This window comes from Sitophilus oryzae, unplaced genomic scaffold (assembly GCF_002938485.1).
Source record: "Sitophilus oryzae breed Bouriz unplaced genomic scaffold, Soryzae_2.0 scaffold_1440_pilon_pilon, whole genome shotgun sequence".
Classification (NCBI taxonomy): Eukaryota; Metazoa; Arthropoda; class Insecta; order Coleoptera; family Curculionidae; genus Sitophilus; species Sitophilus oryzae.
Genome location: NW_022146105.1, coordinates 6,813,940 through 7,102,297, shown reverse-complemented (window position 1 = coordinate 7,102,297; position 288,358 = coordinate 6,813,940). Strand labels below are relative to the sequence as shown.

The 288,358-nt window shown below is 32.3% G+C and overlaps 2 protein-coding genes across 2 annotated transcripts; both read left to right on the top strand.

The window, feature by feature from the left end:
* Positions 1–79,264: 79,264 nt before the first annotated feature.
* LOC115876931 (fatty acid synthase-like) lies at positions 79,265–175,867 on the top strand. The gene is made up of 31 exons (XM_030892979.1): positions 79,265–79,446; positions 80,649–80,822; positions 82,207–82,411; positions 85,399–85,602; positions 86,901–87,327; positions 95,599–95,740; positions 95,932–96,145; positions 107,055–107,246; positions 109,954–110,285; positions 112,408–112,690; positions 113,335–113,564; positions 123,216–123,422; positions 126,468–126,627; positions 127,704–127,958; positions 130,148–130,377; positions 130,951–131,120; positions 131,414–131,741; positions 135,261–135,553; positions 140,415–140,545; positions 142,174–142,330; positions 144,245–144,410; positions 145,865–146,092; positions 146,289–146,544; positions 148,127–148,282; positions 148,347–148,598; positions 159,832–159,985; positions 161,648–161,852; positions 161,905–162,096; positions 166,101–166,372; positions 172,052–172,312; positions 175,377–175,867. Exons 1-31 carry the CDS (start codon positions 79,326–79,328, stop codon positions 175,788–175,790), a joined length of 7,011 nt encoding a protein of 2,336 aa, XP_030748839.1. The 5' UTR covers positions 79,265–79,325; the 3' UTR covers positions 175,791–175,867.
* A 28,747-nt stretch (positions 175,868–204,614) lies between these two features.
* Positions 204,615–286,663, top strand: LOC115876930 (fatty acid synthase-like). Its single transcript, XM_030892978.1, has 31 exons — positions 204,615–204,848; positions 210,519–210,692; positions 210,938–211,142; positions 213,646–213,849; positions 214,857–215,283; positions 216,918–217,059; positions 221,502–221,715; positions 221,971–222,162; positions 228,381–228,712; positions 231,742–232,024; positions 233,631–233,860; positions 240,323–240,529; positions 243,419–243,578; positions 243,638–243,892; positions 248,005–248,234; positions 251,126–251,295; positions 255,998–256,325; positions 256,562–256,854; positions 259,261–259,391; positions 261,990–262,146; positions 262,380–262,545; positions 265,791–266,018; positions 266,234–266,489; positions 275,452–275,607; positions 275,668–275,919; positions 276,836–276,989; positions 277,794–277,998; positions 278,058–278,249; positions 279,242–279,513; positions 280,939–281,199; positions 286,197–286,663. The coding sequence occupies exons 1-31, from the start codon at positions 204,728–204,730 to the stop codon at positions 286,608–286,610; spliced, it is 7,011 nt and encodes a 2,336-aa protein (XP_030748838.1). The 5' UTR covers positions 204,615–204,727; the 3' UTR covers positions 286,611–286,663.
* The last annotated feature ends 1,695 nt before the right edge of the window (positions 286,664–288,358 follow it).

Below are 288,358 nucleotides of genomic sequence, written 5' to 3'. Positions count from 1 at the left end.
TAAATAATAATGTATATTTATAGTAAATGTATATTTTTTATTCAGTAGTTTTATACAGGTCTGGACCAAAATTTATTAACTCTTCAAACCAGTTAAAAATTTGTAGGTGACGCCCCCTACAATTGGGAGTCATATTAACATCAAAATCAAATTTAATTTATTTTCATTCAAATAATGACGTTTCTTCAGAAATTATTTGCAAAAAAATCGAAATAAAAATGAAACCTACACTCTGTGTCTCCAAGACTAAATTTAGGACATACATTTATACGAACTTTTTTACTTATTTTTATCTGCAGAATATTCTGCCAAAGTTTCCGGAATACAGTTCGGACCACCCTGTATAAATCCGTCATGCGTCATCTCTTGTTGTTTTTAACCAGTTTTATTGGTTTATTTCAAAAATGACAGATCATATTGCAATATTATTGGTTTTGCGGAACGATGAACGACAAACGGACGCCGATGCGTATGAACTCGACTTAAGATTTTTGAGAGTTGTTAAATTCCTGCCAAATTATAGGTTATAATTTCGTGTCAAATTATGTCAAATAGAAATGATAAATATTGCATTTAGCATTTCGGACTGTGTCATTACGGGTGTTTCGTGTTTTTTTTTAAATTAAATGGAGGAAAACTCGAGGGAAAATTAAGTGTTGACCCAGACCATAGTTTACAGTTAATATTCGGTGCCGGAGATTACCAGAGATACAATTTGCCAGAGACTATATCCAGATAGTATTAATTTATTTGGTACTTTTTTCCAAATATTTTGAAGTAATAACTTGTCACTCAAATTTTAAATATATTAATTTTCTGCTATGCGTACCAACTTATTTCTTTTTAAAATTAAATAAACTACTTTGAAACTAAAATAACAGACATATCCATCACTGTCAAGGATGTTGTCGTTGGACAGACTATATGCGTCATGATTGACACAAACGAGGAATATTATAACAATATTCAGAATTGCGTGGTCGATATCGATCAATAACACAATGTTTGGAAATCATCCCTATTTAGTGGGATTGGATAGCTTTGAAAATCATAAAAATATTTCAGTTCTGACGGCGAACTTGAATTTTTGGATATGGATAGTACATATACCAAGCATCAAAAAACGCCCCAGACCCCAAAATTTTGGTTTGGTTTGGTTGGTTAAAAATAAGTTAACATTCAAAATAAAAATAACATTTTAATAAAATAAGTTAATACACTCTATTAATCGTTTTCAGAACAATGCCCTTCACATGTACACAGCTGTGTTCACCGAAGACCGTTTTTTACACATTTACATGCTGAACACCGTTGTTTGCAGCTACAGGCGATTAGTTCCTCACAGCTTTTCACAACATCTGGAATGGTAGACCACAATGGCTTAAATCCGTCGTTAATTTTTTGCCCTCCACAATTATTAGGTAATGGAGCTTGAAAGTCTTTTTCCAAGCAGTTGTTCCACATAAGGGCTTGTAGACTGGCTCGCTTGATATGTTGAATCAAAGCATTTTGCGTTGGAGGTATATTCGCAATTGCCCTATTTTTTTATGAAAAGGAAACGTCTACACTCGTTAACAGTACACAAGGGTGATGTCGCATCATATAATAGAACCACAAATCTTTCCATAGTACGCAAAATATCTTCATCTGGATCTCTTTCCATAAGCAATTGTTCAAAAGCCGAATTAACATTAGGTTCTGCTATCCAAACCTTCCAAGCTCCTTTCTTGCCCACCTCACAGAATGATGACACAGTATCGCAACCTGTTATAGAATGAAATAATGGTAGATATCTGCAAGTCTCCTGTGAAAGCTGGGAACATAAGCTATGAATGCTAATTAATCTTTGATGTTTCCCAGTTCCAAAATCAATCCAGAGTTGTTGAATGATTTTAATTTTAAAAAATGTTGACACTGCAATGGCAACAACGCGATAGCCGCATAGTGTCTGTCGTGTCTTATGAGTAACTCCCGAGGTAACTCCAAACTCCAGTGTCGATAGCAGTATTTACACTCGTGAGTTGTTAATGGAAATCTTTATAATGAAGTTCATAAAATTTCTAGGACACCCTGTATATTGTGTTAATTAATATTATACTAGAATAATCGGGACTTCATTTTCTTTTAATAATGACAGTCAATGTATTTTATTTTTAATTGTTAATGAACTTCATTAGTGTTCCGATTGTTGAATTAAATAAGTTAAATATTTAATTGCCATATTGTAAGAGAGTTTTGATCGGTTTTGGTCCCTATAGTTTAATGCGAGAAATCGAGCCGTTCGCACAGATCGCCCTACTCTGCTAGTGCAGGCTGAGTGGAGGGGAGCGTCAGTCGAGTACCTTGGCTGCAGCAGTTCCAAACGGACAGTTTGTGGTCGCACGCGAAACAGTGAGGTCGAGTCCGGAGTGCCTGCCAAGTGACCTGCTGCCAGCTGCCGATCGCCGCCGTACTGCGCTAGGTAAGCACCAGCCGCCGAAGTGTTCGAAGGTAGGTCGTATCCTTGTTATAATTACTAGCGGTTACTGTACCACCTAGGCGCGTTTTAGGGATAAGGGAGAGCGTAGATTGCCGACCAGGCGAAAGAGGGAATACGGTGCGCTAGAGCAGGTGCCGGGAATGACGTCCCGGAAACTAGATAACACAAGGGTGGCCTGACAACTGCTCCGGTGTGGCATATCCTTCCGATAGGGGTTTTAAAATTCATATAAATAGAGGTTGCCGACCAGGCGAAAAAGGGAGTACGCTGTGCTAGGGCAGGTGCCGGGAATGACGTCCCGGATACTAAACAACACAAGGGTGGCCTGACAACTGCTCCGGTATAACGTACCTCTCGGGAAAAGTTAATTACCGGATAATAACTAATTGGTTCTCTTAAGGGACAGCTAAAGTGGTTCAGTAAACGCCCGGGCGCGAATATTTAAGGTACTAGACAGGATCTCGCCCAACTCCCGAGGCTGGTTTTGTCGTGCCCGTATTTCTCTAAGTGTGCCGTCCGAACGGCATCCTACAACAGTCATCCTGGACGGGATCTTGCCGAAATCCCGAGGCTCTCCTGACCGGGCTGTGTGTGTACGTGCTGCGCTTATCCGAACGGTGTACAACTCGCCGAGACGTCGCTAACGTCAACGTCACTCCGGGACTCGCGTCTGTAGCCCACGGGACGGCGTCTGTATCTCACGGACTTCGCGATCGATCCAGGATTCGCGTTTGTGTATCCCACGGGACGCTGTCAACTTCGCGATCGATTCAGGACTCGTGTTTGTGTATCCCACGGGACGCTGTTAACTTTGCGATCGATCCAGGACTCGTGTTTGTGTATCCCGCGGGACGCTGTTAACTTCGCGATCGATCCAGGATTCGCATTTGTGTATCCCACGGGACGCTGTTAACTTCGCGATCGATCCAGGACTCGCGTGAGTGTGTCACGGGACGCTTTTAACTCCGACGCTGATCCGGGGTCCGTATTTCGCTGTCAGAAAGGACACCGCTCCGATAAATACTTAGCTGCGACCATCGGGACGCCTGTAACGACGTCGCCGCCGTTTAGAGAGTCGCGTCGCGGTAGAATGTGTTGCTCCGGTACTTACGTGTCTATGTCCAATGGGACGCCGCTAAATCCGACGCTGATCTGGAACTCGCATCGTCGTGCCTAATAGAACGTCACTTCGGGAACGCGTCTTGCGTTCGCGTGATAGAATCAGTCAGAGAGTTAGGTATTGGGAAATAATCGATCAGAACTCTAGAGGTACACGGTTGTTATTGTAAATTTTATTTTACGGGTTTCTAAATATACATTTTATTTCACTATTGTTACAATTCGAGAACGTGAACTTTCCTTGATTACTTTTGTACATAATTAATTTGTTAAAAAAAAACAAGTGTTACGTTATAGTTAATTGTGTGTTTTATTTTCTTTTCTTCTCATCACTCCCTGGTATCTCCACTGTATAAAAGCTACCCGTACTGGTACTAGTGGTCTCTCAGACACTTTAAACTTTGGGGGAGGCGCCCGAGGAACCGAACCAAGGCAACTCGGCGTCCGTTGAGCGTTCTCAAAAACGGGGGAGCCTCACACCTTTTCGCTCGTTTCATTTTATGTCTTAATATGAGACAAAATAATAAATAAATGATGTAAAAATAACGGTGGAAACGGTGTAAAAATAAAATTCATATTTTATTGCTATATTATTTTATGACATTTCAGAATACGAATAAAAATAAATTCAAATTACTTTCAAAGCTCAAAGGAAAAAAAAAGATACCCTCTATCAAAAAAGTGACATAAAACGTAGGATATACCTAAAAGCACAAAAATAATATTGATTTAAAAAACATTCATCTCTCGCAAAAACAAATTTCAAATAGTTTTATGTCAAAACGCTTGTAAACGGAGACATGCCATATAATACCTTTCACCTCGTTTGGTTATGTGATATTCGTGGGAATATCAATTTTTCCCTTTTTGCGAAATAGATACTTTTATAAATAAAAATCTCGATTTGGAAACGATTCAGTTTACTCAAAATACGCTGTCGATACATGTTCGTATGTATTTGTTGAAAAGTTTTAAAGAGATATTGAGCCAATACTAGAAATGGCCTCAAATGGGAAATTGAAAATTGAAATACGTTTGTAAATATTTTAGTTTTGTGTAGAGCTATACAGCATGTCCCCGGCTCGTTTTTACAACAGGAACTACGTCTTAACTTTTTGAGAAAAATGTATTCTTCATAAAGGTTTTTGTTTGTTTGAACATGGCTAATCCCATTTATACTTTTTCCATCTGCTTTGCCAGTTTACAAAGAAAAAAATGAGAATATGGCTGTATTTTTTAAAAGGTCAAAACTAGGACAACGAAAAGAGATATACTTTCCGAAATGTTAAGTATTTTTTTTGTCCGTTAGGCAAATTAGTTTATTAGTAAGCCACTGCTACAATTAGTCTCCGTTGGATTTACGCAGCAGTGTTTACAAAAAATAATTATTTTATTTTGTAGATTTTCTTACAGTGGCGAAATACCCATAGGACTTTTTTGGAGAGATGAATCTGCCACAGATGTATAGACATTTTTTAAAATAATTATATTTACCTCTTTCTCAAGATCAATATTAAATAGATTTAAAGAACATGTGGCTCACATAATAAGGAATTGTAACAGTTAAATTTCATCGCTACGACCTCTGTGTGCTAGCTCACAAATTATCGCAAATAACTATTATTTTTGCTTCATGTTTACTATAATTTTATTGTTAAATATTATTTTATTTAAATTTTACAATTAGGGAACCCTATATACACCGCGATATTATATAGCTACACAATATTGTCACTGGATGCGGCCACCAGAGTAGGCTTTTTGTCGAGCTCTCTTTATCTTTGATATCGTCGTCACTTGTCACTGTCAGATCAAATCAGATGTTTTTTGGATTTATTTATCCTTTGTTTTGGTTATTGAAATTTTATAATTATCAGATAAAATTTCGTAGTTAAATTGTTTATTTTTGATGTGGATCACAGTGTGCAATTCGTTCATTTAATTGTGGGAATTTCTGAGTTAAGTTCGTTCATTGACCGGATACGGAATATGGCAGTGGAAAATATTCTAGAACATCGTTTTTAATTTATGCCGTTTTGTGAGTTGGACTATTTGAGATATATAGTTCTCTATCTATATCCTGGAGGGAGATTTCCGGTTGAAATCTGGTTTTGTGAAGGAAATCCAATCCTTGCGTGACTTCTTGTGTATCCACCGACCGAGTACCATCGTGAAGAACTGGCTGCCTTTTCGTGAAGCATTCCCTGTTGGTGATTAGCAGGTCTTTGTAGTGAAGGATTAAGTCATCCGGAACACATTTGGTCAGAAACGTGATTGGATTTTGATGATTTTGTATGGACCACCAACCAATTTCCGTAATGGGTTTAAATTCTACGTGCCCAAGAACTCCCCGAGTAAAGTTCCAAGGTATGCTATAATTCTTCTGCCTATTCTAAGTCAATGCTCAACTGATTTTTGTTCGTATTGTTGACTGGTTTTCGACTTTCCACGCCCACGTGGTGTAGAAAGATAAGTTGAGTGTTATCTTTCTTAAGTCTTATTTGGTTGTTCGTAATTGTAGAGCAAGAAGTCCGATCTAGACCGTAGAGCACAGGACAGTTCAGAATCCATCCGTTCCTGTCGTCCACGTAGAGGTACCCGTTGGACACCATAAACCCTCGTTGAGGTTTTTTTTATGTTCACCATTTGAAACCTCAACAACTTGCCTTTCATCTGTACGTCTGCTGACATCCGTGGGCTCCAGTGTCATTGCATCGAGCTGCCTTACACCGTTGTAGCCACCCCATAGCTATACACCGTAGCTCAGCCGGAGGAACTTTCAAGTAGTTTCAAGACTTAGAGTAAGACTGTTTAGATTTAGTTTGATATTTGTAATCCACCCAGGATTTTGTACTTAGTTTAAGTGAGTAAGTTTTCTTGATTTAAATTTCATTTATCTTAAATTTCATTTCTTTAATTTCTTGATATATTAACTTTAGACATTTAATAAATTGCTTAAATATTTTTAGTAGTATTATTTACAGTCTAGTCGCATAGGTAAGTTAGAGTCACTTAAGTTCAAATAATTATAGTAACATTTGAAGTTCATGGTAGTTGTACTCAACAGTTCGAGGTTAGTATTGAAGTCTACTTAATAGTTACATCTTTTATGCCGAGTTCATAGAGTATAATCTCGTGGTCCCCTTTTATTAAGATCTTTAAACCCCGACCACCCGGCTGTTAAAATTAAAAGCTAGTGGCCTCTATGCAACTCATCCCGATTAAGTAAACTTGTGTTTTATTGAACTTCGAATTAGAAAAGGACACGGCAATATATTAGAGCAGATAGCTCTTGTGTTGCTCAACAAATTTTTGATAAAGATCATTGTATAGATTTTAATTTAAAATTAATCAAACATATAGTAGTCTCAAATTACGGGCAATTAGATGCATATGAGCATAAAAAAAAACAAATGTAAAGATAGTATGAACAGAGATAAGGGTCCAATTCTCTGTTACTATTGCTCTAGTGTCGATAATTAATTTTTGTTAAGTAATTAATTTTTGTTTTTAGTTAACACGCTTCATTAGTTTTGTCATGCTTGGCCAGTACCAACCGAGTCCAAGTACCAACTTTTATAAACGTTCAATTTGTAGATAATAGTTTAGTTTTAATCAACTGCTGATGATGCTAACTAGGTTAGCGAAACGCGCGTTTATTGTTAAAGGTAAAGTGTTTTGGCGTATTGTCATAAATTCGTGTCTTATTTTGTTGTTGTAACACCAAAGGTTCCAACCCCCAACTGTAATCAATCTAAAACATTCCTTATTAAAAAACTGTTATTGAGTTGTCAGTGTTTGTCATCAGTCATCATTGTTTCTTAAAACCTCTTTTACTAGTTACTTCCAAATAAAAAATAAGTTTTATATATTTGTTTTTAACTTAAGGGCCATTTCGTTCTACGAAGTTCTTTCTTTGTTACACCATTAAGTAAATTAAACTCTCGATGCCGAAGGAGTTCAATAAAAGAAAAAAATAGACAGCTGAGACCGATTATTGCCGCATTTATCCGTTTTCAGCTAATAAACGCTGCTTAATGTGTTGTTCCAATATAAACACCTCCATACAAAATAATGAACTCATTTTCTCCGCGTTGATAGTATCGCCACTTTTATCCTTTGTGGCAGTCTCATCGCTGTCGCACCGTTACACTTAATAAAAGAAATGACCCAGTTTATTTTACATTGAATTTCGGTGTTTATTAAAAATGTTCTAATAAAATTTATTATTAGTTCACTTTCTTAACTTTGCCATCTGTGTAAGTACAAAAATCTAATAAGTAAATGACTTGGGATTAAGTAATATCAATATTGCAAGAAAAACTATTTTCTAACTGGCTCGCAAATTTCAAATTCTACAGTTAAGCCAGTCAGTATAATTGGTGGCTCAGGCTTCCGAAGAATATGTATATTAGGGTTTTGATTTGTGAATTTTATTTGAATTTTTATATATAATTAATTTTATATAAATTTATCGATTGTTGACTTAATTAAAAGGTCTTTCTACTTTCTTGTAGATAGGTATGACAGATTTAATGATAAACGCCTTTTATTAAAAGAGCGAAAGTCACATCCCCCTTGTCTTAATTTAATAAACACAATTTTCTCAATAAATATCGATTTTAGGTATAGAAAGTGCTTAATAAAACAAACAGATTAAACAAAACTTTGCTCGATTTTGATAAAAATATAGGGTGTTCAAGATTGCATATTTTGGTAGACCGAATTTTGAAGAAGACACTATTGTACAATACTTTCTGTTAATTTTTTTAAATTCTACGAATTTAGAATTATAACAGGGCTTTAGATAAGCAGTATATTTAGTTTAAAGACGGTTATACACTCAGATGCAAAAAAACGCAACAGAAATTTTTTTCACCGAGTTTAAAGTGTAATATTTTATTTTACTTTTAACCCTATTTTCATTACTTTTTTAACAAACTGTATATAAATCTACCAACGTTAATTCATAAACTCAGTTTTTTATAAACTTTAGCATTTGGCTTGTTATACAGGGTTAATTGAAGGTTTGTATTTACCCCAATTTTAAAACACCCTGTGCAAGAATTTAGTGAGTAACTTTTCCTAAAAAAATATTTTTCGATCATAACCATGTCTCTTGAGCATTTTGTTTTTTGATCCAGATCAACACGTGCTTTGGTTAATTTTTAAGCGAAATGAACCGAATTAAGCGAAATAAAGATTTCGCAATTTTTTTAATTATCGTTACTTTTTGATGTTATTTTTTAATATCACGAGATGGTTTGGTGACTATTGTACAGGGCGGTCAAGATTGGTCTGTTTTTTCTGATTATATTTCCTGACTAGATAGGGCAAAACCGACATATATATCATGGGCTCGATTTCTGAGACACGTTTAACGGCGTAAACCGCCTGTTGATATTTTCACTGCCAACTGAGATACGGGGTCTTTTTGAATTTTTGACTATTTGGAAAATTGCCCATAACTTTTGTATTTCGCGGAACAATAAAATTCTGGAAAAACGTTCTTAAGACACTTTTTTAAGCACAATCCAGTGGCGTAGTCAGTTTTTTTCTTTGTTTGCTCTTTTTGTCAGAAATAGTGAAAAATATAATTTTTTAAATGGAAATCATAGTTTGCTATGAACTTAAAAAATGCTGGCGTTTAACCTTTTCCAACAATATAAAGTTATGGGTATCTATTTCTAAGAATGAGAGAAATATTAGTTTTTTATCTATATATCGAAGGGGGTTGATTTTGTGTTGGCCTATTTGCCTAATTATTTTTTATCACAATTTAATATTCTATATTATTATTAATCTGCATAATTAAAGTCTTTTGAGAAGGTAAATTAACATTCTATATTAGTATTAGTAATTACAATTGAAACCTATACAATAAACACAGAACAAAACTAAAAAATATTTTTTGAGTGACGAATATAGTTTTCTAAAAAAATAATTGGAAATCGTCAAGAGTTACAACGATTTATTAAGCAAACTGGTGTAATAAGTCCAAAAGCTTGCCTATCAGTCTTCTGCAATTCTTCTTTCGTCCCAATGGTTCTTCCCTTATATATAAATTCTTTTAAATTCCCCCATAAAAAAGTCGAAAGGAGTTAAATCTAGCAGACCAAGATATGGACCCCTTGTTCCAATCCAATTCTCTCTAAATTCTCCATTTAATAGTTCAGTTGTAACCCTGGCGTTTTAATTGTAATTGGTAATACTAATATAGAATGTTGATTTACCCTTTCAAAAGTCTTAAAATAATTTTAGACAACTAGTTCAACATAAAATCAAGGCCCGCTTCGATACAAAGATAAAAAACCTAATATTTTATTTATTCTTAGAAATAAATACACATAACTTCATATCGCTGGAAAGGGGTAAACACCAGCATTTTTTTTAAGTTTATAGCCAACTATGATTTCCATTTAAAAAAATATATTTTGTATCATTTCTGACAAAAAGAGCATGTATATAAAAAACTGACTACGCCACTGGATTGTGCATAAAAAATGCCTTAAGAACGTTTTTACAGAATTTTATTATTCCGCGAAATACAAAAGTTATGGGCAATTTTCCAAATGGAAAAAAATTCAAAAAGACCCCGTATCTCAGTTGGCAGTGAAAAAATCAACAGGCGGTTTACGTAATTAAACGTGTCTCAGAAATCAAGCCCATGACATCTACGTCGGTTTTGCTCTATCTAGTCAGGAAATAAGTTTTCTCTGTTAAAACAGACCAATTTCGACCACCCTGTGCATATCGACACTGATTAGAAGTCTATATTAAAATTAAAAAAAAAAACTTTAAACAGTAACGATATAGGCTTGGCTTTAATAAATATTAATAACACTAACAGAATTAAAGATATTAAAAGAAAAATAACTGTTATAACCAAGTGTACAAACAAACAAAAAACTTGTAAAAAATACTATAATACTTTGTATTGCCTCCCCCTGTCTCTAGATGTGGATTCTGTTGTTTGCCTAGTAGATGATTTTACTATTAATGAGACTGCAAATATATTGTGTTATGTTTTCCCATTCTTCTTCAAGAACCAAGCGAATATTAGTAATTTCGGCCATCTTTAATAATATAACAATAACATTTGCAGAATCTTCGACACTAAGAACCATATTCAAATGTACACAACAATACTCACAAAAGCCAACTCGTCATTATGAAGAATAACATGAAAAAGTAACGATAATCGAAAAAAATTCAAAATGTTTGTGGCAGATTCACTTTACTCTTAAAAGTTAACCAAGGCATGTGTTGACATAAGTCAAAAAGCAAAAAGACATGGTTCTGACCGTAAAATAATGCTTTAGGAAATTTTGCTCACAAAATTATTGCACAGGATCTTTTAAAGATAGGGTAAAAAAACTCGTTGATTAACCCTGTATAATAAGTCATATACTATTTAGAGTTTACGAATTAAAATTGATATATATATATATATATATATATATATATATATATATATATATATATATATATATATATATATATATATATATATATATATATATATATATATATATATATATATATATATATATATATATATATATATATATATATATATATATATATATATATATATATATATAATAGGGTAAAATACTCGTTGATTAACCCTGTATAATAAGTCAAATACTATTTATAGTTTACGAATTATATATATATATATATCAACAATACAGGTTGCTAAAAAATCAATAAAATAGGGCTAAGAATAAAAAATATAACTTAACAATTCCGTTGCGTTTTTTTGCATCTGAGTGTATTTCAAAAACCACTCAGTATAGTATTTGACAGTATGGTATTTTTGGAATAGAAATTTAATAGTAAATTCACTGAGTTAAACAAATATATATTATTCCATTTAAAAATCTACCACTTTATATAAACATATATAAACTGTCAAAAGAATGAGCAGTAAGTAAAATATCTGATGAACAAAATATAGAACAAAAAATAAAATTTATTGTTTGTTCTATATTTTTCCATAGAATGGAACACGAAATATTCATCTAATTAAATAACATATTAAATATTCATATTTGATATTTCAGTGAAATTTATTCTAATAAGTACGAAAAATTCGAAAAAAAATCTAATTTTTTAAAATCTATTAGCCAGTTATAAACCTTTTCCGAATCCGTCCTTTATAGTCGTTCCCTGCGGATTTGCTTTAGACGTACGAGACAAGTTTCTTAATTTCGAAAGTTGAGAATTCCAGAAGTTTCCGAGAAAAGTAACTGGAAGCCTTACATTCTTCGGCTGCTGTACTTTGAAGTTATCCCCGGCATATTTTCAACCTGTTCAAGGGAAATGCCTGCCTTTGGCGCCTGATTTTTAAAAATCTCAGGTAGTAAAGGCTGATGAATCATTTATAATTATTAAATAAATTTTAACTTTTTATAGTTACAAAAGTTGTTTTTAACTAAGTAACGTTGAATAAAATGATTAAGGAAGGGGCATATCGCAAAAATTAGGTCGAAAACGATGGAGACCTAAAATGGGTAGTCTTGTCAATTGTTGCCAAAGAAAAATAAGTCATAGGCCCAAAAGAAACAAAAAAAGAAAAAATAATGGATGACCGAGGAAATACTACGGATGATGGATAAGAGAAGATCATACAAGAATAAAGACACATCCATGTACAAAAAATTGGATAAACAAATAAGAAATATGATTAAGGATGCAAAGGAACAATGGATGAAAACTAAATGCATGGAGGTGGAAGAACTAGAAAAAAGACACGATTATTTTGCTTTGTATATAAAAAGTCAACGAATTAACAGGACAAGGAAGGCAAAGCTTTACAAGTAAATTAGTAGGTAATAACCCAAGTAGCATTTGGACGTTATCTAACGTCGGGTATACGTCGCGTTCAATAAACCCGACGTCAGGTACCAACGTCGGCTCGACCGCCTGACGACCCTTATTTGCACCTAAATGGGGAATACAGATTCGGGTCGCCTCGACGTCGGTATCTGACCTAATAGGGTATGCAATTCTACCAATTACCAACGTCATATTACGTTGGATTTCAGTTACTTAAAATTCATTGCTAAACACTTACGCTATGTTTGGTTTGAAATTCGCTACCAAGAATACATAAAAATTTTCCCAAAGAAAACTACCTAATTACAAATGGATTCATAATCGCTCCTCGAATATAACTATAAGTAATTTCATATTATAATAATTCTGAATCATTAATCCAGACGTCAGTTTTGTCAACGGAAGTCACTTTTTTGATATACCTCATTAAAATACTCCGGAAAACAACGAGCGCCTTCAAAATTAGGTAAATTTATGAAATATAAATTTTAAAAACAAAAAACGATTTTAAAATAGCTGACAATCGGATACTTGTTAAGAATGGCGGATTTCTGTGTCCGACTTAATATGAACTACCAATATACCAATTCCGACCGGGTCTCCAACATTAGTCGACTCACACGACCGAAGTCATCAAACCGGACGACCGGCAATCGTATTATGACGTATATAATTCCAACGTACGCGACGTAAAATTTGCGATCGGCCGGCATACGTAGGAGCATCCGTCGTCGGCCACAGAGCATATAATTTTTCACATTCCTGATAAACGATTCCCGACGTTGTCTGTTATTGGTCTATGATAGGTCAATTGTTTGTTGTCAAAAAATGTTTGACGGTTGACAGCTCAACGGTTTAGTAGGCGTAACCTCACTTTGCGTATCAGTGATTTGTGGATTTATGCAATTATATTTTAATTTTCTCCTTAAAAAATGGGCAGCCACTTTTTTAAGATATCAAATACAAAATTTAAAAGAATTGGAACCAGTACCTCACATGTAGGAGGAGGATGGGGTCTGCTGGTTTCCTAAGCTAAAAAAATAAATTAAGATGCACCAGTGTAATGCAGCATCTCTTCCGGATAAAAAGCATTCGTGGGTGGAGGGAAAACATCACTACCAGTATTATTATTTTGCAAAAGCCTCGACCTCTTACTGTAAAATGTAGATGAATGTCTAAATGCCTTTTTAATGTTTTTTAAGGCATAATAAAAAAATAAGTTTGTTTACAAAAACTTTTTATTAGGTTATGTTCATAGGCCGCAAATGCTACTTGGGTTGTATTTAGGGACCTAAATAGAGATACGTAAATTAAGTTATAAATATGAACATAAAATACAACAAAATATAATTGGACGTTACTTTAGGGATTATCAGTGAGACGTATCCTATTCGGACAACGGGTAGACGTGGGGCTAGTTCGAGTATATGTACGTCCTGCAAGCCAACGTGGGAACAACGTTGGGAAATTAATAAAAATGGTACGTTGTTATCTTGTACGTCGACAGATCGTTGGATTTACCGACTCGGATCCAACGACGTCGCTTTTAATAGGAAAGCGACGTCACCGGTCGTGTCACCAGCACCCGACCTAAATTTGCACAAAGTCTGACGTCGCTTCAGGTCAGATTTAGTTCGAAGTCAGATAGATATGCTACTTGGGATCTGGGTTTCGAGAAGGAATGAGGACTAAGGAAGCAATGTTTGGCCTGTCTATTCTTTTGCAGAAATGTAGAGACCAACACAAAGACGTATACATTTGTTTCATCGACTACGAAAATACCTTTGATAAAAAGTAGAAGGCACTGTGCTGTTTAACATCTTGCAAGAAAAAGGTCAAGACAAGAACGACATCCAGTTCTTAAAAAACCTGTATTGGAAGCAGACAGCATACATAACTTAGGGCAAGACGAAACAGACGAAATACCAATACAACGTGGAGTTCGTCAGGGATGTGTACTGTCTCCCCTCGTGTCTCCCTTATTGTTTAATATATGAAAAAACAGCAGGTTTAGTCGTGACTGACTAAGTTAAGAAAAAAACTCAAAATTTAAGTGAGGATACAGTCAATAATCACCATACAGGCTAATAAAACTACTTTTTCAATTTGTCAAGCTTCCGAGGATTTTATTCCCATCATCAGGACAGTTTGAATGAGTCAAATAGCAAAACAGCATCCTCTGCACAATAAGGCCTTAAAAGCTAACATTACATTGAAAAATTGGACATTGGAAACACAAGGAAATTTCCTTTATAAAATGTTAAAATACTAAAAATATACATCTAAACGACGTTTTTTTAAATTTCTAAATTTAATTGCTACATTGTTGTTTCGAGCTCGATCAAACAGTGACTATTTGACAAAATTCCTCATGCCAAAAAACTCCCAGACACTAATTTTTATTTAAATGTCGACGTTAGTTAAGAAATTATTTTGAAAAAATCGAAATAAAAATGAAACTTCTACACCCCGTATCTCCAAAACTAAGCATTTTAGGACATAAATTTATACGAACATTTTAACTTCTTTTTATCTGCAGAATATACTGCGGAAGTTTCCCGGATACAATTCGGACCACACTGTATATTTCTAATAAAAAATAATGAAGTTATAATAACTTTATTTAATAACACAAAAATATCAGATACGCTACTGAAACACGTAAGTCAAATTGATGTATCTTAAATATTTTTGAAAGTAGTCAGTAAAACGAAAACAGCAAGAAAAAATATACAATTAATTAATTTTAAGTGGATTTCATAAATATTACTATACGTAACATAATATTCTTTGGTTATTTACTAGTGAAAAGTGATTCCATTATTTATCTCGATTTATAGCCGAGATCTACCGCACGCTGCACATCTATTTTACGATCTTTTTGGGTAAATTGCAATAGTGTCTGTTAATTTAACTTCTGACACAATTTTCTTTTACATTTACTATCTCTAAACAAAACCGATTATAGAATACTATAAATACAATAAATAATATAATACAACGTCAATAAACACAAACAAATCCACAAAATTTCAAATAAATTTAAATGTTTCACTTAAAACATCAAACAAAACTGTCAAGGACGGGGACATATGAAGTTGATTCCGTCCATCATGCATGTATACCGGGTTCGTCTCAAAGATGGCTCACCCCTATAACTTTTTTATTTGTTCAGATAAAAAAAAACAGATTTTGTATATTAGTATATGACATAAATTAGGATTCGATGACGTATTCAATTGTTTAACTTCTATAATAAACTCCCAATAATTCCTAAAAAATAAATATCTAAAAATGTTTATTTCAACTTTCAAGAGAAATTAATTTTCCCGAAAAGACCAAAATATCAGAGAACATATAACTTTCAAAAGGTTTAAAAGTTTTTAAACAAAAGAAAAGCACATCGAAAGAACCTGAAAATCTTTCTCTACGAAATTACCAGGGCACCGTACTAATTACACTGAAACAAAATTTCTTTAGCAATTATAAATCATCGGTATTGTAGTTCGTACGAGTATAGCGGTCAAATTAATTGATAGAAAGATTCATAGTACCAACTGATTTTAAAGTCGGTTGATACGATTCAAGTGGCGTCGAGTGTGTATTTGATCTAAGTACACTTTGACTGGTGTCAGCTAAGCTTAAGAAAAGAGTGTTCTGATCGGTTTCTGGGCCTACCCTACATCAGGTGGGCTGTCCTTTCTTCTGGGCTGGGATCACCCCTTTACGACAAGCAAAACAATTTTCTTTTTACTTTTTATTTTTTTTAATTTTTTCTCTACTTTCGATTTTTCGAAATTAGAAAAAATACACAGCTAAAGGCAAGAAAATATTATTTATTAATATACACTAAAGCTGTAAGAATTTTGTTCATTTCATATATTTGAGCGGGCCGATAAACGCTCTTTACCATCTTTTGACGGGAGATGCACTAATATCTCACCGACACTTTACGACATCGTCTGTTGATATAGAAGAAGTTTTGCTTGCCGTATCGGTGAGAACCAGCCCCTGGACAGCCCACCTGATGAAGGGTAGGCCCAGAAACCGGTTGTGGGAGTGGAGCTTGGTTCTCCCCTTTACGACAAGCAAAACAATTTTCTTTTTACTTTTTATTTTTTTTAATTTTTTCTCTACTTTCGATATATATTCGATATATATGTATAAACTAAAACGAAGAACTATTGAAAGTTATCTTCTCTCTGATTTTTACTGATTTTTAAAAGGAGTTTTTTGAAATTTTTAATCGTCTTTAATAATTCTTGATTCGTTTAAACAAATAAGGAGGTTTTATTTATAGTAAGTATAAGTTTATAGTAAGTAATTGGGGGTTGTGATAGATCAGCATTTAAGGTGGAATGAGCATTGCCATGACGTTTCCGGGAAAATTAGAAAGCTCTTTCATAAACTGTACCTCTTAAGAGGTATAGTAAATTGTAATTTATTAAAAGTAATTTACAATGCCTTTGTAAAATCCATTATAACTTATTGTTTAACTATATGGGGCGGGAGTTTGAATAATGCAATACGTAAAGTTGTCACGGCACAAAATACTGTCTTAAAAATTATTTATATAAAAAAGATTTTAAATACCCAAGAAATAATCTATATAAAGAAGTAAACTTACTTCCATTGCGTGCTTTGTATATACACTCCTGCTTATTGTATACCTCGAAAACAAAAAATACCCTCTCTTATTTCAATAATGTATATTGTATATAGTACTAGATCTATGTCACCGCTTTGCGTACCCCTGTATACAAAAACTCATACACAGAGGACAGTGACTTATTTTGCTCCTAAACTTTTTAGTATGCTTCCAGATTGTATTAGAAATTCCTTAAATAATAAACGAAAATTCAAATCTCTTACTGAACGCTCATGATAATTATCCATCGCTTTTGTATATATTTAATACTATTTAACTTTAAAAGTTGATTGTATCTGTCGGTATTTTTTTCTTTTATTTCCTTTTTTTTACTAGATACTTTCTTATATTAATACTTTTTACCATTGAAAAATTACTTATTACAAAAAGTGTGTGTCAATTTTTAACATCGATTTTTACATCAATCGGCCAGGTCGCCGCGCCGCCTTTGTCCCCGAGCTTGTCCCCGTCTTCGCTCCCGCTTGAAACTCGCCATCTTTAAACTAAGATATATGCTTTTGCAACACAAGTTAAAGGTGACATCCTGTGTTCCCTTTACTTAGCGCAAAAGCACGTGTCAGTACATTAATATATTTTGTTATAAATACACGAAAACCTAATAATAATAAAAAAATGTATTGTACTTATTTTATGTATTATATTGTATTGTATATAGAAATAAAGTTTGATTTGAAAAAAAAAAAAGTAACAATTTACCCATTGTTATTTTTAATTATTTCATGTCCTAAACTTATTTTTTTTGTTAAATCGCAAAACGTCGTGTTTTCTATTCTATTTAAACACTGGTTCGAAATTGTAGACTAGAGTTCCTAAAAATATTAGCTGTATTTTAGTATTTTTAACTGATATTAAATTTTCATTGTTTACTTTAAAAAGTTACAAGCTTTTAAAAAATTAAGCTGTGAAAGACGCCTATTAACCTCCTGAGTAATTAACTCCCAATATTTTCTGACAATAAATATAAAAAATATATTTCAACCAGGAAGAGGAACTAATTTTCCAGAAGAGAAGAAAATCGTAGAACGTTTAATTATCAAAAAACAAAAACTCGCATCTGAAGAATTTTACTTAATTACGAGCGCGTCAAGCTAATTACGCTCAAACAAAATTTCTTTGGCAATTTTAAATCATCACTGTTTTTTATTTCATCCGTGCACGAGTATAGCGTTCAAAATAACTATTTAATAAAAAGTTTCCAAGAAGTCCTTTTCTGAAAAGATTTTTTAAGACAAAGCCCTGAACTACACGAGAAGCGTCGCTTTTTTAAATACTTTATTTTAGATTATAAAAACCAATTTCCTGTTGTGCTTTAAGAAATTGGTTTATCTTTTTTTTTATTTCGTTCAATTAAAGTATTTGAAATCGATTGAGTTATAACTTAAATAAGATTTATAATGTAATGTAACTAAAAAAAATTGTAATGTAATGATATTTTAATAATTAATTTATATCAGACCAAGATACAATACAGTGTCTTTACTAATAACTTTCTATTTTTTAGATTCTAGGCATTAACACAGCTCAAAGCAGTAAAAGTTAGTTAGTTTGGCAAATTTTTAAATTGGTTAAACATACAAACTTCTAAGTATTCAAATTAAAAAACACAAAGTTTATTTTAAACTAAAAAGATTTTTTTTTAATCTATTATCACTCGCTTGGGATTCACAGTCCTGAGGTAATAATAGGCGGTTGAAGCGTAGTGCTAGCCACATTACTTTCCTTGTAAACCGATGAGCATGGCAAGCTGTACCTTGCAACTTCCAATGCGTTAAACGCATAGACCATAGAGAAATATAAAATAAAAGAGTTGTCATTTCCATAGTCAAAAGTAGGCAACACGTTTAACGAGGATCGATTCTAGCGCACCCTTGCGCCCTAACTGAACTAATGGAAATATGACAGACGTAATCGGGAAAATAGGTATCTGCATCAGCTACCACAAAAAAGGCGGGCAGTTTAAATGTGAATATAAAATTTTATATATTTTTAAAAATATTACGAAATCAAAACTATAAAAAATAAAATGAACATTTATTTTTAAAAACGGAATATTTGAAAAGTATAGACTGCTGTACACTTTTTAAATGATTACATTTAAATGCTAAATTAAATTTGATAATATAAAACATACATATGCTGAATTAACCTCGAGGGGTAAACCGCTGATGAATTTCTGTACACTAATGCCAAAGTAATGCCAAATAATTTAGTACTAATACCAATAATACCACGAAAATGCCGACATCTTGTACACCAAAATACACCAACGGTTTACCCCTCGATTAACCTATAGTATTATAAAACGTATTTAACAACGCCACTAACAAAGCATATAAGATCGCAGGGTTTGCAATCTATGCTATTATAAAAGATTAAGATTTAAATAAGACATCATCAAAAATTAATTCACCTTTAAGTTGGATTTATAAACTCAGCAGTTGAAGTTCAGTTGAGGTAGCAAATGTTCAACACTGTGAAATGAAGGCGCGAATTTATAGTCAGTTCGATTTAAGTTCACGGAGTTCAGAGATGGGCAATGTCTTTACATATCGAACTTGCTTTGCATGATACCCTTTCCTGGATCGTGTTCAAATCACATCATCGGCTGAACAAAATATTACATGATGACGGCAAAACACAGCACAAAACATAAAGTTCAAATCATAATTATAATCAATATATATATAATATAAGGTCTCTGGTTTCTCGGGAAATAAAACTTCCTCCATAATTTCTGTACGCACAAACACAAAACAAACAAAGTGTATTATGCTACACAAAATAATAAAATTCCAAAATTCAAATATATTAACGCATTTTCTTAGCTTGTAATGCTTAAGTGTTTATTTTATTTACTTTTTCTGTTCAAGAACTATAAAATATAGTTCGCCAGTGCCAAATTTGCAAGAAATGTGACTTAAATAATCCATTTAGTATCAATCAATCTGTATATAACATATACTTTTTTATTTTGAATATTCTTGCACATAAATATTATATAATTTTAGATTAACAAAAATTTCCAATTAAGTCCAGCATGTATCTGTATCCAGGAAAATCATGGTGAACACGAGTCCACATCTGCTATACCAGAAGTCTATATGCTCACAAAACATGATTTTGTAGAAAAGATAAGGATTCGCATCCCGACAAGAGACGAATGGGAAAGCAACCGAGTAATGAACAGTCAAGAGACAACAGTCTACACAGATGCTTCCGCAAATTCAGGGGACAGGTATATGCATCTTCTCAGAGGAACTAGACATCCGACGATCTTTAAGGTTATGGGATGGCAGTAATGTTCTACAAGCAGAGGTTTACGCCATAAAGGAAGCGGCTAGCTGTATACGAGAGAAAATTGCTGATAGACCAATAGGGGATATAGTGATATACTCTGAAAGCTTGACCGCTTTAAGAAGCATCACCATGCAATCAGTTAGATCGAAAACTGTGATGGAATGCCGAGAAGCACTGTCCTGGCTGCATCAGGGCTTTGCTACTCTGTGCTGGGTGTCAGGCCACAGTGGTGTGCAATCAGGAAGCAGACAGGCTCGCCAAAGACGGGGCCAGGGGAGAGGCCGTGGCAGATGACCCACCACTTGTGAAGATCAACACACTGAAGTAGGCTATAGGAACTGCCATCAAAGCCAAGCAGCAAGAGACGTGGCAACAACGTTAGGACTGAAACAACTAATAGAGCACAAAAAGGACCTAGTACGCATAATTGTAGGTGTCATCACTGGAAACTGTCCCAGGGGGGTAAACCTCGTGAGATGAAAATTTTCCGACGACGACTACTGCAGATAATGCGGAGGGGAAGAAGAAACTATAGAGCAACTGCTGCACCACTGTCCAGCACTGAAATACCGACACTTTAAAACTTTAGGGCAAGGTTTTTTTGTAGGGACTAGAGGAAGCAGCAGAAGCCAACATCAGCGACATCGGGAACTTTGCAAATAGCTGGAGATGCTTTGACGCAAAGGAAGAATGGGAGGAAGGTTTGATAGAACAATACAGGGGTATCGCAATAGGCCCAAGGCCTCCGAGTGAGGAATCAAATATGATCCCAAACCCCAGCAACCTAACCTAACCTAACCTAATCTAACTAGCATGTATCTTGGTATGAAATGAATTATTAAATATTAGTTACATCAATAATAATAGTATTCATGATAATTCAATAAAATCCATACACATTAATTGAATGAAATAACAGATTAGAAGCCAACCTCTTTTACATTTTAAATACGTTTTTTATAAAAAAATTCCATGTTTCTCGTTAACGCTCATCGAGTAGGTCAGTGCATTGACTCAAAGATTTTTAAAAAGTTCTTTTTGAGCGCTTTGTATTAAATGATTAATTTAGACAATAGATACAGGCTGACGTAGAAAACTAAATAATTTTAGAGATGATTTAAAACCGCTAAACTAATTTTGTTTCAGCTTAATTAGCTAAGCGCTTCGGTGATTTTACAGACTAGCTTCTCAGGTTCAATTAGATGTGAAGAACATTATTTGTGTTTGGGAAAGTTAAAAATTCACAAAATTTACGTATAAGAAAAGAAAGTACCGAGCGATATGAAGAAAATCTAAGAATCATTGAAAGTTGTCTTCTTTCTTTTTTAAATAAGCTTCTTTCTTTTCTTAATTTTTTAATTTTAGTTCCTTAAAATATCCTAATAATTATTGATTCTTTTAAATTAGCAAGAATGCAGTATTTTACAGTAACTATTTACCGTTTATCTTTCTACTTGCCAAAGTACCTTAATTTTTTTGTAGAGCATATGTAAATCGTTTTATCTTATTTAATTACTGATAATTGCTTCAAAATTGTGGACTAAGATTTCAGTTCCCAAAACTGATAGCTGTATTTTAATTATTAATAATTGATCTTGAATTTTCTTTGATTACTATAAATACAAGTTTTTAAATGGAGTTAAGCTGTAAAAGACGTGTTATAAACTCCTGAATAATTAACTCGCAATAATTATTCATTTTTTTTGTGAAATTACGAATGGGCGAAACTACGAATGTGTGAAATTTCGAAGTTTATTACGCCTAAACAAAATTTCTTTCGCGTGCACGAGTATAGCGTTCAAAATAATAATTGTTTAATTTAAAGCTTCCAAAATATCCTCTTTTAAAAAGATTGTTATGAAAAAAAGCGCTGAACTTCTCGATCAGCTATAACAAGAAGCTTCTATTTTTCAAATAAGTTGTTTCAGATTAAGAACAATTTCCTCTAGTGCTTTAAGTAGTTGGTTTCTCTTTTTGTATTTCCTTCTATTAAGATATTTAAAATTGATTGATTTATCTTGAATAAAATTTGTAATGTCATGTAACTGATACTTTAATAATTTATATCATACTAAGATACAATACAGTGTCGTTACTAATAACTTTATTAATTAATTATAAATTAAGATTAAACAAGTTGCAACAGAGACACCTTAGACAACTCTTAAGAGTCCAAACCAAACCAAAACCGCTAAACTAATTTTATTTCAGCGTAATCAGCTGGGCGTTTTAGTAATTTTGCAGACTAAGGTTCACAGGTTCCTATATTTGGAAAAGTTCTAAAAATTAATCATATTTACGTGTAAGAAAATAAAGTAGCTATTCATATAAACAGAAACTATGAACCACTGAAAGTTGACTTCTTTCTAATTTTAATTCTTTAAAAATATCCTAATAATTCTTGAGTCATTTAAACTGACAAGAATGAAGTATTTTACACTAACAATTTACTCTTTATTCTTCTACGTGTCCCAAAATAGCTTATTTAAATACTGATAATTGATAATTGCTCCAAAATTGTGGACTAAAATTTAAGTTACCAAAACTGATAGCTATATTTTAGTTTATTTAATTCATTTTTAGTTATTCTAACGTACTATAAATACAAGTTTTTAAAAGAACTTTGCTATAAAAGACGTTTATCTAACTTCTAAATAATAAATGCATAATAATTCCTAAAAATAAATATCTAAAAATATTTTATTTCAACTTTCAAGGGAAACTAATTTTCCTGAAAAAGACCAAAATATCAGGGACCGTATAACTTTTAAAATGTTTAAAAGTTTTTTATACAAAAGAAAAGCGTATCGGAACAACCTGCAAAGGCTGTTCTTCTGCGAAATTACCAGGGCACCATACTAATTATGCTCAAATAAAATTTTTTAGCGATTTTAATTCATCACTCTTTTGGTTTATTCTATACGTACGAGTATAGCGCTGAAATTAATTGACAGAAAGCTTCTCAAAAGCTTTGTGTTATACGATTAGTTTGATAATTAATGTTAGACAAAGCCCTGTTACTTTCTAGTATCAACTATAGAATGTAGAATGTTTAGGATGGGAGCCAATCACTGCGATCTTACAGATCTAATGTGTGTTCCTTTTTCTTGAGTTATATAACGAGTTATAACTCATCATATTTTCTTTTGAATAAGTAATTTTAGACTAAATAAAGTAAAAACCAATTTCCAGTAGTGTTTTAAGAGATTGGTGTGTCTTCTTTTACTTCATAGAGTAAGGGGAGAGTTGCTTATATTGAACTACTTTTCGAAAACTTATATTTTTGTTATATTTTCACTAATTAAATGAAATCACTGTATTAAAATTCAGAAATATAATTGTTATTGTGCGATCTATTTATCGCAATGAGCAAAATAATTTTATAAATATATTTTAAAGCTAAAAAAATGTTTAAAAAATTATCTATAAAAGTTCAATTTAGGCAAGAGGTTTCATAAATTGAACAATACATTCCTTAATTTGAACCAAGTGTAAAAATATCACATTTAAAGAAAACAAAGTTTAGCAAAGTTTAATTTTTATAATAACACAAAATAGATTTAAATAGACTATAAATATTTTGCAAAATATATGACACAAACACTGACAAATTGAAACTGTATTTTTAATAATAGTAAATTTACTGACAATTGAAAAATATGAACAATGAGCGAATATAAAGCAAAGAAATGTAGTAATGCGAAAATTATCAATTGGAAACTCCGTTGTAAAAGTTGCAACAAAAGTTCTCATCTCCTTCTTATATCAATAATTACTGTATAGCCCGACAGCATTTTTTCAAATTGAACAATATATTTCTTTAAAACGATTTTACTTTCAGGTAAAAAAAAACACCTTTTTACCTAGTTTCTTGACAGTAGCCTTAACTAGTTTATTAGTGACCCTTGCATGTCTTAATATAGTTGATTTGCTATATCGTCGAGCACATTCGTTTAGACCAATTTCGGCTTGTTTGTAATCTTTGATAGTTTAATTCATACTTTTCCTGTCCAGACCCATATTGTCCTCGTTTTATATATTTTGATATAAAACGCATATTGATAAAAATTAACTGAAACACCATAGGTCCATAATCTGATTAGTCTTAATTCGTTTCAATTCCTAAATTCAACCGGTTCAAATTCAGAAAATTTAGTCGGTTCAAATTAGGTAATTTGTCTGTGAAATTTCTAGTCTACCCTCACTTAGAAAACAGAATTATTTCAGATTAACTATTATGATCCAGGTCTAACAGCAACCTTTAAAAAAAATAATATCATTATCTTGCGAAAGTTTTAAATAAGTACTCATTGATTTCTCATCAAAAATTATGAAAAAAAGTTCCTATCAACATGGGTATGGAAATGCATAATCTTACAGTTACAGGATGTTAAAACTTTTTAAAATTAGGCTGTTTGTAATTATCTTATATACCATTATTTTTTTATTTGAAGTTGCTTTAGGTTGGACTAATAATGATAATAACTAATATTAATAATATTGTAAGGCTATTTCTTTGGTTCTGTGAAAAATAGCCTTATTGACGCCCAGTGGTAAATCTAGATCTCTCGGGCGCCACCTCTGTTATTTGTAGTGGTAGAGGTCCACATTTGCCAGTACGGGTAGCCTTTAAACAGTGGAGACTCCAGGTGTGAAGGGGTGCAGGTAAAGTCAAAATAAAACAATCAGTTTCAATTAAAATAATATAAACAATCTTTATTAAACTCAAATTGATTGAGAAGCAGCCGTAAAGTCTTGGCTCAGAGGTTTCGCGCAAAACGGCGCGGAGTAAGATTCTACGCAAGCGCGAGACTTTCTATTTTCTAACTAAGGGCGCATGCGCGGCCCTGAAATGGAGGCGATGGTTGGATGGTTCACCCTAGTGGTTGCGGTCGGAGAATGCACTGCGCATGTGTTAACTTTCGAAAGTCGACTGGTCCCAACACAACGCTTCAATCAGCTACGCAGTGTCTTTTTACTTTCTAAAAGAAAATCGGGCACCGCATGCGCACCGGGACGAAGACGGCAGGCCTGCTGACGTCTGTCGGGTAGCGCAGGCGTGGCAAGATCGCGAAATCAAAAAGTTACTAGTTAAACCCTATCTTAAGCCGGAGAAGAAACTTATCTTTCGTTTTTTCACTAGCCCACAATCCAACCGTACGTGAAAACAGCACCCCACGGTCAAAATTGTAAGTTTTTCACGCTTTCCCTTCAATCACGGATGGATTAGGCACAGGAAACGCCTCCCGACAATACTTGTGAAAGTACTGACCAAAGGACGCTACCTACTGCTCTTCATAGTCAGCCATCTTTTGAAAGACAGAGAACGGCCTTTCACAATTTAATGTAAAGCCGCTCACCGCTTTTCTGAAGGCGTTGGCTAAGACACACGTTCACGTGATTAAGTGAGGAAAACTGAAAGGAAAGTTTTTAAACGACAAGCTTCACTTGACGAAAAACGTAGCATAGCACTACACTAGAAAATACACTGCGCAAGACAGGATATTGCGGAGGGTGCGGGGAGTAGTCGGGTGAGCACTTTCTAGAAAGCGAGGCTTTCTATCGAATTCTTCCTTCGACGGAGCAGAGCGGAGCTGTCGTCTATTCACCAAACCAGGTACCAAGCAACTGACGACTTTTGATTTTGTAACGGTACTGCTCTCGTCTACAGGAGTGGGGAAAGCAGCACACAGTAGTGACAACGGCGCGCGCCGTATCCCCGCGAGTATCGATCGATACGAACCAAGACTACTACTTGCTTTTAACAAAATAATTATTTCAAAATAATTTGATAATTAAAAGCTAATTAATTTAATCACTACAAATTAATTATCACAAAAATTAAGTAACATCGTTACAATATTTAATAATAAATTAGGAAAAAAAAATATATATTTTTAATTTTAATTGTATTAATTGTGATTAATAAAATTGGGTTTATCTCATCAAGGAGACCGAACTCGTCAAAATATCAAGAGATAACTTTTAATTGGCATTAAGCGGCCTACACAATTTTGATATCTAAAGAAAAAAGTCAGAGGGGGTCATGATCTTTTTTAAGTATATTTCAGTAATGACCCATATGCACTTCCCTAATGAATTTATCGACACTTTTTTACCATTAAAATATGTACCTAGCACTTATAGTGTCGATACACTTTTACCCTCAAAATTTCATTCGAATCACTAAAAGTACTTGGAAGAAAATTATAATAAATCGCAAGATTATTTAGACTTTTAACACCCTGTAGCTACGAAACAAAGCAGAATTGGACCTATGTTGATATGAAATATAAATATTATTTTTACGTGAGAAATCTCAACACGAGAGATGGCACATGTTCTAGAAACACCCTGTATATTTCGTGTATTAATGAAACGATAGTCCTACCACTCCTCCTGAATAACAATCTATATCTGTTTGCATATACATTGGTTATGATTTTTTCTTCTTATTATTTACATATATTGAATACTGTATCAAATAAGTTTCGGCAAATTTTAGATTTAAAAAAATTGCCTTTTATACTAAAATAATCTTTGTTCAATATAATTAAATATTTCAAGGTTTAGAAGTTTTTCCAATGTATAATTTTTCAAACTTATTTTTACCACTTATAACTATTTTAAGTTTTTTTGGAGCAAATATCAAGTGTAATGTGAAGTTGTTTCAACATAGAGCACAGTGTATGTATGGGACTCAAGTAAATTAGCAGAACCATACAAAAAAAATCGAATCGGTATTGTTCAATTAATTTCAAATAGATTATTTAATCAAAATAAAAAAAGAGAAAGCAATCTCTTAAAGCACTTCACAAAATTGGTTTTATATTCCACATTGCCTTATTTATGAAAAAAAGTCGATGTTTCTCGTTAAAACCGATCGAGTAGGTCGGGTCTTTGTTCAAAACAGATTTTTAAAAAAGTATATTTTGGGGAGATTTATATTAAATGATTAACTTGGGCGCCTATATATACACGCCTACATAGAAAACCAAATATTTTAATGATGATATAATACCGCTAAACAAATTTTGTTTCAGTGAAATTAGCTTGGCGCTCTGATAATTTCGCTGAGAAAACTTTTCAATTTTCCCTATGAATATATTTCTCTATGAATAGATATTATTACCGCTACTATCGAGGAAAGACCGAAAAAGAAGTAAGTATATTTTTCATTAAATTCTTATATTAAAATATGTATTTCGTTTATTTTGTTCCCGTTTGCCGATCTCTAAAAACGTTTGTATAAGCTTACCTTCAATATCCTTAAAGTAGCGACACGAGCCTATATTTCATGATGCTTCTGAAAAGAAAAACAAATATATGAAGAGATTTTTTAACTTATAAAATCTAAATAAAGTAAGTACAAAAAAAATCTCAAAGAAAAATGTTCCCGTATATTGAAAAGAAGCTATTTGTATAATATATGAAAACGTAAAAAATAAGAAAGATAAGCTATTAGTATTTACGTTGTCCCCCTATTGTTTTTAGAAGCTATTTTTAATGGATCATTTTAAAGTATGGGTTAGATTAGGCTACCTATCAACTTTGAAACTTTTTCGTTAAGCCACTTTTAAGATATTTGCAAAGTTAAACTCTAAAAAAGTGATTTTTGCAATAGTACAACACTCAACACACCCACCAATAATTCGAATCTGAATAATTGACTAGCACATTTATATAAAAGTTGTATTCTTATTTTTGTATTTTGTTAAAAAAATTCAAACGAGATAATATACCGTTTTTATTTTAAAATGTTTAATAGAATTTTATTTGAAAAATAACTCTTATATCGAGCTTTCATTGGTTCTTATATAAAATTATAAGCTGGCAGAACGTAAAAACTTAATTCATACGTCAAATTGTACTACAAAGACTTCTGTATTGGTGTAAGTATGTGTGCAAGTATGTTCAAAAAACCTGGAAGGATATCTTAGAAGGTGCTCCAAATTTGGGATACGCGCATTGGTAATAGGAACATTGTTAAATTGGGGCAAATTTGCGCTTTGGGTGGCCTTTGGCGCTTTTTGGTGGCATCTTGGTGAACATTGTGATTTTGAACATCACCAAGATGCCATCAAAAAATGCATCACTCTCATTGCACATTCTCATCACAATTTGTGAGATACAGAAACCAACTTAATTTTTTTAATTAAGGATCTGCATATATCATATCAGTTTTTGAAAGAACAACAAATCTATTTATTATTATTTAAAATAATTTCAAGTCCGACTCTGGTTTTTTTTAAATTATTTAATATGATTATATTCATCGCAACAATATTGATCAGCGCTAATTAACAAAGAATAAAGAAAATCGAGTCAATTGAAAAATTCAAATAAATAATATCCAGGTCAGCAATTTAAAGATATTATTTTAACTTTTTTTTATTGTGAATTTGAAATCTCAGTGTACGATCTAGTAACATGCATAATATTAATCGTAGTTATTATAAATAAATCAACTTCTACAAACTACTTTCAAATGCTCTACATGTTTGAAAGGGTTACCACCCTCCCTATTGCACAAGTTTTATTTTGTTCAATTTTATTTATAGCTCTTTCTTCTTATACTTCCGAATGTATTTTGTACTTTTTGTTGTAAATGTTGAGGTGTATTGATTTCACTTTTACAAATGACGTCAAGTTGTGCTCCCCGCACCTTCGGGACGGGTCCAGGAACCTCGCTGGCCATTATACTGCTCTACCATTTACAATACATCTTCCGGGGAAACGATTTGAATGTTTATATTATATTTATATTGTTTATTTTATATTATTTTTTATTATATTATTGCATTTGATTTTCCGTATTTAATGATTTACGCTACGTCAATTTTAAGTTTGAATGCTTATCAATAATTATTGATGAATAGATTAAATAAAACCCAGTCGGACTTAAAATTAGTTTAAATAAATTGTGTTTAAACACCAAAGGTTCCAGTTCCGCATCAGATAGCCCTAATAAAGTGGCTATGAGAATGTGCAATTAGTTTTATGATTTTTTAAAATGTAACGACAGAAAAAAATAAAATTTCTTTTCAAAAAAAACATCCCAAAGCGCAACTTTGCCCCCATTTACCCATGTTCGTATCTATTACAGTTACCGAGATACCAATACTCGTACTTCGAATTTGTAGCACTTTGTATACATAATAACATTTTAAAATAGTCTAAATATTACAAATAAATGTGTATGGAAAGATGTAAAAGTGCATTTAAAATATTTAACCTGGATAAGTATTAATAATAAAAATTAAAAAATATTTGATTTAACTTTTAAGTCTAGCCAATATTATCTTGTGTGTGTGATTAACTTTAAAAACTTTTGTATGAACAATTCATAGATATCGCATATATATATATATTCCATGAAAGCTTATCAGATAGAAAAATAGAAGACAATAAAGATAATATCTAAGAAGACAAATGGATAATTCTGGTAAACTGGACAATGCAATCTAGTAAATGGCTTTTGCAAAGCAAAAAACAATGGAAACTTAGGAAGCTACAACCGCAATTTAGCTTTATTAGAATATTGAAACTGACATTTAACAAATAGCATAGTAAATTTCAACAGAACAGAAATGATAAGTTTCACATACAATATTTTTATTATGAAAAAACGTTTACATATTTATTCTCTATATAAATATCTTAGTGTTTATATTTATTAAAACATGCTTTTTAAAAAAGTTTTTTTTTTTATATTACAAATATGTTTAATTAATTTGTGTCTATTTGGACAAACAATAATTACATAAAAAGGCGTATCATACACAAATATATTATGAATATATGTTATGGTTTACGTCCGATATCCGGTTAATGTCGACATTAACAGGTTAATGTTTGGGTTTGGTTTTGTTTTTGGTTGTTTTGTTTTGTTATTCTTGAGATTAACCGGGTAATGTCGACATTAACCGGATATCGGACCTTAACCGTAACATATACAGAGTGTTTCAAAAAATCCATCTCTCATGGGGAGATTCCTCATGTAAAAATAAGATTTATTTTTCATATCAACATAAATCCGATTCTGCTTTGTTTCGTAGCTACAGGGTGATAAAGTCTTAATAATCTTTCGATTTATTATAATTTTATTCCAACTAATTTTAGCGATTGGGATGAAATTTTGAGAGTAAAAGTTACTATAAGTTATACATATTTTAATGCTACAAAAGTGTCGATAAATTCATCAGGAGTGCATATAGGTTTTCACTGGAATATTTTCAAAATAAAAGATCATGTGCGCCACTGACTTTTTTCTTTTAATATCAAAATTGTGTAGGCCGCTTAATGTCAATTAAATGCTATCTCTTGCTTTTTGTCAAATTCGGCCTCCTTGATGAGATAAACGCAATTTTATTAATCACAATCAATAAAATTAAAATAAAAATAAAATTAATAAATTATATATTTTATCCAATTTTTATTAGTATTATTACAGTTATTATTACTATTAGTCCCATCTACAGGAATTTCAAATAAAAAATAATGGTATTTAAGATAATTACAACCTCGCAAAAAAACTAATTTTAAAAAGTTTTAATAACCGGCAATTCTAAAACTATGCATTTCCATATCTATGTTTACAGGAACTTTTTTCATATTTTTTGATTAGAAATCAATAAGTACTTGTTTAAGATTTTCGCAAGTTAATGATATTAATTTTTTTAAAGGTTTTTACTCGGGTTTTTATTAGACTTGGATCAAGGCAAATTAATAAAATTGCCTTTATCTCACCAAAGAGGTCGCAATCGACAAAATATCAAGAAGCAAATTTTACTCCGCATTAAACTGTTTACACTCTTTTGCTAACAAGATAAAAAAAGAGTGGCGTATTTTTTTTAGAAAAATATTCCAGTGATAACCCATATGCACGTCCCTGGTGAATATTGTGAATATGTCGACACATTTTTAGCTTTAAAAGATGTCGCATTTATAGTAAATTTTATCCTCAAAATTTCATTCGAAACGCTAAAGGTACTTGGAAGAAAATCAAAAAAATATTAAGTCTTTAACACTCTGTAACAAGGAAACAAAGCAGAATCGAACCTATGTTGACATGAAAAATAAATCATATTTTTACGTAAGGAATCTCCCCACGAAAGATGGCACATGTTTTTTGAAACACCCTGTATAAAAATATATATTTATACAGAGTGTTATATTTACTAAAACATGATTTTCAAATCTACACACACCGGAAAAGTCTAGGGATATTACAATTTTATCCAGCCATCATCAGTAATTTTATTATTTGCATTTCTGATATAATAAAATTAAAATAAACAAATAGTTTACAGGACGTATTGGAAATAAAAATGCGAAATTTACCGAATTTTTCAAATTTACCTTGATTTTTATTGAACTCAAAAAAATATACACATATTTTTTTATTCTAAACTGTGAATTAAAAAAAGAGATAAAACCATTGTTACTTAATAAAGGGTATGGCCTCCTCTACTGTTCGTTATAGCCCTACATTGTCTCTCCATGATCCTGATCAGGTTGTCGATCTCTTCTTGAGGTACAGCCTGCCACGCTGCATTCACGGCCCGAACCAGATCCGTACGAGTTTCACGAGGCATACCCATTCTCAAAATTTTTCTTTGGACCGCGTCCCATACGTGCTCGATGGAGTTGAGGTCAGGAGATTGTGCCGGCCAGGGTATGATGTTTAATTGATGAGCATTGATAAACTCATTTGCCACTCTGGCTGTATGATGCCGTGCATTTTTATGCATTATGCAATTAAATCACGATATGTGATTCCTGTTAGAAACCTTTCAAGAAAAACGAGATCGGTTTTTCGGCCTAACTGGACTCCTCCATAACTGTTCCACCTTGATAAGGGTGCACTTCCTGAACATGATCCAACATAATAAAATTTCCCGGTTCTCTCCATACCCTAAGCCTTCTCCAATCCGGATGAATTCCAAAGCGTGACTCATCCGTGAAGAGAACATTGGCCCATTGTTCATTCGACCACTGAACATGATCTTGAGCCCACAAATATCGTACCTCTCGATTTCCTCTCGTTAAGGGTTGAGCTCTCCAGGGGCGTCTGCTTCTTAAGTTGACCCCTCTTAATCTATTGCGAACAGTGTCAGGACTAACGGTTACATTATGTGTTTCCTGGAGAACTAAACTAAGCTCTGATGCTGTAAGAGTCGGTCGGCGTCGAGCATTTAATTGTAAAAAATGATCTTGCTGGGGGGTAGTAATGCGATGTCGCCCTGTGTGCCTTTCAGCAACATCACCACTTTCACGGTAGCGTGCACTTAATCGCGATATTACACTTTGCGTTGTATTTAATCCTCTAGCTACGTCGATTTGGCGCATTCCAGCTTCGAGCATACTCATGGCCCTTAGCATTTCGTCTCTGTTAAGATGTCTACGCTCCATAATGTCGTTTAATACTAAACAGAGTTATTTGAATGAATTTTGGCCAGTTATCATAAAAACATAGCTAGTACAGATTAAATTCGAACAATTGATGCTAGGTACTTTTTATACATTTGACAAAAAATGCACACTGCAAAAAATGCTGCTGAAATTTAGAAATAACTAATGTGACTACTTCGTTTCAATCGAAGTAGAAATAATCGGCCTACAAATATGTAGTTGTTTATTCAAAACATTTATTTTTAACTTTAATAAAATGATATCCCTAGATTTTTCCGGTGTGTGTATTTGGACAAACAATAATTACATAAAAATGTATCATACACAAATATATTATGAATATATATATAAATATTGAAAAGTTATTTTTAAAATTCTGACAAAACCAACATATGATATAAAAGTAATCAAGAACACTCTATTACATCTTTTACCGTATAAAATGCTAATTTATTCATCACTGTATAAATAGTTTATAAAAAATAGATATTTAAGTAATATAATAATTTTTTTTTTTTTTAGTAATTATGCTCTAAGTAGTTTTATCGAAGTTTATTAATGATCAGAAATGATCAAGGTAAAAACAAAGACGATTAGAAAGTTGAAATAAGTTATTTTATTTATAATTAAATTGTATTGACAAACTATATTTGTTTGTACCTATATTTGTTGGCACTAAGAAAATAATACTGCTTAATACGTTTCTTTACTAAAAAAAAACCTTAAGAGATTACAGTTGAGAGTTGAAATCTTTGGAGTTACAACACCAAAATAAAATACTGATTCACCACAATACACCAAAACACTGTACATTTGCACTGGACACGCGGTTCACTAACTCTATTAGCATTATCAACAGACGATTGAAACTAGTTTTAAGAAAGTTTTAAAAGTAAAAGTGTTTTGGTGTATTGTGGTGAGTTAGTGTTTTATTTTGCAACCTTAAGAGTCTATTACGCTGTACTTTCGGGTCGCTCTCAGGAGTCGGGTAAAGTGGGTGTGTGGCCGAAGGAAATATATAGTATATTTTTGAAATCTGCCTAAGACTAGTTAAGCTACACCCAAAATTACAAACACATGTGCTTTGATTAAGGTTTGCAGAGCTTCAGCATTTGCCATAAAATAGAGAGCAATTTGTTACAAAACCATATAAATTATATATCACTATAATCACAAAATTTTAATCTATTTCCGTATTGTAACGGAATTTTAAATTATGTCTTTATTTTCGAGAAAATGTAGTCCAAACGTAAGAAATATTTTGTTGATGTTTGACTATCGAAATCATAAAAATAAAGAAGTGGTCTAAAAATGTGCTACAATACGGATATCGTATAATCGTTTATCTTTAATTTCCTTCTTCATTTGTGTAAAAATACCTAGCCAGTTTTACATAAAACGTTAAATGCCGAACGCTTATTTTGCTACTTTTTCAGACTAATGAAATGGACTCTTAAGAGATATATTGTTAATCAAATATTACTAACTGTGAACTATTTTTCTAAAAATACTAATACAAAAAAATCGTCTTATAAGTTTATTAGTGCGCAACATTTTTAATTAAAAAAGTAATAAAAGTAAAAAACAATGTTGCACTACAACAGAAAAGTTTGTTTATCTAAAACAAATGAGTTTCCCTGTTTACGTTTGCTAAATAAATAGAAAGTCGAGAAGAGACACTTTAATCTGAAGCTTTATTTTATTTACTTGGCTTAGTTGGCCTTTCTATTTGTTGCGTCAAAACACATACCTAACAATAAAAAGTATATAAAGAAAGGTTTAAATTATTAGATTTTATTAAAAATAAATTAATATGTTATTCCAGATTATTCTAGTTTTGGTGTTTATAATTATTTTTTTTTTGAATTTCGGATCTCTATCTCCTGAAAAATAAAAAAAGGGTTTTAACAATTTTTGAAAAATGATTTAAATGTAAAATAGCATACAGGGTGTCCCAATATTTCGGATTCTAGTCATAGAACTACTACGTATTTCTAGAATAAAAATAAGTTCATTGGACAGAACTTACTCTAGATAAAAGTGCTTAAAAAAATGCTTTATTGTACAAAAAGCCAAAACAGCTTCATCAACAAAGCATTCACAAAACAAAAAAGCACCAAAAGAAATATACAAATAATAAAAAAAATATCATACAATACAAATCAATTAAAAAAAAATACGTCATAAAATTACAAATAAAACATATATGGACATTGTAGAACACAGGCGTACCTAGAAAATTTTACAAAAGGAAAACTGTAAATGGATAAAATCATGTTATATATCATAAAATTATTTAGTTATAAAATATTAAATATTAAATACTAGACCTTTAACCAGTGTGTGAGATGATCAAAATTTTAAAATTCAAAATTGTTCATGATTAAACATCAACAAAAAAGTTGTTTACCGCATATAGGGCTCTCTCCAGTAAGTATGATTTCAGAGCTTTGCGAAATGCGGGAAAGAATGAAAGTGACTTGATATTCGAAGGCAAATTGATTGTACATTTTCTTGGCATTGTACAGTATTGAGCCCTTAAACTGAGCTCTTGGCAGATAAATATCGTGCTCCGCATTCCTAATGGATAGTGAGAAGGCCTATCCGGAATAGAGAATATGTGCTTGCGGATTAAGCAAACGGATTCAAAAATGAATAAGGAAGGAAGAGGTGAAGTATTTTGATTTTGAATTTTTAAAGAAATTCTGGCAGTGAGTTCTACTGTTTAGTCCCAATAAGTATCGAATCTTTTGAAGTTTGAAAATACGATCAAATTTTGTCGCGCAGCAAGTACCCCAGAATGGAAGGGCATAACGAAGATGCGACTCAAAAAGGGATAATAGACCATTCTAGAGGTTGATGAGTTAAGTTCCTTAGAAACTGATCTTAGCGCAAAACAGGCAGCGCTGAGTTTCTTTGATAAAGCTTCAATGTGCAAGTCCCATTTTAACGAGTTGTCTACAACAAGTCCTAAGAATCTCACAGAGTCCACGACGTCAATAGTGGTGTTATTAAGTACATAAGTTTGTATGCTACTTTTATATGACAAAACTTTAGTTTTTGAAAAGTTGAGGCATAGGAGATTAGAATCGCACCAAGATTTAATGGTGCGTAAGTCACTGGATATAGTATTATATAGTGCCGTAACATCTGGACCACTCCAAGTGAAACTAGTATCGTCCGCAAAGAGGCAGATTTTACCGCTAATGTCTAGATTTGCAATGTCGTTGATAAACACCAGAAACAAAATAGGGCCAAGTACTGAACCCTGAGGGACACCACATTCTATAGGCTTACAAGAAGACATAGACGACATAGATTTTTCCTCACAAGCTGCCTTCTGTTGCCAAGATACGACTTAAGCCATTCGAGCGGCACTCCCCTGAATCCATAGCATTGCAATTTGTTAATTAAGATATTATGATTTACACAGTCGAAAGCCTTAGAGAAATCACAGAAAATTGTAGCTGTAGAGTGATGGTTATTCAGGCTAGAGTATACATTATTATTATTAGTTTGTCTTTAAAAAATTAACACATTTTTAGATATTTTAGGAACCGTTATTCTCATTTGAACCATATCTTGGGTGCCTATGTTTTGCTAAGAGCTTTGCTCTTAACATTTGTCTTACACAAAAGTCACGAAAATTATACGGGAATAGTCAAAACTACCCCTACCCCTATATACCTTTTAGTATAAATATTTTTCAACTCTACCAATGACAGATTTTCTTTTACGTAAAATGGTCTCTCTAGTATTTACTGCATTTTTTGTCTCTTGTAAAGAAACTCCACATTTTTTCAAAACATCGTTTTCGAAAACATATTTTAGAGAATTTCTTTTTCCAAAGCAGGTCTACAAAATATACAGGTAGTTCCAATATTCCGTGGACATCCAGGCCAGAACAACTACCGACATCCAGAACAACTACGTATTTTATAAATCAAAATAAGTCAATTGCACATGAAGTCGTCAATATCACGAAGTGGCTTAACTCATTTTTTTATATTTTTCGGAAGAGCGGTTTAAAGCTTCTTACTACTTTTGTCTGAATACCATCCAAAATATATTGTACTCACTGTGTTTCAGTGGCTTCAATATATTTTGGTTAGTATCGAAACAATAGTCGTAAAAATACTTTAAACCGCTCCCGAACGTTAGTTATTTTAAAATTTATTAATTTTTTAAGCTTTTTATGAAGATTATTATCAAAAAATATAATCTGTGATATTAACATAAAACTCCATATTTTCGCCAACTAGATTATTAAAGCATAATTTATGCGTCTCCATAGTTTAATGTGACAAAAATATTTTTGGAAGTCAACTTAGGAAAAATTATTTTTTTTCACAAAAAGTGTGCAAGGTGGCGTTTTCACAAGAGACAAAAAATCTAGTAAATACTAGAAGAACCATTTCACGAAAAAAAAAATCGGTCGTCGGTTGAGTTGGAGAATATTTATACTAAAATTTATGTAGGGGTGGGGGTAGTTTTCACCTTTCCCGTACGGTAGTAGATCACTCTTCTTGATGTTTTTGAAAGTCAAATGTTAAAGCACTTAGAAAAACATAAACACCTAAAATCTTATTCAAATTGGAACAACGGTTCATAAAATATCTGAAAAAATGTTTTTATTTTTTTAAAGTTTGATTCCCTCTAACGGACAAAGGAAGCACTCTTGTATACAGGTAAATTTTGATTCCAAAAATACGTAGCAGTTCTATGTCCACCGAATAGTAGAACACTCTCTGTACTCAAATCAATATATTTTTAAAAATGAAATTTGAGAATTTCGGCGCAATTCAAATATATACCTGTTTCATTCCTTGAAAATCCACAGAACAATGCCACTCACAAAACACTTACATTTATTTCTTTATAAAAATATGTATCATGATCATCCTGTGCGTTTTAATTAAGTTTGTTAATAGAAAAATATTTTTTTTATATTTGAAATTTTGTTCAATATTTTTGTTAGTTTTTTTTTAAGTTATGTTAAACTTCCTCAATTTTTTCTTAGTTCTCAACTTTTTAATTCAGAAATCATAAAAAATGGTCAATATACAATTTCGTTTCTGTCATATAAATTAAACTTTAAAAAAGAGAAAGTAGAGAATTCAAGATTAAATTTTAACTTTCATTTTATTTACTGAAATTTTAGTAGTGTCTAAATGCAAAATAGCAAAAAAATAGATGTAGGAGAGAATAAATCAATTATTAATGTCTACAATATTAGAGCAGCAAAATTTGTTTCTGAGAAATAAATTTACATTTACTAAATAAATAAAAAAATTGTAATGACACAATATAACGTATTATTTTTTTTTTAATTTAACTTTTCTTTTTGTTATTTTGTATTTCTTATCAAGGAAAACAAGTAACAATTATTAATATTTTTTATGAAAATGTTTATTTAGATAGTAATATACGCAAAAATGATTTAATTTTCCTTCTCAAAAAGAAACTACGATTTTTGTTCGTTCACAAAACACATTGTCCGAAAATTTCGCGTTCGAATCTTGGCGAAAACGCGCGAATTTCCACGAGCGACATTTTCCGCCGGCGTCTGTCACTCTGTCTACCTCTTGGGCAACACTGTCGATCCCCCCCTGGTCTGGGGATGGAGGAAGGTGGAGGGCGCGCGCATCTGCAACACTTGCATCCGCACGTAACCCGCTGGTGAGACATGGGAAAAGGCTTAAGAGGAAAAGGTATTTATTTATAGGCGATTGCTTTTCGGGAAAGGTTTTATAGTTAGAGGGAAGGAAAAGAAAAAGGACCTGATGCTGGAGGGGTTGTCGATAAGTCTTTATTAGGGTAAATGGATATTGTGAGTTAATGAATGATATATTAAAAGATGCTACTAAAATTTCTGTTACGAAAATATATGCATATAAAAAAACGCAACGGAGAAATTTTTGGTCAAATTTAAAGTGTTATATTTTTGTTATTTTTAGCAGTATTTTCATGATTTCATTAGCAAACTGTGTTTAATTATATTAACTTTAATTCTTAAACTAATAAATAATTTTAATTTCGTGTGTAAATTTTCCGAAAATATATTTTTTCTGTGAGAACCATGATTCCTGAGCATTTTGTTTTTGATTCATGTCAATACATCCATTGGTTAATTTTTAAGAACGAAATGAACTGATCACGACCAATTTGCAATTTTTTCAATTATCAATACTTTTTGATGTAATTTTTTAATATGACGAGATGGTTTTGGTGACTATTGTCGTAATGTCATATTACGCTGCATTGGATACTTTATACTAAATAAAAAAAAACGTTAAAGACTAACGATACAGTGCTGGTTTTAATAAACATTAATAACGATAACAGAACTAACGATCTTAAAGAAAGCATCTGTAATACTTAAGCGTATAAACAAAAAAAAAATAAAAAGTACCATAATACTTTGCATTGCTTCCCTTGGCTGCTATAACTGCCTGTATACATCCGTTCATACTGTCATTGAGGCTGCATATATCATATTGCGTTATGCTTTCCCATTCTTCTTTAAGAACCAAGCGAAGTTCATTTAATGAAGCTGGTACCGCTTAGCAATCTCCGACCCTCCTGCCAAACACGTCCCAAACGTCGAACACGATAGACAGTTCATAGTAGTATATGGTTCAAAATAATCACAAAAGCCTTGTCATATTGGAAAATAACTTCAAAAAGAAATAATAATTGAAAAAATTGCAAATTGTTGATGTCAAGTTCATTTCGCTCTTAAAAATTAACCAAAGCATATTTTGATATGATCTAAAAACAAAATTCTTAGGAGACATGGTTCTGACCGTAATATTATATTTCAGGAAAATTTACACACAAAATTATTGCACAGGGTGTTTTAAAGTTAGGGTAAAAAAGAACCCCTCGAATAACCCTGTATAATATGCCATATACTAAAGTTTATAAAAAACTGAGTTTACGAATTAAAGTTGATTTAATTATACCCAGTTTGCTAAAAAAAATCATAAAAATAATGCTAAAAATAACAAAAATATAACACTTTAAATTAGACCAAAAATTTTTCGTTGCGTTTTTTTGCATCTGAGTGTATTTAATTAGTTAAAATTTGCACAACTTTGTAAAAACAATTTGAACAATTTTAACTTTTTATGATTTGTATCCGTATTCTATTGTTTTGTTACTTGGCTTTGTTCGTTAACAATGTTTGACCTACTTTGATTAGATTTTTTATAATATTTTTAGCTTTTGGGACTAAGGATGGAATTTGATTACTGAAACATGTGTTACCCCCCTTATTTAAATAGTAAAAATTTTAAATAAAAAAAATTAAACAAAACTGTGAGTTTGAGTTTCATGTCCCTCAGTAGAGGAGTTTAAGTAATTATTATGTACCCACATTGAGTCGCTAAACTTTTAAAAGTAAGGTTGTAGTTGATTGATATTACTGTAGAACAAAATATTGTAGTGAATTATGAAAACCAAAATAAAATATTATCTAGAGTCAATAACCCCGGTGGGACTGCAGCCGCAATGACTTATTGTGGCTCAAGTTCTACAAACTATTGAATTCACCTTCAAACCCCAACCTTTTAATATAGATTGTTATATCCAAGTTCCCGTTTGGAAAACAGAGTGAAAACTAAAAGCAAATGATCTACCTATAATAGGAACGAACACACCACTAACTGAACCAGAACTGTTCTGTTTTCCAAACCGGAACCAACTGAAAGCGGAACTGAAGAATCTGGAAGACTCCATCCGTAACTTGGAATGGGTGTCCTCTAGCGGTCTAAGATACTCGAAGAAGTTCCTCAGAACTTACGACCGAGAAAAATCAAAGGTTTTCCTTGATTTAAGTAAAAACAATCTTCGGATTGTCACGGAGTTTCTAACAGAACACTCTCTCCTCAACTCACACCTCAGTAGGCTGAAGCTGAGAAACAACGGCGAATGCAGATTCTGTGGGGAGAATGGGAAAACACCAGAACACCTTATCACTGAGATGAGTGCGTCGAAACGACGACCATTCGTGCTATGAACTTTAGTACGGCTGTTGTCGAGGATGGAGAGCTGGCCTCTGTGGAGCCCTCTCAGATACTGGCTTTTGTTAAAGCCCTGAGACTGTATCATCAGTTATAACTCAAGAAAGGGGAACACACAATAGATCTGTAAGGTCGCGGTGATTAACTCCCCTCCTAAACATTCTACATTCTATATCCAATTGTAGATAGGAAAGATCTATAACAGGAAATAGGCCATCTTATCCGATAGTCAAGCAGTACTATAAGCGATCAACTCAGTAACCATCAATGTTAAGTTGGTTAAAGAAGGCCTAGAAAGAAGTGGCTGAACAAATTAGGCAAAGAAAATAAAGTCCTCCTACTCTGGGTTCCCGCTCATCAAGGGATAGAAGGCAATGACAAAGCAAACCATCTAGATGGAAAAGGAACGAACACTCCAATAACTGGACCAGAACCGTTCTGCTTTCCAAGTGGAAACCAGTTGGTTGGGTACAGAACTTCCGCTTTAAGTTTAAAGCGGAACTCAAGAAACTAGAAGGCTCCATTCGTAACCTGAAATGGGAAACCTCCAATGGCTGATGTCGGAGATAAAGAGCTGGCCTTTGTGGAGCCGTCTCAGATACTGGCTTTTGTCAAATCCCTGAGACTATAGTACACAATAGATCTGTAAAGTCGCTGTGATTAAGCCCCCTCCTAAACCATTCTAAATTTTACATTCTATATCCAATGGTGACATATCGTCGTCAATATCACGAAGTGGCGTAACTCATTTTTTAATATTTTTTGGGAGAACGCGAGCGGTTTAAAGCTTTTTATTACTTTTGTCTCAATACCAATCAAAATATATTGAAGTCACTATGTTTCTTTAACAAAAAAGAGAGTATTGAAACAAAAGTCATAAAACAAGTTTAAACCGCTACGCTCTCCTAAAAATATCAAAAAATGAATAAACCCACTTCGTAATATTGACGACGAATATCACCAATATATCTGTCTGATAAATCTAGCATAGTTTTTTCAAACAACACAAACCTGATCCTGCTCCCTGGGGGGCAGGTACAAATAACGTGCTTCGCAATTTCGTCACTTTTCATAAAAGATCGGCATTCGGCGTCTTCCACCAGTCCCATCCTCTTTCAGCCTACAGGGCCCATATATACTGCATTGAGCACACGCGCACCAGTTCTGCAAGTTTTTACGACCTCTATGGCTCTGCTTTTGGATGGCCTGCCAGGATTTTTGTAGTATATGCTATTCCAGAACTGTTATTCCAGTCTTGAAACGTCATACCCTAACCTCTTCGAATAGCCAGTATCTTAGGAGAATTTTTGGAACATGTCGATTGTTGGATACAAGAATGATATCCCTGCAACTCATTTGGCTTGGAAGACGGAAGGTTTGTCTTCCTCTGTGCTGAGATATCATGATATCCATATCAACGATACGTTGTTCATATCTCCTAGTAAAGTTTCTTATAGTGAATAATCGTTACGGACGCGGCTTGACTATCCGAAAATTTGTTTATTGTTTTCCAAATGTATTTCCGCTCCACCAGCAAATGCACAGTTAATTTAAAAAAAAGTCTTTTTGAAATTGTTAAAAGTAAATACAACAGAGTTGTAAAATATATTTTTTATCAAATTTCTATAAAGATATGTGTTATTGATTGTTCAGTGACTCTAAACTGTTCGGTTAGAGTTACTGATCCGTACACAAATTAACGTATCGTATTATATCGAAGTTAAAAGTTTTCATTTAGCTGTCAGATCTCTGCTGGATTACTGTATTGGTTTACCCTCGGGTTTACCCGTGTGTTCCCAACAGCGGTCATCACTCGTAATGAACTATCGATTTGGCGCGTTTATAATGGAGTTGCTGTCTTTAACATACTGTTTCTATATACGACATATCTAGTAAAGAAATAAAAAAAAATAAAGTAAGAAGTTGTAAATATAAAATATAAAAATTGTCATTAAAAGTATACAGTGCACACCTTGAACACAACAAAGATAATATGTGCAAATCGCAATAAAAATATATATACTTAATAAAGATAAATTTCTTTTATGGTTTTAGGGCCTTCTTTATTTTAAATCATGTTCAAACCTATAGCAAAATCTGTAGAACCATACTAAGTAGAATGTAGAATGTTTAGGAGGAGGGTTAATCACCGCGACCTTACAGATCTATTGTGTGTTCCCATTTCTTGAGTTATAACGAGTTATAACTCATCATACAGTCTCAGGGCTTTGACAAAAGTCAGTATCTAAGACGGCTCCACAGAAGCATCCATCTTCCACATCAGCTGTACCAAAGTTTATGGCACGAACGGTTGTTGTCTCGGCGCACTCAGTAATAAGGTATTCTGGTGTTTCCCAATGACCTCTATGTCGTTTCCCCATTTTCTCCACAGAATCTGCATTTGCCGTTTTTTTCCAGATTCAATCTACTGAGGTTTTCGTTGAGGAGACTGTTAGAAATCCCGTGACAATCCGCAGATTGTTCTTACTTAAATCAAGGAAAATCTCTCTTTGATTTCTCTCGGTCGTAAGTTCTGAAGAACTTTTCCGCTTTAGGCTGGTTTCCGCTTGGAAAGTAGAACGATTCTGGTCCATTTAGTAGGTTGCTTTTTCATTGCCTTCTATCCCTTGGTGAGCGGGCATCCAGAGTAGCAGGACTTTATTTTCTTTGTCTAATTTGCTCAGCTTCTCTAAGCATTCTTTGACCGACTTCGAAATGATGGTTACTGAGATCATGGATACGATCATACGGATCGCTTTTAGTGCTTCTTGACTCTAGGATAAAATGGAAGACATTTTAAACAGTGTAATCGCATCTAAATGTGATTCCATTGTGTTATAAATAGTACAAATACATCACGACAATCCCTTTCCTTCTATGGGGAGATTTTGCTGATCCGTAAGAGTGATATTTTTACTCTAACTTAAACACTGCTTGAGGCCGAGGAGGTAGAAGAATGATGACGCGTCATCAACTCTAATGCGACCACTCTACCTTAATTTTGCTACATGGTGCTGCAGAGTAACAGAAGAGGGATATGAATTTTAGCTAGGATTAACCTAATATACAGGGTGAGTTTCCTACGATGTTCTCTATGGGTATCTTGGAAACTACTGGAGATAGAGAGTCGGTTAAATGGGGAAAAAATTGCAGTTTTGTAGGGTCATAAATGTGCGCCTTTCAGATTTTTAAAGAAGTTCATTCCTTACTAGATATTTAAAAAAAAACAAATTTTGGCTATTTTAAAAATTGCCCCTAATTGTAATTTTTTTAAAAAGGTCCGATTAAATTTATATCTCCGAAACTAAAGTTCCAAAAAAATTCGTAATATATCTAGAAATTCATTTACCCACTAGAAGTTATAAAAAGCATTTTTGGTAAACTCTGTCTCTAATAGTTTCTGAAAAATAAAATTAAATTTTTTAAAAATGTCCGATTAAATGAATATCTCCGAAACTAAAGTTCCAAAAAAATTCGTAATATATCTAGAAATTCATTTACCCACTAGTAGTTATAAAAAGCATTTTGGTAAACTCTGTCTCAAATAGTTTCTGAAAAATAAAATTAATTTTTTTAAAAAGGTCCGATTAAATTAATATCTCCGAAACTAAAGTTCCAAGAAATGTCGTAATATATCTACAAATTCATTTACCCACTAGTAGATATAAAAAGCATATTTGGTAAACTCTGTCTCAAATAGTTTCTGAAAAATAAAATTAATTTTTTTAAAAAGGTCCGATTAAATTTATATCTCCGAAACTAAAGTTCCAAAAAAATTCGTAATATATCTAGAAATTCAAATACCCACTAGTAGTTATAAAAAGCATTTTTGGTAAACTCTGTCTCAAATAGTTTCTGAAAAATAAAATTAATTTTCTTAAAAAGGTCCGATTAAATTAATATCTCCGAAACTAAAGTTCCAAGAAATGTCGTAATATATCTACAAATTCATTTACCCACTAGTAGATATAAAAAGCATTTTTGGTAAACTCTGTCTTAAATAGTTTCTGAAAAATAAAATTATTTTTTTTAAAAAGGTCCGATTAAATTTATATCTCCGAAACTAAAGTTCCAAAAAAATTCGTAATATATCTTTACTAATTGTAATCTATAATCTATTTTAGATAAAAAGTTTTCAGATAAAAGTTGTAGATAAGCACATCCCTAATGAGCTTGTGTTCTCCGATTTTTTTTAAATCCTGTCATTTTTGACATATGACACAAACATATGTTTTTTTAAATGGAAACCATAGTTGGTCATTACTTCATAAAAAGCACAATTTTTAAGCTTTTCAGCTATATAAGCTATAATATGCTTTTTACAAAATTACTGAGGTATAGCCAATTCTTATCTTTCTTGACTAATTTCACTTAGTAAGCCATGGAAACAAGTTCAATCGTTGTCACTCTTAGAAATATAAAACTTTCCCATCCAAACATTGTAAATTAAAATAAACAAAAATAATTGTAAATATGAATTTTTCAAATGAGAAAAGCGCGTAGGACTATTGGTTCAACTTTTCTTGGCTATAAAGTTTCGGGGATATCTACGTTGACCGGTGAACGTTACTTACGTTTTTTAGAGAACGTTTTTCAAGACATATTAAACAAGTTAAATTTAGATACTCGAGCATTAATAGAGTGGTTCCAACATGGCTTTCATTATGATCCCCTCCCCCACAATGAAAGGAATTATTTATATCATAATTATGTAGACTCAGGAATAGAAAGAAGTGGACCACATTGCATGGGCCCCCTCGACCACCTGACCTATCCATCTTAGATTTTTTTATGCGGTATGGTTAACAACAAGGTTTATAAAAGAACTATACAGGGTAGATGAATTAAGAGAAGCACTCGAAGAGGCGGTACAGAAGGATTTTAATTAAGTCGACCGGTCGTTCTGTGAGAATAGCTATAAATTCAGTTTTAAAAAGATGCATTAATGTACTCAGAACAATGGCGGATTTTTTGAACATTTCTAAAATATCTTAAAGTGTATATAGTGATATTATTTTTTTAAGTTTTAGCTTGTGCAATGTAAATTGTAAAGGGCTGTTATAATAATATAATAATATATTTTGTATTTTTATAAGTTATAAATCATAATAAAATAAGAACGCCAAGCCAATTAAGTGAAATTAGTCAAGAAAGATAAGAATTGGCTATAACTCAGTAATTTCTTGAAAAAAAAACATATTATAGCTTATATCACTAAAAAGCTTCAAAATTGGCGCTTTTTATGAAGTCATGGCCAACTATGGTTTCCATTTAAAAAAACATATGTTTGTGTTATACATATGCCAAAACTTTTTGTCTAAAATAGATTATAATAAAAAAAAATGTTTTTTTCGAAAAGTAAGCCATGAACTTTTTCAAAAATCTGAAAGGCGCATATTTATGATCCTACAAAACTGCAATTCTTTCCCCACTTAACCGAGTCTCTATCTCCAGTAGTTTCCGAGATACCCATAGAGAACATAGCAGGAAACTCACCCTGTATAATTATCTCGTGACAGTTTACTCTTTAAATAACTGGGCACATTCATAAATGCGGCTCAACTTTTAATTCAGTTTGAATTTCGGTCAAATGACCCCAGTGATGAAAACGAGTTATTTGGACGGCTGCTGAAAAATACATGCAATTTGTAAATTACAATTCAGTGAATACTGAACTTAAAGCCCAAAGAATAACCTAATTTTTAAAATTTCCACCCTAACTCTGACATTATCCAAGCGCTGTTTTATTCAGTCTACTGGTTGAATGGGTCCCTCGTACTTTACCCTTGACATTTCACGCCGTGACGTGGATCTAAATATATAAAAAAATAATGTTGTATTGGAAGCTGTGTATTTAATTGGCGTAGGCGATCATGGATATATCTCCTATGTTTCGTTAAGTGTATTATAACTTTTTTTCAGGTCAGTGAGGGTTCTTTAGTTGATTGTATTAAAAAAAACAATATAGAAAAAAAACAGGATATTTTTAATGTATGAAGCAAAGTTTTAAAAATTTGAAGCAAATTATGGGCCTAGAACCAAGGGAGATTTTAGAAAAATAAATCTAGGGGGGAGGTAATTTAAAAAAAAGAGGGAAATGTATATGCTAATAAAATATCAATAATATTTTAATTGTTCCTTTTTTTTCTTTAACCATTAGTTTATATCTATATAGTTATAAACAGCGTACACACTATGCGAGAAACAATTCGAAACATGTCAAGGTCGCATTTCGTCGCCCAACTTTGATGCCTTTCGATTTATTTCCAGTTGTCTTGACCCACTTCGGTTTGCCTAGACCTATTTTCGATTCTTAAAAGCGCCTGAAAACTACACGTGAGGAGAGCGAGAGGGGGGACTTTTTTGGCTTTTTTTGTTGCCTCGTTCAATTTTGTTTTGTTTTGTGCTGGTTCCAAAACGTGGCGGTATCTGTAGTCAAGGCCAAAGGATTTTTTTTTCATAAATCTCAGTGAAATAAGTAAATCTAACCGGTTCTAAAATAGCTGTTGTTACGATGATATTTCGTTAATTACATCTCGTTTTATGTTATATTGACATTTATTCCATAGAATTAATATTTGAATACGCGTTTATTATACAGGGTGGCGCACCCCATTCACCTCGGTTGATTATACGAAATCGGAAAGATGTAGAAACAAAATATTTTATGGGTATATATGGGGAGATAATGTGCACAATTTGAAATTATTTTGAAATGTACAGGGTGTTTCAGAACTAAGATCCATACCAAAGTTATATTTTTTCTTATGGAACACCCGGTATTTTATTTCATTTTTGAATTCTTGGACCCCAAAAAAGGCATTTATTATAAGGGTTAAATATGTTTAAAATCTTTAGTTTTTGAGATATTTAAAGATATTTAAATTTGCATGCTACAATAGAATAGATTATTAACACCCTGTACGTTACTTTTCAGAATTAATTTTTGTGCTGAGTTTAAAGGTAGAGAAATAAACTTTACAGAAAAATGTTATTCCTTCCTTAAATGTATACAGGGGTATCAAAAATAGCTGGTCTATTGTAAATATTTATTTTACATAAAAACTTCGTTATTTCAAATGGAACACTATATATTTTTTTAAATAAATCGAAGCATATTTAAATGCTCTTTCAAACTATATTAGGGTTTCCTATACCTATTTGGCTCAGATTTTGAATAAAAAGCGATTTTTCAATAAATAATAATTTACTAAATTGTAATCAAGATGGCTAGTGTTGTCATGGCAAGTTTCTAGTGACAGTTAGTAGATATTTTCAAAATCGAAATTAGTTTATGGTCTTATTTAAATTTATATCAGTTTACTTTTATTTAATTTACCTACAATACTTTAATAAATAATATTTATTAAATATGTGTTTATTATTCTATCAAGAAAAACAAAGAAGTAACCTTTGAATTATTTTACGATGACTTGTAGATACAAGGATTTTCTATAAAAGAGCCAATTACAGCAAATTCATTTTCTTCACTTCCAAAGACTGGTTTCTGCCTAATAGGTTTTTTATAAACCACACTACCAGGCAAAATAGGACAAGAAGTTTTTCAAAGAAACTCTTATCAAGAGGATTCCTATTTGGATATCTTTGAGCATAAGCCCTTGAGGCCAAGAAGCAATTTTCCTCACAAAATAATATCACTAGACACATATCTCTTCCTTCCGCCAACATATACTGCTTTATTTTTCTTGATAAAATGATGAATACTTACTTATTAAACTATTGTAGGTAAATTTAAGTAAACTGTTATAAATTATAAATAATAATGTCCATAAACTAATGTCGACTTTGAAAATAGTTACTGTCAATAGAAAATTGCCATGGCGCCACCAGCCATCTTGATTACAATTTTATTTAAAAATCGCTTTTTATTCAAAATCTGAGCTAGATAGGTATAGGAAACCCTAATATAGTTTGAAAGAGCATTTGAATCTGCTTAAATCTTTTTAAAAATATACAGGGTGTTACATTTGAAATAACAAAGTTTTTATATGAAATATATTCTTAAAATAGATCAGTAACTTTTGACAGCCCTGTATAAATTTAAGGAACCAATACCATTTTTCAGTAAAGTTTATTTCTCTACCTTTAAACTCAGCATAAGAATTAATTCTGAAAAGTAATGTACAGGGTGTTAATAGTCTATTCTCTTATAGCATGCATATTTAAATATCTTTAAATATCTCAAAAAGTAAAGATTTTAGACATATTTAACTTATAAGGGTTTGGATTTTGGATGCATTTGGTTGGCATTGGTTGGCATTTTAAATGCCTTTTTTTGGGCCCAAGAATCCAAAAATGAAATAAAATACCGGGTGTTCCATAAAAAAATATAACTTTGGTATGGATCTTAGTTCTGAAACAACCTGTATATTTCAAAGTAATTTTAAATTGTGCACATTGTCTCCCCACATATACCCCTAAAATATTTTGTTTCTACATCTTTTCGTTTTCCGTTATAATCAACCGAGGCGAATGAGGTGCGCTACCCTGTATGTATAGTAGATATTTAGGAACAAAACTTTTCACTTAAACTGCAGGAATGTAATTACAATATTTTTTATCATTTAATTTTATTATAATGAATTAGTATATAAAATTGTATACGATATGTTTGTTTACGGCCTTAATTGATTAATATAAGAGTAGTATTGCTTGATGAGTTATACTGGTAACATTATCAATATATCCGCTTGGGAAAATTATTAATTGACCAGCAGATGTCAACAAAAGTATGGTCCACGGACATTATTTAGAAGCAATGTTCTTTTATTTTTCTTAAGAGAAATTTTTGTAAATGACAATTTTAATAGCACCCAGCATGGTTTTATATAAATCCATTCAACTAGTATTTACGAGTATTATGCAGGGATTTTGACAATTAAAACTAGAAAAACCAAACCAAATTCGTAAACTAAACTTTGCTACAGACTACAGTACTTTACCAAAACCAGAAATAATAAATAATTAGACGATTTTTTAAATAATTTTGTGTTCATGAGGCGCACTACCGTGGATTATAAGCCGACAAATGGTGGACCGCTAGTTAATCACAGTTTTATATATTTTTTACTATATTGTAATTAATAATATTAGACAATGATTAAAAATAAATATTCTTGTGTAACCTTAGATAGTGGATTGAGGATTAGCCAATTTAATCTACCATCGGTAACTGTTTTCTAAATGAACTGTTTTTGATTTTTCATATCAGTTTAATATAGTGGTATTACATTACACTCCATTACAAATTAATGATATTTATTCATGCTCCATGTTTACTTATTTTTCTGAAGCCAAGTCAACGTTTGACTTTTCACGAAATATTTCCAGAAATATTTCGTAAAACATTTCGGGGATAGTGTAGCGGCTATTATAAAACCTCACACCCAAGAAAGAAAAAAATTATATAGATAGTATGCCTATTAAGAATAAAACATTAATATAGAATTAATAATATCAATAATAATATATATTTATTTCTTACATTTGCTTTTCTTAAACCTGCTGACCTTAACTCTGAGACTGAGGGATTCTTCCTGACATGTTGGTGTAATAAATACTTTTGTGTACCGCAGTCAGTTTACTGACTTGACATATTGGTGATAGAAAATAAAAATCAAACGAAGCACATCAAGCAGATTATCGAGGTGTGCTGGCTATACCTACTCTACCAGAGTTAAAATTAACACTTCGTCCTACGTGGGAGACAAAAGCGCGCGATTCGGGAGGTGCGAGCGACGCTTATTTACGAAGATTATCAAACAACGCTTCCTCACGAAGCTGTCCTAGGTAGAAGATGCGCGCGATTGAAGCGGCATTGCAGACAATTGAAATATGTCGCGCCAGTCGCGCTTATCACCCTCTGTTGTCACACGCGTCACCCGCTAGCTTTTGTCTCCCACGTAGGACGAAGCGTAAGTTTGTCGGAGTTTTAGGAGGGATGAGAGTTCTTAAGGTCGATTCTCACTATACCTTCTATATCAGCTCTCTTCCGTTTCCCTTTCATTTACATATAATATTATAACATGTAAATGAATAGGACAATGCACACTAACCGTTCCGTTTCCCTTCTGTTCTATATCCTTTCCTTCCATACATATTTTTGGAGGACGGACTGAAGCGTATTGGAAACAGCGTTGTGAAGTTCTTACATTTGCGTCAGCTCTGTTAAAATTTTGCTGATATTTATTTATTCTTTGGCCTCTTAATTAAATCTATTACCTTTTTCAAAAGATACAATTTTTTAAAATAAACTTTCGTAATGATATAAATTGTACAATAAAAAGTATGGAACTGATACGGAACGGAAGCTTACGTGTAGCGTGAATACAATAAAAATACGGAACGGATATGGAATGGATATAGTTGGGGAGCACAACGTATAAAAATAGCTTCCCGTGGGAAACTTTATGAAGGGAAGGTGCCAGTGAAGTTGTTTTATCAGAAAAATTATGTATTCCATTAATTTTTATGGTGAAACCGTCACAGATGTTGCGTTTGTTTGGAGTGCGTTAAACAAAATGGCCGCCATAGCAATATAGACAATGTGCGCTATCGTCGCCGCTATTTAACCGATTTCATTTTTTTTAGCTTCTTAGAAAGGTAATGTAAAGAGGAAAACAATTAATTCTTGAAAGTATTGCGAAAAAATAATATTTTGGTTGCTGGTTGGATTTAAAGTGAAAAAAATTGAAAAATATTGTGTTATATTATTTTTACCAAAATTAAATATGGTCTACGTTATATGAGTTCAGGTATTTAAAAAAAAATGAAGTGATACATTTGCACATATATATTTATAAAATTACAAATCGGCATCATCACTATTAACTTCATCGCTACCTTCGTCGGCAAAATCAGGCTGATGCAAATTATCACAAGTTGATTGGTCCGCATTACAGCTACACATTTCTGTGCAAGGCATATTGTTTGCTAAACATTTACATGGTGATGAACATCGATTTTCGATGAACATTTTCGACACGAACATCTAATCAGTTGAAGAACAGACTCTGGAGCACATGGTTCTTCACACATAACAGGGGTAAGAACTCCTCTTCCAAATACCAGCCGTGTCCAACTGGATTAGGGATGACTGCATTTGGTTCATTATCTTTTGACCACACAAAGGCTTGAGGGTTAGCTCTCTTAATTGCGGGTACAAGGGAACCTCTAGTGGGGGTAACTTATCTCCAAGGGCTTGTTTGGCAGTAAACATTGGCCATCGTAATACTGCAAGTGATTTTGTTAGAGTGCTTGCTTTATAAACTCGACAAATAAATATTTCTAGCTGATGCAAAACATCATCAGGTACTAAATCACTGGTACCAAGTTTCTGTAAGGCATTAAGTTCTTTTTCACTCGCGGAAACAAATGCCTTCCAGTATGACAACTTTCCTTTTCCAAACAAACTTTTCCGGTGGTGCCACAACCAGATATTGCATGGAACCCGGACAGTGCTGAAGATTTTATTGGTCCGAGTGAAATATATATGTTTTTAACTGATACTGCCTCGCCTGACGATGGTACAGAAAAGGTGTTTTCGGGAAGTCTTGCATAGCTGTTTACTAGCAAAACTAAAATATCTGTATCATTAGCAAATACCAGTAGTGTATCGGCACCTCTAACTTTCGCATTAATAGCATGAAGTATAATTTTTACCGTTTTTAAACGGTATACCCTTTTTAAATTTTTGTTTTTTAAATTTATTAGTTCTAACAAATCGTTACTACACTACCTATTATTTCTTTATAAATCATTTTTGAATTTCATGTAACTCTAGAATTGCATAAAGCATAGCATTCATGATATAATATGTATTCAAATCTCTCAATTTTTTTCATTTTTTCATTTCATTTTATTCATTCGACATATGCAAATATTCGCATTTCCTTTTATTTAAAAAATCCCACTGCAACTCAATTACGTTTAAACCCTTCAATTAAAATAAAAAAGCTCTCTTCATCGTGATCATGAAGCTGAATAGAAATTAGGAACATTTAAGTAGAATGACATGAATAGAATCTGGAATGCAGTTCACTGAACTCTTCGTTATTATAATGAAAGGGTTAAATAAAATATTAAAACATAGTGTTCGTGTTGATATAGTCAGCACCATCTACAAAATATGGGCGAAATTGTGACCGAAAGCGTTACAGAATTTTTCCGATAAAGTTTTGTTATTGATTACCTTAGTTTGCGAAATGAAAGAGAGAGGACGCTGGTATTTATTAGTTTCTTGTTTAAAGACAAATAGGCATTATTTTATTAAATTGAATAATGATGCTAAAGTAAGATTATTTTTTAACAAAATTACTGTTTTGTTCTTTATGACATTTATAAATACTTTTGTTATTCAAATTTTAAAAACGCAAAAGCCGATGTTCAGCTATTATGTTACAGTATACTAGTTCCTAGTAAACTAATTTTTTTACTACTAATAACATACTACGACTAATATATTTGTATTGAATTATTTATTGTACTGAATTTAAATAAAGTATAGAAGGAATGTTATTGGTAGCAATGTTAAAACAACATTTTTGTCAGTTCTGTTTCATTTTTCTCTTGACAAATTTGAATTTTTGTATTTGCTTTGTTTATTTTCCAATATCTCTTGTATATCTTTTGTTTATCTTGTGGTTTATAAGGATTTGTATAAGATTTATAAACCTGAAAAGACATTGTGTCAGAACTTACATTTCAATGATATTATTGTGAATGATAGACAGAAGCTACAAATATCGTTATTTGGGCAATATTAAATTGCCCTCCAAGAAAACAAAATGCTATATAAAATAACAAGTTTTGCCCTTGCCTACCTTTGTTGATTATTTTTCACTCACTCAATTTGCATGTAAACTAGTTTGAGTTTAAACTTTAAGATATACGAGAAAATATGCCTTAAAATTATTCTTATTTATATTTAACAATGTATTATTATATCACTAGTGTATCTTTTTTTTCTGTACCTTAATATTATAATTTGTTTTTTTCTGTACCTTAATATTATAATTTGTTTAATATCAAAATAAATCTTAATTTTATACTAATAACATCAATGAATAGTTCGTGCAGTGAATCTGGATATTTAGCAGATTGTATTGTAACTGTATGGTATATCATTATATCATAATCTTTTTTTTTTGAAAATTCGTCCCTGGGATTATGGTTCGTAATAAAAATTTGATAATTTTTTTACTTTGAAGTGAAACACATTATCTGTTGTTGTTGTTGTTGTAATAGTTTACGTTTCGATCTATATTCGATCTTTATCAAAACTTCTTATTATAATTTTGGACATCATAAAAACAACTTATAGACAGGGTGAGTTTCCTACGATGCTCTCTATGGGTATCTCGGAAACTACTGGAGATAGAGAGTCGGTTAAATGGGGAAAGAATTGCAGTTTCGTGGGGTCACAAATATGCGTCGTTCAGATTTTTGAAAAAAGTTCATGGCTTACTAGATATTTCATAAAAAACAAATTTTGGCTATTTTAAAAATTGTCCCTAATTCCATTATAATCTATTTTAGACAAAAAGTTTTCAGATAAAAGTTGTAAATAATCACATCTCGAATGAGTTTGTGTTCTCCGATTTTTTCTAAAGCCGGTCATTTTTGACATATGACACAAACATATGTTTTTTTAAATGGAAACAATAGTAGGCCATGACTTCATAAAAAGCGCCATTTTTTAAGATTTTCAGCGATATAATGTATAATATGTTTTTTTTTCACAACATTACTGAGTTATGCCAATTCTTATCTTTCTTGACTAATATCACTTAGTTGGCATGGTGTTTTTATTTTCTTATGATTTATAACTTATAAAAAGACAAAATATATTACTAAACGGTTCTTTACAATTTACATTACACAAACTAAAACTTAAAAAAAATAATAATAATACATACACTTTAAGTTATTTTAGAAAATGTTCAAAAAATCCGCCATTGTTTTCAGTACATAAATGCATCTTTTTAAAACTGAATTTCTAGCTATTGTTGCGGTCCCGTGTGGACTCGACCTAACCTAACTTTATGTCGCGCCCTCAGATGACCTTCACATCGCATTAAAGATTAGACACCGTAATGATTCATTCGGACGTTCGAGAAAAATCGAGTTCCACTGGAATGGAGTAGTACATACGAGAACAATCGAAACCTTCTCTATGCACCTAACGATCTATGGACTATTGTAGAAATCTTTAGCTGTAGGTATAAAAGCCGGCGGCTGCGGCCTAAAGAGGGCAGTTATAAATAGACGAGTACAGTTGACGCGCTAAAATTAAAAAGAAATTCTTAGTTATAGTTTGTCAATAGTTCTTTAAGTCTTTAATCGTTATTGTTTTTGTTAATTAGTGTTAAATAAATAGTGTTTAAATAAATTGTGACTTTCTATCCATACGGGACCGACGAAAAACGTAACACTATTCTCACAGAACGACCGGTCGACTTAATTAAACTTCTCCTGTACCATCTCTTCGATTCATAAGTTCTTTTGTAAACTTTGTTGTTAATCTTACCGCATAAAAAAATTAAAATGGATAGGTAAGGTGATGAATTTAACTTTTCTAACATGTCTTGAAACCCGTTCTCTAAAAAAACCTAAGTAACGTTCACCGGTCAAAGTATCCTCGAAACTGTATGGCCAAGAAAAGTTGAACTAATAATCCTACACGCTTTTCTTCATTTGAAAAATTCCTATTTACAATTTTTGTTTATTTTAATTTACAAAGTTTGGATGTGACAATTTTACATTTCTGAGAGCAACGACGATTGTACTTGTTTCCATGGCTAACTAAGTGAAATTAGTCAAGAAAGATAAGAATTGGCTATAATTCAGTAATTTTGTGAAAAAAACATATTATAGCTTATATCACTGAAAAGCTTAAAATATGGCGCTTTTTATGAAGTCATGGCCAACTATGGTTTCCATTTAAAAGAACACATGTTTGTGTCGCATGTCAAAAATGACAAGCTTTAGAAAAAATCGGAGAACACAAACTCATTAGGGATGTAATTATCTACAACTTTTATCTGAAAACTTTTTGTCTAAAATAGATTATAATGGAATTAGAGACAGTTTTTAAAATAGCCAAAATTTATTTTTTTCGAAATATCTAGTAAACCGTGAACTTTTTCAAAAATCTAAAAGGCGTATATTTATGACCCCACAAAACTGCAATTCTTTCCCCATTTAACCGACTCTCTATCTCCAGTAGTTTTCGAGATACCCATAAAGAACATCGTAGGAAACTCACCCTGTATTTACATTTTAATACAGTACTACTACATCTATTAAATATTAAACAAACACATATACTGACTCGTATATCATAATCTAATATATTAACTAGCAGACACGGCCACGGGTTTCTGTGGCGGGCAATGGGCAAGTTCAGAGATGGGCAATGGGCAAGTACCCGGTATATTGAAATTTGGATAAATACCCAAGTTTTTGCACCCGGTATATATCCAAAGGGTCAATAAATGGGATATTGGATTTGGGTAAATACCAATCATATTCACATTTTTAATTTAAGGTATTCTAACAATTTTTAAAAACAATTTTTTGTTAAATTAAAATTATTGAATTACTAATAATAGCGGTTGATGGGGTTGAAGACGGGTGAAAATTTAGGGTTGTATGTATTTTTTAAGCTAAATCATATAAAAACAAAAAAAAATGGGGTGGACCATCGTTATCACTTAGGGGTATAAAAAGCCGTTTCGGAGGAGTATGGTAACTAAAACTATTAGAAAAAAAAACTATTAAAAATAGGGGTTAGTGGTAGAAGGGTAAACATTTAGGGTTGTATATATTTTGAAATCGTTATGGGTTGCTTATGAACAGTGCAAAGACGAAACTTATGGTTTACTCAAAAACACCAATACAAGCCACTCTTCAAATAAACAATAACATGATTGAACAAGTGTCATCCTTTAGATATCTGGGTGCACTTGTAAATGAAGGGTGTGATCCGAAAAAGGAGATCCTGTCACGGATTGAACAAGCTAGGAGTGCTTTTTTCAGTATGAGGAACCTTTTCATCAGGCGGGACCTTGACCTACAACTCCGACTGCGAATGCCTCGATGTTATATATTCCCAATTCTCCTCTATGGCTGTGAGAGCTGGACTCTCAGTCCGCTCATAGAAGCCCGCATCGAGGCTTTTGAGATGTATTTGTACAGAAGACATCTCAAAAGCCTCGGATGGATAGAAAAACCAACACTGAAGTACTCAGAGCTATGCAGAAGGGCAAAGAACTCCTTACAACTATCAAGGAAAGAAAAATCCAATATATTGGGCATATCATGAGAGGAGATAAATACGAGATACTGCGTCTTATAATTGAGGGGAAAATCGAAGGAAAGAGGTCAGTCGGAAGAAGACAGAACTCCTGGCTTAAAGACCTGCGTTAATGGCTTGATCGAACATCAGTCCAAATTTTCAGGGATACCATCTCCCGAGTCACAATTGCCAATTGGATCGCCAACCTCCGAAGGGAGACGGCGTGCTAAGAAGAGAATAGTTTGAATGCAACATCATAAAAAATAAATACCTGGCAAGAAGGACGGACAAGAGATTTACCACATAAAATACAGCATGGTACCCAAGAGGAATTAAGAGATATAGAAGAAGACGAAACCTGAGATGGGGCCATGATATTATGAAATAGCAGTGGCCCGCATAGCCAATAATAGTGAACCAATGGGCCCAACTACAAAGAGAATAAGAAGTGGTCGAATAAGAAGAAAATGATGATGACATCTAAAAAATCAAATCTCTCATGCAATGTGTATCATCTAGTAGAAAACCTGTCAGTGCTAATGGTTTTTAAGACTAATATTATTTCATTAATGCTCATCTAGTGTTCATAAACAATATAAATTTAGAAGCAGGAATAATGTAAATTTCTTCATGATTTTATCGAAGTAAATCTATATCTAACCTAGTTTTCTTCCAAACATTTAGATACATTTTTGCTAAAACATATTTCTTAACATTAAAGAAAACGATTTCAAGGAAAAATACTACTACAGAGAGTAGTATACCATAAAGGTAATATGTAAAAATGTGATTCATTTGCTTTAAACCAAGAGCCTCGTGCCTTGTTTGATATTTAACAGATTTCTTCGTAACTTTTCGCCACATTCTCATCCAGTAGTCTAATTTTCTAATCTTTTCTATAATGCCAGCCGATATACACCTCAAGATGTAATCGTCAAATCTCTCGTGCAAAGGATGTCCTCTAGTAAAAAACATTTTGGAATGTATCGTTCTTAGGATAGTGCTAAAAAAGTGAATCCTTGGCATCCAGTGCTCGTCCAAAAAAACATTCGACTCGTGTGTAACGAGAGTGTACGGTTTGATAGCTGCTATATTGTCGATATTTTTTCCAGAACTGTACGCCGTGCAAGATTTAAACGCCATTAACACGTCATGTTCATAACATTTAACACCTCGTTCTCTGGCATAATCCATAACCTCCTTATCCAGGAGAATGAACTCGGGCTTTTCGAACAAAGCGATGGTGTAGCTTTTCTCCATAAGTTCTTCTATGCTGTCTATTTGGTGGTCGTAGTGGTTTCCAGTGAGGAAGTATAACAGTTTTCCTTTTGCTGTTGAATTTAGTAGCATTACGAACATCAAGAGTACGCCGATGAGGATTCTCTTGGATATGATTTTGGTTCTGATTATGGATGATGGTTGTTCAAGGGCAATCTACAAAATAAAATCAAATAATAAACTTAATATAAAATAATCCATTTACAGGCATATGATATGCATATACATATGATATGGTTATATTTAAGGAGGTGATTCTTGGACCTATTCTAAGAAAAAAACTTCATATTAATATATCTAACATCTTAACTTTTTAGATGCAGGGTGGTAAAATTTTCTATTTTTTTTTCAAATTATCTCTTATGGTATATTTCCCATATAGCTCGTCCAAATGAAATTACGTTTCTACAAGGGAGACACATGAGAAACAACATATGTTAAAGTGAACCTAAGTGTTCATCTAGTTCTAACATATACATATGAGATACACGCAGGTTTATATTGATAGAATTGTGTGATACAGTGTTTACTAGTTGTATACCGTATGCACTCAAGATTCTAAGAGTTTTTTTGTAACGTAACAAATACTTATTAAAATGATGAAATCTGACGTCGGTATATGAGACATACAATGTATAAGTCATATGTATGTGTGATACTTCGTATCATAGTTGTGCCTATAGTACACACCTTGTAAAGATGTGACGTATACACATAATATAAATATCTATATAGATACTTTGTAATAGTGTACTGTTGTGTCTATATTCTAGCATGAAATGAAGGTGTGCGCATGCGCGGATAGCCTCAGCGTAGACACACCGACCAATTGTATCTTATGTGTCCTCTCTCCTTTCTCCTTTCTAGGCGTGGTATGTGTTTAGCAGCCATTATTGTTTTATCATTCGGAAGCTCCATATAAATGTTCTGTTTGTGTGTAGTTTAAAAGAGATTTTAAGGTAAGTACAAGTTTTTAATTACCTTGTTACACCTTCCTAAGAGTATTATTAATATTATAGCAGAGACTCTTCCCTTACTCGATACCCAATTTACCAAATTTTGACTCCAATGAATGAAAACTCCAAATATTCTCGTATAATGATAAAGAGGTTAGCTGAGTTAGCTCTGCAATATATTTTTTTTTAATTTGGAAATAATAAAAATCTAAATGGACCAGAGGAAGAAAGATTTAAACACTTCAAAGAACTTCTTACACTGATATTCGGTAAGTTATTGATGGATGAATATACACAGATATGTTTAATATTCAATAACCAGTTTCATATAAAATTTAAGGGTGAGATTGTTAATCTGGAAATAAAATACAACAAAGTCCAACAGAGTGCTCGATGAATGAGTATGCTAATAAACCAACTGCTTGGAGGGAAAAGAGGAGAAAAAAGTTTCAAAAAAGGTCCACCAAATCGTGGCGATATACCAGTGTATACCATTTTAGTATATTGTTATATTAGGTACTTATATTTTTAATACATTTTGATACAAATTCTGTTCTATTACAGTGTTTTCTTACTTCTGATTTCTGCAGTGTAAATAATTATTATTATTGTGTTATTTGCGCTATTGCGTTCCATGATACAAATTCTGTTCTATTACAGTGTTTTCTTACTTCTGGTTTCTGCAGTGTAAATAATTATTATTATTGTGTTATTTGCGCTATTGCGTTCCATGATATAAAGAAATATAAGAATTTTATTTTTTAACCACTTAATCCATTTTATGGAAGAAAAATGGTACATCTAATACAAAACAAAAATGGAACAATTTTAAGGCTACTTCTCTTGAACTTCCGATCGAGATACTTTTGGAAAATACAAAGTTTTGCCTTCTTAATTTTCGTTCTAAAAAGATATAATTGGTATCATTGAATAAATATTTCTTAAAAAGAACGAAAAGTTAGGCATCAAAACTTGTATTATTTCCTAAATTCGTTCATAAGAAGTAGTTTTATCTAGCACAAGATGTATATACGAAGCAAAATACATACGTATACACGCGGTAGTCACAACTGCAATGTGTAAACATAGTTTAAACGTAATACACAAGCACTGTGTATCCTACGGCACACTGTGTATCCCTTACTTTGTGTATACGTAAATGCTATAATGTGGCTACATTCTGAGGCGGACGTTTAACCTTTGTGTATACGTGTTGAACTACAATGTGTAAACGTAGCATATTTACATCGGGGGAATTGTGTCATCCTGTGTCTACATCTAATAATGTAAACACATCGTAAATGTGATTTGATGTGCTGTATGGGTTGATACACATCTTCCATGCATCTCAGAAATTAAGATGTTAAGATGTTTAGGACATACTGAATTAAGATGTTTAGGAATAGATCCAAGAATCTCGCCTTTAAATATTAACATCTCATTATAAGGAACACCCTGTATATATAAAATCTCAAAGGTTTTTTTTTTAAATATAAGGTTCATATCAATTATATTTGTATATTGGTTATGAATTATTTTTATATTGTTTAATGGCTAATTCTTTATGTAAAACTCTAGATCATATACGGGGTGATTCAGATTTTACTAGAATAACTTCAGGTATCTCGATAGAACTAACCGAAATAATGATAGTTTGTATTATAAACCATACTCCAAAAACGCTTCCGCTTGGAGTAAAATGGCGCTAAAATTTGAATTATTTTTCATATGTCATGCTGCTAATTAAGTAACATTTTTCGAACGCACCTGAGCTATGTCCGGAATTTTGTGGAATATCTCGAAAACTAAGCGACATATCAAAAAATTTTAAGAACAAGAAAAGTTAGTAAAAAGACGAAAGGTATCAGAAAAAAATACAAATTTATACAGTGGCGTGCGACAAAAAAGTTCGACAAGGTTCCATGCAGTTGACACTCACAAAAACAACACCCTGTATAGCAATTAATCCAAATTTTTTTCGCAAATATCAGCCATATTATGGGTATATGGGGGAAGGCAATGTGCATAATTTAAAATTATTTTGAAATGTACCGGGTGTGTCAGAACTAAGATCCATACCAAAATTATATTTTTTCTTATGGAACACAAGTGTTTAATATGTTTAGAAGTTTTGGTTTTTGAGATATTTAAGGATATTTAAATATGCATGCTATAATAAAAAAGTTTGGCAACACCTAACCTAACCTAACCTAACCTAACCTAAATACATAGTAGTGTTGTATTAGAAATAACGAAGTTTTTATGTAAAATAAATATTTAAAATAGACCAGTAATTTTTGATACCCCTGTATACATTTAAGGAAGTAATCAAATTTTTTAGTAAAGTTGATTTCTCTGGCTTCAAAGTCAGGGCACAAGAATTAACTGTGAAAAGTAATGTACAGGGTGTTGACAAACTTTTTTATTATAGCATGCATATTTAAATATCTTTAAATATTTCAAAAACCAAAGCATTTAAACATATTAAACTCTAATAATAAATGTCTTATTTTATACCCAGGAATCCCAAAATAAAATAAAATAACGGGTGTTCCATAAGAAAAAATATAACTCTAATATGGATCTTAGGTCTGATACACCCTGTACATTTGAAAATAATTTTAAATTATGCACATTGCTATCTCCATATACTCATAAAAAAATTTTGTTGTTTGTTTTCGTATAATCAACCGAGGCGAATGAGATGCGCCACTATGTACAAATTAAATTTTTAAAATTAATGTTCAAATTTGGCGCGCGGACGATAGGTCCTCGATAAGGATAGATAGAGTAGAAGCACCGCGTGTGCAACGAAAAAAGATAAATGAAAGTCGTTGATATGTTTGCAACAGTCTCCATAGTGATTTACTTATCCACGTAAGTATATATGATCTAATTATAGGTGCAAAACGACTAACTATTAAAAAACACCTGACACACAACTGCCACGAAACACCTTCAGAAATCAATTATTTGTCTCTGTCAGCGGTGTGTCAGTTAGATTCAAAGAATATACCAGTTAAGCTTGATTTTCATGCATCCGTTGTTCGACGATACGATGATACGATATTAATTTTATTGGTTAAATTTAAAGGCTTCGATTGGTTAACCGTTTCTAACAAATCGAAATCTTTAAATTCATCCAATTAATATCGTATCATCGTATCGTCGGATAACCGATGCATGAAAATCAAGCTTTAGATTATACAGGGTTGTTCACCACATACGACACGGAGTATTGTAGCTAAACGATGAGATTTTTACAAATTGTAAGTTTTGGGTTCGATGAAGGACTATTAGAGGTACAATTTAAAAATAATTTTACAAGATACAGAGTGTCCCAAATAAGTAAAAAATATCAAAGTTGTATTTTTTTAAATGGAACACCCTGTATATTATTACATTTTTAGTTTCTACAATTAAAATAAAGGTAAATTTGATTAAGGTTTATTATACTTAAACCTTACCGTAATTGAAATATTTTCAATTTTGTGAAATTGCAGTAAAAATTTTAAAGCTTCATTTCTCCAAGGGTATCAATGTTTTTAATACTAAATATTTAATGAAGTTTATTTATTGATCAGTTATTGTGTTGCAATAATAAAAATAATACTACCTTATACAGAGTGTCTAAAAATTTATTTTAAATAATTATTAGCTTCAAACGGCAATAACTTGTTTAATTTAAATGGAACACCCTGTATATTTTACGAGAATCAGATGCACAATTTAATTGTCTATCAAATTAGATTATACCATTTTTTACCTATCTCTTTAAGGCTTCATTCCTCCTTTAAGTTTCCGTAGAAAATGCATTTTCTTGTAATTTAGAACTTATTTATCAATATACCCATGGACTATTGACATTTTAGATTATTTTTAAAGATATACCAAAATTTAAAGAGTACAGATACTAATATTGTCGATATAATTCGTTTATTTCATTAAAAAATAAAAAAAAACTGTTTAAATATTTGTTAAAGAGGATCAATTAATATGATTCCAGTATTCAAATTACATTAACTGACTGTTTGCGTTGATTAATAATAATTGCTCCAAATACTAAAAAACTGAATTTTGTATGGGCATTAGACAGTGTGATAAAAAGTAACACCTTAAAAATGATATTTCATTTTTTAATAAATGCTTATTTATAACAACAGAGACTTTAATTTGATAACTTATTATTATATTGATTTCTGATTCAAATCCACATTTATTTAGAATAATTTATTCACGAACATAATTAAGTATGTAATTAATTACTATTTGGGTGGAAATAATGGTGGTATATTTAATTAATGGTATACTCTTTTATGAAGATTTAAATAGTTTTCTTTTTGCATACAAATGGGTTAGTAATATTATCGTTTTGCTAAAAACGATGATATTACTAGTCTGAACATTTTGTACATTTGTTGCTTTAAAAACAATCTAAAATGTCAATATTCCATGGATATATTGATAAATGAGGTCTAAATTATAAGAAAATGCATTTTCTACGAAAACTTGAAGGGATAGGTAAAAAATGGTATAATACAATTTGATAGACAATTTAATTGTGCATCTGATTCTCCTAAAATATACAGGGCATTCCATTTAAATTAAAGAAGTTATTGCCGTTTGAAGCTAATAATTATTTAAAATAAATTTTTAGACACTCTGTATAAGGTAGTATTATTTTTATTATTGCAACACAATAACTGATCAGTAAATAAACTTCAGTAAATATTTAGTATTAAAAACTTTGATACCCTTGGAGAAATGAAGCTTTAACATTTTTACTGCAATTTCACAAAATTGAAAATATTTCAAAAACGGTAAGGTTTAAGTATAATAAACCTTAATCAAATTTACCTTTATTTTAATTGTAGAAACTAAAAATGTAATAATATACAGGGTGTTCCATTTAAAAAAATACAACTTTGATATTTTTTATTTATTTGGGACACTCTGTATCTTGTAAAAATATTTTTAAATTGTAGCTCTAATAGTCCTTCAACGAACCCCAAACTTACAATTTGTAAAAATCTCATCGTTTAGCTACAATACTCCGTGTCGTATGTGGTGAACAACCCTGTATATGAAGTTTTAAAAACTAAAAATTTCTCCTAAAAGTCATTTAGGAGAAATTATGACATTAGTTTATTAGCTTGACAAAGCAATTTTAGAAAATGCATTTCCAAGGAGGGTATTGTGGTCGAGAAAGATCATTTGATAAAAATTCCCTGGTATCTGGTATAGAAGCATGAAATTAAGTGCAAACCATCCTTAAATAAACACTTTGAAGAGATATTATCGCATCCCCCAATTAGGTAAATTTAGATAAAACTTTGTGACCGCTAGGAGGGTCATATAAAAATTGACACAAAGAAAAATTGACCTTTAAAAGACATAGATTAATTAGTTAGAAAAGGAAAATTTATGAAATTCTTACCCCTAGGATGTAAAAAAAAAAAGGTTGTGTTTTAGTGACATAGTAAAATAGTCGGTTTAAAATCAAATTTAGTCCGATGTCAGCCATGAGCTAAATGAGGTTAAGTCACGTAAAAGCAGTTTCGTTCAAACATATTTGGGTTAGTTTAGGATGTTATGTCCACGGGTCCACAGTGAGGAAAATTGATTTTGACCTATTGTTTCCAAAATGTTTCGCTTTAGCGCTATCTGTGTAGAACATTTTTGGTTAGTGACCTATTATAGATTTTGATCTATTATAGGGTAGTCCATTTAAACTTAATAAAGATAGTAAATTTGTTCCAAATTGCAACATAAGTACATACCTATTTTACAATTTTCTGTTAATTGTTTTCTTATTATATCACTAATATACTTTTATTTGGACTTAAAATTGTTTTGCTTTATTCATTTTGGCATAAATAGGGACTTATACGTTAAGCTTAATATAAGTTAAGTCCTGTAAAAGTTTGTTTTTCTAATATACAAATTTTGTTAAGTCACTCAAAAAAATGTTGGTATTTGTAATTGTAATGTATTTAAATATTAGTAATTTATTTAAAAAAACTGTTTTACACATTTCATTTAAATCCAAAATAAGTTTTTCATAAACCATCAGATATTACAGTCAAGAGTTTAAAAATAACCGAGTAATATATGAGGTAATAACTCCAAAAAAGAACTTTAAATTCGTTTTTCTCGAAACTATGTTTTGTGACTCAATATGGTTTGCTTCTGGAGTACTCTTTTTGAGTAAAAATTAATGTTGTAAAAAATTATCTGAAGAGTTAATAATCTACTATACCTTATACATTTCCTCAGCACGTGCAACTGAATCAACATGGTTTTTCTCCAAACCAAAATGAATTATAATGTTCAAAGCGGCCGCCATCATAAGTATTATAAGATAAAGGTACCAAACAAAACCGTCGAAAGGACCCATCAGTGGATAGATAATATTCGATTTGGGAACAATAATATGCAAATTGTCTATGAAATACGTGACTGTCGGATCAAAATCCAGTTCAGCGTTCTCAGTATAAAATGGGGCCCCAATAATGACGTCGATCTTTTTACTGATCAGCTCTAAAAATGGTCCGAAATATTGCTGGTTTATTTTTGTAAAACGATTAACGTATTCCCTTTCTTTGTATTGCACCTTAATATTCAATTTGTTTGCTACAATATCTATAAGCTGCATTTCTAAACCTAAAAAATAGAATTCTAGAAATATATATTTTTTTAAATAAAATAATTTTAATAGTTCTAGGAATTTTATTATGTTTATTGAGAGTGTATCTTTTTTAGAGTGTGGAAAATCTATTTTTTTTTAAATAAAACATCCTAAAACAGTTTTATATTTTCGCAAAATTATACTAACTATAAAAATAAACTTATTTTTCATAAAATGAATCAAAAATATTTGTTTTAAGTTTAATCAAATATAAACGGCGTAACAAAGGCAATATAGTGACTGAAAAAAAGCACTTCTCAAGAAAATGAAAGAGAGAAGAAATGAAGAGAGAAATGAAAACCGAAAGCAACATACAAAGAATAGAACACAGAATTATGTAAGACAATAAAAAAGAGGATTGCAGAAGACATCAAAAACTACAATGAAAAACTTGTACAAACTGCGATCAAAAACAGAAAATACCATAAGAACGCTAAGAAATCCCTCATGATCGAAAAGAAGCATTAACACAACAACATCAGAATAACAGACAAAGATGAAATAATAAGCCTGGTAAAAAGGTTCTAAAGCGACTTATAAAAATATACAATATCACATACATGAAGAAGATAGACTTCTCCTGTCACAAGACGACGCCCCGGAAGTTCTTGTGGGAGAAGTAGAAAAAGAGCTCCAAGATCTGAAAAATGGAGAAACAGCAAGGAACGATGGAATAACAGCTGAAATACTTAACTACTGGTAGGAGAACTTAGAAAATCCTAGCACATACACCAGCTGTCTGAGGAGAAAACATACCTCAAGACTGCAATAACGCCAATATAATTCTAATTCAAAAGAAAGGCAGCAAAAAAGACATAATAATATAGTAATATAAATCTTTCATCAACTGAACTGGACCAACAAAGGATTAAAAATAGATGGAGAATATCTTAACCATCGAAGACGACATAGTCACAAATTACCTATAACAGATGCGAAAGAAAGCGACTGCATCGGAAACCGCTCGGCAAACCCGACACGCCTATTGAGTGGTGTAAATACACCAGTCGTTTAGTCCGGAAACATATGCTGTGTCGTATTCGCTTGCTGGAATGACATAGTGGTGCAGATTATATATATTTTCACCCAAACAAATAATAACCCAAACTATACATTGATGTGGATTGTCTATGAACTCTTTCTGAAGGTCACAGAAACCTGAACGCGTAATTCGGTGTTCTTTCGCATCTGTTGTAGTTAATTTGTGACATAGTTCCAATTGCTAATAGTCCAAGTAACTGTAAGCACAAATAATAAGCTGAAAATGATGATGATGCTGAATCAAATATAATTTTGTTTTATAGTTGCATACTTTATGACTTCTTCAAATTGCCAAATTTAAAGTATTTTCTTAATTCGTAAAAACTAATTTCATTTTTGTCCTTTACTCCAACGTAACTTCTCACTATAGTTGGTTTACCTCTCTGATCTCCTTGCAGTTCTTTGCCATGTGTCTGGGGCGGCCAGTTCTTCTACTGCCTTGTGGATTCCACTCAATAGCTCTGCTAGAGATATTGTTGCTGCTCTGCGTAATAATGTGTAACCTTTGAATAAAAATATTAAAGAGGGAGTATATCAAAAATCCTAGATCCCCCGCGATGGGACTCAAATATGGCCGACCTAAATTCCGGTTTTTCAGTGCCATTCTAGTTTTATTTAAAAAGTGTAAAACTATGATGTAGGGTAGACGTGGGGTAGACTCAAAAATGTATTGTCTTATTTTACGTTGTGTATAAAAATATAAAATTCTAATAAAGATAGATAAGTTATAATAATTATTTATTAACACAAACATCCGATACGCTAAAGCAGGTATATACCAAATAAAACCAAACCAAACCAAACCCAGGTACCCAAACTATTTTTATTTTAACAAAAATAGTCAGCTGATGAAATGCCGGGTGTGGGAATCGAACCCACACCTTGAGATTGATAGACGAGAGCCTGTACCTCTACGCCACCGGGCACCAGTAGAATAAATAATAAATAACATAAAATACGCTCCGTAAAGACTAACAAATCCACAAAATTTCAAATCAAAGTTAAATGTGTCAAATGCATCGTCAAACAGAACTGTCAAGGATCGCCACCCTAGAGTCCTTTTTCCGCCCACCATGCATGAATACATGGATAGCATTATGCTCCTTTTTTAATCTCTTCATTCAAAGTGTGTAACCAATCCACCTTCATTTCCTCAGTTTGATCTCATTATGCACCTGTCTCTGGTTGGTTAAAATCCATAAATTCTCATTTCTGATAGTGTTTGGCCAGAATATTCCAACAATTTTTCGCAGACAACGGTTTATAAATACTTGGAGTTTGTTGGCGGTGTAATTTTCCAATTCTCACCACCATATAGCAATACCTACTTGACATTTGAATTGAACATTTTAAGATTGGTAAGTTGAGAGTACTGTCTATACCTTCAATTATTGCTGAGCATTCCAAATGTTATTCTGGCCTTTATTTGCCGCTTGTTCTGTTTATGATATCTTGCTCTGTGCCTCAGTTCGTTGAGATTATACTACCCAAGTATGTAATATATAATAAGTAAAGAATTATTTACCTCCTCTATAGGTGCTGTTCCAATAATAAAGGGAGTGACATTGTTGGTACAAACTTTCAGCAATTTATTTTTTTTAATATTGATCTTAAGACTTGCAGTTCTAGCTTCATTTGATAAGTCAAGTTATGTTGGTGCCATATCAGCGTGGCAATGAGAAAGGAGACAGATGTTATGTGCATAACTGAGATCTTCTCACCATATTCCACGATGATTCTTGGAAAGAGGCTTCTTGTTGTCACCTCAACGAACTAGCAGAGAGAGAACTTGAGGTATACTTTTAGGGTAGACCACTCTCGCACAACAAACGACCCACATATCTTGGAGTTACGTTGGATAGAACTCTGTCGTTTAAGGTCCATCTTACCAAGCTTGCTGCAAAAATACGCACACGAAATAACATCATACAAAAGCTATGCGGTACTACCTGGGGTATCATCTGCAGCTACTCTAAGGACATCAGCCTTGAGCCTCGTGTACTCAGCGGCAGAATACTGCTCGCCTATCTGGTTGAATAGTACCCAAGTCAATAAAGTGCGGATGCCCAACTGAATACCACAATGTGAATCATCTCAGGAGCAATACGAACTACGGCTACATACTGGTTGCCTGTTTTATAAGTAACATACCTCCCCCTAACTTGAGGAGAAAACAGGCTTTGCATAGAGGAACACGGGAAAATATTGCTAAACCGGAAACTACCAGTACATTCTGATATAGCAAATTTAAATATTAATAGACTTCGCTCAAGAAAACCACCACTTTCATTAAAAACCCTTGGAAATACTATCAAAAATAAAGAGCTCAACTTATATGATGCATGGCTGAACGAGTGAATGGAAAACTCCCCACCACAAAGTCGAGGTTTCACATGTATTTCAACAGTAGCTCCTGGTTTTAGATAGCCTCGCAAGATAGGGTAACTTTAAACAGACTTAGAACCGAACATGGCAGATGCATGGATTCTCTCTATAAATGGGGAAAGGCTCCCACTTCGGTATGTAATTGTGAAGCTCTAAGACAGACTGTTCGACATATTAGAGAAGAATGCATCTTTACGGCGTATAAGGGAGATTTTGGAAATATCTTGAAGGCAACACCAAGTGTAATTGATTATGTAAAGAGACTAGATGATTGTTTTTTACAATTTCTTAAATTTTCCTTTTTTATATTTGTTTTTGACATTTATAATTGTTGTTCTTATTTTTATTTTATATTTACAGCTGTGATAAAAACGTGTAATTTCATGTGTACTAAAGCCATACGCTAAATAATATCCAACGCTGTACATTGACTCTCACAATAGAGCGCCTTTATGATCTTTACGATTTTATTAAAAATACCAGCTCTGCTGAGGGCTGACAAAGAAATTGGTGCTTTAGACTAACAAATGCACGCTCAAAATCAAAAAATATCAAGAATAAAGGTGAACGTCATTCCAATGATTGTTGAACGACTAACAATTCGTAACAATTTAAATTTTAAAATCATAGTCTTAAAGCAGATTACCTTTTCCACCGTTGTGTATTGTAGTAAAAAAATTCAGTTCAGAGTAACTAACTTTCAAAGGCTTATTCGTTACTTCTGCTTTCCCAATTCCCTTGTAGTAGTTAAAATCGAATATGTCAGATATATTTTTCATTGTCAAAAGTTTCCCCTTGTAGTTCGTTATTGGGAATCTGTTTTCATCCATGTAATCCAGATGGATAATAATGCACCTATAAAGGTACATACCATTTAGAAATGGATACACGTATCTCGGCATCGATGTAACAAGGAATATATTGACAGCTTGTGGTTCTAAAAAGCCTAACTCGTTCATTTTGCCAACTGTTATAGGCACAGTTGATTCCCTTGCGTCCGTGATAAATATGGTGTTCACTAGAGATTCTTGATAAATCTTAGGCATCTCACTATTCATGGGATACAGATATTTCGGATAGTCAATTTTAAAGACATTGTTAACAAGTAAAACGGAAGTATAACGATGAGAGGCATTATTTTTCAAAATTGCATTGAGTAAAAAACTGATATTTTCCTCTTTATCAACGCTTTCTATAGATCTTAGAAAACCTAAAGTATTTGGTGTGAGTAGTAATAGAAAATATACAGTTAACATTTTATAGGGACAATGGAAAAATGTTAAATTTCTTTGCTTTATATATTATTATAGTCGTGATAATAGTTTAAATATTTGCACAATTTATTTGGGCCAAAGCGTCAACAAAACTGATAAAACGTATATTTAAAATTTCTTTTGAACCAAATGACAGCTAAATTATTATAGCATATGGTGTAGTTACTAAACCATATAATTTTTGTAATTTTGTTTATCAATCGGGAAAAAATGTTTGGTTTTAGTTATATTTAAATAATAAACATTCATACTAGCGAAAAGATATAATAAATTTATTTTTTAACTAATGTATTAATATATCAACACATTATACAGGGTGTCCCAATAGTCCGTGGACATAGAACTACGTATTTTTAGAATCAAAATAAGTTCATTGGACACAATTTACCTCTATACAAAAGTGCTTCGTTTGTTCGAAATTTTAAAAGAATAAATAGATTTTTTAGATATTTTAAGACCGTTATTCCGATTTGAATGAGATTTTGGGTGACTATGTTTTGCTAAGTGCTTTAACATTTTATTTTCACAAAAATCAAGAAAAGGAATAAGAAGGACGAAAACTACCCCCACCCCTATATAAATTTTAGTGTAAATATTTTCATCTCCACCAATGACAGATTTCCTTTTCGTAAAATGGTCCCTCTAGTATTTACACCATTTTTTGTCTCTTGTAAAAAAAGTGCCACATCGCATTGATTATGTGAAAAACATTTCTTGAGAATTTATTTTGCTAAAGCAGATCTACAAAATATACAAGGAATTCCAATATTCCGTGGACATAGGTATGAAATTATTTTGATTCAAACAATACGTGAACTACGTATTGTTTGAATTAGAATAAGCTAATTGCACATAATTTGCCTTTATACAAAAGTGCGTCGTTTGTCCGTTAGAGGGGGCATCGATAAAAAATAAACCCGAACGTTAATTAATTTAAATTTATTATTTTTTGTGAAGCTTATAGTCAAATATAATGTGTGGTACTAACATAAAATCCTATTTAGATTATTAGCGCATAATAGATTTTATACGCCTCCATAGCTTAATGTAACAACAAACATTGGTTGGAAATCAGCTTCGGAAAAATAATTTTTGTCCTCGAAAAGCATGCGCGGTGTTTTTAGTATTGAAAATACTTCTGGCAGCGTTTATATGGGACCCATCTTTGAAAAAACGACATGCTCCATGCCACACGAGTTCAATAACCTGCCTAATCAACTTGTCAACACGTAAGTCGATAGTTTAGCCGGCGTTAATCATCGAAGGACCTTTGAGGGCCGAAATGAGGTCTTATTAATTTATCAGTGTGTGTGTGTGTGTGTGTGTGGGGGCCAACTATTTTATGGATATGGATGTTTGTCTGGGCCGGCGGATAAAGAAAGCCCATAGTATTATAAAAAAGAATATGCGTCAAGGCATATGGGTTGTTAGATACAGTTTGGCTATTTTAATCTAACTCTTTCCGTATGAGCAGCAAGGGGCAAATGATACGTGAAAGAGTGGAATCACATAAATAATAAATTTAGACTAATGCAATATTTTTTTCTTGGCGCGTAGGATAGGTAAATGCATTAAAGGGAATAATTAATTAAATCATTAAGTTCCAAAACATAATAACTCGGATCTCATCGGATCTGCTGATGCATTTTGCTAAAAATTAGGCTATTAGGACCTATATTTTTTATGATTATTATTTTTTCAATTAAAAACTTAGGCCAAAGAAAAAGCTTGCCTGGTTTCCACCGCCAATAGGCGTAAAAACACACACCAAGGCGTTGCCAAATATTTATTGGATAAGATTTTATCCTTTGAATATTATTGTAAATAATAATTATCATTTAATTAGTGCTACCTTATCAAAGTTCACAACATGGCGAAATTTCAACAAAATCGGCCAACGGATCTTTGGTATATTAATAAAAAAGGTCTATTAGAAAACACCTTGATACCCCTGTAGCTTTAAAATTATACATTTCCGGACACATGTTTATATGAACTTTTTACCTTAAAACATTCAAAGAATCACCTCCTGAAATTTGGCCAGATACTTAATTAACACCCTGTATTTAAAAATGGCTAGCTAGTGATCTAGCAAGCTATGTTCATTTTAATGGGAAAAAAATACATCTTATAAAAAATAAACAAACTCATAATACAAATACTATACACTAATTAATTCATTTTAAATGTATCTAAATAGGCACTTTAATAATTGAAAAATGGTCAGGAGCACTTAAAATCACTTCATAGAATATACCAAATATGCAAAAAAAATCCAATAAAAAAACCACAAATGGCACATTAAAATCTGCATTATCTGAACTGAAACTATACCTAAACGGCTAATAAAATAATACTGACAAGACTAAATAAAAGTGACAAAACGCCGACATCGATAGCGCGATGAGCAGTTTTAAATAATTATTATATTATTCCGAGTTATTATTACATACGTGTTTTACAATTATTGTAATACAGTAGCACTCCTTCAAATAAATTTTAATTTAAGTATTGTTAATAGAGTCATATTAATTATTATAGCCCGTATGATTTCTAAAATAAAAAAATCAAGCGTGTTTTTATCAGAATTATTAAATGATTAAAAATAAGTAGAAATAGTTAATATTTATTAACTTCGTAAGTGTTATATTTTAATATAATTTGGGACTATCTTAAGTTTAAATTATGGTAAACTTGTATGAGTTTCAATCATTTATATTTAAGATGTTAGGAAAGACAATATAGATTTTAGGCAAGAGGGAAGCCAATATGGGGGGAAGGACTGCGTAACTAGTAATTAAAACTTAACAATTTTTTTTACTTGATATTTTTCTGCTCGTTCACGTTGCACTTTAACTCTTCGTTGTGTCATACACAATCTAAATTTCGGATATGATGCAGAACTGATAAATTGGATTAAATATATTAATTGCAAGGTATGCAAAGAAATATTTTTGTTAACTTTGCAAATACATAAGGCATGCAATAATTTTAAAAAATTTTGACGTGAGATTACTTCATAATTCTTGGAAGTATTGCATGATAAAGATTTGAATTATTATGGGTCTGTTTTGTTTAAGAAGCTAACAAATAATTTCAAAAACTCAACTATCAAAATATATTGGTAGCAAATTTTTAAAAGTATGCATAGTTATAATGTTCTATATTAATTGGACATACTGAATGTAAACTAGGTATAGTTGTTGCAATCGATAATATATTTTGCTGCTTATTTTCATCACAATAAAATCCGTTATGATGAAACGAAAAAAAAAATACCGCTACTCATATTATGGGCACCTAAGTGATCGTGACCAATCACGAATCCGCAAACGTTCATATCCATCATTAATATTTTCCTCACTAAATTCTTCACTTTTACAAAAAACCATCACGATAAAAATCAAATATCAAAATTATTTAACGTTGCAAACGTTAAACTTGTTCACTATACGTATTTGGAATATATTTGTGAATAGCGATCAATGATACGTTTACGTTAGACTGCCGGAGTGCTGACGTCACTCCGGCAGTGAATCTGTGAATTTTTTTACAAGAAATCGCACGAAAAACGGGCACGATTTCATATATATTAAAGTTTTATATTATATTGTGTTTTAGAGGAGCGATTTTGATGATTTTTTAAACAATTTCTAGCTATATTATTTGACTTTTTGGTATGTTTTTCTAAATTAAAAATAAAACTTTCCATCGTCAGTAATACTAGGGAAAACAAAATGTTAATATTTTGGTGAAAGTTTGGAACACCCTGTGGAGTACGTTGACAAAGCCAGGAAAGTAGGAATTATTTTATCATCTAGGTGTATCTTCTCTCGATTGTTTGTTTTTTTATTCATCTCAATAGCTGTATTTATTTTGGAGATATTATGTTTTGAACAGGACACTAACATTTTTTCGTATTTTTTTACATTAAAACCATGCCTTTGCTTTTGATCCTAGTCTGTTGACCTATAAAGTAGTGTTTATGATTTATGTAATGTCACTGTCTTTGAAAAATTTTATTATTATTGTCGATTATACAGTTACTCAGCAGATATGGTTTTAAGTTCAAAAGATGATCTCCACCATGATCAATTAAAGCAGCAATTGCCTATACTTCAGTACTTAAAACCACCTTAATAAACAATAATAACTAAAACAACTTTTCAATGACAGGGACATTACAAAAATAGTATAGTATATTAAACAACGAGGTTCGAAAACGACGACGTTTTGCACACGAGTTCGACAGTTTGTTGAGAGAGACTAAGAGCCACAAATCGAACGAGTGTACAAAGAAGTTTTCGAACGAGTTTTTTACGCTATTTTTTCTTCGACTACAAATTAGCAGCAGACTCACTCAGTTTTTGCCAGTTTTGTGGAATAATCTGCGATGTAATGATGACACTTTTCTGACGGCTGCGTTGCGTTTGGCGTTTCAGCTAAACATTGGAGGTTAAAAATGTTAAATTTGGCACATGTCGTGTGCAAAATGACACATGTCGTGCGCTAAATCCTTAGCACACAAAAGGCACACAACAGTTTGCAAAACACCGATTTCAGATCGAGTTTTCCGTGTGTCAAACTGCATTTTCTAGGCTAGTCGTAGAAAAAACACCATTTTATAAATGTGTTGATGAGATCCCAAAAGCACTGGTAAAGCTGATGTAGATCGTTACTGTCTTATTTAAAAGCCGAATAAACTCTAATGAAAATGAAAATGAAACCAAACCAAACCAAAATGAAGATACCTATTAAGATGAACCAAAAAACTATCGAGAAAATATGTACCTAGATGATAAAATAATTTTTAAATTTCTTGCATTGCTAACATATTCCACAGGGTGTTTCAAACCTTCACCAAAATATCAAAAAATTTCCCTCGTATAATTGACAGAAGAAAACTTCAATTTTAATTTAGAAAGAGGCACTTAAAAGCCAAATATTTAGCTACAGATAAAAAAAATCATCAAAATTGGCGTACTTGAACAAAATATATTAAACTTTAAAATACATCAAAATTTTAAGGTGTCTGCTTTCGCCGTGTAGGTAAGTGTATATTCAGTCCAAAATTGTTCATGAATAATTAAATTAAAAATACCGTCTACCGTCTAGAAAATAAATTAATATCAAAATCTTACTTTTATTTGAATTTTACATTCATTATTAAATGAACATGTTTAGTCTAAAAATTGTTATGAATAATTCAGTTTAAACAAATATACCGTCTAGAAAATAAATTAATATGTAAGACTATCTTTTATTTGAATTTCACTTTCATTATTAAATGAATGTGAAATGTGTTTGTTTTGATAGAAAACCGATCTAAATCTACGTTGTGGTGGATATTGTTTTTTTTTCTGGAAATTTTGATGCATATTAATATTGTTTGAATTAACATATATTTTTTTTTTAATTTGAGAAGATTATTTAATAATGCTGTAATATTTATTTAGTAAATATGTATTTTTTTATGTCTGGTATTAACTGATTTTTAGATGAATTATATTTGTTCTGCTTTTATATTTCCTTTACATTCAAAAATAAAAGCTGAATAACTTTAACTAGTCAATCATCACGTCTTCATTTACAGGGTGTCCCAGACCCAGTTGAGGTGCAAGGGGTATTGAAGCAATACATAGCTTATCCAAAACTCAACCTGTTTAAACAAACGAGGCTCTGACAGATAGGCGATATATCCTTATACAACCCTCAGACCTACCACCTTTCTGGGGAAGAGGAGTAGTAAACTACACCTAGCCCGCCGGGAACGTAGCACAAGTGACCTATCGTCGCGGTCCTCACTGTACCGGAACCTTCGAGTGGGATAAAGTCATCGTCCAGAGGAAAAATACCCCCTCAATCGGATCTCCGGGAGGTGGTGCCTATCATCGGAGAAATAAAAAACATCAATGTTTCACGTTTACGGCGCACGTTACTGGACAAGATAAGTTAGTCCGCACGTTACTGGACAAGATAAATTCAAATCGACCAGAGAGACGAACAGCACTGGTCTAACAGGAACTCCACCGATTAAATATAGATGTTGCCGCTCTTAGCGAAACCCGCTTTGCGGATGAAGGTAGTCCCACTGAGGAGCATTACACCTTCTTTTTGAAGGATCACCCCGCAACACACAGAGAATTCGGGGCGTAGGCATTGCGATCAAAAATGAAATCGCCAACAAATTAACATAAGTACCTATTGGTGTCTCCGAACATCTTATGACCCTAAGGTACCCCATATCAGACAAAACTTACGTCAACATCATTAGCACATCAACACCCTAGACGCTAAAATTGAGGATAAGGATAAATTTTACCAAGCTCTACAAAATGCTCTCCAACGAATTCCAAAGCACGAACGAATCATCTTGCTAGGTGACTTTAATGCCCGTGTTGGCAAAGAACAGGAAATATGGCCTGACGTATTGGGAAAACATGGAATAGGATACGTAAATAGCAATGGTGAACGCTTATTAACAACATGCGCAGAGTATAATCTTCGTGATATATATAATACGTGATTCATGTTGAAGGAAGTTTAAAGGTACCTGGAAACATCCCAGATCAGGCCACTGGCATCAATTGGACCAGATAATCGTTCGACGGACGCATCTAAAATTGTCAGACTCACAAAAACCAGAATAGATGCCGAATATGGAACTGTCCACCGACTTTTAATTTCAAACATGAAAATCCAGTTAAAACCCAAACATCCACACTGTAAAAAGTAAAACAACATGACCAGATTGAACGTACGGGGTTTAGAGAACAACAATACCATACAATAGTTTAGAGAACAACAATAATACAATAAATTGATAATAATCGAGTTGTTTAACTTAGAAATATTAAAGAAATAATGCCACCATTTTAACAGCGGCCGCCAACGGCGCCGGCGCCGGCAGCAATCGATAATCGAATACCAATACCAAGCATATAGCAATACCGGCAAATACCAAGCCCTTGCCAAGCTTGTTCGCTCTGCTTCTCCGACGCCCAGTGTTGACACATCGACTAAACAGATTGAAAAACAACTTTGTTAAAAAGTAATAATCTTACCAAACATTAGACAATGGGACTCCGATAGATAACAGATGGATGTAGTTAGGTTGAAGCCTCGTTTTATCACTTTACCTAGAACCGCAACTCTACACTTAACAACACTTTATTTCTTTTACTTACGATTCTTGACAGCACAACACTTCAATACCCCCTTGTATTTGGCACAAAATACATTCATATGCAATTGTTTTTTATCTCTAATTTCCTATCTCATACTCTTGATTTCGTGAATGAAGATAATTTATATTTGAATTACCTTACATTTGCCTATTTTTCTTTAGTTTTGTTAGAGGGTTACTGTTTTGAGTAAAATAAATTAGATAACCTAAAACTTCAATCAGCTGATCTATCTAAATCTAGGTGAAACGTTGACTATATGCATATCTAATAGAGGGCGCCGATTCTGAACTGTTAAAAAGCTGCTATAATTGTCCATTATTTAGTTTCATTATTTCAGTTTACTAAACAACTGTAAAAAGTGTATTTAAAATATAGTGAAAGTTGTACTACAATGATTAAAAAATCTACAGTAAATAAAATTAATTTAAGTATTTTTTAATTTAAAATGTGAATTTATAAACATATAGAACATGGATAGTGTAGGTGGTGGCAACATTGCATTATCTGGAAGCACTATAAACAAATTTCCGGGAACTGAACAAGTGGCACTCAAAAGTTTTTCAATATTTTCCGGAAAATGTCAAGAAAAATATAAAATTTTCAACATTTTTTTTTCACAAAAAGACTCACGGGGGTGTTTCTGGGGTCGAACTATGCTACCAGTTAAAATACTTGCACTTACTTCTGGGACACCCTGTATACCTGACAGCAATGTACTGTTCTGCTCCTAGAAAAGTAGGACGTGTATGTATTTTAACTAATTAGAAAACCCCATATTAATTACAAGTTTGTTACCTTGATATTATGGATGTCACTCAGCCGTTTGAAATAATTATCTACCTGTCTATTCTAGAATAAAGGATCTGCGCCCCTGATTGATTTTTAAAATGTATGCCATAGTATAAAATTATTAAAATTATTTTAGTCATTAAAATGTATTATCATAAAATGGTTTATGAATTATGTCCCAAACAGGTCGTAGTTACACTATGTTTTTATAATAGTAGAATTACATTAATTGATATATCCCTCAAAAAATGCCATGGCTTTTAATTATCCCTTCTTAATAAAAAAAGAGACAGTAGTAAGTTTTTTATAACAGATATATATAAAAACGGATAACTGTTTGATGTAGTTCGACGTATGTTATTGTTTTATTTGAATTTAAGCGATTCGTTTTTTTATATGTTTATACAATATGAAAACTTAAAGGTATTGTATTTAAATTATCGTTCAGAAATTATATATTAAGTATAAATTTATTTCAAATACCACTCCTGTTGACATTTTACTGAAAGTTATTGATAGTTTTAATATTGGCCGATATTGGATGTTTTATTATTGCCCTGAATATGGCTCCTCAAAGTGAAGATATTCTAAATGAAAACGATATTTCTTTTGAAGAAAACATTTGCTTAAAATCGGGAAAAAAATTAGCTGCACCTGAGCAAGGGGAGGAAATTGTTATATCAGGTAAAGTTTTCAAAGTCTTAAGCCTGATTCAGAACCTCAAAATTAGTGGAATAAATTAGTTATTCAATTACACTTTATACTTAAAAATTTACGATCATTTACATTGTCTAAAAAATATAACTATAATGAATAGAATATCCTAGCAGCAGCTTGCTCTAGTCAGTTGTATCCATCGAGAAAGTCTAATAATTGGCTTATAAAACAATAAACTTTTCATTTCTAATCATAATTTGTCTTGACGGATGATAATTAAAAGCTGAAAACAAAAAATTTGGTTAACTTTTTATACTAATTGAAATTTACTACCATTAATATTGACCTTCTGAATGACCTACATTGTAATTAAAGAAACAAACTTTTACGCTAATCGAAACCAATAATTTATTGCACTAATTTTGAGATTCTGAATGAAGCTTTAATGTGAACAAACCTCTCTATAAAAATGGCATATGCATTTTTGTCGTCATGAGATGCACCTTTTAAATTTAGTTTCTTTTACGATATTTAATAAGATCTTTAGGATCTTTAAACACTGCAAAGAGGAATTAATAATAGTTAACTTTTACATCAGCAATGAACTATAGTTGTTTTGGTATTAGAGTATCTACATGACTAGCGATGTAAAATTACCGGTAATTTATAAATTGGTAATATTATTGGTAATATTGGTAATTTATAAAAAACAGAGTTTTAAATAATATTTTTTTTTATTTCAGAACTGTAAAAGCATTACAAAAAAATGCAAGAACGTTTTTTAAACTAGTCAGAGTCAGAGTGGTCTATGTTATAGTAATAGAGTGGATAATGGCAAATCAGCCTAAATCTCGTTATCTGGTTCTTCTTTTTCTTTCGTTAATTAAGTCAAGTCTATTAGTTCGCAATCGATATCTTCCTCTTCTTCGATATCTTTCCCAGCAGCTTCTGCTCCATTTAGTAGATTATAATTTTGAACAATATATAAGTAAGTTTTTCGGCCTTTTCCACGGTAATTCTGTTTCTTCTTGTCCGATAAACAAATCCATAGATTAGATTAGATTCTTCAAGGTGGCTCCTGATCCACTGCAACCATCCAGATTTATTGTGGTCATCTTCCTATCCTTATCATGCACATTAAAGTTTAAACATTTTTGCCTGGTAAAATAATCCCTAAAATATTTATATAATAAATAACTATTATATGCTAAAATGTTTTATTTTTTTAGGGTTATCTGGTAGATATCCAGATTCAAGAAATGTTCACCACTTTCGTGATAATCTCTTTAATAAAGTTGATATGGTCTCTGACGACAATCGCAGATGGAATCCAGGACATCCGGAAATACCTCAACGTACTGGCAAAATATACGACATCGAAAAACACGACCCAAGTTTCTTCGGTATGTTGTTAGACTTTGGTTAAACTTTATGAATAAAAAGTTTTATATGGATTTTTTGGTATTTATCCAAGCAATTTTTTTTTCAAGCAGTAGGTTTGGAATGCCTGGTTTGCAATGCCTGGTTGTCAAAATATACTATTAATGTACTGAAAAAAAACAATTTCGTTAATTTTTCTATACTTCCAACACAGTTTCTTGTAGTACAGTCTGGCCACCGAGTATCGCAAAATAATCTGGTTATATTTTACCAAATATCATCTGCTATCTATGACTTTAAGGTATCTTCGTTTATTGCATTGCTATAATATTTAGATCTCACCTCTAGTGATCTTCTTGTCTCTCAAATACAAGTTGTTTTTATATACCCTCTACACTATTCTGTGGATAGCCCGAAATAGCTCGAGGTCGCGTTTCGCCGCCTACCTTTATCAACTTTCGGCTTATCTCTAATTGTCTCAGCCTATTTCGGTTTACCTTGACGTACTTTCGATTCTTAAAAGCGCCTTGAAACTGCTAATGAAATCGTGGAGAAAGGCGTGGAGGATTTTTTAGCGATTCATGTTGTTTCGTTCAATTTCGTTTCATTTGGAACTGTTTCGACGACGTGTCGGTATCTGTACCCGAGGCAAAGAACTTTTTTCATAAATCTCAGTGAAATAAGTAAACTTAGACATTTCTAAAATATCTGTTACGATGTTACTTTAATAATTATATCTCGTTTTGTGTTGATATATACGGGGTGGTCCAAACTGTATTCTGGAAACTTCGGCAGCGTATGCTGCAGATAAAATTAAGTAAAAAAGTTCGTATAAATTTATGTCCTAAGATGCGTAGTTTCGGAGATACAGGGTGTAGAATTTTCATTTTTATTTTGATTTTTTCCAAATAATTTTTGAAGTAACCCCAATATTTGTATAAATTGTAGTGGCCGCTACCTAAATGTGTTTTAATTTAAGACTTTTAGAGAGTAATAACTTTTCGTTCATACCTGTATAAAACTACTGAGTGAAAAAATATATATTTCCGTAATTTTTACATAAATATGTCTCTTGGTTAAAATTGCTTCGAGCAACCGTTTTCAAGATATTTAGAATGGAAATAGTCAATTTATATCATTACTAACAAAAAATAAACACGTTGAGTAGATAGTTATTTGACTGAGATGTTTCGTTTACATCGCCATCAGGGTGGGACTAAGGATTTGACATTGAAGAAAAATATAGCAAGCTAATTTCATATTTTACTTCATTTTTTGATTCATGACAAAAATAATAATTTATTTCAATAATATACTATGTAATATAGCGAATATATATATGCTTAATACTGTACATACATTTATTCAAATAATAGTAATTAAACCAAACATATATTTGCTCCTTAGGTATGCACTATCGCCAAGCCAATGAAATGGATCCGCTTTGTAGATTATTCTTAGAAGTGGCCATAGAAGCTATATTTGATGCTGGAATTAATCCTGCTGATTTGCAAGGAACAAATACAGGAGTGTTTGTGGGAGCATGTTTTAGCGAGAGTGAAAAAACTTGGTTTTACGATAAATTGAGTCCTGGTAGCCTTGCTCTAACTGGGTAAATATTGAAGGTTGTTTACCTTTAGAGATAGTTACTAGTAATATGATTTTAATTAAAAAATATACACCAGAAAATATTAAAATTTAACTACCACCTTCCATAAAAAACGTTGAAAAGATAAATTTAAAACATGTTACAAAAAAAAACGGTAAAGAATATGATATAAAGGTATTTTTGGAATTGAAATTTATTCGTAAATCCAGTAAGCGAAAAAAATATAAAAAGCATTATTTAAAAAAAAACATTCTTAGTTTAAAAATATTTGATGTAAAATAAATATACAGAGTGCGTCTCAAAAGTTGCTCACTTCCTATTTCAATGACTACAACTTTTGATTTTTAAATGGCACCCTCGGTAGTTTTTTACTTTATTTGAGAGAAAATGACACTCTGATTAGAATGACATAGCATGTGAACTTTTGACATTCTCGCTTAAAAAACCGTATTTTAAATTTCAATTTAAAGTGCCATGGCCGTCTTAGAAACACTAATTTTTAATCAAGGAGGTTTGGAATAATGGGCGGAGGAAATTTCGACACTAAGCAGGTAGCGACTAAAATTTAATGGCAATTTTCGACACCAGCCCCAAGTTCCGTTTTTATCTGACAGGTATATTCGACACCAAATAAATATAGCTGCGAAATAAATAAAATATCATAATTAATTTATATATTTATTTTAATAAAAATAATGTACATTTTATATTTTTAAAATTAATAATATCTGAATACAATACTTATTAATAATATCTGAATACAATACAATTTATTTGGTATTATAGGAATGGTAAGACATAGCTTTTATAAAATCTAACCTACATATTTGTTGGGATCGTAGTTTATCCACCATTTTCTCCATAAATACCAATTTAGCCTTAACGGTATTATCTTTGACTTTTGCTGGTATTTTTAAACTATTTATTTTGACATAAGTCTCTACTTGAAATTCTTTTAACTTTTCAATAAAAATAAAAATAGAAGGATGCGTTGAATAAAAAGAAGTATTAAATCTTGAATGAAAGGATTCACAGGCATTCGTAGTCCTCGCAATAGACGGATTCTGATTAGACCATATGTGCGGTGGAAATAGAGCGCTATCGATTATGTAATTTTCCAGTAAATAGTCTGCATATAAATCAAGTGACGCGTTTTTAGGTTTATATGACATAAGATCATAAACAAAGCAATCTTCAACATCTACTGGATTTAAATAAGTTAAACCAAACGTATGTCTTAACCATTTTCCAATTTCTGAATTTGTATCCTTATATTCTTGTACCAAACCCAAAGATTGAATTTTTTTAAACCAGTTCTGATGTAAGTGAAAACGGCATCCACTAATTTTTACATTTGGCCACATAGACAATAAAGCACAGTGAATTGCTTTTTCAAAGTCCACAAATATTTCAGTTGGCTCTAATGATAACTCAAATGTTTCAAAAATCTTTGACTTTAATAAAGAAAATAAATGTTTGTATGTCATTGACAATTTGTCCTTTAACAAACAGTATGCTAAAGGTACATAATGTCCATTTTCAAAGCCATGTATTGTAAATAATTGGAGAAAAAATTTGGTACTGTATGAAAATGTACCATCCATATACAAAGTTTGTAGTTTACACAACAAACGAATATTTGTCTCGCATGAAAATACAATTACATTAAATTCAGGATGATTTAAAAACAAAAAACTTTCATTGCGACAGGTTTTAGGAGAATAATTACTAACCGCGTTATGAACTTCTGATATGCTTCTAGGTAACGGACCTGGTAACAGTTTACGACGACAGTTGTAAATGTTTTTTCTTATGCAAGCTATGTCAGGAACCGTTAGCAAATTGGCATCACACTCAGTAACAGCAGTTCTTGTAATTTTTGCAGGCTTTTCTGATATATCCTCTTCGGCTTTTCTTTTACATGCATTGGTAACCATCTTTACTTGAAGCTTTTTCGGATCGGCTTCATGATTATGTACCAAATCACGTCTTGTGATGGTGAGGTCATTACAGCCTATTGTAAACACTTTTGCGGAACACTTAGTGTTTCTTTGAATGCAGCGCCAAAATATCTCGCCGCTTTTTAACACTTTCTGTTTTGAGAACGAATGATTCTCCACCACTAATAAATCTCGACCACGGGAACTTTTTATCAAACTCATGTTTAAAATATCTATAAGTGCACTAGTCACGTCAAACAATAAACTGCAACTGAATAATTTTCGTGTAAATTTAGTCACAAGTACAGAAGTGACAATAAATATTGGGGAAACCCAATTAATTACCTACCTACCTGCTTTAGGGCGCGGTGTCGAAATTTCCTATAATAAAATTTGACCCCTCGATTACCCCAGGTACAAACACAATTTGGTGTCGAAAGTTCGCCCGCGCGGAATAATATATTTGATCGTCTGTTGTTTTTCGTATCTTGTCCTGGCTCGTCCAAAGATGCGAAAATTGTTTTTTTATCTCAATTTTTTCTAATGGCTCATTAGTATATTTGGAAAAAACATTTTTTACGAATAATTTGACATGCTTAGTATGTCGAATTAAATTCTCGATGCATTTATAGCCATGGAAATAAATTAAAATTTAAAACGCTATTACATTTTTAATTGAAAATGTCAAATGTTAACATATGCTATGTCATTCTATTCAAAATGTTATTTTCTGCAACGGTGTCATTTAAAAATCAAAAGTTGTAGTCACTTCCGGTGAAATAGGAAGTGACCGAAAACAATTGAATACGTCAATCAATCCTAATTTATCTCATATACTAACATACCAAATATCGTTTTTTATCTGAAAAAAATTAAAAAGTTATAGGACTAAGCCACCTTTGATACACACCCGTTATACTACATCACCTTTATAATTTATCATTTTTAATTTATAGTAAAAATATAATTTTTAATTGTATCGGGAATTTGGGTTTTACCAAGAACTGAAAATACAAAATTAACGGTAATAAGCTTTACAATTATTTTCAGGTGTGATCGATCAATGATTCCAAACCGTGTCAGTTATTACCTGAAACTAAAGGGACCATCTATGACCTGTGATACAGCATGCAGTAGCTCATTATATGCCTTAGACCATGCTTATAGAGCAATAAGAACTGCAGAGTGTGACAATGCTATTGTAGGAGGAACAAATCTTTGCTTGAGTCCGTCTGTTTCGTTACAGTTTGGCAGGTACAAAAACAAAATATAGTTAATCCTCCAGTACTAACATGATTTTTGTAACATTAGTACTAACATTAGTCGGTGGGACCGAATTCCGAAAAAATTACTTAACTGTTGTTTTATATTCAGGAAGTTATTTTGCTTGTATTTAAAAAAGCATACAATGAGTACACAAGTTTTATTAAAAAAACTAATATTATAGGAATAGTAAAGGGTTGCCCAAATTGGACAGTTTTAAGTGTGTCTGGAGCTCATTTTTTATCAAAAACATGTAAAATCCGTACATCGATATCTGTTTAGTTATGGTTAAGTTTTGTATTTTTCCGAAAACATTTCCAAAGCACCTTTTTACGTAGAATTTAATGGTTTAACTATATATTTTTTAAATTAATAATTTAAGAGTTATCAACAAAAAAAATATATTTTATATGAGAGATGTTCTTTATTTTGAATTCATTGCAAAGAACTTAAAATTACCTTTCCAAAAAACATAGTACACTTAATATTTTGTTCGGGTCCTCTTCGAAATACAGAATTTTTAAAAGTTCGCCACTAGATTTCCGCTAGATTTCCACACTAGTAGACTTTGGGGATCCCTTTATTAATGATCTGCCCACCCTAATGGAACTCGGAAACATATTTTTTCAGCAAGACGAGACACTGCCTCACAACGCAGAAATTATAAAATAATTTTCCAGCCAATTTCGAGAATAATTGGATAGCTAACCAAGGTTCCAGCCGTTGGCCGTCGAGGCCGTCGGACTTTTATCATTATCAACGTTTAAGGATTTTTATCATTGAGGAAGACTAAAGGATATTATTTTTAAATTTCCCCTATTTAAAAAAATATTTCAGATATACACAGATGATTGCAGTAGTTCAAGGGTAAAATTAATTTATTTTATGGGAAAAATACAATAATTATTGACTAGGCATGGATGAAAACAGGTAGGTAAAAAAACATATTGGTGGCGCCTCCTAGAATTAAAAGTCATCGAAAAGAAATTCTCATGTTAAGAAAACACCTAGATACCAATTTTCAAGCAAATATCGAGTTTTATTTGTCGTATATATTTATTATCGACGAATGATTAAAAAATCAAAAGTTATATAAAAAAAGAAATAGCATGAAACTTCTACATCCTGGATCTCCAAAACAAAGCATTTTAGGACATAATTTTATAAGATCTCTTTTACTTATTTTCATCTGCCGAATATGCTGCCGAAGTTTCCCTATATAAGGATATTCCCATACAAGACTATACATTTTTTTACTTCATCAATAATTACAAGAATTTTAATTTTAGATTAGGTGTTCTTGGTTCGGATGGAGCTTGCAAGGCTTTCGATAACTCTGGAAACGGATATGCCAGATCCGAAACTATTAGCGCCATCTTTCTTCAAAAGTCCAAAGAAGCCAAACGAATTTATGCTACAATACTCCATGTGAAAACCAACTGCGACGGATTTAAGGATTCTGGAATCACTTTTCCATCCAGGACCATGCAAGTGAGACTACTAAAAGAATTTTATGAAGAATGCCAATCAGTAAAACCTTACGAACTAAGTTTCCTGGAAGCACATGGAACAGGGACAAAAGTGGGTGATCCAGAAGAATTACAAGCCATCGAGGAAGTGTTTTTACCTGGAAGAAAATCACCGCTTCTTATTGGATCTGTTAAGTCTAATATTGGCCATACGGAACCATCTTCGGGACTATGCTCTGTTACAAAGGTACAATTTATATTTGTTTTTTTGTATACAGGTTGGGTGCCTCTCATACGACGCGGAGGCTCCAAGGAAAATAACAATTTGTATTGAAATGAAATTTTATGAGCATATGTAGCTTAATTTAGAGTTCATTTTAAAAAAATTCACAGTCCTTTACAAAGATGCAACCGGGGGGGCATTGAAAATGATGAATAAAAACGTAAAAATATGATTAGTGTTAATATGAGTGTATTACATACATATGTTTAAATAACGAACTTAACAAAAAACAACAGATTTAAAGATTCACTGAAAAAGTAGTAATGTTAACATTAAATATAACATTATCAATAATAATTATGCGATCGCACCTATCCGTAAAACAAACAAGCAAAAAACCCTGAAAAACAAAATAACATTACAAAGGCATCAGGTTAACATGATGACAGATCATGACTAATGACAGATAAAGAATTCTTACGAGGAAAGTTACACTTTTACGATATAACTTTTTACCTCTTAAAGGCAAACCCCCATTTAAACACAAAACTTTTTTAATTCCTACTACTGTATCTAAAAGACTTTTTTTTTTAAATTACTATAAATTCTTAGCCACGCTTCTGTTTTTCTTGGCTGTTGTGTGTCACGTGTCACAGATTAACAGGCCCATGTTTGCACCACAATTTCCGTGATGCTACAGAATCAACTAGATAGACAGGTCCGTGAGAAATTTATGTTATACAACTTGTAGTCAATCTACACAAATATTATCAAAACTTTTTTTCTTTTAAAATGTGTTCAGATTTTGTATAAAAGTATAAGTCAAAAAATCGCAAAACTTAAATTTGATATGAGTTTCTTAGTTTTTAACTAATATAGTGGCGAATTACAAATATTCCTTTCAATGAAAATTAATGAGTTAAAAAAAATAATTTAATAAATTACTAGCTTTTTTCAGCGACTACGTTCGCGTTACACCTCGAATCGTTTATGCATTGATTTAAATGATTTTTTACTTCATAGAGAGCTAGTGAGGCATATAGATGTTTTTTTATTTTTCATCTTTTTTTATTTATTAAGATGCACTAATACTCTCTTTATAGGTTATTTTTTATTTTTGAAGGATAATCGAGGAAGATATATTTCGTTATGATGTCACTTCAATAAACCCAACTTAATATAAAATTTTTATACTGTCTGGTTTTATAATGTTATAGTATTGCACTTTCTGTACAGCAAACTTTCATTCCCTATTCTACTCCCCTAAAGGGTATATTTAACCTATATTTCATAAATTCAAGCTTTACCTTGTGGCAATTTTTATGTGTATAATCCAGAGGTCACCAAGTTTTATATAAATTTTACTAACTTTACCCATTTAGTTGAGGAATTTCAAAATTTCTTCTAATTCTTTTAGCGTAGGATTTCATTCTTCTAGACCAAATAGTAAAGGGAATTTTCATGCAACAAACTGTTCCGAGATAATTTTACTCTCTCTAAGAGGATGAATTTCTAAAATCGCTTTGTGTAGCTAATTCACTAATGTCGTTTAAACCCAGAACCTTTGTGCTAATATTTATGTATCTAAAGCTGGCGGCATGAACTCACTCTAAAGTAATAAAAACGTAATATATAATCTAACGAAAAGACACACCACTGACAATGACAAATAATTTATTTCTGGAGGTATTGTGTGTAGGTGTTTTTCAGGTATGTTTTAGTATTTAGTCGTTTTACACAAAGAAAAGCCATTACACTATAAAAAATACTTCATAACAAATCTACACGTATATATGCTTTCATTTAGAAAGATCATCAAGATTGTGAAAGCGGTTTCGGCGGGATGGATGCAAACAAAAAACCCTTTTGAGCTTTTTTATGTATGGATTTATTATATGTATGGATTTTATGTATGGATTAATTATTTTCCAACATATTTTAGTTTGCAAATCTTTATAAATATTCAGACTCGCCAATATCATTGCTCCACAGTGTCCAGCCTGTTTAGCCAAACGTGGTGCCGGAAGTCACTTCGGCGGCGTCGTGACCCTGGCCGAAGGAAGAGTCTTGAAGACGCTCATCTGCGCATAGAATAGGTTGACTGCGTAGCGTATTGCGTATTAATCGATTCCTGAAACTTTCTATCTCATCATGTATAACATGTTACACAAGTTTATTATTTTAATATCGATTTTAATAGATAAATGTGTGAAATGCCACCTGAATATCTTCCGCCATGACATGTTTTTACTTTTTTGTTATGGTAAAGTGATTTGTGTATAAACTTTATTCAATAACGTATATTTTCCTCCATTTGTTGTTTTTTAATTTTAAGCGAAAATTAAGTATAACATTTTTAGGAAAAGAAACACTGTAATATTTAAAAGAATAAGAAGAAATTAGTCTTATTTTTGAAAGGAAAAATATAGAAAAACTCTTTCTATAGTAAAAGTCTTTATACTTGGGAACTTTTTGCAGAATCCGGTGACATATACGCGGTCTCACCGAAACATTACTTATTACTTCGCATAACTTGAAGAATATCTACTTTTAATAATGAACACTTCAGAAATACACCAGTAAAAAACATTTATTATTTGAGATTAAAACTCGAATTAAATTATAAATATTAGTTACCTATGTTGTTAGAGCTTTTATAGGCCTGTTTAACGACTTAATAAGTTACCTAGCGAAAAAATCTGTGCGCGTACCTACCACTATTGTTACAGGTTAATTCGTTAAAGAAATATGTTACACAAGTTAAAAACGCTAAAATTTTAATCGTATTACTTGTGCATTATTGGGCCTTATAATGTAATTTGTTTGAATTATATCTTCTTTAAATATAATTAGACTTTTTAACGACTTTTAAGTTACCTAGAAAATCTAAATGCACGTACCTACCAATATTGTTATTGTTACAGGTTAATTCGTGAAACAAAATGTGTTAGCATATTATTCGTGGTATTAGTGGTATTATATATTGGAATCAGCTTGGCATTAGTGGGGCATTATATGAGAAATTTTGTGGTTGAATTTAGTTTGTATATTTTGGCATTACTTTGGCATTAGTATACAGACATTTGTCAACTGGTTTACTCCTTGTAGATAATCAAAAGTTTTTTGATAAAATTAGCTTTTATGTCAGATCATTTCTATGAAAAATTACATTAGATTTTATTAAAGATCGCTGGGTAATTAAAACTGTTGACTAATAAAGCTTGTCCACTTTATATAAGTGATCACGAAATATCCACCTTGGAGTAAGTGTTTGGGGTTAAGGGGTGTATAATAAATTAATCAAGTTGTTTTATAATAAAAAACCATAAAACATTTATTTGTGAGTAAAATAATGCAATGGTTGGATATCTCCTTTAGTAATTAGGTGACTAAAATACACTAAAAATAATTAGAAAAAAATCTTGTAATTTATTAGTACTACGTCAATATTAATTAATTGACTTTCCTAGTCTATTTTATTTTATGTACAAATATATTATTAAAGTTTTTAAGCATTAAGTAATAAACACTTTGTGGCCCTCTCTTTATATCGTAAGAGGGTTACGAAATATACTCCTGGTTACACCCCTTACAGAAAACAGTGTAAGGGGTGTAAATAAATTGTATAATCACTGTTTTTTATAATAAAAAACTATAAAACATTTCTTATTTGTGAAGAGATTAAAAACAAAACAATGCATTGGTTAAAATAAGTACATTCAATATATATGTATGTGTTATAACATAATATAGCCATTACCTATTATCCCTATTATTATTAAAATAATATGTGTGTAACATATTTTCTTTAACGGAATTAACCTGTAACAGACATTTATATGCCCAGTATATTTTTGTTTAACAAACCCAATCAGGAAAAATCCAAAACCTACCGTTATAGAGGTATAAGATGATTAAACTTATATAATGACTACTTATCGGATAACAAATTAATTACTACTGTCAGCTAAGTTCAGCTACTGTCTAGGTAGAATATACCTGGAGAGTACCTACACTCACTACCTTATGTAGGTAGAGATTGAAGCTTTATTTTGACGTTACCTCTCACTTCGGTGTGTCAGAAGCTGAATTTTTCAGGGATGGAAAGCACAGTACATCCCACAGTACATGTGATATGGGGACCCTTATTCCTTGGAAAGTAGTACAAAACTAGACCGGAGTAAAAAGGCACTATCATCAAAAGAAATCGATATATTAATGCCACCTGTATAGAGAAACAAATACTTATTTTTTGATCCAGTACACAATAAAGTCTTCGTAAGGAGTAATTTTTTTATAATTATTTACGAAAAACATTTTCATTAGCGCTTATGACCAAAAAAACTTTTAAACATGAATAATCATTTCAATCATGCGAAAATTTGGTTTAAAAATAGATTTTTTTTAATATAACTTTCATTTAACGAAAAACGAAGGCCTAAATGAAAAAAAGAAACAATTTAAAAGTTTCGCTTATGTCTTGACAAGGTATCAAAGCAAACCCCATATTTTTTGCTTTTAAACTAATAAAGATATATCAATAAACAATTAGCGATGTAATGGTTTTTGCGCGCGCTGGCCGACTGCCGCCGCTGCGCCGAGATTTCCTATACCCTTGTATATATGACGTCATGGTGTGGCAAATGTAGCATTTTAATTCGATTTGGGCTCCCTTATATAGGATAACAGAAACATTTTCAATGTTAATATAGAGTTCTATAGGATGTCCCCAAAAACAGATACACATGAAAATTTTGTTTTTTTTTTTGTAATGGAACACCATATAGATTAATTTATTTTGGATTCTAGGAGAAAAATAAATGTGAGTTTTATTAAAGAAGTATTTTATTAAAATGTAAGGTTTTTGATATATTCAACATTTTCTAAAAATGAAGAACAATTCTTGAATTTCAATAAAAGCTACCTAAATTGGAATTTATCCGGTTTAGCCTAACATGTACCTTTAATCAGATTAAAGCTTTATCCAAAAAGTCATACAGGGTGAGCTAAAATTTTTATTGAATATTGGTCGCATTTAAAGGCAAGTTACTCTTATTTTAAATGAAACACCCAGACACAATGACAAATTCATGTCTCTACAAAATATTATTAAGGTTTCCTATCCCTCAAACAAAGATTTTTCTAAATATTTCACTTTCAATTAGATTTAGTGTGAGTAGATCTTGATTATTTGATAAAATCTTGGTGGCTGTGATATGTCTGATATTACTTCAACATATCTGTCAAATTAGTTCAACTTGAACAAATAGCTATCATTTTTTTGTCAGTCAAAACAAAAGACACTCTCAGAAATTTGCTAAAAGAAGAAACTTTTTTTGCATTTTGCCGATTAAAAGAACAATTAAATGCTCCAGATTTAGCCAGTCTGGAATTTTTTATGGGGATATGTTAAAAACAGCGTTTAAAAAACTTGACCAACTATTGTAGATAACATGAGGGAAATTATTGTGGCTGAAGTAGAACTCTACATATGCCTTTTAACATAAAAAGATCTTTTGAATAGAAAATGAATCATTTTATGCACTGAACAACCCAAGTAGCAAAAAGAAATTCTAAAAGGATTGAATTATTTTATAACAGTCGAATAGCGTTGTCTTAAGGACTGCTTGATTTTATTAAGCGTTTGGTTTCGACCATTCTGCTTTTTAATAAAAGTTGTTATATTAACTATTTTCTAGTGGTTTTTACAACGTATCCTATAAGGCATTAAACGATAATTCCTTTTAGTGTGATATAACACTTAATAAGACAATGCTATATGATAACAAACATATTATTTTATTATACTTTTATACCCATCATGTAAGAGTTCTATAATATTCATATAACTAGTAGTCACATGATCATATAATAGTTACTTAAACTTGTCTTATTAAAGTTGTATTACGTTGTATGATAGAATGTTTTATTGCGTTAAACTACGATGCTGTATACAACACCAGTTATATAGCCTTATATGATAAAATTGTGATTAACAAAATAAATTCGCTGTAATATCTGTATTATAGAACTGGTAATGTATTATAGAACTGGTAATGTAACTTAAAATATAACCTCATTTTAAATTAAATGGTATACCTAGTTATTTATTTTGTTATTGTTGTTGTTGCAAAAGTAATATCTACGTACGAGTTTAATCAATCACAGCTATTATGAATTCTGGACAAAGTGGGAAAAAAGTTAACAAACGCAGTGGTAGTTATAAAGAGCATGTAAGAAAAAAACTCCTAGAAATTACGGCAAATAATCCCGAGAATTCCCTGGGTTCTCAAAAGCCAAAATATCTCGGGTTGTCTGGCTTCTTCAAAACATTGTTGCCACGTTGATGTAAAAGTTTTACTGTAGTAATGTTTGTATTGTTTTATTGTTGTTTTTCTAAGTCCTTAGGTTGCCACTCACTCGTCGGGCATGCATGAAATGCATTGCGTGCATGAATCCATGAAAATCTGATCATGTTTGTTAGTATAAATACTAATCAAATGAGATTTGGCAACATCTATTTGTCACAAATCTCAATATGTCCAAAATAGTTCTATAGTGCCTGGAAATTCTGCGTAATGATAGATATTTATCCTATACCGTTTTATTTTACAACAAAGACTTATTTAAGGGATTCGTTTATAATAAAATGGTTGCATTATAATTCGCCATGTTTAAGGCAGAATTTTTGTATGGCCTATCGCCGCCATTATATGAAGCAAAATTAAAAACATCAAAATATATTTTAAAATGTTATTTTTGAAAACTATTTTGTGATAAGATTCCCACATAACAGTAATAAAGTGTTTAATTAAATTAAAAACAAAAATTTTTGAAAATTTTATTTTATTTTATTGTTTAAATTTATACGTAAACCTTAATCGAAATTAAAGCGCTTTAATTTTTTGCCAAATACATACCGATAATCTACCAGTAAAATTTTCGGCGCAACAAGAATTGTCCCTACTCTTCAAACCCTATTAATGATTTTTTATATTACATATTTGTTGTACCTTCTGGCTCTACCAGCCATTTTCATTGTCCAGTAAAGTCTCCTTTTTAACAATCCACATCCTCTAGATTCATTTTACGACACGCTTAAAATATAATTTGCTCCTAATATTCTTCGGTAAAAAATAAAATACTCTTTTACCTCGCTAAATGATCAAATGTTTTTATTGTTCTGTTTCTTAGATGTGACCACGTAATACACAATAAAACTGGTTTTATAATAGTTACATGACGCTGTGTAAAATAGTTGCATAAGAGTTGTATACCTTTTTTATAGAACTTCTATACTACAAAACTGTTGTATAAAAATGGGCCTTTTTGGTTGTACAGCTATCATATTACGGTCTTATAGCACGTTATATGAATTGAGATATCCTATAAAAATGATCACATAGCTGTTTATACAACCTTTATAAAATAAAATTTCTTACTTGGGAAGAAACGGAGCGTTGCATTTGATTTCAGCTATCTAGTTTTTTTTACAGTATTATACATTTATAGTTTAGTTCTAATTCTGTAATAATAAAAAAAATGTTTTAAAGGTTTACCTTTTTGTTATCGTTGAGTATTTTACACTGCATCTTTTAGTTTTTATTATTTTAACAAAAGGTACAGCAAAGCCACCTAGATTGTATCAAATAATAAAGATCTACTGACGCAAAATCATTAAAATTAGAATATCTAGGAAAATCTTTGTATAAGGTACATACAGTAGTTATTGTAAATTGCAGGGTAAATTACAATTTAGGTAGCTGCTCTTGAAATTTAAAATTTATTTTTCATTTTCACAAAATGTAAAATATATCAAAATCCTTACATTTTAGGCATATATTTCTTTAATGAAATTCACTTTTATTTTGTTCATAGAATCCGAAAATTTATTAATATGTAAGGCGTTCCATTATAAAAACCCTAACTTTGATGCCTAACTTTTTTTGGGACACCCTGTAGACACCCTATACATATTTTTTTATAAAATTCTTTCAATTAGTACGCCACCCTGTATTTTATTTTTTTAACCTTACATAATATTTGCACGTTTCTATAAAAAAAATATGAACATCCTGAAAATTATTTATTAATTAAAACTTAATACAATTTAGAAGTTCTCTTTTAATACAATTCAGAAGAATCTCCCGTTAAAAAGTTTTATAACAGATTATTATTACATTGTAATTAAGTAAATAGTATAATAAATACTAGTTAGTAGTCTACAAGTTATTAAACTTTATTATCGAAGATAGATAACTTTACTTGATAATACCTTATATTTTTTTCTTATAGGTTCTTATAGGACTTGAAACTGGCTATATACCGCCAAATTTGCATTACAATACTCCAAGAGAAGGTATAAAGTCATTAGTGGATGGTATGATTAAAGTAGTTGCAGACAAAACCGAATTTAAGGATGACAGGGGATTAATAGGTACGTCTCGTCGGGGATCATCCAATAAACTTTCTATTATCCGAGTTGTATATATAAAATTGGCAGACACAAATATGTAATTCAAATGACACAACTTTAAATCAAATTTAACCAGTAATATGAGCTACCCGATCATAATAACTGAAATCGAAAATCGAAAAATTATCGAAATCTGAAATAAACTTATTTAGGAATCAACAGCTTCGGTTTCGGTGGCGGAAACTGCCACGTACTCTTAAGACATAATCCCAAGAAGAAAGTAAACCAAGGAAAACCTCTGGATAATATTCCTAGATTGATTTGTGTCAGTGGAAGGACACCTGATGCGGTCAACATGCTTTTGGATAGCGTCATAGAAAATAAACTTGATGTAGAGCATATCAGATTGCTACAAGACATTTTTAGGTAATTCTATTCATTCCACTTATAGTTTGGTTATTCTAAAATGCACATACTGATAAATGAGAGGGAATTAATAAATTAATAGTTAGGAGGTTACTAAAATTATTATTATGCTAGATATGTATATTGAGTCTCTTTTGTGAACACACAGTATGATCTACATAAGTTGTATCTTACTAAATATAAGTTGTGTCATTCATGTCATCCGTTGTTTATAATTTTTAACAATCACAAATATGAATAATGGTGATTAGGCTATTTTAGGTTGTTAGGGTTTAGGATCCTGTTTGTTCCCTCGCTCGAAGGCCTTGGACCCATTGCAATACCCCAAACCCTTATTGTACCAAATCTTCCTCCCATTCTTTCTTTGCGTTAAAGCATTTCCAGCCCTTTGAAAAGTTCACGATGTTGCTGATATTGGCTTCTGCTGCTTTCTCAAGTCCCTCCAAAAAACCTTTCCCTAAAGTTTTAAAGCATTGGTATTCCAGTGCCGGACGCATATTACTATATAGCCGTCAATCGCTCTATCCGACCGCAGCCGAGTGGGGTGGTCTAAACAACATACTATTCATTCGGGACCGATTTCTGTACGTCGGTTATATAGACAAGGAAATGTGCACATACAGCATTTTACTACATTCTACAAAATATTTTTATTTGAATAAAAATAAGGTGACTGCCAAGACGGACACATAAAAAAACAAATTCACATTCTAATTTTACATTGTAAGATATTATAAATAATAATACTTAATCCTAGTTGAAACAATGGGGAATAGAAGAAATGACGCCATTTGGTTTATGCTCTGTCAAATGAGAAAATTTTAGTGTCATATTAATAAATTGGCAGAAAATGGGCTACTCTGAACAAGAAAAACTCGATATGATTGAATTATTTTATTTAAATGAAAGAAATGCTTCAAGAGCTCTAAGAAAATATAACGAAAATTTCCATATAGGATAACGTCTAGCCGTGAGTTTTTTTGTTCAGAATAACCCATTTTCTGCCAATTTATTAATGACACTAACATTTTCTCATTTGACAGAGCATAAACCAAATGGCGTCATTTCTTCTATTCTCCATTATTTCTTGTTCATGGCCAACTATGCACATTAATTTGCCAGTTATATATTTTGAAAACGGCTGGATAAAATATAAAGTATATATATATATATATATATATATATATATAGTACACGTCCGGTAATGTTGAATCTGGCATAGGAATTACATGCATTGGAATGAAACGCATATAAAAGTCTAAGTTTAAACAGAGATGGATAACAACTTCCCCGTTTCCACTTCCACTACGATTGTCGAAGTTAGAAAAACTCCAATAAGACAACAAATTTTGCAAATGCCTTCGCCTCCCATCCACTCATGATACTCATCCACCTGCCTTTTTATCGCCATTATTTTATTTCCCTTCGCGCCCCCGCAAGGCCAAATCTCGCAGTCCATCACAGTGTTGCTAGGTCTACTGGAGTTCCGTGTGAATCTACCGAACCGATCTACCGATTTAAATAAAATCTCTCGATATGATCCACTGCATCTTCAGTCTTTACAATACAAGCACTTTTAAAATTTGACAATATCTGGAACTAAAAATTAAGCGACCACCGCTTTGGAATCTGTCTACTTGCAGAGTTACAGAGATATTCCCACAAATCCTTATTACTCCTCCTCATTGGGCGCGGTATTGGTGACATTGCTTGAAGATGATATCTTTACAGAAATATTTTGTTTCATTCATCTGCTCAGAAGTTGAACCCACTTGTTTCCCAAAAAAATGTAAGCAAAAACAAAAAATCTAAGTTAAGGAAACAAACTAAATACGGACCAAATATTTTAGTGCTTTTCCTGTCTAAAAAATATATTAATACTAAAAAAGAGTTGAGAGTTGCACAGAAAGCTTTCCTTCCATTTGAAATGAAATTAATTTTAGATATCACTGATCAAAATTTTATTTTAAAAGAAGTGAAATTATTTTGCTATCCTACTTCTTATAGTTTTATATGTTTTATATAAATGTATATAAATATTATTTAATTTAATTATACCAGATTGCGGTCTGAAAGCGGCTCACCTATAACTTTGTTATTTTTTGAGATAAAATATTTGGTATGTTAGTATATGACAAAAAATTGGGATTGATTGACGTAGGTATTCAATTTGTTTTGGTCACTTCCTGTTTCACCGGAAATGACTACAAAATTTGAATTTTTAATGGCACCTCGGAATTTTTTTACTTTATTCGATAGAAAAAGACATTCTTAGTAGAATGACATATCATATGTCAACTTTGACATATCGCTTAATAAAAATCGTATTTTAAAATTCCATCTAGAGTACCATGGCTATGTTAAAAACACTAATTTTTAATCAAGGAATTTTGGAAAAATAGATTTGATCGTCTAATGTTTTAGTGTCTTTGTCCTGGCTAGTTAGAAAACGCTCAAATCGTATTTTTAATCATATCTCAATTATTTCAAATGGAACGAGGGTGGCTCATTAGCATATTTGGAAAAGCATTTCTTTACAGAATAATTTGATACCACATACTTATTCGTATTAAGGTTGTTTGAGTAAAATTTTCGTTACAAACCTCAAAGTTATATTTCTAAATAAACCATATGCGAAATGTCAAAAGTTGACATATGATATGTCATTCTATTCAAAATGTCATTTGCTATCGAATAAAGTAAAAATACCGAGGGGTGCCATTTAAAATCAAAAAGTTGTAGTCATTTCCGGTGAAATAGAAAAATGACCAAAAACAATTGAATGTCAATCAATCCCTAATTTATGTCATATACTAACATACCAAATCTCTGTTTTTAACTGAAAAAATAAAGTTATAGAGGGGCAGCCACTTTTGAGACGCGTTCCCGGTATATTTTAATATTAGATAATACCCCTCAGCTATTTCTAATTTCTTGTTATATTTATTTTATTTGTGTTTTATTTGAGTGCTCTATTATTACAACACATAGGAATGCTAATTTTGGACTTAAATATTATATTTTATTTTGGGTTTCTGTACTTTTGATTTTTGTTTAAGATCTACGGAGAATTTTGTTCTCGTATAGAATTATAATCTAACAACCCGGCAACCCTGTTCGGCTACTCCTTAGAAAGTTTTTTTGGGCCCAATTCTTTTGACACCGGCGCCGTCGACCGACGCGTCGATGCCGGGGCGACTGCGACTGGTCGGAACATAGACTTAAAATAAAATATAGACTGAGCATCTCATTCATAAATAGCTGGAACATGCGGTCAGACACTGTCTTGTTATTGTTGTGTTATTGTTTTAGGTTATAACGAGTGCAACACGAGCGATAGATAGAGTTGTCTCTGTCGTAACGGTTGTTCCCTGACAGACTCTGCCGAGGAAACACAACACTGTCTTTCGTTTCCTCAAGTAATAACCTGAACTCTCCACGTATCACTTAGCCGGGTAATTTTTTTATTTTAATGAAGCTATAATTAAATTCAAAAAATATATCGTATTTAAACTTTTTATATTTTATTAAGATTTAGGACAGGTTTTTTAAATAAAAGTTTAGAAAAACAATTTAGAGTCCAAAAAAGGAAAAAATAATAAAATACACGTTATAGAAGAAATTTTATAATCGAAATTAGGTAATTTTTGAAATTAATAATAAATTATTAATTTTAGTCAAACATTTACAACCCCTAATATTAATCAAAACAGGATTCATTCCACAGATATAATAGAATCAACGGACAGGAGAGAAAAAATATGATTGTTGTAATTTTTTTTCTGGTTAAGTGATGTCTTATTATGTAAATTAGAGAAAACATAAATCTGTTCCATTAAAGCAAGGAAGGGTGATAGGAAGTGATTAAAATAAAAACTACATTTATTTAACTCCCGGTACTGTCCTTATTATAGATGGTATCTAAAAGTGGCTCATCCCCATGAATTTTTTATATTTTCAAATAAAAACAAGATTTAGTATGTTAGTATATAGAATACAATTAGGATTGATTGGCGAGCTCAATTGTTTTTGTCACTTCCTGTTTCACCGGAAATGAACTATAACTTTTAATTTTAAAGCTGGCACCCTCGGTATATTTCTACTTTATTCGATAGAAAAATGACACTCTGAATAGGAATGACATATCATATGTCAACTTTTGACATTTTCGCATATATGGTTTAATTGTAATTGTAACACGCGGTTCATAACGACAATTTGACTCTCGAAATACCAAGTGTGTGGTATCAATATATTCATAAAAATGCTTTTTTCCAAATATGCTAATGAGTCACCCTTGTTCCATTTGAAAAAATTGACATATATATGATTAAAAAAATACGATTTGTACATCTTTTAACCGGCCTAGACAAGACACAGAAACCTATTAGACGATCAAAACTATTTTTCCAAGGCCTCTTTGACGTTAAAACTTAGTGGATTGAAAAACTGGATTGAAATTTAAAATAGGGATATGTTTTAAGCGACAATGTCAAAGTTGACATGTATGATATTTCATTCTATTCAGAGTGTCACATTTTATCGAATGAAGTAGCAATATACCGAGGGTGCTTTTTAAAATCAAAAGATGTAATCATTTTCGGTGAAAACAGGAAGAGACCAAAACAATTGCATACGTCAATAAATCCTAAATTTATGTCATATACCTACTAACATACAAATCTGTTTTTTTATCTGGAAAAAATACAAAAAAGTTATAGGGTTGAGCCACTTTTTGAGACGACCCGGTATATTAAAAATATTGTTTCATAATAATATCATTTTAAAATTTTGTGGCAAATTATTTTTAGATTCTGAGATAATTTTAGAATAAAACCGGAATATATTTTTAATAAAACAATATTAATTATTAACAGGGTTATAATTATGATTTTGTTACAATGTAAGTAGTAAACAATGTAATGTAAAAGAAAAATTCAGATCTTACATTTACTAAAAATATTATCTAAATAAGTGCCTTTCTACAACAACGCCACTGACTGCCAATGGGTAAATTGAGAGTTGCCTACCGGTCAGTAAAGTCGTTTCCAAGACTTAAATGGATTATTTAAGTCAAACTTCTTGCAAATTTGGCACTGGCGAACCATATTTTATAGTTTTGAACAGAAAAAGTCAATAAAATAAACACTTGGCGACTACAAGCTAGAGAAAATGCGTTAATACAGCCAGGGGAGATAGCGGCAACAAAGCTTTTACCGCACACGTGCTACCATAAACTACAAGGTAATAAAATGAATGAATAGGCTCCCTCGCCTCTAATCGGTGTTGTCATATTCATAAAGAACTTATCCTTATTAAACAGTATCCGACTTATAATTTAGTAGTATAAGGACTATTTAATACATCTATGGAATATTAAAACCTACTTTATTAAACTGTAGTATTAATATCTCAATATATGTGTATAACAAGAAAAAAAATATTGATAATATTAAAGACGTGACAACATAGGCTGGATGAGGAAGGCTCGGTCGACTGTACCCAGAAGTAAACATGTGTACAAAAAAGGTTGTTTGTCCGCGTTGAGATGTAAATAGTATAGTCTATATTTTATTTTAAGTCTATGGGTCGGAAGGTCATGCGTTGGACAGTGTTGCCATTTCATAAAATTGCACTTGCTATCAATTAAGGCGAGCGGCCACTGCGAGCGAAACTAAACTAAGCGAAGATGTTTGTTTTCATATTCTTAGCTTAGTTTAGTTACGCTCGCAGTGGCCGCTCGCCTTAAAGGTAATTAAATGGGAACCCACTGGGAACGATTTTCGCTCAGTAGTCAGCTAAGTTTTCGTATTGTATCCCTGCTATCATAGAACTAATCGCTGCCTAAAAATCTGCTGGAACCTGTCACGAACTAAAAACGAGCGAAACTAAACTACAATTCGAAGCTTCGTTCATATTTTCGTTTGTTTCGGTCAAGTAGCCGCTGACGCATTAAAAGTATGTGTTTATTTTTACAAATCTTATCTTCGCTTAGTTTAGTTTCGCTCGCAGTGGCCGCCCGCCTTTAGTGATGTAAACTTTAGTCTTTAGTTACTTTTATGGACTCGTAACTACTAGTTATTTTTGGTAATAGGACTTGTTACTTTGACTCGTTACTTTAGTTACTCGTTACTTTGGTACTTATTATCGTTACTTTATGTAATCGTTGTTCTGTGTACAGGTTGGAAGACTTGGGCTTTGACGTGGAACTTTCTGGCACTTATTGTGCGCCGCGATCTTTCGTTTGCATGCTCGGTTTAACCTATAAGGGGTTTCTACTATTCTCTACGAGGTGTATTAAAGGCTTAATAGGATAATTTCAGTACTCGGTATTCAAGTGAATTGGATAATATGTTTTTAATAATATGTATAATATTTTATGTAATGATGTTAAATGAAAATATGTACTATTAATAAAATTAAAATAAAAGAAAACAAATCAAACAAAGAAAATATGTGTATAATAAATATAAAGTATTTTTTTATCTCTCTCTCTCTCTCTCTCTCTGTAATACATTAATAAATAGGCAAACATTAAAGAGTAAAATTAAAAATGTATATTTTTGTTAAAGATGTAAAATATTAAAATGTATATTCCTCTGTGGCAGATTCATCTCTTCAAAAAGTTCTTTGGATTCACGCAGCCCCAAAGTGTTTACTAAAAAATTACTATTTTATTTTGTAGATTTTTTAGTGTGGGGTGGCGAAATATCTATTCTCTTTGCTACGGAAAATATTTGCTCTGCTTTTCCGGATGTTAACATTTTGTGACTAACGTGAATCCATTTTTAATTAATATCTAAGATTATGTTATCTAAAATGAAACGATTCTATCTATAGCAAATACAAACGACAACAAACGGCAAAGGGACAGACCACCTCCGGGTCGGCATGAGCCCATCTCCATAATAATTGTAATAAAATCACACATTTACCATAAAAACATCGGCCGGCGTCAAGTCAACATTTTAAACATAAGCATATTGATGGCAACTAGACCTTAGCGATGAAGTAAGGAATATTTCAGTATCGGAGTTTCCGAGTTCTCGGTTCGTGCATTTCCAGGGATTACGATTACTGCCGGCTCAAAAGTAACAGGCATTAGCTCAGGGATGATACGAGGTCCTAAATTCAAATAGTAAGCGTTACTTCGAGTCCCTCAAATATAATGCTTCGTTACTTTATAACGATTACTTAGAGGTATTTTTACATCACTACTATCAATTGCTATTTCAGAAGTGATTTCAACATTTTGCATGTTACTTTTCGTTTTAGATAGAAGTTATGTGCCCAGAGAGAAACATTCTTAAAATTCCTTTGTACTTTATTTAATATTTTATTGGCGCAAAATATAGATTTAAAATTTGGGATTTGGGATAAGCCAACATAATTCTATTTAATAGAATGGCAACACTGTCTATCGTCTTTACTGTCCCTACTAACTGATCTCCCACTCTAGCGTTTTTAGCTCATTCCTCTTCTCCATATTCCATGATTTCGTTTTTCACATTCTCACATAGCCTTTGCCTTAGAAGTATTTAATAGTTATTTTTAAAAAAATATATTCTCGTGAGCAAAAATAACATTGTGATATGGTACAACAAAGCTGAAAGTGCCGAGGAAGTTATTGGGCAATTTATATTTATGTACCTGGGTCAACAGGTCCCATCGCGCCAAACGATTTTTAATAGCCTTTTAATCGTTTTAAGCAATCTGGCTGCATTAACCAGTGTGGTAAATGCTACCACGAGGATCAAAAAACCCTGGGTCCTATTCCTGAAGAAAGAGTCGGAGAGGGATCAAAATGTTTGTGCCTTGCAGAAGCAAGTGAGCCATGCTCCAGCAGCCAAATTTCACAAGAAATTTATGTTCGGACCGCACAGTTCGGTATGTTTTGAAAAAGCATGGTTACCAAATCAAATAAATTCAAACTACCCAAGAAATTTTCCCACGTGACTGTATCAAAACGAATGAGTTTTCTTGAGATCCATGAGGCAGCAGAAAATTGATGAAAACGAACAATTTTAAAACATTTTATTTACAGACGAATCATCATTTTCTCTTCATGGTCATCACAATCCTTCAGCAAATTAGATATTGGTCACGGAAAAATAAACATCTGACTGTGCCATTACGGTACCCAATATCCCCAAAGATTAATATGTGGGCCGGTATTTTAAGCACCATATTTATGGCCTTTTGTGATGGTATTTAAATGCTGCAAAATACTTGCAGATGCTGCAGAATCAAATTATACCAGCTGTACGGACCCTAATGTCAATTTTGATGAAATTTGATTTCAGTAGGATGTTGTCCTGCTCACAATGCAAGACCAGTTCAGAAATTTGACAGGACTTTCCTGAACGGCTTATTTGTGGCAGAGGCAACATACCATGGCTGGCAAGATCACCGGAGTTTGAGCCCTCTGGACTTTTTTTTTTCTGGGGTCACTAAAAGCAACAAATTTATAGGTATCCACTTGAGAGACCTGCAAATTTAGTTGAATTAAGGGAATAAAATATTTGATAGTACTAACTCCACAACACCGGAAGGATTTGTTATCGAATCATTAGGGACGGAGTTTTATAATCGAGCTAGGGTACTGCGAAGCCCAACATGGAAAAGTTTTTTGAACATTGGTTTAAACAAATTTTGTTCATAGTTATTTTTAATTTTGTTTATAGTTTATTTATTATAAGAAATCCTTTTTATTTATTTTTAAAATGTTTATGAGTTTACTTTTTTTAGAATACTTGTTTTTACTGTCAATTTTAGGCTTAGGGCTGATAAAATTCAACTAAGTTTAAAGCACTGTTGCATTAAATACAACAGGAGTAACATGATTCTCTAACTTATAACATATTATTAACTAGAAAAATGCGATTAATAATCACCACACCGACATCTGACTGATACTGATTCTATTTTCTATTCTATTCTATTACTAGTAGTCCCCACACAAACGTCTTAAAGCTCCCGCCCCCTTCGCGGAGGCTCGCTTTGTCGTATCACTTCCCTAAACGATGGTAGGGAAAAAGACTCCTTTATCCATCTCTGTTGCACTGTAAGTATATTTTGCAGCCTTAACATCTTTTTTTTATCGCATTGAAAACAAACCTCCTATTGCTAATGTTTTTTTGTTAGCTATGGTATTTATATATATATAGTATATAGTATATATATATATATATATATATATATATATATATATATATATATATATATATATATATATATATATATATATATATATATATATATATATATGTATATATATATATATATATATATATATATATATATATATATTTGAAATCAGAAAAAAAGGTCTTCCATTTAAAAAAATGCTCGACCTGTCAAAATTTGACATTAGTAAGAATATTTCTGACTTTTTCATAAAAAAATTCTAATTGTTCAGAAAAAACATGAAACTTTAACATTTTTTAATATCTCTTCAAATAACTCCTGTAGGGTGGGACCGAAAATATACGGGAAAACCCTGTACATTGTTAGAATAATTTTGTACATTTCTTACAATTTTGTAGCAATTTTTACATTCCTCGACATTTTCCTATTCTCTATCCTACTACAATGATAATTATGCATAATAAATAATTCTACTCTTTAACTGGCATGTTTATAGTGATCAGCAGGCAATATCTCTTGAATTCTCACTGAATTGACATGAATATAATATTATATTTACCTCAGCGTCTTTTGAATAAATTTTCAATTTCCATGAAGTATCTGATACTTGGATGAAATCTACGCTTTCTGGAAGCTACATTTTTAATTTTATCACTATTAATAATAATCATTTACTAACAAAATATTACGGAAACAGCACGTGGCATTTATTTTCTAGAGTAACTAACAAACTAGACGACCGACAGCGAATTTGACAGCAATTGGTTGTATACTTATCCGCCAAATTTGCCTATAGCTAAATAACCGACGACGTATAGAATTCATGCCCGAATGAAAAGTATGTTGTTTAGAACACCCCACTCGGTTGCGGTCGGATGGCGCGATTGACGGCTATTTAGTAATATGCGTGCCGGACAGCAGATTTATTCTTCCTCTCCGCATCCTCTGCAGTAGTTGTTGTTGGCTCTCAGTTTCCATCTCACAAGGTTTACCCCCGTGGAACAGTTTCCAGTGATGATATCTACAATAATGCGTACTAGGTTCTTTTTGTGCTCTAGTAAATGTTTTGTCTTTTTGCTATCTACAACTGGCCACAGTCTTCGAGCTGTAGTGCAGTTCTCAAGGTGTTGTTACGTCTCTTGTTGCTTGCCCTTGATGGTAGTTTCTATATCTTTCTTCAGTGTGTTGATAGACACAAGTGCTTCTTCGCATTCCATCACAGTTATCGATCTCACTGCATGGCGATGTTTCTTAAAGTCACGATATCTCCTATTGGTCTATCAGCGATTTTCCCTCGTATACAACTGGCCGCTTCCTTTATAGCGTAAACATCTGCTTGTAGAATATGACAGCCATCCTATAGCCTTAAAGATCGTCGAATGTCTAGTTTCTCTGAGAAGATGCCTATACCTGTGCCTCCTAAAGTTACGGAAGCATCTTTGTAGACTGCTATCTCTTGAGTATTCTTTACTCGGTTGATTTCCCATTCTTCTCTCGCCGTGATCCTTATCGTTTTTTCCAAAATCATGTTTGGTGAGCATATAGACCGTTTCATAGTCTAGCAGATGTGGATTTTTATTCGCCGCAATTTTGCCTATCATGGCAGTATTCTCGAGTGATCTTAGTATTCCGCAGGATTCTCTTGGAAATCTCCGATATTTAATATGAATGTATTTGGTTTGGAATTTCCTACATTTTTATATTAATTTTAGATTTTTATATTAATTTTAGTTGTTAATTATAATTTCTTTTCCATTTGCAGCAAAAACGTAAAAGCACACTACTACCGAGGATACGCATTAGCCTCTAAATCTGGACAAATAGCAAGATCTCAAGCCTATTTCGATTTTAAAAAAGTTCCTTTGCTAATATGCTTTGGTATTATTGACGAAACAACTAGAAAACGGGCAAAAGAATTCTTGGAAGTGCCTGATTTTACTGGAGTTCTAGAAAAGTAAGTAGATATATTAAGAACAAAATTATGATAGTTTGACTGATAAGCGATAAAAAGATATGTCCCTACGGTCAATAAAAAATTATCTGCTGAACCACCTATTGGTAAATTCCAGCAACTGCGTTTTCATATTGGCACCGCTCGAGCTTTGAGTGCTGCGCGATATCGAGTGAGCGGTGCCGCTAAATAATTCAAGCTGTGCGTTTCGAATGAGAGTATTCACATTGACGAGCGTTTGGGCGCAGCGCTGCGCGGTGCACCTTTGTGAATTAAAGTATGAGAAGGGTTTGAAAAGGGATAAAAACTTGTATTTCGTTATTGTCAGGCCTAAAAGTATACAAGCCCGATCATTTTTGTTGTTTTTCTTTATTATAATAGGATGCAAAAAACGCAACCGAAAAATTTAGAGTGCCACATTTTTTATTTTTAGTCCTATTTTCATATTTTAATAAATAAACTGTATGCTAAAATTTTAATAACTGTGTATAGATATATCTACTTTAATTGGGAAACGCAGTTTTTTTTAACTTTTGTATTTGGCTTATTATGCAGTGTTAATGCAAGGGTTGCTATTTTACAATAACTTTAAAACTCCCGGTGCAATAATTTCGTGAATAGATTTTTTTAAAACATTAATTTTCGGTCAGAACCATGATTCCAAGAGTCAAATGAACTTACCATCAGCAATTTTTTCAAGTATCACGATACTTAAGATTGATTTTCATGCATCCGTTATCCGACGATACGATGATATGATATTAATTTTATTGGTTGAATTTAAAGACTTCGATTGGTTAGAAACGGTTAACCAATCGAAGCCTTTAAATTCAATTACACGATTATTATAATTATAATATGGTGAGTTGGCTTTGGAGATTATTTTCGTAATGCTATATTGACAGTTACATTTTATATATTAATTAATTAATTCTACGATTCGTCAGAAACTCTTGATATCGATTTCTTCTTTACACCGCTGTTAAATGACGTTATGGTTCCGTAAAGAGTTGATTCTGATATGTCAATCGTCTGTCAGTTTGTCTAAAATGTTCCTCTACCCTTTGATCGTAGAGCGGTGAGTGTGTAGTACCCTAGACACATATTCATAATTTTACCTATCTTTACAAGAGCAACGGCTTTTGCAACGGCACCATATTTGACACTAAACCCCATATTCAGTGGTAAGTATACAAAATGTATTTTTTCAATATAAAATTAACAATAATATATATAAATATAAAGCCACTCGTCATATTAAAAAAAATATCAAGAAACCAATGATAAGTGGTAAAAATTACAAATTTTTGGGCGGAAGTTCATTTCGCTCTTAAAAATTAACCAAAGCATGAATTGATTTGGCCAAAAAAATAATATGCTTTATGTTTTAGAAAAATTTACTCACGAAATTATTGCACAGGGTGTTTTCAAATTAAAATAAAAAACAACATTTCTATTAACCCTTAACTGGTCCGGTAATAAATATGTATCATAAAAGGTCCGGCGTAGTATGTAGGACTACGCCTTCTAAAAAGTTTAAAAAACACAAAAAAATAACAAAAAAAACTAAAAAATAACAAATTTTTATTTCATTATATATTATATTATGTATTATTGAACTAATCTAGACAAAAATGGGTTCAATTAATATTAACTTTAAGAAAATATAGTACAAAATAAAATAACATACATATAAATTTGAAAAAAAAATTAATTAGGTTTTTACTAAGCTCTAAAAAATAAAACTAAATTACTAACAGTCATTACAATATAGAAATAAGTTTTTAATACTAGATATATATAAAAAAATAAGTTATAAAACTGGAGTTAAGAAAAAGTTTTTAGTTACAGCATGAGGCAAAGTTCATTGTTTTCCTAAACATGTTTTACACAATGAATTCGTACATTCTAGGCATTAAAAATAATTAACTAGGACATAACATTGTCTTTAACTAGGATAACAACTCTATGGGATACGAATATCTCCGTAGGCGTGTTCTGGTTGTCCAGGAATTGGAAGTATTCTACCAATTGAAAGGTGGTATTTGTCGTGGAATATTTGACATTGTCAAACGCATTTGTCTGGCAGATTGTCATATTGTCACTGTCACAGTCCTCATCATATCATTTTAATAGAATTTCTTCATAACTAAGTCTCCTAAACGCACTTTTTTCGAAGGCCCGGTCATATTTTACAAAAGTTTGTCACACACAAAATCTTACACAAACGGTCCGGCGTCGTCTGAGAGACTACGGCTTAAGTAACTTCTGCCAGAACTTTTAAAAAACTAATCCAGTTTGGGAATAAATATGGCTATCAGTTGTTGGCTGTGAGGGGGAGGATTAGCTGGAACGCCAATCCTGTAGGCGGTCCCAGTAACTAATGAGAATGAGTTAATTATTTGGCGTAGTCTGTCAGACGACGCCGGACCAGTTAAGGGTTAACCCTGTATAATAAGCCAAATACCAAAGTTTAAAAAAACTGAGTTTATCAATTATTGCAGGAGATATATTTATATACAGTTTGCTAGAAAGTTCATAAAAATACAACTAAAAATAAAAAAAATATATTACTCTAAATTTGACGATTTTTTTTTCATTTGCCTTTTTTTGCATCTGAGTATTAATATGGTATATGGGTAGTATCTGTTAGTATAGTATAGTAGTATCTGAGTGATAATACGTAAGCAATGAAATTTGTATTTTATAGAGTACACCAAGTACTTAAACCGAAGAATGTCAGCATCATGAATATTATACTAAAGGATAATACAAAGTCAATTTTCGAAACTATCCTGGCTAATGTTACAATTCAGTTGGCAATTTGCAATCTTATCAAGACTCTGGAAATTAAACCATCAAAAATATTTGGCGTTAACAAAGATTTGTCTTTGGGTAGTTTAATTTGTGCATACTTTGATGGAGGTCTAAGCTTGGAAGAAGTGATAGAATTGGCTTATGTCATTGGTTCTATTGGCAACGCCGCAGATAAAAGTAGTACTGCAGAATTTTATGACTTAATTCAAAAAGACAAGAAAGCTGGTAAGTAATATTTTTCGACAAAATTAAAAAGAGTGTATAAAAGGAAATTAATAGCGATCGGCGCCGGCGTGCACATTACCAGGTGGTTTTATTAATAATATCATTATTATGATAAAGTCCAAATAAAAATGTTTTTTTTCAAACGTCCCAAAAGTATTAATTTTTGTGACGTGATTGACAATATAAAAAAAAGTCATTTTAACGCTATGTTTTAACGCCGAGGCATAAAAGTAAAGCATTTAAGTACGAAAATATATTATTAAACTGACATAAACTGTCAAATTCAACGAGCGTAACCATAATTTCTCGATATATACATACAATGTAACTTTTAGATATTTTTATATTATTTGGAAGGTTTGAAATTGCTTAAAAAATTATTTGTGGTGTTTGAAAATAATAGCATGTTCTATTCGGAATAAAAATGACTGTTTCTGCCTCGGCTGTATGTCAAATGCACAGCCTCGCCACAAGAAGTGTCATTTTTACTACTAAATACCGTATGATCGAAAAAAAACGGCGTCCAGTTGGCTGGGAAATGACGATCGTTGACATTTCCCATAAAAATTTACATATAAAATTACAGAGATCTTCATTTCATAGCCAACGCTGACGCGGTTTTTTCTCGATCATACTGTACTATTTCACGTTTTTAAAAACCGTTACATTAATTTGTCAATAACTAGGTAAATTAAATATTATGTTTTGTGTGCAAACCTAAAGTATATATTAGGATGTATTCAGGAAAACATTTCTACAGGGTGGCTCAAAAATGTGTGAGTGGATCGGGATGATTTTTTTAAATGGAATATCCTGTATATTATTGAATTTTTGTCTTCCTTTCTGACCACTTTGCATAATCCTAAGATATTATTAAATATGTTTCAATAGTTTCTGAGATATTAGTAAATAAATAAAGAATATATTTTTTTTAGCCTTCTTTAAGAAAAATATTAAAAATACAAGAAATATCCCGAAATGAAAACTGTACTAGATATTTACCATAGTTAGTCTATACTTAATTTGTTATAAATATTTGAATCTTAAACCATACAGGGTGTTTAAAATTCTATGCCAAACTTTCTAAAATATTAAAAAAGTAGAAAAAAGACCGAGACTGAGTTTTTTTCTTTGAACTTGAACCAGGTCTCTTTGAGAAAAATGGATGCATTCTTTATATTTCTAAAATATATCATAATTTTTCTTATTTTTTAAATAAAACGCCCTGTATATTATTTCTTTGTTAGATGTACAATTAACAAATAAACATTTTTTGTATTTCAAGTACCTATTTTAAAATTTTTACCGGTTTCGTAAATATTCGCGTTTATATTAGGTACATATAGCTCTTTCAACTGTAAAATCCCAGACAAAAATCATTAGTTGGCTTTGTTAAAAAAATTACTGTTGAAAAACCCATATGTAATATAATATTACGAATATCCGCAAAACTGTTAAACATTTTGAAATACTTTAAATACAAAAAATGTTAATTTTTTAATTCTCCATCTAAGAAAGGAATAATATACAGGTTGTTCCATTTAAAAATACGGAGAATAACTATTTTATATTTTAGAATGTGTGGCATAAAATTTTGAAAACCCAGTACGGTTTTATATTACGATATTTATAGGAAAGTAAAAACACAAAAAAATGCTTAATATTCTCAACGTCAACGGTTTTTACAAACGTATCTGTCGAAAAAAAAAACTAAAATGTATTTGAATCGTTGTAATTGGATATTTTAAATAGTTTTTTCATTGTTCTTTATGTTTTTTTTATTCCGACAACGGGAAGAGATACTTTCCGAAATGTTAAGCATTTTTTGTCCGTAAGGCACACACAAACTTATTTATTAATAAATCACTACTGACAAGTTGGTCTCCGTTGGATTAACGCAGCAGTGTTTACAAAAAATAACTATTTTATTGTGTAGAATCCGATTTTTGTCTGCTGAAATCGTCATTTCTCCCACTGGATATAATTTACTGCTTTTCGTTACTTTACTTAGACTACTTGTATGAATAACTTTGTTTTCTATTAATATTAATTTAAAAACTATATCATAAAAATTGAATTAGTAAAGTACTGAATATTATCATTCAATTTTTCAATCTTTTAGCTTCCGACTTGAAAAACATTTTGGATAAAATTATTACCAAGCCTAGAAAGTTAAGCAACAACGTTATTTTTGATCAATATCCGGCAGAAATTGATTCATGTTTTATAGTGAATTCTTTGAAATATACCGATGTATCTCAAACAGTTAAAGATTGTGTTACAAAGAAGTGCATTATTTTTGAAGTTGGAAATGGGCAAATGTCTACATTATTAAACAGTAGTAAGAAGAGCCTATCTGTGATTAGTAGAGGAGGTTTAAATGATCTGTTAGTTTCGATTGGAAGGTAATGTATATTAAATTCTATTGTATGTTTCTAACCGTATTAGTTCTATATGATTAAAAACGTTTCACATACAAAAACGTAATAGTTCTATATATGTTTTAAAACATTTAACATGTGAAGAGTGACAGCACAGATAAAAGTACTTCATCAGATCTTAAAAATACACGGGATAGTTTACGCGATCGGTCCGACAACAATAATGTATCCGAATCGCAATTTATTTTGAATAACGATTATGGATATTATGAATACATATATAATACCGTATGATCGAATTAAAACGGCATCCAGTTGGCTTGAAAATGACGATCGATCACATTCCCCATATAATTTTACATTATACACACAATGAGAGCGATCTTCAAATCATAGCCATCGCTGACGCCGTTTTTTTTCGATCATATTTTATAAGTCATTTGATTAGAAATAAAATGAACTCATCAAACTTTATACACCAGTTCAAATTAATGATATTTGCAGTATTTTTTTTTGACCTTTTTATCACAATATTTTATATTAAATATTTTTCATGTAATAAATGTGTATCATAAGTTAATAAGTTATGATAAGAAAAACATTTTATCATAATTTTAGTTAATTTAAATAATAATAAATATTAAATAAACTTTATTTCTACTTAATAGATTATATGAGCTGGGGGTGACTCCCCAACTTCAATACTTATACCCGAAAGTACAGTACCCAGTAAGTAAAGGAACACCTATGATTTCTCCAACAGTGGGTTGGAAACACGATAAGAATTGGTACGTTACCCGCTATTCAAACGATAATTCCCTGATGTGCGAGCAAAGGGCGATTGGCTTTTCTATCAAACGTTCTGAGGACGCCTACTTGACTGGGCATGTTGTTGACGGTATGTGAGTTTTAACAGATTTTTTACACATTATTAGTGTCATAATTCTAGATCATATATACTTACGTGGATAAATCAACGCCATAAGTTTAGCATTAAAAAATATGTCTCCAAAATCACGACATGCCATTTTTAAACCTTCTTTATTGCACTTGTGCCTATTAAAAGTTGCACGTATTTCCAAGATAATCACAACTTTATAGGGTTTAGAAACCTTTTAGAAAGTACAAATTATACATTGTTATGGAATATCTTGTCTTAATCATAAGCATTAGGGTGGTCCGTCGATATAGGGGAATTTTTTTTTTTAGAAATTGAAAACCCCTGTATGCCGGAAAGTTGTGTTTTAGTAAAATGATAATGCAGTTTTTTTCACATTTTTATTCCACCCCCTTCCACCCCCAACAGGTCCAAAATTTATTAAAAAATTCACAGATTTTGCAACATGCGCAACCATCATAGGGGTATTGAAAATACCAGACACAAAAGTCGGCGATGGTCAGCAATCACCTGTTTTTTACATTATATATTAACTTGTGACGTCATTTGGCAGAGCTCAATAGAAATATAAAAGAACTAAAGCTTGCTTGGAAACTCCGGGAAACTAACGGCAGTTAGTTCCGAAAACACTCCGGCAGTCTAACGTATCGCTAATTGCCATTCGCTAATATATTCCAGATACGTATAGTGATATTGTATTAGTATTTTGATATTTGATTTTTATCGTGATGGCTTTTTATAAAAGTGAAGAATTTAGTAAGAAAAATATTAATGATGGAGATGAACGTGTACGGATTCATGGTATGTGAGGTATGTATGTATATATAATTCTATAATAAATAGAATTAATGGCATTAATTTGCAATAGCACCTCGAACCCACAGTTTCATTATGGAGCCAGATTAAAGCAATCAGAAAAATTATGTTACCGTAAAAGCCCGAATATTGGTTAAACGTAGGGTTACCCACGTAGGAGCCCGAAATATGCAAAAAGGTCACTTTAGGTTAAGTTTAGATTAGACCTATATTTTTATTAATGCAAAACCAACTAAAACCTAATTCTAATCTAACCTAAACTCACTCTCTTTTTTGCATATTTCGGGCTATTACCTGGGTATTTCTAGGTATAACCAATATTCGAACTTACGGTGTAAATTTATGGACGGTCCATCAATTTAAATTCGCCGTACAAAAAATAAGTAATAGTTACTGTAGATAAAAATAAATTAATATATAGTTCCACGATAACTTAGTTTGCAGCTTCTTTTCATCATACTTAGTAAAAACCCGTCACAACCACTACTCATAGTATGTATGTATACCTATGTATTTTTAAACATCATTATGAGATTTAAGTCATAGGTGCCCATAATATGAGTAGCGGTATTGGCGGTTTTTTGTTATGATGAAAATGTTGTGTAATATGAAAAAGCAACAAAATATATTATCGATTGCAGCAACTATACCTAGTTTACATTCAGTATGTCCAATTAATATAGAACATTATAGCTATGCATGATTTTAAAAATTTGATACCCTTTAATTTTGATAGTTGAGTTTTTGAAATTATTTGTTTCTTAAACAAAATAGACCCATAATAATTCAAATCTTTAGCATCCAAGACTTCCAAGAATTATAAAGTAATCTCACGTCAAAATTTTTTAAAATTAATGCATGTCTTAAATGTTTGCAAAGTTAACAAAAATATGTCTTTGATTACCTGCAATTAATATATTTGGTCCAATTTATCAGTTCTGCATCATATCCGAAATTCAGATTGTGTCTGACACAATGAAGAGTCAACGTGTAACGTGAACGACAAGAAAATGGCAAGTAAAAAAAATTGTAAAGTCTTAATTACTAATTACACAGTCGTTCTTTTGAGTTCTCCTGCCTAAAATCTATATTGCCTTCCCTAAGATTTTAAATATAAATGATTGAAACTTATACAAGTTTACCACAATTCAAACTTAAGATAATTATTTAATTATTAAATCCATAATTATATTAAAATATAACACTTACGAAGTTACTAAATAATAACTATTTCTACTTAATCATTTAATAATTCTGATAAAAACACGATTGATTATTTATTTTAGAAATCATACGGGCTATAATCATTAATATGACTTTATTAAGAATACTTAAATCAAAATTTATTTGAAGGAATGCTACTGTATTACAATAATTGTAAAACAAGTATTTAATAATAACTCGGAATAATTATTAAAAACTGCTCATCTTGTTATAGATGTCGGCGTCTTGTCTCTATTATTTTATTAGCCGTTTAGCTATAGTTTGACTTCAGATAATGCAGATTTTAATGTGCCATTTGTGTTTTTTTATTGGAATTATTATTTTTAGCATATTTGGTATACTCTATGAAGTTATTTTTAAGTGCTCCTGTCCATTTTTCAATTATTAAAGTGCCTTTAGATACAATTAAAATTAATTAATTGGTGTATAGTATTTGTATTATGGGTTTGTTTATTTTTATGAAATTTTTTTTCCTATAAAATAAACATAGCTTACTAAATCACTAGCTAGCCATTTTTAAATACAGGATGTTAATTAAGTATCTGGCCAAACTTCAGGAGGTGATTCTTTGAGTGTTTTAAGGTAAAAAGTTCATATAAACATGTGTCCGGAAATGTATAATTTTAAAGATACAGGGGTGTCAAGATGTTTTCTAATAGACCTTTTTTATTAATATCTCAAAGATCTGTTAGCCGATTTTGTTGAAATTTCGCTGTGTTGTGAAATTTAATAAGTTAGCACTAATTAAATGATAATTATTATTTACAACAATATTTAAACGATAAAAACTTATCCCAATAAATATTTAGCACCGCCTTGAATTCATTTGTTTTAGGTGGGCGGTGAAAACCATGCAAGCTTTTTCTTTGTCCTAAGTTGGTAATTAAAAAAATTATTATCATATAAAAAAATATAGGTCCTAATAGCCTAATTTTTATCAAAATATATCAGCAAATCCGATGAGCCCGAATTATTATATGTTTTGGAACTTAATGATTTAATTAACTATTCCCTTTAATGCATCGATTGTGCGCATTATCCTACGCGCCAAGAAAAAAGTTGCATTAGTCTAAATTTATTATTTATGTTATTCCGCTCTTTCACGTATAATTTGCCCCCTGCTTCTCATACGGAAAGAGTTAGATTAAAATAGCCCAACTGTACTTAACAACCCATGCCTTGACGCATATTCTTTTTTATAATAATATCGGCTTTCAGAGACTAAACATTCATATCCATAAAATAGTTGGCCCACACTAATAAGACCTCATTTCGGCCCTCGGACGGCCTTGCTCTATTCACGACTTACGTGTTGACAAGTTGATTAGGCAGGTTATTGAACTCCATGTCGCCTCTAGCATGTCGTTTTTTCAAAGATGGGTCCCATATAAACGCGGCCAGAAGTATTTTCAATACTAAAAAAATTGAAAATTGAAAACGCCTGTACGCGGGGAAGTTCTGTTTTAGTAAGACGATAATGCAGTTTTTTTAGATATTTATTCCACCCCCTTCCACCCACCCCTCCTAACAGGTCCAAAATTTATTAAAACAAAAAAAAATCGAAAATTGAAAACGCCTGTATGAAAAAAGTTGTGTTTTGGAAAGAGACTCATGCAGTATTTTTTTAGATTTTTGCTTTATCCCCGTCCACCCCCACAGATCCAAAATTGGTTTAAAAGAAAAATCGAAAAACGCCTGTTAAGCTTTGGTGAGAGGATGATGCAGTTTCTTTAATTGTTTCATTTTATCAATGTTAACAAGCTTTCTTTATGAAGAGGTGATAGATCCAATCAATTAATCAATTCTCCCCACTCCTTGAGTTGAATTAGGTCAAGAAAAATCCACTACAGTTTCAAACACTTTTATTTACTCGCAAAAGTTATATTAGTTTAAAAAGATTAAAAAGACGTAAAAAGATTATTAATAACTAAAATCTTTTTTGGTTTCGAACTTTGGCATTTTTTCTCTGGAGTCTAAAGTGTTTCTAATAAATCCATCTCTTCATTTTTTGTCACAAACCGAGCTGGATGCTTGAGTGACGAGTTTAACTACTCTCTCAACTGCTTGTGTGTGACAAGGCAAACCCCTGACGTAGGAAATTGGAGGAGAATCGGGATTTTCCACAATTTGCTTCAAGTGATCTTCAGATAGACCTCTAGTAACAGGAGGTTCATGGTATACAATATTCTGCCAATCTATCAACTCAATATACTCCTTGCATTCAAAGTTGAACCCGAGAATAATAAAACTGCGAACTCCGGCGCCGTTACTATGGATTGTGTTATCTTCATTATTGCGTACTTTTAAGATTCCATGGTAGGCAAGTTTTCTAATATAGATTCTTTCATCCCAAAGCATTGCTAGTAATATGTTCTCAGGGCGTCCGAAGTAACCATTTCTCTGAATGACAGATTGGACTATATTTTTAAGATCCTCTGGTAAGTAATTACATAATCTGATGGTTTCAAAAATATGTTTGGGTCCATAAATGCATGAAGAATGAAGTTTGATTTTGAACCACATCGGTGCATAAACTTTCATTATGAACATCGCTAATGTAACTAAACTAGTAGACGGGTCTTCAGTAGAGGCATACAGTCTTAGAATTCTGTTACTAGTAGTCACCTGCAGTGATTAAGATGTCTAGGGTCGTGCGTTGCCATTCTTTCCGTCCAAGTACCACTCATGATTACTCAAGATATATCGTACGTATACTTCTGATCCGAACTTAAATCGCTAGTAGGCATATGTAGCAAGTAAAGCATATCTAGTAGGAATGCAAGATTCAATTCTTTTAAAGGTAACAAAGGAAAGTTTTTCACAATTGGCCAATGCTTTTCCAATGGGTAATGGGTCCTTGAAAGCTTTGAGGGCCAGTTGTGGTCCCATCCAAATGCTGTACTAAATGCCTTAAAGGGAGTTAATTTTTCAAAAAAAAAATTTCAAGAAAGATGCCTGACTGTTATAGAGGTTCGATTGATGAAGATAATACATTTTTCCTAATGAAATGCAACGAATTGGTTTCATTATCCACCTCCCCGTCGGCCTTTTGCCCTTCATACATTATTTTACCTTGGGGAGGTGGAAAATGAAGTCCAATATTTTGTTTTATAAGAGCAAAATACCTGGGTCTATCATAGACAAATTTTCCGCACCCAGGAGTTTTGTTTTTTCTAAATTTCAAATGTCGCACCACCCTAATATGCATAGATAAATGACACAAGTTTAGATTGGCAAGTGCCCATAAGGACAACGTAAACACTATTTGGCGCTATTCTTGCAACGGTCGCGACCCAAAGCTTTTGATAATTTCGGATCGGTTCGGCTTTTTCCGGAATTATATCGCCAAATATTATTTATTCAAATTTATTATTATTTTCTTTTAATTTTATAAATAAAATACAGTGTGTTGCATACAAGAAACTTGGAACCGACGATACGCCACGATACACGATGCTTTTTGCAGTTCACAGTTCACAATACAGTTTTTTAGTTTTTAATGCCACTTTTTCACAATTATCACGGGTTTGAGTAAGTAAAATGTAAATTAAACTAACAAGATAGCAATAATTACTTTGAGAATGGACGCTTTAAACACTTTTCGGTAATTTTTCAATAAGGCGGTTTAAATTTTGAAAGATTTAAAAATTTTTGTAGATTCTGACTTTGACAAGAGAAAATTATTTCTGTTATTGTTTGGCGGTTGTTCTTAGCAACCGCTATAGCAGCGCCAGATCGCGTACAATGGTCGCGACCCAAAATAATTATATATTTTGACGGGCTTTCCAATCTAAATTTATTTCCTTTATCTATGTGTAATGTGTAACATTATCACCAAAACATTCTTTTAAGACGAACGTCCATTCTCGTCAAAAATTAAAATAAAAAAAATCGAAATAATATGGTTTGGAGATTATGATATAGAGATTTATTTGGTATTACAACGAAAGGCTCCCTTCTTGAAGAGTTATACAATTTATAATTACAATGAATGAGTTGTGTAAATGTTAACAGCTCTAACTAGTTTTATTTCTTCCGAGTGGTTGTACTTCCTAGGTGACTTTTGTCTTTGGGCCTGAAGATGGGAATATTTTAAATTCCCGAAACATGTCGCCCCCCTTGCTTTTTTAAGCATTAAAATGTAAATTAAACAACTTAAAGATTGTGAGTTATTGTCCCTTTACCCTCCTTCAAAGGTTTTGCTTTGATAATAACTATTTAGTCAACCATGTTTAATTTATGTCAATGATGACATGTATTGATAATTTCGATTCCAAATATCTCGAAAACCATTACTCGTAGCGATTTTTACCAAGAGACCTTGTTCACGTAAAAAACTCAACTTTATACTCAATTTTATACAGGTACGGACGAAAAGTTAATACTCTTGAAACCATTTAAAAAATATGTAGGTGGCGCCCTCTACTAGTAGGAGTCAATATGACTCCTACTAGTCATATTGACTCCTACTAGTAGAGGCTACTTGACACCAATTTTCATCCAAATATTGACGTTACTTCCGAAACTATTTGGAAAAAATCGAAATAAAAAAATGAAACTTCTACACCCTGTATCTCCGAAACTAAGTATTTTAGGACATACATTTATACGAACTTTTTTACTTATTTTTATCTGCAGAATATGTAACCGAAGTTTCCGGAATACAGTTCGAACTACCCTGTATATGATCTAGGGTTATAACCATTGCCTGGAAACTTATATGGTGAAATTTTGATAAAATAATTTAGTACACACTAAAAACACGGTATGTCGCTAGTGGTAGGAAAAATAATTTTTAGAGGTTACTAGTTTATTTGGTTGCCTGTGATATGCATATACAGGGTGTTTCCTAATTAATCTAAAAAATATAAAATCGTTAGAAAACGAATTAAGGCGGGCTCTTAATAAGTATATTTATTTTTTTCTCGACAACCGTTTGATGAACAAGAAAAACTCAAAAGATCAATTTTGTTGAAAAAGGATGGCCAGTCAAGAAAAAAATATATTTTCTTTAAAAAAGCAGTGGTGTACCATTTATGTTAAGGAAAAAAGTCGATTTTTTTTAATTTTAACACCCTGTAGATCAGAAAGGAAGTACTTTAGACCCAATGGTTATATAAAATTGTTTTAAGAACACATGAGGAATCACACCATAATTTTTTATCGACTAATTCGAAAACACCCTGTATATTGTCAACTTGACAATGACTGCTGATAAATCAAAAAATACCTTTTCAGTGAAAAAAGACTGATTTTCGCAGGAAAAATTTTGATTTTTATTGAATTTGGGCCTGCATTTGCAAATACTGGTTTGTTTTTTCATTTTCTATCTATCTAAATTTTAAATATCATAGTCAGAAATAGTTTTATTATTTATTAACTGTAAAAATGGTGTTTTCTTGTTTTGTTGCATCTTGCAAAGAAACTAACAAAACTGCAAAAATGTACGTGTTTCCAAAAGACGATAATATAAGGTATGTATCTTAGATAAAAGAAAAATATATGGTATGTATTCGTGGTTTGATTTTTTTTCGTTCGCTTTAAAATCTATAAATCTCGGTCTATTCATTAGACAGCCAGTCGACTTACGATCATTTACATGAAACTCTGTCAAATAAATAAACAAATAAATTGTAAAATATATATATTCTTATATTTTATTAAAGTTACTCTGATATACTAATATATCAGTGTAACTTTAAAAATAAATCCTTTGAATTCAAATATAAACATAAAAAACATTTACAGCAGAAAAGGCGAAGGCGCTGGGTTAAACGTAGTCTCCACTAAAAACACGGAGGGGCGCTTTGACCCAAAATTTTACTATTAAGTTTTATATCTATCTTAATAGTAGATTATTTTCTTTTATCTATGGTTATAACAAACAAAGGCAAAAGTAATTCTAATTTCCATAACAGGCCTATTTATATTGTTTATTTTTTTTAATGCGTAATATAAAAATTTGAAAAACGGAAACATTGTAAATGAAAATGTGATCACTTTTTCCATAAATATGGTTATTAATTTCTAGAGTTGGAACCTTTGGTGTTACAACAGAAGATTTGGAAACGATTGTTATTTAATATTAACCACAATACACCAAAACATTTTACTTTTTACACTGTCAAACATTACGTCTCACTACTTTGTCATCAGTAGATGATTAAGATTACCGTATGGTCAAAAAATGGCGTCTAGCTGGCTTGGAAGTAAACATCGATGACATTCCCCGTATAATTTTAGATATAAAATTACGCCGATCTTCATTTCATAGTTTTTTTTTCGATGATATTGCAATTTTAATCATCTAGCCATGTTAATATCCTCAGCAGATGATGCCAACATGGTTAGCGAAACACTGGGTAAAACTGAAGTATTTTTGCATTGTCCTATTTATTTATACGAACTTTTTTACTTATTTTTATCTGCAGAATATGTAACCGAAGTTTCCGGAATAGAGTTCGAACCACCCTGTATATGATCTAGGGTTATAACCATTGCCTGGAAACTTATATGGTGAAATTTTGATAAAATAATTTAGTACACACTAAAAACACGGTATGTCGCTAGTGGTAGGAAAAATTTTTGTCCTATTTTGCAATTTATAAAACTTTAATTAGATCTGTTATAATTAGTTATAGCTATAGTTAAAATTTAGGCCTTTTCAGTTTCTAACCGTGATAAGTGTAATTTAATTTTCGCATTTGTATTATTTTTAACTATTCTATAGTTATTTGTATATATTTCGTATTTAAAAAAAATATATTCAATAAAGCAGTAAAATTAGGCTTTTCCAGTTAGGTATATAAAATACTCAAGGCGAAGAATCTATTTTTTTTACTCTACAACATATTTTACTAGTATATTTTTGTTTACACAGGGTGGTTCAAACTGTTTCGGAAACATTGGCAGACTATTTTGCAGATAAAAATAAGTAAAAAGTTCGTAGAATTATATGCTCTAAAATGCTTAGTTTCGGGGATACAGGGTGTAGAAGTTTCATTTTTATTTCGATTTTTTCTAAATAATTTCCACGTCAAGATTTGGACGAAAATTGGTATCTGGAAGTTTTGTGACATGAATTTGATTTTGATGTCAATATGACTCCTACTTGTAGAGGGCGCCACCTATTTAATTTTTAACTAGTTTGAAGAATAATAATTTTTCGTCCGTACCTCTATAAAACTGCTGTGTGAAAAAATAAACGTTTGTTTGTTGTAATGTTTTTTTCGTAAAAAGCTCTCTTAGTAAAAGTCTCTACGAGTTTAATCAATACATTTTATTATAGATAAAAAATAACCATGTTGGGTAGATATTTATTTGACTAAAAAGATAAATTTGGGAACTTATTTTTTAAAATTAATCATAAATTTTGGCATAAAAACATTTCAACTTTATTTTATTAATATTGCGTTTTTTAACTATTTAGTCAACATATTTAATTTATGTCAGTGATGACAATTTATGTCAGGTATTTATAATTCAGTTTCCAAATATCTCAAGAACCATGACTCGTAGTGATTTTTACCAATAGACCGTTTTTACGTAAAAAATATAATAATATAGAAAATAAATTATTCTCAATGAAAAACTGCGTCTGCTATTTTTTAGGGAGAAATCTATTTCCTGCTATGGGATATTTATTGGTAATATGGGAGGCGCTGGCTCGTACTCAGCGCCTACTTTTAGGAGATATGAAAGTTGTCTTTGAGAACTGTCGATTTATAAGGGCCTGCTCCTTATCGACCAGTTTAGAGTCTGCACTGACGCTTCACATTTGCCTTCACAGGGAGTCTGGAATGTTTGAAATTTGTGAGGGTAAGTAATTGAATTAAATATTGATACTTTTGTTATTTTAAAAATAGCTGTAACACGTTAGTTAGATTTTTAAACGTTGTGTAGAAAACATATCAAATGTAATGCTCCAAAAGAGACGGCTCTATATGTACCGCAGATCTTGAGATTCAATTCACGTTGTATAGCTTTAAGTTTTTGCCTTATATATCCCTTTGTTATTTCAAAGTGCCATACTGATGCGTCATATAACAGTTGAGCTTGTTGCACAAAGCTTGTTGAACAGTGTTGTTTGGTGATAGTTTTAAACATTTGCGCTCGATCCAGTTAGCGACTCTTTGTGGTCCTGCATTAGGAACGCTCATGAGTGTCTATTTGTTTTTGGCCATTACCACCGTAGCTACGTCATCGGCAAAGCCGATTAGTGTTACTCCTTCGGGCATAACTGTTTCCAGTAGGTCGTTGTAATGAACATTCTATAGTGTGGCCCAAGTACCGATACCTATGGTACTGAGCTGCTTACTTTAATCTGCCTTTTTAACAGTATCATCTCCAATTAAAATTGTTCTGTTCTTTCAGAAAGGTATGATACCACCATGATACTCAGAGACAAAATTAAGGTAGGTTCATATACACGCGAATGGCAAAATGCGAATTAATTTAATTAAAACATTGTTGTTATTGGCCAATTTCAAAAGAATACAGAGGCGACAAAATTGACAGAAAGTTGTTTTAATATTTTGCGAATTCGAACATTGATTTAATTTTTGCGAATATTCGCTGCTAGTTTTGAGATAGTTTTGAGTTATAATATGTCATCACCTGTCATTTATTTCTTTTTATGGTTATACTAATATAATCATCATATGATCATTGGTTAAGATGAAAGAAACTGAAAAGGTATGAAAAAATTGTGCATAATGATTATTAGGTACTTATTTTTTTACAATATAATTTCATTTTTTTTTAATTTGCAGTACAAAGTTGAATATTTTGACTATAAACTGGTAATGTTGGAAAATTTTCACAAAACCATTGAGAGTCGAAATTCTTTATAGACATTCTATGGTAGTTTCTAATTTTTTTCATCGGTAATTCTCATTTATTGCACTTTAGTGTGGTATTCTCCTTGCTGTTTTCACTTCTTAAATATTTCACATATTCCAATTGCTCTATGGTTTTATTTTTGTTGTATTTTACTAATAAATATAAGCAGGCCGATCTTTCTACCCCAAAAATAAGTAGTATTTATCCATTACACAAAAATATACTTTATAACATAGATAAAAGAAACGAGTTTAGATTGGAAAGTGCCCATAAGGACAATGTAAACAGTATTTGGCGCTATTCTTGCAACGGTCAGCTTTTGAAAATTTCGGACCGGTTCGGCTTTTTGCGGAATTATATCGCCAAATATTGTTTATTCAAATTTATTATTATTTTCTTTTAATTTTATAAATAAAATACAGTGTGCTGCATACAAGAATCTTCATTTTATATAAGGACATGTATGAAATAACTATGAAACATTGGAAGCCGACGTTATGCCACGATCCACGATGGTTTTTGCAGTTCACAGTTCACAGAACAGCTTTTTAACTTTTTAATGCCACTTGGACGCTTTAAACACTTTTCGGAATTTTTTCAATGAGAGCGGTTTAGATTTTGAAAGGTTCTTTAATTTTTGAATATTTTGACTTTGACAAGAGATAAACAAGAGAAAATTATTTCTGTTTTTGTTTTTGGTTGTTCTTAGCAACCGTTCTTAGCAGCGCCAGATTGCGTACAACGATCGCGACCCAAAATAAATTCGCGACCTAATGCGCCACCCAAAATTTTGACGGGCATTCCAATCTAAATTTATTTCCTTTATCTATGACTTATAAAAATCTTTGAATAAGAAGACTAAGGAAGGAGCATAATGCTATCCATGTATTCATGCATGGTGGGCGGAAAAGCCACCATAAAAGCTCTCTAGGGTGGGGATCATTGACAGTTCTGTTTGACGATTCATTTGACACATTTGAATTTGATTTGAAATTTTGTGGATTTGTCAGTCTTTACGGAGCTTATTTTATCTTATTTATTATTTATTCTACTACTGATAGTTGTATAAAGGTAGTAAATCTAGATGGAAATTGTGGCAGAACTTAAATTAACAGTGACGCTATCGCGATTTATCGAAAAAGACTCTAAAATAGTTGGTTGTGTAGCGTGCGGTAGATCTCGGCAAAAATTGAGTGAAATAATGGAACAACTTTTCGCTAGTAAGTGACTATATAATATACATACGTGTAGTAAACCGATCATTTATGAAATTTACTTAAATTAACTAAATTATATATTATTTTTCTTGCATTTTTAGCTTTTATTTATTACTTGTCAAAGATTAGATGTCAAAGAATTTAGATACGTTAATTTGACTTACCTGCTTCAGTAGCGTATCGGATGTTTGTGTTAATAAATACTTATTATAACTTATCTATTTTTATTAGAATTATATATTTTTATAACAATTTTAATAACTACCAACATTTATTTACAACGTGAAATAAAACAACAAATTATTGAGTCTACCCCACGTCTACCATACATCATAGTTTTACATTTTTTAAATAAAATTAGAAGGACACTGATAAACCGGAATTTAAGTCGGCCATATTTGAGGCCCATCGCGGTGTACCTAAGATTTTTGATATGCTCCTTCCTTAGTCTTCTTATTCAAAGATAAAAATAAACCTGACAAGTGACATTTTCAACATGTGTTTAAAAACACAAATATCCCTAGAATTAATTGCAAATTTCGTTATTATATGAACTACGTAAATAAACGACGAATTTATTTTGCGAAATTCGCAAATCGCATTTCACAATTCGCGTGTATATGAACCATCTAGAGTAATTACTGCGCATAATTTTCTATTTTTTGGCTCATAATCTGTTGCTTATCTTTCAATAAGAAGTACGTGTGTGTTTTCGATCGCACGTATCGTTTTATATTTATCGTAAACTTTTTGTGATCAATATGAATCTAATCAATACCATTTAAATAACACATTTTTTTCATAGGTGATTCAACTGTTGTAACAGGAAGGATAAGAATTGCCACAGGGAACGAAGCTGATATTACACAGCTTCCACTGCCACCTGGCGTGCCAAACAATATCGCACCCTATATGTCAAACAAAGACGTATACAAAGAATTAAGACTACGCGGCTACAACTACAAGTACTTATGAGTAATCGAAAAACAATTTCCGATGCACGTGATGAACTTTGAGTGACAAGCGATAGCGACAGCGCTGCCAGATTGTGATGGATTTATAAGATGAATCTTAATTTAAAAGTGACAAACAATATATTTATTATATCATTTTTTAAAGATTTTTACGTTTTATTTTTAATTTAATAACTAATATTTTACTAATTAATTGATTTATTTGTTTTATAGCTTATTTTACTTCTTACATTTTGGCAAAAACTAGTTCAATATGAAAATTATACTAAGCGTTATTATGGGTTATTTATTTATTTATTGATGTACATCTTAAAATGCTATAAGTGGTAATAACAAGTACGAGGGTGCTGCTATTAATGCACAAACTAACAATCACATAATTTAATAAAAACTAACCTAGAAATAACTTTGAAAGTGGTGTAATGTACTTATCCATCAAACTTACTTCTCTGACTGCAGTCAAGGATAATAACGGACCTTTATCGTAACGTTCTCGTTCAAAATAGTTCATCATGGAAGCTACAAGCTCTTTGCTTCGACTGTTTAAATGTTTCGGCATCTTTTCAACACATATTTTCAAGAAATGCAATACAAAAACTCGAAAATTTAGTTCTTAAAAGAACTGTTTGTGCTTAAAAGTACAATTTAAAAAAAAACTATGAAAATAGGCAAAACCGAGAATTTTTCACAAAGATTCAAAAACAATACGGTATTATACAAAATAATGACTGACATTAGGATAATTGTCAAAACGACAACCTTGCTGAAAACGGCGCAATCTGACCAACATAGCGATAATAACATTCGGTTTAAACTAATTTTTGCAGCTTTAATCTCTATAAAATATCTGTTATAATCATTTACTCTATAAAGTAAAATGAAGAGCTGCTCGGTATCTGAAATTATACAACAAATTTAAACATTTTTGCGAAAATTTCATTTAGTCAGATTTATAGACTTTGGTGTTAATGTCGATATGATTGATGACGTGCATCGGAAAATATTTTGCGATTATAATAGAATATTATTAAAATTATGCCTTTGTTAAATGTACTGATTTTTCACAGGGGAAAATTTAGGGGTATTCAATCCTGTGATGTTAGTGGTCAAGTAGCGTCAATAGTTTGGGACAATAACTGGATCACGTTTATGGACAATATGTTACAAGTAAAAATACTACAAGAAGATACACGATTACTTTACGTTCCAACCACCATCTCAAGATTATCTATTGATGCAAAGAAACACATGGAAATTATACAAAGTCTCGGAGAAAATCCCAATGCACCAGTGTATGCCTGCAAACATACAGGTGTTATTCAGTAAGTGTCAAGAAAAGCAAATGTAAAGTTGTATTATGTAAATCAAAAATTAACTAATAATAGAATAAAATTTCAATTGAGTGGTTAGTCTTTAGAGTTCTTACATTTTGAAAGTCATCATCGTTATCAAAAGTCATCATCATTATCAATCATCATTATCAATACTCGCTGACGAGTATTTGACACGCATAAGAAATTGGTTACGAAAGGCGTTTTCTTTTTCGGCGAAGTTTTTGCTATGCTAAACAAATCCTATGCTAAATTTCACAGTCGATATTGGCCTTTTCCGAAATGCATGCCGAGATAATTGAATTCCGCTAAATATTCCAATAGTTCTTCTCCGATTTTTACAGCATTGTTATGATTTTCCGTTGAAATACACATGATTTTAGTTTTATTGATGTTTAGCTTAAGGCCCAAAGACAAGTATAAAATAATAATTGGCATTACCAAGGAAGTGGGTTTTTATTGAAGATTTACTTCCAAACGAAAATATCAGGTTTTTACCAACCAATGAAAACCAACAGTCACAAATCTACTTTAATGTTTTATTTAGCTTTATTTTCTTTAATGATTTTTTTTTGTGTAGGTATCTTGTTACAGTAATGTTAGATATCTTCTAACGTCGTTACTTCTATACAAATTTACCCAATCAAACCTAAGCAAACCAATAAATCTACTTTGTTTTATATTTTTAATGTTTTTTTTAGTCTAACAGTAATGGTTAGGATATATCTTCTAACGTCGTCTATTAGTTAGGTTATGTTATTATATTATTATCCCTGAAATGTTACTTTGTAAAGAAGCTTATACACTCAGATGCAAAAAACGCAACGGAAAAAGTTTTTATCAAGTTTAAAATGTTTTATCATATCTTTTTTATTTTTAAACCTATGTCCTTGATTTTTTTTAGCAAACTGTATATAAATATATTAACTTTAATTCTTAAACATAGTTTATTGTAAACTTTAGTATTTGACTATTAAAGAAATTATACAAGGTTAATCGAAGAGTTGTTTTATACCCTACCTTTAAAACACCCTGTGCAATAATTTCGTGAGCAAATTTTGCTAAAACGTAATTTTTCGGTCAAAACCATGTCTCTTGAATGTTTAGTTTTTTGACTCATGTCAATACATGCCTTGGTTAATTTTTAGGTAAGCTCATCAATATATGCTCAGACAGTCAGGCGGCACTTGGGGCGCTTATGAGCCCAAAGGTATTGTCGAGACTCGTCTGGGAATGCCTGGGTGAACTGGGAGCTCTGACACGAAGGAACAGAATTAAATTATTCTGTGTGCTGGGCCACAGCGACATCCAAGGTAACGAAAAAACCGATGAGCTAGCTATCCAAGGATCATCGGCATTCTATCTTGGACCAGAGCCAGTACTGGGAATTACCAAATGTATGGACCGTACTGCACTAAAACTCTGGATCAGGGAAAAGTAAAATGTCCATTGGAGAAACAGACAGGGGCACAGGTACAGCAAGACTTTTATCCAAGGACCTAGCTCTAAAACCGCAAAAGAACTACTAATGCTTAGCAGGAATAAAGTGCGGATTACAACAGGCCTCTTGACAGGACACATGGCTGTCAAGTGTTACCTGAACAAACTCAACCTGTATCAAGAAAGTCTATGCTGCAGACTCTGCGATAATGATCCTGGAACAGTGAAGCACATAATATGTCATTGCTAGGCTCTGAATCGCAACGACACTTTTTATTTGGGAAAGCTAGGCTAGAACTGGAGGAACTATGCTCCCATCCTATCAAGGAATTGCATAACCTAGTGCGGGACACAGAGATAGGAGAATGGGTGCAGATATAGAAAGGGAACAAACACAATAGGCTTCACAGGTCGCAGTGTTTCCGGCAGAGGATGGCCCCTTGTTTGTAAATATGAAACAGACAAATAAAGTGGTTCAAAATTAATAATCAAAACAATTGTTCTATTTTATATTCATTGTCAAACCAAGATAATTATAATGTTCTCCAATCTGTGCTAAATTATTGAAACTTATAAACGGTGACATTAGCGATTATTGCTGAATCCCACAAATATTTACATTATTATACATGAACCAATTATTCCCTTATTCCTAAGTGATTTTTTTCATAAGTTAATATGAAAGGAAACACTCATATTCAGTTTGTTACATATCTATTTACTATCTAAATACATTTTAGGTCTGGTGGTATAGAAATTCGTGGTTTAATAGCAAGTTCAATACCCAGAAGAAAGAACATGGGTATCCCCGTACTCGAGAAATATGTTCCGGTTCCAAACGCGACCAATCTTAAATTGGAACAAGCTGTAAGGGTTAATATGCAAATACTGCTGGAAAATGCCTTTACTATTCAAGTTAAGGCTGTTGAATTAATAGATGAAGCTACCCCTGAAGAAAATAAAACTATTGGTGAGCTATAAAAAAACATTTCTGTCATGTTTACGTTTTTATATGATTAAATGCAGTTAATGATATATAAAAATATTATACAGTAGTTTTTTGGAAGTTCCGAAGAATTCTTAAATACCCTGATTATTACCTAAAAACACATTTTAAAGACAAAAATTACGATGGGAACTATCCCCCCAAATATTAATTTACATATTTTTTTCAATTTCATAAGTTTTATGTTATATCGTTTATACACTTAATTAAATGCAAACGTGAATTTAATACAAATTGCATATTTTGGCAGCCATTTGGAGCCATTTTTTCGGTCAAAGTTAACCGAACATGGTGTTACAATTTTTTTCCTTAAAACTACTCTCCAAAAGTTAATACAACAATTGGCCTGAAAAGTCCCGGTCGACGAATTAGGCGTGGTTTCAACCTTCATTTGCTGGACTATCTAACTCCCAGTTGTATTTACTACCCCCCAATTGTATTTACTACCCACACATATACATAATACAGACGCATTTGACATTTTTTCAATTTCATTAAAAATATTAAATACCGATAAACCCTTTAAAATATTTTTAGGTGACATCGTATTCGACGTCCTCGCAGATCAACCAGTAATTCAACCAAACATAACCGTTCTTAGCAAAACTGAGTTAGAAGTGAACAACGTGACAGTAGAAGACAAGAAACTTTTAACTGAAGTTGATTGTCATTTGGTTATAGCTTCGCGCCTTTTCGAAAGACCTAATGTAAGTTAGGTATACTTACAGTCTTGTACTGTGGTTACTGTAGTCTTATATCTACAAAATTTTTTATAATACTTGGCTTTAATTATATTGGATTGAACACATAGACACCAGTCTTTAAAATTATTTGTTTAAATACTTAGAACATACACTTCAACAAATCTTAACAACTTGCTGTCATATCTGAATATAAAGATCCAATAACAATCAATACCAAGTGCTGTATACTCTCTTTTATTTTTTATATTATTATGTAAAATTGGCAACAAATATTTTCTATCTTTATCTATTTACAGATTTTCATGCTGGCATTAGGATCTCTTCATACTTCTGGATTTATACTTTCCAGAGAATCATTAGATTTAGACCATTCTGTTTATCAAAATGACAATGTTTCCATTATGACTGTTTACACCACTGATAAAGAAAAGCTGATTTTTATGAAAAAAGTGTCCGAATATAAATCACCTGCAGTACTAGAAATATCAGCATTAGATACTGAATTCAGTTGGCTTCAGAAATTACGAGCTCTTCTGGAGAAGGAAGAAAATATTCTCCTTTATTCTGAGAAAGAACCTCTAAACGGACTTCTTGGACTGTATTCTTGTCTTCGAAGAGAACCAGGTAAATAAAATACACTACCATATCCCCAATAAAAAATTCTAATGCAATGATTCTTTTTTACCCAAGTAGCATTTTTAGAATCAAAATCGAAACAAAATATCTGCTGAGAAACATTGCAAAACAGTTTCAAAACAATGATGGCGATTGTGTCAAAACACAAAAGTTTTGGAATTAACTCGACACATTTTTGATACATATCATATATTCTCCCCAAAAAAAATCCTTTATGGCTATTTCGCCACTGCACTACAAGAAAATCTAAAAAATAAAATCATTATTTTTTGTAAACATTTCTGCGTTAAACCTAAATGAACACTGGTTGTCAGAAGTTATGTTTACAGTTATACAAATTTGCCTAACAAAAAAAAAATGCTTAACGTTTCGGAAAGTTTATATCTTTCCGTCGTCGGAAGCAAAAAAAATACAAAGAATAAAGAAAAAAACTATTTAAAATATTTAAATTCAACTATTCGAGGACACTTTACTTTTTTAAAACAGATACGTCGAGATACGTCTACAAGAAACCGTTGACGTTCTGTTAAAATGACATTATATCAAGTTAAACTTCAAAATACCTACTACCTGATAACAATTACTTAATAAGGTAAAACCAAAAAGCTCCAAACTTTCTGTAATATATCAAATACCATGTGAATGCGATAAATTTAACATTGGTGAAACATCTAGATCTTTAAATGTTAGAATTAAAGAACATAAAGATTATTTAAGAAAAGGAGATTTTCACAAATCTAAGATCTGTCAGCATTCATGGGACACAGGGCACAGAATAAATTTTAATAACGCCAAAATTATAATGAAAGAAGGGATAGCTTCTACATAACATAAATAAACATAACATACGTAAAATTTAATAATAATCATACAGAAAGTTTGGAGCTTTTTGGTTTTACTTATTAAGTAATTGTATTATTGTGTAATCAGGTAGTAATTGTTAATTTTGAAGTTTAACTTGATATAAAATGTCATTTTATCAGAACGTCAACGGTTTCTTGTAGACGTATCTGTTTTAAAAAAGTAAAGTGTTCTCTAATAGTTGAATATAAATATTTTAAATAGTTTTTTTCTTTATTCTTTGTATTTTTTTTTGCTTCCGACGACGGAAAGAGATATACTTTCCGAAACGTTAAGCATTATTTTTTTTCTTTGTTAGGCAAATTTGTATAACTGTAAATATAACTTCTGACAAGTAGTGTCCGTTTAGGTTTAACGCAGAAGTGTTTATAAAAAATAACTATTTTATTTTGTAGATCTTCCTGCAGTGCAGTGGCGAAATACCCATAAAGGATTTTTTTGGAGAGATGAATCCGCCACACTTTTTATATCATATATTGTTTCGAAACATTTTCCCAAAATATGGTTTAGCTACATAAGCTATAACAATAAAAATCCCATACAGCACATCAAATCACATTTACGATGTGTTTACATTATTACATGTAGACACAGGGTGACACAATTTCCCCGATGTAAATATAATACGTTTACACATTGTAGTTCAACACGTATGCACAAAGGTTAAACGTCCGCCTCACAATGTAGCCACAGTATAGCATTTACGTATACACAAAGTAAGGGATACACAGTGTGCCGTAGGATACACATTGCTTGTGTATTACGTTTAAACTCTGTTTACACATTGCAGTTGTGACTACTGCGTGTATACGTGTGTATTTTGCTTCGTATATACATCTTGTGCTAGATAAAACTACTTCTTATGAACAAATTTAGGAAATAATACAAGTTTTGATGCCTAACATTTCGTTCTTTTTAAGAAATATTTATTCAATAATACCAATTATATCTTTTTAGAACGAAAATTAGGAAGGCAAAACTTTGTATTTTCCAAAAGTATCTCGATCGTAAGTTCAAGAGAAGTAGCCTTAAAATTGTTCCATTTTTGTTTTGTATTAAATGTACCATTTTTTCCATAAAATGGATTAAGTGGTTAAAAATTAAATTCTTATATTTCTTTATATCATGGAACGCAATAGCGCAAATAACACAATAATAATAATTATTTACACTGTAGAAACCAGAAGTAAGAAAACACTGTAAAAGAACAGAATTTGTATCAAAATGTATTAAAAATATAAGTACCTAGTATAACAACATACTAAAATGGTAAACATTGGTATATCGCCACGATTTAGTGGACCTCGTTTAGTCATTTTTTTTCTCTTAATTCTTTTTCCTCCAAGCAGTTAGTTTGTTAGCATACTCACTCATTCATCGAGATTAACAACCTCAGATTGACAATCTCACCCTTAAATTTTATATGAAACTGATTGTTGAATATTAAACATACCTGTATATTGATTCATCAATAACTTACCGAATATCAGTGTAAGAAGTTCTTTGAAGTGTTTAAATCTTTCTTTCTCTGGTTCATTTAGATTTTTATTATTTCCAAATTAAAAAAAAATTATATTGCAGAGCTAACCTCTTTATCATTATACGAGAATATTTGGAGTTTTCATTCATTGGAGTCAAAATTTGGTAAATTGGGTATCGAGTAAGGGAAGAACCGCTGCTATAATATTAATAATACTCTTAGAAAGGTGTAACAAGGTAATTAAAAACTTGTGCTTACCTTAAAATCTCTTTTAAACTACACACAAATAGAACATTTATATAGAGCTTCCGAATGATAAAACAATAATGGCTGCTAACACATACCACTCCTAGAAAGTAGAAAGGAGAGAGGACACATAAGATACACTTGGTCGGTGTATCTACGCTGAGGCTGTCCGCGCATGCGCACACCTTCATTTCATGCTAGAATGTAGACACAACAGTACACTATTACAAAGTGTCTATATAGATATTTATACTATGTGTATACGTCACATTTTTACAAGGTGTGTACTATAGGCTCAACTATGACACGAAGTATCACACATATATATGACTTATACATTGTATGTCTCATATACCGACGTCAGATTTCATCATTTTAATAATTATTTGTTACGTTACAAAAAACTCTTTAGAACCTTGAGTGCATACGGTATACAACTAGTAAACACTGTATCACACAATTCTATCAATAAAAACCTGCGTGTATCTCATATGTATATGTTAGAACTAGATGAACACTTAGGTTCACTTTAACATATTTGGTTTCTCATGTGTCTCCCTTGTAGAAACGTAATTTCATTTGGACGTGCTGTATGGGATCTTACTGTCACAAATTTTTCGAAACTTTTAAGGAACAGTACAATTGTATTGAGAAATATACATTTTTTACATTGAAAAACAAATGAATTTCATAAATAATAAAGTCTTAAATGTTCGAGAAGAAAGAGAAAAGAGAAAATAAATTAATGGATATAAGGTGCTAAAATTGACTCATAATTTCTTTTAGCTACTGATGCTAGTCATGCCAGTTACTAATGCTAATATCCTCTAACATTATTACCGCCAACTATTTCAATCATTCTTGATAGCTCCGTTCCATTAATCGATATTCTTCAATTTCCGATATTCTTCAATTTTCAGGAGGTCAAAAAATAAAACTACTTTTTGTACTCGATCCTGCTGCACCAGTCTTTGATGTAAACTGTTCATTTTACGAATCGCAATTAAAGAAACAGTTGTTTATAAATATCTACAAAGACGGCCAATGGGGAACTTATAGACATTTGCTGTTTGACAAAAGCAATTCAATTGAAGCCAAGCATTGCTATTTGAATTCGTTAGTAAGGGGTGATTTAAGTTCGTTGAAGTGGATCGAAGGGCAATTTTCATCAAACGATATAAAATTAGAAGGACCCGACGAAGAAATTATTTCGGTAAGTACAAACTTGAGAAAAAATAAATAAATTTAGGGGCATATCATTCATATTTTGTTTTAATCGTATTTTGTTTTAAGGACAGTATTACACCATCAAATTTCTCTTATAAAATATAATCAAGATTTCAAAGATCTTTTACAGTCTGACAAACGGATCTGAAACAACGGGGCAACGGTAAGGGGATCGCAATTTTGTGAAATCATGACCGATTTCATTCATAAAATATCCAGGAGCGTGCGGTGTTTCATAAAAATATATCAGGATTTTTTATAATATTTTCCAGTGAAGTTTATAATATTATTTTACTTTAAATGTACCTACATTTTGTTTAGTCGTTTGCCAAATATAGTAATATTTGTTAAAACGCGTGTACTAATTACAATAAGCAGAAATCAAGTTAAAGGCATAAAACACAATATAATAGACCGCCACTAGATTTTTCAGTAGTAGTGGCTGTTTCTACTATGCCTAGAGAGGGGCATAAAGTTGGGGGTAATGGCGGCAAGACATGCGAGAATCTCGACCAATCAGATTGGTTGAATCCGGGATGCCATGATGAATTTTGTCAGCGTTGCCAGCTTGCCCTAAGCGGACGTTATTTTCAGGAAATACTTTACCTTTCATAATACTTACTCTAAGTTATAATAGGCAGAATGAAGGAGATCAGTTAATTAGATAAATATACATTAATACAATAAGAACAACGTCAAGATATTAGCATATATATAATTATGTATGCTGAAATGAACTAAAATATATTCAATTTATAGGTAATATTGAGCAACTTTGCTTTTCTATTATTAAACGTGACAACGTCGACTTTTTTTGCCCGAATTCCTCTTGCTGTTTTAGATCCGTTTGTCAGATAATATAAAAGATAATATATACAATATTTTATAAAATCACACACATTACACTCTCAAATTTTTTGAGAAAATAAAATCTTTGACAAAGAAATTTGATAGTGTAATAACGCATTTTGAAGCTCTTAAAATTAAAATTAAAAAGCAGGAATTTTCATATTGTCATCAACATCATCATCGTTTACAGTCTCACATATTTAGATACTCTCTTTGTAATTGGGCTCATTGTTGTCTATTGGTGGCTATGCGGGCCCAAGTTATCTCTGCTAATTTTCTAATATCATGGTCCCATCTCAGGTTTGATCTTCTTCTATGTCTCTTAATCCCTCGTGGGTACCATGCTATAATTTTTGTGGTCCACCTGTTATCCGTCCTTCTTGCCAGGTGTTCTGCCCATTGCCACTTTAGTAGTTATGGCCGGAACAGCGATTTTTTAATAACAGGTACAAGCTGTTCCAGTTGCAAAAGATACCTGTTCCAAGAAACCTTTTTCAGTTCCAAACTGTTCCAAAACAAAAATTAATACCGTACTTGCGTCATTCTGATTCAGTTGCTATTTTTCTTTTTAAATTTATATAAAAGAATATTTTTTGCTTAAATAATGAGAACTACTGGGGATTTTTCTGTTTTCTCTAAATTTAATCTACTATCTATGTTGCTATATTACCAAGATATAATGTTTTTTAACTAAAAATTAAAAAAACTATCAAATTTTCGAAAAATATAAACTTTTCAAAAACCCCGAAAAAAACCCATGAGAATCGAAATATACAACCCCTAAAAATATGTGCACTTATTTAAGATCCACCCTGTATAAGCACTAATGAATAAATATAGATTTATAATTTTGTTATATACTTAAAAAGTAAATTCTTGGAAGAGTTTAATTTTTTTTTAATATCTACTATTTTATAATACAAAACAATAACCGACAGTTCCTTCACTGTATTTTTCAAAAAAAACTATAATGCGATAATTATATTGCATTTGGCGACATCGCCAGCATTTTTTTTATAATAAAAAATGTTCCTTACCTATTCTGTTTCTGTTTACATTAAAAAAATAAAATATTTAAAAAAAATATTATAAATTTAAAATTTATAATAAAAATTTAGTTGAATTTTAATTAAATATTTTAAATAACGGCAACAGCCACACTTGTTTTTTACGCCCCTGTATCCCGATAACAGATAACACTTGAACGGTCGCGTTCGCTAGACTTGGCTAGACTAGCGAAACCGATATACGACCTCGATTATCAACTCAAACCAGTTCTTTTTACTTAACTGTTTCAACCAGTTCCAAGTTCCTAACTGTTCCAAGCCCTAAACTGTTCCAGGTCGCAAACTGTTCCAAGTCTCAAACTGTTCCAAGTCCCACTGTTCAGGTTGGGACTTGAAACAGTTTAGGGCATGGAACAGTTTAGCGCTTGGAACTGTTAGGGACTTGGAACTGTTTGGGACTTGGAACAGTTAAGTAAAAAGAACTAGTTTCAGTTGAGAAACGAGGTAGTATATCGCTTTAGCGACGCGGTCGCTTGTCGCTTGGCGGTATATTATCGAAATTGAGTGCGAGTGCACTAATATAGTGCATAGATGTAAAAAAACAAGCTTGACAGTTTTCGCAGCGTTGCCGATATTTGATATATTTAATTAAAATTCAACTAAATTTTTATTATAAATTTTAAATAGGAAATCAATATTTAAAAATAAACATTATTAAACTTACATTCCTAGATAATAAAAACAAGCGGTTTCTTTGTCGGTATATATCATGTATGTATACATTTTTTACGCCGAGTTTTTTTAATGTAAACAGAATAGGTGAAGAGAATTTCTTACCATCAAAAAAACTTACTGGCGATGTTGCCAAATGCAATATAATATATAATTATCTAATTTTGAAAAATACACTATTAAGAATCTAGTATCACAAATATAGTAGATATCATAATTTAAACAATTCCAAGAATTTATTTCTTTAAGTATTTAATTTAAGTTGCAGTGTTTTGAAACAGCTGGAACAGTTGGAACTGGAACTGGTATAGGATAGCACATAAACCTGTTCCAAGCCAGTTCCAAAACAAACCTGTTTCGAAAATAACAGATCCTGTTCCAAAGCGTCATCACTACACTTTAGGGATTTGATCCTGTTGATGACATATATTACCTGGATCTTTTGTCGTATCCACTCTAGTCTTTTACGGTTTTTCTTGGATATTTCCAGCATATTTCGTTCCTGAGCGTTGTGCGACCTGTAGATTCTTTATAGTGTCCATTTTAAGTATCCAGGTATTGTACGCATAGGTCATGACTGTTGTACATATTGATCGAATGTTGTCTTTTTTTAAATAAAGTGGCATTCTAGATTTTTTTCCATAAGTACTCTATGCTAACTTAATTCTTCTGATGATTTCTGGTATAGAAATCCAGAGCTGTGTATTATTATTATTAGTTGTCCCAAAATAATATCCTTTTACTATTTCGAGGTGCGTGTTATTAATTAGAATATCTTTTCGGTCTACTAGTTCGTTGTACATTACTAGAGTTTTTACTAAATTCATTTTGAGACCTACTTTATTGCTGCCTGTATTTAGTTCATTAATTTGTGCTTGTAGTTCCTCAGGACTATTGGCTATTAGGACTATGTCATCAGCGAATATAAAGACATATAAACCTGTGCTTTTAAATACCTATACCTAATTATGTTTATTATACAGAGAAAACCAGGCTACTAGTAACATAGCAAGTTGCCGGACGAATTTACGTTTACCCGTTTTGCGTTCGTACTCGAGAGCCACTGCCGGCTAGTCGGCTGGTCAGGCAGTACGCAGTTGCAGTTGTGCTTGGACGGGTCGGTCGTGACAAACTAGAAATATGACGCGAGGAGTGCCGTGTATTTATTATTTTCATTTTCAGTGTTTACCTTCACTTAAGGTAACATTTAAAATAAAAATACTTAAATATTTATTATTTGAGTGTGTTTACAAGCCAAAACTAAAAATAAATAAATTCTCTAAACCCAAAAAAACTATAATATTACTCTAAATAAAAAAAAGTTATAACAAGTGTTCAAAAAGACCACCTTCTTGTGCTAGACAGAAACCTAGGCAGTCGTAAAATCCCCGTCTGACATTAGCTATCATATTAGGGCTAATAGTTTGGAAAGCCTCTCGTATTTTTACTTGAAGCTCATCCAGATTATTAGCCCTATTATGACCATACACTTTGGATTTTACATAACCCCACAAAAAGAAATCATTGAGACAAAGATCTGGTGATCTAGCGGGCCACAAAATAGTTCCATATCCACTAATTAAACGGTTGGGAAAAGTATTGTTCAAATATTCTTGAACAATACGGGCATTGTGGGCAGGGCAACCACCTCAGCAATTTCATTACTTGAAAACGTGGGATTTTGATCCGCGGTAGCACAAACGAACACTTGCTTTAACTCCTGTTCTTCATTAATCAACACATCAGGCTTTTTGTGTTTTTGTGGGGACTCGCACCCATGTGTTTCAAAATTATTAATAACTCTTGATATAGTAGATAAAGATAGAATTGGTCTGTTTACAAAAGTTTGTGGAAAAATTATTTGTATATCCCGATAAGACCTATTTTGGAAATACCATTTTACAATTAGAATTTTCCCACGAACTTCATAAACATCAATTATTTTACTTAAAAAATAAATTTTACACGAGAACTGTCGCGAGAATCTACGTATTCGTTTTGGCTATTAAAACACCAATAAATACAAATTCGGAAACATTCTTATCACATATCGACCTATTTTTATTTTATCGCATTTTTTCGACTGCTTTTTATCCGGCGGACGGGTATACGCTTATTCGTCCGGTTCTGCCTATGTTACTACTACGGTGGTCCCGTCTGTATAATTCAATACTAAATATCGTAGTCATATGTAAATTAAAAAATAAATTGTCTATAAAGAAATATAAAAACATGGTTAACCGGATGCATTATTTTAAGGTTTACTACGCTTCACTAAACTTTAGAGATGTTATGACAGCTACAGGGAAAATCAATGTGGACACAGTTACCAGAGAAAGAAGGGAACAGGAATGTGTTCAAGGGTTCGAGTATAGTGGTCGTCTAGCAAAGTAAGAATCGTTTAGAAGTTTACGTAAAACTTATATGAGGAAGTCATGTTTAAAATTAAAACCAAGGCTTGATGCATAAGAGTGGTTCGATTGAGTATCTATATATGAAAAATATTCTTCTATGTTCTTAGTTTTATATTCTAAACTAGTAGACCCGGCCACGCGTTGCTGTGGCTAAGGTCAGTGATGGGCAAGTACTCGGAATATTGAAATTTGAGTAAATGCCATTATACCCAGTGTATACTCAATCATACTCACGTTGTTAATTTAAGGTATTCTAACAATTTTTAAAAACAATTTGTGGTTAAAATTATTGAATTACTAATATATCTATTAAAAATATAGGTTGATGGCAGAATGGTAAATATTTAGTGATATTTGTATTTTTTAATGCCACATCATATATATAAAAAATTGCCTATAAAAAATTGGTGTGGGCCACTCTTATTACTTAGGGGTATAAAAAGAGATAACAACCTATTCTCAGACCTACTGAATATACATATAAAATTTCATCAAAATCGGTTAAGCCGTTTCGGAGTAGTATGGCAACAAATACTGTGACACAAGAGTTTTATATATTAGACTAGCAGACTACCGAACTACCGAAACTACTACTTTAACTACCAAACTACGAAATACCGAAGTACCCCCGAACTACAAACTACCGCACTACCGAACTACCAATCTACGAACTAACGAAGTGCCGAACTACCCGTAATTTATAGTCTATGTCTTATTCTGATGTATAAGCTATTTTATTGTAAAGTTTAATTAAAACCCATTCAGTAGTTTTTGCGTGAAAGAGTGACAAGAAATCATACATCCATACGTACAAACTTTCGCGTTTATAATATTAGTACGGATGTTACTTTCTTTGGAATACATTTGGTGTTGGAACTTTTAGTATTACAACAGCAAAGTAAAATGCTCTACTTCACTGCAATACACTAAAACACCTCGTTGCGCCTCGGTATGCTTTTTTAATAATGATCACGCGTTTTGAGATTTAATCATCTTGGATCATTCATCTGACTCGTTCAGTGTTAAAAGTAAAGTGTTTTATTGTATTGTCGTGAATTAATGTTTTAGTTTGCTTTTTATTTTTTTTTTGGAATTAACTTTAAAGTTTAGTGTCGCCTCTATTTTTAGTTTTATTTATTAAATTTAACTATACTTGAAAATGAACTAGAAACAAAAAAATTATAAAACTGTGGGACAACTTTAGGTTAAAATACCGTATGATCGAAAAGAACGGTATTAAAGACGGCGAGGTCAATCTCTAGACGTCATTTACTAAAAATTGACATAAAACTTCTCAGAAACGAACACTAATTACAGAAACAATAAAAAGGATAGAATGTTTCCAGATTAACAAATCTATTTCCGAAAAAGCTTTTTTTCTCAAATTTTACACAACACCGTTTAAAAATAATTTTTACTGAATATAAGAAAAAATCACAACCTTCTTATAACTAATTAACAGTTAGCGCCATTAAACAATAAAAAGTACGAGCTAAGTCAATGCCATCTAGGACTTATTATCGATTATCATTGCAAAGCCGTCTATGACACCGTTTTTTTTTCCATCGTATGACATAAGAAAAATTTAATTCTCTATGTTGCAGTGGAAAAAGAGTTATGGGCATGGTAAACAATGGTGCTTGTGGTTCGTATTGCAAAGGCGATAAGTATCTTATGTGGGATGTACCAGAACATTGGTCTTTAAGAGAGGCTGCTACCGTCCCTATCACATTCGCTACATCCATATTTGCATTAATTTTGGTAATATTTATCTATAGAACAATGATTACAAGTTATACAAGCTTTATGAAAAATAAAAAAAAACTGTGTAAACTAAAATTATAACTAATATAATTTATAGAAATAATTACAGGGTGGCGCCTCTCATAGGAGAACGATAGTTGGTATTGAAATTAAATTTTGTGAGCATATGTAGGTTAATTCAGAGCACTTTTTAAAAATATAGAGTTATACAGGGTGTCCCCCAATAAAGTTACATATTAAAGTTGTGTTTTTTGTAATGGAATACCCTATATATTAATTGATTTTCGGATTCTGGGAGAAAAATAAAGGTGAGTTTTATAAGAGAAGTATATGACTAAAATACAAGGTTTTTGACATATTAAACATTTTCTAGAAAGAAAGAACAATTTTTAAATTTCAATAAAAACTACCTAAATTGGAATTTACCCGGTATACCCTAATATGTAGTTAAATTAGCTATTGTACTTTAAATCAAATTAAAACTTCATCCAAAAAGTTATACAGGGTGAGACAAAATTAATATTGAACATTGGTCATATTTAAAAGCATGTTTCTCTTTTATTTTAAATGGAACACCCATTATATTATTTCGATATTCAATGAAGATTTCATGTCTATTCAAAATACTATTAAGGTTGCCTCCCCTCAAACAAAGATTTTCCTAGATATTTTCATTTACATAATTTGATTTGAGCAGATCTTTATTATTTGATAAAAATCTAGGTGGTTGTTATATGTCTGACGTTACTTCAATATAGCTGTCTAATTAGTCCAACTTTAACAACTAGTTATCATTTTGTGTCAGTTACAACAAATAAAAATTCTCAGAAATTTGCCGAATCGCAACTTATCTTACATCTTGTAAGATAAGTTGAATTATTAATTGAATTGATATGTTTCTATGAGTTGGTGAATGCAGCGTGCATTCACCAACCAATCAAAAGGAAGCATTTTGAGCATTTGATTTCATCTAGCTAATTTTTATCCCATAATTATGATTTATATTTAGTTTTAATTCTGTAATAATTAAAATATGTTTTAAACGTTTATCTTTTTATTACCGTTGAGTATTTTACTCTGCAATCTTTATTTTTTGTTATATTAACAAAAGGTATATCATACAGCCACCCCTAGATTTTTTCAAATAATAAAGATCTACAGGCGCAAAATCATAAAAATGAAAATATCTAGGAAAATATTTGTCTGAGGGGTAGGCATAGTAGGCAACCTTAATAATATTTTGAAGATATATAAATTCCCCATTGAACACCGGAAAAATATAATGGGTGTTCCCTTTAAAATAAAGGAGTAACTTGTTTTTAAAAGTGACTAATGTTCCATATTAATTTTGTCACACCCTGTATAACTTATCGGGTCAAATTTTAATTTGGTTTAACATATTTTATACAACTGTTACTGTAATTCAATATCAGGCTATACAACGTCAACTAAAATTTAGGTAGCTGTTATCGAAATTTAAAATTTACTCTTCATTTTCACAAAATGCGAAATATGTCAAAATCCTTAGAATTTTGGTATTTGCTTCTTTAATAAATCTTACGTTTATTTTTTCGTAGAATCCGAAAATCAATTAATATATAGGGTGTTCCGTTAGAGAAAACACAACTTGGATGTGTAACTTTTTTTGGGGACACCCTGTATAATTCAATATATTTTTGTAAAATGCTTTCAGTTAACCTACATATGCTGCAAAAATTTAATTTTGATGTAAACTACCGTTCTCCTTGGAGCTTCCGCGGCGTATGAGAGGTGCCACCCTGTACATTGTTGAACATAATAATCTATAACGACTTTATTACTAATAAATTTAATTTAAAATATAAACGTATTAAATTAACTGATTGATTCAAAATTTAATTTTCACTTTTATAAATATTTATTTCTTTGCAGAAAGCAAATATTAAACCAGGTGATTCCATACTTATTCATTCTGGTACTGGTGGTGTTGGTCAAGCTGCTATTCAAATAGCTCTGATAAATGGCTGTACCGTCTATACTACAGTTGGTACTCAAGAAAAAAGAGACTTTATAAAAAGCAGGTTTCCGCAAATAACAGGTAAATAATTTATTAAGAAAAGAAAATGTCTCATATACCGGATGGGTCTCAAAAGTGGCTCACCCTATAACTTTTTTATTTTTTCTACTTTAACCCCCAGGTTCCTTATAAAATTCTCAAAAAAATAATGCATTTTATGTAGAATTCTATAAGAAACACAAAAATGGTAAAAGAAATAGGGGTTGCTATTTAAAATTTTAGGGGTAATTGCCCTGGGGATCAAAGGGTTGAAAGTAACACGACAACAAGTGCCTCAAAAACTGTCCCCCTTGATATGTAAATTGACGTGTTTCGCCAAATTTTGATACTATCATCGGTAGAGGCAATATTAAATACTGTTCGTTTTCAAATTGTCACCCTGTATAGTACCATGACTATGTTAAAAACACTAATTTGTATTCAAGGAGCAACGGAAAAATAGGTTTGGTCGTCTAATATTTTTCGTGTCCTGTCCTGGCCTGTTAAAAGATGCCCAAATGGTATTTTTAGTCATATCTAAATTTCTTGAAATGAAACGAGGGTGGCTCATTGCATATTTGGAAGAGGCATTTTTTTAAAAATAATTTGGTACCACTCGTATACACTTGGTACTTCGAATCAAATTATCGTTATCGACCGCATGTTACAATTTCAAATAAACCATATATGAGGAAATGTCAACAGTTGACATATGATATCATTCTATTCAGAGTGTCATTTCCTATCGAATAAAGTAAAAAATACCGAGGGTGCCATTTAAAAATCAAAAGTTATAGTCATTTCCGGTGAAACAGAAAATGACCATAAACAATTGAAGACGTCAATCAACCCTAATTTATGTCATATAATAACGTACTAAATCTCGTATTTTTATGTGAAAAAGTAAAAAAATTAGACGGGTGAGCCACTTTTGAGACGCACCCGATATATAACAGTGCCTTAAAAACTAAAAGCTAATAGTAGTTTTACATTAAGAAACATAAAATCCACAGAAAATAAGTTTTGCTTTAAAAAAATAGTTTATTTCTGTAAAAAAATATTTATTTTATTCAGTCTATGTGACTCCCTCATTAATATTACAGAAGGTAGTTTCAACAGTTAAGTGTTAAGTACACATTTTGTTCTACATGGTTTTTATACTTTATACCTTATTGGATGTAGATTATTTAATTGTAGTCAGTCACCTTGTCAGGTTTAGTTTGACTACAGAACTGATGATGGTATGTTCATAAAGTTATTAAACAATAAATTAAAGTAATATAGTCAACAACCAACAACAACAACAATCATAACAACTTGATTGAAATAAGATTTTTCGTCCTTATCTAAAAAATTGATATTGTATTTTCGTAGTTATTAGTAGAATTGATGGATGTTTCAGGTTAGTTTTAGTTTTTTAGTAACATGTTTTATCAATTTTAAACAATATTATCACAGAATTAACAATTGAGAAAAATATAGCTTACATTTTACAGATGACCACATATTTAATTCAAGAGACACAAGCTTTGAACATAGTGTGATGAGGGCAACCAGAGGTAGAGGAGTGGACGCTGTTCTAAATTCTCTAGCCGAAGAAAAACTTATGGCTTCAGTTCGATGTGTAGCCAAAGGCGGACACTTTTTGGAAATTGGAAAATTTGATATGGGCAATAACAACTCATTGAGCCTTTTGCTGCTCAACAAATCTGTCAGTTTTCACGGTATGCTCATTTTTCTTATAATTTATTATTTTTGCTGTAACCTTTGTAACTCTATGTAATCAAGTATCAGTGTTATAAAGTGAAAAATGTGTAAAATTACAACATTGAAAATTGTTACAAAAATTAAAAAATTGAAATTTTAATAATTAAAATAAGTTACTTGTCTTTGAAATCTGAGAAATACGTTTCTATCTAGGCATAATGTTGGATATGTTTATGAAGCAAGACCTCTACTCCCGACAGGAGCTTTTTACGCTAGTCAATAAATATTTGAATGGTGGTCATGTTAAACCTTTAAATTCAACGGTCTTCCATATGAATCAAGCTGAAGAAGCGTTCCGATACATGACCTCAGGAAAACATATAGGCAAAGTCATGTTCGAAATACGAGAAGAAGAAAAAGGAATTATTGTTGGTCACCCGTCATCAGCCCTGTATTCATGTATACCTAGGTATGTAAAATAGACTTTTAGCAATTGAGAATTTTTGGCGAATAACTTTGGTTAGCTTGGCTGTTTTTTATTATTATAAAACATTAATACAATAAAGGGTTGGTCAAACTTAAAATCTGATAGTATAATTATAGAGCCTCTGCAAAAGAACTGCCAGACAAAAACATCATAAATCTTGAACGAACTTTAACTATAAAAAGCGTGCGACCAAAAGTTATCTATTCTGGTCAATGGAGGGTATGCAAACCAAAAGGATTGCAGCATTTAGACGCCATTGGAATCTTGTGCTTTCTCCACCGCTATAGTTCATATAAAATAAACTTTTGGTCACGTAATTAAGCTTGACTGGCACAGCGTTGTCCCCTTTTACATATTTTTTTTAATCAACATATTTTAGGAAAGAAAAATAAATTAATTATTAATATATAAACAGTTATTATGAACAAAAAAGAAATAGTGAGGGAAATGTATAAAAAAGAAGAAAAAGATTAAACGGCTCAGCCCTCAACAACTCGTAACCGTATACACCAGTCTACACCAGTGCAGACACGCACACTCACACAACCACACCTACACTAGTGCACACTGACGTAACTGCCTTCAGACTTCATCAGTACGGTAAGGAATCAGGAAGCGAAGAAACCGATCCCAAAACACAAAAAAACCAGGAAGCAAACGATGTAAAGAGGCACCGTGTGCAACCCAGGAGATGGAAAAAAAATTGATGAAGAAACGGAAATAAATGATGGAAAATAAAAGGAGCAAACTGGAGCCTAAAGCCCCAATTTGCAGCCAAGAAACTGCTTGCTACCTCCAGAGCCAAGATTGCCTTGCAGCCAAGAAACTTGCTTTTGGCTTGATTTCTAATTAATTTACTCAAGTCATGATTGTAGAAAATCCAGTCTTTTAATTTCCAGAATGCTTTTGAGGCGTTGCTGATTCTGTGCTGAATTTCAGAGTCAATATCCGTTTTTTCCGATATCAAACTGCCGAGGTAACTAAATTTCGCTACATATTCTAATAGTTTTTCTCTGATTTTTAATGCATTGTTACTTGTATTCAGCAATTGTTATATGTGTTTCGCAATTCTTGTGATTGCTGTAACGTGTTTGCAACTAGTGCGGACGTTCTACGCTGCAAACGTGGAACATTGAAGATTCTTAGTTCTCCGATGATACGCTCGAGTATACTCCCCTTGAGATCCGATCGAGGGGGGAGGGAGGGAAGAAAGAGGTAAAAAAATATTTTACCTCTGGACGATGATTTTGTCCGACTCAAACGTTCCATTCTTAATGAGTGTTAGCTGCGTAAAGAGGTTCAGCTGGGAGGGTTATGCTGCCGCACAGTTTTGGCTGCAACTGTGGCACAAGATCGCTATTGCACAGTGAGGACTGTGACGATAATTCCCTTGTGCTACGTTCGCGGCTTGCTAGGAGTAGTCTACTGCTCCTCTTCCCCAGAATCTGTGACTACAAATTTAATAACTGACAGCAATCCATATAGATAATACGTTTTAACCTAATTAATTATAAATTTATCGTTTGCGTAATTTACACTTAACTTATGTTCTTTTATATTTCAGATATTACTGTGATAGCAAAAGAACTTATATAATATGTGGAGGTTTGGGAGGTTTTGGACTAGAATTAGCCGATTGGCTAGTATTAAGAGGATGTAGAAACTTAGTTTTAACCTCGCGAACAGGAATCAAAACCGGCTACCAAGCATATAGAATATCGTATGTTTTATTAAGGAATCTTCTGAACCTATTAGATATTGTAGATAAATATTTTTACTTTTAGAATATGGAGATCATACGGTTGCAACGTTTCTGTTTTCACTGACGATATAACTAAAGAAAGTGGTTGTGAGAGTTTAGTCAAGAAAGCCAGTTTTCTTGGACCTGTACATGGTATATTTAACTTAGCCGTGATACTCCAAGATGCCATTTTCACGAACCAAACTGAAGATATGTTTAAAGTTAGTTTTGGACCAAAGGCCAAAGCAGCTGAAAATCTGGACATAGTAACGAGGAAGTACTGTCCAGAACTAAGGTGAATAAAATCATTGACTGTATGTAGTGGATTTATTACTGAATATATCGAGAAGTTAATATAGAGAAAACAAATATTTAAAGCTCAAATATTTTTACGTTCGTGACACGTTTTTTTTATTTAGATATTTTATTTTTTAATTTTTCATTAATTCAAATTAATGACTTATTCATAAGTTTCAACTCAAAAAGAAATGTTATAGATACTTCATCATCATAATCTTATTCAAACATTTCCAACTTTGTTCTAGTCTCGCTCATGTGACACCATAGTATAGATATTTACATATTGGGCCCATTGTTGTCCAATACTGCTAGAGGAGGAAATTTATCTCTGCTAATTTTCTAATATTATGGTCCCATTTTTTTTTTCTTTCACATATGTTTTGTAAGGCTCCCCCGTTTCTGAGAACGCTAACGGACGCCGAATTGCCTTGGTTCGGTTCCTCAGGCGCCACCCCCAAAGTTTAAAGTGTTTGAGAGACCACTAGTGCCAGTACGGGTAGCTTTTATATAGTGGAGATACCAGGGAGTGATGAGATGAAAAGAAAATAAAACACACAATTAACTATAACGTAACAATAGATTTTTATTTAACAAATTAATTATGTACAAAAGTAATCAAGGAAAGTTTATGTTCTCGTATTGTAACAATAATCAAATAAAATACATGTTTAGTACCCCGTAAAGCAAAATTTACAATAACAACCGTGTATCTCTAGAGTTTTGATCGATTATTCCCGATACGTAGCTCTCTGACTGATTCTATCACGCGAACTCAAGACGCGTTCCCGAAGTGACGTTCTATTAGACACGACGACGCGAGTTCCAGATCGGCGTCGGATTTAGCGGCGTCCTAATGAACACAGACACGTAGGTACCTGAGCAACACATTCTACCGCAACGCGACTCTCTAAACGGCGGCGACGTCGTTACTGGCGTCCCGATGGTCACAGCTAAATATTTATCGGAACGGTGTCCGTTTTGACAGCGCCGTGTTTCGCTGTCAAAACGGACATCGTTCCTATAAATATTTAGCTGTGACCCCGGATCGGCGTCGGAGTTAAAAACGTCCCGTGACACACTCACGCGAGTCCTGGATCGATCGCGAAGCTAACAGCATCCCGTGGGATACATAAACGCGAGTCCTGGATCGATCGCGAAGTTAACAGCGTCCCGTGGGATACAGACGCGAGTCCCGGAGTGACGTTGACGTTAGTGACGTCTCGGCGAGTTGTACGTCATTCGGACAAGCACAGTCAACACACACACCGCCCGGTCAGGACAACCTCGGGATTTCGGCGAGATCCCGTCCAGCGTTGATGCAGGGTGCCGTCCGGACGGTACACCTAGAGAAATACGAGCGTCAAAACCAGCCTCGGGAGTTGGGCGAGATCCTGTCTAGCACCTTGAATATTCGCGCCCGTGTGTTCACTGTACTACCTTGACCGATATCTGCCTCAGTCTGTCAGTTTAACAAAAGATATCGTTCCTCGCGTCCACGCGATCCGATCACATAGCCCCCAGCCTCCGTAGAGTACACAGTTGGGCCTACCTGATCGCATATAAGTTTTGCTATCTCTTGGCGTTCGCGCGATTCGGTCAAATAGCCCCCAGCCTCCGTAGAGTACACAGTTTGGCCTACCTGAGCGAGTATAAGTCTCGCTGTCTCCCTTATCCCTGTAACGCGTTTAGGCAGTAAAGTAAACGTCATTAACAATAAAAAGAATACGACCTACTCTCGATCATTTTGGCGGTGGGTGCTTACCTTGTACAGTGCGGCGACGATCGGCGGCTGGCAGCAGGTCACTTGGCAGGCACTCCGGACTCGAACCTCACTGTTTCGCGTGCGACCACAAACTGTCTCTTTGGAACTGCTGCAGCCAAGGTACTCGACTGGCGCTCCCCTCCACTCAGCCTGCACTAGCAGAGTATCTGCGCGAACGGTTCGATTTCTCGCATTAAACTATAGCGACCAAAACCGATCAAAACTCTCTTACAATATGGCAATTAAATATTTAACTTATTTAATTCAACAATCGGAACACTAATGAAGTTTATAACGAGAACGATTTAACAATTAACAATAAAATACATTGACTGTCATTATTAAAAGAAAATGGAAGTCCCTATTATTCTAGTATAATATTAATTAAAACAATATACAGGGTGTCCCAGGAGTGAGTGTAGAAATTTTTATGAACTTCATTACAGTTTCATACTCGGTTTCATATGTTCACTGTTTGAGTTTTTTCAATATCTACTAAATGCTACCTTAATTTTTCTGTTGATTTCTGGTAGTAGGGATCCTGAGCTGTGTATTAGTTGTTTCAAATATAACCCTCCTTCAACCCAATCTTCTCCCATTACAAATCTTAAAAAGCAAATTAATTTTGTGTGGTGATCTTAATATTGACTTTCTTAGTGTATGTGCTGCTCAGGAGTTTCTTCAGTCCATTTTTGATTCTTTTGGAATAGCCATGCATGTAGGCTCACCTACCAGAATATCCAATACCAGTTCTAGTACTATAGACTATGTTGTGTCATCTTTTGATCCTAACTCCATCGCCTGCAACGTCTTTAGCTCGGGTCTCTCTGATCATGAACCAGTTTTAACTGAATTTTCGATGAAGTCCAAAATCAAAATTGCCCCTCCTAAATTATGCCGTATTTTTTCAGAAAAGAATGCTCAAAAGTTCAGCCACTTATGTAAAACAACCAATTGGGATACTATACTATACAGAAAAATTTATCATAAGAGTATAAGAACCGCTAAGGACCTTTATTATAATAGGAGAATAGTCAATTCTGGTAATGTTGCTAAAGAAACATGGTCTATTGTGAATGAGTTGAGAAACAAAGCTTCTTCGTCTAGCAATATCTCTACCTCACCTGAGAACCTTAACGATTACTTTGTAAATGTAGCGAAAAACTTAACTAATACCATATGTCCTCCTCATGATCCACTTTCTTATCTCTCTAATGATATTGTAAACTTACACAGTTTCTTTTTTTCGCCCGTAGCTTTAGAAGAGCTTCGCAGTACAATTAATACCATCAAAAATAAATCGTCTTCTGGGACCGACGGGCTAACTTTAAAAATGTTTTCGAATGAATCTGTCAGAAAGCACTCTGAATCACCTAACAACTTTAATAAACATGTCGTTCCAAAATGGTATTTTTCCAAAATGTCTTAAGATGGCAATAATCATTCCTCTGCATAAAGGAGGAGACAAAGATGAAGCTTCTAACTATCGCCCAATTGCACTCCTTCCAACGCTATCTAAGATCATAGAAAGGTTTTTTAAAAGAAGGCTGGTATCTTTTCTGTTTAAGTACAAGATTTTAAGCACTGAATATCAATTTGGATTTCTAAGCAACAAGTCCACAAATGACGCTATGTTTTCCCTCCTTAATTAAGTTTACTCCAGCCTAAACAACCATCACTCTACAGCAACAATTTTCTGTGATTTTTCTAAGGCGTTCGATTGTGTAAATCATAAGATCTTAATTAATAAACTGCAGCACTATGGGTTCAGGGGATCATCTCTCGAATGGTTTAAGTCGTATCTGAACAACAGAAGTCAACTTGTGAGGGTGGATACCACGTTGTCTTCTAACAAGCCAATAGAATGTGGAGTACCACAAGGCTCAGTACTAGGCCCTATTTTGTTTCTTCTTTTTATTAACGACATTGCTAACATAAACATCAGTGGCAAAATATGTCTTTTTGCGGACGACACTAGCTTCACTTAGAGCAACAAGGACATCACGGCACTTCATAGGATTATATCAAATGACTTAATCGCTATTAAATCTTGGTGCGATTCGAACCTCCTGAGTCTCAACATTTCTAAAACTAAAGCTTTGTCGTATAAAAACTCATTGCAGCCTTTTGTACTTAACAACACCACCATTGACGTCGAAAAATCTGTAAAATTCTTAGGGCTTGTTGTGGACAATTCTCTGAAATGGGACATAAATATCGAAGCTTTGTCGAAAAAATTGAGCTCTGCCTGTTTTGCATTAAGGTCTGTTTCTAAGGAGCTTAACTTGTCAGTGTTAGATGGCTAGAACTGTTTATTATGCACTTTTTGAGTCGCACCTCAGGTATGCCCTTCCATTCTGGGGTACGTGTTGTGCGACTCAATTTGACCGTATTTTCAAGCTCCAGAAGAGAACTGTTCGATATTCACTGGAACTAAACAGCTTAACTCATTGCCGGGGCTTTTTTAAAGAATTAAAAATATTGATTCTCCCTTCCTTATTTATATTTGAATCCATTTGCCTAATACGTAAACATGTATCAGCTTCTCAAGAAAGGCCATCTCACACTTATCCACTCAGGAACGCGGAGCAAGATCTTTATCTACCGACCCCACTCTCAGAGATAGTTAAAAGTTCAATATTATACAACTCGAAAAAAATGCACAATCACGTGCCATTTGAAATCAAATCCATAACATCATTTTTTTTTCATATCGCAAAGCATTGAACTCTTATTTACTAGACAAGGCTTTCTACGCCGTAAATGAATTATATTTTGAAAATCGAATTTGATCTTGTAAACACTGGTCTAATGTTTGCTATTGCTATATTTACTAATGACATCGAAATAGATTTATTTAGAGGTCATTGATATTTTACTATAAACTAGCTAAATATTTTTGAATATTATTTTTATTTTTTGTTCTTTGACATTATAAACATTTATAAATGTTTATTTTAACAATAAGACTGACAATATTATTTGTATAATGTTTTGTATTATCTTTTGTTTGTTTGTTTGTGTACCTTGTTTTTTTACTTTGTTTGTGTAAAATCGTTATTTTTGGGGCTTACTCAACCGGGTCTCACAATGCAAATTCACCTCAAATATCCATTTAGTTGGTCATTGGCAAGCACTCTCTCATTGTACATGAAAATAACAAAACAAACATTTACTGATCTGGATAAAATTGATAGTTAAATAAGTAAGACTCACCCGGGGGGTACTCCGCCCCTAGCCACTGACATCACTGATATTCTATTCAATATATCCCATTCCATATCTTCCATCTAATACAAATATTACTCGGATCTATTGGTTAATTATCTTCAACAACTAGCTAGTGTCACCTGAAATAGTATAGGGTTTCCCCGGACGCAAATCTGCCGCTAAACAGATTCGCATCCCAATCGATGGGGCTAATTGGGGTCCACAACAACGCCCCAGCGGTGTCAATCGAGAAGCAAGAGAGACTCCTCAAACTCTCAAGACCATCCTCGAAGGAACGACGTCAAGAGGTTTTTAACTCCCATAGTCAAAAGACTCACGCTACTTCCAAATGTCAGCTCTGTGACAAAACACAACACTACACAGCCAGCCGGCCTATCAACAACTGACTAGCCTGCCGAGCTAAGCCTCCTCTTACATCACAATTTTACCTGATCACAAATATTTACATTGCTTGCCAATGAATCATACTGTTTTCTCTAATCGACTTTCAAATAGAGTGTTTTAGCATTACCAAACAAATAAATAGAGAGGTTCCGAAAGAATGCACATTGTTTATTAGAATAGTGAATAAATAAAAGCATTATTATAACGAACTTATTTTCCAAGTTTTACATTCGGCCAACCTGAACTTAGTTGCGCCCACGCAACTCTAATCTGACAGTGTCTCTAGCAACATCTGACATCTATCTCTAGCAACCCAAATCTTGTCTCTGACAACTCTAGTCCGTAAAATGAAATAAAACAAACAATTGACATCTACACAAACGTCACAAAATTAAACCCTCAAATAAAAGTGCCCTACACACTTGTTTTCTCACACACAAGTCCTAGAATAGATGTCATGCGAATGCATCCAAAGTTAGAAAACTAATTAAACACACACACAAAATAAAGGACACAGCGTATAAAACAGTAGTTAATGACAAAAAATTAGTAAGTTGACTAAAAACTGCATAGTAGAAAACAACGAACCGCCGACTAACACAAAAGTAAATCGGCTGCACACCATATTGTTCAAATAAACTGCGATACAGAAGAATCGCTGCAAAGCTTTACCTAGCAGTAAAAAACCACAATCTCTGATACAATTATGATATTAAAATGCCTTTGAGAAGAAAAAACCCTAAGAGTACAAAACAAGTTAATGCTCAATTGGAGTGCTCTAAACTACCTGTTGATTAGGGATCTGTTACCTTTGAGATGAAATCTAGGATCGACACTGTGCATTCAAGCCTTTCGATTGTCAGACAAAACTTAAAAGATTTTCACTTGAGTGCGACACTTTCTCCGTTTACTAGTATGTAAACGTATTATTTCTTTATATGGTGCAGATACAGCCATATAGCAAACAACTACCGTAGCTCCAGACAAATTTGTCCAAACTGCAGCGGAAATTATTATATTACATAGGTTTGTACAGCCTAGACGAACATGTTCAAATTGTGAATATACAAAAGAGATGTTGAAGATTAGAGATATTGACATGAAACGTACGTATTGAACTGTAAATATATAAAAGATGACAAACACAACAGAGAATTGAATAGCAGCAATCTTTTTATATTACAAAGGGTTCATGTTTGTATTTAAATGCTGCTGGTATGGTAATAAAATGTTTTAATACCCGTAAATGTTAAGATACCAATTTTAATCAAGAAAATCTCTTATTGTATTTCTTACAGAAACGCACATACTTTTGTAAATAGTGAAATATCAGTTGCTGGTTACAGGCATTCTGTTTGTCAATCGAATGACCGTCACTCAGTTGGTGCAACAATACAGGTGGTGAGCTAAATCCCAGTGACTGTATTAAGAGACGAAGAAAATATGGGACACCACTGTTCTCGATCGCTACACAGCAAAATCAACAATAAAAACACCATTGTCAGCGCCGCACATCGCCAAATAGGAATGTGAAACCACCATCAAATGTTCGAGAGGAAATAATGAATTATTTCTTGATAACACCACACAAATCAACAATTGCAGAATATTTTGATGAATGTTGGAGAACAAACGACACTAATAAAAGATATATATAGACCCTGTCAGACATCAATTACTGATACTCGCACTACCCACAGCAGCTACCAAAAAACATAGTTACCACCAAAACGACATAGATTATGAAACCACAAAAACCTCACAACAGCAGAGAGATGCGGCATATAGAATATCAAAGTGAATAGTCGCCAAATCAACAATCTTATATATGCTGACGATGCAATAGTCATGACAGACAGCAACAAAGATCTGCAGAATCTATTTCGAAGAATCCAATGTCTCCTGCAAACTTCAAACGATATGATCTGAATACGAATTTTATGAAACAAAATTCCTGTTTACGACAAAACACCAAATTATATTTTTATATATCCATAGAAAATGTGACAATAGAAAAAGTCCAATACTACAAGCACTTGAGCACAATAATAAATAAAACTGTCGAACAGTTATAAGAAATAATATCGAGGATCGAGAAGCCCGAAGCTTTTCTAAAACTCAAGAAATTTCTTTGCCGTAGAAACATTAACTTAACCCAATTAAGAAGTAGAAACATTAACCAATTAAAAACAAAAATGCTCCGATGCTTTATGATGTCAACCTTATTATATGCCACTGAAATATGAACCATTAGAACAACCAAGATTGGTGACTTCCAAAAGATAGTGTTACGAATGTTACGAATTCCTTGGGCTGATAGAGTTACAAATATCATGGTGCTACGTCGTATGCACAAAGAAGAAGAGATTTTTAAAATCCTTAAGAAATTCCTAAGAGATCCCAAGTCTCAGTTACTGCAGAATATTCTGTGGCGGTGGAAAAATCTAGGAAGAACGTAATCAAAGCAGAAGAAGAACATTCTGGTCGAAGAACTTCAGTGAGTGGTGCCCAATATCGTGAGATGGATTATTTAAAACAGCTACAAATAAAATAAAAACAACCAATCTGATAGCCAACCTATGTGAATGCATATTTTTTTTGTCGATATTGTCGAATGATATTTTTCAGTCAGCCTATAGTTACATAAACAACTGAATGTTCCGAGAGAAGTATGAATTGTTTTTGTCTGATTTACGGTTTTATTTTTTTCCATTAATTTTTTTATGATTTTAAAACTATCTGTTTATCTATTTAAGAGTTATATCTTATTAAAAAAATATTTTTGTTGCCATGAAATATCAGTTAAAAATGCCTATCATTCTTTTAATTTATCTTAACAAGAGTAAATATTAATAGAGAACATTTTTTGTTAATCAATTTTATTCATAAGTTCAGATTCAAAAAAGACCATCAATCAGAATCCAGTCGAAGAGGATCAGGCCCTTAATCCTCCGCAACCAAGAATACTCAACGATCATTATCAAAACCAAACATTAATTAATTTTCATATGTCTTAATCCTATGCCTTCGGTGATAAGTGTTATTCATACAACAGAAAACAGTTTGATCAGATTTTACTTTAAATAAAAATTTAAGATTAATTCAAAATTAATACTTAAGTTTAAACAGCTTTTTATTTTATTTAATACAGATTTAAATTAGGAGACGATAGTCAAAGAAGAGGCATATAAAAAAGTTCAGTTGACTAACGATGAGAGAGACTGGAAAGATTATAAAAATAAACAGAATACTATAAAATCAGAATGATAGAAAAGCGTTCTATGAAAAATAACATCGATGGATATCTACTGCTAATTGTACGAAAAAGAAGCAAACAATAAAAAATTGGTAGGTAGTAATGAAGTCATATTCTTACAATCCCTTTTCAAAATTGACGTTCGAGTATCCAAGAAAATGTTAACACTTCTTATGCTGAAAACAATATAGATATTTCCAAGAGTATATCAATTCAAACGAGCTGATTTTGTCATAGGAATTATACCACAACGCTAAAATTAGAAAGGTTTAAATTACTCAAATTGAAAGAGCTACTTAGTGTTTATCTTGAAAAATAAATCGACATCTGAAAAAGTTTCCTGCGTAATTTTTGAAATTTGTTTGACGTAGACTATCCTCTATCGAATTTAATAGACACTCCTTTATCTACCGGATAAGTTTCAAAGAAATGAAAACTAGTCTAATAATTCCAGTTCTTGGACAGCAAGACCATACAAAGACTTTAGACCGATATATTTCTTCCTGTATATTGACAAAATATTAAAGACTCTCATATGCTACCAGGTACGTACTTTCTTTGAAACAGATAGGAGTATTTATAAAATTCAATCCGAATAAATAAGATTTAATTGTAAAAAATGTAGATTGTTCTTAGTGACAATCCAACTGAAAATTCTACCTGCGTATTTATAGGCCTAGTCTGTGTCCACCTTTTTCTTTAAGAATTTATTTATCGATTTTTGCGAACCCTGGTATGTTTACTTTAAGTTGACAAAAAACGTCTATGTTTTTGTATTGTTTAGTTTTCGGCCCTTGCCTTGAACAAATATTATCGCCACGGAGTTATTCAGGCGTAGAGAAACAAAATATTCGAACACTGAAATTACGAACAAACTTCCCTTCCTTTAAGAAATGTGATGCAATAGAGTAATAGATTACACAAACAAAGAAATGTTAAAATGACAAATTTTTGAAATTAAGAATAACCTAAAATCATATATTAATGATCTCCTAGATGCGAGACCGGAAAAGCACTTGTAGAATATACGTGCTAAAAATAATTTTGATAACAAAATTTGAAAATGCATATATGTAAAACCTGCTAATCAGTGATGGAACCAGGCTATTTAATGTACTTTCTACTAATTTGACGAACGCTCTAGTAATGCTAAATTATTTCAAAAAATTTATGAAAGTCAACAAACAACAATAATGTTCAATATAAGTAAATAATATTGTTATGCCAAGGATATTTTTAGTGAACCGATTGTTTTGACCCCACACCTGAATGTAAAATCGTTATTTTTGGGGCTTACTCAACCGGTCTCACAATGCAAATTCACCTCAAATATCCATTTAGTTGGTCATTGGCAAGCACTCTCTCATTGTACATGAAAATAACAAAACAAACATTTACTGATCTGGATAAAATTGATAGTTAAATAGTAAGACTCACCCGGGGGTACTCCGCCCCCTAGCCACTGACATCACTGACATTCTATTCAATATATCCCATTCCATATCTTCCATCTATTTCAAATATTATTCGGATCTATTGGTTAATAATCTTCAACAACTAGCTAGTGTCACCTGAAATAGTATAGGGGCTTCCCCCGGACGCAAATCTGCCGCTAAACAGATTCGCATCCCAATCGATGGGGCTAATTGGGGTCCTCACACAACGCCCCAGCGGTGTCAATCGAGAAGCAAGAAAGACCTCAAACTCTCAAGACCATCCTCGAAGGAACGACGTCACAAGAGGTTTTCTACTTCCATAGTCAAAAGACTCGCTACTTCCAAATGTCAGCTCTGTGACAAAACACAACACTACACAGCCTGCCGGCCTATCAACAACTGACTGACCTGCCGCACGCCGAGCTAGCCTCCTCTTACATCACAATTTTACCTGATCACAAATATTTACATTGCTTGCCAATGAATCATACTGTTTTCTCTAATCGACTTTCAAATAGAGTGTTTTAGCATTACCAAACAAATAAATAGAGAGGTTCCGAAAGAATGCACATTGTTTATTAGAATAGTGAATAAATAAAAGCATTATTATAACGAACTTATTTTCCAAGTTTTACATTTGTTAGTTTACCTTTGTCTACAAATTGAAAAATTTTTTGACAATAAAGGCATTTATTTATTTATTTATTTATTTATTTATTTACTATTTCCAGTGTCGTGTTATATATTAGAATATATTTCCTGCATACTAGTTCGTTGTATATTACTTTAGTTTTTGCTAAATTCATTTTGAGACCTACTTTATTGCTGGCTGTATTTAGTTCGTTAATTTGTGCTTGTAGTTCTTCAGGGCAATTTGAGGTTGTTAAGATATTCTCCATCAATTTTCAATCCTTTGTTAGTCAATCAAAACAATTTTCAATCCTATTAACTTTCTAAACGACAATACGTTTGCATGTACCTGGTTTTGCATTGTTAACTGTTAATTTTTAATTTAAAAATGATACATCATTTTTAAATTAAAAATCAGTATACCCACTACTTTTAAAATCCTATTTATTACGCGTATGAATATAATTCAAATTTTAAGAAGACATAAAACAGATACGAATATGGCAGATGAAATCATCACATATTTTAGGGACTTCGTGATGTTCTCTTCAGTTTCGTGTGGAAGAGGAAATGCTGGACAAACTAATTACGGAATGGCTAATTCGATTATGGAAAGGATCTGCGAGAAAAGAAAGACTGAAGGTTTACCGGGATTGGCTATTCAATGGGGAGCTATTGGAGAAGTAGGCCTTATAAACTAATAGAGAACCATATTACAACTATATACAGGGTGTTTCAAAACAAATGCGAAAAACTTCAGAGGGTGATTCGTTGTTCAAAATAAAGGGTAGTTTGCTTTATAAACGTTGGGTTAAAAGTCAACCATTAGGAAGATATTGCGGTACAAAGATGGCGGAAAAATAATGTTTTTATTTTTATCTTGAAAACGAAAAGAGATAGACTAATGAAATTTTACGGAAGCATTACTGTTATGAAAACACACTTTCTAGTAATTTTTTAAAATGAGTGGAAGGGGTTGAAATAAACTACCCCTATCATTCTTGTTAATGAAATTTAAAGAAAAATCTTATCAAACACATGCAAAAAAAAATAATTTTGATAGTTCAGTTTATTTAGAAACTTTTTTATCTCTTGTGTTTTTTTGATAAAACTCACCGATTTGAAATTAAAAAATAAAATGTAAAGCATTACATGTCAGGACAAAAAACATTTTTAGATAAAGAATCTAGTGGGCAGCTGTAATTTTTTTAGGAAAAAGTCTAGTCGGCCGCTGTCACTTTTTAGGATGTTTCTAATATTGTTTTATTTGACATTACCCTACTGCAATACGTTATTATCTAGATTATAATTATTATCATTATTATCACTAGATTCTTAATCTAAAAATATTTTTAGTCCTGACATGTAATGCTTTACATTTTATTTTTTAATTTCAAATCGGTGAGTTATAAAAAAAATGCAAGAGATAAAAAAGTTTCTAAACAAACTAAACTATCAAATTAATTTTTTTGCATGCTTCTAATATTGTTTTATTTGACATTACCCTACTGCAATACGTTATTATCAAGATTATTATTGTTATCATTATTATCACTAGATTTTTAATCTAAAAATATTTTTTAGTCCTGACATGTAATGCTTTACATTTTATTTTTTTAATTTCAAATCGGTGAGTTTTATAAAAAAATGCAAGAGATAAAAAAGTTTCTAAACAAACTAAACTATCCAAATTAATTTTTTTGCATGTGTTTGATAAGATTTTTCTTTAAATTTCGTTAACAAGAATGAAAGGGGTAGTTTATTTCAACCCCTTCCACTCATTTTAAAAAAGTGAAAAAATTACCAGAAAGTGTGTTTTCATAACAGTAATGCTTCCATAAAATTTCATTAGTCTATCTCTTTTCGTTTTCAAGATAAAAAATAAGAACATTATTTTTTCGCCATCTTTGTACCGCGATATCTCCCTAATGGTTGACTTTTGACCCAACGTTTATGAAGCGATCCTTTATTTTGAACAAGGAATCACCCCCTGAAGTTTTTCGCCTTTGTTTTGAAACACCCTGTATATGCTATTAGCGTTTATTTAAACAGACATGTTTCACTCACTGCTAAAAGTTAAAATAATAGTTAAACATTTTCGAACAAGAAACACATTCTTTTTCCTTTAAAACTACTACTAAAAAATGATTACTTTTTGATAAAAAAAATAAAAATGAAAAAATCGTTTATCTGGATTTTTCACCGGACTCTAAATAGATCAATCACTGTTAATAAAGTAATCTTCCTTTTAACTTTCTAAACAACAGAAGTATGAATATATTTTCTTTATGATCAATTTTTGCTTTGGCTGTAATTATTAAATTATAAATATTTATGGTAACCAGGTGGGACTAGTAGCTGATATGCAAGAAGAATCTATCGAGATGGAAATAGGGGGCACATTACAGCAAAGAATCGTCAGTTGTTTGGAAGTCATGGACCTGTTCCTGAGACAGAACGAATCTGCTGTCGTTGCCAGTACAGTAGTAGCCGAAAAAAGATCGGGTCCAATAGCTGACAATATCGTCAGTGCAGTTGCCAATATTTTAGGTAAATTTGTTCAAAATTCACGGAAAATTCAATTGATATTTTCGCTTCACAGGAATTAAAGATCTAAAAACTATTTCGTTACAAGCTACATTAGCTGAAGTTGGTATGGATTCCATGACAGCTGTAGAAATTAAACAGACATTAGAAAGAGAGTTTGAGGTATTTTTGACACCTCAGGATATCAAGTCGATGACATTCGCGCGGCTCCAAGAAATTCAAGACGAGAGGGAGTCTTTAACTTCAGGTAATAATATCATTTTGTTTATTAATCCATTTATTTACCGAAATGTGCCCGGTAACGTAAACTAACTCTTGTAAACCAATCCAAAGGTTGTGGGTTTGAATACTGCAGTCAGCAGTTTATCAGCCGACTATTTTTAATAAAGTAAAAATAATTTGGATATCTAGGTCGACTCAACCTTAATGAGTACTTGTGATTCACAATTCTGGCGTAATAATGGCGGATGAAGCGTACCTTCCTCGTATACCGAACGGCTGTAGCATGGCAATCTGTAACTTATTATTTCCAAGGCGTTAAATAATAACCGGGTCTCTGAGACACCATGTCAGCATTAATGTTACAGAATATCACTGTGAATATTTATTACAAAGGAGAACATAACCTAACATAACCTATATGACCGATTCATTTCTCCAAAAATGTCCTATTGGTATTTCGCCGCTGTAAGAAAATCTACAAAATAAAATAGTTATTTTTTGTAAACACTCCTGCGCTAATCCAATGGAGATAATTGACAGCAGTGGCTTACTAATAAAAAAATTCGCCTAATGAACAAAAAATGCTTAATGATTAATCCTTCGGAAACTATATCTCTTTCCGTCGTCGGAAGCAAAAAAAATACAAAGAACAAAGAAAAAAACTATTTAAAATATCTAAATGCAACTATTCAAAACATTTCATTTTTTTTAAACAGATACGTCTACAAAAACCGTTGACGTTCTGTTAAAATGACATTATATCAAATTAAACTTCAAAATTAACAATTACTACATCATAACAATTACTTAATTAGGTAAAACGAAAAACTTTAAACTTTCTGTATGATTATTTTTAATTTGTTTTTAATTTTTACGTATGTTATGTTTATTTATGTTATGTTTTTTAAAATCAAAGAAGCGATTGTCATAAATTACTAACATCTATAGATGCATAAGCAATACATTTATTTTTATTAAATTTAGAAGAAGAGAAAAGCGGCTTTTTATTAAAAAGCCGCTTTTATTTTTCTTTTAGAGGCTATCGCTTTTTTTTGCTTCCAACGATGGAAAGAGATATACCCACATGGCCAAAATTATTGCATATATCGTTTAAAAATATATGGAAAGGAATTTAAAGAATCTTTTTTTATACATAGCTTTGATAATCTGTAATAAACATTTTTTTGTTAAAATGGATATGGTAAAAAATGTTTATCGTTCAGACCCAATATTATTACAAATTCTTGCACATTTCGATTTGTGGTCTTTTGGGTTTCAGAAGAAATTTGACCATGGTTTTGGCCTTAAAATGCCTAGAAACATTATTTCACAGTTTAATAGAGTCAGAATAGTAACAGTCTCGACAGGGCTACCGGCAAACCAAAGCGATGTTTCGCGAATATTAAAAAAATCAGGGAGACAAACGAGGTTACAGACCAACCTGGAAGAGGTAGAAAGAGAGTTACTACTGCAGTGCAAAACCGTCAAATATCCCTAATTCCACGACGCTTCCTAGTACTGCTATTAAAACAAAGTTAGCTCGCCATGAAGGAGTAAATGTTTCAAGAAAAACCATAGCAAGAAGATTCAATGACAGAGGATTACATTTAAGGAGGCCTCTACGTGTTCCGAAGCTTAATTTACAGCACAAAATTACGCGACTACAATGGGCTGAGGAGATGAGAGCATATGGACCTAATTGAAATTTCGTCATGTTTAGTGATGAAACAAGAATAGGTCTAGTGTCAGACTCGCGACGAACTTTGGTCTGGAGAGCATCTGAAAGACGAGCACGCTTGCATGCAGCTCAACCCCGTGTCCCGTTTCAAGGGGGAAGCATTATGGTATGGGCAGGTATAATGCGGAACTCGAACTCCTCTTGTTTTTATTGATGGTACAATGACAGGTACCTCATATCTTAGAGACGTTTTAGAGCCTATTGTGCGTCCATTTCGAGGGGCAGTGGGGGATGAATTTGTTTACATGGTCGATAATTCTCCTCCCCATCGCACTTTAGTGGTTCGCGAATTTTGCGAGGAAGAGGGTATAAGAAAACTGTGGTGGCCACCGATGTCTCTAGATATGAATGTGATCCAGGATGCTTATGACATGCTAAAACGCCATATTGCCAAAAGGAATGATTCCCCCGTACCGCAAATAAATTGAAAATTGCTGTGCGCGAGACATGGGAAACCATTCCTCAACATCTTCTGGACAACTTAATTGAGAGCATGCCACGTCATCTCACAGCTTGCATTGAGGCTCGAGGAGGCAATACAGACTATTAGTTGTGAGAAATAATTAAAATAGTTTTCAATATTTTCTGTTTAAAATAAAATTTGTTTTTGTTGATTTTCACTAATTATGAAACAAAATTATAATAACAGTCTAGTTACACTTAGATTTTTATTTTTATATTAGTTAGTTATGTAGTAAGCCAATATGTCCAAAAATATAAAAATAATCATATTAGGTCCAAAATAAAATAAAAAATATCGTTATATGCAATAATTTTGACCATGTGTGTACTTTCCGAAACGTTAAGCATTTTTTTGTCCGTAGGCAAATTTGTTTATTAGTAACCCACTGCTGACAATCTCCGTTGGATTAACGCAGCAGTGTTTACGAAAAAATAACTATTTTGTTTTGTAGATTTTCTTACAGTGGCTAAATACGAGGATGGTTTGAAAAGTTTCCGACCTCAACGTGAAGATGGCAGCACCCGTAAATAAAAGCTAGTGAATTTTCATTGTTCATCTGTTGACAGTTATTCACAAAAATTTCAGTCATTTTGGATGCGCAGTTGTTATGTAACAGCCGTTTGAGTGAGTTGATGTGAGTGTTTTTGCGAAAATGGACAAAATCGAGTATCGAGCTGTCACTAAATATCTGGTTTTGAAAGGCAATACGCCTACACAAATTAAACATGAGTTGGATTCTGTGTATGGGGTCTCTGCACCATCATTTACCACAGTGAAATTTTGGGCAGCTGAATTTAAACGTGGCCGTAAGAGCTTGGGAGAATGTTCATCATTCGGGACGTCCAAAAACTGTAACTACCGACGATAATATCGCCAAAGTTCACCAAATGGTGCTAGACGACCGCCGAATTGAAGTGAGAGAGATAGCAGAGATTATGAACATATCAAAAGAACGCGTTTGTCACATATTAAATCAAGATTTAAGCATGAGAAAGCTGTCCGCGCGTTGGGTGCCGCGTTTGCTCACGTTAGACCAAAAGCGTGTTCAAATGAACATTTCCAACGTTATGTTGGCGCAGTTTAGGCACAATAAATCCGAGTTTTGGCGTCGATTTATTACTGTAGATGAAACTTGGATACACCACTACACACCAGAAACATAAATACAGTCCAAACAGTGGACGGCAAAGGGAGTACCAGCTCCAAAAAAAAAGCAAAAACTGTTATTTCGGCTGGGAAAGTGATGGCGACTGTTTTTTGAAATAGTCATGGAGTTATTTTAATGGATTATCTTCAAAAAGGAAAAACCACCACAGGAGCATACTACGCATCATTACTTGACAAGCTAAAAGCAGAACTTGCGGAAAACGGCCACATTTACAGAAAAAGAAAATCCTGTTTCATCAAGATAACGCCTCAGCGGTTGCCATGGCAAAAATCCACGAATTACGGTTTGAACTCTTTGACCATCCGCCTTACTCACCAGATCTAGCCCCTAGCGATTTCTTTTTGTTCCCTCATTTAAAAATTGCGCTCGAAGGACAGATATTTTCATCAAATGAAGAGGCAATCACCTTCGCGAACCACTATTTTGCAGAGAAAAACGCCGAGTACTATTTGGACGGGATACAGAGATGGGAGCACCGCTGGGGAAAGTGTGTAGAGTTACAAGGGGACCATGTTGAAAAATAAAAACAAATATTCAGAAAAAATGTCTTGTATCTTTGTTAGGTCAGAAACTTTTCAGACCACCCTCGTACCTATATGACTTTTTTGGAGAGAAGGAAAACATTTTGATTAAAATCTCATAATATGTGTGTATTTTTAGGCGAAAAGAAAGAGCGGGCACTGACAGGTTTTGAAATGATCATGGGTCATCTCTCCGACCAGAGCAAATCCGAAATACCTATACTCTCTCTTCAGGGTAAACAAACAAACAGATCAGTTGCCGGAAAGGTAATTCTATTTGGTGGGATAGAGGGAGTCATAGGAGGGTTACAACCGCTTTACGAACAATTAGAAGGCGACTTGTATGGTATACAATTTTGCAATAACAATCAAAAAGACACTATTGAAGACATGGCGTTAACATACCTTGAGGTAATTGTTTTTTTTTTATTTAACACGATTTTATCAAATCATCTTAGAATATGGCTTTACATTTCATTTTATCTATTAGCTCTGTAAAAAATCGTGAAACCTTTTTTACATAGAGTAACGATGAAACCATTCGCGGGTGATCTGGCAAATGCCCATATCTGCCATTTTTTTCAAAATTGAGATTATTTTAGCATAACGTTCTATGAGTCATTATGCACGTATTGACAAAAGGTAATATCTGAAAATAAGAAAATTACGGCACAATTTAAAGAAAAGAAAACCTCCTATCTGAAACCAGCTATTATACTGGTCACACAAACTCCTATCTACTTATTTTGATTAAAAAGCAAAAGCTCCTATCTATAATCAGGTGATATTAAGAAGCAATTTCTCCTGTCTTCATAACTTTGCGTTAAAAACCAGCGAGTCGTGACACGCTTCTTGTGCTTGTTGGATTTTTTAGTTATATTTTGAGCTAAAATTAAGGTAATTTACTATATATTTACTATATCGTCAGTGAAACGTGATAACCTGCTAACTTCTTTTTTTTGTGAATAAGTTTTTTTTATACCATTAGAAAGAGAAAAAAATGTTCTGTAAGTAGGGAAAGCAAATACATTTTTTCCCATTAAAGGAAATTTCGTATTTTAACTCAATAATACCTGCTAACTCCCAGTGATCTGAAATAGCCACCGAAATGCTGCTATCTCCGTAATTTCCGTTACGATCACGCTAAAACAAACACACGGATTCTTACTCGTATGTTTCTTTAGTACAGTACGTCGATCCAGGGTCGCACTAGACCAAAGGGGCCCGGGTGGCAATGGAAGGAGGGACCCGTGTGGATATTTTTGCTTATTTTTTTGCCTTACGTTGTGGCTAATTTTTCCCTATTACATACAGGGTGAGTCTTAAATAAGTGCAAATATTTTTAGGGGTAGTATATTTCGACCCAAGAAACACGATTATAAGGTTTTTGCGCAAAATTTTTTTGTTTGAAAATTTGGAATTTAAAAAAAAAAATTTGGAAATGTTTTTAATTTTTAGTTTAAAAACATACTTTGTTTGTAATATGGCAACATAGGTAGTAGATTAAATTTACAAGAAAGAAAATCCTTCATTTCCTTCTCAAAATAAAATGAAATAATTCGGTTGTTTTGGATTTATTTGAAAAATCGTTAAAAAGAAAATATTATGTTTCGAGATTTTTCCAGCCCTGAAAATATTTGCACTTATTTAAGGCTCACCCTGTATAGAAATCAGGGAACTACCCTAATGCAAGATAAACCAATCCAATGCAAATGCCATAATGCAATGCAAAAAAGCAAATATTGTTAACAAATGAACTATAAAAGGGCCCGCGGAGACTGGGGCCCCCCTAATAGTTATATATATAATAGGGCCAGTCCGACCCTGCGTCGATCTGTTCTGTAAATACTGGGTATCTGTAAAGGGTAAGGGGAAAAACGAAATTCTGTATATACGAGCAATTCATCGGCGTGCTATAAATAGTTTGATAAAATTACTTACCTGTACAAGAATTTCTATAATACCTAATCAGTTTTTTTTTTCAATGTTTTTCCACGCAAATGATACATAATTTTTATAAAAATTAAAAAAATAAATAGAAAAGTAGGTAATCAAAATTTAATAAAATCACGCACTTTTTTCCAAGCTTGTATAAAAATTGGATAAGCATGGAAGGATTCTACCATATCTTCTAAGAATTATAAGTTTAATTTTTAAATTATTTTCATATTATTTAAGTCCAAAATGCTGCTATTTCAGTTCTTTAACAATGCATTAAAAATTTATTCGTTTTTGGACTTGTATGTTTTGTTTCTAGATCGACGATATTATAAATAACATATATGGTTATGAATATCATATTTTTTAAATTTAATTGATTATTTCTAAATCTGTTCGGGTAATATATTTAATTCCATTTTCAACATTTCAAACAATAAAGGTTGCTATCTCCAGAAGTATATTTTTATTTCTTATTTCTGCAAGACGAATATCTGCTATCTCCCTATTGTGCCTGAAAAAAATGACGTAACACGAAATATTGAGTTTTATTGTTCCCCAGCAAATAAAATTCTTACCTCTTTATCATATTAACGCATGAAAATTCTTCCTACATGTGTACATATTTTTTTGTACCGTTTTTTGCTCTCCTGTAAAATTAGGAATAATGGAGTTTATCACATTTCACCGACGATATAGTATATTATACTATAAAACTATGAAAGCAAATTATCCTATCTTACTTTTACCACAAGCAAAACGTCCTATCCTGAATAATCCTAAAATACAAATAATCCTATGTGCCATTTTATCAAAAGCAAAAAATCCTATCTGATTTAATTAACAAGTTTACAGTTTAATTGCTTCCAAATAAATAGTATTTAATAGAAAACACACATTATAATGTATTTTCAATAGTCCAGCCTTCTAAGTCGTTCCGTTTTTGAAAATATCGTTTTTATTGCCTCCTGTAAAGTTATTGTGTCAGTAGATAGGAACATTTGCCAGATCACCCACTATATACGAAAATTATCGGTAACTCTGAAAAGGTAGGTATAATGGAAAGACAAAGGAAAAAGTATATCAATAAAACTTTACTGGAAAAGATCGTGAACTGCACAAGCAATTATTTTCTGAACCTCTTTCTAAAATTCACATTAATCTCATCGTAATTCAAGTTATGGTATAATATACCAAGTGAGTCTCAAAAGTAGCTCACCCCTATAACTTTTTTATTTTGTCAGATAAAAAACGAGATTTTGTATGTTAGTATGTGACATAAATTAAGATTGATTGACGTATTTAATTGTTTTTGGTCACTTCCTGTTTCACCGGAAATGACTGCAACTTTTGATTTTTAAATTGCACCATCGGTATTTTTTTACTTTATCGATAGAAAATAATTCCCAAGTAGCAAAAAGAAATTCTAAAAGGATTGAATTATTTTATAACAGTCGAATAGCGTTGTCTTAAGGACTGTTTGATTTTATTAAGCGTTTGGTTTCGACCATTCTGTTTTTTAATAAAAGTTGTCATATTAAACTATTTTCTAGTAGTTTTTACAACGTATCCTATAACGCATTAAACGATAATTTCTTTTAGTATGATATAACACTTAATAAGACAATGCTATATGATAACAAACATATTATTTTATTAGACTCTTATACCCACCATGTAAGAGTTCTATAATATTCATATAACTAGTAGTCACAAGATCATATAATAGTTACTTAAACTTGTCTTATTAAAGTTGTATTACGTTGTATGATAGAACGTTTTATTGCGTTAAACTACGGTGCTGTATACAACACAGTTATATAGCCTTATATGATAAAATTGTGATTAACAAAATAAATTCGCTGTAATATCTGCATTATAAAACTGGTAATGTACAATATAACCTCATTTTAAATTAAATGGTATACCTAGTTATTTATTTTGTTATTGTTGTTGTTGCAAAAGTAATATCTACGTACGAGTATAATCAATCACAGCTATTATGAATTCTGGACAAAGATGGAAAAAAGTTAACAAACGCAGTGGTAGTTATAAAGAGCATGTAAGAAAAAACTCCTCGAAAGTACGGCAAATAATCCCCAGAATTCCCTGGGTTTTTAAAAGCCAAAATCTCTCGGGTTGTCTGGCTTCTTCAAAGCATTGTTGCCACGTTGGTGTAAAAGTTTTACTATAGTAATGTTTGTATTGTTTTATTGTTGTTTTTCCAAGTCCTTAGGTTGCCGCTCACTCGTCGGGCACGCATGAAATGCGTTGCGTGCATGAATCCATGAAAATCTGATCATTATCCTATACCGTTTTATTTTGCAACAAATACTTATTTAAGGGATTCATTTATAATAAAATGGTTGCATTATAATTCGCCATGTTTAAGGCAGAACTTTTGTATGTCCTATGGCCGCCATTATATGAAGCAAAATTAAAAACATCAAAATACATTGTAAAATGTTATTTTTGAGAACTATTTTGTGATAAGATTCCCACATAACAGTAATAAAGTGTTTAATTAAATTAAAAACAAGAATTTTTGAAAATTTTATTTTATTTTATTGTTTAAATTTATATGTAAACCTTAATCGAAATTAAAGCGCTTTAATTTTTTGTCAAATACATACCTATAATCTAGCAGTAAAATTTTCGGCGCAACAAAAATTGTCCCTACTTTTCAAACCCTATTAATGATTTTTTATATTACATATTTGTTGTACCTTCTGGCTCTACCCGCCATTTTCATTGTCGAGTAAAGTCTCCTTTTTATCAATCCACATCCTCTAGATTCATTTTACTACACGCTTAAAATATAATTTGCTCCTAATATTCTTCGGTAAAAAATAAAATACTCTTGTACCTCGCTAAATGGTCATGTGTTTTTATTGTTCTGTTTCTTAGATGTGACCACGTAATACACAATAAAACTAGTTTTATAATAGTCATATAATGCTGTGTAAAATAGTTGCATAAGAGTTGTATACCTTTTTTATAGAACTTCTATACTACTAAACGGTTGTATAAAAATGGGCCTTTTTTGGTTGTAAAACTATCATATTACAGTCATATAGCACGTTATATGAATTGAGGTATCCTATAAAAATTATCACATAGCTGTTTATACAATCTTTATAAAATAAAATTTGCTACTTGGGAACACTCTGAATAAAATTACATATCATATGTCAACTTTTGACATTTTCGCATATGGTTTATTTGAAACTATAACATGCGGTTCATTACGAAAATTTGACTCAAATATCAAGTGTGTGGTATCAAATTATTCGTAAAAAATCCATTTTCCAAATGCTAATGAGCCACCCTCGTTCCATTTGAAAATAATGAGATATGATTAAAAACACAATCTGGAAATCTTTTAACCGACCAGGACAAGACACTAAAAACATTAGACGGTCTTAGAATATATTTTTCCAAGGCTCTTTGATTATAAATTAGTGTTTTAACATAGCCATGGCATTCTAGATTGAAATTTAAAATATATTTTTTATTAAGCGAAAGTTGACATATGGTTCTACTCAGAATTTTACTTTCTATAGAATAAAGTAAAAAAATACCGAGGGTGCCATTTAAAAATCAAAAGTTGTAGTCATTTCCCGTGAAACAGGAAGTGACCAAAAACAATTGAATATGTCAATCAGACCTAATTTATGTCATATACTAACATATCAAATCTCGTTTTTTTTATCTGAAAAAATAAAAAAAGTTATAGAAGTGAGCCCCTTTTGGGACGCACCCGGTATATCCAGGTGAAGGTTGATTCCCACTATATGTTCCATCTCTGTTGCCTGTAACTTTAGCATATTGTCATTGTCAGTTATTTTATTTAATCACACAAGAGAGAAAGATTCGTATTCAATCAACAGAGGCATGAGAATGCAATAAATTTAAAACTGCGCAATTTTCTAACCAATCACAGTCTTTAAATTCAACCAATAAAATTATAATCGTATCGTTGGATATCGGACTCGTGAAAACCCGGCTTTAGGCATCAAATGTTATTGATTTTCGTCTAACTGTCAAAAGAAAGAACGTGTTTTCTTAAAGATTGTTTTGCAAAAACATTTTTCTAAATACAATTACTTAGTTGCATTGACTATATTTTCCTATTTTATTTTACTTTGGTAGACGGTCGAAGAAAAGCTATTCAAATCAGTTCCTTTCAAAATCGTCTGTTATTCATTTGGTGGGTTAGTTGCCTTGCAACTAGTACATGAACTGGAAAAGAAGGGATATCATGGTACTGTCGTGTGTATAGATGCGGCCCCAGACTATCTTCAAGCGTTATCGAAAATATTGGAAGTCGAGTCAGACGATAAAATTCAAGTAAGCCTGTTGGTACACTTAATGGCACTACGTTTACCGCTTGATGTCGTTAGCAAGAGTTGGGTAAGTACTTAGGTTTAAAATAATATACTATAATATTCATATAATATATGTATAATATAATTAAAATAAATATAACATATAATATAATATGGAACATACTTAACAGCAACTGATTAAGCTTAGTTGTTTCAAAATTGGTCCATTTTTAACACATATAATCAAAAAATACATTGAAAATAACTATTTTCCAAAACTGTGGAAATAAACAGTCATTAAACCATTACCTAAAATAAAATATTCTGATCTTCGGCCAGTTTGTTGCCAGTTTATTCAAAAATTATTGAAAAAATAGTACACAAACAACTTAATAAATACCTTGAGAGCCATAATATTATTCTTGAATGTCAGTCTGGGTTTCGAAAAGGATTTAGCACGACTAGTGTACTTTTGGGATTAGGTGATGATATATACACAACCAAACTTATATGGAATCACTCTTTATTTCTGACTAAATTTCTTGCAAGGATAAAAATCGGTATACAACTTTAAGATAAAGCTTTTTGTTGTAAATAAACATGATAAAGAATAAACGACTGCTGCGATTTATTTTCTTTTGAATTTTGTGTTCAGTAGTAAAATCACGATTGTCTGGTAATTTTCATTCAATCCAAAAAAAATAAAAAATGCCTTATGTTGGATTAACAAATGTACAGAGGGGAACAATTATTGCTCTAACCGAACAAGGAATGCTCCAGAGAGACGTAGCAGAGATAGTAGGCGTTACCCAGGGTGTTGTATCGAAAACATATGCAAGGTACTTGGAATTAGGAACACACAAGGATAGGCCCAGACAAAGTCGTCAAAGAATCACAACTGAACAACAAGACCGCCTTGTGTGCTAAATTGCTAGAATAAATCTCAATGTTTCCTATCCAGAGATACAAAGACAACTTCTGGCAGCTACAAGTGTGAACGTTTCAGTTGAAACCATAAGAAAAAGGCTTCGTGTACAAGGGTTTTACAGCAGGAGAGAGTTGCGGATCCCACAGTTATCTCGGCAAAATAAAATTGACCGGCTAAATTGATGCCTTCAACATCAAAACTGGACAACTGAGAATTGGCAAAATGTTATTTTTTTCGGATGAGACCAGAATTGGCCTAAGATCAGATAACTATCGAATTCGGGTTCTCAGAGCTCCAGGAAGACGAGCGAGACTCCAGGCTGCCAAATCTGTACCAAAATATAAAGGAGGAACTGTAATGTTCTGGGGAGGTATTATACTAGGAGCAAAAACTCCATTGTTACCACTTCAACAAATTTTAACGAGTCGGAGATATGTTGATTTGGTGCTAGAACCACTCGTTAGTCTTTAGAGAGCTGCAATTGGGGATAATTTTAACTTCATGCACGATAGTGCACCTCCCCATACCAGCAGAGTGACTAGATAATGTCTTGAAACGGAAGGTGTCATAGTTTTGGACTGGCCTGTCTATTTGCCAGATCTAAACTATATCGAATACTTGTGGGACTAGCTCAAAAGAAGGGTTAGAGCTCGTCGAAACAATCCAGGAAATCTCGCACAGCTTATTGATGCAGCATTAGCAGAATGGAAAAACATACCCCAAGAAAACGTGGATAATTTAATAAGAAGCATGCCAACGCGGATAGAAGCTTGCATAAGGGCTAGAGGTGGCAACAAGGAATATTATATTATCAATTTTCTTTTTGCTTATGCTTTTTGGCCATTAAAAATTTAAATCATAATTTCGTTTCAGAAACCAAAAAATACCATTTTGTTTATTTTGGGAAATGATTAATTTTTTTTAATTGCTATATGGATTATTTTTCATTGAAAGTCATTGGTAAGGACTGAGTTTTATTCATAAACAGAAAATTTTCATACATCTCAAAAATTATGAAAAATAATAGATGATTCCATATAAGTTTGGTTGTGTATATTTAGAGCTTTAGATGGCGGCAGAGCAACTATTCTGAGTCTTTTAGATTTCTCAAAAGAATTTGACACTATTAAAATTAATATGCATGCGCAAACCTTTAAAAAACTATTTACGACTTCGCTATAAAATTAACAGGGGACCTAATATTTGGACAGTCTAAAATTTGAATGGAATTTCCTATGTTTCCAACGACTATGACCCATAAATATAATAAAAATACAAATTCTTGATTGTACTTAACCTTTCGGAGGTCGCGCTTTATTTGTTACATGAATGGGGTCGCACGCGGACTCTGAGTCCGCATACTAAATTCAAGGGGTCTTTAGTGTTCCTAGTGGTGTAAAGACATAAAATAATATGATAATCAAAATAAAAATTATTTATTGACTTGCTTCATTACAAATAGCAAACATAAACATAAAATATATAACATAAAACACAAAAAAAAAACAAATTAATAAATATTATTCAAAAACAAAAATAATTAATAATAATGAAAAAATCAATCCGTATAACAGTGATTACAGAATATTTGAGTCTGCTCAAAATATACGAAATTGTGACACTGTACAAAGAGTAACGAGTTGGTCTGTTTTTCCGCCTATCACAATTCTGTAGTGCCGATCCTCTGGTAATACTGTTTTCAGTGCTTCAGAATCTGAAATTTACTTTTCAGTATCAGAATTTATTTTGGGTTCTTGCCTTTATATAATATCCACTTATCGTTCTTCCTTTTCATCGTCATGTTCAGTAGTTAATTCGTTATCTTCGTTCAAACAGTCTTGCATGAGCTGTTGCAATCTTTCTTACAGAGTACACCTAAAAACTAGTACTTGTTTAATAAAAAAGTCGATTATTCACTTTTTTTTATTACAATTTGCTCATTTTCAATTAACACAAATTAGTAAAATAACTTACCTTGTTCGATATTATAAAACACTCCGCATATGAGCATAAAACTATACAAACTACCCTAAACGATCTACAAACGTACACTTCTCATAAAATATGCAGAGACAGGAAGATACTATGCGGTGCAGCATCTGATGTTTCCAGATTTTCGAATTATCGGGAAAAATAGGTACCTGCGAACTGTGAGTCCGCGCGCGACCTCCGGAGGGTTAAATGACAAAACTCAGTGGTTAAATATATTGTTGTTTTTTAGATACCACTATCAAACTGCCGAAACTTTGACGAACGCTTGACACTAGCGGAAAAAATCGTAACAACTGAAAATATTCCTTTAAGCAATATGAAAGAAATTACCATCAGTTCTTACAAGAGACTGAAAGCCACAGTATCCTGGAAGCCTACTTTTAAACTTAAATCGAAAGTTGTCTTGTGCAAAGCGAAACTATCCAGTGTGGAGGTGAAAGATGAAGACTATGGACTTGGCAAAATTTCCCAATATCCCGTGTTGGTGAAGGAATTCGATGGAAATCATGTAACGGTGTTGGAAAATTCAGACTTGGCCAATGACATTAACGAAAAGTTTTGGGCGGAAAACAGTCCTATCCTGGAGAAAGAGGAACCTCTGATTATTATAGATCAACAAAAACCGAAAATATTTTCGCAATAAGAAAAATTTTGTACACAATATTTTATGGTTTTTTTTAATAAATATAGTAACGTATTAATAGTGATTTCCGTTTATATAAAACTTTTGGGCTGAGGCCACTCCTGTTCTGGGAAAAGAGGAACCTCTGATCATCAAAAATCATTATGTGTTCGCAATAAGACAACTTCTTTAGATTTTTTTTATGTTTTTTTTAATAAATATATTATTGTATTAATATTATTTTCTTATTGGTATATTTCCGTATTTCTTTTACTAAATATAAATTTCTATGCTTTCTTGTAGGATTCAAAAAAGTTTTTCGCAGATAGTGCCTCTTACGACGCCGTCATATCACTCTTGGATGTGTATAACCAAAACATAGAAGTAACATTTTAATCAAACTTGCTAGTATTAATACGGGTTGCGTCTCAAAAGTGGCTCACCCCTATAACTTTTTTAATTTTTTAATTAAATAAACGAGATTTGGTATGTTAGTATGTTACATAAATTAGGATTGATTGACGTATTCAGTTGCTTTCGGCCACTTCTTGTTTCACCGGAAATAACTACAACTTTTGATTTTTAAATGGTATCGATATTTTTTTACTTTATTCGATAGAAAATGACATTCTGAATAGAATGACATATAATATGTCAACTTTTGACATTTTCGCATATGGTTAATTTGAAATTATAACCTGCTGTTCATAACGAAAATTTGACTCGAAATACGAAGTGTGTGGTATCAAATTATTCAAAAAAAAATGCTTTTTCCAAATATGCTAATGGGCCACCCTCGTTCCATTTGAAAAAAATGAGATATCATCAAAAATACGATTTGGGCATCTTTTAACCAGCCAGGACAAGACATTAAAAAGATTAGACGATCAAATGTATTTTTCCCAGGCTCCTTGTTTAAAAATTAATGTTTTTAACACAGCCATGGCACTCTAGATTAAAATTTAAAATACGATATTTTTGTAAGCTAAAATGTCAAAAGTTGACATATGATTTGTCATTCTATTCAGAATGTCATTTTCTATCGAATAAAGTAAGAATATACCGAGGGTGCCATTTAAAAATCAAAAGTTGTAGTCATTTCCGGTGAAACAGGAAGTGACCAAAAACAATTAAACATGTCAATCAATCCTAATTTATGTCATATAACTAACAACCAACTAACAAACCAAATTTCGTTTTTTTTATCTGAAAAAATAAAAAAGTTATAGGGGGTGGGCCACTCTTGAGACGCACCCGGTATATAAAGCCATATTTTTTAATATTAAAAACTGAGAATAAAAATGTAAAATTAAATGTTAGACAAAATATGAGTAATTTCTCACGAATATAACACAATATGCAAACTAAGGCATTTGTTTTGTAAACGACAAAGTTATTAATTTCTAACCAAATACCGAAAAAACCATGGCCATTCAAAAAAATCACACGCAGTAAACGTTATTCAGTAATTCATTAACTTTTCCTGAAATATTCCGCGAAATTAAGTCGAGTTGCAAATTGTACTAATTAATTTTCCATGTTTTTTTTAACAAAAACAAAAATATTTATAATACCGTGTGGTGCATCGTAACACAGGACACAGATGATTTTATACGAAAGTTGTATTAGACTTTTTTGAAGAGGCGTTAAAGTTTTAGGTAGAATTTTGTTTCATTTGGATTAGTCATTTAAAAGTTATTTACAAAAAGCTACCTTCAAATTAATAAAATTTATAATACGGCCCAGAGAAAACTACAATTAAAATACCAGCAAAAATGTGATTGTGTCATTGTCAAATTCGATGTCACATTTTGCTTACAAAAATTTGAAGGTACTAAACAGAGTAATTTTGTACAAAATAATTATGAATTTTGTAACTTCTGAAAAAGTTACGATGGTTAACGGCATTTTGCTGGAAATAGTTTTCCCGCTGTGTTAAGGTGCCATTACACGGCGCGTGGAGCGCCGCGCCTGGACCGTCAACTGTCGCTCCACGCTCCGTGTGGGTCGGCGCGCCGATTTTCGGGCCACGGGCTTGGTATATGAGCAGTTACACGGAGTGTGGAGTCCCGCGCCAGGACCACAGCTTAAGTAAAAACCAGCTCGGACAGTGTAGCGTGCCGCTTTGATCTTTTTACGCTCGGATTTGCGATTCGAAAGAGGGGGAACACTAGAGCGGCGAGCTCTCTCGCCAAAACCAATGGCCGCGTAAGCGCCAGTCAGCCCAGAGATGTATTCAAACAAATTTTACACGTGACGTAAAAAATTATTCGACTGGTGCTAGAACATAATTTAGATACACGTTTTTTAAATTGTTGACTTTAAATAAATATGCATTCTCAAAGAAAAACATTTAAAAAACAAATTAATTAATTTATTTCTAGAAATAACAGCAAAATGAAATAGGTACATTGATTACTTATAGTTATTTGAATGTTTCTAAATTAGGAGCTTTCGGTTTTTGTTTGCTACATTTAAGTTCTTAGTAATATTCTTTAAGGTATAATAATTTCTAACTTTTGCGTATAAATTTAACAAAAAATACATTATAGGAAAATTTTGATTGATGGTTGAATTTAATTGTCTGAAATAATTTAACGAATTTACATAATATATTTTCATTTAAGAAAAGTTCTTCAAAATTGTTCTGAAAAATTTTATAAAAAAACTTTTTTAAAAACAAGTTTTTATTTAAATACACTAAAAAGAATAAAATAAACTTTTTCTTTAGAACTTTTATTATGAACTTATAACGTCATTACACAATTTTAATATTATATAAAAGCTTGTCGCGAGATTTGAGTGTACATTTGCACTCATAAAAATCTGGTACGACAACTTTATCTTGTAATTCCTGGTCTAGTGGTCTATCATAACAGAAACTTTGAGAATGAGACAGGGTAGACACAGGTTTTAGTTAATTTACTTGTTTATCGATGTAGAGAAATCTCGCGACAAGCTTTTATATATCTAATATTAAAATTGTGTAATGACGTTCTAAGTTTATAATAAAAGTTTTAAAGAAAAAGAGTTTATTTTATTCTTTTTAGTGTATTTAAATAAAAGCTTGTTTTTAAAAAAGGTTTTTTTATAAAATTTATCATCTACTTTTTAGTTATGCTTGTTTCTCAGTGCCACACACTTAAACTCAATTTTTTCTTAAATAACTTTCTATGGGTATCCTAATAATATGTATATCGATTTTCATTAAAAAAGGAGAACTTAAAAAAAACGACAGCTGTCAAATTTGACAGTTCAAATGTGAGACAAATAAAATGAAAACCGACTATGGGGTAGGGGGCATCCAATATATCGATTTTTATCAAAATCGGACAAATTTGAAATTATTTGACAGCTGTCACATTTGACAGCTCAAAATTTTTTTCTTTCATTTTAGCCCACGGCCATCATCGATTTTTATCAAAATCGGACAACTTTGAAATTTTTTTGACAACTGTCAAATTTGACAGCTCAACATTTTTTTTTCATTTTCGCCCATGGCCGTCCTATATATCAATTTTTATCAAAATCGGACAACTTTGAAATTTTTTTGACAGCTGTCAAATTTGACAGCTCAAATTTTTTTTCTTTCATTTTAGCCCATGGCCATCCTATATATCAATTTTTATGAAAATCGGTTGACTTTGAAATTTTGACATGTCATTAAACTGTCATTTTTTCAAGATGGCCGCCCATATATTTTTTTTCATATGTATATACCCACAATATACCTATACAGGTTGTTAAATTGTTCATTACTCGCGGCAAGAGTTTTATGGTTGAAATAACCTCGGCCCGCTCGTCGATAGACGACGCGACGGGACGAGTCGGCAGAAAAATCAATAATGCATACGTTCTCAATAGGCAGTGTTGCCATTCTGTTTCCCTATAAGTAACTGTCGAGTTAACAACCTGTATATATAATATATAATTTCCAAGCCCGATCCATTCATAAATAGAATTTTAAAAAATCAAAAACCTCAAAAATGCCGCCATTTTGACAGCTGTCAAAAATTCGGGTCATGCCTTGCAAAAAAATGTATTATCATCGGGACTGAACCTACATGCCAAATTTCAATCTCCTACAATAAAAGAAAGTGGTTTTAATTTAGCTTACAAGATTTGCCCCGAACAAACATACATACATACATAGATAGTTACATACAAAGCAAGTTAAATAAAAGCTTATAAAACTAGCCTCCAATGAGGAAACTAAATAAAAAAATGGTCACTTGGCATTAGCAAGCCTCCAAATAAGTAGTCTTCATCGTTTTGAAAAGCACTAAAGTGTGAATATACTTTTGAATTGAACATTAATTTTGAATTGAATTGAAAATTAAACAGACTATATTTTGAATTATTTCCATAATTATTTGTGCAACCAGCAGCCGCACATCCCGGAAAACCTTTTCCCATTCCATCAATACAAATAAATTGAAATAAAAGCACAAATACCTGGTTAAATATAAGAAAAAAAATCGAATTAAAATCTTCCGTAATACGGCCCTACGCGCCACCGGTGGAGGCTATGCATCGACTGAATGAGGCTGACTGTCGGTCGCTTAATTCAGTTAGCGCATCGTCGGAGTGGGGCGTTTTAAATTCGAGCGTGGGAAAAATTGGCGAGTGTCAAAGCTATGTTATTCTGTAAGCTGTGCCTGAACCGTGAACTGCCGCTCCACACGCCGTGTGAATGGGTCGGCGCGGAGATCGTCGGGCGGCGTGTCCTTCCCGTCGACTGGCGGTAAACTGCACACTCCAAAGCAAACGCGCAGCAAATAATTTTCGTCAGTAATTTTTTGAATTTAGTTAAATTTAAGTTGTTACATAATTTACTTAAACATCTCCATTTAATGCGAAAATGCATAATTTGACATTCGCTTAAAGAAATCTATAAATATCATATTAATTAGGTGGAAAAATTACTGAAAATACAGGGTATACCCCCAATATACTCTACCATGTTATTGTATAAAATAATTATTATTATTTATTCTAAATGTTATATAAAGAGTAAGAACACTAGATAAATTTTGCTGAGGTGACTTATGTATGTATGAGTAATAATTACTGTATTTTTGAATATTGTTTATTGCATTTATACTTCTAAAGATGCGGTTTTCACATCACTATCCTACTTTTTTATGAAACCAAAGATGCTACAAGAGTTGTCCTAGTCTTATTAGTTCCTAAAATACAGGGCGAAATTTAAATTGTTGCATTTTTCGATCCCATCGTATATTGGTTAACTTATCGAAAAGGTGAAAACTTAGTCTCGTTGAGTTTTTTTTATATAGAATCCAGTGACGTTAACTAGTTTCGCTCGTAACTCTCATTTTCGAAATCTGACTTCTATTTGTAAATGACACCCAGTGTATTATTTTTTTATTTTATTTGCCTTGTTATGGGCTTTCTGAAAATACAATATACTCTAATTATTTTCATAATTAAGGTAAAAAAATAATTATTTAACTTTTGAACATAAATACACGTAGTTTAAAAAAGTATTATTATCTTATTTAATTTAATTTAACCAGATGATTTTGCTTTCCACCCTGTTATCTAATAAACTGCACTGAAAATAAAGTTGGGGAATAAATTATTCGATTGTATTTAAACCCATTTAAACCGATAATCTATGTTAAAAAGTTATATAATGCATTTTTTGTTTTCTGCCTGCCGTCGGTCGTTCCATCGGCGCACACTGTGGTGGATGATAAGTCTAGCGGGACAAAAAGGGTTTTGTTTGTAAAAATAAGCCAAAAAAATGTGTACTGATAAGAATAAATAGTGTTCATTCCAACTGATATAAAAATGCATGAATTATTTTTTGGTCGTATACATTTTTATCAACCAAATTTGATCGTTTTCTGTTAGGTTAGGTTAGGTTACTCAGCCAGGTAGAGGTCATACGATAACAAAATATTTACATGTGCTTATAAACGTTCTATTCCAAAACCAAATTATTTTTGAGATTGCCAAAGGTATGTACTTTTATACTGTACGTATATTATTCGTTAAAATTCTTCGTGCCTTTGTTCTGCAGATATCAAACTTCCATTTTTTTTCAAAAATCGATATGTTGAATGATGTAGATCTTTTGAGTTACCAATAGTTACCAAAAAGTATTAAGCAATTTTGATGCTAGAATGTTTCTAGTTTCAATGCCCATATTTATTTTTACCGGGTGTTGCCAAATTGTTGAAAAAAAAACACAAAATTTTTAGTCTCGCACCGGTTCAACTGCCAAGAATTTTTTGAAGCCCTCAAGAATTTTTTGAAGCCCTAAAAGGCGTTTTAGAACCAACATCATCTCTTGACCATTTTGTGGGATATCGAGATGCAATTTTTAGATCCCAACTCTCTTAGTAACGAAGAAAAGAAAGGTGTTAAGACCCATCTGCGATCATTTTCCCTTGTTTTTTTAGAGTTCAAGCTTAACAGGTGGACGCCCAAAAGTTTTATTTCAATTAGCTAGTATAATAACGAAACGAAGACTCATTAAAGGGTTAATTGAAGAACATTGAAAATATGAATTACGCTTTGCAAGTATTATGAGCTTTAGGGCTAGTGGGAGTAAGGATGCTGCTGTAATCGTTGAAACCTTAATTGAAACTCCATCGAAAGACACTGAGTTTAAAAAATCAATGAATGACACCACTAGTCAGTTCGGCAATTTTTCTCAAGACAAAAACATTCAAATGATGTTGTAGTTAAATAAAGCATGACTATATGCAAAAGTCCCAAACATCGCTCCTGAGGTTTTGTCCCGCTAGAATTACCATCCGCCGCACTGTGCGGCGCGTCTAGGCGCGGCGCTTGGAGCGTGGATCGGCGCTGCACACGCCGTGTAAAGGTGTACGCGCACTGAATCGGTACCAGTCCGGCAAGAAACAGCGAAGGCGGTGACTCGACTATCGTAGATAGGTAGAGGTAGGAATCTGGCCTCTACAGGCCGAAATGTTTTAGTGGACGCGGGTGCCGTCTATATGTACGATGGTCGCAGTCGCTTTTGCTGGTCGGTCCGATCCGATGCAGTGCGCGCGGATCTTAATGGCATCTTTAGATATGTTCGCAGCTCAGCCTCCGGAAAGCTTATACCAAATAGGTCAACAAGAAGTTTGAAACTAAAGCCACTAAGGTATTAAGCACATGGAAGTGTGAAAACAAAAATAATTGAACAGGAGGAAGAAAATAACAATGACTTGAATAGTCTTCATGTTGAAGAAAAGAAAAACGGTGACTCCCGTTTATCGGGAATCTTTCGCCGAACGACTACTTCCTGTGAAGCACACTCAAAAACCGTTTTTATGGGCATATTAAATACAGAAATTTAGATGGACTGAAAACGACACCTCTGTGGAATGCTAAAGTTTCTCCCTTTAACAGTTTTGCATTGTAAGACGTGAATTCCACAATCATGAGGCCTGCGAGTGATCGAGTAATGAACAGCAAACAAGTTATACACCGCGGATACTATTCTCAGTTCAACTAATTCTCTTGTAAATAATCTTCTTCTTCTTCCGGTTTTATGATGGCTCTGCTACAAGGCAATCGCCAGCTGAAACAAAATGAAAATAAAAAATAGAAAATTGAGCATTATAATTTAATTCTATTAATATTTAAAAATATCATAATGGTTTCTATGAATTTTTCACTTGGATTTGACAAAGCTGTAAATACTGAAAGTGGAGTAGGATATTTGTAATTATTTTGTACATGATCATTCCAATTCAGAAAAAAATTAACCACATTTTTTAAACCACATAAATTCTTGTACAAAATGTGACATCGAATTTGACAATGACAAAATCACATTCTTGCTGTTATTTTAATTGTAGCTTTCTCTGGGTCGTATTCACAAAACATCCCCCTTTAGAATATTTTCTTTAATGGCCATAAGCGGGAGTAAAAGACCAACCGACCGAACAAACACTAGAGGCGCCACCGGTAATCAAATGGTGTAAAAATCATAGGTAAAAATTGCGAAAATTTAATCATCTAATTTTGACACAAGGGGTCGCGCTTAGCTTTTTTAATTTTTATTTTAATTTTAATTCAATATTCATTGTTTTCAAACTATAACTATTATTAGACTTTGTTGTATTTTGTGAATGTATAAATGTTTTCTTAGTATAAATTTGCATTATAGTAATTTAAATTATATTACACACATACTTAAGATTCAAATATTATGACATATATGTCAGTTGCCGTCTAAAATGTCATCTTGATAACAAAAAGTTTGATGAAAGTTAGTTATTGTCAAAAGTAGTTAAAATCATGTTGAAATATTAAAATTTACAAGTTATAATTACATATTTTATATTATTTCAACAACAAACACATAATAGTACAGCGTAATGTTGATATGCAGGTCCAAAACAAAAAGTGCCGTTATATTTTTCAGTTTTCGTTGTCAGCCGCGGAAGTTTCAGTGATTTTAGTGTTGTCGGATATTTTTATTTGTGAAATAGAAATATTGCGTTTGGATTGCAAAACTAAAAGTGGAAGTTTTATTACAATGTAAGTAAGCGTTTGTCCATTTTATATTTTATTTTTTTTTTCATACCTACCACAAATATACATATACAGGGTTTCTCACCGTAGCCGTTCGTTAGAAGTTTTTGAGGTTAGGAAAAACTTAGAAGTTTGAAATTTTGAGACTTAGGGTTATTTAAAATTTCCTTTCATTTAAAAATATTTTCAAGGTCATACCAAGTCGCCATTAACTTCCTTATTTCAAATGGAACACCCTGTATATTATTTAATTTTTGGATTTCTCAGAAAATTTTATGATGAGTTTCATTTAGATTTCCCTATACCCACGATACACGTAAACACGGTATGTCCGATAGTAGGACGCATTTTATTCAACTCCGCGCACGTACGTCATCTGTGCTGCAAGCCGATACAGATGGCCGATACGACACATAATCTTTTTAAACGCTGCGTCTGGTTGCTTGTTCAAACGATATTTGCATTTAGCATCGAATTATTTTGTGTTATCTTCAAGAGACGCGTGTTTGTAAAATATTAGGGATTTATTGTGCTGTTGTTATTAATAACAAGTATACCCCAGACTTTATTTAAAAATGGTAAACTGTGCTGTGACCGGATGTAAAAACTATGACAGAAAAGGATCCGATATTAAATATTTTCGGAATGAAATTCAAGACAGAGTTAACAAGGACGCTTTAATATACATTACGGGATATGTAGCTCATAAATTTAGAGGCAAATACGACGATTTGGGAGTGGCAACTAAAAATATAGAAGTTAATAGAGCATCACATTGTTGGCTGAATTTTATTTCTCGCGGAAATCTACTGTACCCAAACGAAAATTTGTTACGTGTGACTACTGTACTTGAGTGTGAGTTTAAAGAAATGCATGGTACTTCCTTGGCAGATGACAAACATTTGTTTACAAATTTATGCAACAGAACGATTGCAAAACTAACCAATGATTTAAAAGCAACAATACCACAAGAAGTAATTTTATGCTTAGCAAGGACACGAACTTACATTCGACTACGTGACTTGAACCGAAGAATTAGTTTTGAAAATTGTCGTAAACGATTGGATAAGAAAATGTTTAAATTTTTAAACTCTAAAAAATAAACTGTATCATTTTCACAATATATAATAAAAAAAACAATCATGTATCGTTCATACTCTATTTATGTGTTAAGTATGTCACTTCTAAAAAAATAATTGAAATAATTTTTTTATAATTTCCTATTTATTTTAAATTTTAATTAGTAAAAAACACCTAATAAAGGCAATAGGTGTCAAAAAAAGTATTATGATAATATAATAATTCACTTGTAAACATTTTGTTATTTTATCTGTAATCAGTAGAAAGAAAATCGATTACACCTTTATTATAATTACATTCACCTGAATAATTATATTGTAATTATTATTGTACAGACATGCTTGTAGTAGCTAAGTAATTTGAATCATGTTTTACTTGTCACTTAAATAATGTTCTCAATAAGTCATAACAAATTTTAGAAATCTTAAAAATTGCATATGTAAAACGGTATTTTCTAAAGAAGCGCGCGTTATTCATGCGGATTCTTCATAAGCGCGACTCGTTTTGCAGCGCAGGTGACGTCACGAATTCGATGTCGAGCCAGCCTGCCTGCGCGCGGACATACCGTGTTTATGTGTATCGTGCCTATACCTATTTTCAACTGTTTTTCAGATATCTTGATTTATTTGAAAATTTTTACATTTTTACCCCTATTTTTAACAGTGGGTCTTTTACTCATTTTAAATTGGTGATAAACGCTTCTGCGGTAAACTGGAGCAGAGGACTAATATTTTCGAAGTCCATATTGACAACTAATTTATCTCATACAGGGTGTCCAAAATTCGATAACTGATTAGATTATTTTCAAACTCAAAAAAGTCCATTTTTTCAAATGAGACACCCTATATATTTTTCGATAATTGGATGCAGAATTCAATTCTGCATCGATTTGCTATAACTTTCCCTATACCCATTTTCAACGGTTTTCTTTTTAATCCGTATATTTTACTTTAATTCAATTTTTGGCAGAATCGACAATATCGTTTGTGTTTTTTAAAATAAAATAATTATGTTAAAGTAATGAAATTGAAAGTAATTAGACCATACGAACAAAACAGGAACAAAACGAAAGTGATAAACGTATAAAATATAACATAACATAACTAAACAAACGTATAACAGTAACGGTGAGGCATTAATTATTAACACTAGACGTTACTATATCGCTACCATAATAAAATAGTTATTAACGTAATAAGGCCGATAAACAACAAATAACGGCTGGGCTGAAGTTTGTGATCCGAGGCGATAGCCGAGGATCATAAGCAGCCAAGGCCGTTATTTGTTATCGGCCGTGTTGCGTTCTAGATTTTCGTCATACTGCAGATTTTTTAGAGCAATAAACACTACTATTTAATAACAAATTTTATTGAACAATAACACAAGTAAGGATAAAAAATACATAATGTCTTATACTAAAATTCATTTTTCATGATAATGAACATGGAAATTAAAAGTGCACTTGTTGTTCTTAGAAATCTGTAATCCTTCCCAGGGATTTACAGATTTTATAGAAGAAGATGATGCTACTGAAGAATGGCAAATATTTGTATCCACTAAAGACACATTATTTTTTGAGCTATCATGAAAAAAGTTGATTTGTTATTTTCATTCTTTTGGAAACTGATTTTTCTATGTAAGTTTCTGCCACTGTTGAAGACTCCCATCCTCCTAGCTCCTTTAGCGATAGTAAATCACCACCATTTTCGGCGAGCATGGTTGCTGATGATCTACGAAATGAATGCCCTGTATAACGTTCTGATTCTCCAAGTTCAAAAATTTTGCAATTTTCTGCGGTACGCTCCTGATGGTATGTATACCGACGATTTGCTTAACACACTTGCCTTTCTTGTAACCAATGAAAAATTTTGGATTGTCAAAGTTACGAGGACGCAGGTTGATGTATTTTTGTATAAACCATAGGCATCAAAACGGAAGGCCCGTTTTGGAATAAGAAATTTCCTATCTTTCTTATTTTTAGTATTTCTTAATGAGACAAGAATATTTTTCTCCGAATCTTCGAAATCATCAACTGTGAGTGACCAAAGCTCGCTGCGCCTACAAGCTCCAAGAATACCAAGCACCAATACAATTTTTTTCGAGTAACCAGGTGTAATCATCGGCATCCAGTAGAAAATTATTTATGTCATTCTCGACAGAACTTTGGCTTTTTTGGTGAATAACCTTCGTTTTTGCGCCTCACAAACATGAACAGTTTACCAAATCTATGAACAAATATAATTTAGATGAGTATGATTAAATATCGAAGAATATAATGGCTTTTTACCTTGATATGTCGATGTTTTCATATACTCTCAACGCAAGCTTCAGCATGGAATCTTTGTCCACAGTGATGTAGGAGAATACATTTCAGACATTCTTTTAGCATAAGCCAGCAATACCGCTTCATTTACGCTGTTTATACTTCTATCCTGCCGCCACTTCAAAAAATTGTCATATTCCTGCTGATATCTCTCTCTGGTTATAGTCGGAAGTATAATTTTGAGTAGCCGCAGCCGCTTCCTCCTGTATTTCCAACGGAATTTCTCGCGACATCTCGCTATGGTCTATTTTCCCAATTTTTGAAAAGTCCAACTGACAATAAATAGTCATTGTTGCAGGTGACACACGTTACGATTACCTTAGAAACTTAACGGCCGCCGGCCGTTATGATAACGTCCGGCGGACGTTATATGCATCTTTTCCATTCTGATTTTGCTTATGTTATAATAATATAACAATATAGTATGACGAAAAAAGTAAACACAATAATTACAAAAATTATTTTTCGAAGTGACCGCTATGAACGAAAATTTTTGTAATTATTGAGTTAACTTTTTTTTTATTATTGTAGGGATACACTAACGTCTAGTATTAATTAATTAATGCCTCACCGTTATACTCTGTTTTTTTTCTCAGGTAACATTTCGACTGACGATGACAGAAGAAAACAAGATGACGTCCCATACCAATCTATTTATTTTACTAAAAAAAGTTTCTAATAATTTTTAAGTTAACTATGGATGGGTTTAAATATAAATTCGTCATGTGTCGTCACTTGTTGTTTTTAACCAGTTTTATTGGTTTATTTCAAAAATGACAGATCGAATTTTATTGGTTGGGCGGAACGATGAACGACAAACGGACGCCGATGCGTATGAACTCGCCTTTAGATTTTTGACGTTTGTCAAAGTCTTGCCAAATTATAGGTTATAATTTTGTGACAACTTTTGTCAAATACCCTGCGTTTTGGAAGATGATGCATTTTAATTCGTGTTATTACGTGTGTTTTGTGACTTTTGAAGTCAAGTGGAGGAAAAATCGAGTGAAAATTAACTGTAGAACCCAGAGCACAGTTTATGGTTAATACTCGCTGCCCAGGCAGAAAGTCTTATAATAGTTACTATCAATAAAGTTCGTATACCATCTCGTCGTAGATAAGTGCATCTCGAATATGGTAGAAAGACCATACTAAACACATACTAAAAACTGGAGTAGCTGTAAAATATCGACATCACACGATAGGTAAATAATGGATTTTAGTACTGCAGAAAAATAATGTCAAAAGGTACTGGTTTAAAAAAATTAAGATAAAGTGTTATTATTAATAAAATAGTTTGTTTTATTTATGTTGTTTTATTTATTCCTGCGGAATATTACAAATTTGTATTTGTACATAAGTTATATTGATAAATATAATAAATGCGGGAAGTTTCATAAAGCTTGAAAGTAAGAAATAGTTCTTTTTTATATTTTTTGGTATGTGGTGTCTTGTTTTTGTTTGTTTTGTATTAACACATACCGTTTTTTATTAAATAAAATAACTCGATTACATTTTTTCAGTTTTGTACAGTTTTTTTCACAATATTTTGAAGTTACTTGTCAGTCAAATTTTAAATACATATTACATATATTAATTTCCTGCTATGCGTTCCAGTTGTACCAACTTATTTCTTTGTAAAATAAAATTTACTACTTTGAAATTAAAATGACAGACACATGACTATCACTGTCAAGGATCTTCTCGTTGGACAGACTATACTGTTGAAAATACGTTTGTTTTGTTATGTTATGTTATGTTATATTTTATACGTTTTCACTTTTGTTTTGTTCCTGTTTTGTTCGTATGTTCTAATTACATTCAATTTCTTTACTTTAACATAATTATTTTCTTTTAAAAAACACAAACGGTATTGTCGATTCTGCCAAAAATTGTTTCTCGGCAGAGTCGTCAGGGAACGACCGTTACGACAGAGACAACCTATCTATCGCTCGTGTCGCACTTGTTATAACCTAAAACAATAACACAACAATAACAAGACAGTGTCTGACCGCATGTTCCAGCTATTTATGAATGAGATGCTCAGTCTATATTTTATTTTAAGTCTATGGTTTGAAAATAATCTAATCAGTTATCAAATTTTGGACACCCTGTATGCAATAAATTAATTGTCAATATGGATTTCGAAAGTATTAGTGCTCTGCTTCGGTTTACCGCAGAAGCGTTTATCACCGATTCAAAATGAGTAAAAGACCGACTGTTAAACATAGGGGTAAATCTGTAAACATTTTCAAATAAATCAAGATATCTGAGAAACAGTTGAAAATAGGTACAGGGAAACCTAATGAAACTCATCATAAAATTGTCTTAGAAATCCAAAAATAAAATAATAACAGGGTGTTTCATTTAAAATAAGGAAGTTAATGGCGACTTCCGGTGTAACCGGAAGTGACGTGACCTTGAAAATATTTTTAAATAAAAGGAAAGAAAACCCTCAAAGTCTCAAAATTTCAAACTTCTAAGTATTTCCTAACCTCAAAAACTTCTAACGAACGGCTACGGTGAGAAACCCTGTATTGAAATTTTATAATTCGTTTTATTTAAAAAATGTTAGAAAATAAGCTTGTAATCCTGTAATTGACATAATTGTTATGTAATTTATTCCATTTAAATGTAATATATTACTTTACAATTAAAAAAATGTAAATTTAAAAAATATATTAAAAATATATACAGGCATTAACTGAAATTTTTTGAGTGCGAACAAACACGAGAGGCGCTTTATTATTTACTTTCATTTCTTAACATGACAGACGAAGTTCTAAAGCGGGATGTTTTGTGGTCGTATTATAAATTTTTAGTAATTTGTAGCTACATTTTTGCAAATAATCCAAATAATGCCTAATCCAAATAAAACGAAATTCTAGACGACAGTGCAACTTTAACGCCTCTTCAAAAAGTCTCATACAATTTTTGCATAAAATTATCTGGGGAGATAATATTTGACCTTTTTAAATTTGTATGGAATTTCCTATATCCCGCGTTCCGATCCATCAGACGGTATATGTATACATAAAACTACGTGTTCTACTAACAGTTAATAGTTTTAAAATAGAGAAATATCAGTATAAATAACACCATATATGTATATCTATAAGGAAGGTAAACATATTTCATATCTACAGGTCAGCATTTTATAAACCTGCAATATTTCCTTTATGCATTATTGTTAAAACAATGCGTTCCTATCATGTTATTTAACTTTAATGAGTACATAATATATTCAGATTTTCTTTACAGTTTATGCTTAAACTCTAGCTTGTACCTTTCAATAGACAGTTTAAACGATAACGACCGTTAAAATATTACTAGTTATGTTGATACAAACAATTGTAAAACACTAATAATTATACTAACTACTCTATAATATACCGGGTGCGTCTCAAAAGTGGCTCACCCCTATAACTTTTTTATTTTTTCAAATAAAAAAACGAGATTTGGTATGTTAGTATATGACATAAATTAGGATTGATTGACGTATTCAATTGATTTTGGTCACTTCCTGTTTCACCGGAAATGACCACAACTTTTGATTTTTAAATGGCACCCTCGGTATTTTTTTACTTTATTCGATATAAAACGACATTCTGAATAGAATGACATATCATATGTCAACTTTTGACATTCTCGCTTAATAAAAAATTGTTTTTTAAATTTTAATCTAAAGTGTCATGGCTATGTTAAAAACACTAATTTTTAATCAAAGAGCCATGGAAAAATAGATTTGATTGTCTAATGTTTTTAGTATCTTGTCCTGGCCGGATAAAAGATGTCCAAATCGTATTTTTAATCATATCTCAATTTTTTCAAATAGAAGGGTGGCTCGTTAGCATATTTGGAAAAAGCATTTTTTTACGAATAATTTGATACCACACACATGGTACCTATTTCGAGTCAAATTTTCGTTATGAACCGCACGTTATTATTTCAAATTAACCATATGCGGAAATGTTAAAAATTGACATATATGATATGTCATTTTACTCAATTGAGTGTCATTATTAATCAAATAAAGTAGAAATATATCGAGGGTGCCATTTAAAAATCAAAAGTTGTAGTCATTTCCGATGAAACAGGAAGTGACCGAAAACAATTGAATACGTCAATCAATCCTAAATTGTGTCATATACTAGCATACCAAATCTCGTTTTTTAAACTGAAAAAATAAAATGTTATAGGGGTGAGCCACTTTTGAGACGCACCCGGTCCACAGTGGGCAAAAATCCAGAAATATGTTGCAAAAATTCTTTTTTTGTACGATTTCATTCAAATTTGGTAAAAATATTCTATGCCAGTAGCCCGTGAACCCAGTTAGTTTTGGCTGACTTGAGAGTGGTTGGGGGTGGTGGGGGATTCATAAAATCATCTTTTGACTAATACAGCTACCAAAATCCGGTAAGAATATTTCACATTTCACTAAATTTTACGATTTTTGGCAGAGCCAATATGAAACAGACAAATATTGAGCAATTTTTACTCCTCCGGCATATACAGGGTTTGTTATATATACCTATTGACATCCTCTGTATCTTTTTTATTCGACGTTTTCGATAAAATTTTCTTGAATAAAAGTTTAATGGTCTTGAATACATTTTTCAAAATAGTCTTCTTTGCATATACAGGGTGCCTGAGAAATCCTGTGCGTGGCGCAACTTTCTTATTTCAAATTAGTACCTAATTTTTTATTTGATTTTTATTTTCTCTTGCTAAAAATCCTAACGACTTTTATGCAGCATTACCTATACCTAATTTGAAATAAGATAGTTGAACCACGCCCAGACTTTTTGAAGCACTTTGTATATGCAGAATAGACTTTTTTGGCAAATTTATTGTAAACCACTCTCATTTGAGACAGTTTTTGGAAACGTCAAATAAAGAAGATAAAGGGAGTGTCATTGTATAAAAGAAAACCCTACATTATTAATTTAGTTAGTCTGATGTGTGATGTATTCGCCTAAATGCATTTTTTTGTAAAGTAATATCCATTATATCTGGTCACCCCTCTTGAATTATGGTTAAATTGCTATAATAGCTAGGAATACCTACAGTTGTCGCGGATTGATATTACCCGTGCATCACAATATGGTTACCAATAAAACTCATAAGAATCCTCTACATGATGCCATGCGTAATGTCACAATGAGATAACAGGAATTCCGAAATTAAATAAAATACCCCGTATATGATATATTTAAATAGCATTTTTTCTTCTGATTTTGAAATGCCTACTTTGCTATCACTATTTTTAACCATTGGCCATTAAAATTGTAATATTTCCCACAAAAGATTACCTACTATTTACTGATATTTTGTTTTATAATAGTTGGAAGCAATGGTCATAAAGTGCACTTAAATCTGAAAGAAAAATCCATTTCATTTAATTTAAAAACTTAGGTACTGTCAAAATTTGTCAATTTGTCAAAAAATGCCATTTGACATTTATGACATACCTCTTTGGAAATCTTGAGAATAATTACGTAACTTTTTATTTCAAGTTCTTCTCTAGCTACTATAACAATTAATTTATGAGAAGTATCCACATAAAGGATCTTACTATACACATACGCATGAAGGCTTACGCTTCCAATAAATTTAATGTTGCGATTTTTTGTGATTTTTTTGACTTAACTTTTCTAAGATAGAATATATGCCACTATCAAAAAAACCTTAAATAATTAAGTTCTACTTTGACCTTTACCTAGTTTTAATCCAAAAAATCAAAATAAAAGATACTTTTTTACTTACCTTAACATTAAATTTATCGCAACCGGGAATCTACGTAAAACACGTTATGACAATTTCACAATAATTATTGACAGCAAGCTAAGATTGTCCGATTCAATTGTTATAATACTGCATCACTTGAATGCAATGTCTACTATTTAAAAAATTGTAGAAAAAAGGCAGATATTGGACACATATTAACTGAAAATGTAGGTTTTGCGCAAAGTCCGTTTTACAGCCCCTCGAAAGAAACTCCGAATATGTTTTTTTGTTAGTTTTATGTGGTTTTCTCTTAACTAATATGTTTCCAATCTAATGTTATTGCCATAAATGCTAACTCTGGATGTTATTTTTTGCAACTTGGTTTGGACATATTGCCTACTGTGCGGTCTAGTATACTCTGTATTTTTTTCTCAGGTAAGATTTCGACAGACTATGACAGAAAAAAGCAGATGACGTCCATACCAATCCATTTATTTCACTAAAAAAGTTTCTAATATTTGTTAAGTTAACTATGGATGGGTTTATTTATAAATCCGTCACGGCGTCGGCGTCGTCTCTTCTTGTTTTTAGCCAGTTTATTGGTTTATTTCAAAAATTACAGATGGTATTTCAATATTATTGGTTTGACGGAACGACGAACGACAAACGGATGCCAATGCGTATGAACTCGACTTAAGATTTTTTAGAGTTGTCAAACTCTTGCCAAATTATAGGTTATAATTTTGTGTCAAATTATGACAAATAGAAATGATAAATATTTTGCATTTTGGACTGTTATTACGTGTGTTTCGTGTTTTTTTCAAATTACGTGGATGACAATTCGAGGGAAAATTAAGTGTTGATCCAGACCATAGTTTACAGTTAATATTCGCTGCCCAGAGATCGTCAGAGAAACAATTTGCCAGAGAGTTGTATTAGCCACAAATAAAGTTTGTATAACATCTCGTATATGGTACCAAAAACTGGAGTATCTGTAAAATAGCATCACACGATAGGTAAATAATACATTTTAGTACTGCAGAAAGATCATGTCAAAAGGTACTGTCTTTTTTTTTAATAAAATAACTCGATTAGATTTTTTCCGTTTTATACAGTTTTTTTCACAACATTTTGAAGTAATCACTTGTCACTCAAATTTTAAATATATGTCTGCTGTTTGTTCCAAATATACCAACTTATTTCTTTGTAAAATAAAATAAACTACTTTGAAATTATTATGACAGAGACATCTATCACTGTCAAGGATTTTGTCGTTGAACAGACTATAACCAAAACTATAATTACTAAATTTAATGAGTAGGTACTTATGTAGAAGAAATATGCATTTAACAAACAGAATAAATAACTAGAAAATCATAGAATATATTTCATATGCGTTGATATAAATTGTAGCTCAAAAGTTAAACTGTCACTCATTTATTGAAATTATATTTTTCATAGCGACAATCCCAATATAAATATATATATCCAATTAATATATACAGGGTGAGTTTCCTACGATGTTCTCTATGGGTATCTCGGAAACTACTGGAGATAGACAGTCGGTTAAATGGGGAAAGAATTGCAGTTTTATGGGGTCATAAATATTCGCCTTACTAATTTCCTCCCCGAATAACTTACGTAAACTAGGCCACGCATGATGGTAAGTTATTCAACAAATGTCTATAGTGTTTGCTGTAGATATAACCCTCGGTTATGAATTAAAAAAACTCTAAACAAAACACCATATTTTTTTATCAAAAAACATAAAAAAGTTAAAAAATTGAACACATTTCTTGTGGTATATTATGATATTATCGAACAAAAATAAACGGTTATTGTTTTTTAAATGCTTCATATCTTCTCCTGATATTTATTTGATCTGTCCGTTTCAACTGGAATGGACCATAATAGGACAGTAAAGAATAAATTCTTTATGAACGATATCGGTGTCTTCCTTTTTGGGCCATATAAAGGTTGATTCTCACTATACCTTCCGTTTCCAGTCCATATCCGTTCAATATTTTTTGTTGTATGGACCTTATACGTAAGCTTCCGTTCCGTATCAGTTCCATACTTTTTATTATACAAATTATATCATTACGAAAGTTTTATTTTAAAAATTTGTATCTTTTGAAAAAGGTAACAGATTTAATTAAGAGGTGAAAAAATTAACAAATATAAGCAACATTTTAACAGAGCTGGTACAAATGTAAGAACTTGACAACGCTGTTTCCGACACGCTTCAGTCCGTTCGACAAAAAAATGTATGGAAGGAATGGATATGGAACGGAAGAAAAACGGAACGGATAGTGTGCATTGTCCTATTCATTTACATGATATAATATTTTATGTAAACGGAAAGGAGCTGATATGGAAGGTATAGTGAGAATTGACAGTTAAACTGTCGACCTCTTCTTTCAGAAACCTGAATTTATAATTTGCATTTCCCCTATCTTCAATAATTCCGCTTATAGTTTTCTAAATGTATATCGAGTCCATCAGTTTCCGATAAATTGGAGGGAAGCATCTGAAAACTCTTCCGAATCATCGGCATCGGAGTCGTCGAGTTCCATCACGTCCGAATCAGTAGTGATCGGAGTAGTCTGTGCTCGTGCTATCAGCTTGATCCATAGGTAACTTCTGTTTAGATTTTTTTATTGCCAAGGGCAACTGGGACTTCTTAGAAGCTGTTTTTTTTTTTTTTGCATTTCCTATGAATATTTTCAGTCGGTCAGTACTCGCTCTACCATTAGACTGATCTAAAAGCCAGCAGTACGATGACTTTTTAATAATCGAAGATTTCTTGAGAAGAGTGAGTTGTAAATACGGTGATTTTTCCGATATGCTATGTACTTTTTGGGAAAAATCTTTAAGCTTATGGAACTTGTTTCCAAACAATCATCACATTCGCGATTAGGAATCTCGTTAGAAATTAAATCCGCAACCTTGTCCATAATTAGACAATCTTCATTATTGACACAATTTGCTACATCTTGGTCAATTCTTCCCCGAGGAGATGCAAGACCTTGTCGTTGGTGGGGAAGCTCTTAGTCAGGTGCTGGGGGGAATCCCCTCTAGCACTTGGCTTGGTCTAAGAAGCATCTCACTCATCGTCTTGTCCCTGACTGTAGTGTGGTGGCCAGGGAATTGCACCAAGACATATAACGATACCGGGCGGGGCTACGGACAGTCTCTTCAACCTTGGGGCACCGGGGGCACCCCATTGTATTTTACCCCTTACTTCTACATGCGGGGCGCTGCAGAAGTGGACCGACTGTCCCTAGCGACTCATAGGAACACTATGAGATCTGATAATAATAGTAATAAAAACATCACCGGTGAAGCTGTGGGGAAACCCCCTAGCGACACTAGGAACAGTAACAATGAAAGTTCCAAGGGCCCAACCCAAAGAGAACTACAGAAGAGGTGGCTGACACTTGCGTGAGACCATCCTCCGGCATACAAGCTAGCACCTCCTCCAAGGGTCGGGAGCCTACCTCCTACTTCTAAACCCAACAGGCGACACAAGCTACCGTTTCGTCTACCCGGCCTGGGTCGTAGCTCCTCGACTGTGAGGGACACGGGTCTCCGTAGGAAGTCCTGGGACTGTATGATGAGTTATAACTCAAGAAAGGGGGACACAATAGATCTCTAAGGTCGCAGAGATTAACCCCCCTCCCACATTCTAATTCTAATTCTTCTTAGTCAATTTGATTTTCCTCGGAGTTTTCTTTAAGTTCAACATCATATTCGTCAATATCTTCGTTGTCCTGTCGGTTTGTGAAAGTCTTGTAAATAATGGTATCTGCATATATTTCCAGTCGTTTTCCTTGGCATTGATTCCAAAACAATTCATATCTTCTACGACCATTTAGAGAGCTTCTCCAACTGTAGTTTTGATATCCAAATTGGGGACTTCTTCTTCCAGTGGTAATTTTTCTTCCTTCAGTCTGTTTTTCAATATATTGTCTTCTCTTGGAAATGCAAAAGTTCCCCTTAGATCATTTATGGTAATATTTATTGTGTTAATTCTTTCAATTCAGTAGAGGTCATGGATCTTGCAGAACGAAATAAGGATTCACAGGCTTGACTACCAAGAATGCCGATGCTTAACATTTCTGGTCTCAATTCGGAGTTTTTAATCTTCACTATCAGTTTAATTAAAGCGTGGGCGTTCATCTCGTTGCAAAGGTAACAATTACTGGTCAAAAAATTTTCTGATGTTTTGTATTCTTTTTTTTTCTTTAATTCAATTTTGCTCTCCAGATTCTAGTGAAGACTAGTGACTACATACCAGATGCGATATAGCCTAATACGCAAAACAGTGCTGGAATCGAGGAACAACGATTTAACGTAATTCATAAGTTTAAGATACGCCACACTACCTTTACTTTGTGGAATTTCCTTATTAAGTTGTTCAATTACCATCAGACCGCACATTTTTTTTGCGGAGGCAAAATTCATCTTGTCTTCATTTTTGAGATCAGAATCTGTAAGAAGGTGTTTATCTTTTGAAACCTTTAGGACCAATTCCCTGAAATTATCCGAGGTGACAGTGTATTTTCAAAAATCGGTAGATTTATTTTCGGTTTTAGGAAACGCTTACGCATTTTTGTTAAAATATGAGTGGTGTCCTGTACATAGCATTCTTCATTTTGTCTATGCTACACTGATACCACTCCCAGTCTGGAACTGACGAAGAATATAGCGGCTCTGCAGCTTGTGTATGGAATATATTTTTTTTTCTGCTAAAGAAGATACCAAATCAGTATTTAAACGCATAGCTCTTAAACGAGGGGCCTTTGAAATCAAATTCACCTTCTTCTAGGGCGTCGTTTTTAGCGTCCACGAATCTATTTAGCATAGAAATTGAAGGTAAGCTATTTTTGAAATTTGATTGTAGTGTTTCGTAAAGTAATCCATAAGAATTTTTTTGTAGCATTATCGTACCTATTTTGATTGTTTGAGCAAGTAGAATTTTTGAGTGATACATCTTGCAATGTTTTGAGAAGTCGCGATATATCAGTCTTTTGGTAACAGTTTCTAATTCACTTATATTCTCCAAAAGTTCTTTCGCTAGTTCACTGTTTTTAATGACTATTACGCTCACTTTTTCAGCGATGAAAAAGTAATCTGTAATTAAACTTTGGTCATCTACCAATTTTTCTCTAGCTCGTCTCTCCCTTTCACACCTTTGATATTTTTTTCTATTCCATTTAGATAGAACATTATCCTCATTCTGGATATCGATTTTGTGTAATTTTTTCAATGAGGTATTTGTATCGATGCAGTTACTATCATCTATAAGCGAACAAATTCCCCACTAAATTCCTCTAATTCCCCACTAATTCCTCACTAATTCCTCTCTAATTCCCCACTAATTCCTCACTAATTTCCCACTAATTCCTCTAATTCCCTACTAATTTCCCACTAATTCCTCTAATTCCCTACTAATTCCTCTAATTCCCTACTAATTCCCCACTAATTCCTAGAGGTACACCAAAATTCCCCTGCGAAATACCCCTCGCTAAAAATATATTATCGTTTTAATAAGTACCTTTTTGCTTTATAATCTTATAAACATTAAAAAATAAAAATAAATAAAATTAAGTATTTCGATAACATTTCAAAAGTTTAAATATAAACGCTACTTTTAATTAATACCACGCGGTCGACGAACTTATATACTATTCTCAATAAAGAAGTTCAAAGTGTACCTATATAACATTTTGTTTTTTACTTAGATTTACATGCCTAGAAGTACGGTAGGCCTTAATTTATTTAATTGATAATCATAATCAATAACCTTTACATATTCACGCATAACTCAGCCATCTGTAGTATCCAAAGGAATGTTTAACATAAGAAAAATCAAATGCCATTATGTTTCGAACAAAGCAGTCTAATTTGATTAAACCAGCTACTGTAGAATGTAATAAGAAATATAGATGGTGTTAAATTTTTAGGTGTAAAAATTGATGAGTTTATGGATTGGTCAGACCACATAAGCTCTCTGTTAAAATGACTAAATGCTATATGTTACGGGATAAGCGTTGTTAAAAGATACGTGGACTATAATACTATTAAGATATTATGTTATGCAAATTTCTTATCGGTGTTGAGGTATGGAATCATTTTTTGGGGTGGAAATAGAGACATACAGAAGACATTTGTTGTTCAAAAGCGACTGCTGAGGACAATGAAAAATATGAAGTATAGAGATAGTTGCCGAGGACTTTTCAAGAGTGAGGGTTTGATGACGGTGCATGGGGTTTATGAAGCTCTGATTTTCTTTTTTTAAAATAGGGATTCATTTGATTTACAGATATCTCATGGGTATAACACCAGAACCCTAAATGTAAATTACCCGGTACACAGATTGACTCTGACTGAGAGGAATCCATATTATATGTGTCTTAGGTTATTCAATAAACTACCAAATAATATAAAAGAAATATCAAATTTTAGAAGATTCAAACAAATACCTTAAGGTACTTATCATTGGTATGGAACCATACTCGGTCAGAGACTTTCTGGAGGGGACATAGGCATGTGTGTGGGTATGATAAAATACTTTATTTATAGAAAAGAAAAATACGTTTTAAAGACCTTCGTTTTCTGTGACACCATTTCCTTTGTGATATATTTTCAGATTCTCTTTCATGAGCTTTTCTGTGACTGAAAAGCCCGATACGTGATGTTATCTGTCTACCGCACTCCAGACATTCAAAAATCTCATCGCTTTTTTGCCTCTTTACTTTTTGGTTGTCGCTCTTAACTGACTTTACAATTTTTCTCTATTCCGTTCTATTGTGAGCTGCCTCTTCCCACCCATTCTGCTTGTTAATTCCCTTTAAGTTTTCGTGGAAAATATCCTTGAACCTTTTGAGTAGTCCACCCGGCATCCTCTTACCGTCTACAAGCTCACCGTAAAGCAGAGATTTTGGTATGCGGTTTTCTTGCATTCTGCATACGTGACCAGCCCATCTTAAGCGGGACTTTGTTTGTACATAAATGAAACTTCTACATCCTGTCTCAGAAATTAAGCATTTTATGACATAATACAAACTTTTTTACGTATTTTTATCTGCCGAATATGTTGCCGAAGTTTCCCGAATATAACTCGGACCGCCCTGTATAAATTGTTTTCCTTCCATTAAATTTACATATTATCCAATGAAATTGTCATTTGAAAAAAAAATACGGGCAAGCTGAGTTTGTCAGCAACTGTCGTCTTAGTATAAAATAAACAAAATCGGAAATTTTCCCCTTGCGGTTTTTGAGCAATAGGGGTGTTTTTTTTAAACTGTACTACAACAAAATAATTAGACGCAAATTGTACATAAGAACATTCTCTGTAAGTTCGCCTACTAAATTTTTTTTATAAGTTTATAATTTCCTTAGCGGCCGTTTCATGAACCCTTTAGGGTGGTTTTCAAAAAGTTTGTTTTACAGCAAATTGACCCGTATGAAAGTTGTTCATAATAAATGGACAAGCAGCTTTTCCTCATGATTTTTTTGTAACTTCATTATTTCTGGAGATAGCGTCCAGTCAAAGCCATCTATATTGTCTAACGACAAGCCGTGAAGTACGCAATCCAGCAACATGTTGTTTAGTCCGCTGGTTACGAATTCTGTGGTTAGATTCTTATCGATTTTCCCCAAATTACGAGGCGTAAACAAGTAAAAACCACGTAAAAACTCGAGGTGAGTTGGTTGAATAATTTAAACATTTGGTATTCTGTAATCTTGCTTCATAAAAAGTGTTCGTTATTCATATTTGATAAAAATATGATTAATTTTAGATGCATAGACATTGCTGTGTTCCTGGCTGTACCTCAAATTATGCCAGTGCTTTGAAACATGAAAGAATGAAAACCACATTTTCTTTCCGGTCAATCCATGGGGACAATTTTAAATTCTCCAATAGTACTGTAGTTTGCGAGAAACATTTTGAGAAATCCGAGATAATAAGAGTTGAACGAAACCAAACCAAACGAAACCTATAAAAATAAAGAAGGGGTTTTGGGCGAATTCCCACTCAAAAGGCCAAGATTATGTGAAGGTGCAGTGCCGCACATTTTTCCTAATCAACCCAAATACTTGTCAAAACCTCTAACAACTTCTTGAGCTGACCCTGAAACAAGAAGGAAGAGAATTTTAGGAAAATATCAACAGGAAACAGAAAATTTCTTGAAAAGTGACAAAATAAATACCTTTGCTGAATTTCTTGAAACTTTTGAGTCAAAAGTGTGTTTGGGACTGTGGAATTTTAAAGTTAAAGATGGGAAAGTTGATTTTTTTCTGCTGAATGTGTGTATTGCTGACTTAGACAGTGAAGATAGTGTTAATGTTGTGTCGAGTATCGTTATTGACAGTACATTTACTGTACAAGTGTTTATAGGAAACTGTGAACTAACAGTATGTGAGCTGAGATGGATTCTACCTGAGGACAAGAAACTGAGCCGATGGTCACAATTGGACAATCTACTTGCTAGATACAGGTTTTCAAGGCAGGTACCGAAAGAATGTGAGTACTATGTAGACAAAGAATACGTAAATGTTCAAAAAGCTATAAATTTGTATCAGGATTGTGAAAATTTAAGTATTCTACAGTTGATTTCACTTTTAAAATATTGTACCTACTTATAGTAAATTATCGTTTTTTATAAAATCAATAATTACCGATTTACAACAGTCATTAACACCACTAAATATACTATTTATTTTTGCCTAGGTATTAAATACAAAATTCCAAGATGATTCACCCCTCGTAGGTTAGGTACTTACGTACCTAAATTGTTGTAATGTACTAGGTAGATAATAGTCATTTTAAGTATTTTGTATCCAGTAATAATTTATTATTAGAATATGTATATAATAAAAATAAAATATGTTTTTTTGTAATTCTTGTGTGGTCTCTTTTTTATTCATTTCTCCTATAACAATCTATTTAAAAACTATTTTTATCAAAGCTATCTGTGGAATTGTATGTATATATATGTAGCTATCTGTGGAAATGTATTTTTTTTTCTTTCAAAGCCAAACCGCTTTCCGCTTTGTTTAGTTAACTTATTTTCTCATATTTTGTCGATCGCCACCATGAAACATGAAAACAAAAGTTAGGTTAAGTTATGCCGGACCACTTAAATTGAAATATGCGACGTTGCCTTTTTAACTTCACGGCTTGTCTTTAGACAATATAGATGGCTTTGGTCCAGTTCATGAACAAATTATGGTAGTTTCATAATTTTTGTTTAGTTCTACAAATTTACCAACTTAAAGGTGTTCATATTAAAATTACATCCAAACTTCCCTATGATATGTATTTATTTCGTCAAAACGAAACATGGAATTCATCAAGTGAATGAAAAATAGTCCATTTTCCAATAGCACTTGTGAATTTCCTAAAAAAAGATATTTAAAGCTACCATCACTTGTTCATGATCTGGGCGCTATCTCCAAAAATAGTCAAGTTACAAAAAAAGTTCATAAGGCAAAGGTATATGTACTCTTATTTTGAAGGAGTTTCCTAGGGTGAATTTGCTAAAAAAAGAGTAACATTGAAAACTACCCTAATTTGTTCATGAACTGGACGCTATCTCCAAAAATAATCAAGCTACAAAAAAAATTCATGAGGAAAAGTTGCTTGTCCATTTATTATGAACAACTTTCATACGGGTCAGTTTGCTGTAAAACAAACTTTTTGAAAACCACCCCGAAGGGTTCATGAAACGGCCGAAAAGTCCGGAAATAATAAACTTATAAAAAAATATTTTAGGCGAACTTATAGAGAATGTTTTTATGTACAATTTGCGTCTAATTATTTTGTTGTAGTACAGTTTAAAAAAAAACACCCCTATTGGTCAAAAACCGCAAGGGGAAAATTTCCGATTTTGTTAATTTTACACTCAGAAGACAGTCGCAGACAAACTCTGAAAAAATCAGCTTGCCCGTATTTTTTTTTACTCTCTATACGGCGATACAATTTTACTGGACAAATATGAAATTGAGAAACGAGAGATCTGGGGGCACGGCATGCGGCAGTGCCCACGCCAAGTCGAGCTCAGCTGTACCATCCTTTTCTCGAAGGTATTAGCGACACTTTTGGCCACCCTGTAACTTCGTTGTGGATAAAGCAACAATATTAATTTTTAATTAACATGAGGAAATGCTGGCTAGATACTTCATAGTTTATCTTTTGTCAAATTTCTTTAATTTCCACATTGATTCACTCAATCATCACAAGTCATCTAAATTCTAAGGTTGACATGTTGTTCTAGATGTTCACAAACTTCAAATTTTGAATTTTAGGTAGCTTTAAGCTTATAACGGAGGAAAAAAATGGAAAATCTCTAAATATCTCTATGGATTAAAAGTTAGCTGTCTAACCACTACCGGTAACTGACTTTCCAGTCGAAAAAAAGGTAGAAAATTAGAATTAATCGAATTGATCCCGTCTGATTTTATTTGTATATGAATGTAACAACAATAATTCAAGGATTATGAAATAGTTCTACTCAAACTACTTTAACTTCGACAGTGACTCATTCACCGTCATCAAAATTCTAACGTACTTCTAGAAGTGTTACAAACTTGAAATTTTGATTGGTAAAAACATTCCATATAAAAGCCGACAGCGATGGCCACTCTTATTCAATAATAATAGAGGACACCCTTTACAATAAGTAAAAGGAAATAAATTATTACCTACCTGTATATTCTGGTAATTAGTAATAAATCTATCTACGCCCCTGATGTATTTTTAAAATGTATGTCATTGTATAAAATTCTTGAAAGATGTTTTAGTTATTAAAATTGATTATCATAAAATTGTTTTGATTTGAATGAATTATATTCCGAACAGGTCATATTTACACGATTTTTCTAACAATACAATTGCATTAATTGGTATTTTCCTAAAAAAATTGCCGTAACCTTTAATTACAACTTTTTAATAAAAGAAAGACATAATGTAAGCGTTTCATTACAGGTTAAAAAGCAGATAATTCTAAAAAATGTGCTCGGCATTTAGCTCGACCTCTATTATTATTTTATTTGAACTTAAGCGATTTGTTCTTTTTACATGTTTATACAGTATCAACTTAAAGGTATTGTATTTAAATTACCGTTTAGAAATTATATATTAAGTGGAAATTTATTTTCCATACCATTCCTATTGAAAATCTGTAAATTTTAGTGAATGTTTGATCGTTTCGTTAAGCCTATACGGAAAGTTATTGATAGTTTTAATATTTCCCGATATTGGGTGTATAGTGATTAATAGAACATTATCTATTATCTGAATATGGCTCCTCAAACTGAGGATATATTAAATGAAAACAATTCTTGTTTTGAGGAAAGTATTCGCTTAAAATCGGGGAAAAATTTAGCTGCACCTGAGCAAGGAGAGGAAATCGTTATATCAGGTAAGGTTTTTGAAGCCTTCAATTTGAATAAAGTTCACAGTGAAAATAATTTAAGCATTTTTGGCGTCGGGGCGTATGGGATCCCCATGTTTAGTTTAGTTTCTTTTACGATTTTTAATAAAATCTTTAAAATCTTTAAGAGCTGCAAAGAGAAATAAATTTAATTAACCATCAAGTCAGCAATGAAATATGGTTGATGTGGGATTCTTCTTCTTTACAAAATCTTCACGATTCTCGGCTTTCCTTATAAGTTCTTCAAAAGTTAGGTGAGTCCAGTTTATGATGTTTCTCAACCAAGATAGTTTCTTCCTGCCGAGACCTCTCTTTCCTTCAATCTTACCCTTAACTATCAATTGTAAGACGTGGTATTTTTCATTTCTCAATATATGCCCTAAGTATGATCTTTTTCTTATTTTTATTATATTGAGCAATTCTCTCTCTCTCTCTCTGCCTATTCTGTTGTAGATTTCGGTATTTGTGATATGGGCTGTCCATGGAATTTTAAGCATTCTTCGATATGTCCATGTTTCGAACGATTCGAGGCGATTCATCTCTTGAACTTTCAGTGTCCATGTTTCTGCTCCGTATAATAGGATTGACCAAACATAACACTTAACGAGCCTAGTTCTCAACTCTAGGTCCAATCTGGGGTTCTGGAAGACGTTCTTCATTTTTAAAAATGCATTTCTCGCTTGTTCTATTCTGGTTTTTATTTCCACGTCGTTGTTCAAGGTGTTAACTATCCAGGACCCCAAATATTTGAACTTGTAGACCTGTTCTAAGGTATTGCCCTCTATTTTAATAGGAATTGGTACATTTTGGTTCTTTCCAAATATCATGACTTTAGTTTTAAGAGAATTGATCTTCATCCCGTATTTTTACAGGAGACCAGTATCGTTCCACTAAACTCTGGAAACCAGTATCAGAATCGGCAATAAGAACTGTGTCATCGGCAAATCTAATGTTGTTAATAACTTCGCCGTTGACTTTAATACCGCAATCTGTTGAAGAGAAAGCTTCCTGAAAAATCGCCTCAGAATAAACATTAAATAACGAAGGAGACAGCACACATCCCTGTCTTACTCCTCTCTGTATATTGGCTGGATTGGAATTGTCATTTTCAATTTTAATGTGCGGTGTTTGTTGCCAATATATATTTTTCAGAAGTGTTACATCTTTGCTGTCAACTCCCAACTCATACAACATTTCGATAAGTCTCGTATGTTTGACTCTATCGAATGCTTTTTCGAAATCTACGAAACACACATACATTGATTTTTGTTGGTCTGTACACTTTCTGCGCCATCAATTGTAAACAGAATAAGGCCTCTCGTGTTTCCAATCCACTCTTAAACCCAAACTGTTCATAGCCGTTTTCTTGCTCACCCTTCTTATAAATTCCGTTATGTATTATTTTAAGTAACACTTTCAGTGCGTGACTCATTAAACTAATAAGTCTGTAGTCACTGAGATGTCGAGCTGATGGTTTTTTCGGAAGCGGTACAAAAGTTGAGTGGAGCCGGTCATCAGGTACTTTTCCTCTATCATAGATCTTGTTAAAAAGCCTAGTCAGTATATCTACGTTCTCTTCTGATATTAATTTAAGTATTTCTGGATATATATTGTCAGGGCTGGACTTTTTGTTGTTTTTAAGTTGTTTAATTGCCTGCAATACTTCACTATTGAGAATTTCTGGTCCCTGATCAACCGTTGGTCTTACTGTTGGTTCTTCTCTATAGTCATTATAAAGTTCTTTCATGTGTTGTTCCCATACTTGTATTTTTTCTTGTACGGTTGAACACAGTGTACCATCTGAGTTAATAATTGTTAGAGGACAAAAACGTTGCGCTGGTCCAGTTAATTCTGTGGATGTGGGATTATGTATGAGTATCTACATGATTGAAAAAATGTTAATGAGGGTAGCTTGTTAAATTACCAAGAGCGCCAGTTCTTTAATGTCCCTTATTTGAAGCCAATAGTCCCATCGGCCTGTGAGGATTCTATGTTGTCGAAATCAATTGAAACAGCTTGGGATGAGTAGATATGAGACAGTGGATTTTTGGCGAGTGTTGAAGCAAATTAGTTTTATCTACAATCATCTATCAAACAGAAATAGCCCAGTCAAATTAGAGAAATAGGTGGAAAAAATCCCACAGTTTTGAAAATGGTTTTCAATGATTTCTCTAGACTTGAGCTGATATGTGTCAAAAGTCCCCGAAGATAGACGATGAGCTCGAGAACAGAGGAGGGGTTAAATGTCACTTTTATGACTTTTTAGCTTATATCTCGGAATATATAACACCTACAAAAAATACCTTATACAGAAAATTAAAGCTTAGAAAAACAGCTCTCTACAAAATTGGTTGAATGCATAAGTCTAACCTCTTAAGAATTACAGGGATAACAAGAGTAACACTATTTCTTATATTGGATTTTCGAATTTAAAATCCAATTATGGTCTAAATTTAACTTTTCATATTAATAATGGTAATATTAAGGGATCCTTATGTTATATTTTAAATCTTCATTGCATCGTGACTTTTTGCCTTCCATTGAAGAGCACTAGTGCACACAGCATTGAACAATGATAACTGCAAATTAAAGGTTAATGCATGCCTGCTTTACGGTAAAAAAGTATACGACAGCATTTACCGCAGCTGTAAATATTGTAGAAAGTATACGAAAACTAAGAATAATGGTTTATGGTCCATGATTGCTCAGAGTTGAAGATTTCTATCCCCGCCTGCAGTAGATTTTTCTAATGTTAAAGTAGTACGAAGCATTTGAGGCATTAGCATTTGAGGTCTGGTTCCCTGAGGTTGTATATTGTGATGATATTCTACATGATTTCTTCCTGTAGGTACAGTTAGCGTAAGCGCTATTTACGTATCTGCACTACCCAATCTATTTCGCCAATATAGTTTCAGCCCATATAAAAGAGTAATTTCTGAATCTTCTTAATCTACAATAATTGAATATAATAATGATATCCACATACATAACATGAGTAATACTTTAAAATTATCTATACTATATCCGTTTTAGACAAGTAATTTGTATTCCATAAAAAAATTATTTTAATTTACTCTTTACGATAGCATGGCTGAAGTCAGGACTAAATATAATTCCGGAGTAAGTCCTCCGATCGGATCTCCGGGGAGGACAGTTGTGACTGATATGAGTAATGCAACCGATACGAAAAATACCCTACTACGAAAACCAATAAAGATAGGAACATGGAATGTCCAGAGCATGTTCACTCGAGGGAAAACACACAATGTAATTCTGGAAATGAATCGATTGAACATCAAAATAATGGGAATCAGTGAAGCTCGCTGGATAAACTGCGGGCAGAGTAGACTTCAAGACAAAATTATTTATTACTCAGGAGGCAGTGAGTAGAGTGCATTCTTGATGAGAGTCTTTAGAGATCGGTGAGGAATTTCGTATCTTTTTCTCCTCGCGTTTTGCTTTTACAACTTGAGTCATACTGTGGTACACTCTGATTCAGGTCTAAGCTCCAACAGCGGATAGTGACGACGAGGAGGTGGAATCGTTCTACAAAGAGATTGATAACGTCATGAAATTAACTAAAAACAAAGACGTCACTTTGCTCCTGGGCAACATGAATGCAAAGATTGGACAAGGTTCCTGTGAAAAATGGATTGGGCGGTATGGACTGGGCGAACGTAATGAGCGAGGAGATCGCCTTCTACAATATTGCCAAGAAAACTCCATGATAATAACTAATACGATCTTCAAACTACCAAAACGTCGCCTATACACATGGAAATCGCCACGAGACAGTCAGAACCGCATAGTCCGAAACCAAATTGATTATATTATCCTCAATCAGAGATACAGGAATGCAGTGAAAAGGGTCAAAACTTACCCAGGAGCAGATGTAGGCTCGGACCATAACCTTCTGATGACTGAGATTATGGTGAAGCTCAAGAAGCTGAAAGTTTTGTCGAACCAAAGATCTATTGATACCAGCCTACTAAGAAGTAATAACGCGAAAGTGAAGGTGTACCAAGGTATAAATGAAAACCTAAGTAAATTGATAAATTGTTGTTCGGCAACACAGAGCCAACCTGAAGACATGTAGCAAAGTTTAAAATCGGCTATTATAGAACCCTGCAAGAAATATCTGAAACCTGAGAAAAGAACAATGCGAAATGATTGGATGACTGATGAAATTTTGATGCTTATGGGAGAAAGAAGGAACCTGAAAATTACAGATAGACAGGAACATAAAAGAATACAGAAAGTCATCAAATATAAATGTCGTCAAGCTAGGGAGGAGTGGATAAAAGAGGAATGCACTGAAATAGAAAATCTGCAAAGACTTCACGACTCACACAGTATGCATAAAAAAATAAAAGAGTTTACTGGAACTGTTCGGAAGCAAAAATCGTACATTCTTACTAATGATGATGGAGACATTGTGTTGGATATTAAAGATCAATTGACTCTATGGGAACAATACATCGAAACCCTTTTCAACGACCAAAGAGAAGAAACCACTACCAGCATTAACAATGAAATGGGGCCATCTATTTTAAAGGAAGAAGTGCAAACGGCAATAAAAGTAGCCAAAGATGGGAAAGCGCCTGGCCCTGACAATCTACCTGCAGATGCGGTCAAGTTGATTGAAGAACAACACTTAGGTGCTATCAATTCTCTATTTAATAAGATCTACGAAACAGGGATGATACCAAAGGAATGGCTCCAGTCGACGTTTGTCACAATTCCAAAGAAGCATAATGCCAAAAAATGTGAAGAAAACCGCACGATCAGCCTTATGAGTCACACACTTAAGATCTTTCTCAAAGTCATCCACCGCAGGATTTACAGTAAATTAGAAGAAGATATAGCAGATACTCAGTTTGGTTTTAGAAATGATTTCGGTACTAGCGAGACTTTATTTGCCTACAATGTCTTAATGCAGCGATGGTTTGATGTTAATCAAAACGTATATGCCTGCTTTATTGACTATAATAAAGCATTCGATAAAGTAAGACACAAGCAACTAATAGAAGCGTTAGAACGAAAAAGTCTCGATACAAGAGATATACAAATAATAGTAAAACTGTACCTTAATCAAAGTGCGTCTGTTCGCGTCCAATCTGAACTGACGAGAGCAGTGGATATCAAACGAGGAGTTAGACAGGGATGTGTTCTTTCGCCACTCCTTTTCAACGTCTACTCAGAGGAAATCTTTACCAAAGCCCTCGAAAATGATGCTGGTGGAATACTAGTTAACGTGTGGAAAAGAGTGTCATACTAATCAGACTAATGACGAATATAATGAAGGAACATTTAGAGGAGGGGAAAGTATAGATATAGACAATTGCGGACACTTTGTGAGGTTGAAGTAATGCTTAGGGCAGTTCGAACCACACTTTAGAGAGACAACAGGGGAAAGGGTTTTAGTCGGTCGCTACAAGCAAACCCAACACAACCTCCGCCGCTAGGCTAACAGGTGCGGAGAGTCTGACAGCAGATTTCCTATACCTCTTAAAAAAAACCGAACCGTCTCTTTTAAAATACCAGATCTACCTATCTCTAGTATCAGCGACATGGAGAATATCTCTATTCGCCTATTATTTTCATTTAATTTAATAGTAAATTGTTTTACCTGCTAAAACTTATTAACATTTTATTCAGGATTATCTGGAAGATATCCAGATTCAAGAAATGTACACCACTTCCGTGATAATCTTTTTAACAAGGTTGATATGGTCTCTGACGACAATCGAAGATGGAACCCAGGGCATCCGGAAATACCACAGCGTACTGGAAAACTATTCGACATCGAAAAACACGACCCAAGTTTCTTTGGTATGTAACAGACTTTATGATTGAAAAGTGTTACTTATATTGTCATAATTTATTATTTAATATAATTACACTCTGATAAATATTATTATTCATATTTATCCCAACTACTTCCCGAAATATTAATAAAATATATTTACAGTGTTGCAATTTCTATGTCACACATTATACTTTAAAATTATAAATGCTTATTATTGTACGTTTATTAAAATAGTAGTAAATAAACTAAAACTAGGTTTGCTCCTTAGGTCTGCACTATCGTCAAGCAAATGAAATGGACCCGCTTTGTAGATTATTCTTAGAAGTGGCCATAGAAGCTATATTCGATGCTGGAATCAATCCTGTTGATTTACAAGGAACAAACACAGGAGTGTTTGTAGGAACATGCTTCAGCGAGAGTGAAAAAACTTGGTTTTACGATAGGTTGAATCCTCGTAGCTTTGCTCTAACTGGGTAAATATTGAATATTATTTACTATACAGATAGTTACTAGTAAGTTTGAAATAAAATTGGAAATTTACATACAAATCGCAAAAATATACTGCATATGATATTGTATCCATTTAAAGGTTGATTCTCACTATACCTTTCGTTTCCATTCCATATCCATTCCATATCCGTTCCGTATTTTTTTATTGTATTGACGCTATAGGTAAGCTTCCGTTCCGTATCAGTTCCATACTTTTCATTGTATAATTTATACCATTATGAAAGTTTTGTTTTAAAAATTTGTATCTTTTGAAGAAGGTAATAGATTTAATTAAGAGGTGAAATAATAAATAAATATCAGCAAAATTTTGACAGAGCTTGTACAAATGTAAGAACTTGACAACGTTCCGATACGCTTCAGTCCGTTCGCCAAAAAAATATATGTAAGGAAAGGATATGGAACGAAAAGGAAACGGAACGAATAGTGTGCATTGTCCTGTATTCATTTACATGATATAATATTTTATGTAAACGGAAGGGAAACGGAAGGGCGCTGATATGGAAGGTACAGTGAGAATCAACCTTAACTATTATACAGGGTGGCCCATCGAAAACGTTCCGCAAGGCAAAAACACGTCAATTTTATTTGTGAGGGGGACAACTTTTGCCCCAAAAATGATTGCAAAATCTTCAAACTTCTAAGCGGGGGTGTCATCCCCCAACTAAAAAAAAAGATCTTAATATTAATATTAACAGGTGTCTCATCGTGATTTTCTATTTCCCATGGGGGATTTTTTTGAAAATATACTAAGTGACATTGAAAATAGAACACCTACTAAATATTATTTAATTTTAATGAATGTTTGTAAGCATGTTTATTGTTGTATGGATAAGAAATGATTATAATTTGAACGCCGTCAGTACACTAGTTTTTGTGCTATACACGTTTTTGTTAAAATTCCAGTCATCCAATATAGACCCAGCTTTCGCACAGTTTGTTACTTATTCTGCTACAGAGCAGTTTCAGGTAATTTTCTGAGTTTATTATAATGCCTAGAAATCGTAGACGTGCCAATTTTAGACAACTCAATGATTTTGGTAGGGGTCGGATTATAGGTTTGCGGGAGGCAGGATTATCATTTCGAGAGATTGCTAGAAGTGTTTGCACTGTTGCCAATTGTTGTAGAGCTAACTTTCAACAACACCGTGAACATCGTGCCAGAGGTACAGGGCGTCTAAGATTAACCACTGAGGGTCAAGATCGCCGTTTAAGGCAAATAGCTGTCAGAGACGGTTCGGCCACTTCCCGAGCAATTGCTAACCAATGGTTTACGGAACACGGAAGACTCATCACGATGCGAACTGTTTACCGACAAATACGGTCTTTTGGGCTGTTTTCTTTTCACCCTCATTGGGTTTTACCATTGACCCCTGAACATCGACGACAACGTCTAGAGTGGTGCAGAGCCCGACAAGAATGGGGCGCGGATTGGAATGCTATAGTTTTTAGTGATGAGTCGTGATTCTGTTTGGGAATGCAGGACGGTCGGGCGCGAGTGAGAAGATACCGTGGAGAATGGCGGAATCCACAGTTTTTCATGGAGAGGCACGTAAACCAAGTTGTAGGAGTTATGGTTTGGGGAGCAATCGCATATGGTAGCAGGTCACCTCTAGTATTTGTTCGAGGTAATATGAGAGCCCAATGCTATATTGAGGAAATTGTGGAAGCTCATCTCTTACCATACTTACGAACGCTCCACGATCCTACATTTCAACAAGATAATGCCCGTCCCCATGTTGCTAGATTAACTGCAAACCACTTACATAATGCCCAAGTTAATCTCCTACCCTGGTCACCAAGATCTCCAGATCTCCCACCAATTGAACATGTATGGGATATCATGGGTAGGAGACTGACAAACTTACCGCATCCTCCTCAGACACTAGAAGCTCTTCGGCATGATATACAGTTAGCATGGGATGAAATACCGCAAGAAGACATAAATCATCTGATTAGTTCCATGCCCAGACGGCTCAACGAATGTATAGAACATCGAGGTGGTCCAACACTTTTATTAACAAGGACAAGGTAACGATCCAATATTCTCACTCCAAATTTTGATCATTTACGCCTTTTGTCAACCTACATTCATGTACAAAAGATTATTAAAATTAAACAATTTCTAGTGGGTGTTCTATTTTCAATGTCACTTAATATAAATTGCGTTCTAACAAATCAGCGCTGATTGCCGGAAAGCAATAAAATAAATCACGTTTTATTTAAATAGAAAATAGAAAATCACTATGACCTCTTAATACTAATATTAAAAGCTCAAACTTTACCATTTTTTTTTTGCATCATCGTGAATGATATTTTCACGGTTACTAAAATAAAAAAAATATTTTTTTTGGTGCACCCTAGTACACATCAAATATTTTTATACATTTTTACTTATGGCTAGTACACATCAAATATTTTTATACATTTTTACTTAGTAGTAATAGGCTTCATAAATTTTAATTTTAGGTGTGATCGATCTATGATTCCAAATCGTGTCAGTTATTACCTGAAATTGAATGGACCATCTATGACCTGCGACACAGCATGCAGTAGTTCGTTATATGCTTTAGACCATGCTTATAGAGCTATAAGAACGGGAGAGTGCGACAACGCTATTGTAGGAGGAACAAATCTGTGCTTGAGTCCATCTGTTTCTTTACAGTTTGCCAGGTACAAAAATAAATTATAGAGTTAACCGTTCAGTACTAACATGAACGCAACACCTGGCTGCCAATAGACATTCCATTCACTACTGCGCATCGGAAGAAAATCCTATATTTTTTTATTTAGTCTCTTAAATTTTAGTATTGAATATATATAAATCCTGCAAATTTCCATAGGGCGTCGCGAATAGGTTCCGCCTATGATGCTAGGAGTCTGAGTTCGAGACCGGCTTGGTGTATGACTTTTTATTTTATTTTCTTTTATATTCTGATGATTAAATATTTTTTTTTGAACCACCAGAAGGATGGCGTTTGTAGATATATGCGCCGTACTGTATAATACTTTCATTTGATTTGAAAGATTATTGTGGTAATTAATTATTAGATAGGTTTAGGATGGTCTGGTTCCGGTAGGCTACGTTCAGTACTGCGCATCACATGTATACAGGGTGTCCCGTTTTTGTTTGTTTTATGGCATTTCTCTCGTTTGTGTTTTTTTTTATACGAAAAAATCGGTCGTCGGTGGTGTTTTGTTTCTCTTTGGAATATATTTCTACTAAAATTTATGCAAGGGTGGGGGTAGTTTTCACCTTTCCGTTTGTTCTTTTTCTTAATTTTTGTGAAAGTCCAATTTTAATGATCTTAGCAAAACATAGACACCAGCAACAATCTCATTCAAATCGAAATAACAGTTTTGAAAATATCTTAAAAAATGTGTTTTTTTTTTAAAGTTAGATGCTCTCTCTCTAACGGAGAAACGAAGCATTTTTGTATAGAGATAAATTGTGTCCAATGAACTTATTATGATTCCAAAAATACTTAGTAGTTCTATGTCCCCGGAACATTGGGACATCTTGCCTATACTGTTCTAGATTAATATATTATAATGGCAGATGTAATATAAATAAAATACATAAAATATAAGGATACTAATATATAACTATAATAAAAATTTAAACATGTAAGACTATATTTTTTTTACTTCATCGATAATTATAAGAATTTCAATTTTAGATTAGGTGTTCTTGGTTTGGATGGAGCCTGCAAGGCTTTCGATAATTCTGGAAACGGATATGCCAGGTCCGAAACTATTAGCGCCATCTTTCTTCAAAAGTCCAAAGGAGCCAAACGAATCTACGCTACAATACTCCACGTCAAGACAAACTGCGATGGTTTTAAGGATTCTGGAATCACTTTTCCATCCAGGAGTATGCAAGTGAGACTACTAAAAGAATTTTATGAAGAATGCCAATCAGTAAAACCTTACGAACTAAGTTTCCTGGAAGCACATGGAACAGGAACAAAAGTGGGTGATCCAGAAGAATTACAAGCCATCGAGGAAGTGTTTTTGCCTGGAAGAAAAACACCTCTTCTTATTGGATCTGTTAAGTCTAATATTGGTCATACAGAACCATCTTCGGGACTATGCTCTGTTACAAAGGTACAATTTATATTTATTTTTATATACAGGGTGAGACTTAAATAAGTCCAAATATTTTTAGTAGTAGTATATTTCACTCACAGAAACACGGCTATGAGGTTTTTCTGGCGATTTTTTTTTAATTTCGCAAACTTTTTTAAAAAGTTTTATTTTCTTAATATTAGATAAAAACATAATTTCTTGAGAATATGGCTACAGGGATAGTGGATTAATTTACAGGAGAGAAAACCAAGAAAAGAACCAGTGGTTTTCAAAATTTAAGCAAAAAATAATTCCATTAAAAATCATCAAGTAGAATAACTCGGTTATTTTTGACTTATTTGAAAAACTTCTTTTATCGAGATCTACCAGTCCTAAAAATATTTGCAGTTATTTAAGACTCATTCCGAGGAGTTGATGGAAAATGCATACGTATAATTAAGAACCTGTACTGGCGACAGAAGGCAGTCGTTCGGGTCAGTGGAAGAATTACATATAAACGTCAAATCGCTTTCGATTTGACAAGGATGTGTCCTGTCTCCGCTGTTGTTCAACGTATATTTCGAGAAATTCGTTAAAGAGGCTTTATATGAAAAATAATTCGTGGTCAAAATCAACTGTGAACTCATTAACACCATTCGCTATGCTGACGATACAGCTATTTTGTGCGATGATCTCCTGGTCTCCAAAATCTCAAATATTCTGTTAATGCAATGGGACAGGAAATGAGACTGAATATAAATGTTTCTAAGACAAAATTCATGGTCTTCGGCCGCCAGCCATACCTCAAAACGTCACTAAAGATAATTGGACAAAGCGTTGAGAGAGTATCCAATTTTAAACACCTTGGAACTACATCACCGAGCAACTTGATCCGGATAAGGAAATTAGATGCAGGATTGAATCAGCCTGTACAATATTCCAGAATATGAGATCACAGTTTTGTAACAATGGTCTGAACTTAAAGCTGAGACAAAGAATGATTAAATGTTACATCTGGGCTCTGCAGATTATTCAGAACTCAAAGCTGCCACAATTAACTGTCTGGAAGCATTTGAAATGTGGTTACATATACGAATGCTAAGAATACCATGGGTGGTAATGCAAAGAAATAAAGCAGTCTTAAATAGGACAAATACATTTCGTAAACTTTTGACAAAAGTTAAATGCCGAAAGCTGTCATACCTCGGCTATGTTCTTAGAGAATGTCGTTACCGGAGCATACAACTTATAATAAAGGGCAAAATACAGGGCCGCAGGGGCGTAGGAAGAAAATAAATCTCCTGGATGAGGAACATCCGGGAATAGACAAGCATACATAGCGCCGAACATGCTCGCCATCATGATTGCCAATGTTAAGGGGACCTGAGAAGGCACAGTAAAAAGGAGACTCATCCTGTATTTTATATCTTATACAATATTTGTACCTCTCTGTAGAATTTGGATGAATATTTTGAAAATTATTTATTAATTAAAACTTAATACAATTTCTAAAGTTCATTTTATCTCCCAATACAAAAGTTGCAGGTTATTATTAAGTTATAATTAAGTAAATATTGTAATAAATACAAGTTAGTTAGTTTAGAAGTTACTAAACTACATTACTTAAAATAAAAACTTTGCTAGTTCATAACCTATATTTTTTTCTCGTATAGGTTCTTATAGGATTTGAAACAGGCTATATACCGCCAAATTTGCATTACAATACTCCAAGGGAAGGTATAAAATCATTAGTGGATGGTATGATTAAAGTAGTGGCAGACAAAACAGAATTTAAGGATGACAGAGGATTAATAGGTACGTCAAAGCTCCTACATATAAGCTTTTGTTATCTGAGTACAATAATATACAGGGTTATTCACCACTTACGGAGTATTGTAGCTAAACGACTAGATTTTTAGAAATTGTAAGTTTTAGGTTCGTTGAATTAGAGCTACAATTTAAAAATATTTATATAAGATACAGACTGTCCCAAATAAATAAAAAATATCTAAATTTAAATATATTTAAATGGAACACTCTGTATATTATTACATTTTTAGTTTCTACGATTAAAATAATAGTGCTAGCGGTACAACCAAATTTTCAAGAAAAAGCTGCACTTAATGATACAACCAAGCCACTTTGCAGAGGTGTTCTAGGGACTTAATAGAATGATTTAGTTAGTTCCTAAATTTTTGTCCCTTAGGATTCGAGTTTCAGGGGTGGAGGGTGAATTTTGGGGGTAAAATACTGAAATGTGTAAATAGAGCTTAAAAGGAGCATTTAAAAGTAATATACTATCTCATGAACTTAATGCTTAGGTTAAAATACACAAATATGCCCCGGAAGTCAAGCTAAACCGCCATTTTTCAAAATGGCGACAGAAAAAATAACATTTTTGATAACTGGAAACATGATTAGTGTTGGATATCATTTTATAAGTTTTTGGGGTCGCTGAATACGTTCGTAATTATAAAAATACGATTAAATACGACCTTTAGCCATTAGTAGCAATTTTGGAAAATATTGTAAAAGTTATAAATGTGGTTAGGTTGTAAACAACCAAAAAAATAGGACAGCTGCAAAACCGTTTGTCATGAAATTCGCAGTATACGATTTCCGATACATTAGTGTCCATTCCATTGCCGAAAGTTTAGGAGAAGCAAAGTCAGTTGCCCTGAGAGGTTTCCACGCTTATGCCGGTTCCACATTCTCGTCCGAATACGCTCGCTGTGTCGTGCTCGGGTACGACCATACACATTCTCGCTAAATTAGCGAATGTTTCAGTTGCAGTTGTGAAATCCCGGGAAATCCATCTTCCGTGCGAGAACGCGAGAAGATGGCCGACGCAGAACTTGCTGCTGCTTTAATTTAATTCTTTTTCATTATTCCACTCCATTTTGTTTATATCACAACACTACACAACATCTGAACCCACCGAAATCTCGCGGTAATATGCGTATTAATGCGAGAACCCGAGAACGTACCCTATTGTGCTCGCTCATCCTCGGTATTCTCCCGAGCACCTTTGACTCGGGCCCAAAAAACCGACTTTCGACGGAGCACCTGCGATGCCGGGAAAGACAAAGCGAGGTAAAGCGAGCGGTCCCATCTACACACTCGTTCTCGGGCTTTCTCGCCGAGCAACAGCGAGAATGTGGAACCGGCATTACACTGGCTGCGACACGGTTTCTTACTTTGCAACCAAAAGCAAGCGTTCAGCATGGGCTGCTTGGCAAAAAGATTCGGCCACAAATGTGTTTAAAAGGCTTGACTTGCCATTGGAGGAAGAACTACTTAAAGACCTTGTGGTCGCGTTGGAAGAATACACAGTTGCCTTGTCTGGTGTACGGGATGAAAACAACTGCAGAAGTGTTAATCAAGCAAGGAAATATTTATGCGCAACTGAAAGCAAACACATAAACGCAATTCCTCCAACAAGCGGTGCACTGCTTCAACACATTAATCTGCGTACCAGGCAGGTCTATTATCTGGGGCAGATTTATTTAGGACAGGCCGGATAGTTCTCCTTCTTCAACAATGTGGGGTTGGGTCAGAGAAAACGACCGGTTAAAATCATTTTGGACTCTTCTTCCACAGGTTTGGAGTGAATGTAGGGCTCTAGACAACTGTGGCTGCACCAAAGGCTGTGAAAGCCAACGATGTTCTTGCCGTCGGTATCAACTATCCTGCACCTTGGCATGCAAGAAGTGCAAAGGACAATGCTCTAATCAGAGATGTGTGAACATTATCAATATTCTTAAAAATATATATGTTATCTGTTTTTTTTTTATTTCTAGGTACAGCGCCCCAGAGTCTGAATTAGGTAATGACCGAGATTTAGACGAAGTTTAGATTTACCTTTTTTTAAATAGTGCATATACCGTATGATCGAGAAAAAACGGCGTCAGCGATGGCTATGGAACGAAGATCGCTGTCATTTTATATGTAAATTTATATGGGAAATGTCATCGATGTTCATTTCCCAGCCAACTGGACGCCATTTTTTTCGATCATACGGTATATGTACCTACAATAAAATTCCATTGCCTTCTAACTTATACTCACCGATTTTTTCTTACCCATATTTCACATACTAACGGCTAGATAACTGGGGATGTATTTAATCGTATTTTTATGGTTACGAATGTATTCAGCGACCTCAAAATCTATGAAGTGATACCCAGCACATCAATGTTTGAAATTATCAAAAATGTTACTTTGTCAGTCGCCATTTTGAAAAATGGCGGCTTGGATCGTCTTCCAAGGGATGTTTGTGTATTCTAACATTAGCATTTCGTTCATGAGAAAGTATTATTACGTCTAAACGCTCCTTTTTAGCATTATTTGCGCGTATCAGCATTTTACCCTCTTACTTTTACCCCTCAACCCTCCAACCGGAATCCTAAGGGATGAAAATTTAGGAACTACGGGCCAAATCGTTTTATTAAGTCCATAGACCATCTCTGCAAATTGGCTTGCTTGTATCATTAAGTACAGTTTTTTTTGTGTACCGCTAGCACTATAAAGGTAAATTTGATAAAGGTTTATCGTATTTTAATACTACCGTTTTTGAAATATTTTCGTTTTTGTCAAAATACAGTAACAATTTTAATGCTAAATTTTCCTAGGCGTATTTAAGTTTTTAAAACCAACTATTGTACTGAAGTTTTTCCATTTACTAAATTTTGTGTTGCAATATTAAAAATAATACAACCTTATATAGAGTGTCTAAAAATTATTTTAAATAATTACCAGTTTTAAACGGCAATAACTTCTTTAATTTAAATTAAACAAAAAACCAAACCAAACCAAACACGCTGTATATTTTACGAGAATCAGATGCAAAATTTAATTGTCTATCAAATTATATTATGCCATGTTTTACCTATCTCTTTTTTCTTACCATTTTCTTATAATTTAGAACTCATTTAACAATATACCCATAGAATATTTTAGATTATTTTTAAAGATGGAACAAATTTTCAAAGAGTACCAGATACTAATATAATCGATATAATGCGCTTATTTCATTAAAAAAACCTGTTTAAATATTTGTTAAAGAGTATTCAAACTACATTAATTGATTGTTTGCGTCGATTGATAATAATTGCTCCAAATTCTAAAAAAACTGAACTTTGTATGTATATTAGACAATGTGGTAAAAAGTGTAACACATTATAAGTTTTATTTCATTTTTGACGAATGCTTATTTATAATAACAGAGACGTTCATTTTCATAACTTATTATTATATTGATTTCTGATTCAAATCCGCATTTATTTAGAATAATTTATTAATTAAAACAATTAAGTATGTAGTTAACAAATTTTTGGGTGGAAATAATGGTGGTATATTTATTTGGTATACTCTTTTACAAAGATTTAAGTAGTTCTTTATTTGTAAACAAATGGGCTTGCAATATTATCGTTTTTAGCAGCTGTAGATTTTGTATATATGTTGCTTTAAAAAAATATATAATGTCAATATTCCATAGGTATATTAATAAATTACATTTTCTACAAAAACTTGAAGAGATATGTAAACAATGTTATAACACAATTTGATAGACAATTAAATTGTGCATCTGATTCTCATAAAATATACAGGCTGTTCCGTTTAAATTAAACAAGTTATTGCCGTTTAAAGCTAGTAATTACTTAATATAAATGTTTAAACACTCTGTATAAGGTAGTATTATTTTTATTATTGCAACACAATATCTGATCAATAAATAAACTTCAGTAAATATTTAGCATTAAAAACTTTCATACACTTGGAGAAAAGAAACTTTAAAATTTTTACTACAATTTCACAAAATTAAATATATTTCAACAATGGTAAGGTTTAAGTATGATAAACCTTAATCAAATTTACTTTTATTTCAATCGTATAATATAAAAATAAAATATCATACAAGGTGTGCCATTTAAACAAATTCAACTATAATATTTTTTCATTTATTTTGGACACTTTGTATCTCGTAAAAATATTTTTAAATTGTAGCTCTAATAGTCCTTCAACAAACCCAAATCTTACAATTTTCAAAATCTAATCGTTTAGCTACAATACTCAGTGTCGTAAGTGGTGAATAACCCTGTATAACTTTGATGTACAAAATTGGAAGTAATAAATATGAAATTGAATAGAAACAGCTCTAAAACAAGTTTAAATTATAATATCAGCTCCTCTATCGATAAGCTCTGTAATAAGCGATCACCGAGATCATCATCAAAATCCGAAATAAATTTATTTAGGTATCAACAGCTTTGGTTTCGGAGGTAGTAACTGCCACGTGCTTTTGAGACATAATCCTAAGAAAAAAGTAAACCAAGGCAAACCGCTGGACAATATTCCTAGACTGATTTGTGTCAGTGGCAGGACACCCGATGCAGTCAGCATGCTCCTAGATAGCGTCATAGAAAATAAACTTGATGTGGAGCATATTAGGTTGCTACAAGACGTTTTTAGGTAATTCTTTATTCATTCGTTTCACTTATAGTTTGCTTATTCTTATTGATAAATGACAAGAAATTAATAAACCAATATTTAGAAGTATTAAAACTAAAAGAATTTCGGACTTCCATTGTCTTTATTTATTTTGCTTATACGTTTCAGTCAGTAGTATCACTGACCGTTATCAAGTGTGAACTGATTCATGAATGAAACTTGAATTTTCTACATGTTTATTTTAATTTTAATATATTATTTCTCTGGCATTTACAGCAAAAATGTAAAAGCTCACTACTACCGAGGATACGCTTTAGCATCTAAATCTGGACAAATAGCAAGATCTCAAACCTACTTAGATTTTAAGCAAGTTCCCTTGCTAATATGCTTTGGAATTATTGACGAAGCAACTAAAAAACGGGCAAAAGAGTTCTTGGAAGTACCTGATTTTGCTGGAGTTCTAGAAAAGTAAGTAGAGATGTGTAAGTAGAGAAAAAATTGGGGTGGGGGGTATATACTTCTTTCTAGTTTTTTAAAGACACGTTTTCCAGTATACTTGTTACAAGTTAACAGTATTCTAGTGCGACCGCAGACGGCACATGTATCATACACAAAATCCACAGTTGCCAATTTAACAGTCTGCCTCCTAGATCTAGCATTTTTTTATACATGGTTAGTTTTCTACGATGTTCTCTACGGGTATCTCAGAAACTACTGGAGATAGAGAGTCGGTTAAATGGGGAAAGAATTGCAGTTTTGTGAGGCCATTAATATGCGCCTTTCAGATTTTAGAAAAAGTTCATGGCTTACTAGATATTTCGAAAAAAACAAAATTTGCTTATTTCAAAAATTGTCCCTAATTCCATTATAATCTATTTTAAACAAAAGTTTTCAGATAAAAGTTGTAGATAATCACATCCTTAATGAGATTGCGTCCTTCGTTTTTTTTCTGAAGTCTGTAATTTTTGACATATGACACAAACATATGTTTTCTTTAATGGAAACCATAGTTGGCCATGACATCATAAAAAAGCGCCATTTTTAAGCTTTTTCGCGATATAAGCTATGTTTCTTTTCGAAAAATTAGTTATAGCCAATTTTTATCATTTTAAAACAATTTCACTTAGTTAGCCATGGATACAAGTTCAATCGTCGTTGCCTTCAGAAATGCAAAACTGTCACATCCAAACTGTAAATTAAAATGAACAAAAATTGTAAATATAATTTTTTTAAATCAAGAAAACCGTGTAGGATTATTGGTTCAACTTTTCTTGGCCATACATTTTCGAGGATACGTTGACTAGTGAACATTACTTACGTCTTTTAGAGAACGGTTTTCAAAACATGTTAGAACAATTAAATTTAGATAGTCGCGCATCAATAGAGTGATTCCAACATGACTTTCATTATGACACCTCTGATAATGAAAGAAATGTTAAAAATTATTTATAATATCATAATTATGCAAACTCAGAGATCGGAAGAGGTGGACCAATTGCATGGCCCTTTTCGATGAATTAAGAGAGACACTCGAAGAGAGAGATACGGGAGAACATTTTATAAAATAAATTAAAGTGTACCTAGTGCTCTCAGAGTAATATAATCTAAGGTAGTGATATTATTTTTTTTAAGTTTTAGTTTGCGTAATGTAAATTGTAAATAACCGTTTAATAATATATTCTGTCGTTATATAAGTTATAAATCATAACAGAATAAGAATACCATACCAACTAAGTGAAATTAGTCAAAAAATATAAGAATTGGCTATAACTCAGTAATTTTTCGAAATAAACATATTATACTTTATATCGCTGAAAACTTAAAAAATTGCAATTTTTATGAAGTCATGGCTGACTATGGTTTCAATTAAAAAAATATATGTTTGTGTCATATGTCAAAAATGACAGGCTTTACAAAAACCTGAGAAAACACAAACTCATTAGATACCTTTGAATAAGAAGACTAAGGAAGGAGCATATCAAAAATCTTAGGTACACCGCGATGGGCCTCAAATATGGCCGACTTAAATTCCGGTTTATCAGTGTCGTTCTAATTTTATTTAAAAAATGTAAAACTATGATGTAGGGTAGACGTGGGCTAGACTCAATATTTGTTAGTTTTATTTTATTGTGAATAAATGTTGGTAGTTATTAAAATTGTTATAAAATATATAATTCAATAAAATAGATAAGTTATAATAAGTATTTATTAACAGAAACATCCACGTCTACTGAAGCAGGTAAGTCAAATTAACGTATCTAAATTTTGACATCTAATCTTGGACAAGTAATAAATAAAAGCTAAATGCAAGAAAAATATATAATTTAGATAATTTATGAATTTCATAAATGATCGGTTTACTACACGTATGTATATTATTATATAGTCACTACTTTAAAAAAGTTGTTCCATTATTTCACTCCACTTGCCGAGATCTACCGCACGCTACACAACCAACTATTTTAGAGTCTTTTTCGATAAATCGCGATAGTGTCACTGTTAATTTAAGTTCTGCTACAATTTCCATCTAGATTTACTACCTTTATACAACTATCAGTAGTAGAATAAATAATAAATAACATAAAATAAGCTCCGTAAAGACTGACAAATCCACAAAATTTCAAATCAAATTCAAATGTGTCAAATGAATCGTCAGACAGAACTGTCAAGGATCCCCACCCTAGAGAGCTTTTATGGTGGCTTTTCCGTCCACCATGCATGAATACATGGATAGCATTATGCTCCTTCCTTAGTCTTCTTATTCAAAGTTAGATACCTATGTGATTATCTACAACTTTTATCTGAAAACTTTTTGTCTAAAATAGATTATACAGGAATTAGGGACAAGTTTTAAAATAGCCAAAATTTGTTTTTTTTAAATATCTAGTAAGCCATAAACTTTTTCAAAAATCCGAAAAGCGCATATTTATAATCAAACAAAACTGCAATTCTTTCCCATTTAATCAACTCTCTATCTTCAGTAGTTTCCGAGATACACATAGAGAACATCGTAGGAAACTTACCCTGTATAAAAATATAAAAAATAATAAATAATAAAAATTCAAAACAATAATATTTAATAAAAAAAAATCAATAATTTAATAAATATTATTATTACTAAATATATAAATATTAAAAATAATAAATATAAAAGTAATATGGGTCAAAAAGATGTTATTTATATTCTGCATAATGATCTTTTGCTTCAATAATTCGTAATTATCCCCATTTTGTAACTGTTAAAGTAACTTCACGGTTAAAGTAACCTAGACCTCGAATCTTCAAAGTCATCTTACGATCCGTATGTCACGTGATTAGAACCTTACCAATAATTGTCGACTTTTTTTGAATCTTGAATTTTATATACAGGGTCGCTGATATGTATGGGAACAGTCGATTATTAGGTAAAATCTACGAGGTACCGCAAATTGTTAAATATAAAAGTTATAGGGTTTTTAAATTTCTATTAGCGAGTAATAAATTTAAGTATACAGGTCCGGTCATAAAGTCGTGGTACATCAAAGTTTAATCTTTTTAAATGGAACCCCCTGTATATTTTACTGCATATTTAAATTCTTCCTTCAATTTTAAATACACATCGAGATACACACATTGTACCTCAAGCCAACCGTTTCCGTGTTTTGACTTTTGAAAATGTCACTGAAACAATTCGATTTAATTAATTTCGATGTGTTCGATTTCATTTGACGATGCCATTCTGCGGAAACTGTTATAATAATATTTGACATTAGTTTTCAAATTAGAAATTATAGATGTATAAAATGAGATCATATCAAGGCTAGAAATTACACAATTTTTATTCAACATTTTATAATCAAAACTTCATAATTCGGAAATCGTTGAATTTGGTTTGGTTTGGTAGGGTACATTATCTGTATTACGATTATTGCTTAAAATTGAAGGAAGAATTGAAATATGCAATAATATACAGGGAGTTGCGTTTAAAAAAATAAATTTTGATGTGCCACAACTTTATGACCGACCCTGTATATTTAAATATACTACTAGATACTAAACATTTAAAAACCATATAACTTTTGTATTTAACTTTTTGCGATACCTTGTATATTTTACCTAATAATCGACCGTTCCCATACATATCAGCGACCCTGTATAAAGTCAAATGAACAACTGTACAGGGTAGCGCTTCTCATACGCCGCGGAGGCTCCAAGGAGAACGACAGTTTGTATTAAAATGAAATTTTGTAAGCATATGTAGGTTAATTCAGAGCACTTTTCAAAAATATAGAGAGTTTTACAGGGTGTCCCCCAAAAAAGTTACATATCAAAGTTGTGCTTTTTGTAATGGAACACCCTATATATTAATTGATTTTCGGATTCTGGAAGAAAAATAAAGGTGAGTTTTATAAGAGATGTATATGACTAAAATGTAAGGTTTTTGACATATTTAACATTTTCTAGAAATAAAGAACAATTTTTAAATTTCAATAAAAGCTACCTAAATTGGAATTTACATGGTATAGCCTAATATGTAGGTTAATTAACTATTGTACTTTAAATCAAATTAAATCTTGATCCAAAAAGTTATACAGGGTGAGACAAAATTAATATTGAACATTGGTCATCTTTAAAAGCATGTTACTCTTTGATTTTAAATGGAACACGCAGTATATTATTCCGATATTCAATGGAGAATTCATGCCTCTTTAAAGTACTACTAAGGTTGCCTACCTCAAACAAAGTTCCTAGATATTTTCATTTACATGATTTGATCTGAGTATAGTAAACGCCACGAATGTTTGGGAGTGATTCATCGCTTGATGAAGTTAGAATCGACACGCGCGCTATCATTTTTACATTAAAAACGTAAATTTTTACCGCAGACGTAGGTTTTTAAAGGCCCGGTCTAATCATCTGCCTGCGCTCCTCCTACTTATTCTAAAATGTTAGCGTGATTGACAAAGACGATACTATATCGCGTTTCTTTGATTGATTCGTTTTTGTGCAGTCAGTCCATTGGTGTGCTTGCAGTGCGACCAATGGGGCATTCCAGTTTATATTTATAGCCAAATATATGTTTTGACAAGACTTCGACAGTTAAAACAACAAATTACAACAGATTATATATTGATTATTATATGACTTGAAACACCACGGCACTGGAATTAAGTTTTATGTGACCTTGAACAGATTAGTTCACATGGTAGCGACCGATAAATCACTCCCAAACATTCATGGCGTTTACTATAGATCTTTATTATTTGATAAAATCTAGTTGGCTGTGATATGTCTGACGTTACTTCAAAATAGCTGTCTAATTAGTCCAATTTTAACAACTAGTTATCAATTTGTGTCAGTGAAAACAAAAAAATTCTCAGAAATTTGCCGAAAATGCAAGCTTATCCTACATCAGAGAGAATTGATATGATTCTATTAGATGGTGAATGCAGTGTGCATTCACCAATTAATAAAATACTTAAATGCTCCAAAATAGTCTGGGTTTTTTTTGTGGGGATATGTTATGTGTTTACAAAACTCGACCAACTATTGCCGACAACATGAGAGAAATTATTGTAGCCGCTTTTCGAGATAGAACTCCACATAGGCCTTTTAAAAGGAAAAGATCCTTTTGAAAAGACAATCATTTTATGCAGTTAGCAGGAAAGGAAGCATTTTGAGCATTTGATTTCATCTAGCTAATTTTTGTCACATAATTATAAGTTTATATCTAGTTTTAATTCTGTAATAATTAAGATATGTTTTAAACGTGTATCTTTTTATTACCGTTGAGTATTTTGCTATACAATCTTTAACTTTTATTAAATTAACAAAAGGTATATCGCACAGCGACCTAGATTTTTTCAAATAATAAAGATCTACTGGCGCAAAATCATAAAAATTACAATATCTAGGAAAATCTTTGTCTGAGGGGTAGGCAACCTTACTAATATTTTGAAGATATATAAATTCCCCATTGAACACCTGGAAAATATACTGGGTGTTCCATTTAAAATAAAGGAGTAACTTGCCTTTAAAAGTAACTAATGTTCCATATTAATTTTGTCTCACCCTGTATAACTTCTCGGGTCCTATTTCAGTTTGGTATAACATACAATGGTTACTGTAAGTAAATATCAGGCTATACAAGGTCAACTAAAATTTAGGTAGTTGTTATCAAAATTTAAAATTTACTCTTCATTTTCACAAAATGTGAAATATGTCACAATCCTTACATTTTAGGTATATGCTTCTCTAATAAAACACACCTTTATTTTCTTCCTAGAATCTGAAAATTAATTAATATATTGGGTGTTCCATTAGAAAAAACAAAACTTTGATGTGTAACTTTTTTTGGGGACACCCTGTAAAATTCTATATACTTTTAAAAAATGCTTTCAGTTAACCTGCATATGCTGCCAAAATTTCATTTCGATATAAATTACAGTTCTCCTTGGAGCTTCTACGGCGTATGAGAGGCGCCACCCTGTATTTGACAAAAGTTTGATGATGGCTGGAATTGCCGAAACCGGTCACTAATAAAGAATCTTTTTGACAGTGGTTTGGACTTTGTCTTTATATAACTTTCTTTAAATTTGCAAAAGTCCTGATACTTGTACAAAAATATTTTCGCACACGTTCCGGTATACCTGAAACGTGTGTGGCTGGCTTTAAGTTAATATCTGAAAGAAATTTGTATTTTTTAGGGTACACCAAGTACTTAAACCGAAGAATGTTAGCATCATGAATATTATACTGAAGGATAATACCAAGTCGATTTTCGAAACTGTCCTGGCTAATGTGACGCTTCAGTTGGCGATATGCAATCTTATAAAAACCTTGCAAATCAAACCAACAAAAATATTTGGCATTAACAAAGATTTGTCTTTGGGTAGTTTAATATGTGGATACTTTGATGAAGCTATAAGCTTGGAAGAAGTGGTAGAATTGGCTTATGTCATTGGTTCCATTACCAACGCCGCACATAAAAGTAGTACTGCAGAATTGTATGATTTAATTCAAAAAGACAAGAAAGTTGGTAAGTAATATTATTCGACAAAACTAAAAAGATCCTATAAAGGGAAATCAACAGAAGTCAGCATGTACGCCATCATGTAGTTTGTTTAATAATGTTGACATAGACACACAATAAATTCCAAGTAAAAGTCTAAGTTCAACAATTTTAGTGACGTCCAGGCCAAGTTTATTGATTTTCCTTTTGAATATAACAAAAAGACTAGTAGACACGTCACAAGTGTTAAATTGATTAATTAATCAAAGATCTAATTCACTGATTTATTAATTATCAAAAAAAATATGAAAAAAGTTCCTATAAACATGGGTATGCAATGGAATGGTTTTAAGGTTACAGGAGGATGTTAAAACTTTTTAAAATTTGGCATTTTGTAATTATCTTAAATACCATTATTATTTTATTTGAATTTCCTATAGGTTGGATTAATAGTAATAATAACTAATAGTACTAATATTTAATAATAAGTTAGTTAAAATAAATAATTATTTAATTAATATCGAAAAACCAAGATACAACCCTTAATTGGCCTCAAACGGCCTATACCATTTTGCTATCAAAAGAAAAAAAATCAGTGGCGCACATGTTTTTTTTTCGAAAATATTCCAGTGATAACCCATGTGTACGTCCGTGATGAATCTCTCGACACTTTTTTAACATTAAAATATGTAGCACTTATAGTAATTTTTACCCTCAAAATTTAATTTGAATCACTAAAAGTACTTAAGAAAAAATAATGAATCGAAAAAAATTAAGATTATCCCTTTGTAGCTACGAAACAAAGCAGAATAAGTTGATACGTGAGGAATCTCCCTAAGAGAGATAACACATGTTTTTTGCACAGTTTGCTTAATCCGCAAGCACATATTCTCTATTCCGGAAAGGCCTTCTCACAACTCACACATAGGAATGCGGAGCACGATATTTATCTTCCAACCCCGAGCTCAAAACTAGTTAAGGGCTCAATACTGTACAATGCCAGGAAAATGTACAATCATTTGCCTTCGAATATCAAGCCACTTTCATTCTTTCCCGCATTTCGCAAAGCTCTGAAATCATACTTACTGGAGAGAGCCCTATATGCGGTAAACGACTTTTTTGTTGTTGTTTTATCATGAACAATTTTCAATTTTAAAATTTTGATCATCTCACACACTGGTTAAAGGTCTAGTATTTAATATTTAATATTTTATAACTCTTCATTTAATGATATATATCATGATTTTATTCATTTACAGTTTTCCTTTTGTAAAATTTTCTAGATACGCCTATGTTCTGCAATGTCCATATATGTTTTATTTGCAATTTTATGACGTAAATTTTTTTGAATTGATTTGTAGTGTATGACATTTTTTTTATTATTTGTATATTTGTTTTTGTGCTTTTTTGTTTTGTGAATGCTTTGTCGATGAAGCTGTTTTGGCTTTGTACAATAAAGCGTTTTTTTTTGTACAGGGTGTACAGGGTGGGTCAAATTCGACGCTTTTAAATGGAAACACCCTTTTCTATAGGAGATAGACGAAAACTAATATCGGTGTCTGGAGCTCAATTTTCATCAAAAACATGATGGTGAAAACCGCACATCAATATCTGTTACCGTTTCGGGGTTACGGAGTGTTTTTCAAAAATGTGCAATTTTAACAAATCGCTGTAACTTTTTTGCTATCGAAAATTTCGTATTTCTATAAAAACATTTCCAAAGCACCTTTTTACCTAAAATTTAATGGTTTAAGTATAATTTTTTTTAAATTAATAATTTAAGAGTTATCAACCGAAAAATTGATTTTTTATTTGGGACCCCCTCTATATTTTTAATTAACTGAAAAGAATTTAAAATCACCTTTCCAAAAATATAGCACACTTGATATTTTGTTATAATCCCCTTCGAAATACAGAATTTTTAAAAGTTCGCCACTTTTAACTAGTAGGCTTTGGATCCTTTATTGATGATATGCCCTTAATGCAACTCGAAAACATATTTTTCCAGCAAGACGACACACCGCCTCTGATCGCTGAAGTTATCAGCAAATGTTTGCATCCAATTTCAAGAATAATTGAATAGCCAACCAAGATTCCAGCCCTTGGCCATCGAGGCCGCCTGGCTTAGTGCCCATGGATCTAATCATATCGATATATTTGCGGAAAAATAAAGGTTCCTTATTCTTCCGTATAATCTAGACAAGAATTAGAAATACTTAGCAGTTATGAAAGGGTATCTTTCACGTCCACTGAGTTAATGAATTCCGCGAGAAATGTTCAAAAACTGCCCCGTCTGTCAATAACAGAAGACGGTTGATATGTCGAACACCTGTAGCAAAATCTCATGTCTTGGTTTGCTATTTATTTTTATTGTTATTAGATATAGTTTAAATGTGTTAATGTTGGTTAAATATAGTTTAAATTGTTATAAAATTCTGCATCTCTCATAGCAAATATTATTTTCGTTTTAATTGATGCTCACAGCTAGAATTTTTTTGCATTAGAGCCGGTGCCGTTCAAAGCCTACTTATTTAAAGCGGGTGAATCTTTATATACTCTATATCTCGAAGAGGAATCGAGCAAGATATCAAGTGTATGATATTTCTGGAAAGGTAATTTTAAATTCTTTTCAATAAATTAAAAATATACAGGGTGTTCCATATAAAAAATAGAATTTTCTGTTGATAATTCTTAAATTATTAATTCAAAAAAAAAATATACTTAAACCATTAAATTCTACGTAAAAAGGTACTTTGGAAATGTTTTCATAAAAATACAAAATTTTTCATAGCAAAAAAGTTACAGCGATTTGTTAAAAATGCATATTTTTGAAAGACTCCGAAGTAACTCCGAAACGGTAACAGATATCGATATGCCGTTTTCACCATCATGTTTTTGATGAAAATTAAGCTCCAGACACCGATATTAGTTTTTGTCTATCTCCTATAGAAAAGGGTGTTTCCATATAAAAGCGTCGAATTTGACCCACCATCATAAAATCATAATTAGTAAAATATTAAAATAAAATTAATATTCTCTTCTTCATACATTTTTAGCTTTGGACTTAAAAAATATTTTGGATAAAATTATTACCAAGCCTAGAAAGCTAAGCGATAAAGTTATCTGTGATCCATATCAGGCAGAAATTGATTCCACTTATATAGTGAATTCTTTGAAATACACCGATGTACCTCAAAAAGTTAAAGATTTCATTACAAAGAAGTGCATTATTTTTGAAGTTGGAAATGGAGAAATATCTACATTATTAAATAGCAGCAAGAAGAGCCTATCTGTGATCAGTAGAGGAGGTTTAAATGATCTCTTAATTTCCATTGGCAGGTAATGTATACTAAATTCTATTATATATTCTTGACCGGGTATTATACAGGGTGAGTCTTAAATAAGTGCAAATATTTTTAGGGGTCGTATATTTCGACCCTAAAACATGTTTATGGGTTTTTTTCGCCAATAATTGAAAATTTAGAATTTTTGAAAAAAAAATTACATTTTTTTTTAATTTTTGGTTAAATTTGGTTGGCCGAACCAATCTGGCCAACCTGTTTAACATTTTTTAGAATAAACCAAAACGTATACAGGGTGGTCCGAACTGTATTCCGGAAACTTCGGCAGTATATTCTGCAGATAAAAATAAGTAAAATAGTTCGTATAAATGTATGTCCTAAAATGCTTAGTTTCGGAGATAAAGGGTGTAGAGGTTTCATTTTTATTTCGATATCTTCCAAATAATTTCTGAAATAACGTCAATATTTGGATGAAAATTTGTGTCTGGGAGTTTTTTGACATGAGAAATTTGATTTTGATGTCAATATGACTCCTGTTTTTAGAGGGCGCCACCTACTTGTGTTCTAATTGTTTTGAAGTGCAATAACTTTTTGTCCGTACTTGTGTAAAACTACAGAGCAAAAAAAATATACATCTCTGTGATTTTTTACGTAAAATATATCTCTTTGTAAAAATCACTACGAACAACCGTTCTTAAGATATTTAGAATGGAAATAGTAAATACATGTCATTATTGACGAAAAATAAACACGTTGAGTAGATAGTTATTTCACTGAAATAATAAATTTGGGAAATTTTTATTTTTTTAAATTAATCATAATTTTTTCTGCAAAAAATGATGATAAAACAGTTTCTGTTGAACATTTTACACAAAAACATTTCAAATATATGATTTGAATCTAATAACTATTTAGTCAACATGTTTAATTTAGGTCAATGATGACAAGTATTGATAATTTCTATTCCAAATATCTCAAAAACCATTACTCGTGGCGATTTTTACCAAGAGACCTTTTTCACGTCAAAAACGTCTTAAATGTAATATTTTTACTCAGTGTTTTTATACGGGTACAGACGAAAAGTTATTACTCTTCAAACCAGTTAAAAAATATGTAGGTGGCGCCCTCTACTAGTAGGAGTCATATTGACATCAAAATCAAATTTCTCATGTCAAAAAACTCCCAGACACCAATTTTTATTCAAATATTGACGTTATTTCAGAAATTATTTAGAAAAAATCGAAATAAAAATGAAACTTCTACACCCTGTATCTCCGAAACTAAGCTTTTTAGGACATACATTTATACGAACTTTTTTACTTATTTTTATTTGCAGAATATGTTGCCGAAGTTTCCGGAATACAGTTCGGACCACACTGTATATGTATATTTATGACTTTTTTTTATTTATTGATCGATATGAATTAATGTGAATTAACTGATTAGAGACCAAAAGAAAACATTAAACTTTATATATCAGTAATTTAGTGGTAATGACAATAGATTTTGTTATGCGTTTTTATCACAACATTTTAGTATTAAATATTTTCTCCTAATAAATGTTTATCATAATTTAATAAATTATGATAACAACAAATTTTAATTAATAAATACTAAAGTATGCTATTATTTCTATTTAATAGATTATATGAGCTGGGTGTGAACCCCCAGCTTCAGTACTTATACCCGAAAGTACAGTACCCAGTAAGTAAAGGAACACCTATGATTTCTCCGACGGTGGGATGGAAACACGATAAGAATTGGTACGTTAGTCGCTATTCAAACGATAATTCTTTGATGTTCGAGCAAAGAGCAATTGCTTTTTCAATCAAACGTTCTGAGCAGGCTTACTTAACTGGACATGTTGTTGACGGTATGTATGTTTCAATATTGTAATAGCAAAACATTTTCCGATGCACGTCATCAATCATATCGCCATTGACACTAAAGTCTATAAACTTAACTAAATGAAATTTTAGCAAAAATGTTTAAATTTGTTGTATAATTTAAGATACCGAGCAGCTTTACATTTGACTTTGTAGAGCAAATGATTGTAACAAATTATATGTTATGATAATTTTATTTAGATTAAACCTTCAAAAATTAGTTTAAACCGAATTTTATTATCACTATGTTGGTCACAATGCGCCGTTTTCAACAAGGTTGTCGTTTATTATTTGACAATTATCCTAATGTCACTCATTATTTTGTATAATATCGTGTCGGTTAAATCTTTGTGAGTAATTCTCGTTGTTTGCCGATGTTCATAGTCTTTTTTTAAAAATTGTACTTTAAAAGCACAAGCAGTTCTTTTAAGAGAATTTTCGAGTTTTTGTATTGCATTTCTTGAAATTTTGTGTTGAAAATATGCCGAAGTATTTAAACAGTCGAAACAAAGAGCTTGTAGCTTCCCTGATAAACTATTTTGAACGAAAACGTGAAAAATAGTCGTCCGAACGTGAAAAAAAAATACGTCCTTTATTATTACCCTGGAGTGCAGTCAGACAAGTAAGTTTGATAAGCACATTACACCACTTTCAAAGTAATTTCTACGTTAGTTTTTATTAAATTCTGTGATTATTAGTTTGTGCATTAATATCACCCTCTTACTTGTTATTACCACTTATGGCGTTGTAAGATTGTACATCCATAAATAAATAAATAACCCATTAATAACGCCTAGAATAATCTTCATAATGGACTAATTTTTGCCAATACGTATTAAGTAAAATAAGCTATAAAGCAAATAAATCAATTAATTACTAAAATATGGGTTATTAAATTAAAAATAAAACGTCAAAATCTTTAATAAATGATATAATAAATATATTGTTTGTCACTTTTAAATTAAGATTCATCTCATAAATCCATCACAATCTGGCAGCGCTGTCGCCATCGCTTGTCACTCAAAGTTGATTACGTGCATCGGAAATTGTTTTGCGATTACCATATATTTTTTTGCTCATTATTAGTATTATAATAAGACAAATAGTTTCATAATAGGCATCTATTTATGTTATGTTTTTTAAATATTTCTCGTAAAAATATTATAGAGATTTGAACAAAAAGTTTTAAATGATAAGATGATAATTTTTTCAGAAAATATAAAAAAAATAGTTAATATAATTTATTAGGTCTTAGTATAATTAATATTACTTATAATTAAAATACCTCTAAAGGGCTGTTTAGCCTCTCAGTTAATTTGCGCAAATTGGTTTGCACAAACCAAACTCGTTAATATTAAACTTATAAAATTCCCCTAACAAAATAGACAAAGAAGTAAAAATTCCGTCACTGCAAGAAAATCTACAAAATAAAATAGTTATTTATTGCAAACACTTTTGCGTTGATCCAGACGGAAACTACTTGTCAGAAGTTAGGTTTATAGATATACAAATTTGTCTAACGAACAAAAAATGCTTAACGTTTCGGAAAGTTTATCTCTTTCCGTCGTCGGAAGCAAAAAAAATACAAAGAATAAAGAAAAAAAACCATTTAAAATATTTAAATTGAACTATTCGAGAACATTTTAGTTTTTTAAAACAGATACGTCTACAAAAACCGTTGACGTTCTGTTAAAATGACATTAATATCAAGTTAAACTTCAAAATTAACAATTACTACCTGATAACAATTAGTTAATAAGTTAAAACCAAAAAAAACCCAAACTTTCTGTATGATTATTTTTAATTTTTACGTATGTTACGTTTATTTATGTTATGTTCTTTAAAATCAAAGAAGCGATTGACATACATTACTAACATCTACAGATGCATGAGCAATACATTAATTTTTATTAGATCGTATTGAAAAAGCCTCTTTTATTTTTCTTTTAGACGCTATCGCTTCTTTCATTATAATTTTGGCGTTATTAAAATTTATTATGTGCCCTATGTCCATAAACAAACATAAACATTAAAAAATAGTAATGAGTGCAATTTGTTTTTCGCTTTTTAATGAAAAACAAATTTTATTTTCTTTATATTTAAAACAATATACAGGGTGATTCCTGTAAGTCGGTCATGCTTTCGAGGAATGATAGGGGACGTCGAAATATTAATTTTGATATAGCACACTATGGACCGGAAATGCCTCTTACGCAAGATAGTTAAATGCAGGGTGTTAAAATTTTTGAAAAATTAAAGATCTTCTTTAATAGTTTCTTAACAGTTGAAGGTATCGTTATAAAATTTTACTATAGGAATCTATACTTGTATTCATTTAAAACTTCCCAATATGGCGGACTTCAGTATGGGAGGCTTAAAAAACGAAAATCTCTAAACTGGAATCGACTGTACTTCAAATCGTCCAAATTGATAATCTGTGGTAAATCCAATTGAACTCTGACACTTGGCTGACATTGACGTTTACGGTTCCTTTTTCTAAATATTTTCATTATTTTTTGAGTTTTTATTCACAAATTCTACTTGATTTTGTTCTTTTATTTAACCTACAACCTGCAGTACTAATTATATAGTTATAAATAATCTTTTCACCGATCAAGAATTGACGAATAGGCTGGAAGATATTCAAAATGTGTAAAACGCTTAAAAACGTATTAGAAAACATTGACTCGTTCACAAATTCGTGAAAATAAATAGTCCAGATGTTTGTAAAAGGTATTATTATAATTATTTTGAGAAGTTTCCTCGTGTCAGTAATTTTCAGGTTTGTAATATGTACTATATGATAATAAATAGATTAAAACTCATATTTCAGGAAACAGCGCGGGCATTACAGATTGTTGTAAATCAGTTTTAAAATATAAAGAAGGTTTAAAACAGGTTTAAAAGTTGAGTTAGTAGAGAAGACCTAAATAAGGTAATGTTGGTAATGGGACCAAACATCAAATAACACTTGAAATATATAATTATGTACAATAATTGTAAGTAGTTTTTATGAATCTGTTTGATATCTATTGCATTGTTTTTATATTTCTTGAAATATTTTTTTACTTTACAGGATACACAAGGAATAATAAAAAATACAATTACTCACTAAAAGCACTTAAGGTTTGTAATAGATGTAGTTAGAATATCAAACACCAAACTAAACCAAAAATTATGTTTTATTTTACTGGTATTCCTCACATTTGAAGGGAAAGTCATTTCATAAATAAGCAGGACATTGTATAGTACACTCTATATTAATAATTGTTTTTTATCCTATACTTGTTAGTTAACGCATCACTTACTCGGTATAAAATTTAGTACAGATTAACCTATAGTTGTGGTTGTGATATATTCTGATGTGTTTCTGGCAATTTAAAATAAGTTAATATTTAAACAAACATTTCTGGATTTCCTGGCAGGAGTGTGGACACAAATTTAATAAAGGTATAATGTGGATAATGTTCTGATTATTACAGTTTGCATGGATGTTTTGGTATGTTGTTATTTTTAATAAAGTATATTTAATGAGTTTTTGAGTATTTCTTTTTCCTTCAGAGGATTGTGTTCTAATCTTTATATATTATAAATTTTCATAAATTATATATACAAAATTTATTACCTTATAATTTTTTGCTAAATACTTTGTAGTTGATACAGTTTAATAGTATATAAAAGAACTATTTAAATAAGATGTTTGAAAATATATAGCTGTTTTTGCACACATCAATTTAATTTGTGATTAACTGTACTGAAAAAAAAAATTAAGAGAAATGGGGTGATTTATCAACTACAACATGAAAAGCATCATCCTATTTCCAAGTCTTCTATTAATTTCACTTATTAAACAACTATAATTATTCAATAATCTTGATAGTTCTAGGAACTCTCAGATATCGTCAAAACATGAAAACAAAAATTTACTTCCTATAGTTCTTACGTCCCTTTAACTGGAATATAAGAAACAGGGGAGTTAATATTCTCACTGAGAAAGTTTATAATATACCTTTAAGTAAAATCTCCTCGGATCTGCGGTAAAATACCTTTATTCTTATTAAATAATTTCAATAATCTATGTTTTTATTTATGACAACCACCTAATAACCTAACTTTAACGTCAACTTGACAATCCTGAGAAATATTATTGTTAACCAAAGAGTAAATCAATTTCTGAATTCGCTAACGCCAACTTATTTTTCATTAATAAAAATTACCAATTTTCGTAACTAGGTCAGCCATATTGAGGAACTTTTAAAAGAATTGTACTATACCTAACAGAGACACTTTAAATGTAAAAAGAACAGGTTTTAGTTTCAACCAGTGGCGTAGATGTGATACGCATCGGGAAATTTTTTCAAAAAAAATAGTACGCCACTGATAAAAATAAAAATTTCGTTTTTTTTATTTACTCGGTTTATTTCCAAGAAAAAATGTCTCTTGCAACTTTCTCCTATCTAACACCATTTTGTCACAATTTAAAAATAAATAATTTTTTTTAATGAGAATCTTAAATACAGCGAATTATTATAATTATAACTAGAAGGCAGAAACATGTGCATCGTTAGTTCCCTTCATCTTGGGTACCTTTAGAACTTTTTACTATTAGCTCCAAATAAATTTTTAAAAAATTATAAATTTAAACTAGAATTTTTTTTTATTGTTAATAATAAAATTCGTAGTTTTATGATAGTTACACAGGTAATTATAATAATTCGCATATATAAGGTTCTCATTAAAAAAATATGTATTTTTAAATTGTGACAAAATAGTGTTAGATTGAACAAAGTTGCAAGAAACATTTTTTCTTGGAAATAAACCGAGTAAATAAAAACACTCCGAAATTTTTATTTTTATCAGTGGCGTACTATTTTTTTTTGAAAAAGTTACCCGATGCGTATTACGTCTACGCCACTGGTTGAAACTAAAACCTCTTCTTTTTACATTTAAAGTGTCTCTGTTAGGTAGATTCCTATAATGAAATTTTATAACGATACCAAAATTAAAACATATCAAAATTAATATTTCGACGTCCTCCATCATTCCTCGAAAGCATGAACGACTTACAAGAATCACCCTGTATATAATAAAACATTTAGAAATAAGCTTTCTTAAATATGTACCTTAAATTAAGTTATTTTTTGCCCTAAAGTATACTTTGCTATGGTAATCGCGAAACAATATCCGATGCACGTGATCAACTTTGAGTGACATGCGATGGCGACAGCGCTGCCAGATTGTAATGGATTTATGAGATGAATCTTAATTTAAAAGTGACAAACAATATATTTCTTATATAATTTTTTAAAGATTTTTGCGTTTTATTTTTAAATTAGGAAATTAATTGATTTATTTGTTTTATAGCTTACTTTACTTATTACATATTGGCAAAAACTGGTCCATTATTAATATTATTCTAAGCGTTATTATGGATTATTTATTTATTTATTGATGTACATCTTACAACGCCATAAGTGGTGATAACAAGTAAGAGGGTGCTATTAATGCACAAACTATCAATCACAGAATTTAATAAAAACTAACGTAGAAATAACTTTGAAAGTGGTGTAATGTGGCTTATCAATCAAACTTACTTCTCTGACTGCAGTCAAGGGTAATAAAGGACTTTTACTGTCACGTTCTCGTTCAAAATAATTTATCAGGGAAGCTACAAGCTCTTTGCTTCGACTGTTTAAATTCTTCGGCATATTTTCAACACACTATTTCAAGAAATGCAATTCAAAAACTCGAATATTTAGTTTTTAAAAGAACTGTTTGTGCTTAAAAGTACAATTTTTTAAAAAAGTCTATGAAAATAGATAAAAACACGAAAATTGCTCACAAAGATTCAACAATAACACGATATTATACAAAATAATGACTGACAATAGAATAATTGTCAAATAATAAACGACAATCTTGCTGAAAACGGCGCAATGCGACCAACATAGCGATAATAAAATTCGGTTTAAATTAATTTTTGCAGCTTTAATCTAAATAAACTATCTGTTACAATCATCTGCTCTATAAAGCCAAAGGAAAAGCTGCTCGGTATCTTAAATTATACAACAAATTTAAATATTTTTGCCAAAATTTCATTTTGTCAGGTTTATAGACTTTAGTGTCAATGTCGATATGATTTATGACGTGCATCGGAAAATGTTTTGCGATTACAATAGTATATTTTTTCTATATATTATAAGCGCCCTAATTTAATACCTTCTCGAGTTTAAATATTGACATTAAGTCTTTGACGTAAAACAAAGAAGCTTAGTAAACTGTGATTTTTTTAATCGAATGACGCTGTGCTGCAATTTATCTTTTAATGCTTTGGTTTATCTTCAAAAAAGGAAAAAAACTACCTAAAGTGAAATTCATTTTTAACTAATTTATAACATTATACACAATAAATTTTAAAAACAGTAAAAAATTACATACACTCTTTTTAGGGAGAAATCTATTTCCTGCTATGGGATATTTATTAGTAATATGGGAGACACTAGCTGGTACTCAGCGCCTACTTTTAGGAAATATGAAAGTTGTCTTTGAGAACTGTCGATTTATAAGGGCCTGCTCGTTATCGACCAATTTAGAGTCTTCACTGACGCTTAACATTTGCCTTCATATGGTTTCTGGAAACTTTGAAATTAGTGAGAGTAAGTAATTAAATTAAATATATATTTTTTAATTAGAAAGTAACAATACTACCCAAGTAACAAAATTCCGACTTCCGACTAGTTTTGACTACGCGCAACGTTGAAATTAATTGGTACTTTTTGCTACCCTATGCATACCCAAACCTCAAATTACGTAGGCAAAACGTTGCTACGACGTTGCACTTAAACAGTTGTATATTTTGACCCTTAACAACGTTGGTAAACGTTGTAGGGCACAACGTTGTTAGAAGTTGGGTTTTATGCCATTGTCATTACGTCGCCAGAAGGCATGTTTATTTTACTACAGAATAACAATTTTACAATATCGTGCAACGTACTTTTAAATTGCGAGTGTAAGTACATACTAACTACGTTTCATTAAACGACCCAAAGCAACTTCAAAATTATAACCAATTACTACATTGGATTACGGCGATGGCGGCGAGCGCGACGATATCGATTTTTGTTGTGGAAGCGGAACTATCTACACCTAACCTCAAAAAATTATGTACTGTACTGTCACAGAGCAATTGGTTAGGTATTTTTTCTATGGTACATACTGTATAGGAAAAATGTATAGGAAAAAAAAACTGTATAGGAAAAACCTATATAAATACTCTACAACTTTTTATAGAACAAGGAAAAAAGTATTTAGAAGAAACTCAGCGACCAAGTCAGTGTCCGAAAAATGTGGAGATAACAAGTTTAGGTTCGTTATCCACATCCTCGTAATCATGTATCGAAGGAACGTTCACTTCAATTTTGAAAAGTAATAGTGCTACTAGTGGTAGCTTATCATCCATGAAATCTTTATACAGGGTGTCCCAGAAATGAGTGCAGATATTTTAAGGGGTGGTAGATCTGGTCAGAATAAACATATTTTCTCTTTACCATTTTTAAAATAAATTGAAAATAACCGAGTTATTTAACTTTGAAAATTTAAAAAAATAATCGCAACATTTTGAGAACCGCCGGCAGATATCGCCAACTACATCCAGTTACCCGGATCAAGCTCGGATTTCAGTTAATTCGACGCACTGTGTTGCCATAGGGACAAGAAAGTATATGTTAAAAGTAAGTCATAAAATCACAACACCTGAGGAGTTTGCAGAGATGCATTACATTTTTAAGATTGTGATATTATTACATAAAATAAATTAAAAGTTAAATGTTTAATAATGTGTAAAAAAATGTTTTAAAAACGTTAAATTAAAAAACTTATCCAACATTAAAAAAGACACCTTATGACAGATCGATGTAACTGTGACAGTTCTCTTTTCGATAGGAACTTAATTAAAAATACACTTCATGTCGCTGCTTTACTTGTACATGCTATCGTAATAACTACTAAAATAACAGTCCCCATTTTTTAACACATTATTTTCATATACCGCACCTCATCACTATATTGAACCACTGATTTACAAAACACCTTGAGCAACTCCATTACTTTGAATACGATTTCTGAATGAATAAATGTTGAGAATTAATGTAAAATACCAGAAACTTTCGAAATACTTTCAATCTAAGAAAATACATGTTTCATTCAACAATTTTAAATACGTATTTTGTTTTTTCGCTATTCTTTCTATGTATTTCAACAATTCCATCAACAGCCCAACCGTCGCGTCGGCCGTCGGCCAAGAGAACAGCGCATCACTGGTAACTGCTCCTTTGTCGCGCCGCCGCGCCGTGTCGAGCTTGCGTCATGCGATTTTGCCGTATTTGTCTCAAATTCAAATTCAAGACACTCCGAAGCAATCAAACTTATTAAATTTTAAAAAATAGAAACGAAACATAAAGAAACAAACAAAACACAAATGAATTCGATATTGATAAGGTCACTTTCAAAAGAAATTTCTAAAATGTTTATCGTTGATGGATTCAGAATTCAATACATCGAAAACAGCCCGACGAATAATCAAGTCATTTTGTTTTATTTATTTCCTTAACGGTTTCTCTGTTATATTTTTAAAATTCATACGAATTTGATTGCTTTGAATGTCTTGAATCGAAATATATGTTTTAACAGCAACGTTGTTTAACATCGTCGTCTGACGCAAGCCCGCCACGACTGCGCGGCGACCGGCGACTCAAAGGACCAGTTTACACGCGGCATTTCTTGGCTGAAGCGGTTAGGCTATCGATATGGAATTGTCTGAAATACATCGAAAAATAGCGAAAAAAAATACGTTGTCAATGTTGAGTGAAACATGTATTTTCTTAGATTGAAAGTAGTTCGTAAAGTGGCGATAAGAGACAATAATTCTAAACATTTATTCATTCAGAAAGGTATTCAAAGTAATATGCGCTTTTCAAAAGGTGTTTTGTAAAACAGTGGTTCAAATAAAACAGAGAAACATGAAAGAAAACAAAACAAACAAAAATGAATCGATTATTCGTTTGGCTGTTTTCTAAATTTCTTGAATTGAATTCTAAATTACGATAAACATTTTAGGAATTTCTGTTTTGTGACCTGATTGTGAATAATATGAATCATTTTATTAAATTTATTCCAAAATAAAGTTATTTTGCAGCATAACAAAGATTTTCGTAAACGTCATAAACGTAATGTTTTAGTTAATTTTCGGTGGTTTTTGTTAAGTTTTCATTGAAAGGGTAGCATTAGAGGAAATGTTTCGAAACATTTTTTGCAATCTGTGTCCAAGAAGTTCCCGTTTTCAGCGGCCACTGTTTCTAAATGTAAAGAAACAAAATACCAAACTAAAATCGTCTATGTCTGAATGTTAATTTCAAAATGAAAACAACCATAAACAATGTCGACCTCCGCCATAATATTTTTGTCTTAATATCTTTGTTTTTAATTTTTCTCGTACAAAAAATGTCTGGCAAAAGCAATGATCACACTTAACACATTTTTTATCATAGGTGATTCAACTGTTGTAACAGGAAGAATAAAAATTGCTACAGGAAACGAAGCTGATGTTACACCACTTCCAGCACCACCCGGTGTGCCAAATAAAATCGCACCCTATATGTCAAACAAAGACGTATACAAAGAACTAAGACTACGTGGCTACAATTATAAGTACTTATAGTATTATTGAGTAAAATTATGTCTTTATAAATTGTAATTATTTTTCACAGGGGAAAATTTAGGGGTATTCAATCCTGTGATGTTAGTGGTCAAGTAGCTTCAATCGTTTGGGATAGCAACTGGGTTACGTTTATGGACAATATGTTGCAAGTAAAAATTCTACAAGAAGATACACGATTACTTTATGTTCCAACCACCATCTCTAGATTATCTATCGATGGAAAGAAACATATGGAAACTATAAGGAATCTCGGAGAAAATCCCAACGTACCAGTTTATGCCTGCAAACATACGGGTATCATTCAGTAAGTGTCAAGAAAAGCAAATGTTCTGCATTATTCAAATTAAACTTGAACTAATAATAGGGTAATACTTTAAATGAGTGGTTAGTCTTTAGAGTAACACCTACATTTACAAAGTGATGTAGTTCTATTAAAGATAAGGAATAAATAATTAGGCCTTAGAAATTTGCCGGGAGTGTATTTTCATGGAAAATTTATTTAAAATATTAATACTCTTCCTTTATACTGAAAGAGAAATCTAAACAATAAAAACGTTATTTTCTTTGCAAATTTTACTCAAAAAAGAAAGTTACCATCTGTCAATAATACGAGGGAAAACAAAATATTGATATTTTAGTGAAAGTTTCAAAGCAAGGAATTTAAAATTTATCATTGCATGTATTTTATCATCTAGTTATCAATACTGTCGATAATTTGAGTTTTAGCAATACCTTGGCCAACTTAACAAATTGAAATTATTTTAAAATGTCATGTTGGATTAATATTTTTTTTTTCAAATTTAGGTGTGAAATTTTCTTACCGAATACCACGCAAGCTTAAATTATTCCTGGAAATTTTCTTTCGGGCACGAATATTTTAGGAAAATTATATATAATTTTCAAAATATTCGTGCCCTCAAAAAAATTTCCGAAAATAATTTAAGCTCTTGTGATATTATAAGTGAAAATTTATTTAAAATATTAATACTCTTCCTTTATACTGAAAGAGAAATCTAAACAATAAATACGTTATTTTTCTTTGAAAATTTTACTCAAAAAAGAAAGTTACCATCTGTCAATAATACGAGGGAAAACAAAATATTGATATTTTAGTGAAAGTTTCAAAGCAAGGAATTTAAAAATTTATCATTGCATGTATTTTATCATCTAGTTGTATCTTCTGTCGATAATTTGTTTTTTGATTCATCTCAATAGATTTATTTTTTTTGAAGATATTTGCTTTTGAAGAAGACACAATATTTTTTCGTATTTTTTACATTAAAACCATGCTTTTGCTTTTGATCCTAGTCAACAGACCTATAAAATAGTGGTTATGATTTATATAATGTCACTGTCTTTGAAACATCATATTATTGTTTTCTGTTGAGCAGTTACTCTAACAGATATGGTTTTAAGTAAAAAACTTGTAAACATCTCTACGATGATCAATTAAGGCAACAATAGCCGATACAACAATACTTCAAAAGCCATCTCTAACAGAGTAAACGTCAATAAACAATAATAATATGACATTTCAATTACAGTGACATTACAAAAACAATACACACTATTTCATAATTGTGATGTTGAGGACTCAAATCAATGCTAAAATTGCGTTAAAATCGTTACTGTCTTATTCAAAAGCAAATATCTCCAATAAAAATAAAGTTATTGAGATGAATCTAAAAACAAATAATCGAGAAAAGGCGTACCTCGATAATAAAATGACTTTAAATTCTTTACTTCATAGTGAGTTTCCTACGATGTTCTCTATGGGTATCTCGGAAACTACTGGAGATAGAGAGTTGGTTAAATGGGGAAAGAATTGTAGTTTTGAGGGGTCATAAATATATGCGCCTTTCAGATTTTTGATAAAGTTCATGGCTTACGAGATATTTCGAAAAAAAACAGATATTAGCTATTTTGAAAATTGTCCCTAATTTCATTATAATCTATTTTAGACAAAAAGTTTTCAGATAAAAGGTGTGGATCATATCCCTAATGAGTTTGTGTACTCCGATTTTTTCTAAAGCCTGTCATTTTTGACATGTGACACAAACATATGTTTTTTAAATGGAAACCATAGTTGGCCATGACTTCATAAAAAGCGCCATATTTTAAGCTTTTTAGCGATATAAGCTATAATATGTTTTTTTCGCAAAATTACTGAGTTATAGCCAATTCTTATCTTTCTTGACTAATTTCACTTAGTTAGCCATGAATAAAGTTCAATCGTCGTTGCTCTCAGTAATGTGAAACTGTCACATCCAAACTTTGTAAATTAAAATAAACAAAAATTGTAAATATAAATTATTCACATAAAGAAAAGCGTGTAGGATATTGGTTCAACTTTTCTTGGCCATACAGTTTCGAGGATACGTTGATCGGTGAACGTTACCTACGTTTTTAAAAGAACGGTTTTCAAGGCATGTTTTGAAACAAACTTTGATTTAACTCGCGTATTAATAGAGAGGTTTCAACATGACTTTCATTATAACACATCACCCCCCCCTCCCCCACAATGAAAGAAATGTTACTAATTATTTATATCATGACTAGCGTATACCAGCGACTTCGTTCGCGTTTAATTAATCATTTGTAGTGGTGATGATAAAGCAAAGCAAGAATTTCCATTAACATACAAACTGGATAAAATTTTCTCACATTTATGTTAGCATGAGAAAAAACAATATGGCGATATTATTATATAACTTAGTAATATTTGAGGGGTAGTTTCATCTCGTTGGAATTTGACTTTCGAAAAATCCGTTTGCCAAAAATAAGCTTTTTACGTCAAGCAGTTTAAGCAGAATCGTGGTTAATCAATTATCCAACTTTTTAGAACACCCTGTATGATTTTTTAAAAAATGTCAAAATATGTAAAAAAACAAATAAATTATGTTTGTTCAAGCGTTTTCCCGAAAGACTAACCGTTTTTTAAATAACAAATATTGTAATATTTGAGGGGCGTTTTCACCCTCTTGGAATTTGAGATTCGAGAAACCCCTCCTTATCGAACCTCTACACCCCACAGTCAATCCGTTTGCCAGAAATCAGCTTTAAACGTCAAGCAGCTTAAGCAGAATCGTGATTACTCAGTAGTCATATTTTATGAAACAACCTGTATAAATTTATAAAAAATCTTAAAATATGTAAAACAACAAAATAAAATATACGTGTTTCAGCGTTTTTTCGGAAACTTGGCCGTTCCTTAAATAAAAAATATTCTAATATTTGAGGGGTGGTTTCACCCTGTTGGAACTGGAATTTTGAAAAATCCCTTCTTATCGAACCTCTACACCCTAGAATCAAGCTGTATGCCAAAATTGAGCTTCTTACGTTGAGTGGTTTGAGCAGGATCGTGATTAATCAGTTTGTCAGTCACTTAAGGATTTTATATATTAGTATAGATAATGTAGACTCAGGGATATAGAAGGAGGTGGACCAATTGCATGGGTCTCCTCGATCACCTGACCTATCCATTTTAGATTTTTTATGCGGTATGGTTAACAACAAGGTTTACAAAAGAACTTATGAAATAAGAGAGGTACTCGAAGAGGCGGTACAGGATAAGTTTAATTAAGTCGACCTGTCATGTTCTGAGAATATCTAGAAATTCGGTTTTAAAAAAATGCATTTAAGTACACAAAACAATGGCGGACTTTTCGAACATTTTTCTAAAATAACTTAAAGTGTATGTAGTGATATTATTTTTTTAAGCTTTAGTTTGTGTAATGTAAATTGTAAAGAGCCGTTTAATAATATATTTTGTTTTGTTTTAAGTTATAAATCATAAAAAAATAAGAACACCGTGCCAACTAAGTGAAATTAGTCAAGAAAGATAAGAATTGACTATAACTCAGTAATTTTTTGAAAAAAAAAACATATTCAAAAGCTTAAATATGGCGCCTTTTTTGAAGTCATGGCCAACATGGTTAAAAAAAACATATGTTTTCATGCCAAAAATGACGGGCTTTAGAAAAAATCGGAGAACACAAACTCATAAGGGATGTGATTATCTACAACTTTTATCTCAATTTTTTTTTGTCTAAAATAGATTATAATGGAATTAGGGACAATTTTTAAAAAAGCCAGAATTTGTTTTTTTTTCGAAATATCTAGTAAGCCATGAACCTTTTCAAAAATCTAAAAGGCGCATATTTATGACCCTATAAAACTGCAATTCTTTCCCCGTTTAACCGACTCTCTATCTCCAGTAGTTTCCGAGATACCCATAGAGAACATCGTAGAAAACTCATCCTGTATAAACGGTGATATTAGCGATTAATGCTCAATACCACTAAAGAATATAAACAAATTATTACTTTGTTTACAAGTTATTCATAAGTTAATATTAAATAAAACCTTTTAGATTTATTTTATTACATATCTATTCACTATCTAAATACGTCTTAGGTCTGGAGGTATTGAAATTCGTGGTTTAATAGCAAGCTCAATACCCAGAAGAAAAAACATGGGTATCCCTGTACTCGAGAAATATATTCCCGTGCCAAACGCCACAAGTCTTAAACTGGAGCAAGCCGTAAGGGTTAATATGCAAATACTGCTAGAAAATGCCTTCACTGTTCAAGTTAAGGCTGTTGAATTAATAGATGAAGCTACTCCTGAAGAAAATAAAACGATTGGTGAGTTATAAAAAATGATTTTTGTCATGTTTACGTTTCTTATAATATCATTAGCTGCATTAAATATTATAAAATAGTTTTTTGGAAGTACACTGAAGAATTTAGTAATACTCTGATTATTACTTAAAAACATGTTTTAAAGACAAAAATTATGATGGGAACTATGCCCCAAATATTAATTTACTTATTTTTTCCAATTTTCATTAATTTTGTGTTATATTGTTTACACAGTCAATTATTTAATTGAATTGTAATTGAATTTGCTTGTATTTACAAGCGTGAATTTAAAAGAAACAAGAACTATTTAGCAATATTTATGACTTTTTTCAATCCTTTGTCTAGAGAAACCATTTTTTTTTAATATTAGCAATGTACCGGGCGCGTCTCAAAAGTGGTTCTCCCTTATAGTGGAATGTAGAATGAGTAAGAGGGGGGGGGGGGTATATTATATATCACTACGACCTTAAAGATCTATTGTGTGCCCCCCTTCCTTGAGTCATCACACAATCTATAACCCATTATGCCCCTGTGGTAGAGGGGACAGGGCATTTCCCATCCTCCTCTGACAACAGTTCTTCCTCCGAGGGTACAGAACCTTTCACGGTTGGAGTTTGGCTCTCCATACCACTCTTCACAGTCGAGGAGCTTGCATCCGGCTGAGGAACCCGTGAGGTGGAGACTGGATGATCTGTCTCCATTTTCTCCACCTTTTTAACTTGGTCTCTCCTTAGACCTGACACCGGTGTTGTCCCGTATCTATAATAGAGGATATGTCCCTCTTTCCTTTTTAGGGATGTTTTCTCGCTTCATTGCAACCAGTTCCAGTTCTTGTCAATTTTTAAGCTTAGGTGCGATTTCCACCAACCAATTCGCCGATTCTTGAGATACACAATCTATGAGGATCATGCCCACCCGAAAGTGTATCCCCGCAAAACGCAGCTAACCCACATTTTGTAGATCGTTGTGTTGCGATCCGATCGCCACTACTTCGTCCAGTACAGCCCCTTCTAGAGACGTTTGCTGGTCGGTGGTCAGAGCAACCTCTGGGAAATCCATTAGCAGCACCGCCATTTTCACTTGTCCAGCAATAGCGGCAAAGCTGGTGATACGTCCCTGCTTGCCTCCCCGTGTTGGACGGCTTTCTATCCTGGCTTTTTTCTCTCCCTGCCGGAGCAGAGGTGAGAGATTTTCACTCCCTTTCTTGCCCTTTGATAGAGACGAGTCAGGTTATTTCTTGGTTTCTTTACTCTTCCCTTTTCGAAGGAGTGTTTTCGCTTTTGCTTCCTCTGGAGCAAGTCCTTCGTGGAGCAGTCGGAGGTATCTCCGTGCTTCTGCTCCGCTAAGACCTACTCTCAGAGGATCGTCTACCCGTCCTGGGTCAACCAGGCGGGGTACCTCCAGACCCAATAAGCGTATTTGGTTTAGAGGTAGGATCCTGACGGTGAGAGAGGTGTTACCACTAGGGATAGTCGGTCCACTTTAGAGCCCCGCTTGCAGAAGTAAGGTGTAAATACAATGGGGTGCCCCCTGATGCCCCAAGTTTGAGGCCAGTTCTGTATTTAGCCACGCATCCCTTTGACGTGGTCCCGCCGTCGTAGGATTTAGGTTTTTGGTGAGGTTGTCTCCTCTTGGTGCAGGCGGTTAAGCCAAGACCCCCCCCCCACTCCCTCTATCCGCGAGACATGACCACAGTCAGTAGAGGGTGCCTGATATGACGGACAGGGGTAGCCCCATCCGGCATCGTTATATATCTTGGTGCAATTCCCTGGCCACGACACTACAGCCAGGGACAAGACAATGAGATGCTTCTTAGACCGAGCCAAGAGGTTGCTAGAGGAGATTCCTTCAGCACCTGACAAGGAGCTTTCCCACCAACGACAAGATCTTGCATCTCCTAAGGGAAGAAAACTTTGTGGTAAACCCTACCGCATAAAAAAATCTAAAATAGGTAGCTCAGGTGATCTAGGAGGCCCATGCAATTGGTCAACCTCTTCCTATCCCTTAGTTTGCATAATTATGATATAAATAATTTTTAATATTTTTTCATTATAGGGGCGGTGGGGCATAATGAAAGTGATGTTGAAACCACTCTATTGATGCGCGAATCTCTAAATTTAACTTTTCTAACATGTCTTGAAAACCGTTCTATAAAAAACGTTCTGTAAGTAACGTTCCGGTCAACGTATTCTCAAAAATGTATGGCCAAGGAAACTTGAAGCAATAATCCTACACGCTTTTCTTCATTTGAGAAATTTATATTTACAATTTTTGTTTATTTTACAAAGTTTGGATGTGACAGTTTCACATTTCTGAGAGCAACGACGATTGAATTTGTTTCGATGGCTAACTAAGTGAAATTGTTTAAAAATGATAAGAATTGGCTATAACTCAGTAATTTTTAGAAAGAATTGTATTATGGCCTATATCTCTGAAAAGCTTAAAAATGGCGCTTTTTATGAAGTCATAACCAACTATGGTTTCCATTTAAAAAAATATAGGTTTATGTCATATATCAGAAACGACAGGCTTTAGAAATAAAAACGGAGAACGCAATCTCATTAAGGATGTGATTATCTACAACTTTTTTCCGAAAACTTTTTGTCTAAAATAGATTGTAGTGGAATTAGGGATGATTTTTAAAATACGCAAAATTTATTTTTTCCGAAATATCTAGTAAGCCATGAACTTTTTGAAAAATCTGAAAGGCGCATATTTATGACAACACAAAACTACAATTCTTTCCCCATTTAACCGACTCTCTATCTCCAGTAGTTTCCGAGATACCCATAAAGGACATCGTAGAAAACTCACCCTGTATACATAATACAGACGCATTTTTTCAATTTCGTTAAAAATATTAGATATCGCTAAATATTTTTAAATATTTTTAGGTGACATCGTATTTGACGTCCTTGCAGATCAACCAGTAATTCAACCAAACATAACCGTTCTTAGCAAGACTGAGTTAGAAGTGAACAACGTGACAGTAGAAGACAAGAAACTTTTAACAGAAGTTGACTGTCATTTAGTTATAGCTTCGTGCCTTTTCGAAAGACCTAATGTAAGTTCCGAATACTGTAGTCTAAAAAAGTTTTCTTAATACTTGAATTGAATAATTATATGGGGATTGAACTCATAGACATCAGTATCTAAAAGTATTTCTTTTTAAATATTTAGAACATACCAACTATGGCCCGTTTCACAAAGGACCGATGATCAGTGCTGAGGATCGGTCGCCACCGATCATCGGTCGAAATTGTTGTTTTCGCATTAAGGTGCGTTTAGACTTGAGCACGCACGAACTGAGCGTGCGCGCATGGCATTCGTTCGCGCTATAAGGTCCGTTTTAATTAAAAACTTGTTTTTCGATGAATGAAGTGATCCACTTGTGCGCGCACAGCAGAGTTGTGTTGGTAAAAATAATGGACGACCAAGAAATAGTCGCGACTGCATTCATTATTATGCACAGCTTAACATTGAAAATGAGCTAATAAAAAGAAGAAAAATCGAAAACATCGTCGCTGATGGCAAACTCAAATTTTTAGAAGTCGATATAATTTATTAAACAACTTTGTGTCTGAGGAGGGCTATGTTCAATATTAATTTTATTTACGAGGTCTTGCCATGTCTAATTTTTTTTTTGGATTTTGAATAATAAGAAGAATGTTTAACATCCTATAATATCCGCAACTTTTCATATTCTTGAATTAATAATAATGAAGATTCATTAATCCACTCCATAGTTTTAATAATGAAAACGGAAAAAAAATCACAGAAGCACGCACGCATGCAGACCAAACAAATTGCCAGTGCAAACTGAGCGTTCGTGCACACATAAAATCCCTTTGAGCACGGACCAAAAACCGACACCAGACGGCTCACGTTCGCGGCTGCTCGCGCACAGACAGATTCAGAGTGAGCGTGCGCGCACAGTCGTTTACACTTGAGCATCCGCGAAGGATCAGTGCGTGCGTACCCTGAAGTCTAAACGCACCCTTACGCGTATCAGCAGTCGTCAACATGTATTTGAGAAGTACAGAGTATCGCGCTGTTGTCGCTTTGTGTGTGAAAAGGTTAATGGAAAGGCAAAAAAGAAACGAAACTCCAGGAGGATGGGGACCCATCCTTTATGTTTACAAAAACGAATAAAAGGGGCTTTCGTTACCCTTAATTCAAATTTACTATGGTTTTTGTTCTATTGCTGATATTAGTAGTTCAGTATCAAAACGATATTTTCTTTACTATTTGCCATCTTGCGTAGCATTTAAACGAAAAGAAGATGAGAAAAATAGTTTAAAACGTGCTCAGCAGATACTATCAACACTGTATCGAAACTGTAACTGATGATACGCTTGCATATGTAAATCTCTGTTTATCAAATGGCTCGAACACTAACCGATGATCAGCACAAGCCACGGACTAGACCGACGCCCGCGCGTTTTCTAACGGTTGACCGACGATACGCGTACATGTAAACGATATTCATAGAACAATGACTAGGACCGACCGTCCGTCCTGATCATCGGTCCTTTGTGAAACGGGCCTAATCACTACACTCTATTATTTTTAGATGTGTATATAATATACTTATTCGTACTTTCTTTATTGTTAAATTACGTATTTAGATACCCTCTTTGTTATTGGGCCCATGTCTATTGTTGGCTATGCCGGCCCAAGTTATCCTCGCTAATTTCGTAATATCATGGTCCCATCTCAAATTTGGTCTTACTCTAGGGCTCTTGTCTCCTCGTGGGTACCATGCTGTAATTTTTGTGGTCCATCTATTAGTGCCACTTGCCACTTGAGGGATTTGATTCTGTGATGACATCTATTACCTGGGTCTTTTGTCGTATCCACTCCACTCCTTTTACGGTCATATGCATCTAATTGCCTGTAATTTGAAACTTGTTTAATTAATTTTAAATTATTAAGATCTATACAATGTTCTTTATCAACAATATGTTTGGCAACGCAAGATTTATCCGGTCTACCATATCTTATCTGAACTAAATGTACTTTAAATCTAGTTAATATTGATCTTCTAGTTTGCCCAATATATTTCTGATTACAGTCTTTACAAGAAACTTCATAAATACCCGACCTTTCCAGTGGAGGTGTTTTATCCTTTGGATTACCTAATAATTGTTGTAATTTATTATTAGCACTATACACAAGTTTATAATTGACATTCTTAAAAATTCCTTTTAGACCACGGGATAACTCTCTATCAAACGGTATCGAAAAATATTTAGACGTATCTTTCTCCACTTGAAAAGTCGAATTTTCAGCAATCATTAACCTATACCTACGTTTTCTAATTAATTTATCAACTAGTGAAGGAGAATATCCATTACACTCAGCTACATTCCTAATGTAAGCTCTTTCTATTTCATATCTTTCGTTGGAAAGTGGGAAACTAAGTAATCTATGAACTAAGAAATTTAAACTAGCCATTTTATGTTCAACACTATGATGTGATTCATTAGGAATATATCTGCGTGTGGTCGTATTTTTCCTATAGATATCAAATTCCAGGCAATTATTAGTATTTCTAATAACTAATACATGTAGAAATGGTAATCTGTCGTTGTTCTCAATTTCATGTGTAAATTTAATGGAAGGAAAACGATTATTTAACTTAGAAATAAAATTATCTCTGGTGTCTGAATGTGTGTCAAAACAGCAAAATATCATCCACATACCTAAACCATACTCTTGGAAAATACTCAAACTGATTCCTAGCCTCCACTTCAAACCTGCTCATGAATAAATTAGCCAAAAATGGAGACAATGGATTACCCATTGCTGTACCTTCCCGCTGTTCAAAAAAGTTGTAATTAAATTGAAAACAATTTTGTTTCATACATAACGATGTAAGCTCAATATATTCAATCACAGTTTTGTTGTCGAGACTATTTGCGTTCAGTAATTTCTTCAAGTAGCCTAAAGTATATGTGGAATTGGAACACTTGGGAACAACGAAGATACATCAAAGGAGGCCAAAATTTCACCTTCATGCAATGTTATATCTTTAATTTTGTTAACAAATTCAATATTATTTTTAACTGAGAAAGAAGATTCACGATCAGGTAAATTTTCGAACTCCCTCGATAACCATTTTGCCAAATTATAAGTCGGAGAACCTACAGCCGAAACAATTGGGCGCATAGACTTGTCCGGTTTATGAATTTTTGGCAAAGTATACAATTTTGGTAATAAGGGATTGGATACTTGCAATTTCCTCTTTAAAGGAAGATCAATAAGGGTGTTACATTCTTTTAGAGTTTTTTTAACGTCTGCTACCATCTTAGACAAAGGATTCTTTTTCAAATTTATGTAGTGGCCATTATCGATTAAGTTGTTAACCTTATCGTAATAGTCTTTTTTTATCTAATATAACAACCTTATTTCCCTTATCAGCTTTTAGGTAGAAACAATCTTTGTTACGCAAACTCTTGACAATATTGTGCTCCTTGTTAGATTTTAATGATTTACTTGAAACGATATTTTTTGATAACTGATTTCTACAAGCCTCTCTTGCAAATACTTGAGAAGCCTCGGGCAAGTGCTGAATAGCAGTTTCAACACCGATGACGATTTCCTTCAAAGCGCTACCAGAGTTGGGCAATGCAAACTTTAAACCTTTGTTTAATAAACTGAGCTCTTGTTTATCAAAAGCCTGCGAAGAAAGATTCTCTACTATGTTTATGTCTCTTTGGAAAACATGTTTGTTTTTAGAGTTTTTTAATTTTTTAAACTTATTATTCAAAATGGTTGGCTAGATTTTGCCACGCCCACTCGGTGTCCACTGAGCGAGTATATAAACGCTCAACTTGTAGATTGTACTTTAGTTTATAATCATCTGCTGATGATGCTAACATGGTTAGCGAAACGCGCGTCCAGTGTAAAAGTAAAAGTGTTTTGGTGTATTGTGGTGATTTAGTGTTTTTATTTTGCTTTAGATAAAGTGGCATTAGAGATTTGAATATGATTGAGTTTCTTCCAAAAGTATTCCATGCTAACTTAATTCTTCTGTTAATTTCTAGTAGAGATCCCGAGTTGTGCATTAATTAGCTGTGTATTAGTTTATATTGCTAAATATCTCAGTATTATTAATAAAAATCATTATTATATCAACTAAAGAAATTTTCAACTTAGCTAGTCATTCAGCTTCATTCAGAATCTCGCAATTAGTGGACTAAATTAGTGGTTTCAATTACACTTTATACTTTTTGGTTTACGATCATCCATAATGTCTTTTAAAACACAATTAAAATTAATGGAATATTCTAGCAACAGCTTGTCGTAATCAGATGTATCCATAGAGAAAGCCTAATATTTAGCTTATAAAATAATAAATTTTTGATTTCTAACCACATTGTCTCGCTTGACGGATGATCATAAAAGACCAAAATGACATTCCTCGCAAATTTAAAGTATAATTAGCGGAATAGTTAAAAGTTTGGTAACTTTTTCCACTAATTGAAAATTCCTACCACTAATTTTAACGTTCTGAATGGCTAGATTCAAATTATAGGAACAAACTTCTACACTAATTGAAACCACTGATTTATTACACTAATTACGAAGATCCGAATGAAGCTTTCTTTTCAACAAAGCTTAATAACTTGCTGACAAAGTGAATATCAACATTCAATAAAGGTCAATAACAAATGCTGCATACTGTCTTATATATTTTATATTACCATACGAAATTGGCAAAAACTATTTTCTATATTTATCTATTTTTTAACTCTTCACAGATATTGACGTTAGCATTAGGATCTCTTCATACTTCTGGATTTATACTCTCCAGAGAATCATTAGATTTAGACCATTTTACTTATCAAAATGATAATGTTTCCATTATCACTGTTTACACCACCGATACAGAAAAGCTGATTTTTATGAAAAAAGTGTCTGAATATAAACCACCTACAGTACTAGAAATATCAGCATTAGATACTGAATTTAGTTGGATTCAAAAATTACGAGCTCTTTTGGAGAAAGAAGAAAATATTCTTCTGTATTCTGAGAAAGAACCTCTCAACGGACTTCTTGGACTGTATTCTTGTCTTCGAAGAGAACCAGGTAAATAAAATATACTACCGTACTTCAAATCAAAAATTATAATGCAATAGTTCTTTCTGCTATTGCATTTTTACTATGGTTTGTTGGTTTAATTTTGATGTTGATGCTGTTAAAATATTTGATGTTCTTTAAATATGATATACATCACAGATATTATAACTACGCTAATAGCATTATTTTCTAAACTTTTATTAGATGCATAGATCATTACTCTTCATAATTCATCACTTTTTCAGGAGGCCAAAAAATAAAACTACTTTTTGTACTCGATCCCTCTGCCCCAGATTTTGATGTAAACTCTTCGTTTTACGAATCTCAGTTAAAGAAACAGTTGTTTATAAATATCTACAAAGACGGCCAATGGGGAACTTATAGACATTTGCTGTTCGACAAAAGCAACTCAATTGAAGCCGAGCATTGTTATTTGAATTCGTTGGTAAGAGGTGATTTGAGTTCGTTGAAGTGGATCGAAGGGCAGTTTTCATCAAACGATATAAGATTAGAGGGACCCGACGAAGAAATTATTTCGGTAAATACTAACTTAGACACGTTAAGTACTTTTAGGAGCAAATTAAATTTTCCTTTAACGATATTTCGAAGTTCAGAAAATCAAAAATAAATAGAGTGAATTTCGAGATATATTACAAAATTATCATGATGAAAAGAACAAGTGCATTTGCAAATAAAATTAAAACTACTTTTTTTTTCGGGATTTGAGAAATCGCTTTAAGCTATATACATATATTTACTGATTTACCGTGCTATTAATGTAAAGATTACTATTATACTAATACTTCACATTATGTGGCTATATCCGAGAATAATGTTACCAAGGTCCGTCAGATTGATCAATATTTCAAAAATATTGGAAAATATAAGTATGTTACTGGATTCAGCGTCAAATTTCTATAAGAATCCATTTTTACCCTGTTAATAAGATGTTAGACAACTGAGGTACAAGGTATGCCTGAAATTGCAATATTTTGAAAGCCACCTTGTATCATAGAAACCAATAGATAATAATGATATGACAGTTTTTGTTTATGGCATCTCTGCTTTATATATATACAGCCGTTACTCGCTGACGAGTATTCGACACACATAAAGAGAAGATGGTCACGCAAGGAGTTTTCTTTCATGAGCTTTTCTGTGACTGAAAAGCCCGATACGTGATGTTATCTGACTACCGCACTCTGGACATTCAAAAATCTCATTGCTTTGTTGCCTCTTTACTTTTTGGTTGCCGCTGTTAACTGAGTTTCCAACCCTTCCCCATTGAGTTCTATTGTGAGCTGCTTTTTCCCACTTATTCTGCATGTTAATTCCCTTTAAATTTTCGTGGAAAATGTCCTTGTATCTTTTCAGTTGTCCACCCGGCCTCCTCTTACCGTCTACAAGCTCACCGTAAAGCAGAGATTTTGGTATGCGGATTTCTTGCATTCTGCATACGTGACCAGCCCATCTTAAGCGGGATTTTATGACCATGACTTCAATACTCTCGCAGTTAGCTTTTTCAAGGACCGATACGTTTGAGACATAATGGAACCACTGGACTCTTAAGAGTTGTCTAAAGTGTCTCTGTTGCAACTTGTTTAATGCGTTCATGTGTCGGCGGTGAGGCACCCAGGTTTCGCTCCCATATAACATGGTGGGGATTATAATTGCTCGGTATACTGCAAGTTTTGTTTTTGTACTCACGTCATGATTGTAGAAAACCCTGTCTTTTAATTTCCAGAATGCTTCTGAGGCGCTACTAATCCTGTGCTGAATTTCAGAGTCAATATTGGCCTTTTCCGAAATCAAACTGCCAAGGTAATTGAATTCCGCCACATATTCCAATTCTGCTTTAACAAAAATAGTAGCTAGCTTCATGAATGACAAAAGATTCTTCACCGTTTCCAATAAGCAAGATAATCTTCATTTGTAACCAAAATGTAACACGTTATGGTTTCCTCTATAAATTCTTCACTCTCTATTCTACACTGTTGCAATTTATGTTGTCAAACTGCAATGGTCTATGAATACTCCACATTTAACATCTGACTTTACGAAAAATCAAGAAAAAGTACGGGAAGTATAAACACTACCCCCACCCCTACATAAATTTTAGTATAAATATTCTCCACCGACGACAGATTTTTTTTGTAAAATGGTCTCTGTAGTATTTACTACATATTTTGTCTCATTAAAAAAAACGCCACATTGCATAAATTTTGAGAAAAAAAATTTTGGACAATTAATTTATTTTTCTATAGCAGACCTACAAAATATACAGGGAGTTCCAATATACCATGGACATAGAACAGCTACGTATTTTTTGAATCAAAATAAATTGCACACAATTTACCTTTATACAAAAGTGCTTCGCTGGTCGCCGTTAGAGGGCATCAAAATAAACCCCAAAATTTTGTTAATGTTTTAAGCTTTTTATGAAGCTTATTGTCAAATATGATTTTTGATTCTAACATAAAATTACACATTTCCAACGTTGGTTGAGTTGGAAAATATTTATACTAAAGTTTATGTCGGTGTGTACTCTTTTCCTTGATTTTTATAAATATCAAATGTTAAAGCATTTAGCAAAACAACGACACCCAAAAGATCATTCAAACCCGAATTCTTAAAATATCTTAAAAATGTGTCAATTTTTTTAAAGTGTGATGTCCTCTAACGGACAAGCGAAGCGCTTTGTATAGAGATAAATTGTACCCAATAAAGCGTCAAATCCCGATAAAATCCCGATAAACAATTTTGTTTTAATTTTAGTTTTTAATACACTTGTTCTTTTCACCATGATAGTTTTGTATTAAATCTCGAAATTCACTCTACGAGTATTTGTTTTTATTTTCTAAACTTCAAAATATGTCCACAGAATATTGGGACACTCTGTATAAAGAAAGGTACAAAATTGGTTAACCAAATGCTTTATTTTAAGGTTTACTACGCCTCATTAAACTTTAGAGATGTTATGACGGCTACGGGAAAAATCAATGTGGACACAATTACCAGAGAAAGAAGAGAACAAGAATGTGTTCAAGGGTTCGAGTTTAGTGGTCGTTTAGCAAAGTAAGTTTTCTCCAAAAAAATCCTCTATGGGTATTTCGCCACTGCACTGCAAGAAAATCTACAAAATAAAATAATTATTTTTTGTAAACACTTCTGCGTTAAACCCAAACGGAAACTACTTGTTAGAAGTTATGTTTACAGTTATACAAATTTGCCTAACAAAGTGTAACGTTTTTAGTTCGTTACATGTCTTTGTATATGATATATGATGTCTGGTGTATCATCACCGGATTCCCTATCGTTCAAGCCGTATAATTTATTTGACACGCTTGGCGTAATTTTTACGTTCTCTAGTCGACAACCCTGTTATCGTTTCACTGCTCTGTGGAGGCGCTGTCAACATCGCTCCAAGGTTTCGCGCTTAACTTCACTTTTTGTCTGGCCTCTGGCCGGACACTCACCTTCAAAGCCCTGCTTAGAGAAATTGCAATTATTTAAATATTGCTGTATAATTTGAATCTGCTATTTCGAAGCTACAGGTAAAAATGAGATATTATCTTTTTTGATTCGATATTATTACTGCGTATTTTTAGGGTAGAGTTTTGGATTGGCTCACCTCAACTCGTATTTGGTGTTTGCTCAAAAAATGTTTGATTAAAATTCAATTCGATTGATCAATTTGATTAATTCTAGTCTCCTACTTTTTCTCGACTGCGAAGTCAGTTAGACAGCTTAGCGGCTAGGCAGCTAACTTTTAATCCATAAGGATATTTCGAAATTTTTCATTCTTTCCTTTGGTTATAAGCTTAAAGCTACCCATAGATAAAAGACTTATACTATTAAATAGATAGGCAACTTATAATACATTTCAATTTTATTATACAAGGGCGCCTCTGGTAGATGGAGGAAGAAATACTAATGGAAGAGAGGGGTGCGGGGAAGGGGGGTTGTTTTAGTTAATTTAAAATAAATTTAGACATACATGTAAGAACACTTTGTGTGCTTTTAATTAGGTCGAACATATTATAAACGATAAATCAACTGAATTAAAAGCATACAAAGTGTTCTTATATGTCCGGATATTAATTAAAAAATATATTAAAAAAGACTAGAAATAGTATATATTAAGTTATTTACAGTTATAATTTAATCTTTGGCGGTTTTCAGCAAATAGCAGGCAGTTTTTGCATAATTTTGCTCCCCTTTGAAGTGAATTGGAAACGGCTATATAATTTTGGTGTAGGCAAGATTCCCAGTTTGTTTCCGTTTGAGACCTGAAATAATAAAAACAAATTAAATTAGATGTAATCATCTGCTGATCATGCTAATATAACACAACGCGCGTCCTTAATTCCTTACATGCACCGTAATAAAATTAAATAACTGCTCAGCAGGTGGCATTTATTAGCAGTACTAATTTAAAAAATCTATAACTGTAAGTAGATATGTTTAATTTACTTACCATTGTATCCTTCGGAAACCAAGTGTACAACAATTAAACTCCATTATAAAAAATAATTAAGAGTCTATACAAAACACAAATTGTCCCACCATTTTTAAAAAAAAACATTGTCTAAAACAGAATACTGGCAGAAACTCTGAAGGAATTTAATTTTACAATAATTCGACAAATCAAAACGAAATCAAAACGAAATCAAACCGTAAAATCACAACAAAAGCGTCTCTGAGTGACAGTTAAAAATCAAATTTTATTATTGTCAGATATTGACATTTGCATTGTTAATATTGACAGTTTTAATATTTAGCGCCTCTGCATCTTGGAGGAAAAACTATTTTTAATGAACCGTCATTTCCATTTAAGTTTCTCAGCCATGAAGCTACCTAAAATTCAAAATTTGATGTTTGTGACACATCTAGAAATACCTTAGAATTTTGATGATGTGTGAGTGAGTCAATGTCGAATTTAAAGAAATTTGACTAGTGATAATTCATTAACTATGAGGTACTAGATATTTTGGTAATCTAATCAGCTATAGTATGTCCTCATGTTTAGTGTTAAAGTTAATATTCTTGCTTTAGCCACAACGAAGTTACAGGGTGGTCAAAATTGTGTCGCTAATACCTTCGAGAAAACGATGGTGCGGTTGTGCTCGGACTTGGACAAACTAAATTGTATTGTTTTTCCTATATTCTTATATCCTTTGATTTACAATCTAAACGTTACTTTCTTTGGTTTTAACTTAATTTTTTTTATTATACAGGGGGAGTCTTAAATAAGTGCAAATATTTTAGGGGTAGTATAGTTCGACACCAGAAAGATCTGTGAGATTTTTTGGCAATTTTTTATTTGAAAATTTGGAAATTTTTGAAAACATATTTTCATAATACGGGAACATAAGTAGTAGATTAAATTTACAAGAAAGAAAACCCAGAACAAATCCCTTTTTAAAATTTAACCAAAAATCTTTTTTTTTTATTTTCAAAGTAAAATATCTCACTTATTTGAAAAACGGCAAACAGAAAATGTGTTTCTTTTATCGAGATCTAACAGTCCTAAAAATAGTCGTATATGCACCCATTTAAGACAAACCCTGTATAAAGGTATGCTTCAAAATTAAATAGAAAATATGGAAAATAATGGTACACCTTTACAGATTAAAATATAATAGGATTACAATTTATTTATTTTTGTTGCAGTGGAAAAAGAGTTATGGGCATGATAAGCAATGGCGCTTGCGGTTCATATTGCAAAGGTGATAAGTATCTTATCTGGGAAGTTCCGGAAGAGTGGTCTTTAAGAGAAGCTGCTACCGTCCCTGTCACCTACGCTACGGCCATATTTGCATTAGTTTTGGTAATATTTATCTACAGAAAATAATCATGCGCTAGTGATGATAATACAATTTAGAAACTAACTAAATTCCACACTAGAAACTTTAACATATTTTTTTTCATTGATATTGTTGAACAAATTAATAATAAGCTATTACGAGTTTCGCTCTAATAAATCCAATTTAAATGTATAAACAAATTAAATTAGCTGATATAATTTAAAATTTAATTGTATCATTATTTATTCCTTTTAAGAAAGCAAATATTAAACCCGGGGATTCTATACTGATTCATTCTGGCACTGGTGGCGTTGGTCAAGCTGCCATTCAAATAGCTCTGATAAGTGGCTGTACCGTCTATACTACAGTTGGTACCCAAGAAAAAAGAGACTTCATAAAAAGGAGATTTCCTCAAATAACAGGTAAATAATTTATTAAAAAAAAGAAGTACAAGTTCCTCTAGAAGGTACGAGACCTTGTCGTTAGTAAGCTCCTAGTAAGGTGCTAGAGCGAATTCCAAAAAGAGACTTCATAAAAAGGAGATTTCCTCAAATAACAGGTAAATCATTTATTAAAAAAGGTGCTAGGGCGAATTCCCTCCTATGATTGGGTCTAAGGAGCTAATCGTTATCTTGTCCCTGTCTTGTAAGGTTGTCTTCTCTTGGTCCGGGCGATTAAGCCAAGACCCATTAGTTAGACAAACTACAATAAGACAACAAATTTTAAGAAATTTCCGCCGCCTCCCATCCACTCATGATACCCATCAACCTACCCTTTATCGCCATTATTTTATTTCCCATCCCGCGCCACCGCAAGGCACCATCACGCAATCCATCACAAAGTTGTCAGGTCTACCGATTTCGTCTGTATTACCGATTTAAAGAAAAATATATCGATATGGTTAACTGCGGCTTTAGTCTTTACAATAGAAGCACTTTTAAAAACCTAACATATTTGGACTAAAAATTAAGCGACTACCGCGTTGGAATCTGTATAATCTGAATTTATTATTGTTTATTAATTATTTATTATTTTTGTTTAGTGATCATAGGTCATTGTTCTGTCTAGTTGCAGAGTTACACAGATATTCCTACAAATCCTTATTACTCCTTATTAGGCGCGGTCTTGGGGATATGCCCGAAGAAGATGATATCTTTAGAAAAGATTTTGTTTCATTCATCTACTAAAGTTGAACCCGCATTTTCCCCCAAAAAATGTAAACAAAAAACAAAATCTAAGTTAAGAAACAAACTAAATACGGACAAATATTTTAGTGCTTTTTCTGTTTAAAAACTATATTAATATAAAAAAGAGTTGAGAGTTGCTACAGCTTTTCCATTGAAATGAAATTAATTTTAGATGGTTAATGATAGAGTTAACTAATAAAGTTAATTATAGAATAATGTCTAAGGTATGCGAGAAAAGTATTTAAAAAATGTCTATACCTATGTAGCGGATTCATCTTTCCAAAAAAATCATATATGAGTTTTTCGCCACTGCAAGAAAATCTAGAAAATAAAATAGTTATTTTATGTAAACACTTCTGCGTTAATCCCAAACGGAAACTACTTGTCGAGTAACACAATAGTGTAATTTTTTTTTAATAAAATGGAGTAAGAAAATATTTTATGCACAATATTTTTTCATGTAATAATCCTAACTAGATGTCGTCCATTTTGTTATTCAGGTGTTAAGCTTGATTTTCATGCATCCGTTGTCCGACGATACGTTGATACGATATCGATTTTATTGGTTGAATTTAAAGACTTTGATTGGTTAGAAAATAACGCAGTTTTTAAATTTATTGCATTTTGATGCCTTCGTTTATCGGATATATGTTGGTATTATTTTATATTTTCGTTTCCATAACGATTTTGATATTTTACTTATATTTCTATTAAGGTAAGATTAAATTTGTCAAAAAAGCTTTGAATAAGAAGACTAAGGAAGGAGCATATCAAAAATATTAGGTCCACCGTTATGGGCCTCAAATATGGCCGACTTAAATTCCGGTTTATCAGTACCGTTCTAATTTTATTTGAAAAATGTAAAACTATGATGTAGGGTAGACGTGGGGTAGACAATAGAAGATTATTTTCTTTTATCTATGGGGTAGACTCAATAATATGTTGTTTTATTTGACGTTGTGAATAAATGTTGGTAGTTATTAAAATTGTTACAAAAATATATAATTCTAATAAAAATACATAAGTTATAATAATTATTTATTAACACAAACATCCGATACGCTACTGAAGCAGGTAAATCTGGTAAATCAAATTGATGTATCTAAATTCTTTGACATCTAATCTTTGACAAGTAGTAAATAAAAGCAAAAATACAAGAAAAAATATATAATTAGCTAATTTAAGTGAATCTCATAAATGATCGGTTTACTACGCGTATATATATTATATAGTCACTTACTAGCGAAAAGTTGTTCCATTATTTCACTCGATTTTTGCCGAGATCTAACGCACGCTACACAACCAACTATTTTAGAGTCTTTTTCGATAAATCGCGATAGTGTCACTGTTAATTTAAGTTCTGCCACAATTTCCATCTAGATTTACTACCTTTATACAACTATCAGTAGTAGAATAAATAATAAATAACATAAAATAAGCTCCGTAAAGACTGACAAATCTATAAAATTTCAAATCGAATTCAAATGTGTCAAATGAATCGTCAAACAGAACTGTCAAGGATCCCCACCCTAGAGTTCTTTTTCCGCCCACCATGCATGAATACATGGATAGCATTATGCTCCTTCCTTAGTCTTCTTATTCAAAGCAAAAAAGTGTCAAAACAATATATTTTGTATTTTTGTATCCAATAGCAATGGAGGTAGGTACTAAAGGTAAATGATTTTTATTAACTAAATAGAACTACTTTTTGGAACCATTTAAACTTATCGTGCAGCCATTGTTTCTTAAAGTCAGGAACATTTAAAGAAAGCATGACAAGTAATCGTGAATATTTTGTAAGCTATAAAAATATAAATATTTATTAGATTTGTTTATTTATTATTGATCTATTTTAATATTGGACCTGCAAATCTTCACTTGAGCTTACTAACGAGTTTAACAGTTCATTAATAAAGTACTTTTCAATATTAAACTCCATTGAAAAGAAGAAGCAAACGTAAAAGTAGAGAATAGGTACATTAAAAATGCATAAAAGATAAATTTTATAATAAAGGTATTGAAATTTAGAAAACGTCAATATTTGACATTTCCAGTTATTTTACCAAACCGTTCCGTATCAAACCGATGTTTTTCAGGAACCGCTCGTTACCGTTATTTACCGGTCTAGTTTGACTGATTTTGCAACGAAATACGGCCTAAATGATTGATTATAATCTGTTCATAAAGTTGTTAAGCAATAGGTATCTGGTACCTACCAAGACAAAACCCGATATGTCAAGTATTTATACATAATATTAGATTCGGGTTTTGTAACACAGAAATTAAAGTAATATTTTTAGTAACATCTTGATTGACATTGAATTTTCCTTCCTTGTCAAAAAAATGGATATTGCGTGTTCGTAGTTATCAGTAGAATAGATAAATATTGCAGTTTTCATAACAAATAACATATGTTTACAATTTTAAAAAATAAAATGATAGAATTAACAAATGAGAAAAGTATAGCTAAATTTTTGCAGATGACCACATATTTAATTCAAGAGACACAAGCTTTGAACAGAGTGTGATGCAGGCAACCAGAGGTAGAGGAGTGGACGCTGTTCTAAATTCTCTAGCTGAAGAAAAACTTATGGCTTCAGTTCGATGTGTGGCAAAAAGCGGACACTTTTTGGAAATTGGAAAATTTGACATGGGCAATAATAATTCATTGAAACTTTTGCTGCTCAACAAATCTGCCAGTTTTCACGGTATTTTTATTTTTTCTGATAATGTATTATTTTTGCTGTAACAGTTGTAAAACCTAAATAGGCTTCTTTAGAAATATTTTAAGTATAAATGTTATCAAAAGTATATAGCATAAAATTACAATAGTGAGAACTGTTAGAAACATTAAAGAAATTGAAATTTTAATAATTAGAATCATTTATTTTATTAAAAATCTGAAAAATATATTTCTGTCTAGGTATAATGTTGGATATGTTTATGAAGCAAGACCTCTATTTCCGACAGGAGCTAGTTGCGATGCTGAATAAATATTTGAACGGTGGTCTTATTAAACCTTTAAATTCAACGGTCTTTCACATGAACCAAGCTGAAGAAGCGTTCAGATACATGACCTCAGGAAAACATATAGGCAAAGTCACGATCGAAATACGAGAAGAAGAAAAAGGAACTATTGTTGGTCGCCCATCATCGGTACTGTATTCATGTATACCTAGGTATGTAATTTGTCATTGAGTTTTTGCTGAATTGTAAATTTGCCAATTATTGTTGTATATTATTACTAAGTATTAATTAAATAATGGTTAGTCAAACGTAATAAAACTGACAGTCAAATCATAGTCTGCAAAAGAACGGTTAGGGAAAATATAGAACATACCATTTTTTCAGATAACAAAAGATTTGGTATTTTAGTATATAACATACTTTTAGGATTGATTGGCGTGTTCAATTGTTTTTGGTCATTTCGTGTTTCACCGAAAATGACTACAACTTTTGATTTTTAAATGGCACCCTCGGTATTTTTTTTACTTTATTCGATAGAAAATGAAACTCTTAAGCGTCGTGGACACTGTTCTGATCGACAGAGGAGTGCAAACTACAATAATCGCAGCACGACTATGGTTTCGCTGGTGCATCTGACGGCCACGCCTTAAGTTTGATTTTCATGGATACGTGATCCGACGATACGATGATAAGATATATATATATATAATCGAAAAACACCCATTTTACCCCTGAGGGTGTCTGGGTTACGTGTTCATGTTTTCTTGTCATAGACAAATGCAGACCATTTCTTCCTATCTTGTGCCAATTGTTTTGCTCTTTCCCACGTACTCCCTTTTCTTTGTAAAATATGTTCAACTATTTTATTCCACGTTTCTTTTGGTCTGCCTCTATTTCTTTTGCCTTGACGATAATTACGATGATAAGATATTAATTTTATCGGCTGATTTTAAAGACTTAGATTGGTTAGAAAATTACGCAGTTTTTAAATTTGTTGTATGTTCATGCCTCCGTGCATCGGATACATAATGTGCTTGTGATTGGTGTCATTTTATATTTTTACTTCCATAACGATTTCACTGTTTTACTTATACTCTGAGAGCTAGCAACGTTTTCAAGAGAAAATTTTAAGAAAGCTGGTTCTTTAATATATCTTTTGCTATGCTCTCCTGAACAGAGTGCGGACCATCTGGCTGCTAGTATAAGTTGCGTTTACTACTACACATAATGTGTGTTTTCAATATCTGTTCACTACTGCGCATCACAAATTCGCCCAGTATTTCAGGAACTCGGGAGGTTAGGAGCCTATATGTAGCATATTATATTATTATTTCATAAAAAATGTAGCAAAGTAATGTGAAAATCGCATCATTGCATCTTTATTCATAAACTAGAAATTCCCAATGATATATATTATATATTATAAAAAAGAAGAATGAAATTATTGGGCAAACCTACAGTAAGATTAGCCATAAAACATGGCTAAAATGCTAAAATACCCGTAGACACTTAGTGTTTCTGCCTTCCGGCTTCATCAATATGGGAGGAATCAGCAATGATGAACTAGCGATCCTGAAAAAAGAAAAAGGGTAAGCAAACGAGGTACTTTTGCAACCTGGTTAAGCAGTAGCTCACAATTTGCAAGCGTTACTACCAAAAAACCACTGCGGAGGTACTTCAACATACCTCGCCGCTATCACCTTGGCCCAGAGAAAAGAATAAACAAAATATGTTATCATGGGGATTATAATAAAAAAGAAGAATGAAATTATTGGGCAAACCTACAGTAAGATTAGTCATGAAACATGGCTAAAATACGACTACCCGTAGACACTTGATGTTTCTGCCTTCCGGCTTCATCAATACGGGAGGAATCAGCAACTATGAACTAGCGATCCTGAAAATAGAAAAAGGGGAAGCAAACGATGCACTTTTGTAACCTGGTTAAGCAGTAGCTCACAATTCGCAAGCGCTACTACCAAAAAATCGCTGCGGAAGTACTTCAACATACCTCGCCGCTATCACCTTGGCCCTTGGCTACTGCTTAACTAGGTTGCAAATGTGCCTAGTGCCTCGTTTGCTTCCCCTTTTTCTTTTTTCAGGATCGCTAGTTCATCGTTGCTGATTCCTCCCGTATTGATGAAGCCGTAAGGCAGAAACACTAAGTGTCTACGGGTATTTTAGCATTTTAGCCATGTTTTATGGCTAATCTTACTGTAGGTTTTTCGGATTGGATGCATGAAAATCAAGCTTTACTGAGTCGAATAGGGTCCTTGCACGTGTCGGGTATAATTTAAATATTTATACATTTTTACCTAAAACATATATATGTAAAATCAGTTTGTACAAATTCCATCTGGAAAGTACTTAAATTAATTATTGAAATTCATTGAAATTCGCTTGGCGCGAAAACGAAGCGTGACGTCAGAGATCTTAAAATTTTCGGCTCATAGCGAACGCATTCCATTTAAATAAAGGGTTGCACTTTGTTTAGAATTATGACAGAACCAGTGTTGCCAGAATTGCAGGATTTCCTTCAATATGAACAATACAGTCAAATTTCGTCGATCAAAGGGCCATTTTTGAAGGATTTTTATCCAAAAAGAAGACAATATGAAGGTTTCTGGCAGCTTTGCACAATAAAAATTGTTAAAATATGTAGTAGAAGAATTTATTGTTATATCCATCTATTTTTTCACTTTAACGGTGTTTAATTAAGGATGCAGTTAAAAGCAATTCAAAAAGATTTTAACATTTAACAAAAAAAAATAATAGATACATTTTTATCTTTCAACACGTTTTATTGCACACATACCATAACTAAACCAAAGTTCTTGACATTGAAAGGAAATAAATAGGTAAACGGAAAACATAAATATCTAATAAGTCAGCTGATCATGGCGTTTTGATTAATTATTTTAGATTGAAGCAGCCATTGTAAGAAATGAATTTTTTGAGACATACACTTTATAATACTGCTGTCGAGTATCTATCACAGCATTTTGGATCATGTTATTTTTTAATAAAAAAATTATATAAATATATCAGTGTACCAAAATTACCAAAAATAAGTTTTTAAAAATGTTCTCCTTATTATAAAATAAGTAAAATACACGAAATTTAGTGATTTTTTACAAGATTTGGATTTTTTTGTGAAGTTGAAGGAATATGAAAGGTTTTTTAACGATCCGTTGAAGAAATTCGCTCGAAAATATCGGACAATACTGCTCTTCTCTATTTGACGCATACATCAAGTATATTCTGTGACATACATGCTCGTGCGTCAAACGAACGTCAATCTCATCAATCTGCAATTTGTAAATCGTCGAGATCTAAATAAAAGTCGATGACATTCGATAAAAATAATCCATAAAGAAGGCAAATAACAGTTAAAACAGGTAAAAAAAGTGTGACAAAACTTTCCAGATTTGTCCGTTAACATGGTAGTGTGACCTTTATATAATTATAATTAAAATAATTTATTGAGCGGTAGGCAGAACTTGAATTAATGAGAGCACCGACTTTTCAGAGCGTAAATATAGTTTATCGTTTACATATAAAAACAAAATATAACCAGCTAAAGATCGAAATTAAGGCATCGCACTTTTATGGTAAGGGCTCTTTCTAAATTCAGTTACTATAAACTCTATTGCCACTTACCTTATTACGTCAACATCCATCAGCAATACATCAACAACAAGAACCTGTCGAAGATTTCATTGATCCCCTTGTTGATCTACCTCTTCGGTCTTGGACTCATACTTTGGATTGAACCACTCGACCGGTTATCACAGTGTTCTTTTAAATAACTTAATATTTTAGTGATTAGGTGAAATAAAGAAATAAAATACCGATTTTTCACAACACCTAACTATATTTAATATAAAGAAATAAATAAATAAAAAAATAAAGAAAAAGATTTACCAACAAAACATTTATAATTAATGAAAAAGAAAGAAATTGAATCAAAAATAATTAATGACAATTAGAGAATTGAAATTAAAACTCAGAGATAATAAAGTTAAAAAAAATACCAAATATTCTTCTTATTAGTCCAATTTAAATCATCAATAATTAGCATACACTTTCAAATCTCTCTTAGAATTATCATTGGCAGAAAATTAATATATTAAAAAAATATTCACTGAACAATTAAATTTAAATTAGAATTTAATAAAAAGAACAATTGCAAAATAATCACTTATGCAATGAAATCTAAAATTTACTAAAGCCTTTAGAACAAACAGAAAGTCTTAAATCATTAATAAAGAAAAATATTAGAGAAAATCCAAAAACTACAATTAAAATACTGTAAGCATGAATAGCTTAGAATTTCCTAACTTGAGAATTTATTTGAGAAAATCTTTAGATAGAGAACTTACTAAAACAATTAAAAAGACCACTGGATAATATAAGATCTACACGGAGTAAATTCGACCGTCTAATTTAAAAGTCAGTACCGAACTAATTTTGAAGATGAAAATACTGATGCTGGTACTATCTCGGACAGGCGTTACTACATCTTCGGCACGCCCCTGTTTGAGGAACCTTCGAATACCCATCCAAATGCATATTTCGCACCTTTTTAATTGACCGAAGGGCTCCTTCCCCGAAAGATCCCTAGACTTCTTTCACCCTTGTTTCTGGTCCTTGTCCCGAGAGGGCATCAGCACGTCCTATTTATTAATTAAATGTAATTTTTAAATCCTTCCGTGTAAATCTTACTCTTTTACTAATTTGCTGAAAAACATTCATAATCTACCTTAACTAATACAAATGATATCGTGACATATCACTTTAAAAAAAAATTAAAAAATTACCTTAAAAAAACCGCCTAGAAATGAAATCTTTATTTCTTCATTCATTTGTCTATTTCTATTTAACTCTAGGAACGGAAAAAAGATAATCCTATTTCTATCATTTTCAGACATTCATCTCGTGAACATTTGGATTCTGATTTTAAAACATATATTTAAGACTTTTAATGTTCAATTTAAAACCTCTAGCGAGGGGATGATTTAATTTTACTTATTTCGTTAAGCATGCCTACGTGCTTTTTCTGCGTTGTTTATTTTGAGATATCCCTAGGGTACACACAACTGGTACCACTCTGTCAAATAAAATTTTGATAATAAGGGATGAATGTTTGTTCTACTTTACCCTCGTTTATGTGACTTTAAATTATTTAGAAGATTGTATTATTTGCTTAGTTAGTTTCTCAAGATATATGCGTACTTTTAGAGAGTTTATGTGTCTTGAATATCATTAGATTATTTGCTTAGGCCACTTAAAATTCGTTTGCCTATGTCAACTGATAACTTCGTAAACTGAAATGGTCCCATCTTAGAATAACAAACCAAAAAGATAAAATTTTACAAAGCTTGATATTATTCTATTACAAAAGTTTTAACGATGGTATTGATATAATATTAGTGGTATTTTGTTACAGGTTATGGAAGAGAAATACGTATAGGTACAGTACGTCTGTCTGTTCTGTAGCTACGGGGTATCCGCGAGAGGGGAAACGATATTCTCTTGATGTTTTTCGTAAAAAATTTGACGAGGCGTCCCATCAATAAAAATTCGACAAATTTGCAACTAGCCAATAAAATGAGTGGGCGGAGCGACTCATGTTTATTGGCTAGTGTTGTGGTGTTTATTTAAATGTTTTTTGTCGGCATTCCTTTCATAGACACAGATCCAGCAGACGAACTGTACATCTGCTGGATCTGTGTCTATGAAAGGAATGCGGACAAGAAACATTTAAATAAACAACAATATATATTTTATACGTCGATTTTACGAGTACGTCACCGCATATCGCTCCGCCCACTCATTTTATTGGCTACTTGCAAATTTGTCGAATTTTTATTGATGGGACGCGTTGTCCATTTTTTTTAAGAAAAACATGGAGAGAATATCGTTTCCCCTCTCACGGATACCCCGTAACTACAGAACGGACAGACGTACTGTACTGTAGATAGAATCAGATATAATAGTGAATGTGAAATTTCTAGATAAAATATTAACAAGTAGTATTGTATTTAAAGGTATGAATTTAGATAATTAAATGCTAATTATTTACTTAACCTATAGTTTTCTTTAAATATATACATATACTTACTGCTAACGTTAAAAATATTCATGGCATAAATGAATAAGGGCAAAAACATTCAGGAAATGATTATTTAATAAAAAATAAGAGTTATTTTTATGTAAATCTTTTTGATTTGACGTTTTCATACGTAATATCTGTTAGAGTTTAAAAGAATTTTACACGAATCTATTTTGTTAGTTTAAAAAAACAATGAACATGAAATGGATGAAAGAGTAGAAACCGTCGGCGCCGAACACCAGTCCAATTTTATGATTAAAAATGCTTGTTCAGTGACGAAGTATAACTTTATAAAATCAATCAAAACACATATAGTAGGACTATTTTTATTCACATAGACTTGTTGAAAAGTTGTAAACATAAATCGTGTACCCACCTATTTATTTTTGCTCCTCCAATTTTGGTAGAAGTAAACAAAATATTCTGCTAAAAATAATAGGCGATCATCGTCGAATCTACTTTCCGTAGATTGTCTGTGCTTTATTATAATCCGGTTCTGTCATAATTCTAACATACTGAAACACCCAGTAATATCAAAATAAATTTGAAAAACATCTAAATAAATTAGACATTATTTAGATGTCAAATGTCATTGGGAAGAGCTTATTAAAATTTAAATGGAATGCGTTCGCTGTGAGCCGCAAATTTTGAGATCTTGACGTCACGCCTCGTTTCCGCGCCCAGCGAATTTCAATGAATTTCAATCATTAATTTAAGTACTTTCCAGATGGAATTTGTACAAACTGATTTTACATATATATGTCTTAGGTAAAAATGTATTAAAAATCATAAATATTTAAATTATACCCGACACGTGCAAGGACCCTATTACGAACGTTGAAAACTCTGTGCTTTTCTCATTCAACAATTATAATAATTCTTTGTTGACAGCAGATTTAATAATTATACCAGGTGATGGCATCTTCGTTGGACACATAGGAAATCCCACACTGAATACAGAGGCCAAATTTTGAACAATTTTGGACTAGCCGATTTAATTTAAGAAACACTGCATTTATTTTTAAATTAAAACTGAACAGGCAACTATGCTACCCCAGTCAAATGTTAACATACCTTAAATCGTCAACCCAAAGAATATACCTAACTAGAAAAAGAATGGACTCTGCCATACTGAAAAATGGTCCTACAGAAGTGGCGCCATCTATTGAGTAGGGCTTGTTTTAAATGGATCAAAGCGCGGGCTTTTAAATGAGCGTATTTATTGAATTTTACTCTAAAATAATTAAATTTGATTATTAAATCTTATTTTTTACACAAATTCAACAATACTAATAACAAGTATCGTTGTGATGTGTAAAAAATAAGATTTAACAGTATAATTTATACAATTATTAAATAAAATTAAAGCCAAACATGTGTAAATATTATTTATTATTTTAAGGTGTAAGTCAAATATTTAAACATCGTTTATTATAATAAAACAAGACCTACGTAATACGCCCAACGTTTTGTAAATGGAGTAAATATAAATAGGTACTTAATTGATAGCAAAAATAAAAGACTTACATTATATTTTTAGGGACACATACAAAAGGAATTGTCTAATAAAAACACATATAACAAATTATAGTTTGAAAAACGTTTTGATAATCATTTTTGATGATTGGCGCTATGACAACGACAATATTTTTTGAGAATTTGACAATAGTATGATAATGGCCGTTGGAAACTATAGAAACTAAAAAAAAATCTGATTGAACGCCATCTGGCAATAACTAGTAGCAACTTCTTAACCTAAAAATTAATTGCACTACCACCTAGCGTTCGAGGCTGGAACTATTTTATTTGAAATTTCCGTGGAAACGGTGGAACCGTTTTTGCTATTTCACTTTCCGGCCCCTGCGTCAACCTATGCTTTTATCACTGTCAAATATAATTTGTTGTGCTGTCTATACTACTACGTTATAGTGCCTACGCTTAGTATCCGAAATGTATTTTTGTATTTTAAAACTGGTTCGAATGAGGCAAATGCTTAACGTTTAAAAATACAATTTCACTTTGCCAAAAAAGTCACTTTGACAACATAGGATGACAACTTAAGGTACTGGCACTTGCCTGTTTTTGTTACTTGCTATTTTTACCTGTTCAGCTTTAACTTAATACACCAGGTAGAGGAAAGATGCGACACCTACAGGCTGGGCAAGGAACATAGGTTGCAAGTAAGAGAAAACATCTTGATGAAATGGCAGGAGGATTGGCAGAGATATGATGGCTGGGCAAAGCAATTTATTGTAAATGTGGCGGAGTGGCACAAGAATGGATGGGTGGAGGTAGACCACTTTCTTACTCAAGCTATCACAGGTCATGGGTGTTTTGGCACATACCTGAAAAGGATGGGCAAAAGAGATAGCGATCGCTGTGTGTACTGCCAGGAGCAGGATACTCCTGCGCACACTCTATTCGAGTGTGGAAGATGGAGGGAATTTAGGGACGTGGCAGAGGCAAGGTGCGGCACCAAGGTCACGCTAGATAACGTCGGGGCACTTATGGGTGAAGACCAAGAGAAGAGCATAGCGGTTGCGGAAATGCTTAGGGTTATTATGAAAACCAAATTTCAGGAAGAGTTGGCGCAACGATTAATACATAGGATGCACACATAAGACAACACTCTGTCTTGAAGTAATGCCCCGGGCGGTTCCGAGACGGAGACTGAGGTTTGACAAAGATGGGTTTTTAGTGGGTAGGCCCTCTGGATAGAGTAGAGAGGGAGATCCCCACACTCCGGCCCTAAAGGCGTTTCCCATCTATAAAAAAAGCTTTAACTTAATAACAGATGCAATTTTTCTAAAATTACTTAAAATCGGCTTGTCCAAAATTGTTCAAATTTGGCATGTGTATGCAGACCTCTTTTAAAAACCTTTTTACAACTTTGCTGTAAAATTAATAAAGGAGCCAATGTCCGGACAGCTAAAAATTGGCAGGCGATTTTATATATTTTGAACGCCAATGCACCACCCTAAACGATGAGCCAAACTAATTGAATATAACTTCATACCTTGGGTTAATTTACACTTAATGTTTGCTCTTTTCTCTTTTAGATATTATTGTGATAGCAAAAAAACTTATATAATATGTGGAGGTTTGGGAGGTTTTGGACTAGAATTAGCAGACTGGTTAGTACTAAGAGGATGTAGAAACCTAGTTTTAACATCACGAACAGGAGTCAAAACCGGCTACCAAGCATACAGAATATCGTATGTTTTATTAAGGAATCTTCAATACTTATTATTAAAGGTAAATATTTTTAATTTTAGAATATGGAGATCATACGGTTGCACAGTTTCTGTTTTTACTGACGATATAACTACAGAAAGCGGTTGTGAGAGTTTAGTCAAGAAAGCCAGTGATCTGGGACCTGTACATGGTATATTTAACTTAGCCGTGGTACTCCAAGATGCAATTTTCACGAATCAAACTGAAGATATGTTTAAAATAAGCTTCGGACCAAAGGCCAAAGCAGCCGAACATCTGGACGTAGTAACGAGGAAGTACTGTCCAGAACTAAGGTGAATAAAATTATCATTGACTGTAATTTATAGTGGATTTATATCTGAAAATATCCATAATTAAACTGATATTTAAAGATGAAAAGATTTTTACGTTATCGCAATCTTTATTTATTTAATTTATTTATTATTGTATTATTTAATTCTTTCATTGATACAAAATTATTAATGAGCTATATTCGATACCAATTAAATTTTTCGTCACGTAATCGAGGGCGCGATTTTTAAATTCATTGTTGCCAACCATGGACATATTCGGCGCCGGGCTGATTAACTGAAATTTAAATCCGCTGGGGATTCAGATGGTAGCTTTGCTCTAAAAATGTCAAGTTGCCACATTTATTTATTTATTTCCTGACATTGTCATTCGTTTTGACACTTTAGTTTTGTATAACGATCGAGTTTTTGGTTTAAATAAATAGTGTTGTGATACTTTAAGCTTAAATGTTTTTACTAGCAGACCTTGCAGTCGAACATTGTTCTTTTTAAAACCTCCTTTAGGGCGAAGTGTACAAGATTGCTTAATAGCCGTAAAAAACTAATCACAACATTATTCGAATATTTTGAACGGGAAAGCGGTAGTAATGGCCCTTTATGTCCCTTAAGTGCTGCTGAGGAAGTGAGATTTGTTGATGTAATAATAACTGTTTAATAAATATATTTATAATTAATTTGTTTGTTTCCTAAAATATTTTGATTAAAAGAAAATATGTAAAAGTGGGCAATGCTGTGCTTAATCACGTGACTAAAAGTTTATTTTCATATAAACTATATTGATATCTATATACTCCAAAATAACTGGAAAATTACTTAAATATAATTTTTCTTAAAAAAATTCAAATTTTTAAGAAGATCTGTAAAATAGAGATACCGATATAGCTGATATGGCGATTCCATTAAAAATTAAATTTTTTAGGGATTTTGTGATGTTTTCTTCGGTTTCTTGTGGAAGAGGAAATGGTGGACAAACTAATTACGGAATGGCAAATTCCATTATGGAAAGGATCTGCGAGAAAAGAAAGACTGAAGGTTTACCGGGACTGGCTATTCAGTGGGGAGCTATTGGAGAAGTAAGTCCTATAAATTAATAAAGAACTATATTTCAATAAATAATGAATACAATTTTAATAAATACCGTTTATTTAAATCGACATATTCCAAAATAATAGTTAAAATAATACATTATTATTATAAAGCTGCATTCAGAACCTCGCAGTGGAATAAATTAGTAGTTTCAATTAGCTAGAAGTTTATTTCAATGTAAGCATTCGGAACGTCAAAATTAGTGGTAGACATTTTCAATTATGAGATAAGCTTTATTCAGAACCTCCCAATTAGTGGAATAAATTAGTGGTTTCAATTACACTTTATACTTTTTAGTTTACGATCATTCACAATGTCTAAAAAATAAATTAAAATTAATAAAATATCCTAGCAACAGCTTGCGGTAGTCTGTTGTATCCATAGAGAAAGCATAATATTTAGCTTATAAAACAATAAACTTTTGATTCATAACCAAATTTTTTCTTGGGGGGTGATAATCAAAGGCTAAAATGACATTCCTCACAAATTTTGAAGTATAATTAGTGGAAAAGTCAAAAGTTTGTTAACTTTTTCCAATAATTGAAAAGTACTACCACTAATTATGACGTTCTGAATGCTTACATGTTAATGTCGACTTTAAGCGGATATCAAACTTTAATCGTAACACATACATTATATGTCAAGTTTTTAGTTTTTTTTGTAACTCACATTTAGTGTAGTTAGTTCAAGATTGTATCGAGGTTATCCTGCACTTCTGAATGTACTTTCTTTCTAATCAATTTTTGGTTTGGTTTGGCTGTAACTTAAAAAAAAATATTGATGGTAACCAGGTGGGACTAGTAGCTGATATGCAAGAAGAATCCATCGAGATGGAAATAGGAGGCACCTTACAACAAAGAATCGTCAGTTGTTTGGAAGTCATGGACCTATTCCTGAGACAGAACGAATCTGCTGTCGTTGCCAGTACAGTAGTAGCCGAAAAAAGATCGGGTCCAGTAGCTGACAATATCGTTAGTGCAGTTGCGAATATTTTAGGTAACTTTATTCAAAACTCACGAAAGGTTCAAATTTCAATTCATATTTTCGCTTAACAGGAATTAAAGATCTAAAAACTATTTCGTTGCAAGCTACATTAGCTGAAGTTGGTATGGATTCGATGACAGCTGTAGAAATTAAACAGACATTAGAAAGGGAGTTTGAGGTATTCCTGACACCTCAGGATATCAAGTCGATGACGTTCGCGCGGCTCCAAGAAATTCAAGACGAGAGGGAATCTTCAAGTTCAGGTAAAAAAAACATCTTACTGTATTTAATTTACTATTAGTGGAGTGCGATACTTCTACCTCGGAATTCAATTATTACAGTGAATGAATTAATGTGAAACCTTCTGTATTGTGTTTTATAGATAAAATACTAAAATGTTTATCTATTTTTTTTTTCATTGCTTTTAATTTTTTATTTTAGTAAATTCTTAGTTATTTTATTTCATTTTTTTTTCTAAGTAAATTTATTGAAATATGAAACTAATGCATAAGCTATGCCTATTCTGTTTATTATATTCTAATCATTGAAATTTTGATTAAATCGAATTATACATGGTGGTGCGTCATATACGACGCAGTTTTTGCAAGGAGAACAAAAGTTTATATTGAAGTGAAAGAAATTTTGTGAGCTTATGTCCATTTAAACCATTTTCTAGAATTATATAGAGTTCTACAGGTTGACACCAAAAGAAATTACATATCAAAGTTGTGTTTTTTGTAACGGAACACCCTATATATTAATTGATTTTAGAGTAATCTAGTAAAAAAATAAAGGCTAGTTTCATTAGAAAAGTATATGACTAAAATATATAGTTTCTGAAATACATTCACCGGCACGAAAAATGGGTACCTTAAAATTTCGATGTATTTTAAAGTTTAATACATTTTGTTCAAGTGTGCCGAATATGATGATCTTTTAAGCAGTATGTAGCCAAATTATTTGACTTTTTAGTATATCTTTCTAAATTAAAAATTAAACTTCCATCTGTTAATTATACGAGGGAAAACAAAATGTTGATATTGATATTTAGGCGAAAGTTTGAAACACCCTGTGGAACATGTTATATCAGCAAGAAATTTAAAAATAATTTTATCATCTAGATACATCCTTTCTCGATAGTTTGTTTTTTGGTTTATCTCATTAGCTTTATTTTTGTTGGAGTCACTCACTTACACTCATTATGCTGCCAAGGGGAACATTTGGTTAATAGCACTTATAATGTATGTGTTTTTAGGTGGGAAGAAAGGGCGAGCACTGACAGGTTTTGAAATGATCATGGGTCATCTCTCTGATCAGAGCAAGTCTGAAATACCCTTAATTTCCCTTCAGGGCCAACAAACAAACAGATCAATTGCAGGAAACGTCATTCTATTCGCTGGGATAGAGGGAGTCATAGGAGTGTTAGAACCACTTTACCAACAATTAGAAGGAGATTTGTATGGTATACAATTTTGCAATAACAACCAAAAAGACAGTATTGAAGATATGGCCTTAACATACCTTGAGGTAAATAATTTTTTGATGTAACATAATTTATCAAGGTTACTTTGAATATGGTAGAGAATGATTCAGTATTAAAACTAAAAGAATTTCGTACTTCCATTGTCTTTATTTATTTTGCTTACACAACGTTTCGGTCAGAAATATCACTGTCCATTATCAAATGTGTACTCAGTAGAAGTTAGTGTATCAGTTCCACAAAACATCCCCCTTTAGAACTTCGTCTATGATGTTAAGAAATGAAAGTAAATAATAAAGCGCTTCTGGTGTTTGTTCGCACACTAAAAATTTCAATTATGCCTGTATATATTTTTAATATATTTTTTAAATTTAATTTTTTTTTAATTGTAAAGTAATATATTACATTTAAATGGAATATATTACATAACAATTATGTCAATTTGCCACGCGTTTCCTTTGAAGGAAATTGATTTAAAAAAAAATGTTAAATTGTTAAATTTTAAAATTATTAAATTGACAAGAAAAATTATGAAATTAAAAATTTATAGAGAACCAAAAAAAATAAATAAAAAAAAACGTCTTATTAAACTGTGGAGTGTGCGTGCAAATAGGCCCTAACTTTTAGTTTTGCAATCCAAACGCAATATTTCTATTTCACAAATAAAACTATCCGACAACACTAAAATCACTGAAACTCGCGCGGCTGACAACGAAAACTGAAAAATATAACGGCACTTTTTGTTCTGGACCTTCATATCAACATTACGCTATACCATTATGTTTTTATTTTTGAAATAATATGTAATATCTAATTATAACTTGTAAATTTTAATATTTTAACATGATTTTAACTATTTCTGACAATAACTAACTTTTGTTATCAAGATGACATTTTAGACGACAACTGACATATATGTCATAATATTTGAATTTTAAATATGTATGTAATATAATTTAAATTAATATAATGCAACTTTAAACTAAGAAAACATTTATACATTTACAAAATACAACAAAGTCTAATAGTATAGTTTGAAAACAATGAATATTGAATTAAAATTAAAAAAGTTCAGCGCGAATCGATGAAATTAGATGATTAAATTTTCGCAATTTTTACACCATTTGATGACCGGTGGCGCCTCTAGTGTTTGTTCGGACGCGGGCGGTTGGTCTTTTACTCCCACTTATGGTAATTAAAGAAAAAGTTCTAAAGAGGGATGTTTTGTGATCATTTCACACTTGATAACGAATATTCTAACTAATCAGAGTTTTTAAGTTGAACCAATAAGTTATAATCATATCGTCGGATATCAGGCTCATGAAAATCCGCCTTAGGGCATCAAATATTATGTTTCATGTAACTATCCAAAGAATGAAGTGTTTTTTAACGATTATTTTGCAAAAAAAAAATTCTAAATACAATTACACAGTTGGACGATATTTTTTGTATATTTGTTTTACTTTTGGTAGATTGTCGAAGAAAAACTGTTCAAATCAGTTCCCTTCAAAATCGTCTGTTATTCTTTTGGTGGGTTAGTTGCCTTGCAGCTAGTACATGAACTGGAAAAGAAGGGATATCATGGTACTGTCGTGTGTATAGATTCGTCCCCAGACTATCTTCAAGCATTGTCGAAAATATTGGAAGTCGAGTCAGACGATAAAATTCAAGTAAGCCTGTTGGCACACTTAATGGCACTACGTCTACCACTAGATGTCGTTAGCAAAAGCTGGGTAAGGACTTATTATATGATGAAGTGATTTAAGTAAGACGACTTTTAACTAAATACATATTTCTCCGGTTTGGATGGAAATACATGTGTCGAAACTGAATACTGATTTTGAAAACGGCTATATTAGTTTTAGTGCTTAAGGTTTGAATTTTTATTTTTTAGAGACACTTAAAAATTGATTGATAGTGATAAAATCTGAGAAATACAGGGTGAGTTTCCTACGATGTTCTCTATGGGTATCTTGGAAACTACTGCAGATAGAGAGTTGGTTAAATGGGGAAATAATTGCAGTTTTGTGAAGTCATAAATATGGGTCTTTCAGATTTTTGAAAAAGTTCATGGCTTACTAGGTATTTCCAAAAATACAAATTTTGGCTATTTTAAAAATTTCCCTAATTCCGTTATAATCTATTTTAGACAAAAAGTTTTCAAATAAAAATTGTAGATAATCACATCCATACACTTAAAATAAAATATAGACTAAGCATCTCATTCATAAATAGCTGGAACATGCGGTCAGACACTGTCTTGTTATTGTTGTGTTATTGTTTTAGGTTATAACGAGTACGACACGAGCGATAGATAGGTTGTCTCTGTCATAACGGTCGTTCCCTGACGACTCTGCCGAGAAACACAACACTGTCTTTCGTTTCTCAAGTACACCTGAACTCTCCGTATCATAGCCGGGTAATTTTTTTATTTTAATGAAGCTATAATTAAATTAAAAATATATCGTATTTAAACTTTTATATATTTTATTAAGATTTAGGACAGGTTTTTTAAATAAAATTTTATAAAAAACAATTTAGAGCCCAAAAAGGATAAAAATAATAAAATACACGTTATAGAAGAAATTTTATAATGGAAATTAGGAAATTTTTGAAATTAATAATAAATTATTAATTTTAGTCAAACATTTACAACCCCTAATATTAATCAAATCAGGATCTATTCCACAGATATAATAGAATCGGCGACAGGGAGAGAAAAAAAAATGATTGTTGTAATTTTTTTTCTGGTTAAGTGATGTCTTATTATGTAAATTAGAGAAAACATAAATCTGTTCCATTAAAGCAAGGAAGGTGATAGGAAGGGGATAAAATGAAAACTACATTTATTTAACTCGGTACTGTCTTTATTATACCGGGTGCGTCCCAAAAGTGGCTCAACCCCATAATTTTTTTATATTTTCAAATAAAAAAACAAGATTTAGTATGTTAGTATATGACATAAATTAGGATTGATTGACGCATTCAATTGTTTTTGGTCACTTTCTGTTTCACCGGAAATGACTATAACTTTTAATTTTTAAACGGCACCCTCGGTATATTTCTACTTTATTTGATAGAAAATGACACTCTGAATAGAATGACATATCATATGTCAACTTTTGACACTTTCGCATATGGTTTAATTGTAATTGTAACACGTGGTTCATAACGACAATTTGACTCGAAATACCAAGTGTGTGGTATCAATATATTCATAAAAAAATGCTTTTTCCAAATATGCTAACGAGTCACCCTTGTTCCATTTGAAAAAATTGACATATGTATGATTAAAAATATGATTTGTACATCTTTTAATCGGCCTAGACAAGACACGAAACCCATTAGACGATCAAAACTATTTTTCCAAGGCTCCTTGATTAAAACTTAGTGTTTTTAACAACACCATGGCACCCTGGATTGAAATTTATAATACGATTTGTTTTTAAGCGACAATGTCAAAAGTTGACATATGATATGTCATTCTATTCAGAATTCTATTATCATTTTCTATCGAATAAAGTAGAAATATACCGAGGGTGCCTTTAAAAATCAAAAGATGTAATCATTTCGGTGAAACAGAAAGAGACCAAAAACAATTGAATACGTCAATAAATCCTAATTTATGTCATATACCTACTAACATACAAATCTGTTTTTTTATCTGAAAAAATAAAAAAGTTATAGCGGTGAACCACTTTTGAGACGACCCGGTATATTAAAAAATATTGTCTCATAATGTAATATCATATTAAAATTCTTGTATGTTATTTTAGATTCTGAAGATAATTTTAGAATAAACCGGAATATATTTTTAATAAAAACATTATTAATTATTAACAGGGTTATAATTATGATTTTGTTACAATGTAAGTAAGTAAATAATGTAATATAAGAGAAAAAATTCAGATTTTACATTTTACTAAAATATTATCTAAATAAGCGCCTTTCTACAACAACGCCACTGACTGCCAATGGGTAAATTGAGAGTTGCCTACCGGTCAAAAGGCGTTTCAAGACTTAAATGGATTATTTAAGTCAAATTTCTTGCAAATTTGGCACTGGCGAACCATATTTTATAGTTTTTGAACAGAAAAAGTCAATAAAATAAACACTTAAGGACTACAAGCTAAGAAAATGCGTAAATACAACCGGGGAGATAGCGGCAACAAAGCTTTACCGCACACGTGCGACACGTACTACAAGCTAATAAATGAATGAATAGGCTCCCTCGCCTCTAATCGGTGTTGTTATATTGTAAAAAACTTATCCTTATTAAACAGTATCCGACTTATAATTTAGTAGTATAAGGACTATTTAATACATCTATGGAATATTAAAACCTACTTTATTAAACTGTAGTATTAATATCTCAATATATGTGTATAATAAGAAAAAAAATATTGATAATATTAAAGACGTGACAACATAGGCTGGATGAGGAAGGCTCGGTCGACTGTACCCAGAAGTAAACATGTGTACAAAAAAGGTTGTTTGTCCGCGTTGAGATGTAAATAGTGTAGTCTATATTTTATTTTAAGTCTATGATCACATCCCTAATGAGTTTGTATTCTCCGATTTTTTCTAAAGCCTGTCATTTTTGACATATGACAGAAACATATGTTTTTTAAATGGAAACCAAAGCGCCATTTTTTAAGCTTTTCAGCGATATAAGCTATAATATGTTTTTTTTTTCACAAAATTACTGAGTTGTAGCCAATTCTTATCTTTCTTGACTAATTTCACTTGGTTAGCTATGGAAACAAGTTCAATCGTCGTTGCTCTCAGAAATGTGAAGCTGTGGCATCCAAATTTTGTAAATTAAAATAAACAAAAATTGTAAATATGAATTTTTCAAATAAAGAAAAGCGTGTAGAGCGTGTGAGAACGGTTTTCAAGATATGTTAGAAAAGTTAAGTTTAGACACTCGCGCATTTATAGAGGGGTTCCAACATGACTTTCATTATGACACTCTACCCCCCCCCCCTCCCACAATGAAATAAATGTTTAAAATTATTTATATCATAATTATGTAGACCCAGGGATAGAAAAAGGTGGACAAATTCCATTAGCCTCCTCGATCACTTGACCTATCAATTTTAAATTTTTTTTATGCGGTATGGTTAATAACAAGGTTTACAAAAGAACTTATGAATTAAGAGAAGCACTCGAAGACCCGGTACAGGAAAAGTTTAATTAAGTCGACCGGTAGTTCTGTGAGAATAGCTAGAAATTAAGTTTTAAAAAGATGCATTTATGTACTCAAAAAAGTGGCGGATTTTTTGAATATTTTCTAAAATAACTTAAAGTGTAAATTGTAAAGAGTCATTTAATAATATATTTTGTCTTTTTATAAGTTATAAATAAATGCCTTTATTGTCAAAAAATTTTACAATTTGTAGACAAAGGTTTAGTTTGGAACAAACGAAAGAGATTACAAAAAATTATACAAATTACATTGTCAGTCTTATTGTTGATAAAATAAACATTTATAAATGTTTACAATGTCAAAGAATAAAAAAATAAAAATAAGATTCAAAAATATTTAGTAAGTTTATATTTAAATAACAATGAACTCTAAATAAATTTATATCGGTGTTATTGGTAAATATAGTAATAGCAAACATTAGACCAGTGTTTACAAGATCAAATTCGATTATAAAAATAAGTCATTTACGGCCTAGAAAGCCTTGTCTAGTAAATAAGATTTCAATGCTTTGCGAAATGAAGAAAATTGTGTTATGGATTTGATTTCAAATGGCAGGTGATTGTGCATTTTTTTCGAGTTGTATAATATTTAACTTTTAACTTACTCTGAGCGTGGGGTAAGTAGATAAAGATCTTGCTCCGTGTTCCTGAGTGGATAAGTGTGAGATGGCCTTTCTTGAGAAGCTGATACATGCTTACGTATTAGGCAAACGGATTCAAATATAAATAAGGAAGGAAGAGTTAATATTTTTAATTTTTTAAAAAAGTCCTGGCAATGAGTTCTGCTGTTTAATTCCAGTGAATATCGGACAGCTCTCTTCTGGAGTTATAAATCATAACAAAATGAGAACACCATGTCAACTAAGTGAAATTAGTCAAGAAAGATAAGAATTGGCTATAACTCAGTAATTTTTTGACGATTGAACTTGTTTCCATGGCTAACTAATAAAATTAATCAAGAAAGATAAGAATTGGCTACAATTCAGTAATTTTGTGAAAAAAAAAACATATTATAGCTTATATCGCTGAAAAGCTTAAAAAATTGTACTTTTTATGAAGTAATGGCCTACTATGGTTTCCATTTAAAAAAAAACATATGTTCCTGTCATATGTCAAAAATGCTTTAAAAAAAAATCGGAGAACACAAACTCTTTAGGGTTGTGGTTATCTACAACTTTTATCTAAAAACTTTTTGTCTAAAATAGATTATAATGGAATTAGGGACAATTTTTAAAATAGGCAAAATTTGTTTTTTTCGAAATATCTAGTAAGCCATGAACTTTTTCAAAAATCTGTAAAGCGCATGTTTATGACCCCACAAAAATGCAATTCTTTTCCCATTTAACCTACTCTCTATCTCCAATAGTTTCCGAGATACCCATAGAGAACATCGGACGAATCTCATCCTGTATGTACTATTATTTCCAGTTTTGTTTTAATTATTGGAATGGCTTTTCTGTCTACTGACATATTGATTGTATTAAATCAGGAAAAAAAGTGGTTAAATATATTGTTTTTTTAGATACCACTATCAAACTGTCGAAACTTTGAGGAACGCTTGACTCTAGCAGAAAAAATCGTAACGACCGAAAACATTCCTTTAAGCAACATGAAAGAAATTACCATCAGTTCTTACAAGAGGCTGAAGGCCACAGTATCCTGGAACCCCACTTTTAAGCTTAAATCGAAAATTATCTTGTGCAAAGCGAAACTATCCAGTGTTGAGCAGAAAGATGAAGACTATGGACTTGGTAAAATTTCCCAATATCCCGTGGTGGTAAAAGAATTCGATGGAAATCATGTAACGGTGTTGGAAAATCCAGATTTGGCCAATGAGATCAACGAAACGTTCTGGGCTGAGACCAGTCCGGTCCTGGAGAAAGAGGAACCTCTGATCGTTATAGATCAACAAAAACCATATATATGTTCGCAATAAGACAATGTCTCCACAATTTTTTATGTTTTTTTTAATAAATAATGTATCATATTCATAGTACTTTCTTATTGGTATATTTCCTTATTTCCTTTTATTTCTAAAATAAAAATACAAAATGTTTTGCATGGTGCCTTTTACGACGCCCTCATATAATTTTTTGATGTGTATAATATTTTTAAATCTACAGGTTATCAGAGAACTAACATCTTATTAAAATTGACTATAATAGCACAAATTACCTATAACAGATGCGAAAGAAAGCGACTGCATCGGAAACCGCTCGGCAAACCCGACACGCCTATTGAGTGGTGTAAATACACCAGTCGTTTAGTCCGGAAACCTATGCTGTATCGTATTCGCTTGCTGGAATGACATAGTGCGTGGTTATATGTTTCTTTTTAAAAACGCGTGTTGAAGCACCTATTCAACAATTTTGTTATAAATTATTAGTATCAATATTAGTCATCTTTATTTCTATAATAATTATAATGACTTGGCGATTGCATGCATGGCACTATTATAAAAAAGAATAATATACTATTTCGTGTACTAAGTAAATCTAAACTGTGCACTTATGAATAAAATAGAAAGAATAAAGTTTTATTTTTATATTACTATAGAATATCATATCGTAACTATTTACTATTTTAATTACTATAGCATATCATACTAACCTAAGCTTTTTTAGTACAAGAAAATTATTGTAAATTGCATATTTTGGCAGATATTTGCGAAAAACTGATTTTTCGGCCATTTGGGGCCATTTTTTCAGCCTAAGCTGGTCGAGAACGGTGTTACAGTTTTTTCCCAAAAGATCCGTTCCGTTTTTTTAGGCCGTGGTTTCAACCATAAAATAATAAATACAAAAGAATCAATCAAGTCAATGTTAAAATTTGGAAACAGCGTAATCTCTGGATAACTCGAAATTATTTACCCATTTTAAAAGCCTTTGATATGGCGGCTGGGACATTTGACATGACATAGACATGACAATTTCAATTTTATGAATATTAAATTTCCGGTTTTGCAATGAAGAAAACATTCAGAGGTTTAAATGAGGGTTAATATACTTTTTGACTCTTTCTAGTGAGTAAATAATACAACAAAATTACTCAAAATTATTTATTTGGAATATAAATATTTTATGCAAATATGCAAAGTCAACACAATTAAAAAGAGCTATATATCCAATAAAGCTACTGTATCAATATCAAATATTTAAATAATATCAGAGATGCTGTGTTAAACTGAATTAGTAAAATAACAGTGCATTGACTTACAAAATAAAGATAAATAAATGTTTTCCTAAGCTTCACGAGCATAAAACTAAATAACTGGAAGCTAGGAAAAAGGCAACCGGAACCAAATTTTGACAAGTTTTCAAAAATAACAGTTTTGTTTAGACTGACGTTTAATTTCACCTGACTTCTCGGTGAATGATTTCTTTTTTATGGGGGTACATAAAATCTAAAATTTACGGCCATGAAGAAATTCAAAACTTGGAGCAGTTAAGGCAGAAAATATTTAATGCCTTTGACACTGTCACCCCTGATATGTTATCCAATGTGAGGAGGGGATTTTATGATCGTTTGGGTTATTGTTTAATGCAAGAGGGAGGCGCTTTTGAACAATTTTGTAATTTTTAAATTTCATTATCCTGTTTTTTACCGTTTACCCATTACCTACCTTGACGAACATGTAAAAACAAAGGTCCTTTTCAGGACCACAAATATTTTGATTGAGAAAAT

Coding starts and splice junctions, on each gene's coding strand:
- LOC115876931 (XM_030892979.1), top strand. CDS start 79,326: ATGGCTCCTCAAAGTGAAGATATTCTAAATGAAAACGATATTTCTTTT. Junction 96,146..107,054: donor TTGCTACAAGACATTTTTAG/GTAATTCTATTC, acceptor TTCCATTTGCAG/CAAAAACGTAAAAGCACACT. Junction 123,423..126,467: donor AATGTTTGAAATTTGTGAGG/GTAAGTAATTGA, acceptor TTTTTTTCATAG/GTGATTCAACTGTTGTAACA.
- LOC115876930 (XM_030892978.1), top strand. CDS start 204,728: ATGGCTCCTCAAACTGAGGATATATTAAATGAAAACAATTCTTGTTTT. Junction 211,143..213,645: donor CGTAGCTTTGCTCTAACTGG/GTAAATATTGAA, acceptor TTTTAATTTTAG/GTGTGATCGATCTATGATTC. Junction 276,990..277,793: donor AGTGGGGAGCTATTGGAGAA/GTAAGTCCTATA, acceptor GATGGTAACCAG/GTGGGACTAGTAGCTGATAT.